General features: G+C 46.2%; 2 protein-coding genes and 1 pseudogene across 2 annotated transcripts; 1 reads left to right on the top strand and 2 right to left on the bottom strand.

Moving 5' to 3' along the window:
* Window positions 1-39836: 39836 nt before the first annotated feature.
* Window positions 39837-122159, bottom strand: LOC119456830 (uncharacterized). The gene is made up of 7 exons (XM_049669096.1): window positions 122065-122159; window positions 121363-121621; window positions 120047-120191; window positions 117619-117718; window positions 89854-90003; window positions 55433-55878; window positions 39837-39991 (listed from the first exon to the last, which is right to left on the bottom strand). Exons 1-7 carry the CDS (start codon window positions 122157-122159, stop codon window positions 39837-39839), a joined length of 1350 nt encoding a protein of 449 aa, XP_049525053.1.
* Window positions 122160-131931: 9772 nt separating this feature from the next.
* On the bottom strand, window positions 131932-226968 carry LOC119455854 (uncharacterized). The gene is made up of 2 exons (XM_037717366.2): window positions 224461-226968; window positions 131932-133890 (listed from the first exon to the last, which is right to left on the bottom strand). The coding sequence occupies exons 1-2, from the start codon at window positions 225233-225235 to the stop codon at window positions 133763-133765; spliced, it is 903 nt and encodes a 300-aa protein (XP_037573294.1). The 5' UTR covers window positions 225236-226968; the 3' UTR covers window positions 131932-133762.
* A 42922-nt stretch (window positions 226969-269890) lies between these two features.
* LOC119456832 (uncharacterized) lies at window positions 269891-271240 on the top strand (annotated as a pseudogene).
* Window positions 271241-288358: the final 17118 nt, after the last annotated feature.

A 288358-nucleotide genomic window follows, 5' to 3' on the forward strand; every position in this document is an offset into this window, starting at 1 on the left:
TCCCAAGCGCAGAATGGTGCAGCGGCATAAGCTCAAATTCCAGTGGCGATGGTCGATGAAGTTTTCGTTTTGCTTTGCCTCGTGGTGAGGGCGAAGCTTAGGATGAGAATGTCGCCTCTCAATCACCACTTGACCACAACGTTGTCGTAGTAATAGAAAACACCTGCCCAGCAAATAATGTTTTTCACTGTTTGAATCCACCACAGAAAAAAATAAATGCTCTTAACTGCTTGTTATCTACGGGAATGTAAGACACATTTTGCTCTGAAACCATGCCTTTGCAAACTTCTTCACAGACTCTGCAGCCTTCGAAGGCACTTTGCCGCCTGGCGCTTCTTTAAGGTCTTCTTAGCCTGATATATAGCAGTACCCTTTCACTCTTTCTGATGTGTTCCATAGTATGAATTGGTTCATACTAACTACTCTTAAAAGGAAGCTATAGATCGGGGCCAACTTTGATTTCCATATTCAAGTACATGAAGAAAGCCAGGCACGCTTTTACCAGACAACCGTTCGACCAACTGAATGGATTTTTTAAAGAAAAATAGCCGACGGACGATAGGCCTAAAAAAAGTTGTCACAGTTTCACCTCAAAGGTGAAACATCAATTGCGATAGCAAATTTGAAGAGAGCTATACGGAGTAATGATAGCAGCTTTATCAGCTGTATAAACTTGGACATGCAGCAGCACCGGCAACACGAAGAACTGTTGTCGACGCCGTCGGCGTTTTGCCCGCGTTCGCTCAAAATGCGTGCGGCGTTGGTGACTGTTGCCGGAGCCTCTGATATAAATAAGCACTTGGTGCCGCAGCTAAACGTCGCCTCCCTTCCCTCCCTCCCCCCCTTGCCCACGGCCTGTCGTGCGTCGGAAGAAGGCACGTTTGCTCTACATATATGGTGATTGTAGAGGAGGAAAGAGACGCCTACTTCTGCAGCCCTTAAGGGAGCACAGCGCAGAACGCGCGTTTGTTCTCCGCCGTGCGTTCACTCCCCGTGAAAGCGCGCGTACCTCGCGCCCTTTCACTCGCACATACAGCGTTCGGCGCGCGGCGACGATTTCATCTCCATTGACGTCATACGGAACCTCACAGCGACGGCGACGGCGACGGCGACGGCAGAAATCTGCTTTTGAGTGTCCATATAATTGCTATCGCAATAAAAATAAAAGCACGAAGTTTACAAATTCGTATCTCCGCCTTAACACAGTTATCACAGTTGTGTGAGCTGAGTATGCTAGCGCATCTCAAGTGGATAAATTGGACGTATGAATTGGCACCTTACATTAAATTCTTACATTGTTTACGATGGTTTCGCAAATATTCGACTCAAGCTATTGGTGAAATTCAGAGTGGTGAAAAATACTTCAATTCTGTTTGCTTTTCAGGTATTATTATGTGGACTTTATTAGGTTGCCAGTCACAGAAGTATAAACTTGATAATTGAGTTTTTCTGAAATTTTGCAATTGCCATGCAGTTTTTTTAACACTTGATTGCCTAAGCCAGAAATATGCTTCACACGGTTACGAGACGTTAACCTTTTCTTTTATATGAAGCAAACCTAATCAAAATCTCTGCAGTGGTTGCCAAAAAAAATGCTTTTTCCGTGCTCATGTGTACGTGTTTAGATAGGAGTAATAGAGACATACAGGAGGATTTCTATATGTTTCTCATTGTGCCTAACTTGTGTGTTTGTTCTCAGCAGCTAAAGGAACAGCGTAGTGTCTGCAAAACATTTACAGTGCAGCATTGTTTGTCCTGTCCAACGCTGCGCCATTGTCTCCATTTCCTGCTGCCGTTCCTTGATCACATCATCGTATATGTGTTGTATTTTGCCAGAGATAAGCGAAAGAAATGGCAAATCTTGGCGCTTTCTCCGCGCAAATAAAACTTAGCCTTCTTCATTTTCTTGCGAATGGACCATTGACAGTACTACGTCTTGGTTTCTCGCAGTGTTGACGTCGTAATGGGATGCGCTGTCCCACGTAAGAGAAGCACAGCACGTCGGCAGAGTCACAGTAAAAAACACTGTTCCTCATCTTCTGTCGCTTGTTGCTTCTTAGGAGAAAGAAATTCGAGACCATGCGTGCTGAGAAAAAAAAAGAAAAAAAGATGGCTTTTGCCTTCGCCTCCAGGTCGTTGCACTATGAACTCGAGTAGTAAAAAGCACGTGTACGTTTTCTGTTAAAGCAGTGCCTATCATGATGCCGCGTTGCACGAACAAGCAAGATAAAAATAGCAGTTTCTCGATGATGCGTCGGTTTTCCAACTTGTAAAATCTAGCCAAGAAATCAATCGTGTCTCTAGATATCGTGAACTAATGCTGCTAGTATTCTTGCGTCATAAAATTGGCGCGAAATACAAGCAAGCTTTATCTTCGAGAGTGCGCATGCAGATTGAAACAAAAAGCATTTATTACATTCAAACATTTCAAAATTGAAACACAATAATATGTCTGCCCATCTCGCTTCTTCCTGGTTGCAACCAGTCACAGAAACATCGGCTCCTTTTGAAGCACGCCACTTATAATAAAACAAATTGCGCACGGTTCTATGGCACCGAATATGTGTACACAATTCGGGGGTCAAAGATTTTATAAAAGCATATACGTGCTACAAAAAGACAAAAAGAAAGAAACAAATGGAACCAAGGCGAATAATATCGAGATCTTGTGGAACTGGTTCATTTATAATAGGCCAATAAAAACAATATTTGACTTGAAATCTCCCACAATAAATGCAGCGTTATAAGCAAAAACTAACGCATCTTTCAACGTGACCACCAATAAAGCAGATTAAGTCCCAAAAGTTGCTTGAGCTTGAAAAACACAGTCAAGATTGTTTTATAAAGGGCGCCAACAGCGGCGTCTAATAGGACATGGTTTGGGTCTCCTTGCATACGAAATTTGGCAAAACCCAGTCAACATCTTTAGCGCGCGCAGCGTGAACAGCCGGTACAGTCGAAAGTGTATAGATTTGGGTGAGTTCGCAGTCTGCAGCTAGCTGATAGCTAGCCCCGGGCAATTGACTGTGCCATGAAAGGCCTCAAGAAAGAGGGAGGGAGGACATACTTCAACAAAAGCATATCGCAACATGCTGCGCGCCAGCCATCACACTTCGTCTTGCTAACCCGTCCACATTGCTCACCATTTGCACTCCAATTTTGCATCACTCAGCAATTTGAGAAGTTGCCGGAACACTTCTCTTATAAAAATCCAATGTTCTCGCAGAAACAAAACGTCACTGGCACTTGTGCGCGGAGTAGCTATGCGTTTGATTCAATCTATGAACACTAAGTTCTGTATCAAATTCTGGACACTCTGACCAATAACGGGCCATGTCACCAAGACCTTGACAACGCACACACGACGAAGATTCCCTTCTTGCAGCACCACGTTGGAGTTTCCACTGTCCTTGCGTGGATGCGATAGATCTAAGTGTTGGGACGGGCTTGCGGCTCTGCCACAGTTGATAACTGCCAATCAGGTGGAGCAATTGCTGGCTGCTTTTCCCAGGTTTAGACCACTTCCGGCAAGCAACACTGCTCGTGCTCCTCCTTTATAGGATCGCCACAACGCATCTTTTTACTTTGTACTGTAATTGTGGGCAGAACAGCGGCAACGCCGAAATGTTGCTAAATCGCTGCCTGTATTTTACGCAGCTTTTTGGATTCTGCCATGGATTGCTCTGCGGCGACGCTGCCTTATCGTCTACACTGCCTTTTCGGCGACACGTGGATGCTGTCGTTGGCGTGCCTAGGGACTGCCCTGTCACCCCGGTTGGTGATAGCCCTGGCATGCTGCGTGGCTCTCCCGACGGCCTCCCACGTGTTCCACTTGTAACTGACGACATCCTCGCACGGCCAATCATCGACAACCTGTGGTCAGCAACGTCAACACCGGACGCTATAAAGGTCTTCGCAACGGCACCCTACATCAGTGGGCAGAACAGCGGCAACGCCGAAATGTTGCTAAATCGCTGCCTGTTTTTTACGCAGGTATGTTATATTCCTGATGCCTATAGCTATCGTTCCGACGACCGCTTCTTGTTGCTTCGGTTCTGCCCGAACAGTCTTGTTGCTTGTTGCTCTCGTATTTTTCACTGTTTCGATAGTCTTCTCTTGAGTAGGGACGTTGAACTTAACCCTGGATCTAGAGGTGTGCCTTCAGCAAGTGCAGCAGAGACAACCAAAGTTAACACGTCTGTTTCTAATAGCTCTTGTAGCTCAACTAGACCCCCACCTGAGATGGCTAATCTTCTCGCGCAATTACTGGCTGGTCAGAAAGAAATTGCAAGCGATATTTCCGATATCAAAGAATCCTTTGACTCACGTTTTGAAACTCTTGAGACGCGTGTATCTGTACTCGAATCTTCTACAGCTGTAGCTGATCGTGGTGCGCTATATGACAAGCTGAACTCCGAAATTGCCTCACTTAGGGAATCGGTCACTAAACTCAGTTTAAAATCCGATGATTTAGAAAACCGTTCACGCCGGAACAATATTCTTTTGCACGGTTTATCGGAAACACGTGACGAAAATACTGACTCCTTGCTGAATGCTGTAACACGTGTGCTATCTGAGCATCTTCAGATAAAATGTCCAGATATTGAGCGCTGTCATCGTATCGGCAGACCACGGGAAGGGAGATCGCGACCAGTCATAATGAAACTTTTTGATTACAGGGAAAAAATGCGGGTCTTGAGAAGTGTTACGAAACTGAAAGGGTCTGGTTTGTACATAACGGAAGATTTATCCCCGAACGTGCGCACCTTACGAAAGAAACTGTGGGACGCAACTGCTAGTTTTCGTGATAATGGATCCAGAGTAAAACTGCGCTATGATCATGCCTATATTGATGACGTGCGCTACATGTGGGACAATAGCACAGATTCTCTAAAGTGCGATTCTACTGGCGTTCCTTAATCATCTTTTGCTTTTAAAAATGGAGCAACTTCTCGTTGACTGCCAGCAACTTCTCATAATCTAAGTATTTTGCATCTAAATGCGAGAAGTATTGTTAAAAAGTTCGTGCCTTTACTTGCTCTTGTTACGTCGTACTCTCCCCATGTAGTAGTCATAACGGAGACCTGGCTACATGATGGTGTGTTTGATTGTGAATTTACCCCGCCCGGCTATGTAACAGTACGCAATGACCGATCCCGTGGCAAAGATGGTGGTGTTGCGCTACTTATTCGTTCAGACATTCAATTTTCTGTGTTCCCTGACACATAAGACGTTGAACTTGCTTGGTGTAAGCTCTGTTTAAATAAACGGTCGATTATTGTTGGTGTATACCATCGCGCACCAAGTTGCTCTTTGGAAGATCTTCAAAGGCTTAGCATATTCTTGCACGAACACGACTTCGGTGCTTCAGAATTTGTGCTCATGGGGGACTTCAATGCACCGGGTATTGACTGGCAAACACAAAGTTGCACTGGTCAGGACATTTCTATTTGTAGGGAACTGTTATTCATTTCCCTAACCCTGGGCCTTACTCAAATCGTAAAAACTCTAACCCTCCATAACCCTGTTCTATACCTTGTTTTTCTCAGTTCTCAGTTAATTCAAACTGCGTTCCAATGTGACGTAATTGATGGCATTTCTGACCACAAAGCTCTGCACGTTTCCCTTCCATCTTCATCGATTAAACAGCAGCCTAGTATTACAGTTTCATGACTTTCTTCATGCTGACGACGCATCTATATCAGATACGCTAGCTTCTAACTTGATTCTTTTCAATGCACTTAGTCTTCATGGTGACGTTGACACATTGGTCAGTGCATTTGAGCATATCGTGAAGTTATGCATTGATAACTTTGTTCCTCTCAAAACCGAAAAGAGAAATCCTCAGATTACATGGATGAATCGCAGCTTACTGCAAGCTTCGCGTCGCGTTCGTCGTCTGCGCCGTTTGAAAAAGACATGTAATCCCGATGTTATCGTTCACTTTAACACTGCCGTGATTGACCTGCGTAACAAAATGCAAAGTGCCAAGAACTTTTATTTTCAAGTTGAGCTTCCAGGATTATTGCAGTCTAACCCACGCAAATTCTGGGCTTCTATTAACCCAACTAAAATCGATGCAGTTACCTTTATATTAGATGGCACGGCTGTTTCAGACCCTATTAAAATAGCCAATGCTTTCAATGTCTACTTTCAGTCAGTGTTCACGCACGACAATAACGCTCTCCCTTTTCTCACAAGTTCTAATCCTGAGTTGTCCATCGGCGATGTGGTAATCAGTCAAAATGGCATCCTAAACTTGATTCTCAAGTTAGACACAAAGAAGTGCACTGGCCCCGATAATATTCCAAACAGCTTTCTGGTGCGTTACACTCTCTGGTGTTCACGTTATTTGGCGATCGTTTTTGACAAATCATTGTCTTCAAGTACCGTCCCCGAGTCCTGCAGGTTAGCTAAAGTCCTGCCTCTGCATAAATCAGGCAATAGACAACTTCTGTCCAACTATAGACCTATATCGCTTACCTCCAATTCCGGGAAGCTGCTGGAGCATATAATTCATAAACATATCACTGAGTATTTTGAATCGAACGACCTTCTGTCCAACACAGAACACGGATTTCGTTGTGGTTTCAGCACAATAACACAACTGGTAGAATTTTCACATGACATTGCTAGCAATTTAGACACTGGTAATCAAATAGATGCGTTATTTATAGATTTTTATAACACCATTTACACAACAAGCTTCTAAGTAAACTAAACATAATTTTAAATAATCCTCAATTGATCGACTGGATAGCTAGCTTTCTCAACTCGCGCTCTCAATTCGTTTCATTTAATTTCAACTCGTCGTCAGCAATAAAACTAACATCTGGTGTTCCGCAAGGCTCCGTTCTGGAACCCCTGCTATTTTTTATTTTTATAAATGACCTTCCCAGCAATATCAGCTCCAAAGTCCGTCTCTATGCCGACAACTGCATGCTATACCAGGTAATAACTTCTTCTAATGATCACTTCAGGATTCTTTCAGGCAGTTTTGCTCATGGTGCTCGGATTGGCAGATACGCATAAACTTTCAAAAAACAGTAGTATTGTCATTTACAAACAGCGATTCTCCATCACAGCTTATACATAACAGTTCCCCGGGCGCAGACGTACAAATACGTTGGCGTTATGTTCACACACAACTTGCACACATAGATTATGTTACTTCTAAAGCACTAAAAAATTAGGTTATTTAAGACGAACGTCATCTAAATCTCCAAAATGTACTAAATTACTAATGTACAAAACACTCATTCGCCCTATATTAGAGTACGCTTCATGCGTATGGCATCCATATAAAGTGTGCGACATGAATAAAATTGAATCTGTCCAAAGGAAGGCTGTTCGTTTCATTCACCATCGCTATGACCGTGATTTTTCACCCTCATCTGCAATGACCGCTTTGAAGTTACCACTTTTGTGTACCAGACGTGATATCGATTCTTTGAAACTGTTACATTGATTTGTTCACTCGTCTTGCCGACTGTCTAATGATAACTACATCGTGCATGCTCTTCCGACTAGACGTGGCCACAACCTTAACCTAAAGCTCTTTTTTTTTGCGCGCGCACTAACGTATTCAAACACAGTTTTTTTTCTGAGGGTTATTGCATGCTGAAATGATTTACCCGGTTGTGTTCGTGAAATGGCGACATCTGATTTTGTAGAAGCATTGGTGTGATGTTAGTGTTCTACGTCTTTCATTTATGTATTCTATGAACCCCACTCCTGCAATAGCCCTGCATAGGGCTGCAGTATTTGAAAATAAATAAATAAATAAATACTAAAATGATCTCCCGTGCCACTCATGTTTAGGTACCTATATTCATGACTGTATTTCTAATACGCATACAAAAGTGTTGCGTAGACTTTCTCAAACGAGATTTCTACGTATTTCTACGTATTTTATTTTAAAAATGCGCACTCCCGTCCCTCGGGAGAGTCGAGGATGCTGTGCAAGCTGGCACGTGTTATGGCCTCCGCTCTGACGACAACGACCTGTCGCAAGCAATTCCCGCTTTACGCTCTCCTGTAGGAAAAAATTCCTAGTGACAGGAATCCTCTAGAGGGAGCCAGGAGAATGAAACCTTGGCACTCATTTTTTTTCCTTTAATATTGATTTGAGCCTAGTTCGGCAGAAGAAAAAGGAGCCGTGAACAGATATAAAGTGTTAAAAATAATGATGCACACGGACACCTGAGTACTATAACCTTGTCTGTCTTCGATAGGCTGGCGTGGCCGTGCCGCCTTATAGCTGAAGTCTCCCAGGGGATAAGCGAGATGCGCTGGAGGGAGTACATGTGCAATAAAACAGATCGTTGTTCTAGTAAAATGGAGTTTGTGTGCCCCAGCGTATAGTTTCGGCAATGTTTCTTTTTTTTTCACGAATATTTCAAGTTTCCCATAATACCGCTAGTCACGCACTGAAGCTTCATATTTCTGGAAAACTTGGTGCTCTACTTAATGCTTATGGACGTAAACTTTCTCAAAAGAAAGAACCAAAACATAAAAAACACAAAAATAGTTCGAACAACCTTTTGACTATCCAGCATATCTTATCTGAGAGCATTTTATAACTTGTATAGAATAGGTTAGATAGTAACGAGTAAACACTGCGCCTCTACTGCCTCATTTGTTGCTTCCGTGCATTTGTGGTCGATTTCGTCTTCATGGTATGCGATTACATGCGCAACATTGTACATTAATATCGTTCTTGAAAGGACCACTTGTCCGGTAGTAAGGCCCATACAACTGCAACATTATTTCAAACTTATCTTTCAACAAAAGACGGCTGATATGACACGTAAGGTAGATATATGTTGATAGAGTGCAGTCCGCAGTTCTCCGCCTCACATATCAGAGCAATCGATGGCAGCATTACCCACGTGTTTTCTTCAGAATCTGAAGACAGTGTAAAATAGAAGCAGAGTGCGAAGAATCGAGGACTCTGTCCTGCCAACTTCATCGGTTCTTATCTGTTTATGAACAGTCAATGAAGATAATTAAAGGAGAAATCGGAAACTGCGGTTCCATAAAACAGTTTAGAAAGCGCAACTACCCTTTTCCCCATATAACACGCACTACCAGATACATTGCCATACTAGGCCTGCAGAAGTAAAAATATAAATAATAAAAAACAAAACAAATTGAGCTGCCAGAAGAAGCGTTCCCATATGCACCCGCATTAATTATTAGAACTGCATGCCCACTGTTCAACGAAAACACTAAAACACGTGCGCAGACACAAGTCTCATGTTGTTCGCGCAGTCCTAAAAGCAAACACTCAACGCACGGTCACAGGAATCTTCAAATTGATTAGACTATTCAGGTTGCTCTTCATAGCGAAGTAGCCTAGGGCTGCCAAAGCACGTCCCTGTTCAGCGGGGCATAACCACAGGCCATGTATTTTTGTTATAGGAAAATCACGTTTATCCAAATGGCTCAACCTATCGCGCAAACGGGGTCACTCTTTATCATATCGTGAACAATTCATGAGAAAGTGATCAACAGAAGTGTCTGGAGTTTCATTGGAGGAGCAGTTGAATGCCTGTCTGTTTAACGGGACGCGAAAAGCGAGGCGAGCAGGCGTTAACGGTGTAGAAAGGTTGGCAATGTGCGATCAATTTTATGTTTACTGAAAACCATTGAATATTGTCTACTCAATAAAGCAATGACGTCTTGTTTGCTTGTTGAACCACATATTTTCAGACAATATCCGACGCGGATTACGTAAACCGTTTCTGGCGTCGAACGGTACCAATTCCAGGTGAGTGATGAGGTTAAAAAAGTGGAGCTGCCTTGCCCAAACTCATTCTCTCAGTCTGTCATTACCTCAGTCGAAAAGAACAACACTAACCCGACAAATTATCTTACTGTTACTTTGATTTTGTAGAAATTAAGGTGCGCTTTTTACTAATCTAGATTTTTTATGAGGTTTACTAGAGAGTTACATTCGCGTGCTCTTTAAAAACAACGATGGCTAATACTGTATCGGATAACATGGACGAGCCGGTTGCTTCCGGATTGACCGATTCTTGGCTTTTAACGTCCCAAATGTGTATGTGCGGCTTTCTTCCAGCTAAATTTTACCGGCAATTCGTCCCTCAGATGCCTTATGGCATTATGTTTTAAATACCAGTGGTGAGTGAAGGAAGAAAGCTACGGAACACAGAAGAATCCTCATCATCTCTGTCATCCTCATTAGTATACTTTATGTTTACTGCAAGATGCAGGCCTCTACGAGAGATCTGCAACCGCCCCTCTATGACTCAATCACCGGAGAACATCTATATAGCAAATATGCAAGCGACAAAATAAGGTTTTGGGGTTCTCACAAACATAGCTGAAGCGTAAATTCTGGTTTAGACTTCAATAAAATTGCCATAATTCTGAAAGATGAGTATTAAAGCACCGCAATTCGTAAGTTGGCGAGTAGTGCGGTTTCTACTATACCATGGACAATAATTTTCAATAATTAACGCAAGTGCATATTGTACGCTTCTTCTGGTTCGCTTTATTACCGCAGACTAAATTCTTTTTCAGCTTTTTACGTACACTTAATGCATTTCTGTATCTGTGGCATGTTACACGGGAAAATTGGTTGCCTCAAATTTTTTTAACAGTGCCTTGGGATAGCCTGCGCTGACATAGGCCTTCCCGTTTCTAAACAGTTACTAAACAAACAAAAGCTTTTGCTTTTGTGCCACAAAATACAATGGTGAGCATGACGTTGTATGTAGGCTGAGTGCATATAAAAGGACAGTTTTATTCCCGCCTGAACCGTTACTCTCGTCCTCAAAATAAAGTCATAGCTATAGAAAGGTGTTCGCGGAAGAAATTCATGCTGTAAAAACAAAACCCAAGAACATAAAGCCTTAGGCTCGCGAAAACCATTCTACAGACAGTCTTTTATTTCTCAAGGCCAAAAATAATCGTGAAAGACAAGTATTTGGAAGACATCAAAGCATAAGCAGTGTAAGGGCCGCGCCACTTTCTTTCTTGCCACCATCATTACAGTATTATTCCGTTTATAACAATAGGCCGCAGAGAAGGCTTTCTCAACAACGTCGACTGGAACCCGTTCTCGATTCCGCGTGTACTGCAAAATGTGGGGGAAAAGGGGTATCAAGAGTCTAAGTTACAAGAGTTTGGCAAGAAACGCTACACCATATACTCTTCAATCGCGTGCACCTGCGTCCACAAAATAAATAAGGAAGAAAGCGAGGCCAAAAATAAAAATGTCTGGGGCAAATAGCATTGAATTCTACGAAGCAGCCATACCAAAACAAATCTTGTGGAAAGTCCATCACTAAAACAGGTTTCCATATGCAAAGCGAGGGCCGCGCAGAGCCAATGTTGTCCAACCGCAGGGGCCCGGCCGCCATCATTTTGTTAGTGCAGGAGGTTAGGAAGAATGTACGAGAACGAGCACAGTTGTCATGGCAACCGACATTTTCCCGAAATAGACCGCCCTAGAAGAGCAGCGGAGGTTGGACGTCGCGATGCGGCGCGGGGCCGCCACGGAAGCAAAACGCACGTAAAGCTGACGCGAGGGGACCCGTGCTCTGACCGGAGAAGACCTACAGGCGCACGTAAAATAAGCATGGCCAGTTTGTGACTTCCTTCAGGGATGAAACTAACTCACGCAATGTGGATGGTGGCCGTAGAAATATTTAAGAAAGCTTCAGACGATTCTGAAAAATGTAGGTGCGACTTCCTACGTGGCTTGATATTTTATATCTTTGCTTTCCACATCTTTCCTTTGATAATTAATAGTCTTTTTCGTGCTTTTTACTTCAGTTACCTGCAGACTGTGTCATAGGGTTCGATGCAAGCTCACTTTTAGAGAGCACTCGGCAAACAAAACAACAAAAAAAAAACAACGCTTGAAACAGCGAAGCTGGGCGATCGTAGCCCCGCATTTTCCGGAAGTGCGCACGAACTCTTCATCTTATTACTCATGATGATAAAAATTTATTTTCGCGCGTCTCGGACGTACGGCCGTCACTGCGCGTTGCATAGCGCAGCTTGCAACACCGACACCTCGTTCCAATGCGGACACCGCGTTCCAGGAGACCCGCTCCGTGAATGCGTCTCTCTCTCTCGCTCTCATAGCGCGGCCACAGCGGTTGCTTACACACTGAACACACCCCCATTAATAAAGGAACTACCCCAGGGAACGGACCCAGAGGAAGCGGGAGAGATCGCTATAGCGCTAGCGCTCGGCAGCTCCAGTGCTACCTACATCTTGAGTGACACCGCGTTCCAACGCGTTGCAATGTCGACAACGCGTTCCAGCAGACCCGCTCCATGAATGCGTCCCTCTCTCTCTCTCGCTCGCTCTCATTTTCTTTATCTCTCTCCCGAGCATAGCGCGTAAAACCTCTTTTTCACCTCGCAGAGCACGAGCGTGCGAATGCGGTAGCTGTGGACGAAGACGACGACGCTCAAACGCAATGATATGGTTCGCATAAATGCATGTTCTGCAGGGGTAGCTGTATAGCCTAGTGTTTTTTTTTTTTAGAACTGTGATCCAAGCACGATTACAGCATAATCTATCAGATTTTGTTGTATCGTCATTTTATTTGAAATCAGGACCGCTTAGTTCTTATTTGCCTGAAGTGGTTATGTCTGTACGTTTGATCAAGGCAAGGTTTTCATATGAATACTTGTCTGATGTTACGAAAAAGCGTTTGTATTGTGATATTTTTTATCTGTTCCTACCAATACCTGTCTATCGAGCTGTCTACAAGCTAGGTCCTGAACGCGATGTGCTAGAGCGTGTTAAAAAAATGCCGGTCAGAACCTCAGTTAAAACGTTCTTTTTTCAGATAGATACCGACACGCTCCCTGTAAAGCCATGGTTACAAAGTAAAGAACTTTTTTTTACCTGCGCCAGTAAACTGTTTAATCTGTAACAAACCGGAAACAATACAACATATTTTGCTAGAGTGCCACGATGCCTTATTTCTGTGGGATGTCCTACAAAGAACCCTTAAAAAAGAATTGCCTTTAAGCCCTTTTGGAATCCGGTTTCTTCCATGTGAGGGTACATGGGAAATGCCGAGTGATATGCTAATGTTGCTTGCATGCGTGGCATATGGAAGTCGAGAATGGATATTAGGCATGCTCATCTACAGGCTCACTCAGCAAGACACTATTATGTTGAGAGTATGATCTACACCCGAGACTGGTTCATAGCACGATGTGAACCCCCAGAGTCGCTACCTGTATTAGACCAATTGGCTACTGTGAAGCTTTCTTAAATCACATAAACTGGCGGAGTCGTGGCTGGTGTATTTAGAATATGTACATGTGTATCTGATAATTTTTTGTGTTTGTATTTAGAATATGTACATGTGTACCTGATAATTTTGTTTGTGTTTGTGAAATGGCACTAAAAAAAAGCTTAGTGGTTACGACGCTCGCCTTGGGACCATGGGTCCGCGGAAGTGAATCTCGCCTCGGCAAGAAAGTTTATTTTCTTTTATTTCTTGATAGTTTCTTGATACGAACCACAAATCACGGCTGGCTTAAACAGCTTCGCTGTTAAAAGGACGTAAAAATAAGCGGGTTGGCCGTAAAGCACGTTTCGAGGTGCCACGCCATTTGCGATAGCAACATACAAAAGGCGAGAGGTGATGAGGTCGACATCATTGGCGTTTTTTTTTTTCTTGCGTATGTTGCGCTTTCAGAGAGCCTTGGCACGTGTAATATTTGTTCACGTAGATCTTACCGGAGCTTGTTTAATGAAAATTTCTTCACTCATCTAGATGACTTCCAGCCGAGTTGCAAACTATCATTTTCTTCAGCCACCTAAGAACCATTCAATAATTTACAAGTTAATTAACATCACTTCAATTACTTATAAGTTCATTAACATAATTTCATAAATTACGCACAAAACCCCGCAAATTACTCTTTATCTACACGCTGTTAATCTGGAGACTTGAATTGCAAGGAAAACCATACCCTGACTTATATAGATCTAATTAGTTAAATTAGGTGCAGTTATAAAAAAAACTGCCGGTATAACGTCGACTCACTAAAGCAAATTTACTTGTTATTGGAATTGTGGAATATGTTTCACGGATTCTTTGATTCACCTTTTCTTTGATTTAACCATTCGGTACGTGCCACTTAGTGTGTGCGTGTGCCCGCTCTTGGTCGATCCTTAAGATCAGATATGCGCCCCAGTAACGCAAGATGTACAGAATTTTTATGTACTGCTTGATACGTGTCGCACTTTTTTCTACGTACACCTGTCATCACCATGTCCACTCGACACCTATCATACATCGCCTTAGTCCTCGTGCGATCGCTGGGTTGACTTGTCATACCGTACATGCGCTTTATTGAGTTAGCATTTCCGCATCGCTTCTGAGATGCGTTGTGCATAAACGTAAATATTGCGAAAAAGTAACGTTGTGACCTTTACGGTGGATAAACATAAAGATTTCATTAGATTACTGGTTGCACAGAATGACAGTACACAAGAAAATTGCGTAGCTTGCACTGGAGGCGCAATGCTAAAGAGACAGCGGAGCTGATGGGCACCCAGCTAGTCCTGGCTTTTGGGCTATAGGCTAAGCACTACCCAGTCATCCACAGCATTTCCCGGAATTTATTGATGATTGATCGATTGTTTATTAGCTATCGATTGGCTATCGCAAGGTATTGGCCACGTAATTGGGCTAGGCTAAGCACTACCAAGTCATCCCCAGCATTTTCCGAAATTTATTGATTATTGATGAATTATCGATTACCTATTGATTAGCAATTATCGATTAGCCAACGTCATCACCGGTGCAGGGTTCACTATTTCAGAGTCTGCTTCCAGGTGATGGGTTGACCGCATAGACCGCAGCGACGCCCCCCGGGTCAGACTTGGGTCGGACGCTCCCAGAAAACGCCGATTCCCCATGGGTGAAGCTGACCCAATTATTCGGACGCAGCCACAACACCATGCAACCTTCCCAATCTCTTGACGAAGCAGCACCATCAGTGCCGCCACTTGCACTTTCGGGCAGCCCAGCCGAAGATAGACCGCCCTCCACTGCTCTCGGCCAGGTCAAGTTCTGCTAACCTATGGCACATCCCACTGCAGCGGAATTGCAGGAGGGGGTGTACAGCCCGCGCTGAGTTTTCCGGGTGCCTTAATGGTATGAGGTACAACCGTTTTCCCCCTCACTGCCGCCACGGTCCTCCGACTCGAGACACGCAGCGTGAGCTCTTCCTCTTAGCCGTGCGAGTCCGATTTGCACCCGCACGTTGCCCGTGACGCACCCCGTGGAGTTGAGGAGAGCACCCATCCAGAGGCCCCGACTCCACCCAGGCTATATTACACGGACAAGCCACCATCCACATCGTTCAGGCACCTCTGGACCATGAATGAATGCTGGACTCAACCAGGCACCCGACAACTGAGATCCGACTTCCGCGCTGTGGCCTCCTGTGAGCTGGATTACAGGGGCGCGCAACCAACCCCCAGCCCTAACAGCACGGCAATTGACTCTATAAAGGCTATCGCAAGGTATTGGCCACGTATTTGGGCTAGGTTAAGCACTACCAAGTCATCCCCAGCATTTTCCGGAATAAATTGATTATTGATCAATAATTGATGAGCTATTGATTGGCTATCGATTTGCTATCGATGACTGACTAAGCTTAAGTAGTCCCAACCATGCTTAGCTAGACTTAGCCAGGCTCAACTTCGCTAGTTCACAGGGGTATGTGTCCATTGCGCTTGGACCCTTTCTGCACAACCGCCAGGATCGGCCCACATTTTCTGTTTCCGTGTCACGGACTTACGGCCGGCTTAAATAGCTCCGCCGTTAAAACTGTACGCATGGCGTTTAGTCGTAAAGCATTTAACTAACCGCTTCAGTAAATAATCGCTTATCCTAGATCCTAACGTTTGCGTTGGATCTGCCTACTTTTTCTGTGGTCGTCCGCTTAGCCCCCATGTCGTTTTGGTCCGGGCAAATGATATATAAAGAACAATGTAGTTCGACCAGAATTGCTGAAAAAAAATTATACAGAATAATTTAGGAACATCAAGCATGATATCGAAGTAAGCAGACAGTTAGCAAAGGAACAAGATAATCATTGCCATAGATCGCCGTAATAAGTCGCAAAAACAAGCACTTGAAAAAGCCTAACAAGGGAATAGCTAAGGCTGAGAGCGGTCGCACCACGTTTGTACTTCTTAGTATTTCTTAAAATCACGACTAGGACGGTTTGCCAGATGAGGCAACCAAGACCAACACAAACGCAAAATATCGATCTTGGCAACGAATATAGAAAACAATCACGAACTTGACCGTTTGTGCAGCTCACCTATAGCTCATATGTGAGAAATTTCACTTTTTGGAATGCGAAATAATCGAAGGAGTAATAAGGTGCATTAATTATGCGGGAACGTTGGCGGGAAATAGAATACCGTAATGTCGTGTTTTATTAATGAATGTCCTTCCGCAGACCCTTCACGCCTATACGCGAAAGCGAGCGAGTTGTCATTACAGAGCACACCTTGCGCTTGGCAGATGGTCATTAATACTTCGTTCTATCTTGGGAAGTGATATATTTCCCATATACTTGCGGATTATTTCTCAGACCCGCTGATTTAATGTTGTAATTATATGCAGAATTAAACTAACGGCAGTCGGACTTTTTACAATATCCTACTTCTTCACAATTTTCAAGAACGATATCGCTGTCGAGACCTACTCAAAAACTGTATTCACCGTTTTTATGAGACGAGAAACCTCTAATGCGTCATCTTTTTTTTTGTAATGCCGGTGATAATTCAAGCAGAAGAGACCGCATACCTTTGTTTCTTTTTTTTTTTCTTTCTGCAGTACGTTAATTTAGTTGTTTTCTCAAAGTGTCCGCTTGACACAGACTTCACCGTCGCACAGTTAAACCAGTTTTCACTGTAAGCAATCGCGAACTGCGTCTGGGTGAAGTTCATATAAGACCCTGCTCTAATTTTTGTGATAACGACTGTGGACCAACCTTGCCCAGTGTGCTGTTGTCTTCAGCGCTGTACCATCAAGAAACGCACATCAGTACTAAGTAGTTGGACTACTTTCAATTGCACGCCAATTGTAGGTAACATGCGGCAACCAACGGAACCTGATATACCAAGAAGGAACATGCACCACCACTGGGTCGGCATAAATATAGGAGCGTCCGCATCAAAAGTAGGGCACGTCGGCTCTTGTGCTGCGTCAGCGTGATACTCGACATGCACCGCAGTGATGTGGTCATCTCGACGTCATCAGCCATGCATAGAAATCGCTAATTTGTTAGAAAAGCAGTTCACTTTTAAGTGATTTTGTATGCAACTGTTCGTATTTTGATGATCAGAAGCAAAATACTCATTATTCGCACAATGTAGATCTCAGCACCGGTTGTGTCTTTCGTCTGTGTGTGCTAAACTTAGTCACTAGTTGGTCGTTCATTGCTGCTTAACATTCCTTCTGCATGCCATTGGTTCTTCCAAAAAGAAGATAACAATATATTTTCAACTAGGTTCACCACACACTATTTGACCGACGTTACACCTAGCGTATGTGTAGCATGTGTTATGCCACAATGATGCAAGGATGAATAAATAAAGACGAATTGAAACGTCTCATTATCCTCTATGTGCGATTGTTTTGCCACATTTGCACACCAGCACGGATAAACCTTTATTTTCTATAATATACATATATACATATGTATCTCTCTCCATTCGCTGTATCATTATGCTGTGTATATAAAAATATCAAAAGCCACCCGTCACAGTACTTTAGCAATAACCAAACATGAAATTGCATACCAAGCAACGGCAACTACCGCTTAAATTTATAACGTAACACACCATCGGCACCAGGTTTCTGTACGATTTGAATTTTACTACAGCAAGATTTGACGGAAATCTGCTTCCTGAAAGATACTACACAATCGTTTCACAAAGTGTAAAACGTGATGCAATATCATACCATTCTTGACAAGGACCTAAAGAAAGAGTGAAAAGTGTAAAACGTTTTGTTGCAGGCAAGACCTATGCCCATATTACCATATCGCCGCTTTGTATTCCCGTCACAGTGAACTTTCCTTCACGGTCGGCGTGTGCGTCTGCCGGTGGAAACAATATAATCACAAAGGGATTCCAAGACCACCCTCAGGAACCCTACGAATAGAAGAGGAGTAAACATTTTCGTATTGTCCCCTGAAGAGCTTCACGTGACAGCAAGAACAAACACACGCACGCACATACGTAGACATGCAAGCACGCGCAGATAAAAATCAACGCTGCAGCCTCCACCGGCGGTGGCCCGGAAACACAGGCGAAGGCCAGGCGCAATCTTCATCCCATGAACCGAGAAAGTGCGTGTTTGTTTAGACAAGAGCTTTCTCGATTCGTGTGACAGACCCGCAAAGGGCAACACGGCTGGGACGGATTGAGTTCCCAGAGAGAGACGCGAGAAAGCGGCAAGTAGAAATTCGCGGTCTGTGTTTTTGCCACACAGCAGTCGCTTGTCGACGCGGCAAGCAGGTTCCCGAGGATCAACGGCTGTGAAGTCCGTATTGCTGGCGTGGCAGATAAACCGCTATTCACTCAATGAATAAGTCGAATGTTATCGAATGTTATTGTCACTCCTACTCGTATTACTGATTCGAGTGCAACATTAATAGACCTGTTCATAACAAACTTTCCTTCCGATTCCGTACTTTCTGGCACTATTTGTACCGCTATCAGTGATCACCTACCTATTTATTTTATGGTACACCAATCCCGCTGCACAGCCAGACAGGCTGCTTCTGCTATATATTATAGGGCTGTAAATTTAACCTCTCTTTCGCGCTTTCGTGATGAAATTGAGCAAACGCAATGGGATGACTTATTTTCTATCACCTGTGCTGACTTAGCTTACGACTATTTTATTCGAACGATCTGTTCAGTTTATGATAAACATTTCCCACTTCAGGTTTTTAAAAAACCAAAGCGTGCCCGCAAACCTTGGATGACTACAGAGATTCTAAAAATGATGAAGGAGAAGGATAGGCTATATCATGCATTCTTAGTTAACCGAAATCCAGATGCTTTGAGGATGTTTAAAAAATGTAGAAATTTGATCATTAAGTTACAACGGCAAGCAAAACGAAATTATTATTATACCATGTTTGAGGGCGTCACAGATGTTAAACAAATGTGGAATAAATTACACTCCATCATATCTCCAGATAGAGTAAGAAATAGCTTAGAAGAACTTGTAGTTGACAATGAAGTTATCAAAGGCAAGGAGTTAGCCGACAACTTCAATGAATACTTCACATCTGTAAGTGAGAGCTCACATCAAGATAGCGCCTTTGATTACTTACCCGTGCCGCTAAAGGAATCAATATTTCTTTGCCCAACTGATGAAAATGAAGTATTAAGAGTATTTAGAAACTTTAAGATGAGTAAGAGCGAGGATATTAATGGTCTGAAAATGGAGCCGATTAAATATATTATTGATCTTATTAGCCCATGTCTGACACATATTTACAATCTTTCCTTACGAACTGGCATTTTCCCACAGAATATGAAAAATGCTAAGGTGACGGTAATATACAAAAGTGGAGATAAAAACATTCTCGGTAATTATAGACCAATTTCAATCCTTCCCCTATTCTCCAAGGGACTTAAAAAATTATTGATCTTAGACTGTCAAACTTTCTTGACAAACATTCAGTCATAACAAAATCGCAATATGGATTTAGATCAGGTTTTTCAACAGAAAGTGCTCTACTGTTTCAAAAAGAGTTGATTCTTAAAAATATTGAAGCTAAAAAATTCACACTCGGCATATTTTTAGATATGTCCAAGGCCTTTGATAGAATTATTCATGAAACATTATTAGGTAAGCTGCAGTGTTATGGAGTTCGTGGTGTTGCCCTTAATCTAATTCAGAACTACTTAGCTAACAGACATCAATGTGTATCGATAAGCAGAATTCTGTCTTCTATGCAACCTGTTAAATACGGAGTTCCCCAAGGCAGCATATTGGGGCCGCTTTTGTTTGTTATATTTATTAATGATATTGTAAATGTTGACCCTTCAGCCCAATACATAATGTATGCTGATGATACAAGTCTTTTCTTTTCAGGAACAGATATACATGATCTCGTGAATCTAGCTAACTTGACACTAGATAAAATATGTGGCTGGACACTTAACAATTCTTTACAAATTAACTGCTCAAAAACTAAAGCTGTTCTTTTTCGCTCTAAATCCCCGCTTTATGAGCTCACTCGTTCTTATAATCTCATGTTGAATAATAATAAAATTGAATTTTCTTCTACAGCAAAATCTCTAAGTGTAATGTTTCACGAATATATGAAATGGGATCACCATACGGAACTTTTACAAAACAAACTTTGTAAGGTCTTGGGCGTACTGAGAAAATGTCAGCGTATATTGCCAGTTCCTCAAAAGCTTTTGATATTTAAGGCACTCTTCTCATCTCATCTACGTTATTGTAACTTAATTTGGGGTAACGGAACACAGCAATCCATAAATAATCTTGCTATCCTACAAAAAAAGGCCATACGTTCTGTTGCAAACCTTCCATATAATGCACACACTTCAGAACTATTCGTTAAATATAATGTAATTAAATTGAGCGTGCTATATGAATACACTTTATTACTTTCCTTTAGATCTGATATTGTGAAAAATCGCGATTATATACACAGTGTAGCTAACTTGCAACTAAATCCTTCTTTGCGCCAAAACAGACACTCGGAACAATGGTATGTGCCACGGCCGCGCACAAACTATGGCTTTCAAACTTTAGGTTATTGCTTGCCGAAGACATTAAATAAATTCAAGATTTCTTACGAAAATGTTCGTACACTCTCTAACACTTCTGTTTTAAGCATGCTGTGTTAAATATGTTCATTGCTAAATTTTACTTTTTGTAAATATGTTTTCTGTGGATATCATGTGTTTCTCATTTGACACCGATGTTGAAATGTACTTTTATTTTACTGCCATGCTGCCATAGTGAACCGGGGACGTGGGGCTAGTCAAGCTGTTTTTAATGCAGCTTTTTTTCCCTCGTCCAAACCACTTATGTGAAACTCCATGCATGTGGTAAAATAAATGAACTTGAACTTAAGTTGACTGCGTACTCTGAGTGATTCTTTTCCAGAGGAACTAAAGGAAAAAAGCATCGTTTGCTTTTGTCATTTTATTATTTTGTTATGGCACCATAAAGCTAAAAAAAGAAGAAAAGACTAAAGGCATGGTGGGTTAACGTATACAATGCTGAGAGAAACCGAGTGCCAGAAATACAAACCAATGGTTACGTCGTACATTACTAAATTGAAAAAGAACTGGCTACTTATGAGCTAATGTGAACAAATCAATGAACACCCTGTTAAAAGAAACTCTATGAACGACCGACCATGTAACAATCTGCCGCGAGACAAAATACATTGGAAGCTGAATTGATCATACAATTTACGTAGAGGGGACCACAAAGTTTTCGGATGACGGAGCCCACAGAAAGGCTTGCCCGACGTTTCGTCACGCATAATTTTAGCGCTTGAAAGCAAATTGGACAATATTAATGCTTACATGTAAAGTATAGGAGACATTTGATTCGTAGTGCACCTACTCGAAAAGAAGATTTATTAGCATAAAGTGCCCCTGGCGTGCGAGAGCTGATACCAAGTAACAAAATTGGAAGCGTTGGCGAGACTCGCCCTACTTTTACTTACTTTTAAAGACTACAATACCAGGTAAATTCGAGGCGAAGTTCCCAATAGAGTTGGTGCGCGAATATTCGAAGTGTTGAGCACGAACTGAATGTTATACACTAGCTGTTCGAATCCTTATTCAAATTGAATTATTTGTCCTTTTCTAATATTCAAAACCAACCAAATATTTTGCAACAATCAAATGTTAGGGTGTAGTTACTGTGCTCTGTCTGCTAGACGAATGTTCGTAAGTTACAGACGCCAGACAACGACAAAATCTTTCGCACCAATGTCGAAACTAAATGTTTAATGCAACCTTTGTTTGTGGTTTTGTGGCAGAGGACTAGATTACAACCAGTGATTTTGGTTGCAGTCTGTGATTATATGTTTTTAACAGCTAAGTCATCTAACAATTTTATCTCTTATGCTACAAGCAGTGATGTTTTCCTCCCAACTGTCTCCTTTCACGTGTGTGTGCGACACACAAATATACATAAGCATATTTTTTTTATCGTTACACAACTTTTGTTTCTGCTTAGCGATGATTTACAAGTACAGACGGCAAGACCCAGTTGTACACATTTTATCTGGGAAACGCCTCGCTCAGCGTTAGCATGTTGCGCTCGATCGTGTACATGTCACGCATGACGGCGAAAGACTGGCGAGGACCGAACGACCACGACGGCATGATGATGATGAGTGTATGACAACTCAACTACCACGGCATGACGGCATGACGGCACTATGGCACGAGGCTAGAATCACTGCGAGAAAACCTATTTGATAGAACGACCACGGCGGACCGACGTCGACTGCACGACCACGATGCGATGAGGACGACGACACGATGACGAAGGCACGACGGCGTGGTGACGGCAGTGAAATAACACGACAAATTACGATGATGCAACAACCACGATGCCATGACGATGATGGACTGACGACAGCGTGATGACCACATTACTTTAAGTATGACCCACGCATTCAGCAAGATCCCCCTCGATTCGCAACTGTATCCGCTGTTCGTTTACACTATGTCTTTTATTGACCAATCGTACAAGATTTTAGACCGGAGTCAGCAGGGATGACAATGGTAGGAGGACAACGGCATGTTGACAACATGGCTTTCAGTATGATCCACGTATTCGGCAATAGCTATTCGGTGGCGGCGACGGCAGCAGCATGAGCAGTGGGAAGGAATTGAAAGATTTATGGGCATGTTTTAGGTTAATACAGTTTGTAACTAGCCCGACGAGGCGAATGCCAGAATCAGAATTCACACTAGACTTGGTGTTGACAACTAACCCAAAATACCTTTCCGAGATTACATATTTTTCAGGTTTCAGTGATAATTCGTTACTCTACTTTGAACTTACACTGTGTTTTACACGTGATAGTATAGAAAACCTGAGCTTATCAACAAATTCTGCCATGAATGAGGAACCGAACAGTTTTATTGCTCTATTCTGGACGAATTTGACCGTCGAAGTATTCAGGAAAACTGGGACCTGTCTTACATAAAGTTGAACAATCTAACCAATGAGCCTGTGCCACTTCGACGTGTTTGCTCAAGCAGCAGAGCTACGTGGTACAATTAGCCCTTTGAACTGTCTTTCTAATAAAAAGAAACGTTTGTTCAGTAAGCGAAATCACGTAACACGGAAGCTTGTCGGGACAAATATTTTTCTACAGAAGCGCTATACACCACAGTGCTCAGTGGTTGATGCTAAACAACACTTCCTAATAATACGTAACCCAAACTTTTACTCACGAACCCAAAAACGTGCTGGAGTATTATAAGTGGCAATAAAGAGAGTCACGTTTGATTGTACAAAAATACGGTCTGCCCATCACACATGCCGAGGGCCCATTAGTATTTAAGGATGTTAATTCTACAAATTTTTTCCACGTACAGCCCTTGTGTGCTATATGATGTTGCATGTAGCAATTACTTGCCGATGCAACCTGTTGTCTTCCAGCCTACCGGTTTCATGAAGATTATTCATAATCAGAAAATGTCTTCAGCATGTGGCGTGGAAACATAAATTCCCAAATTCCAAAACAAACTAAAATATAATATTGCAATATTTTAGCTAAAATTTTCCCGCAATCTTTTGATCATAGGATTTTTTCACTTCGGTGGAACATTGTTAAAGTAGTCCCATCTCACGAATTCGAAAACAAACAATCCTCATTAAACTATCACCCTACATCTATAACAAGTACACCCCTTGAAAAATTATAGAACATAAGAAGTACATCCATCTCTTTAATTTCTGGAATGCAAATCCACTTTTACGCCTGCTACACGGATTCCGACGTTCATTTTTGAGTGAAAGCCAGTTGCTTTCCTGCATTTACGCATCGTTTGCACTCCATACTCAGCAACAATTCACTGTATTTTTTTAGATATCGCTATACATAAATATAGCGTTTGACAGAGTGTCCCATCAATTACTGTTGCTGAAGCTTTCTGCACTTAATATAGCTGATCAGTTGCTAACCTGGATTGAATACTATTTTACTAACCGATCGCAATTTGTTTCAGGTAATGCAAGCGTAACAGCTATGAGGTTAAAAATTTCACCACCTCTTCGGTCCCTACGCAGAATGATATTTCGACTCTGCCTTTTCCAGAAAGTGTATTCACCCTTCTTGACACTACGAAATGTTCACGATACATACCTACTGTTCATACCGTGTCGTTTTATTCAAATAATGCTGGCTACATTCGGTGCAATAGTAATATATACTTTCCTAAATTCATTTTTACCGCTCACTACGAATGACTCTAATCCTCTACCTGCGGATTTCATAACATTAACATACCTTCAATATTACAAGCGCACTCTATCGATTTTTCTTGCTTGAAGGTTTTTGATGTGGTTTCAATTGTATGGCACATGATTATAGGATGCGATTGGTGTTATTTCTGGTACAATTATTGCTTTATGTTTCTTTCACTTGCTTTTTTATGTATTGTACTTTGCCACATTTGTAATTATTTCGCACATTTATTGTTCTATATTCCCACCCCCTCTTTAATGCATCGGTAATTGAGTGTACCAGTGATAAGCAAATAAATAAATACTTAAATAAATAAATAGATAAGCTAGCGCAGCTTGCACTGCAGGCGCAATGCTAAAGAGACAGCGGAGCTGATGGGCTCCTTGCTAGTCCTGGCTTTTGGGCTAGGCTAAGCACTACCAAGTCATTCCCAGCATTTTCCGGAATTTATTGATTATTATCTATTATTGTTTAGCTATTCATTGGCTATCTACTGACTATAGCAAGGTATTGGCCACGTATTTGGGCTAGGCTAAGCACTACCAAGTCATTCCCAGCATTTTCCAGAATTTATTGATTATTGATCTATTAATGTTTAGCTATTCATTGGCTATCTACTGACTATAGCAAGGTATTGGCCACATATTTGGGCTAGTCTAAGCACTACCAAGTCATTCCCAGCATTTCCAGAAATTTATTAATTATTGATCAATTATCGATTAGCTATCGATTGGCTATCGATGACTGCCTAAGCTTAAGCAGTACCAACCATGCTTAGCTAGACTTAGCCAGGCTCAGCTTCACTAGTTCACAGGGGTATGAGCTATTGCGCTTGGACCCTTTCTGCACACTGCTAGGATCGGCCCACACATTTTGTGAACGACGAACGGAACAATGGCCGGCTTAAAAAGCTCCGCTGTTAATAAATAATTAAATAAATAAATAAACGAGGAAAGCTTCACTTTTAAAATGGGGTAAAATTCGTAAGAACCGTGTAATTACACCCTCAGTTTGGTGGAGTATTTTCACTGTATATGAGGGCCAGTTCTCGATCGCAACAGCGCCGGTGTAATCTCCCCCCTGCACTCCATGAAAATTTGATCTTTGTGTAAAATCCTTAACGTCTAGAGCAGAATACAAGTTTATACTATGGCGTCCTCAACCAATTCGACATGGCTTCCTGCCTAGCAGCCCGTGCACAGCTTTACCAGCCGACACAATCAAAAAGCGCCATGTGACTACCCATACATTAGAGCGTAATCCATCAGTCCAGTATATCCGCATATTGGTACAACGAACTAGAGCACTGCACAGGCTCGGGCTTACCCGAAAGCCCGGGCCCGGGCCCGGCCCGTGGGCCGGGCCCGGCCGGGTAGGGAAGTTTTTTTACGGGCTCGGGCCGGGCTCGGGCCGGGCTCGGACTTTCTGGTGGTGTGCATGTAACGTGCAGCGAGTTATCTTCGCGCGTCTCGACTCTGAAAAACCTGTTGCCCCGGCGCAGCTGGAAGCTAGCAGCGCTGCTCCTGTGTACTTCCTTTTTCTTCTTCCGTCGTATTTGCTCTGTTTGAACAGAATGTAAAAGTCCAGAAAGACCGAAGTCACCTCAAACCAAAGCATGCCATTGTATTTCTTACCTAGATCAATGTAATTAATGCTTTCAGCGCGGTGCAAGCGCGTTCGCTTGATGATTCTTCAAAGGTGAATTGGTAAAACGATGACTGGTAAGATAATTCATCACGCGGATGAAATATGGCACTGCGCATCCATCCATGATTGCACACATGTTCTCACCCGGCCGCCTAGCAGCAGCGCATTACGCTGCAGCATGGATGAACGAGAAGCTTTCTTTCTCCATTTACTCCATCCATGCGCTGCACTAACGACTGGTCGTGGCTGCGCTTCGGCTATAGTGTACTAGAATATGGTTCAGTGGGACGAGCGGCTGTGCCGGCGCACGCTTTGCAGTAAGGCGCCCGACGTGGAAAAATACTCTGGCGGCGCTGCGATAGGTGTGGATTGGGCCGCATCAAGGTCGCGCCACTGGAAACTGCTGGCGATACTGTTCGGCAGGGTCATTCGTACCACTTTGCGCGCTGGTATTTACGTTCAGACCGCTCAAATGGTGTTCATAATTGCATAAGGCATGTATTTATGCCTTAAGAATAAATTACTTTCATTTTCTTCTTTATTTTATTTTTTTAATGCTGCTTGATGATCTTTTTTGGTCTCAGGGCCGGTTTCGAGCCGGGCGCGGGCCGGGCTCGGGCCTAAGGTAAAGGGGTGGCGGGCCGGGCCCGGCGGGTAATGTAGATTATTTCCGGACCCGGGTCGGGCCCGGGTCTCGCCATAAAACTTTTGGTCGGGAAGCCCAACGTAAAAACGGGCCCGGGCTTAAAAATTGGCGCGCGCAGTGCTCTACAACGAACCACATTGGTGTCGGACGCATGCGGTACGCGTACGATTACGTCATTGTACGTGATCGTGTAGAGTGCATGCACACAACGCTACGAGAGGTGCGATTCTACAGAAAAGTACAGAACCACCGTTTGGGAAAATACTTTTTGCGATGCACATGAGAATCCGGGGCCGTCAACCTTTGAAAAAGTACCAGGACACTTTGTAAAGATCGCGAGTTCCTAAGTTATTAGAATCTATGTACAAAGGACGAAATATGTAAGGGCTGCTTTAGCTGAATACTGTGCAGAGAGGCCCCTTAATCTCAAAAAGATCACGGGGAAGTGAGCAGACATGCAAGGCGATGCGGATGTTTGCCCAACGTAGAGACTAAACTTTGTGATACCAAGAACGAGCCTGAGTCAGAGGCAAGGAAACTATATCCAGGGCTTCTGGAAATTTTATGGCTAGTTTATACACATAGCTAACTGCAATGCCTCTGACCATGCAACAGTAGACTATGACATGAATGGTGACGTTGGAAGAAACATGAGGTACATCTATCTCCTTACGGATACGTGAAATGAATGCAGGCGTGGACTAAACTAAAGGTCTAGCAATCTAAGGATAGCTGTGATTTCGCCATGCGTGGTATGCAGCTGCAGTCTCGCACCAGCCCGTGGCTTGAACGTCAGGATTTGTCAGGCTGACAACCACCGACTCGGCCTTGTCGTGGGTTAACAGATGCGTGTCTACATAACGCAGTGCCCTCGAGGTGGCTGTCAGTGTGCCGGAACGGAACTAAAACAAAAAGCAAAAATGAAACAAAACTATATTTTTGACTGGCACGAAAACGTAACCGAAACGTTATTCATTATTTTGTTTCGGAGTGAAACTAAAATATTTTCTTATCGGTTTTCGGTTCAAGGGGAAAGTCAGCACTCCAAAACAACCGACGTCATAGCGCGTATCTCAGGGGTCCGCATAAGAGCTTATCTCAGGACAGGCATATATGTAGTGCGAGCAATAGCCGGTCGAACGCTCCACTAATCTATGCCTGCCACTCACAGCACTAGCAGATCAGCATCGTAGCAAAACCCAGGGATTGCGCGCTAAGAGCTCGTCGTTTCGTTTTCTATGGGTACAACGCTATGTTACGGAAGTTTTATCCTTCGTTTGTGTTCGTTTAAGCTCGTTTTATCAGAACAGCGGTTTCGAATTACGGCGAGTACACTGGATGACGTGCTGCTTCTGAGATCATGCTCAGTGCTTTGACTCAAGGCATTGATCATAATATCAGAATTCACTTTTTGAGAAAAAGTAATACTATGATCGTTAGCTTTTTTCGAATTTTTTTTGCATGCGAACGAAAAGCGCTATGAACCGTTGCGGATTATTTCGTTTATTTTTTTTTTCTGGCAGCAGAAGCGGAACGGAACATATTCAGTGGAACGAAACTAACACCACAACGAAAAACATTTCATTCTAAAACCTGGTGGCTGATAATGTAGTAAAACTTCATATGACTTGTTAGTGGTCAGGAAAGCATGGTTACATCGCCTGTAGTTATCGGATGTAGTGGTCAGGATGAAGTTGCCATGAAACTGAAAATAGAGAGGCACAACTGAGAAAAATGTCCTGACTTTTAAATTCACACTGCAGATCTCGGTGATGGAAATAATCCAGGTCCACCTTTGCACCATATAAATTGTTGTAAACACTCCTCCCCCCTTCCGAAAAAAAAGACAGAAAAAGAAAAAGTTGTCGCAGTTTCACCTGAAAGGCGAAGCGTCAATTGCGATAGCAAATTTGTAGAGATCTATACGGAGTAATGATAGCAGCTTTATCAGCTGTATAAACTTGGACATGCAGCAGCACCGGCAACACGCAGAACTGTTGTCGACGCCGTCGGCGTTTTGCCCGCGTTCGCTCAAAATGCGTGTGGCGTTGGTGACTGTTGCCGGAGCCTCTGATATAGATAGGCACTTGGTGCCGCAGCTAAACGTCGCCTCCCTTCCCTCCCCCTCCCCCACGGCCTTTCGCGTGTCGGAAGAAGGCACGCTTGCTCTACATATATGGTGATTGTAAAGGAGGAAAGAGACGCCTACTTCTGCAGCCCTTAAGCGAGCACAGCGCAGGACGCGCGTTTGTTCTCCGCCGTGCGTTCACTCCCCGTGAAAGCGCGCGTCCCTCGCGCCCTTTCACTCGCACATACAGCGTTCGGCCCGCGGCGACGATTTCATCTCCATTGACGTCATACGGAACCTCACGGCGACGGCGACGCCGACGGCAGAAATCTGCTTTTGAGTGTCCATATAATTGCTATCGCAATGATAAGAGACGGTGCGGCGAGCGACGAGCGCGGTTGTTGGCAGAAGAAAAGTGCGCCCCCCCCCCCCCCCCCCCCCCCGCTTCCTCCGGCGCTGGCTTCCCGCTTCCTTGCTTGCGCGCGGGAGAGATAAGAGACCGTGCGGCCGAGCGACGAGCGCGGTTGTTGGCACAGTAGAAGTGCCCCCCCCTCCCTCCGGCGCTGGCTTCCCGCTTCGTTGCTTGCGCGTGGGGATTAAGTGCGTTCGCTCTCCGTGATAGCGTGCGTCCCAGCACGCTTGCGCTCGGGCATACGGCGCGCGGTGAAGATTTTATCTATACGGAACCTCACGGCGACGGCGACGGCGACGGCGACGACGACGGCGACGGCGACGGCGACGGCGACGCCGACGGCAGAAATCCGGTTGAAGTGTCCATATAATTGCTATCGCAATAATAAATGTCACAGTTTCGCCCTAAGGGCGAAGCAATGAATGCGATAGCAACACAGCAATGTCATACGAAGTAAGGTGAGCGGCTTTGGTAGCAACAACACGCAGAACTGTTGTCGACGCCATCGGCGTTTTGCCCGCGTTCGCTCAAAATGCGTGCGGCGTTGGTGACTGTTGCCGGAGCCTCTGATATAAATAGGCACTGCGTGCCGCAGCTAAACGTCGCCTCCCTTCCCTCCCCCTCCCCCACGGCCTCTCGCTCGTTGGAAGAAGGCGCGTTTGCTCTACATACATTGTGATTGTGAAGGAGAACAGAGACGCCAAAAGTCACAGGCCTGCGCGGCACACGCAGCACAGTCATAGCGTAAGCTGGTTGAGCGGCGCAAGAGTAGCTCCAATTTTCGCACCACGCAAAAGGTTTTCGCGGCAAAGTGTCTTCGCCTCGATTTTGACGAGACGCCCGGCGTCTTCGCCTCGATTTTGATGAGACGCCCGGCGTCTTCGCCTCGATTTTGACGTGTCCGCCCGGCGTCGGCGGCGAGCTGCAGCTTGCAATGCTCTCTGCACAGCCGTCTGCTGAGCCCTATGATGCCTAGTTGTAGCCGCGCACGTAGCACTACGATTCGCTTCTTCAGCAGCGCTTCGTACCTTGCGAAGAGACGCCGTAACGTGCACCGAAGAGGTACCCAGAATACGTGGCGCACATCTAACACCAGGATAGCGTTGCTTGCGCGCCTCGTCTGAATCGCATCTCGTCGCACGCGGCGGTAGCAGGCACGTTAACTAGATGGCGCCACCATACTGGCGGAGGCTCGGGTCGTCTGCGCCTGCGCGCGTGCCTATAGGGCGCGTATAAAGGAACTTTTTCTTCGGCCTGATAGCAAGTGCTTGCGTGGCTCAGTGGTAAAGTATCCGACTCCCACGCGGCGGGCCTGGGTTCGACGATCCCGGCGGAGAGCGGGTACTTTTTTTCGCATTTTCGGCGATAGCGGTTACGGGGCCGGCATCATTGCGACCAGAAAGGGCTATTGGAATGAGCCCATAACAGCTTACGCTGTAAAAATAGAAACCAATAGTTCTCCACAAATTGACGTCTCCCGGCGGTATTGACGCGGATGGCAATGAGGCGCCCCCTGTCGCCAGGTGCTGTAAAGCTGGCGGCTAGAATAGAGATTCGCGAAATACGTCTCAGGTGTCGAGTGATGGGTCTGATTGACACGCACCCAAACACACTTCAAAACGGTATCGACATTCAAAACAGTGTCGTCGTTCGCATACACGTATGATAGTGCCAGAGAGAGCGCCGCAATAATATGCGTGGTTATTGTGGGTTGTGCCGTTTTGTGCTAAATTGTACGTTTTCGCCAAGCCTGGTCCTTTGTGCCCCGTTTGGTTGCAACCCGTTGACACGGAAGCCTCTTTTCGATGTCGTGTGTAAGGAGGTCTGCCTTTAGCCAGTAAGGCTACTTGGCGTGCTGCCTAAAGGAACCTTGGCACAAAATTTTGAACTTAAAATATGCAGTGCACATGTTAAACATCGGGGTCCTACAGCAAGCTGTCAATATTTTAGCGCATTGAGTGCGGCGGGAAGTTGTATTTGAATTGTTTTAAAGGAATAGCTTACTTTGGCTATTCTCCCCACTTTTGCGGTTTCTCTGTTTCTGGCCACTTCGGGACACTAGGTCTCACACTAGTTGCCACTAAAAATAAATTAAATAATAATGTCTGATGGTCGGTTTCGAACGCAGGCCAGCAAGCACATGAGCTCGATGCTCCAGCCATTAAACCACGGCCGCATGCCTGAACAGGCGAAATAAACTCATGCGAACCAGCGTTTCAGACGTTTGACACACAAAGCCACGACGCATAGCCACAATTTACTTTTAAAACAAGTGAGCCCGGGTATCTTCTATACCTCACGGTGAAGAAAGAAGTTGCCGGAAGCGTTCGCGCCTGAAATTTTCTGCGCATCTCACATCGCTGTGTTGTGCTGTAACGAATGTATTACAAGGTCAAGCATGTCATGACATGTGATTTAACAAGCTTTTATGTTTAATTAAAAGGCGCACTTTCTTTGCAAGATCCACCATAGTAGCCACGTGATGGTAGCTGACCAACACGTTCATCACTGAAGTCTGCAGCGCCTCTCTTGTAATGCAGAAGCTATCGCTTGCAAAGACATCAACCCAAGGTTGATTCTGCTGGGATGTTGTTTTTTATTATATATATATATATATATATATATATATATATATATATATATATATATATTGCTTCTAAACCCTAAAGCAACTTGGCAACACTACCGGGTGACTAAGTGAACGCGCACAATCAGTGACGGCTTCCTCCGAGTAACAAGACATTACTGAAGGCCGTGCTTTAATGTAGCTACTGCGAGCGCCGGAAGCAATTTTCAGTTTGCATTTCACTTGTATTTGAACAAGGATAAATGGGTTGACCTTATGGCAAAGCCTTCCCATAACCCTTTTTTCAAAAAAAAGAGCACGGTCTATTAAATAGGTTTTTGAGAATCGTATTTTTCCGATGTGCTTAGAACAATGATAATGGCACATACACTACGGTGGCGCAGAAAGATAGCACACATAAGTAAGCACACACAGAAGCAGCGCGCGTATGAATCGATAATATTTTGAATTTAAAATGAAGCACTGGATGACCGTCGCAGCTGTTGTCCGGAGCAGAAAAATAAAGACCCACTGCGTTCATGCCTGCCTGGATAAGACGGTCCGTAATAACCTCTGTTATGCAGTGAGCACGAGGGTGGACGTGCCAGATGTCGTTTTCCCACTGTTCCGTACATTAGCAAAATCTTTCTTCTAGTAGAACGTAGCTATACAGCTTTTAAGTTATCGCTACGTCTACAAAACTTTACAGCTAAGGTTGTGTTCACTGTAGAAAACACACACAAATCCTTAGTGACTCACTTTTTATCAAGCAGTCCTTTCGACGTTGTAGTTGATTGCTGCACATATATTTTTTTTTCCTTTATGAGACTGAAACCCATTGGAACATTGGGGTTGCAGTACTTTGCGTTGTGCATTTCTTGGTCTCAAGAAGAGGGTGTAGTGCTCACTTGTTTTCTATAGTTTAGTTTTATCCGCCCCGAATATCGAAAGCCGAATGAATTACGGCGCTTTTTTTATGTTGTATAAACGAACATGTGTCCGTCGACTGTGAAATGGAAGGAATTTTTAGGCTTTATTTGTTAGATTTCTGGTAGATTTTCTTAAAGTTGACAAAATAAAGCTTCGTTTCTGAAAATGGGCCTGGCCAGACCATTGAAGTGAGGCGCGACGAGTAGAGCATGCCGCAGCTGGTACAAACACGAAAAACATTTCGTAGAGGGAGCAAGGTCACTACTTTTGAGTTCGAGTTGAGAAGAAGATTGAAACTGAAACCATGCTGCTTTCGAAGCATGACAGCGACATCTTAGCTCTCGGTCGATTAAAATGACGGTGCTAAACTCGGTGTGTCATCACGATGTGCCCTTAAAATCTAGCAATAAAAACCGCAGACCATAAGATAAGCTCGTCCTCGGTTAAAACTCAGCTTGGTGTCTCTCCATTACAGACGTTTTAGTGTGTTATGTTTTTCTCTGTTCACTTTTAGTGAAGTTTGTTTTCGTTTCTGGAGGCATACTTCTGTAGATCGCGCCTTGTGGCTGTATATTGCGCTTTATATTTGCTGCCTTCTTTCTTTCGGTATTTCGATTTTGTTGAGAGTCGCAAGCACCAAAGGTAAATTTTCGAAGCGTTGAAGTATTAGTCTCCTTTACAGCTACAGAAAATGACGGGAGAGAGGGAAAGAAATTGATTACATGAGGTCAGGTAGATGGCCTCAGTGCGAGGAGCCCTCCGTCCAGGAGGCCTGTTAGTCGTGCGATGTCTCCAGCCTACCGGATAGCTCAGCGTATGGCTTCCAGATCAGAGCTAGACAGCGCAGCTTCCCAATACGAATAAGTGGGCAAGGGGATAGGAGGATGGGTGGCAGGACTTGGACATGCGCAGAGGTGTACGGAAAAAGGTTTACGAATCAGTGAAAACCACGTACGCAGGACTCGTATAACGGCAAACTTGGCAGCGCATAGAGTTCAATCATAAATGGGAAAAGGTTGTAGTTCCCCCCCCCTTGGGCATGAAAGAAAGTGTGTGTGTGTGTGTGTGTGTGTGTGTGTGTGTGTGTGTGTGTGTGTGTGTGTGTGTGTGTGTGTGTGTGTGTGTGTGTGTGTGTGTGTGTGTGTGTGTGTGTGTGTGTGTGTGTGTGTGTGTGTGTGTGTGTGTGTGTGTGTGCGCGTGCGCGTGCGTGTGCGTGTGCGTGTGTGTGAGCGTCATATGCGCAATGGTACGCGCTTAATTTTAGCGGATGGTCATCTCCAAAGGACTTAGTTTTATCACAGCATAGTGTAGAGGAGTGCATTGCGCTTTTGCGTCCGAACAATACGAAAAAAAAAAAAAAAACGCGATGTATCCTAAACTACATTACCCAAACTGAAGAAGTGAAATACACTTTTTTTCGCCAGCTCCATTTTCTTATATTCATACCGAATATATCGTCCCTGTTGTAACGCGTTTACTTTTACATCATAAACATTTGCTTCCTGGCGTTGTACGCGTACGTTAACTTTCCGCGCGAATCCAAGCGTGCCCACTTACGATTCATACAAGGGCTGCGTCGTCAAGCACTCAGCGATTACCTTTCAAAGCTTTCGCAATGACAGGCCACAACTGCGGATAACAGAATTGATGATCATAAAGAACCCTCGGCGCAGGACTGGACGTCAAAGACAAAAGAGTTCGATGACAAGCCGCGATGAACGTTCACATGCGAAGGTCATGAGACGACAAAGAGCAGCCCACTATGTCTGGGAGAACAAAAGGTGCACAGGGACGGGGTGGCAGAAAGCGATGAGAAGGCAGTGCCCTTTCAAAGGAAGCTGACGCCCGACAGAAGAGCGCCATCGATCGGTTTCCAGCATCGGGCCTTCCTCCTTCGAGAACTCTTGCCATACGCGTGATGGGTTTGCCGCACTGCTTCGCAACAGGCCATCCATTGATTCGGAGTGCCTGTCCTCCTCCGTGGGCGTCGTTACTGTACTTCTCCCATCCTACGCCTCTTAGTTTCGGTTATCGGAGACGAGACCTGTACAAAGAAAGTTTTTTATATAAAGAGAGACCCGTTTTGAAAGCTTAGAAATGATACTTTCGTGCATGAACTGCAAGGAAGAGGAAAATCAAATTAGGCTACGGATCGTTACGAGGCGGTTGAAGACAACATCGGCCTTCTTAAAATGGCTCGGGCCCTCGCTTGCGACGCAGCGCAAAGTTAGCAGCACTAAGCTTGATGACCCGCAGTTCCAAACGTTTAAATTTCGCAACTTTACTCGAGGCGCGGTTTTGACCCGATGCTCTTGCATGGAAGTAGAAACGTAGATTTCTGGAAGCGTTTAGGTAATCGGCATAAAAAAAAACTACTTCTCGAAAAGTTTTCTTTTTTTTCTGCAAGTGCTCATGGGTAATGCCTCAGAATAGTGCTGATTGGATGGGATGGTGCCTAAGATATTTTGTTCACACTGGGGATAAAACAAAAGCAGGAAAATGCAATCTATCTGCACACAAAAGCGCGCGCACGCTGAGTTTTATTTACGTTGAGACGAATCAGACCTTGAGCACAATTAGCAAGTATGCTCGAAAGAAATTACTTTACTAGTTAGGCATGAATTAGCCGATGCTATTGAAAATTCATAAAAGAAAGACATCAATAGGTAAAAAAAGAAGAAACTTAAGGAAAGCTCCACGGTCATTCAGTACATCTGCGTTGTATCGTTTACAAGTGGTGGAAAAGTTAATTATAGCTTCGCGCGCACGACTGGAAGGAGTAACACATTGATGTTAAACTTTATACACGTATTCACAATAGATAAACATAGCTAAACATAGCCGCTGAGCAACCTTTAACGCATGTGTAACTAAAGATGTGTTTTACTCGAATTGTCGGCAGTGGTCGAAACATTGCCGACGATTTCTTAAAATCTTCTTTAGTGTTCTTTAATTTTAAAGCAAATAAGTTTATTTAACTCTTTCGCCTGTTTTTGTCGTGGCCGGTCTTTCACCGTTGATACAAAGGTGCCGACGCAAAAAGCGTGCGCTCTCATCCAAATAGCTGACAACACACGCCCTTTTCACGCGGTATTTACACGTGCGTTGGAACTTTTGCTCGTAATAAGAGTTACCTCTATTTTGCTTAATTTTTGTATGCCAATGGTCTTTCCTTTTTTATGAGTTCCAACATAGCAGAGGTAATCCACGGACAAATAACTTTTTTGTGGTTCCCCTTCTCGCGGATGACAGTAGATTCCCCGATGGCCCATCTCATGTTATTACTTAATAAGCTATATTGCAGGCGTGCGTCAATCCGGTGCAGACTTACATCGCTAATTGTATCGCTAATAAAACGCGTTGTATGAAAACGTCACCATTCTTTTTTATGGTAAGTTGCAGTTTCCTGGCAGGTATTGTATACCCGCGGAAATAATATTATGGTCGGACAGTGATCAGAAATTACTTTGTCGTAAACAGGACAAGTGCTTCTTGATGTATTGAAATTGCAAAGTATCTGGTCAATTGACGTTGACGATGAGGAAGTGACCCTGGTAGGGGTTGCAATAACATTATAAAACCATAAGAACTAACCAGCGTAGAGTATTCATGGTTTGTATTGCTTATGACGCGAATGTTGAAGTCCCCACATATTACTATTTTTCTATTGGAGCTGGTCAAGTGAAGGAGTAACGCTTCAAAGTGTTACAAAATGTTGTCAGTATTTTGGTTAGGGGCACGATAGACAACAACAATTGTTACAGTGGTAGCTTTTAGAACAAGGAAATCAAATTATTTCAAAAAAAGGGATGAGAACTGTGGGACAACAGAACATTGGTATATCCTTGTTTGTGAACTGACCAACACCACCATCTCGCGTGCGACATAGCCTTGGTGTTGAAAAGAATGGGTAGCCTGAATATCTTCAACTTCACTAGTATTCAGCCATGTTTCGGACACAGCCACAAAATCGAATTTTGGATGAATTAGTGGCTAGGAAGGAGCAGATATCTACAATTTTGAGTAAACTCCGTACATTTGACTGTACGAGCGAATAAGACTGTTTACTGAGTGCATGGTAACTGATGCAAAGCAATGTTAAGTATTCTTAGCAGATCTTCGAAAGATGTTCTCCAGTTTCAAAATGTACCGCGCTTGAATTTTCTGCTTTCCTTGCAAGAATTTTTCCTTTTGCCACCCAAGTAAACTTCCAGTTTTTTTCCTCCTTTTACACGCCGTAGCCTTGCCAGTAGAATTTTGTTTGATACGTATAGGCACTCGTTGATGTAAACTGCTCTAGTGCCTTGAAAGCTAAGTCTGTCGGATCAAGCTTTTCTTTTTTTTTCTTTTTTGCCGCTTGAGATGCGAACTCGACGATTACATTCGGCTTTTTCTTTTGTTTTTATTTGGGACACGATGAATCACATTCATGTCTGCGTATGCCAGAGGAGTTCCCAGTTTTTTTTTTTCCGGCTTCTACCATTGCAGCGGCTAGGCTTTCGTTAGGGTTTTTGATCTCGAGGTTTTGCTGACGACTGCATCGTTTCAGTTCTGTAAGTTCTTTTGGGGTTTTTCTTTAGTTCATCCTGCAGCTGTTTATTTTCGTTCTTCAAAAGTACTTGTTCCTGATTTACTTTCGCGAGCGCGATTTTGAATTCTTCAAAGTGTGCGTTCCAATTCTTCAATGTGCGACTACCAATGGACGTGAATACAAGGTTATATAAGTATATAACGTTTGTTCCATTAGCTTTAGTTTAGAGTCACCAGACTTCACGCTTTTCGACTTCATGTCTGTCTTTCGGGCTGATTTCATTACGTCCTTTGTTTCCTGCTAATTGGCACTGTTCATAAGCTTGCTTATCTCTTGGAGATACATGTTGTATTGAGACCCCATACATGCTATTGGCTATTAAACTAAATATATTGTGTATATTTTTTCTTTCCACAAAGAAAAATATAAGAGCCAATGGTAGACCGCACTCAGTTATCTAAAACAAGGAAATCAAGCCAAAATTATTATTCATACAGATGTTTTTGTACAGCAAACATTCAACACACCAATCAGATGCATTTCATGAATGTGAAAAACTTCAAGTGCCATATTTTTGAAAAGAAGTCGCAGTTTCGCCCTAAAGGCGAAGCATCGATTGCGATAGCAAATTAGCAGAGAGCCGTACGAAGTAAGGATTGTACTTTCATTGGCCGTATCGACTTGTAAACATTCTTTCGCTTACTAAATTAACAAGCATAGTGTCAGTAGTGCCAGCGCGCGCAGCAAACATGAACACATCACACTCGATGACCGCGGACACTCGCTGTCAAAACGCTGGAGTGTGGAAACGCGGCAGCAGCAGCAGCGAGCGATCGTGACCTTCGTTCTGTTGCTCATCGCTTCAACGCAAACTGAGCGCCGAGAACACAGCACGCACAAAGCTTCGAGCCGCGGACGCACCTGTACTGTGCTCCCAACGCAGATCGCTCTCAATATACGGCCGCGCGACTGCGCGCAGCCGCCACATACGCAGACGCAAGCCGGAGTAAAATACCGCCGCCCCCTCTCCCCGATGCCTCGCAACGTTGGGTCCCTCGGGCACGGCGAAAGACTGTGCACTTCCTGCCCGCTTTCCTCCATTTCGCGCGGGCGAGCTTGACCGGCATCGTCGGCTCCGCTCGTATACTTTCACTCACGCATTCAGCGTATAGGGCGCGTGGCGACGGTGTCATTGCCCTTGGACTCTATACGTAACCTCACGGCGACGACGGCGGCAAAGAGGACGGCAACGACAGAAATTCGCCTAGACTGTCCATATCATTGCTATCGCAATAAATGGAAACTGCGTTAGAACAAAGAGCTGCATGTAAAACACTTGAAAGGAAGGTGTTGGTCTACCTATCATGCTTTTATAAGTTTTCGTAATGCTTTTTAATTATCGACTAATTTAGATTTTTACCAAATGGTAGAACATACACGTCGCGCCGGTTCGCAATACAGCGTACATGTTCTCCTTGCTCGCGAAACCTCCCCTTTCTCACCTAGTTGCGGGGTCATCAGTTTAACAAATTGTAATATCATTTACACCTTGACTTCGTCTGTCGTGAGCTGTTAAGCATTTGTACGCGCTTCAAGTTTGTGCTCAGATTTTGAAAGAACAACTATGCTTCCCTGTAATATTTAAACAAAGTGGTAGAAGGTTCTTTGAGCTTTAAATCCATACCTTATGCACTTCTTCACGGTCGGGTGCAGTTGCTATAGGACGTGACTAGAATAACAATTCTGACGTACATATAAATAAGTCTAGGGAGTGTATATTTCCAGGTGATAATGTTATTGCTTAAATAAATTGATATTTTTCTCAATTCAGGTGTCAGTTTAGTTCAAAGGAAGCGACTCCTACTTTCTATTCAATTTTAAAACGACACTCAGCATTTTTTTTAGGATTACGCATTTGTTAAGAATACGCGTATGTAATATATATCAGCCGTGGCTGAATAATCGTCAGCGCTAGTATATGTTACACGGTTCAACCAATCTAATAGCCTCGGTGACGAAGGAGCAAGCAATCGCACTTCTGTCTCCATTTCCATCCAGTGTTCTTTTTTGTTCGCTGCCACACATTCCTCTAAGTGAAATTTCATGTACCTCATTACATTTCTTCAAATGGTTATTGCAGTATGTCCTCAAATATTCGCAACAGGTGCGTTAATGCATGCTATCTATTTGTTTTTCATTTCAGCCGCAGTAAATGTTTCCGATATAGAGGCTCATTTCTCAGAAAGCTTCTCAAGCGGAAGTTTCACTTAGTATAGCTTGGTGCCCATAAACGGTTGTAGCCCTCTCGCCTAAATTTTATTTCTTTTTCCCGCTACTTTCACACAACGAACATTAGTCGTCGGTCAGGGCTGCGCTGTTCATTTTCTTAATGCTTTGCCTTTCGCTCTGCTTTGACTAACGTGAAAAATCTCTCGAAGAATGCCTTTGATCAAGGCAGCAGGTGAAACCTTCCAAGGACGTAAAGAGAAATATTGTTTTCTTTTATCAAGTTTCCATGATGGCTGCATAGAGCATCATTGTTCCATAAATTTGCATGTTATCACGAACATCACTCTCTTGTGGAAGATAATACATTCCCGCGGGACAGGGATGTGGAAATGGAAAGGCAAGCTTGTCCACTCTATGAGGTACACTGATACCTGCAAGAACGCAGACGGAAGGCAAATTCTCCTTTTTGAGAATTTTGAGTGCGCTGAGACAAAAAAGGACCAGCGCCTTGACCTCCGCGAGCATGCAGACAAGCAATGCAAGAAGCAGATTATCTGCTACCTCCAACCTTTCCACGACAGTAGTCTTGAACGTTTGGCAAAGATATAAAAAAAAAAACTGTCAGCCCTTCCACTGGGGTGGAGATGGAAGACCAGCGAAGCTGTACTATGGTGGGGGTTATGTGTTTCCTGTTAAGATGTGATGGTGTAATTGGTTATTTGCACTATTAAAGATTGAGACATATATATATATATATATATATATATGATCCGGTGGTTTTCATTATTTAGTGACCACAGGGATCATGGCGTTATGGTCGCTACAGTACACCGCCCTAGGGTGCACGGCAAAGGTTGGCACGTTCTTCATAAACACGTCACCAACGCGGCGCGCATTCGGTGCAAACGCGGGAAAAACGCCACCGCCATCGGCAACAGTTCTGCGCGTTGTTTGTGCGACCACACACAACCGCTGTCAAAACGCTGGCGTGAGCAAGCGCGCCAACATCTGCGAGGGAAGGTTCATGCGGTCTATCGCTTCAATGGAAACTCAACGGCGAAAGCACAGCGCATACAGAATTAGGAGCCGTGTTGAAGATCGCTTTCAAGATACGTTGTGCGCGACCGCCCACCGCAGCGCAAAGTAGAAGTTGCACACAGAGCAGAAGCCGCAACCCCTCCCTCCCGCGCTGCCTTCCCGCTGGCCTCCTTTCACATGGGAGATTGAGTCGCCAGTTCCCCTTGCGCCCGGTCGCAAGATACGCATTTGGTCCCGCAGCTAAAAGTCGCCTCCCCTCCCTCCCTTCCATCCCCCCACGGCCTTTCGTGCGGTCACGGCCGGACTTGACTCTCCTCTCCGCGGAGGGTGCAGTCGAGTCCGGCCGTGGCGCGACGGAAGAAGAGGCGTTTGTTCTCCGCTGTGCGTTCCCTCCCCGTGAAAGCGCGCGTACCTCGAGCGCTTTCACTCGCACATACAGCACACGGCCGATGAGAGTATTTAGGAGTGAAGCACCTTAGGCTCTCACGATGTCCGTTGTCGCCGTCGTCGTCGTAGCTCCCCGTCGTGCACGCAGCGCGCATACCGACCGCGCACAGGTGTTGCACTGCGCCGGCGCCGCTCCGAACCCCTCTCCGAGCAAGCGTATATCAGTAACGTCTGCAAGAAACTAACACATGCATGCTTTGTGCTCAATCAGGCACGTCAGCACTTTCCTCTAAGTACACTGAGAATGTTATACTTTGCAATTTTTCATTGTCATCTTACATACTGTGTAGAATCATGGAGATATACGTATTCTTCGTATCTAGCACCACTCATCACTTTGCAAAAACGTTCCCTGCGCATTTTAACCTTTTCAAACTGCAGAGACCATACTGCACCACTGTTTCACGAACTACAGGTTATGCCCTTTATCGTTGCACGTGACTATCAAACAGCACGTGCTATGCATACAATTTTGTCGAGTAATAACCCGCTTCCCTCCACCATCTTTATCCCCCCCAAGAGACACACAAGAAGTCAAGATAACCATAATTTCAACATACCAGCTGTTAACAACTTATACAGTAAGCGACTGTTAGCTTATACAGGCACAAAGATATGGAATGCTCTCCCAGTAGAGATAAAAAGAAGCCCGAATTTTTCTTGCTCACTGAAGGACATTATTGCTAAAAACAATTTTCAATTTCTTGCCGAATTCTAGTGCTATGAAAATAGTGTGCTATCTTGTTCTTGAAATACAGTGTACTAGCATTTTTCTACTCCTGCTATTGTATGTACTTTTGCGGATGTTGGAAAAAAAAAGGGAAAACACCGATTCGGTTTGATTTTTTATTTATTGGTCACTTATATGATTATGATTATTTCTGTTGACTGTTATTTTCATGTAATCTATCTTTCATTTTATTTTATGTAACCCATCTTTTATGCATGTAAAAGTTCAAACATTATATTCATGTTTTATTACTGGCGCCTGGGTGCTTTGATTTTGTGTACTTATTGCATGGGCCCGAACTAGCAAATTGCTAAGGGCCCAGATGCTTTTGTCACCCGTTTTTGTATGCATATCTCGCAAAATAAATTGAATTGAATTGAAGCGCACGACGTCATGCGCAGAACCGTTCGCAGAGCGCACGCAGCGCGCATACCGACCGCGCGTAGGTGTTGCGCCGGCGCGGCGCCGCTGTCGCTACACTTAGCACTGCAGTATGAAGGAGCGCGAACGTAAACACAAACGTCGCGACTCTGATGCTACACTTCGAGAACGAGATGCGGCAGCCCAACCGCAACGCCGCAAAGCTAACCCTGACCTACGAGCACGAGAAGCAGCAGCACGCCGGCAACGGCAGCAAGACCCCGAAGCGAAAGCTCGAGCAGCAGCCGTAATTGTCCAAGGAGCTTCGCTCCATCATCAGCATTCACTTCGTGGATCGGCTGCTCATTTTTTTTCTACATCCGGACGCGACCATCGAAGACTGAGCACTTAACAGCTTCGCTGTAAAAACACCCCATATAAAGTATCGAAACAGGGGGAAAATGATGGTTTAGCAATTTATTCTTAATTCAACTCGCACACTTCAGAAAATTTTAGCGCATCACCCATAAAATTCCACGCCCACACATTTCCTGAAGATATAAACTCAGTGAGTTATCTACTTCTCCCAAGACACCACGAAAACACCCGTATAATATTTTTGAGCGCTTACTGTCACATAAATAGTAATAATACCTTAGCTGTAAAGGCTTGCAGAGCAGTGCTGGAAACGATGTAAACATTTGGGAACACATTTTCCATAGATAGAATTTATTAATACTATCAGAGAAGAAGACTTGCGCGACAAATTCCTCTTCCTAAATATATACTGAATCTTGCCATTTATGTTTATGTTAAACAGTATACAGATGAGCCTGCCGCAAATGTGCTTTTCTCCCTGTTAACAGAACAGGCAGAAGTTACGCTAAAATAGTCAACATTAAAATTGCAAACACCCTGGGGCCAACGATGCTATAACAAGCTTTTAGCCAATTCAGTGTTTTAGCACGTGAAAAGTAAGGGAGAACTCAAAAGAAACCTCAGATTTCGGAGGGAGAAGCTTGGCAATGATAAATTCGTGCGGGGAAGGGGGGTTGATGCTTCGGCATCACCAGAAGGGGATGACGAAGCATCAAACCCCCTTCCCCGACCGAGGAATAATAAACAAATGCAGAGACCAAAGGGGGCAAACGGGAAAAGGTTTCATTTCGGCGTGGAGGGTGTTGGGGTAGGGGGCGGCAGGGTCTCTAAGGTCCTCCGTAGTCGGCGCGCATGAGACTTGCGTCGGCTTCGTCGTCGGTTTTCAGGCCCGGGGACTGACGCTGTGACACCGGCAGTCGTCTTAAAAACGAAATCGACGCAATTTCTCCGTTTCTCGCTTCTCTCCATCATTCAGAAGACACTGTTCTGCATATGCTCATAATAATCAAATGCAGAGACCAAAGGGGGCAAACGGGAAGAGGTTTATGTGTTGCGTCCACCGATGCGACGGCCGTTTCTTGGCTTCTGTGATAACTAAGCTGACACATGTTTCAGGAATCGTGTTCGTTAAAGGAATTTTCGGATAAAGCCTGCTCGTGTCACTGCAATGACCGCGGGAGGGGGGGGGGGGTCAGTGCCCTCCCCCGCTGGGAAATTTCTTGAGCGAAGGGTGAGGAGGGGGGATAGGACCCCCGAGCATCCCCCGTAGGCAATGCTTGTGATGTATTGCTTGTGCGCGTGCGCACGTATGCGTCAGAGGGTGACATGGCGTTGACGGAAATAGTCGCTGCGCAAACCGGCGTTCATGTTATATGTGCTTTTTTTGTTATTCCGTGTTTCATTAAAAGAGTCCTTATTTTGTGCCTCCACTATTTGTTTACTAAGATAACTTCCGCAATGGCATGCTTGTACGCAATCCTGGAAAATGTACATCTCATGACACATGAAATCGGACACAACAAGTGCACCGTCGTCAGGATGAAGTCAAAATACTCACGCTCCTCATCGTGTCGTCTTTTCAGTATGTCCTATTGTTCGTACTTGATTGCACTACTTTTCTAATACAAAATGCCGCATTATCACACATCATGATCACTTTTATTATCCTACTCTACTCTCTCAATTCACAGTTCAAGTTTATTGTGCTTCAGGAGGAACACACTACCTTTTGCTGTGAATAGCATTCTGCCTTGCTTCTACAGGCGTGGCCGGGCAAGGCCTAAAATGTGTGTCAAGGTGAGAACACAACAGAATATAAGGGTAAGTGTAAAATAAATATCTAACGTAGATGCGTGTCTACGTGTCTAAATATGGGCCCTGCTTCAACCTCTGCAGTTTAGGCCAAGGACAGAGTCATCCAACGAGCCAAACACGTCGAGACTCGGTGCCAGAGACGTGTACCGCAGAAATTCAGAGACATGTCGCATCCCAACCATGATATTGAAATAACAATGCCGACGAACCGCTTGTCACAACAGTACAATGCCTTTCAGAGAGCCCAAGCCTGGGAGAGCAAAAAAAAAATGTTTATGTGAAACGCTTACACAGTGGGGGCACTTTGGAAGCATGCCAAAAGAATATAAATCTCTTCTCGCTTCAATTATTTGTTGCTATTTTCTTTGATATTCTTCTCGGCTACCATCTTCAGCAAAAAAAAAAAAGAACAACCGCAATTTTTGAGACTTTTTAGAGCGTGATACGTAGTTTAGAAAGGAAGAATTGTGTTTATTGGTTGACTTAAAAGCTCCCTACAACTGGGCAACAGGAGTGACGAAGATCCGGGGAACTCGTAGTAGATGTTGACATTGAAAAGTGCAGGACGCGACGGGATCGATCGATCACGCCAGTTGCAAGGGTTTCGGGACTGGCGGTGCTCGGGACAGAATTCGCAATGAGCTTCCAGTATCACCAAACAGGTCGCATGCGCGAAGACGTGACCTGAAAATGCCTTCACTGTACGGCATTTCTTTCTTTCTTTCTTTTCTTCTTTTTTTATTTTCTTGTCTTGCAGTTTGCGATTTGTGGCTTTACTAATTCGTTGATGATAGAAAGAAGAGAAATGAAAGAAAAAAACATGCAGAATATGCCTGACAAGTGCCGTTTGCCTCTAATCCTCCCCTGACTACTTCCTATGAATCTGCTGTTCCTACGGTATGCTCGAAAAACTTTGGCATTGTTCAATTCAATCACTTCGTTCTTTACACTTGTCGTGGTTATTAACTTCTTCTAATATTCCGAAATTTATTATTCAGCTGACGATTTCATAAGAAAATGACGCATTACTCTATGTGATAGGAACAAATTACACTTTCGACGTTGCAAGCTAGGTGCTTGGCGTCGGTTTCGGAGATGCCTACCCCTTCATACGCGAGTTATCAAGCGAAGCAAATGCGTTGACGAGAAGACAAAGAGAAAAAAAGTAGAAACATTCTTTTATCATTGCACCTTCAACTGCCGACACAGTATTTCCATTTCCCATTACACGTATTAAGCCAAAGATCCATTCAGTAAAGAAAACATTTATTCAATCAATCAATCATCTCCAGTTAAACTGCGTGCAACGAACGTTGCTTCTCGACGCCGTCCAACCAAGAAGGACGCGCATCGTGATTGAGCGAGATGCTCATGTGAAACTGATCGATCAGAGCCCAACGTCTTCCCTGTATGTCCTATAGCCTTGAGAAAAAAGCCATACAGTCTCACGTCCTTGACGCAGTAAACCTACTATACGAGAAGAGTTATTTCCAAGTTCACGGATAACACTCCCTATTTTTGTCATATTTGTGTCTTTACTGCGCCACTCCAAGTATGGTTGCGCCAAACTGGCGTGCTGTGTCTCTTAACGACACAGCGGGTTCTTATAGAATTGGGGCCATCCATGGCCAAAGCGCTTAGAATTGCGATGACGGGCTCTGAATGCCGAATGTCAGTGGTAGCAAACGATAAGTCTGGCGCCGGCTCCCCGCAGCGACAACAAACATCTATCTCAATCACTTGGCGTCCTTTGTGCGCCAAGGAACGATATTTCATCGAGATGAACATGTACCTGTCGTATAGAGGCTTCCCTTGCTCTTTTTAACGCGATAGCATTATACTTGTATGTCCCATGAGGCAGAAAATCCGGCGTGATCATGCGATGGTTCCAAAAATGGCCGACGGCGCAAAGAGTAAAAACACGTAAAAAAAAAGCTCAGATTGACGCCACATTTCTCGGCGAGGTTCCTGAAAAGAAAGGCAATTAATGCCTTTGGAAAGCAAATTTCGGTCTGAGTGCGAATCACACCCGGGCCTCCGGGGTGCAACACGAGTACGCTTCCCCGACGTCACGGCGGTTCCACGATTCTTGCTGACTGAAGGTGGACCTAGTGCGTGTCACACTGCACAAATCACGTCGCAGCCGTCTGTCTGACTAAACGTATGGCCTAGTGCATGCGTCGTTGAGCACGTGACGGCGCAGCCAATGGAGAGGAGGGGACCAGCATCGTGTATGACCTCAGTAGTAATACAGAAGATAGTGAATTGTATAACAACATTAATTAGTAGTAATTATAAGTAACTAATGTGAATTAAAGTGAATTAAGGTGAATTATAGTGAGTGAAGTGAATTAAAGTTAGAACAAGTTAGTGTAAGGTGACTTAAGATGGAGTAAACTAAATTAAGGTGAATTAAATGGAACGAAGGTGAAATAAACTGGAATAAGATGGAGTAAAGTGGATTCAAGTAAGGACACTTAAGTTAGTGAATTTTAGGGGCGAAGCTCCTTATAGCGGCACCCGTTCCGTCCCCGTCGTAGTAGTAGTAGTAGTGTGTAACCAGTCTGAGAAAAATGAGAAAAAAATTCCGAAGTTGTGTCCGTAGCGCGGTATCGAACCAGGGACCCCGTGCTTCCGAGCGCGCGGCGTTAGCCCACTACGCCACGAAGCGGACATGGACAAACACACCACGATGGCTATAAATACCCAACATTAACGAAAGGCCGCGTTTCTAGCGCGTTTCTAACGCGTTACAGTGGCCAACGCCACTAAATTGAAAATTACAGTGGCCAACGCCACTAAAGAAATAAGCGTGGACCTAGAGGTACCAGCCATGGACTCCAGACTCGCACACCTCCTGGAGGCCAAGAACGCGCTAAGACAAAGATGGAAAAAGCAGAAGCTAAACAGGAGGCTGAGGTCTAAATTAACGAAAATCAACAAAGAGATTGAAGAACACTCTAGAAAGTTGAATGCGCAGCAATGGGACGAGGTTTGTAATGAGGCGGACGGTAAAATGAGAAGGGGCAGCAAGTGGAGCCTTCTCAAGAACCTCTTCACCGACAGCAGCAAACCGACCAAGAGTAATGCCCGACTAACGATCGAAAGGCTCATTCATCTTCATACGAAAGAAGGCACGAATCCGCGGGACTTTGCTGACACCCTGGCAGACATCTACCTGCCGGTAGAGCACAAATCTGTACCGTGGGACGACCCGACACGCGAGTATAAGGGGAAACCTCAACTCTCGCTGGATCGTCCTTTCGAAATTTCGGAGATTGTGCACGCCCTTCACGACCTAAACGGTCGCTCGGCCCCCGGCCCAGACGGACTAACAAACAAACTACTCAGAAATCTAGATGACAAAGCCATACAAATTATTACGAGCAAAATTAACGAGGTATGGGCGGAAGGCCGGGTGCCGGACGAATGGCGAACTGCCAATGTAGTCCTCATCCCCAAACCCGGAAAACCACTCCATGTAGAGAATCTGAGGCCCATCTCCCTTACGTCGTGCCTCGGGAAGGTCGCGGAACATGCCATCCATAATAGAATTGGAGAGCACATTGAAGAAAACGGTCAATTCCGCAACAATCTTATAGGCTTCAGAAAATCCCTATCCACGCAAGACGCCATGCTACTCATCAGGAGCGCCGTCATAGACAACAAATCCAGGGATGTAAAAGGCATCCTGGCGCTCGACCTAACAAAGGCCTTCGATACGGTCAGGCACGAACACATCCTCAACGAAATCTCCACTTTAGATCTCGGAGTAAATTTCCACAATTTTGTAAGATCGTTTTTGGATAACCGAACGGCCACCATAAACGTCGGACAAATCAGAAGCAGAAAGCACATGCTAGGTAACATCGGCACCCCGCAAGGGTCAGTGCTTTCGCCGCTTCTTTTCAACATCGCAATGCACGATCTCGCAAACAAACTCTCGAAAGTCCCGGGGGTTGGGCACGCGATCTACGCGGACGAATCACCATTTGGTCCACGAGCGGCCCGCTAGGCACTCTGGAGCAGAACCTACAGCAAGCGCTGGACACCACGGAAGCTTTCCTTACAAACACGGGACTGAAGCTCTCCCCCAGCAAATCAGAGCTCCTCCTGTGCAAACAAGGCCCCAGGCAGAGACAGCCCCTTAGCCTCCTCCCCGTTCACCTACACACCAGGGACGGAGGAAACATCCCCAGGTGTAACACATTTAAGGTCCTGGGCATGGTCATTGGGGCTTACAGCAATGACAACGCGGAGGCACTAAAACGCATCACAAAGAGCACCCACAATTTCACCAGGGTCATATCACGGGTCGCTAGCAAAAGGGACGGACTGAAAGAGGACAACCTCATGAAAGCATTTCACGCTTTCCTCATCAGCCACGTAACTTACGCCGCTCCTTTCCTCAACTGGAAGAAGACGGAGCTGAACAAAATCGACACACTAATCAGAACAGGATTGAAAAAGGTCCTCAGCCTCCCTAGAAACACTAGTACGGAACGACTCCTTCAATTGGGGCTACACAACACGGCAACAGAACTCTTTGAAGCACAGCGAAACGCCCAAATTAGTCGGCTCTCACTCACAAAGGCGGGCATCGAGATATTACTAGAAGCAGACATACAGCCCCTCTTCATGCCACCAGAGAAGTCGCAACTATGCATAAATGCCAAGAGGTCAATAACCGTTGATGCAATCCCAAGAAACATACACCCGACCCACAACGAAGGGCGGAGAAAAGCGAGAGCGAAGGCAATCCTTGGCAACATTAATCGTAACGAAACGCAAGTCCTCTTCGTTGACGCGGCCAGATATTGGAATCGAGGCGCATACGCGGTCTCTGTGGTGGACGCCCATGGATCACTCGTCAACGCAGCCACGGTGGTTACCAACTTCACTCACGAAGCAGAAGAAATGGCCATCGCGGTGGCCCTTCGAAGCTGCAAAGAAGCCTCCGTCATTTACTCGGACTCAAGAACAGCCATCAGAACCTTCTCGGCAGCCCTCGTCTCTAGGAAAGCAGCTACGGTGGTCAACAAAATCTTCCAAGAAACGGGAGGAGATAACCTCACGTCCCCACACATCACATGGTTCCCGGCCCACATGGGCAACATTTCCGGACCTCCTGACTGTAATCCGAATGAGCGGGCACACCAACTGGCGCGAGAACTCACATTCCGCGTCTGCGGTCCGCCCCCTCGCTTCAACCCAGCCTGGAGGGATTTAGACAACAAAGACCCGCTTGTATCATACCACGAAATCACTTCAAATCATAGGTTAGCACGAAGAATTTTTCCTCCTCCTCACCAAACCTCAAGAAAGCACAGGCTGTCACTTACAGACAGTTGCAGACTAGGACGTACATCACACCAACAACACTAAGCAGGATCAATCCAGACTTTCCTACTGCATGCCCACACTGCGGACACGAATACAACAACTTCGAAACACATGCTCTGGCTGTGCCCTGCCAACGCGGGCACGGACTTTCCTGACCAGTCCTCCTGGGACTCAGCGCTCAGAAGTACAGAGCTCATCGCTCAGCTCAAGGCTGTCCAGAGGGCCCGGGCCGTCGCCGAAGGACTATGTCTACCGGCCCCGACCTGGGTGGAGCCACCGGATAGATTGGCGGGGCCTCCGGCCCCGCTTTAATTCTTTCTCCTCAGGACCTAAATAAAGTTCGTACTCACTCACTCACTCTAACGCGTTTGTGCTAGCGCGTTACGGCCCGTGTAAGAAGCTGGTGTAAGACGCTGTGGCCTCTCCACCTTACCTTCAACGCGTTTCGACCGCGCTGCCCAAAGCGGTGGCAAGTCAAGTTCAAGTCGAGGAGCGTTTATGAATACGGGGGGTATACTCTCTCAGCAGTGATGTGATGGCGTCGGCAAACGCGGTGCACGTTCCGGCATGTGTAAATGGCTGCGTAAGACGCTGTGGCCGCTCCCCCTTACTAGAGAGTACTGCACGTTTCTAACGCGTTTGTGCTAGCGTCCCCTTAAGCGGGAGATCCGATGATTCCCTCCGGAGCTTCGCCCACTCATCATCATTCACCTCGTGGATCTGCTGTCATTTTTTTTATTACCACCCAAGCTTGTTGCGACGTTTGTTATATAAATGGAGATTTGACCTATAAAACAAGACATAATGCGTCGTAGAGGATTATAAAGCAAGGTTTCCTGCTGCTGACTTTAAAACAATTGCGCTCTTTTATCTTTATTAATGTAAATAATTTCCGCACAAAATTTCGGAAGCTAGACGAGCGTATGGCTAATGCTACAAATGCAACCATATGAACGGTTGTGTACGACGCTGCTGACATAATATTTATTATTAGGCGCACTCTTAGTATAACCTTAATGTAATGAGGCACCTTTAAACTAAGCAACTAGTTGACCAAAGCAAAGTTTCTTTTTCGTGCGCTCTCCCTCAGCCGCGATGTCACGCATCTCCGCTAAAATTTTGTCGTGCTCTTCTTCAGCCAATGCAAATTCATAGATATTGCAGACACACAAATTAAAAAAAATTACACCATCTTCCCGTAGGGGAACCCTGAGTAGTATGCGAAGCAGCCATGGGGTCGACTTAAGTTCTCATTAGTTTTCAGTTCGTCGTTTCCGTTAGGTTGAGGTTTCCTTTCGGCTTCGCGAGCCCGAAGTTCGGGATCGGCCTGTCGCCGCTGCCATTTCGTGGCAGCCGCTCGAGCCCTCTTTTCCGCGGCACTGTCCACGGCGCTGACACTGGCGTTGACGCTGTCCGTGGCACTCATCGCGGCGTTGCGGGAGGAGAATGAGAGGAGCGGAGCGCGCGCGCGCGTCATTACACCGCGAGTTACAGTGGCGCCCCCCAGCGGAGTATGCAGCGCCTACCGTCGCGCCTCCAACCTAAGCTGCTTCGCATTATCGCGCGCGGAGCCGCAGGTGTTGCCATTCGTTGCGCAATCCGGAGAGGAGAGGAGGAATGCCGAGAGGAGAGATGAGACAAGGAGAGGAGGGGGGAGGATGCGCATGTGCAGTGCGGGTGTGGACGCGAGCGTCGGAGAGGAGAGGATGAATGCCGAGAGGAGAGTTGAGACAAGGAGATAAGGAGGAGGAGGATGCGCATGCGCAGTGCGGGTGTGGACGCCGCACGGCGGATGGATGGAGTAACGGACAAAGCCCCCGCCATAGCTGCTTCGCATCTAAAAAAGTAGCAGTCACGTTGATTTGCCTACAAAGTAATATTGTGCACAGTATTGACCCTTTTCGCGGCAATCCCGTGGGAGCTGCCATGTTTGATCACGTGGTGACGCGTCCATTGCTTGCCTCAACTGCCCCCGTTGCCTCCTTGTTTACAATGGAAGTGTATAACGCCGGCGCGGCTTAAAAAACCTCTTGTTTTCGGAGATATCGTAGACGGTGACTAGGTGGACGACACGAAGCTTTGATCACAGCTTCAGAGAACATGTAAAAGCGCTTTCGGAGCTGATTAAGCTATGTCCAAATGGCGCTAGCAGCGTATATGGTGCTTGTTCTAAAAGCGGGGATAAATATGTATTCCAAGCTATCCAAGCTTTCCGATTATGAATTCAGTCAGGATTAGTGTGCTTTGCTCTGTGTTCTTTATTCGGCAAATATTTTTTTGAAGCAGTGGCTTGTCAGTCTCTAACTCAGTGAAGTTCCTCGGTGCGGCCACTATCTGATTATTTTCGGCCTATAGTTATAATCGCTCGCGGGTGTACTCAGTTCCGATAGATTTGTTCTTGCTGCGCACAAGGCTTGAAACGTAGCTGTTTTCTACATTGTAATACCTTGTAGCAAATATATATTACAACTAGTAACTCGCTTACTCTTGTGGACCGTCACCAAACATTCAGCTTCGACCATTCGTGCGCCATAGGTGTAGTCCGTCATTAATTGTGTGTATACAGTGCGCATATATTCAAGTGTGAGCCCATTCACTTATTCTTGATACGTCGGCGATAAAGTGGGCGTAAGTTTTCCTGCCATTTGGGACACATGTGTATAGATAACGTGCGCGAAACTTACTATGACAGGAAGCACGCTACTCCCTTTGTCATTGTTTAACGAGTGGTACTCACTCTTGCCGACGTTCAGGGGATGAAGCCCTTTCTTTGTAGGTTAGCGATACAAGGCTGGAGGATGAGCAAATTTCTGTATCCTCGAGGAAAGCCGTACATCACGAAGTGCCGGTAACACGTTCGGACAGTTGCAGCAGCGGTCCGCGAACTTGGCAACACAGATTGCAGCCAACTACTGCACACGTCTTCAATCCACATGATTAAATCTAGCATGATTGGAGCACACTGTGTTAGCGAAAACTCAGTTGCATTTTCGACAGATGATCGCACAGAAACAAGGTCGAAGCGGTAATGGTTTCGTATTCGTGCGCGGTCGCTGAGGAGAGGCATTGGCGCACCGCCGTGAGCGCCATCTCGTTTCTCTAAAACAAACTGCTCCGCGAAAAGGGTCAATAAGAGAGCTTTCAAGCATTTATTTGTTTCCGCAACCTGTGACTGTTACTATTCATTAGACTTTCACACTCGTCACTTTCATTCAGTACATAGAACTAGAGTCCAATCCATTATTCCAATTAGGCTTCAATATTGCAGAAAATCTAGTTCATAGCTCTGCAACCAACTTGTCCACGCCAAGAAGTCCACCCCACCACATGATACCTACACTTCTGGCCCCTCAACCAACTTCCATTGCACGCGATGAATTATTATAATCTCAGAGTTTCCGCGTATGTTTAACAGTACAATATCTCGATCATCCTTTGCACTATTACCAACAGCATCTCATATGTCGCCTTTAAGAAGACAAGTCCACTTGTCGAAACGTTGGCTCCAGCTCTCACCTTGTTCTCATGTCGCTCGTCAACAGCATCTCAGTAACACGGAAAGCACTGAGTCGCCATTTTATAACTAATTGTACTTACTAGTCCATGCGCATAACTAATTACTGAAAGGAAAGGGGCGGTTTTGCAAGTGGCCCTTGTTGTAAAGCGTTTCCCACGCCAATAAAGAACTTGTCATTTTTGACATACTTGGGGCACAAGCTTTCCTAACACATTTCTGTTAAATAAAAATATAGGTGTAGTCGTCTTTCATGGAACATAATTAGTTACACACATTGGCGTAATTTTTTTACTGTACTTTCCCTTGTCGGAAGTACCGTTTGTGCAATGCCGTCTTATTTATTAGTTCCAGTAGTATGTACATAGTAAGATTCTTTCCTTGCAGTAAAACACCTTAGTACTTCTTGATGTGTTTTATCGCGAAGTTGTAAGAGTAATCTGCAAAACAACAGGCCAACAATGCCTCAAAATATAAAATAAAAATCTAGGTGTACGACAAGCTGCCTTGGGTGGTGCTAGCAGCGATTTATTTCGCAAATAAAAGAACATGCGAAAAGATAATTCCACATGAGTAAATAATCTCTCGGTTTAACTTGAGAGAAGATGCCATTTGTCTTCCAGTTTGTGGCATTTCAGATCGGCTGCGAAAATGAATTTATATATTTATTGCGTTTGAGGATTTACGATTTCCTTCCCTTCTACCTTTCACTGTTAACCTGCGCTGCAGTGATCTATTGCACGTCTGCTAAGACAGCACACACCATCAGGCAGACGTTTTCCACTTCCGATCTGCAGCTTTTATCGCGGTGCTCTTTTTAAATGCGAAGCCATTCATCAGAACATTTACTGACTTGCTGCAACTTCCTTTCTCTTTCCTGCTAAAATTGTACGGCCGCCGTCTTTCAATGCCATTGTTCTCAAACGCACTTTTATTAGCTTTGTAGGTTACATATAACCTTGCGCTCACTTTCCTGCAGTAAAAAGTTACAGAGGGGCTTCTTATTTACACGTACATTTCTTGCTCACCGATTGGTACAGCATGCGAATGCTACAGGCACAAGTAAAAGCCAGATAATCTGGAGCAGCGACGCTTCAAGAGTTCGCTCGTCGACCTACTTCGCAGAACTCCGACCATCGATCGCTGAGGCTTAATTCGACATTAATATCGGAGGTCTGGGGAGCGTGCCAGCGAGATAACGTATATTAAGTGTCATCTTACGTGTAATGTTGCGTTGACTCATTGGAGTGCTCCACAGGACTAACCGTTCCTCACACTGTGTCGAACCGTCATTAGTATTACAGTTACCTCGAAATCACTCACAAAGAAATGCGATGACTCTGTATGGGCTGCCGCTCGAAGTTGCTTTGGTTTATTCATACTACTATCTTATTGGAATGGCTCACTTTCATATATGTGCTCAGTGTAGAGTATACCCTATTTCGACCAGCAACGCCAGGCTTCCCAGTGTGCTTTGAATACATTAAATGGTCGGCCTTTCACCGAAGCTACGGTCCAGGAACGTTACCTTCCAATAATATTATATATAACAATAACTGAATTATTCAGACCAATAATAACGTTATCGTTATGAACACAAAATCAAGAATGTATATGTGCAGCTACTCTGTCTTTAATACTCTTAGTTGTTGCTACAAATTAAATGATTTACACGTATTCAGAGGCTAATTTCGATAGACATTGTATCCGATTTTGACAACAGTTCTATCTTTCTATGAACTTAAGCGATGGCGAGATTTATTTCTTCTAAAAATTATATTGTCTTAGATCGGATGCTTTTTTCAATTTCTTTTTTTAGTTGTGCTGTACGATATCGTGCTCTTTAGTCTGCATAAAATGTCCCTTAATTTCGGTTGACCGGTACATGGTTCTTGGCGCCTTGGCATTTCTAAGCCTCGCAATGCCGGCTGGAAAGTTAGAAAGGAGACAATGACACAGTACCCGCAGGGATCAGAGACATGTTTCGCACTAGTACTAAAGGTATAAGTACCGGTACGTATTGGTGGTGATATTTACACAAGGCTCATTCACACTAGACCGACATGACACCGAATTTGGTCTGCCGACTGTTCGCAACAGCGGTTTCCTTCCTTTAAACCGTTGGCCACAGCGTTTTCCGTCCTGTAAACTGTTGTTGCTAACAGTCAGCCGACCAAAATCGGTGCCGTGCCGGCCTAGATTGAATGAGCCTGAAAGGGTTGACTAGCGGAGCCCAGCGTCACTCACCTATGCTGTCGATGGCCGGCGAGATGGTGAGGGTGACGGCGATGAGCACCACACTCATGAACAGAATGAAGCACGCCACCGAACTGATCACGAATATGATAATCCGGCGCTTGGGCGAGTCGAGCTCGTCGTCCGGCTTGCGCTGCTGACCGGTCTCCTCGTCGGTGACCAGGAGCGACGGTGCCTTGGACGCCCTTCGACTTCCAGTGTCCACGTCCGGAGGAAGTAGCGAGCTGCCCTTCCGACGGCACGCTTCCGGTCCCGCCAGCGAGGACTCGCGCCTGTGCGAGGGGTGCGAGCGCTGGTGATGGTGGTGGTGCCTGTCCTCCGAACACCGGCGCTCGTCATCCGCGGCACTACGTGACGAGCGTCGACTGCTCTGTCCGACTCCTCCAGTGTCGTCGGTCGCGCGTGACGAGCGACGACTTTCGTCGCACTTGGAGGACCTGCGACGTGGCGAAACAGAGACGTTTCTTTAGACACGCGGAAACAATGCGGGAGAATCAGGTATGAGCGTACTGGCGCTGAAAAAGCAGGCCCATATATGTTGATACTGTGATCTTTAATATAAAGGAAAGATTGGCGACTTTACGTGGTACCGGCTGCTCGTCGTCGCATGACAAACAATCACAAGTAAAAAATTACGTCACAAACGGAGCCTAAACGCCCGGAAGGGGTCTAAGAGCGCGAACTTGCAAATTTACATGCAATGAGAAATTTGCTATTCATGAGGAGTTCTTGTACTTAGATCTTATAGGCGCAAGAACTGACGTATTATTGAGTTTCCGACAACATATCATTGCGTTGTTCCCGCTTGAATGGCAATGCAGCCGCATGGACTAGCTATATATGCCATATATACAAATTGCCTCTGGCAGATAGCACCACTATAACCCTTGCTCTAAATTGCTAGCTGCTACAGGCAATTTTTAAAAACTTTGGCGCAACAGAGATATTAAAAAAAGCCCCCGGTATATAGCATCTCCGAAATAGAACAGCCAATATTCCGTCACGTTCTTTTGGAACGCCCGAAAGGTCAGTAAAGGTAATAAAGTCCCAGCAACAAGGGCAAACATGTTTATTTTGTTTCATTCTGTATTATTATTTTTTTTTTGTTGCTCGAAAACAAAAGAAACAATTCCTGTGAGTTCGCCGGGTTTTTCTTTTTTTTTTTTTTGCGGAGAACAACCAAACTTGAGTGAACGCAAAGTGGCTTCTACTCTTCGTTCCGCGAACGCTTCTCCCTGCGCTCTGTGGCATATGTGACTGAGTGCACGGCGCTGAGCGTCTGAGAATGATCACTACGAAAGGGGTAACAGCACAACCTCGAGCCCTGAGCTCTTCGTCACCATCACACAAATCCAAATATACCTGCTAATATTTAACACGAGCGGTAGGCTCAATGCAGTATTGTGCATCGAGATATGTTGCCGAGAATTATTAGCAGCAAATGAACCGTAGCACCGTAAGTTTTCCGCTCTCGTAAAACATCGCACATTCGTCGCTGACGTCCACATCTCAACTGTACAATTTTTCTGAGAATTCGGTTCGTAAAATTAATAAAAAAGGAAGGCAGTCATACCACGAGCACAATTTATGTTTTGCTAGTTGCAGCAAATCACCATTCAAAATCAATTTCGTTATACATACACATAATCACTGAGCACACACACACACAAAAAAAGAACTAGGATGACCGCATCAGAAAAGTGGTATTTCACGCTCATCCACCTACGTATTTCAATGGCCTGTCATTTTTTTACGAACCGACCGAGAGCATTTGTTGCGCTGACAAACCTGCGGCTTCCGTCGTCAGCCCGGGACGAACGACGGCTGTGCGGGCAGCACTCGCTGTCCCGGGACGAACGGCGACTCAGGCTGCTGGCGCTAGAGCGACGCGAAGACGAAGGGGTCACGCTCATCGACTCCGCTCCACTAGACACCGTCAGGCCCTGCGGGGCCATAGGGCTGCGGCTTCCGCGGCGACGCCGGTCGGCCGAGCTGCGCACGTCGGGGCAGGAACGCTTGCGGTCGCGATGCCGCCGGTGATGGTGGTGGTTGTGCGGGCTGCGGCCGTCTTGCATCGAGTGTCGACGGTGCTCGGCGGGACTCGGCAGGTTGAGAAACTGATTAGCAGTAGCAGCACCCAGTGACTCGGCCGATGAGGTGCCTCGGGAGAAGGGCAAGTCTGGGACACGCAGCAATACGCCAGACTCAACGCCGGGGTCGATGTTGATTACCGGGGCGTGATGGTTTTTGGCGTTTCCGTTGGCGCTTTGTTGGACGTCCTGGCAGTTTTCTCGATCAACACAGGCACTGTGAACTGCACCATTTTCAGGGCGCACCGTATTCACCGGCGCTTCCATTTCGGCGTTCATGGGGCCAAATCGACGACGCGCACTTTTGGCCAAGTGGCAGCACACGCACTTTGCTTATAATACCCAACCAACAACGTAGCCCTTCCTCGAAGCAGCTGTGGTAATCTGTGGGTGAAGATCTGAAATTCTTAGCTGCCAGCTCATGTTACTTGAAGATGACTCCGGCGAATTGCCAAATTATTGTTATCCGTGTGTTGCTGCCGAGTAACGAGAAACTACACGCAAAAGGCGCTAAAGGTGCTAAAGGTGAACCAGATCGGAGCATACAAGCTAGATAATTATCAATGTTTCACAAAGCTCATAGTACCTACTGTTCTTGTTAACATGCTTGGCCGCACAAGTCATGAATTAGGCTGGGGATAAAGCTGTTCGAAAGCTGAGAGTTATGTAATATTTAACACCTGACACCAGGCTTTGGTGCTAGTGGTGACCGTTTCTATAACTTAAGTTTTCTATTCTAGATTATGGCCTTGAGAGCCATAACTGCAGAAGCTGTCATGAAAAGCTTCTGATGTAATACCAGGAGTGCTGCTACGTCTTGCTCTACGAAACGATTTGCTTATTGCTGAAAACGTCTATGTTGTTCACGCAGCATTTTACTATTATTGTTTACTAATAAGCTACATAGCCAAATATTTGTTTTACAATCGCGATGTATAGCCGCATTTCAATTCTTCATACAGTTGCCTTGTAATGTATTAATTACTAATTTAACTCGTTGGCAAAAGCGCAGCATTAGCTCGAGCAATAGTCATCACAGAGGGCCACACTCCTATCCGCGAACGGGCCACTTGGACTCACTTGAAAAGCGCGCGAGTTGTCAAACACGAGTGCGAGAACACAAGCCGGCGCAAACTTGCTGTTAGATTGACACGGCTTCACGTCACGATGCGCAGAAACACACAAAGAGACACACAAAACACTGTTATCCACTGGTCGTCGCGAAGAGCCTGGTGCGAAGCAATACTGGAGAGCCCGCGCGAACACACCACGCGAATTGGAAACCGTCCCGGGCAGATCCTCAAACTAGCGCATCGACATCGAGCTGCAGCCTTCGACGGACTGCGTGCCACGCGTGAGCCTTCTCAAAAGGAGAGAGAGAGACTGCACTCGCGGCGGCGACGTCGAGACGGCAAGCGAACCCCCGAAGAACATAACGGCGCGTCTGGGCTTCTTGTGGGGTTGTAACGGCGCTGGCGCCATCAGCGGCGCCCATTCGAAGCAGGCTAGCCGAGAGCGCGAAATTTGAACATGGTGACGCGCCTATCTTTTGCTCCTTGGTGACACTTTCCTGCCATGTGACATTTCTGCGTTAACTAAGTCATGATTAATTTTTTTGCTTCAGCTGATATTTTAAAGACGTGTGATTCATTATAACATTGCTCGCGAACATTCGGAAGAGCACCTGATTAAGTTTCAAGTTATATGAGAGAGAGAGAGAGAAATAAGATGTGCAAGGCAGGGAGGTTAACCGGAAGGTAGATATCCAGTTTGCTTCCCTGCACTGTGGAAGTGGTAAGGGCAGACGGAAAGGTAAAGAAAAATGCAGACACAGAGAAAGACAGGGAGATTAAACACACACACACACACACACACACACACACACACACACACACACACACACACACACACACACACACACACACACACACACACACACACACACACACACACACACACACACACACACAACACACACAAAGGAACTCAGGAGCGTCACAGTCGTTCAAACAGGTCGCTTGACTGGAGGAACTTCAGTAGCGCCCGTCGCCTTCTGGTGTGAAGACCGCAGGAGCCGGCATGCGAAGATAGTCTGCTCAGAAAGTGGCTGGTCGTCGAGGCGTGTCAATTCCGTCACGAGCGACTGTCTCTGGGAGCTGTAGCGGGGACAATGACACAGGATATGTTGCATTGTTTCCTCGCCGCCCCAACTATCACAAGCAGCACTGTCAGCCATTTCGATGAGGCAAGCAAAAGCATTCGTAGAAGATACTCCAAGCCACAGTTGGCAAAGAGAAGTTGTCTCGATTCGAGAAAGCCCAGATGGAATGCGTATTTAGAGGAATGGGTCCAGGCGGTGCAGTCGAGTATGCCGGAAACCCGGTGTGTTCGACGTGGATCGTGTTGTGGCATCACGCGCTAGTATGCGAAGCTTTGTTGCTGCATCAGTTTTTGATAGCGGGATGGGTTCCTTCGCAGCATTTTCGGGAGCCTTCCTCGCAGCTTCATCGAGCTGTTCGTTGCCCATGATGCCGCAGTGGCCTGGAAGCCTCTAAAAAGTGATGTCATGTCCTTTATCTGCTAGTTGGTGATAAATGTGTCTTATTTCCAGCAAAAGTGGGTCTTGTGGTCCACGATGAAGAGCGAATAGCAGACAATGCAGGGCTGCCTTCGAATCTCTAAATATACTCCATCTTCGTGGTAAGTCTTCGTGAATCATGTGAAGTGCGCTGGGAAGTGCAGCAAGCTCCGCAGCAGTTGACGTTGTCCGGTAAGAAGTTTCAAACTGAATGGTCACGGCTTTTTCGGGGAACATCACAGCCCCTGTAGATCCGTCAAAAGTTGTCGAGCCATCAGTGTAAATGTGGAAATGGTCCTTGTATGTCTCGTGCAGCATGAGTAGAGATAGCTGCTTGAGAGCTGGGGACGAGAGTCCTGCTTTCGTTCGAATCGCTGGTACCGAGAGTCGAACTTGTGGACGAGCCAAACACCAAGAAAGTAATAGCAGCTTCTTGGCAGGCGTATAATCTCGAGGGAGACAGTCATGGTGCGCCGATATCTCCTGGCAAAACGAGGCACTGGGCCGGTCTTTCAGAAGTTCGGCGAGGTAATGGAAAGGAGTGCGGGCAACCTGCCTGATGTGTGCTCTGAGCACTTCCAATGTCATTTGAGTTGTCACTGGGTAATCTTGAGCTATACTCCAAGTTTCCGTTGTCGATGTGCAGCGCGGAAATCCAAGACAAACCCTGAGTGCCTGCGCCTGAGCACTCTCGATTGTGCGGATGTTGCTTCTGCAGGTATCGCTCAGTACAGGTAAGCTGTACCTCAGATATCCAAGAAACAGCATCCCGTAGAGTTGTAACATCACGTGTGCTGACATTCCCCACGTTTTCTCTCCAAGAAATTTGAAAACGTGTGAAATGGCCGTCAGGCGTTTCTTCAGGAAGGCCACATGAGAACTGCAGCTGAGGTCTCGATCAATGATCACCCCTAAGAATCTGTGCGTCCTGGTGTAGCAGACTTTTTGCCCATTGATGGATATGGCGTGGACGTCAGTGGCTTCCGCGTAAACGCGAACACCGAACATTTCTCAGGTGAAACCTGGAGGCCTCGTTGCTGAAATACACCGATATTGAAGTAGCGGATTTTTGAAGTCTCGCCCGCACCTGAGGACGTGTTACACCTGACGACCAGACGCAGTTTTCATTGGCGTACATTGATATATGGACAGCACTTGGTGTTCGTTCCACGAGACCAACAAGAACAAGGTTGAATAATGTGGGGCTCAAGAAGTCACCTTGGGGAACATCATGGTATGTGCAGTGTTTAGATGTCGGACCGTAATCGGTCTGCACAAAAAAGGACCTCATGTGTAAGTAGGTGCAGGTCCACCGGTACACTCGGCCACCAAGGCCAACCGATTCAAGAGCATCAAGTATGGCATCATGAGCAACATTTGAGTACCATCCTTTTACGTCCACAAACATAGCGACAGATAATCATTTACCTCTCTTTTGATGTTGGACGTAAGTGACCAGATCAATGACGTTAACGATGGAGCAGCGGAGACGTCGAAAATCGGCCATAGCGTTTTGAGAAACTTGGTAGCGTTCCAGGTACCACTCCAATCTGTCTAAAGTTGCCCGATTCTGTCTGTGTCTAAAGTTGCCCGATTTACCGATGTATGCGTAGTAGCAATCTGCGCAGGGTATCTTGTAGACCACGCCAGGAAACGATTCTCTAGGAAGCTTGTCCTTACCGCCCACGAGTGCGTGCCTCAGCTTACACACAGGCACGTGTGCAACCTCAACGTCATAAGTGCGCAGAACACGAGACAATGTTTCGCTTATCCCACGAACGTAGGGCATGGCAGTACGTTTTCTTGGTCGTGGATTAGCCGGTCGGGCGGAATTGGACAGGCGGCGTTCTACAGCACTAAAAATGACGGGGGATAGCCGCTTGCCGAGAGATCGCCACGACGGCTGGCCGGAGGTTAATTTAGCTTTCGTCGGCGTTGCGCCTTCGAGGCGGCCTTGATCCACTCACCGGCCGCCGTTGATTCCTGGTTCTCCTCGTTATCGTCTTATTGCATATCGTTGCCGTCGTCATCCATGCCTTGGTTGTACTTTACTCCATGCGCGGGAACCGCATCGCCCGTCCTGTGCTGGACCTGCTCCTCGGCCGTGCTCGTCTCTGGGCCTACCAGACTGGCGTTAGGCTTAGGTCGCGCACACGGATGAGTGTCTTTAAATTCGCACAAGTCGCCCTCACCAGCGTAATTTTAGTGTCCCCGGGCGCCTTTCACTTGGCTGGATCCGATGGTTATACTAAAATTGAACAAATAATAGCTTTATCGCGACTTTGGTGTTCGTTGCGGAGCTCATGGAACGCACGTCTAGCTCAGCGCGTGATGCACGCGCTCCTCTGGAATACCAACATGCGCAACATACCGTCCTATTGAATTAAGTAGTACTATGGTAAAACCACTTCGAAGAAAGAAGGGTTAGCGTTGGCCTTTGGTAAGACAGCGACGAATAGGAGGACATATAAAGCAATATATTTTAACTGAATAAATCCAGCCTACTTACACAGGTTTGAAGTCCTGTGTAAGTAGGCTGGATTTATTCACCAAGGCCGCATGAAATCAGTAAGAAGAAAACTAGGCATAGGACAAGGCAAGATGTATGCACTGAAAGATAAGCATGGTAATATCATCAGCAATTTCGATGACATAGTAAAAGCAGCAGAAGAATTCTATACTGAACTGTACAGTAGCCAAAACAGCCAAGCTACTTCCATTCGAAATAGTGATGAACCGGATACAGAAGCTCCTTCTATAACTAGCGATGAAGTTAGAAGGGCCTTGAAAGACATGACCAGGGGAAAAGCGCCTGGAGAAGATGGAATAACAGTAGATTTAATCAAAGATGGAGGAGATATGCTTGAAAAGCTTGCGGCCCTTTATACGCAATGCCTCACAACTTCAAGTGTACCAGAGAGCTGGAAGAACGCCAACATTATACTTATCCATAAGAAGGGAGACGTTAAAGAATTGAAGAATTACAGACCCATTAGCTTGCTTTCAGTATTGTATAAAATATTCACCAAGATAATTTCCAATAGAATCAGGACAACACTTGACTTCAGTCAACCAAGAGAACAGGCTGGCTTCAGGAAGGGTTATTCTACGATGGACCATATCCATGCCATCAATCAGGTAATCGAGAAATCTGCGGAGTACAATCAACCTCTCTATATGGCTTTCATAGATTATGAAAAGGCATTCGATTCAGTAGAGATATCAGCAGTCATAGAGGCATTGCGTAATCAAGGAGTGGAGGAGGCATACGTGAATATCTTGGCAAATATCTACAAGGATTCCACAGCTACCTTGGTTCTCCACAAGAAAATTAGAAAGATACCTATCAAGAAAGGGGTCAGGCAAGGAGACACAATCTCTCCAATGCTATTCACTGCATGCTTAGAAGAAGTATTCAAGCTCTTAGACTGGGAAGGATTAGGAGTGAGGATCGATGGCGAATATCTCAGCAACCTTCGGTTTGCAGATGACATTGTCCTATTGAGCAACAATGGAGAGGAATTACAACAAATGATTGAGGAGCTTCATCGAGAAAGTGCAAGAATTAGGTTGAAGATGAATATGCAGAAGACAAAGATAATGTTCAATAGCCTGGCAAGGGAACAAGAATTCAGGATCGCCAGTCAGCCTCTAGAGTCTGTAAAGGAATATGTTTATCTAGGTCAATTACTCACAGGGGACCCTGATCATGAGAAAGAAATTTACAGAAGAATGAAATTGGGTTGGAGTGCATACGGCAGGCATTGCCAAATCCTGACTGGGAGATTACCACTGTCGTTGAAAAGAAAAGTGTACAATCATTGCATTCTACCGGTGCTAACATACGGGGCAGAAACTTGGAGGTTAACGAAGAAGCTCGAGAACAAGTTAAGGACCGCACAAAGAGCAATGGAACGAAAAATCTTAGGAGTAACGTTAAGAGACAGGAAGAGAGCGGTGTGGATCAGAGAACAAACGGGGGTAGACGATATTCTAGTTGACATTAAGCGGAAGAAATGGAGCTGGGCAGGCCATGTAATGCGTAGGATGGATAACCGGTGGACCATTAGGGTTACAGAATGGATACCAAGAGAAGGGAAGCGCAGTCGAGGACGGCAGAAAGTCAGGTGGGATGATGAGGTTAGGAAATTCGCAGGAGCAAGTTGGAATACGCTAGCGCAAGACAGGGGTAATTGGAGATCGCAGAGAGAGGCCTTCGTCCTGCAGTGGACATAAAATATAGGCTGATGATGATGATGATGACTTACACAGGGGGAATATATAGGAAGGTTTGTCCATGTACACCCTCGGCCAATATGAAAAGCAACACCTCCTCCGTGTTCGAACTGCAAACGTGCAAATCAGAACTTCGCTCTCTGCTATTTGTTATGTTGTTTACCTGTTGAATAATTCTGCTTTTGGAGAGATAGAATAGCATTTTATTTACTGTTAAATTAAAAAAGGGTGTTGGGAGCGGGTGGGTGGGTCCCTATTCCGCGACTCCATTGGCCAGAGCTACTCGCCGGGCCTGGTCGAGTAAACCCCTCTGGGTCTCCAGGTCCGCGCCAGCGAGGATGGACTCCCACTACTCCCTATTTGTGATTTTGGATCCCAACAGGGGGGAATTGAATTTTGAAGGCCTACTCGTGCATTCCCACGTTAGATGGGCGAGAGTTGGCTTACCCCAGCATAGAGCACTCCACGGGCCGATTTTTTCAGCCCGAGCCCGGCCCGGGCCCGTTTTTATGTTGGGCTGCCCGCCTGAGCCCGACCAAAAGTTTTATGGCGAGACCCGGGCCCGGCCCTGGCCCGGAAATAATCTACGTTACCTGCCCGGACCGGCCTGCCACCCATTTACCTTAAACCCGAGCCCGGCCCGAGCCCGACTCGAAACCGGCCCGAACCCGGCCCGAGACCGAAAAAGACCACCGAGTGGCAATAAAAAATAAAATAAAAATAGAATCAAAGGAATGTATTCTTAAGGCATAAATACATGTCATATGCAATTATGAACACCGTTTGAGTGGTCTGAACGCAAATACCAGCGCGTGGTTTTATCGCCAGCAGTTTTCAATGGCGCGACCTTGATGCGGCCCTATCCACTTCTATAGCAGCCCCGCCACAGTATTTATCGACGTCGGGCGCCGCACCATTAAGTAACATACGAATAAGAAGAGTGGCCACTCCAGCCTAAAAGCGGCACAGCTACGCAGCTTCATGCCGCCCGCTAGAGGGCAATACAACACTCCCTGTAACCGAGAAAATACTGTTTGCGTTGAATGGGAAGGGATGACGAGCGAGGATGAAGTTGATATCAACAAGGGACTGAGACAGGGCTGCCCTTTATTCCCGCTGCTGTTTATGATGTACGTGGTAAGGATGGAAAGAGCGCTAGAAGGAATCCATATCGGGTTTAACCTCTCATACAAACAAGCCGGCACAACAGTTGAGCAGCAGCTTGCAGGTTTGTTTTATGCGGACGACATTGTGTTGCTTGCTAACAAGCAAAGTGCTATGCAACGTCTGGCTGATATCTGTGGAGAAGAATGTGAGAAGTTAGGATTAAAATTTAGCGTTAAAAAGTCAGGTTTTATGGTATTCAATGAAAACAGTGAACAGACAGTGTTGATTGAGGGCCAGGAAATAGCTCAGGTAAAAGAATACAAATACCTTGGTATATGGATAAACGAAGGCGATATATATCTGGAGACACAGGAGAAAACAACAACAGCAAAAGGGAAGAGAAATGCGGTCATAATGAAACACAGGGCGCTATGGGGATATAATAGGTACGAGGTGCTCCGGGGTATGTGGAAAGGTGTAATGGTTCCAGGGCTTACATTTGGAAATGCGGTTGTTTGCTTGAAGTCAGGAGTACAATCAGGACTCGATGGCAACCGAAGGTCAGTGGGACGCCTCGCGTTGGGCGCCCACGGGAGTACTACTTATGAAGCTGTGCAGGGTGATATGGGCTGGACAAATTTTGAAGCAAGGGAGGCTCAGAGTAAAATTGATTGTGAAGAACGACTGAGGAAAATGAAAGAAAGTAGATTGGGTGCAAGAGTATTCATGTATCTGTACAGGCAAAACATTGACTTACAGTGGAGGAAAAGAACTAGGAAGCTTACCAGCAAATATGCGACCGGTATGGCCAGCAACTTGGCAACAAAGAACGTCAAACGCGAAGTGAGAGAGGCTGAGACAAGGTTATGGGTGGCGGCAATGGAAAAGAAATCTGCTATGACTAACTACCTCAAAGAAAAAATGGAAATCAGGAAAGAAACAATTTATGATAACTCAAAGGGAAGCTCCTTACTTTTCGAAGCGAGATCAGGATGCCTTAGAACGCGCAGTTATCAAGCGAAGTACACCAAGGACGGAGCCGCATGTGCTTGCTGCGGTAAAGCTAGAGAAACGGTGGAACATGTTTTATTGCAATGTGAAGAAATCTACCCAGCTGCAAGGATAGGCTCCTCTAACCTCCTTGAAGTCCTTGGGTTCAAGGATAGCACGGGTAAAGTAAACATGTCAGCTGTAGAGATTAGTGAGAGGCGGTTGGAGGTTTGGTGGAAGAAAAGTAGGGAGACCACAAACAACGGAGACGTACAGAAACAGAGTTCCCAGTAATGGTTCAAAAAGGGTGATTCCTGGAATTCTTTGTATTTATGTGTTTCCCAAAAATAAATGTAGGACATTAGGCAAAATAATAACAAGAGCTTGGTGGCGCAACCCACCACCCCGTTTCAAAGGAAACGCTCATAGCATCCATCCATCCATCCATCCATCCATCTCCAAGGGAACGCGCGTACTAGTTATCTACTGTAGTAACTTTTCTAGTGCACTATACGTCTACTTGTCTATGTGGCTGTAGACGTAGACGTTATCAACGGGATCAGCCGGCCGTGAGTGGTGGAAAAGCATACGCATCGCTACAAAATACCGGCCGTGGTGTGATCAGGCAAGGCGACGCAATAAAAGATGTGCGATAACGTCTCCGTGGTCTTCGCTGGGTTCGTCTACCTGAACGTCTGTCTGCTTGGCTGCTGCTTGGTAAGAACGACTTCATTACGTTCTTTTTTTCCCTTCATTACTTTGCAAATTGCTTATGTATTTGTCACTTCAGCCGTAAGTTGACATTTGTCGCATTGTGCTGTTCAGCGCAGAGAGCTTTTTTGTGTTCTTCGCTTTGCGCATGATGTTCGTGGATTGCTTCGCATTAAGTAAGAAACAGCAATTGGGAAGGCTGCGCAGCACGTTTGCGAGAAAATCGTTTCTTGGCGCGAGAAAGCGAGTCGGCACACTCACGTACACGTAGTCTGAATTCAATGCTTGTGTGTGCAATTGTATGAAGGAATGCAGTTATGCTTAGGATCGTTATTCGTGGCGTTCGCAGATTGCTTGCAGCCTTTGTTACAAGCACAATTATAGAGAACTTGCGAATTGAGAAGAATGTTTGTAAGCTGTGGCTATGACGTATTGTGAATAAACACTCCTGCCTCAGTAGCGATTGCATGGCATCAAAGGTTGCTTTTTTTTTAAGTGCAGCAATTGCACGTGATGCTTTTCGCAAAAGGGCGATGTGAAGTGCGTAGGTGAAATTTTGTGCGAAGGCGGCAGAGAAGACATAACCAATACTTTTTTTTTTCAGGTCATGCCGTCCGGAGTGAAGTACTACGAGAATTACTGCTGTGTTGCGTGGTGCAGTAACAACGGCAGCACAAGGAGAGAGCGTGGTTGGCTGACAACTGTAGTGAGCAGCCTTCATTCCTTGTTTGCTATGCAGCCCGAAACTACCACTTAATGAGAAAGGTTAGGCTTCAAAAGACGAGCGCTGTTTTCCTCTTTCATGCTAATGCTGTCTTTTGCAGTTTGAGTGTTTTGTGGGGTTTTTCATAATATCACCTGTTTTCTCCTTTTGTGAAATTTATTCTCAACATATGTCAGCTGTATTGGCATGTCTTGCATTGTGCAGTGCACCCATCTTTTTGTGCTTGCGTTCATCGAATGTTGCGAAAAAAAAAAGTGTGCATGTGCTTACTGAGAATATGACTTGAAAATAAAGTTTCGTCTCTTCCAACACTTGTCATGTTTATTTAAAGTGTCTGCAAAACACACAGTGGCATCGTGTGCTTGCTGCTCTGGCGGTACAGCTTACACGAAGCTACTCGATGCATGCAAGCAACGCGTTAAAAAATCAAAATATAGCGTCCGGGACACGCACTCGCACGGAAGCAATCTTGGAGGCCGTGTAATTTATCTAATCGCCAGAAAATAGACTTCGAGATTAGTTTTCCTGCTGTCCCAATATCTGAGTCTGTGTAGATTTCACAGACCCGCTAGATGCGCTGCGAACCCAAATGTGCCGCAGGGGCCTACGGAAGTGTCCTCTCTTATCCTTGTATATATTACTCTATGGCCGCACTGCAAAGCATGCGCCGCCCCAGCCGCTCGTCCCACTCAACCGTACTCTAGTACACTATAGCCGAAGCGCAGCCAGGACCGGTCGTGAGCGCACCGCATGGATGGAGTAAATGGAGAAAGAAAGCTTCTCGTTCCTCCATGGTGCAGCGTAACGCGCTGCTGCTAGGCGGCCGGTTGAGAACATGCGTGCAATCATGGATGGACGCAGTGCCATATTTCAGCCGTGTGACGAATTATCTTATCTTACCAGTCATCGTTTTACCAATTCGCATTTGAAGAATCATCAAGCGAACGCGCTTGCACCGCGCTGAAAGCATTATTTACATTGATTTAGGTAAGGAATACATTAGCATGCTTTGGTTTGAGGCGACTTCGGTCTTTATGGACTTTTAGATTCTGTTCAAATAGCGCAGAATACGACGGAAGAAGAAAAGGGAAATACACAGGAGTAGCACTGCTAGCTTCCAGCCTTGCCGGGCCAACACATTTTTCAGAGTCGAGTCGCGCGAGGATAACTCGCGGCACATTACATGCACACCACCAGAAAGTACGAGCCCGGCCCGAGCCCGCGTCAAAATACCCGAGCCTGGCCCGGGCCCGGCTCAAAAAGCACATGCCGTGCCCGAGCCCGTGAAAAAACTGCCCTACCCGGCCCGGCCCGGGCTTTCGGGTAAGCCCGAGCCCATGCAGTGCTCTACCCCAGCATCACGGGCAGTGGCCTGGATAGGCCGTAGTCCAAATGGCCTGCCACAACCCGAGGTGCGGGTGGGTATTTGTCTGAAGTAGTCTCAAATCCCGAGCATCCGCTCCGCTCAGACTCGGGTGGCTCCCCACGTGTGTTCTGTGTTCCAGACGCCCATGCTCAAGGAAATTTCTCGTGGAGACGTCAAATTATTCGATCAGGGTGTCTCGGGCTGCACTCTCGTCCGACAAGCCAATTCTCGAGCGAGAGCATCTGCCCTTTTATTGCCCGCAAACCCCGCGTGACCCGGGCACCAGATGACACTGTTCGTTTCCCGGAGCGGGTGACCTAGTATGCGTAGGGCACATGCCGGTACTCTGCCTTGCATGAACAGGCGACAAGCCACCTGCGAGTCCGTGAGGATCACAGATGGCTGGTCGGCTGCGTCTTTGGCCTTAATTGCCATTGCCTATAACAATGGCGAATCCGCCATGCCTATGGATTTGGTCCTAATTGGAGCGCAAATTTAGAATTTTGATCCATCCGTCGGGCTTGAGGCCACTAGCTATTATATGGCCACCTGTCCCCGGAGCTGCATCTGTGTACAGTGCGTCAGCACAATTTCCAAATTTTTTTTTTTTATGTTGGTGTGCCCGAGCCTTGCGCCGGCCCGGATGGTAAAAAGTGCTCATGTTTTTGGGAACTGTAAGTGAAACCACTATAAGGTTTTCGTGTATCGATCGAGGTAGAGCCACTAAGTCTTCCTCGCAGTAGTGTTGTCGTACGCGGTAGCCCAATGTTGCTAGCAGCCTTTTCCCGGTTGGGGATAAGTTTAGGCGCTCTCTTTGCGATATTAATACCACTGCCTTTAGTTATTCGAAGGTGTTGCACCACCCCAGTGCACTTAGTTTAGCCGTGGAGGTGCTCATAGGGAGTCGGATTGCAGCTTTGTAGGGCGTTCGTATAAGGGCGTCTATCTGCACCAGTTCCGTGTTACACAACTCCTGGTAAGGGAGGCTGTATGTAATGCGGCTGATGACGAAGGCGTGGACAAGTCTCAAAGTTTCGGCTTCGATCGCGTAAGCCGCAACGATGCTTCGCCACTCTTCGTATAATTCCAGAGGTTTGTTTCACTGTCGATCGGAGAGTTCTGATTGTTTTATCTGCGTGTCTGTTACCTTGAAACCCGAAGGCCGAGTACGCGCATTGTTTGTGCCTCTTTGAGCTCTTCGCCGGCGAGCCGGAACGAGAATTGTGGCTTGCGCTACCCTCTGCCGTGAATTCTGTTAAATTGATATTTCTCCGGCGCGCAAGCCCTCTGCTCGTGGAACTTTTCCTTATTATAAGCACACACAAGGACAATTTCTTGCTTCGAGCACCAATATAGTCTTGCCTTTCATGTTGGCCGATGGTGTACTATCGCTCTCAGTATGAGCTACAACGCGGAAGCGCGGGGCAATGTGGTTGCGCGTTGTAGCTCGTACTGAGTGTGATAGCAGGTAGTTATAATTCCACAGCATGCATTACTTTGTCATACAGAAAGGAACTTGCACACATTTTGTGCTGTATCATTTATTTAAATAAAATGAGCATCACAAAGAAGAAAAGACCGAACATATGTATGTAGCGCACGCTATTCTTTCTGTACTTTCAGAAAATTATAATTACCTCTTTAATAATATATATATCAGTTAAATTCCCACTTCAAAGTCATACAATTGTATACAACCCCCCCCCCCCCCCCCTCCGTACTACTCTATCGTAAAAAATAAGCCTATAGCCACAGGGTTGTTGTCGAGTTCCCCGTATGTATGTGAACGCCATTATTTGAGGAAAAGCGGGCAAGCGAGAGGATGGTCTTTACTGTGGAAGAATGCCATTGACACAGTAAATCAGTCTAGAACTAAAGGGCACCCTTTTCTGCTGTGTTACTTATTCACCCAATAGAGTCAATTTCAAGAACACAGTTTCAGGCGCATATTTGTTTGTGTTCGCTCATATTAGCTTAAAGGGTATGAAGCAGTGAAAGATAATTTTGCTGTTAGATATTCATTTCATGGTTACCTGTAATGCCAGTTAGATAAGCAGACGAAATCTTTAGGCTAACTAGAACAAGAAGGAAGGTTTTACGATATGGCTTGTGTTAGCAGTCACAATATGCTCGGCTCCATGCGAAGTTGGCAGCGTGAAGTTTAAATTTGAAGTTTATTTGTAGCGCAAGAGCAAAGAAAGCATACATCTTAGGTAGTACATTAGGAGGTCCCAAAGTAGAACTGTCTGGGGGACCTCCTGTTTTACGATGCATACTATATGATCACACAAACAGCAGCAGGATGCCTGAAACAAGCGATAACAATATTTCACAAATCAAAGTGTTATATAAAAACAAAATAACAAGAAAATAGTATAAAAATAAATGTCATAAAAAAGGTTAGGCTAGTTTAACTTGTGAATTTAAAGCAATGGAACACGAAAATATTTATTTAAAATCAATATGAACAATAAGAGTGAAGAAAGTCATACATAGTAGAAATTCCCACAGAAATACTAGAAAATGCACGGCCGCAGAAAAGACAAAGACGAAAAGGAAAATCGGCAAGAAAAGAGGCAAGAAAAAAAAAAGAAAAAAAAAGACAAAAAAGATCACAGAGAAAGCAGCTCTTCTAACAATTTTATTTTTAATTTTCGTTTAAAGCAGTAGAAAGAAGAGGTAATCTTAATGTCAGCAGTAATTGCATTCCAAACACTTATGCCAGCGAATCTGAGGGTAAACTTTCCATAATTTGATGTTATTTTCGGTAAAAGGAGGTTATTCTGTTCAGAAAACCTTGTGTTGTATGAATTAACGATGTGACACAAAGAAAGGCTAACAGACATGACAGACATCCTATGACGGGTTAAAAAAAAATCCAAAATTTGCTGTAAGGGTGAAGCAATGAATGTGATACCATAGCGAAAGACATTGAACAACAGCGGACACTCAGCGAAAACTGGCAACAGGAATTACGTCACGCAAGCTTAGCTTCCCCGAGCGAAGGAGGTTAACATACATTGTCTGATTTTTTATTCTTTAGCGCTAAAACTAAAAAGCTTTGCGTATAACTGAACTTTGCGACTTATTTATCTTGCGATACCTAGCGACAGGTCAATGAAACGCCCTACGCGCAAGATGCATGCGTCATGCGCCAGACACGCCACCGAAGCGAGTGAGGCCAGCTACGCATGTGAGCGATCACCTGTTCGGCGACCCGTCTGTCTTTTTCGGATGTAGCCTGACTTCTTGGGTCTCGGCGTATTCTTGCGTTCCTTGTGCACTTCGACACGGCACCATTGACCAACGTTCTTAGACTACTTCAGTTTCGGAGCTCCACTTGAAAGGTGGCCGGTACGGCGGTCGCGCGAGCTATAGTGGCGCTTTGGTGGTGTCTTCATTAGGGTGCCTACATGCAACGCACGCCGTAAAACGGCGTTGCATGTAGGCACCCCAGTCTTCATTAGAGAGCCTACATACAAGACTACATGCAAGCGCTGTTTTAGGGTGGTGACAACTCCAAAATTGTGAGTGCTATTTACCGCCAAATTTGGCGAGTAGCCATTTTGATTCCCAATTTCGCTAGAAGTCGCGGCGCATTCCGGCTTTCTTTTTGTCACGCTCTGATGTACCCATTCTGGCACGCGATCTATTCAATTTCTTTAATTTATTTTTGCATCAATGCGCACACAAAACATGCATACTTATTTAATATACTAGTTGCCTTTTCCTTTTATTTTACCACATCACACTTATTTTTTTCTACAGCATACAAAGCAACAAGTTATAAGGCACGGTGGCCTGCTCGTGGTAGTATTTTCTCACGACAATAATGTGAACTGCATTAAGCATTGTTGTTGCCTTCCACTTGTACGCACTATATAAAGGGTGTTTTTCGAAGTGTGCGGTAATAAAAACTGTACATAGAAGCCTGTCTAACTAAAACGTAGACGTTCCATGTACAGCTCTCAGAAACGCTATGGGTCTCTGGATGCTGAGGCCAAATTTTATGTGAAAAATTGAATTAGTTTCACGTCACCAACGGTTGCGGGAAACTTGGTCTGTCGGCTGGTCTTTTCGCACTTTTGATTCCCCCGATGCTATATCTGGCGGAACATTTTACCCTCCAGTTTATCTGGCGGTGGCAAGTACGCTTACACAGGTTGTCACCACCCTAAAACAGCGCTTGCATGCAGGCTCCCTAGTCTTCATTAGCGCAGTTGCAGCGCGCGACGCCTGATTTGCACTGCTTGTGATACGAACGCTGGCCGGCGTCGCTACGGGCTGTGATGTGATTCGTGTTCTGGTGACATGCGCATTGGGTTACAATACGAAAGGTTCCCGTATGCCTTCCTGTTTTGCGCCTGGCTACACCAGCTCTATACTCGTTTATAGGAGGTAAGTTTTGTTTCCATTCATATGGAATAGCACTGCCTACCTAGTCAGGTTCTTAAGTGGCTGACAAAAGGTGAGGAATGCGACGAACTGGAGAGGGTTTCAGTGGGTCCGAGCTAGCGCAGTAAAAGTAGATAATCGGATGATCAAGGTGGTGCCGGCGTCTGCTATTGGCCGGCTTTCACTTGCTTAGCTTGTGGGGGCTGTTCCAAACACGCGGTGGCGTGCAACGTAAGGTCGAAAATGCGGCTAAAACGGATCCTCAGCGAAGAAGGAGTTGGCTGACCGGTGCCGTATACGTGTCGAAAGGGCTCGAGAACTCTACATTGCCACGCAAAAAGTTTATTGCGATGGCAATTAAATGAAGACTCCTTTCGCATTTCCACCGCCGACGGCGCCCAGGTGTTTCGTATAACGTTCAAGTGCGGTAACATCGTGGCCGCATGCCGTGTGCTTTGTGTGGGAGTGAAAGCGTGGGAAGGTGAGCCGAGGGTGGTGCCCCGATCTCGTACGCGCAAAGGCGTAAGGCAGCGAGGAAGAGCACCGTCTTGCATCGCGCGAAATCAATCCAGGGAGGTGGGGGCGTTCTACTTACTCCGGCAGCGGCTGCGTGCGGCCGCGCGGGCCATATATCTTGAAAGCGATCTGCGATAGGGACAGAGTGCGCCGAGTGCTGAAAGCTTTGTGTGTGCTGTGTTCTCTTCACATAGTTCGCGTTGAAGCGAGAGGCAGCACGAAAGTCAATTTGCTCGCTGCTTGCCGCCGCGCCTCCTCACCCCAACGCTTTGACAGCGAGTGTCCACGGTCATCGAGCAAGATGTGTTCATGTTTTCCTTTGCGCGCGTGACACATATGCTTGGAAATTTAGTTAGTAAGCGAATGTTTACACTCGATGGGAGAACAGCGCAAAAAAAAAAAAAAAAACACGACAAGGGAGACCCACACCAGCGCTGACTGATGACAAGACTACGGTCTTGCTATTTTTACAAGTTTATACTCCTGATAAAACCATTTTCCTTACGTCTTATAGCTATCTAATAATTTGCTATCACAATCAATGCTTCGCCTTTCCGGCGAAACTGCTACTTTTTTTATTATACGCGCATAACTTCATTCTCTCCTGCCGTTCCGAGGAACCATTACTAGATTCAGTCGATCTTCTATCCCTATTGAAATAAAAGATCGATGTACGCCGATATATCGGAACGAGGCAGCCTTCGGCTATTCCGAAAACAAAGTTCGCATATTCCGGCATATTCATGCGTCTTCGAAGCGTACAGGTCCCTTTGACGTGGGGAGTTTTCACGGTTTTGACCAACAGAGAAGGGCTAATGGCGAGAAAGGTGTATAATTGGAAATATATATTTTTGCTTTCCGAATCATGCATAATCGGTGTGTACACGTCATAGCAGAGGGAGAGTTCTCGCGGCTTTCGTGACGTCGCGTGACAGAAAGGCGAGTTGGGGGTGGCTCGAAAAATTTTTGGCGAATCGTAAAGGGCTGATTGCAGAAATGGAATAGAAACAATTTTGAATAGCTTTACGTTATAGCGCCCTATACTTATTTTCGTTTCATTTGTGCAGTATAAGAGTTAGGTGGTGTTATGGTTAATGTGACAAGCTTAGAGAGCCTGTGTAAAACAGCCACAGTTCTTTCTTTCGATCGTTCAGTAGTACAACGCGCAAGCCGGACGTGACTGCAGCGTGGTTCTTGAGATGACGTTTATAAATTTAAGGCTCCTTAGACAATATTTTAAGTTTAGTTTTTGTGTTAATGAACACTTAGGCCAAAGGTGAGGAGGCAGTTACTGCGGTAAATGTTTTAACTTTCCAGGCTCGACAACTTGTTTTAAAAGTCCCACATTTGAGATCAATCAACGCTGAGGCCGATACTTCTACTTGAACTGATGACACTAACAAAATGACGCAGATCAACCTACAAGGTTTGAGCGATCTCACTTTCTCTTACCTATGCAGTGATGTTAAATAGGTCACTCATTGGCCGTGAGTTATGTGAGATACTTTGTAAACTAAGCGGCATTTTCGCAGTGACGTCACTGTTGCCATCGCCATGTTTGAGCCTTATCATTGTCTTGTACACTTTGTGCCTCCAACGCGGTACTAACGGTCATCACAACTATGATACAAATACGCGGAATATACGAGCGCTCTAGCGACAGCCTTCAATGGCAATATTGTGAAGAGCACGCACACGAGTCCTGAAAAGATAAAAAGATCGGGTTTTGTGCTTTCGCAACGTAAGTGCAAGAGAGTAATATATTCTTGGCATTGTCATTGCATCTTAATACCGAAATCACACGAACGCCCAAACTCTGTTAAGCTGCAACACAAGTGCAATTAATAGCTGTCAGGCGAGAGGGATCGAGAATTCACCGCTTCCACTTATCTCAGGCTTTTATGGAAAGCTGTGGACTATTTAATAACGTTTCGTTACCACAAAAACAATCAGCTAGAAGTTAAAGAAAGTTCCATACATTTCGTAGCAACGCATCTTACGATGAATGTCGACATTAATGTGATTAGCATTTAATCAACATTGTGGCACGACATGCCACCGTCGAGCTCCTCTCTCATGCTTCCCTCTGTACACGCTGAGTCATCTATCACCATCGCAATTAAGTCCGTGGGTGGTGCTTGTGTGAATATATTAAGATAAGATGGTTGAATTTATATGAAGCGGGTTCGATTGTGCCCAGCACTGTAAAAAAACTATTTTGACATTGAAGAGTGCACATACCCAGAGACCCAAGTTGGCGTCAAAGCAGTTCATTTAAGAGCAACACGTACTGATTGTCACACACTCAATCACCCAAGTTGGTCCAACGGTTGGCTTCGAACACGGTCCGACGCTCTACCCATTAGGCTAAGCCTAATGCCCGAACGCAGCCCGGCGCTCTACTCATTGGGCCATAGCCTAGCCAGTGACCGGGGTCCTCGGAAAAGAAGTTAGGCCCGCACAAACACAGACATACCGTATAAGGGGTGAAGTTCCCAAAGAAGGCTAATCGCATTAAATCTGACACGTATGGACTTCAAACACCAAACTGCTGCACACAATATGATCAATGTGTGAGCTTTTCGTATGGCGCGAAACTTTCCGCGCCTTCTGTTCTACAGCAGTTTGGCATTTTCTCTGATCGTACTTTTTTTGCAAGCTCACACTTCGAACTCACCAGACGCACTACAACCCACGATGTCGACAAGCGAGCGCCGAACGTAACCGGAGATAAGAGCTACGGAAGCGTACAACCATTGTCCACGATGTCTCTCGCTGGGACTTAAGTTCATAAAGATGAATAAATAGAAATATGATAGTTGGGGTAAATATTTGTCATGGCATTGCTCAATGATTCCTATCCTACTTTATAATAACGTCTGAATGTCAAAGAACTTACGAGAATCCTCATGTGATTCGTTGCCTTTCAGTGCATAATAAATTACCAAGAAGCAATAGCATGCAGCAATCGTGGAAAACGAAAACGACGTTCGCATATATCTCGGGCTCTTCGATTGAGCTGCTCTTTCTGAACCAATTCCCGAGAGTGCCGTGCGCGGTGAGGTCAGAGTTCACTTCGTGCGAGTGCTGCGACTTGCGAACGCTTTCATCGGCTGCGGGGTGTTTTAAGCCTTTTTGAAAAAAGAAATGCCTGCGCATGAATACCCAGAATACATTTTTTGGGGGTTATCTTAACTGTCCCAAAAAGCCTCTATCACGCTAGCGCTACGTGGGGCCAGACAAGTGGTGATGCTACTTTTAGAAAAGGTGTTCCAAGAGAAAGCCTTTCGAACGAAACAAATTCAGCGTGCTCGATGACTTCGCCAACGTCTCCTGAGTGACGACCTAGCTTGTTAATATACTCCTTATGTCCGCTCGACTGACTCTTGCGGCCAAAGTGGGAGACATACTTCCTCGCATCGATAATCAAATTGTGCTGCTTTATGTAGTCTGCTGTATGAAGAGCTTCCGCGGCGCCGGCACCTTCAAGCTAGCGAGGGCAGGAGGACCATGAACTAGTGCTGTACTAGCTGCCGCCACAGTACAGGCTTCACGCGCTGCACTCGGATGGAGGGCTCAAGTGCGGTGCTCCCTGAACTCGTGCAGCCATACCGAAGCGAACCTGTAATCACTGTTGACGGCGACTGTACTCGTCAGCTGCTCCCCGCAAGGCTGGGGACTACGCAAACTGCTCTGTCAACTGTTTGGGTTAAGTTTGGAGGGAGCTGTACTTGGCGAGAGGGTTGATAATCATAATAGGTTTATCTATGCCCCCACATTGGTGCAGCATTTCAAAGCCAGTGACTGATCTTTCAAGCAAAGGATGCCAAGTAGCCTTAGGTTCTCGGTCGTTTTACGGGTGGTTCGTGCAACTGTCCATGTCACTCTACTATAAGTAATTATGCAGAATTTATTGAAAAACTAATCCTGTTAGCCTGGCTGATCTCCTCAAGTGCAATTCCAGGTGCTGGGTGTTAAATATGGTGTTCGGAGTGACCAACACACACACACACACACACGCTCGCGCCCGCACGCTATTACAAAGTTTTGGTAAGCCCTGCAGACCACAAATAGTGGCAGGTGCCTTAGTGGCGTGGTGGTCCTTCGCCGACGACTAAGACTGTGCCGCAACTCCAAGCACGAATGACTCACACGTCAGTGTAGTCTGATCTGTAGTGTAGTGCCTGTAGTGTAGTGCAGTGTAAGGCTCTGGAACAGTGTAGTTCAGATCGTATAGTGTAGTGTGGACTTGTCAAATCATCTTTCCAACAAGCAGTGGCCGCATGCACTCACAAATAACTGAGTTTGCACTTCATGTAGTTCCTGTAGATCACGCTATGTATGTAGCGGATTTCACAAGAGTACTTAAAGGATTTACCTTTTTCCTTGTTTGATCTTTTTATAGCTACGCTCTTACGTGTTTCGGTGAAGTCTGATGCGAGGAAGAGGTAGATAAATTAAAGACCAAATTCCGCCTCCGTTCCACTCCGTGAAAGTGGATGTACAGTGAAGCTGCTGCCGTTGTGACACAAGCGCCACCACCACAAGGCGACCCAACGTCGAGATCAATGTAGCGTCCACGCGCCCTATCCGTTGGTGCTTCGACGCCGCGGTGCGCGTTCGCGGCATCCATACGCTTGCGCGTAATCCGCGCAAGCTGATGTCGATTACGGTCGCAGCACACTCTGCGCGAGAACGCCCACTCATCAAGGTCAGATACATCTTGTGCACACGTTGGTGACGCGCGCACGCAGGTGTGCCGGAGTGTAGCATTTTTCCTCATTCTAGTAGACCCTCCGCCCGCCAAAAGTGCGTTTTTGAACTAATTCAATTTTTCAGATTAAAGTGCCACACGAAATTTGGAAAGTACGACACCCACAACCTGCAGACATGATAGCAACGGATTGTAATTTGAACATACGAGAAAACATACTTCTGTGACGTGGAAACTCAAAATTGCACTAGCTCTGGAGACGAAAACATTTCTTTCTCGACGCGACTGTGTACACGCACGGACGCCGAACATTTCCCGGTGTAGCCACATACAGCTTCGCAGTAAAATTACTTGTCGGTTTTGGCCGACGAAAAAGACAGAAGATGCTCTGCAACACAAACATTAAGTAAAAAAGAGAAACGAAAATATTCCGGCAGAATTCCTTTCACGATCACTGTTCACGTTAATGCGATTAGCATTCAAGCAATCTGGCGATACACTCTATTTCGACCACTGAAACGCGTCATGTTTGAGACGTAGACTGCATCCGAGCTCCTCTCTAGGGCTTCCCTCTGAATACGCTGCGCCATCTAGCGACGCACGTGCGAAGTCCCACGCAATATCCCCCGTCACTTTACGTGGCCTCCGAGATCGCACCGGTGGCGTAGCGTTAAAGGCCCGTTTATATTCCGACGTTATTGGCGCGCGGGCCAGCGGCGTTTCCAGCCAGTCACGCTACGCCGGTTGCGCTGCGCCAGCCGAGATGCCATCCCCTCTATACGTCTACGCGCGTGCCATTCGCAGCTATCTTTGGAGCATGCGCAGAACCATCCTCAACCTGCGCGCCAATTTGAACGGCTGTCAGCGACCGTCGGCGAAGCGGCGTGGGCTAAGCATGGGCGCCTTTCTTTCATCGCGCGCGATGCATTGTGGGTTGACGGTGCCGTCACCTCCATAGAGTTTCACACTATAAAACCTAGAGGGAAATGTGGCGCTGCTGCGCCGTGGTATGCAAGGGAATCCCGGTATATTGTGGATTCGGATTGGCATCGTTCTTGAAGAACCAGAACGCCTTGAAGACGCGCCTGGCTGGCACCGTTCCGTCTGTCATAATGATTAATTTCCTGCTAAAACAGGACGTAAAAAACTGCTTTAGCTTTATTATTACACAGAAACATGTTTTGTTTAATTCTGAGGGCATACTATTGGATGAACAATTCTATAAAACGTAAAACGTATCAGCTGGCTGCTAAAGTTGGAGGGCAGACGACAAGTTTCTCGCTCGCTTTGGAACAACTTGTCGTCTGTTCTTGCTTTTCTTCGCTTAATGCTGAATTGTAGGTGAGTAAACTTTATTGAGAGATGTAATATGGGTGAATGAAAGCCTTTTATGTAGATTTTATTTTAAGAACGCGTTATTTGTGTAGCCATATCCACGTTTTAGACGAAGCCTCGTACAACACCAGCCAACCCAAGCCTCGCAGACACATATCCCGTCATTCCCATGAGGGCACGGCAGCCCTTTAAGAAACTCGCATAGACGGTGGCGCCAGTTTACCCTCTAGGTGTTATAGTGAGAAACTCTATGGTCACCTCCGACGCGCGGATGGGTAAGGAGCCCTTCCCGCGCCGGGCCCGTCGAGCGCGTCGGAAGCCACTGGTTGGCTGCGCCGGTGCGCCCGACTATAGAGGGGGTCGTTTTCGCCAACGTGTCGTATAGCGTGCGCGTGGGCGCGTTACGTTAGAGTGACCTAGAATATGGGAGAGTGTCCAAAGCGCCGGCTCCGGCGAGGGCCTTTTTCTGTGAACTGCCGCGCCGCGCCGCTATTGCGCCGGACCCGTGGGCTTTTCGCGCTCGCGAAGCGCGAGGGAAGCGAGGGTCGTCTGCTACGCGCTGTAGTTTTTTGCGTTCATTTTCCACGCAAAGCACTTAAACTCTAATTAACTTCAACAGTGTGGTACTGCATGGACCTTACCCATCTTAGAGCGTTTCTTTGTGCTTGGCCAGCAAGATAATGCAAAAAATAACGTATCAAACTCATCAGCGCGGCCTGGCTCCGGTGCTAGAGTTCGGGAACGGTATTACGGTAACTGTGCGTGCGTAGAAACGCGCTAAATGAGCCCGCGCAACGAAAGAACGTAAAAAAAGAAACCTTATTCGCATGGGTACGCGGGCAATAGCACCATGCTTGCAAGAATAACAGTAACTAAAAAAGTAAATTACTCGCGCAGTCAAGTGAAATACTTACGTGCGTGCAGTGACCGCTTCGCTCACCATTACGCGCTTTTCGCTCACGGTCAGTAGTGGTTTACAGCTATATGCATATGTATTTATTAGAATATTTTTTAGCCACGACTATATTTTATTATGAACAGAGCAGAGTGAGAAGGTGTAAGGGAAGCAAGAGAAAGAGCAAAGACGGCCCTAACGCCGCAATATTCTTGGCTTATTTCGCTTCAGAGATTGCATACACAAACAATTCTTGCTGTACGCTATCTCTTCAATACAAACTTCGCGCATGATGTACCTTAAGGTTCACCGTGAGCGAAGCTTTCTTTTTTTTTCATATTCAGACATTCGAAAGAAAAGCCATTCGATCCAGCGAATAGCTAAACAAATATTTTTTTTCTACATTGAAATGAATAGATTGCTACTACTGGCCTAGCCATTTACTAATTTGTTATGTAAAAGTTATTACTGTTTTAATATTCCGTGAATCCTCTCTGAAATTATCAACATGTAACTTCTCATTATATCATAGTTATTGCGTAACGTGTGATTTTTTACGTAAACTAACAAGCATTCATGGCGCGTGACGATGTTTGCGCTTGCATTATATTGAGTGGAAAATCGCCTTTCGAGTGGAAATCGAGTGGAAAATTACTGTCTTTGATGCACTACAAATATCGCTATTTGTTCTACATATCCCTAAAATAGTTACCTTCAATAACAGCAAAAAATGAAAAGTTTATGTTCTGGTGATTTGTTGCCTCTTTCATTACGTAACTACAAGTACGTAGTTATTGATCAGTAAATATATTTGCTGTGTACGAACCAGCGAGCATACGCAATAAATATTCCTAAAGTTACTTTCATGTTAAAATTCGCTTAGTGTTTGCGCTCTTGCAACACAAGATGGCGAAAGACGAGTTGCACATACGTAATCCATCATGTTCGTTTTCTGATGCTTGCTCGTAATTATGAAATGAGGCATACGTATACAATGTTGCACTGTTAGCGTTTCATTAATTTTGGTTTGTCTTGTTTTTTGCCGCGTATATTTCTCGCTCACCCTTTACATGCCGTGCTATATAGATTAGTGGCTTTGGTAGGTTGTACTGCTAAGCTCGAGGACGCCGGTTCGATTCCCGGCCACGGCGGCTTACATTTCGATGGAGGCGAAATGCATAAAACACCCGTGTACATAGATTTAGGTGCACGTTCAAGAACCCCAGGTGGTCGAAATTAACGGAGCCCTCCACTGCGGCGTCCCTCATAGCCATATTGTGATTTTTGGGTGTAAAACCCCAGAAATTATCATTACTATTATTACCCTTTACCTGTGCTCTCAGTTATTCATGATATATGGGTAAGTTCGACACGTTGAGATCGAGATTGGCATTCAACACGTTTTTATCGTCACACCCATAGCATCAGGGGGATTTGGCCGTCGTCATATGACCACACGTCATAGTGTTATCGTTAATCGTGACGTGAGTGCAGGTATGTCAAGTTACTAATGCTATGACCCATCAGTCATCTTAGTCACACATTTGTGCCTTTCCACACTATACTTTGGTATAGTATATACCAAGTGAACGAGCCGCGAGAGTTACGCAGTTTGTATTTATTTTTGGTGCCGCGGTATCGGCCAACAGACACATTCCGCTTCCCAAGAGCACAGTTAAGGATTTCGCCTTATTAAAGAAACAACAGAGCGCGGGATGCAGTCTTGTAAAGCAAATCGAATGCATGAAATAAAAGAAAGGAAACGATAGGGTGTAAAAGCGTTAGCATGAGCTACGCATATCTGCTAGGTTCTCTTGGTTATTATAGCGGTCTCCAGCTTATTTTCTTCGGCAGCACGTTCACATTGCTCATTCCACGCATAACTAAATGAACTAAGCGCGCGGAATGCGTTACTCAAACAGCCGCGTAAGCGCGGACCAAGCGTTCTAGAAGGAAATAGACAAAATACCCGGATTCACAGACGGCAAACGCGTTCTCTGTGTGGTGAGTCACTGCGGTATTACCTTGCGGTTACGTGGTACTTAATATATCCCAAATTATCGCGATGTTGGCTAATAGCAACCAAAATATCAGGCTCGTAGCAGACGCCCGCCGCCTTGGCGCGGCTTCCGCAGCGGAGAAAGCCCACGGGTCCGGTACAGCAGCGCCGCGGCGCGGGAGTTCACACAAAAAGGTCCTCGCTCCTCCCATGCATTCGCGCGGCGCTTTGGACACTCTCCCATATTCTAGGTCACTCTAGTTACGTCGGACCAGGCCCCGCAGACTCCCGAGTTCACCAAATGGCCACAGAGGGCGAGAAATCAACCGCGGCGCGTTCCAGATTGAAGCGCGCAAGTGGAGCTACTGTAATTTGGTCGCATACTTTAGTTTGTATTTTTATTGCGATAGCAATTATATGGACACTTCAACGGCATTTTTGCCGTCAGCGTCGTCGTCGCCGTCGCCGTCAGGTTCCGTATAGATTCCAAGGGCGATAAAATGGTCGCCGCGCGCCGTACGAGTAAAAGCGCGCGGGGGACGCGCGCTATCACGGAGAGCCAACGCACGGCGGAAAGCAAACGCGATTGTCGCCCAAAAGGCCGTGGGGGTATGGGGGGGAGGGAGGCGGGGCGACGCTGTGCTACGGCACCAAATGCTTATCTTGCAGCTTATGCGCAAGGAGAACTGGCAACGCAATCTCCCACGCGAAAGCAAAAAAAAAAAAAAAAAAGCGGGGAGGCAGCGCGGGAGGGACGGGAGGAGCAGCTTCTACTCTGCCAACAAATACGCTTGCACTGGCTGTGGTGCCGTCGCCCGCACCGTCTCTTTATCTCCACCACGGCCGGGCTCGACTGGCGCGCGCACGAAGCGAGCGAGCGCGCGTGCCAGTCGAGCCCGGCCGTGTCTCCACATGGCTCTGACCTTTATGCGCTGTCCATTGGCCGCTCAGTTTCCGTTGAAGCGATAGACCGCACGATTCTTCGCCCGCTGCAGCGGCCGGGCCAGCGCTTTGACAGTCGTTGTCTGCGGTCATTCAGTGTGATCTATTCATGTTTGCTTGTGCGCGATGACACCACGCTTGTCAATTCAGTTAGAAAGCGAATGTATCCAAGTTTATGCGGCCGATAAAACTACTCTACAATCCCTACTCCGAATAGCTCTCTACCAATTTGCTATCGCAATTGATGCTTCGCCTTTCGGGCGACACTGCGACATTTTTTTCAGCTAGGGGCGCTCAACGCGGCTAACTATTTGATCTATAAATATGCATATAATCACCGACAAACATAGTTCACATGTCATTTTTTACAAAATAAGCAGACCATTGTTTTTATTGAAATTTTGTTATTAAAGTCAGAGCTTTATTACTTAAATAATGTTACGAGACGTTACCGACGTGTGATAAGCAGCAGCCCACTGGTATCGACTGTAGTCCGTGCCGTTTATCGTTTCAAATTGTACGGCGGTAATATTTGCGAACGGGGTGGTCGTTTCCCTTGAACAGTATCATGCGGGTTCGTTTTAAGTAGGTAGCAATAATATCTTAGCCAGTTTATGCGTCCAACATTCGATAGCCACCACTAAACGAACGTGTTTAAAGACTGAATTTTATCAGTTGCGGCATTTCACTGGCATAACGACAGCATGCACGGCTTCCGCCGTTAGTGATCTGCCACGTCTGGTCACGTAATTACTTGTTGCTTGCAAAAAAGAAATGCAAACTAGCGCGAAAATTCATCGCTGGTACCGAGCACAGTCTGCTTGAAGACTACCCACGAAAGCGGATCAACCTTGCAGCCTCTCGGCGTGTGCACCGGTGAGTAAAAAAGCAGTGCTTCGCATTTTCAACTTTGAATTTCTTTGCGTACGAGGCGGATAAAACAGATTATTGTAGTCATTTCTTGAAGTGGAAAATAGCAATAAAGTTAGTGCTCTTCAAAAATAATTCACACGAGGCTCTTGTTATTTTTCCACGTTGCTAAAATTCCTAACTTAGACTATAGTATAAATAATAAACAGTTTTGGTTGTTTCTGCATAAATGATACACCACAATAAATTCACTGCACAATAGTGGCAAATATACTTCCGGTGATATTTACAGCAAGACTAATTGCATTTGAGAAATCATAAAATGACTGTGTTATTACTAGTATCTGGCAAAAACAATTGTCATCTAATCGAGGTTATGACTGAGCATGTGCACGGCCCAACACAAGGGCACCGTTGAAAGAAATGCACACTCAAGACAGTGTTGCGTGTGTGTGTGTACTTTTCTGTCAGTAGAGGGCTTTGCGCACTGTTCTTAGTCATACATCAATCACAAACTAACCCACACTTCCACCATAGTAATGGAGGCTCTTTTCTTTTTCGACTCCAGCCTCCAAGACGCTGCTCATATTTGTTCAATCCTTTGGACTCTATTGTCTATGGACCTACAAGTGAACAGTGAATGTGTCACCACTGGAAATAACATCAAGGGCCAGAATCCTCACAAGGTATATTTCTGAACTCTTCAACTAGAACCGTGATTTGATCATTTATTAGGACTAACTTTTGTTTCGCCATTTTTTGGTTGCATGTTTGTCATGGCTTGATCGTTTCTCTTTTCAGGAAGATGGACAAACGCGAGATTATTGGTTTGCAAGCTGCCCACGGCAAGCCATAAGAAGCTCAACTGTCACCATAATGACAACAGGTCCTCATTGACTACGTGCCTCACCATGATATGTTTGCAAGTTTACCAGATAGAGGGGTGTGAGCCCAATCAGGAAAGGCAGCAGTCTACAGTGTTGTATGGTATTGAGCGGGAATGATGAAATTTCACATAGAAGCTTACTTGCTTATAAGGGTGTTTTATGACAATTTGAGAAGTAATATGTTTAGTCCCAACTTGTTTCTTTTCTAGTCAATGTAGCCATGACGACCAGGACAGAAACAATGTATCAAGTTCCTACTTGGTCATGCACGAACGAACTCTGTCATCTGCTCTTTGCAAATCGGCTTGACGGGCATTACCACTAACTACCACATGCTCCCTCACAACGACAACCTTGTTACCTGAAAATGCAAAGAACTTTTAAATGATAAAAAGCACTCAAAGCTATCTTAAGGAAATTATACTTCACGTTCGCTGAAACACTGGCAATCACTCTTCGTTTTGTTATTTAATTTTTTTATTTAAAGTACCCTCAGAGCTATATGGCATGAAAGAAGGGAGTGGTTACAAAGTAATAGAACAAACCAAACAAACAAGTGCAGTGAGTTCTGGTAACGTAATGATTCTCCTGATTATACAATATTAGCTAATATTCTGAAAAATAGTAGTCTGTTATCCGTGATGGCTACACTACTTGAGGGAAGGTGGTTCCATTCCTGAGATGTACGGGGGATGAAAGATTGAAGGCAAGACTTTGTGTGACATGAATCTATCCCTACCTTACTGTGATGATCGACGTGGCTTGAAATGTACTCAGACCGCAAATGAAGTGGTCGTGACGTGCGGTGTGATGGAAAATTTTATAAAATAGCGAAAGACGGGCGGCTTGGTGGTTTACTAGTGGAATATGTGCTAGGTTAGTTTTAATTGAGTTTATACTTGCGGTACGGTTAAAATTAGGAAGTATGAAACGAGTAGAGTTGTTTTTACTAGTTCAAGTGAAGTAATAAGATTAACGGGACGGGCATCCCATATTGCAGATGCATATTCAATTTTAGAGTGAATTAGAGTCTTGTAAAGCTGTAGTATTAAAGTAGACAGTGCTTTGGAAAATTTGCGCCCTAAGTACCCGAGCATGTGATTAGCATTGTTAATGAGGTACTGTATATTAATGGTCGAATTTAAGTTATTTGTAATGTGTACAATAAGATATTTATATGACATGACGAAAGAGAACGTGGTTAATATGGTAAGTGCTAGGATTAGAATTAGATCTGGGTACGCGCATTAATTTACATTTGTTAACTAAGAAAGGCTCATGTACAGTTTGCATGAAATCAATAACTAGACTAGCCCTACACCATAAGAGATAGCTAGAAAAGGGAAGCTGACACAACCGGCCTACTCAACACATCTCAAACATGACAAATCACTAAAAACAAATTTTCTTTCTCTTCAAACAACAGATGACAAACCTGGGCACAGTGTGTTCCCTAAAATATTTTGTTTGAAATATACTTGGAGCAAGTTTGGCCTAAAGCATTCAGTCAATCAACAGTGGACGAGCGTGGGAACCTGTCTTCGTCTCGGCCCTCAAAAATATGTTTTCTTGTTGAAGCGTTGGCTCCAGGCTGAGGCTTCCTTCGGTCACCTTTACTACTAAATGGAAGTGTTCATCTTCTTGCAACCTCTTTGCCTTGTTTGAATACACAAATCGAGATGTTTTCCTTTTCACCATGAAACCGCAACTTACATTTTCCAAGGATCCGTGAGCATTGATTGGGCTTACTTATATGTTTATTTAGTGCCCTTGTTTATTCACACAATATCTGCAGAAGTCCTTGTAAGCACTGTTGTCTCCATAACGTTCCTTGCTTTCCTACGAGTACTCCAATTGTGTCAAAGCCTTTATTGCCGCACCTGAACACTAAGTGCGCAGCAGGAATATCAAGAGCAGACAATATGTGATGTAAAATGTAGCATAACGTTTATTTTGTGCCTCTCGCCAACGTGTTATGAATCAATGGCACATTGAAGCTCGAGCTTATCTTGCTCACGGTACATCTTTGCCGAGCAGTTTTTATGTTTCTTTTTTTTAATCTATCGGAAATCGTCGAACGCAGACGATACATGTATAGTATGAAACACGCCAAGCAGCACTCCACGCAATACAAGTACGATGGTAGGCCTGAATAAATATTGTTATCTGAAGCTTCGTTCTTCCTGCTTTAGTGGCACGCCGAACTCCCCCCCCCCCCCCCCCCCCCCGATACGAAATATTCGCTCGACTTCAGCTTTCGATTCCATTAAATTGATGGCTATCTGTGTTTCTTTATGTTGTAAGCTCAGTGACTGACCTGAACGAAAATTGTAGGCATGTATTCACCATTGACAATAAGCAATGTAAGCTTACTTGTTTGAAATGTTTGGTTTTTGCCAGTTGAGGCCTCTCGGTCACCTGTCGACATAATATAGATATCTGTAGTTATGTTCGAGTACTGTACACATGAATACCGCCCCGAAAGCGGTAACAAAACACCCAAAATAGCGAGCGACCAGCGCAATGAGCCCCACCAGCCGCTACCGTAGCCGCCATATTCCTCACTACGTAGTGATCATGATAGTAGTTTTGATTTTGCCAGCGCCACCTCTCTGTCGCACACTTTAGTTCACAACGCCACCGCTACTCTTATTTTTGTTGCACTGTGGAAGGTACAGTTTCCCTTCTCTAAGTTTGTATAGGTGTTCTGTGGACGAACTATAAGTGGTCCTATGGAGGGGGTCGTTTTCGCTAACGTGACGTACCGTGCGCGCGCGCGTTACGTCGGACTATAAACGGCTCTTTAAGCGTTGGGCTGCTGTGCTGGACACGCTTCGCCATATGGGCACCCTGCACTGTTCAGAGCCCCCCCCCCGCTACGACGTTTTCATTTTTCACCCCAGCGTCGTCGACACCAGGCCGGTATAGTAGAGAGGTGGTGAAAATGATACGCCATTCCAAACGATAGCGGCAACTTTTCGCCGCTCGTCTGAGTGTTTTGCCCGGCGCGTGCGCACTTTCGACGTTTTCACAAATCGGACACTCTTGCCCTGTGATAAGCGATCGAAAGTGTCACGGCGAATGTATGCAGCGTCCCTCCAGTTTTGCTTCCACCACTCGTTAGGCTGTGTGTTCTGTCGCTGCTGTCTACTCTGCAAAGCTTTAACGCAGAGTCCACATCCTTTTGTGTGGCCTCCCAGATTGGAGAGTTGACGCTCCGGCGTATGCTAATGTCGAGATCAGGTTGGATATTAAGGGCACAGTGCGCTAAAACTTTTCTCTGCTGTATTCGAGGAACCCGTGTAGCGCCAGTTTGATTACACCCAGCACAAAAAAAAATTTAAAGGTATTTTTTAAGAGTGGCGTAAATAGGCTAGATATAGATAGACACAAAGAGGCCGAAGAAGGCTAGGAATGCTAATCACAATAAAAAGGGAAACAACTGTGTGACAAAGAGACTCGCAGTAGAAACAAGCTCCGCAGGACATAGGACCTGTATCACGAAAGCCAGCACACAGCACCTTTACACCGTGCCAATTCGAAGCAGCTCTGTCCCACTGTCCTAGAGAATCGTGCAGTTGGACTGCGGCTCAAAGTTCAGTCCTTAAATCTTTGAATTTGCCTAATACAAATTATGAGTAATGTCCTTGCAATTACTGTCCATGTGGCACATTGGATTGCTTGTGCGAAAGATAAAAAAAAAATGCGTGAGGAAAGGGACACCTGGTCGAATGTCATAGCTACCGAAGCTGCGTGTCATGTATTCAAAGGCATTTAACAATATTCAGCCTTCAATGCGAACTTCTTGAGGACTTTAACCAGGAAAGATTCGGTGATTTAGCAGGAACCGCGAGTAGCATCAGGCTTCGTCACCGCGGCAAAAGTAAGCATACAAAACATGCATTTTGCAAAATCAACGTACAAAACAAGTCAGCATGCAAAAAAATGCGTTTTAAGTTTGCCACTTAAGCGTCTTTTTTTTTTTTTAGCTTCTCAGCTGTCAGCCTGAAACATTGTTCTCAGTTTACTAACGCTGCTTAAAAGGAAGACATGGTACCTTTGTAAAGTCGGGAAAGGCGTTGTCCTGGCTTTTTTCACCACTTGGTGCAACCGGCTCAGTGTGGTGGGGTGGTCATTGACCGCTTCATTTCTTCCATGAAACACGACGTGTCCGAAGAAGGCTTGTATTGCTTCCGCGGCGACAGACGGTCACCTTTTTACGCTTTTATAGTGTCAAGGAACTGCCGCACTCTCAGCGCGCATGCCGCCGTTGCTGTCTGCCTTCGACAATTCCATAAGACAGCATATACGTCACAGCAACCATGGTAACCGCAGGCACCTCATCGACTATCGCTCGTCGCGAGAGAATATGCCGCATCACTGCAGCGCCAGCGGCTGTTACACTTGATAGCACTCAAGGGAACTTAGGGGCCATATATTGCAATGCTTCTTCTCGTTCGAGCTTAGCAATGGCACAAGAAATGTATAGCATGGACATGAAGGGCAGGAGAGGCGCCTGTACTGTCCTTCATGTCTGTGTTACATACTTTTTTAGGCATTATTAAGCTCGAAGAACGTACCAACTAGCCCAGCAGCGAGCTTTAGTCAGTCATACTTCTATTCGTTACTGGCTTATACGAAGCAGTTCCCCAGCTGTATTTGGGAGTTGCCACTCGGTGACACGGTTGATAAATGAACAGAACCGTACTAAAAAAAAAATATGCATACAATACTTACTCCCGTCCTGATTTGCTGGCTAGACGGTGCTGGTGGTGTTGCAACGTGCGGGGTTAGTGTGATATGCATAACCAGAAATGGCCGCGCTGCAGTGCTTTAGCAAGCGTGTTTTACAAAACGTTCGTTCTCTGGGTGTCTCGGAGTGAGGCCTTCAACAAATATGAAACTCTTACGCCGGGCTCTTCAGCGATCGCTGAGTCTTGAAAGCTCGCATGTGGAAGAGCCCAATTTTGTAGACCGTGAAATAATGGCCTTTCTTGCCGCTTGGATCCCAACTGCTGGTACAACCAGACATTGATATTCATGGCTGAGCGCGAATGATCAAATCCGAACAGATAGATATACGATTGAATTGAATAGCGCAGAAAGCGTTTAATTTTCGCCACCTTGAGGTATGCACAGGGGGTTTGGTGTAACGATGCTTTTCAAACTGGTATTCTGTTTACTACAAGGAAAGAAATGACATAAACGATTAAGCGCTTAGTCATGATTTTTTTACGCCGGCTTTTTCAGAATAATGCCTACTGACGCTGACGTATTGTTCGCTGAGGGTAAAGCGGGCAAGAGATGGCGGTCACAGCACGGTTCTTAGTCGATCCTCAGCAGCGCACCATCGTTTATTATGGCTGTAAGTAACTCGGAGAGCGTGGCTAGGTGAAAATATATAGGACAAATGAGGGGTGAAGAGGAAAACGCCAGACCGTTATCTCCTGGCATTATAGTCCTTGCTGGCTTGTTCTCTTTCTTTTTTTGCTTCCAAAACTGACATTTAGCACAATTACAAATGGTTACAACTGTACGAACAGATTTGTGTCGTCCAGATAGTCCAATAGGAAACAGTAGTAAGGTCCATGGATCCGGGTGTTCTATGTCGATGGGGTGGCAGTCTTGGGCCTAAGCCTATCACATGGAGGCGGGCGAAGACAATCTTGGAGGCGTCCGAAGACATGGAGGCATGCGAAGACAAGTCAGACAGTTTCACTAAATGATTCGACTGTGGCCGAAGGGTTTGCAGGAGGCTCTTCTTCCGCCTTTATGAAATGCTCCGCATATAGCTGCTTGCGACTATGTTTATATATATATATATATATATATATATATATATATATACCTTTTTTTCAGCTCAAGCTTGCGGGCATCAGTAGTAGAACATATGCGGAAAGCGCGGGAAAACAGTGTGGATGCGACAGGTAGTTTTTGTCTTAAGAAATGGAATGACTCAAAGCGCAGCTATTTCATTGTATGCGTAGGCTTTCCCTGTATGTACACTTGTTCATAGGCAGGACGCAGCGCGGTTGATTTCGACGTCGAGTAAAGTGATAGGACCGCGAACGTCTTCTTCTACAGTGAGCACGGCCGTTCGTTGGAACAAGTTTAACCGTTCTAGGAGACTTGCGACGTCTTACCGGCGGATACTGCAAGAGCAGCCGTCGACATGCCGCTGGACTCACTTTTTTTTTTTTTTGTTCAAGCTAAACCGTTGCCAGGACTCTTCCTTCCAGGGCTTCCAATTGGGTTTTCTAGGATTTTCAACTGGCACACACCACAAAGACCGATGGTCCCATCGCCGTCCCGAACATCTGTCTGTAGAATGCTCTAGTAAAAGTTAAATATGGGTCATGTAGGTAAAACTCCAGAAGGCGGCGCAGGTCCGGCGAAACCTCGAACGGCGTACGCGAAGGCCGGGGTCTCGTTGGCCAAGGCTATTCTGCAGCAGTCAACAGTGCACACGTGAACATAGACTTGATATGTTGTTGTGGTCGCCTTCAACACATGAGTTGACATTAAACGAGACCACGACGTCTATAGCAACGTTCTTGATCTTTTGAACAAAGTCAGTAGAGTCCTTCACATCCGTCAACGTATGTTGTGCCAGGGGTCGAAGTATGTTGTCAAGATAGCCAGGCAGTGGCTGCAACGGAGAACAGGTGTAATCCACAATTACTCGAAGAGGAACACCCGGCTTGTGAACCTTCGAAAGGCGTATATCGCTGGAACCGATCCGGTGTGATCACCTGCAGGTGCTCATATCTCGGCGATACAAACTTGAAGTTGTCGGTCGATAATCTTTTTAAGCCATGACTCTCTTTTTGTTGTAGCGTCCCGTCGAACTGTCAAGTACGTTATTTCGCCACGGAAAAACGATGTCATTTTGGAGAGGTAGTCTTCGCCATCCAAAACAATGGTGACGTTCCCCTTATCGCCAGCCAAAATGACAGTCTTGGTTATTCTGCAATCTTTTCTTGGCTTATTTCTCAAGGGTGGTAAAACTCCAAGTCGTAGTACCGCAAAGCATCAAAATAGCTTCGCCGTGCTACGTCGCGGACTTCTTTTTTTTTTTTTACTGTTGGCTATTTATACATAACTTTTTCAAGCCATGAGCCAAGCCCAATAAAGCGTTGACTTCTTAACACACGCGTTTGGCAGTGTTTTACTCTTCATTGTATCCACAACGTGACGATGTATTAGTTTCTTAAGGCTGAACAACATACACGCAAGTTTGTAGTGACGGTAACAAGCGAGAATGAAAAGTGACAAGTTTTGCCGTCATGAAGGGCGATGCGTCACGGGGTTTTGGCCAGCCATAAAGTTTTGGTTGTCGCCTGGAATCCTGCGTAGTGGTTTCCGTCGGCTGCCGCGTGATTGCATGTGCAACAACATGGCAGCATCCAGTAGAGATCTGCATTCGCTTGCGTACTTGCTCACAACCATGACAGCAAGATATATACGCCATAATACCCTTCGCTTCGTCTCATCTCACTCCGGTGACAAAGTATTGTTGATGTTTTTTCGTTATTGTTGAGATCCGCTGTTTGTATTGACGCTGTTAGGGTTGAGATATCATAGGTGGCCGCAAAGTGTTTTGTTTTCTTCCTACAATATTTATTTCTACAATATTTATCCTACATGTAGGAAAATAGACCGCATTTTGTACTGGCAATGGCGGCATATTAAAGTTATATCTAGTACACTCTGCCTAAATCTTGGTGCCGCGCACGTTTGCGATATTTACAGGCGTACGACTGCATTTATTTTGTCAACAATAAAAATATAACGCTATTTTTTTTCGCGGTGTCGGGTCTCTGTTGTTGTCTTACACCACGATGGAAAAAGGTCCCCTTTTCGTGTCGTCGCTTATCACTGTCGCTTGAGTGTAGCATGCACGTGGTTTCCCATTTACCATTTCCCCAGTGCAGGGTCGCAAATAAACACGATGTTTATCTTCCGGTTAACCTCCTCGCCTTTTGCATCTCATTTTCTCTCTTCTATCTCTCCACGATTGGCTGGAGCCCATTCTTTTGAACCATGCTAGCCCTACCATGGCTTCGCAAATAAGCGAATAAATTTGTCTAGAAGTGTACACATTTATGCAGAATAAATTATTCGCGCACCATTTTTAAAACCTGCAGGTTTTCCCAGTTAGGTTGGAAAGTAGTCATACTCTGAGAACGACTGTCCTCAGTGAGAGCGACGTCCTCATCGAAGAAGACGCGCCTGTTGGCTGACTCCATTTTTTCCGAAGAGGATTGCGGAATGGAACAAGCTGCCTGCAGTGATAGTGTGCAGTGAAAATGTACATTTGTCTATAAACATGACGACACCATCCTGCTGGAACGCCTACAGGCCATGCGGGGTAATTCGTGAATAAAGGATAAAGACAGCTTATGGCTTTGACCCTGCACCGTACCAAATTGCGGGCTCTTTAGGCTGCTTAAGTTCTCCACTTGTACAAGGCATGCTATCTCGGCGAAGAATGAAGACGCTGTTCACGGCACCTTGGGAAAACGAAGCGCTTTGTGTTTTCGCTTACTTCACTTAAATGCGTGGGCAATTTCGCGTCAGGAAGCTTTCGCTTACGTCATGAGTGGGAGCGCGTTAGTCTCTGCCATTCTGGACTCTTGGCAGCTAACGCTTTGGGGTATTGTGTTAGACTGCACCGCCTTCGAGATCGGCCCAGGTAGTAACTAAACAGGTTTAACGTTTCTTCCGGGAGTAGAAAAAAAAATGCCATAATGCTGTCGGCATCATACTATTGTCGTTGTCGTCTTCCTCTTGTTGCTTTTGTCACAGACAGATTCCCATCAAACGCACTTGCGTGCTTAGCAAAAACACGTTGTTTATTGTAGTAACTCTTCGGAAAACCACGAGCAGTGTTGGAACCTGCACAATGGTTCGGGTCAACCGGATTTGCCACAATGCGTAGGATATCCATATTTTTCTATCAGTAAGGATGGACCAAATCGTATTCTAAAGGAACGAAAGACTGAGCTTAACAGGCTTCTAGAGCCTTACTGCGCGAAGATAAAAAAAAATAAATGTCTTGACATTCATGAGATCTCATTGATGCATCTACGCGGAAGTTTCGGCGCAAAAGAAAAAAAAAATAGCATTTCCGCCTCCAGTTTCTCTCAGTAATCAACCTCTCGCCGTGAAATGAAAGAAAATATATATTTCAAATAGCACTATTAAAAAATTAAATTGTGGGGTTTTACGTGCCAATACCGCGATCTGATTATGAGGCACGCCATAGTGGGGGACTCCGGAATAATTTAGACCACCTGGGGTTCTTTAACGTGCACATAAATCTAAGTACACGGGTGTTTTTGCATTTCGCCCTTATCGAAACGCGGTTGCCGTGGCCGGGATTCGATCCCGCGTCCTCGTGCTTAGCAGCCAAACACCATAGCCACTAAGCAACCACGGCCAGTCAAATAGTACTATATCACTCTAAACTGATTAAGTGGAGCCGCTTAGTGGTCTCTTAAAGGACAAGGAGTCTATTGAACGATCTCGCTAGACTTGGTTTGAAGCATGAAATTTTCAGTTATTATTATTTACAATTATTATTAGTATTAGCAGTTAGTGGTAGTAGTAGTAGTAGTAGTAGTAGTAGTAGTAGTAGTAGTAGTAGTAGTAGTAGTAGCAGCAGCAGCAGTAGTAGTAGTAGTAGTAGTAGTAGTAGTTTTGTTTTTGTGGTAGTTAGTAGTAATTTTATTATTATTCTTGGTGGGGGTGGTATCGTTGTTGTTAAAACGTTGTATGAGTTATTCTACTAGATTGACAACTGCTATATTCTCAGAGTCTGAAATATCCGCAGTCCATTTCACAAATCTGAGGTCTTAAATACACTTCTCGTACCACGAGATGAATGAGATATTTCACTCCTTTTTCTTTATTTATTTTACCTTCCCCACTGATTGTTTATTCGCTGAAGGTACGTGTACGCTCTTCGGTAGAATGGCCTTGGACAGTAAGTACTAGTACACAGCCTTCATCGCATAGGCACATGGGGTTCTAGAGCACTTTCGTGAATGGCACAGAAAGTTGTTGTTCTTTCCTCCACACACGGCTCATACCTACAAGGGGGGATTGGTCACATTGGGTGCCACCTTTATTTATTCCACTTTTTCTTTTCTTCCTTTTATTTTCGCAAGAGCAGATTATCTGCCGCACTTCATTTTTTATGAAGGTACATAATCTTCTGCATTCTTACACTAGACTTTGATACAGGTGTGGAGGGATGGTGTATAACAGATTAAAATGAAACAACGAGCGCAGGAAGATTACTTCGTCTCTTACGAAATCCCTCACAGGCGCCGAGTTGCTCGGAATGCGGGATCCCGTACGAAACATTATTTTATCACTGTCTCCTTTCTCTCTCTTCCTTGCTCTCTCGTTCTTCAAGACATTGCAACAAGACCCTGTGCCCAGGAATCAATTACTGCTGGCGGGGAACTTGGAGTAACGAGTCTAAGTTTGCCGAACTGGAGTCGATCTTGCTAATTACGATCGCATCTGGGCCTTTTCTCAGGGTCTTCGATCGTCTTACACCAGGAGTAAATGCTTCGGTCTTCTTAATTGCAGTGCACCTTCGTTACTGTTCGTTCTCCTTCGAAATTGTGTTTCGTGTTTGAATCCAAAGAGCGACTAGATTTTGAGCATTCTTTTTTGTAGGCTTCCTGCCACCTAACTGTGGTGGACGCGTAATTAAAAAACTAGCGACCAAGCGAACAACGCCAAATCTTAGATCACAGGCCTGAACCTAACATTTAATGCTCATTACGCAACCATGTTCACCAGAGCGATTGTTCTGAATAGCATGTACGTGAACACTTTGCGCTGCTCTGAGAGTGTATAGAAGCGCACCTGAGTATAGGCATCAAGTAGAAAAAAAAATACTCGGAACACCCAAGCACTTATTACGAGTTGTAAGTGCGAAAGCAATAATGTCCAATTAAACGCCGCTGATTGGTCCTTAGAGTGTTGCTGCGTTTCGAACAATGTATCATTGTGGTGCGCGCTGCCTGAGCCAGCAGCAGCCTGCGGTGTCAACATACCACCAAAATCCCGCGCCATGAGAGACTCTCCCTACACTCAACATCTGGCGCGCTATTGCGGAAGGTGTCGAGTTACGCCTTGTTATGCTCCGTCGAGGCGCGCTCGTGAGGAAATGTTACAGCCAATGGGAATTCAGGTACCGTTTCACTTCTCCAGGCGATAGACGCCGGATTTGTCACTCAAAGAGCCACTTGGCGCTTTCGCATCAATAAGTTTTTGAGCGTTTGCCCAAGAATAGGATTCGAGCCATTGTCATTGCGGGCTGCACTTATCTGATGTGCTAATTAGTATCTGATGCGCTAATTAAGGAGCATGTGCTTCGATTTTCAAAGATGTGCTCATTTCTTAAGGTGTTACATGCGCGCCCTTCGGGAGAAAACACAGAGCGCGAGCAATAAATATGTGTGAATCGGGCGTTCAAACAGAAAAAAAAAATGACTGAGGTTTAACTCTTGGAAACTCAGTTATCATTAGCGAAAGGTCTGTTTAGCTTGGTTTTGCAAAGACTATGCACACCCTGTTTCATTATTGCACGCTTCCGCGCTTGGTAAGCTTCTCGATAACGTGCTAATCTGGCCTCCCTTTCCTCCGGTGTTTCAGCTGCCGACGTTGCATTTGCATGAGATTTCGCAGCCTGCCATCTAGCTATATCTACTGAATGATTGGATTCAACCTGTCGCTTGCACTGAAGTGCACGCACACAGGGCCCAGCCGGCGCGCCATCCATGCCGAGACCACGGTGTAAGATATAGAGTATATATCTTACACCGTGGCCGAGACTGAGCGACCAAGCGCCGACGAAGCACCCGTGAAACCCTCGCCTATTCACGTGGTACCCGTAGCTTTGAGCGAGCGCAGCTGCAGCGCCTCTCCGAGCCAATCACGTGGCGTGACGTCACACCTGCTACACGTGCGCTCCGGCGGCTCCCGCTCCGGCGGCTCAAGGTCAAAGGCTATCACTTTAACATTATGTAGATGCCTTGCACTGTGGGAATCGATGCTTTGCATATAGCTAGTTAACCGGCATCGTTTGGGGTTACGCAGAGCGTTACGCGGTGAACCAACGCATTGTGTAAGGGGAGCATTTGTGAGCGTGTGATTTGAGCGCGTGCGACGACCACGGCAATACATGCGACGACGTCGTGAATTCTACTCAAGCCATTCTACGCGAGTTTAGGACATCCTGATTGTTGGTTTCCAGATAGGTTCTGGACCGTTCTAAGCGAGATAAATATGGATTGTGATGTCATCTGCAATTACATGGAATGCAATCGTTCGTATCTATATGTCATGTGGTATACGTTAAAAAATGACGATTACATTTGTACTCCGGCGAATAAAGGCTGAAACTTGGTGTGAGCTGGGCCAATCATGAAGGTGGTGCTGTGTCCAACCGCTTTTGCGTAGCGTTATCTGTACGAGAAAAAAAGTGGGGTACATGGGCCGATCTCGAAGGTGGGGGCGCAGTCTAACACACTGCCTCAGAGTGTTAACTGTTCCGAAAGAAGAACTAAAAAAAAACTGACGTGTGACGCACGCGACAAAGCTCTCGAACAGCTAGTTCGCTTTCTTTAGCCCCAAAGAAGTATGCACGCATCTATCACACGTATCTGTATAAAGAACAGGCCCTAAACGAGACGGGACAGAAAAGTACTCGTAGGGGGCGCAGAGTATCTGGAATGACGCACACAGGATGCTTCCCATTATTACATAGAAGACGTGCGCATGCGATTGTGGCTGCATTATGTTGATTTCTATATAAAGAGTGAAATATTCTCTAATAAAAAGCAATCTGCCAAATATCCCAAAGTGAGTTCTAACGTTAAAATTATCTTCCGAATTTTGTTTCATTATACTTACGTTATGTTTCATTATCAGGCTTACGTTATTGGCGGCAAATTGTGTTTCGCTCGCCTTACAACTCATCCGCAAGAATGTCACGCTCGCTATACGCTCATAGCCACTTTATATATAAAAAAAGTTGTATAGCTAAATAAACACACCCTGCATATCTCAGCAGTGAAATCTTAGTTGGCTTCGATCAAAAGCTCTATCCGAAGGCCGTGTTTGCAGCGCAAGTGGAATGGAACTCTAAAGGTCTCTCTTACCGCTGTCAAACTGGAATCGCCCGACGAAAAGTTACACTGGTCTGAAGACAGCGCTTTCCTTAGAGACCTTAGCGCTTCGTCAAACTGCCGGCGCAGCTCCGCTGTCGTTCGTCACGTCGGCGGCAACTCATTAGGCAGCAGGTAAGGAGGGTACGCGCTAACGAAGAACGCTGGCAACGCGAGCGCTGCCGCATTTGACGCTAGCTGCATTGCGACGCCACTTCCTGCCCACGCGCTAATGGCCTGCGCAAGTATATTGTGAAGACTTTAAATGTTGTTTACTTCAACGCTATGTGAACTGAACAAGCTGCTTTTTGTGTGTGTGTGTGTATGTGTTGAGCTGCTAAATGGTTAGGTGATTTGAAAAGAGGCAGGTAACACCTTGAAATTTTAGTGAGAGACTCGGCACAATAAACGGACGCTATATAATGGAGAAGCGAACATTCCCTCAATACCTAAAGTTATTACGGGCGTTCGCGGAACAACAACATTGTGCTTCAATGCATAAAACGACGTTCTGTTAAGAAAGTAACCGGAACGCCAGTGCATTTCTCCGCAAAGCTCGGAAATTAATATCTCGAAACTGGTGTGATCCTGAGTATTCGTTCCAAGTGGATCCGTCTTACGAACTCCACGGCATTTGTGCATTGCAATTTGAGCCATAAGGTAATTAACTAAAACATAAATTAGCAATTTTTGTTAATTAGTCGATTGCGCATTTTAATTTTTAGTGCAGGTAATTTCCGCCTCTTCGAGCTCATGAATTAGAATTGTCCGATCTGCCACAGGTAACCTTAAAAATGTTTGAAAGTGTTCGCTGAAACAGCCTTTGCATTCATAGATATATTCGGCAAGGCGGCAGCAGCAGCAGCAGCAGCCATCCACCCATGCCGCTAGTCAGGAAATTCTGGGAGGGTTCTAAAACAAAGCTTCGCTTTAAGAAACGCTTGTCTACCTGAGCAGCATTGGAACTCTGCCTTTAAAAGCAAAACATAACGTACAAGAAACAAATCACAAAAGTGAATTTTTATATCAGATCCAACTGCTACGCTAACACACGGAAAAAGGACTCAAGCGCTTTTGCAATGACCTCAAAAAAGAAAGAAAGAAAGAAAGAAAGAAAGAAAGAAAGAAAGAAAGAAAGATCATGCGCTATTCCGCGGCTGTGAAGGTAGATTACCAGCGAAACAGTTTAGCACACGACATAGAGGGGACACCGAACTTAGATGAAATGCATGAGCAAATTTTATTGCACTTGAGCGGTGACGGCGGTCATCCCGAAGAACGACACACGCACACACAATTTTATTTTGATCGGCGGCTTACATTCGCGTGGAAGACTACCGGGACTTTTTTCAGAAGTGCTCTCACTTGTGCGCACTTTGTCTCCGCAGCTTTCCCTTCAAGGCCGCAGAAAGTTGTCCGCGAGTATAGATGCTCCGCCTCCTCGGCGGCGCGGACAGCAAAGCAAGACGTACGGTCTGAACTGGCCGGCGCGCTCGCCGCCTCGCCGCGTTGAAAATCCGCTTGGCCGCTTAGACGCTCCGCGTTCGGTGTGAACGTGCCGTCAAGCTTTCCGCCACTCCGAGGCATGTATTGCAGTGAAGATGCAGTGCTGGTCAACGGCGCCACATAGAGTAAGGGCAAGACTTTAAACAATGGTTTATTGCGTAAAACAAATGTTACTCCGATTAAACCTTTCGACAGATATTGCAAGGTGTCCTTCTACAAAATACGCAACCTTACATATTTTTAGGGGCAGCACCTCAATGCGGAATTTACAGACTAAAACACGTCACAATGCATTTTTGCAACTTTTTGACAATTCACAACATTTCGAGGTTGTTGCATTCCGAAATTTCTTGCGAGTCATTTTGACATGAAATAGCTGGTATGTTAAAAAAGAGCTGCGAATAGATCTTAAGTTTTTACAAAAAATCTGAAAAACTGCCCTAAATTAGCCTTTTTGCTTGCATTATGCATATTTAAAGTCCAGGACTACAAAGGAGAGTGCATAGTAAAGCAAAGTCTTTCTAAGGTATTAAAACAAAATTATACGTTTATTTGAATGAAGATTCATTTTTAATTAGTCTTTCTAGCAGATCATAGTTTTGCTTTCAACGGCAGAATTGAAATAGGTTGTGTCCTAACCCGACATCTATGACAGGCTTCTGGATCTCTGAATTGCTCTCGCCGCATTTATTCAGCCAAAAGCATAGCCTTTAGGATCTGCATTTTAAATCCAGAGGGCGCCACCCCACCCCGTTGGGCGTGTTTGTGGACACCAGTAGGCAGTAAAAACATTTTAGTCAACAAGATATCACAGAAGAGCATTTTTTCACACCTAATAATTGCACACAACGTTTGAAAAATGAATCAGAGAGGTTTGAGCTTTAGGCTGGTGCTTTTGTCGTATAATAACCTCGAAATTAGACTGGCAACACTGTAGAGACGACATTGCACGAGACGCACACTGTAACGCAACATGCACCTATAGCAATAAATTCTTTTTGCGAAACCAAGAGGTGGCGACGCAATACATCTCGAACAGATTTACCGTCGCTCGAGCACCGTCTTCTTTAGCACGGCCTTTTCCTGGGCTAACCAGAGCATTCACTCAGATGTACGTTCACTTAGAATAACGTTGAACGCAGGGTCCTGGTTTCTTTCTGTCGTCCCCGAGTAACGTTATGATTGACGAATTGGTGAGCAAAAAGGCAAATGAATCGGGTGATACGCAATATAACTTTGTTTTACTTCCCCAAGAACTTCTGACCATTCGCAGAAAGCGTAAAGCTCGTGCCCTAAGACCTAATTTGCAAGAAATCACTCTTTGTACGTAACCGTGGTCATGCACTCTATACCTTCACAATTAAATGTGTTCTAACTAGGGTGATGCAAATATTCATAATTTTGAACCCGATTATAGTTTTCACTCTTTCATTCGCATTCGATGCGAAAATTCAGCATTCGCAATTGTCAATTATTGTTTAGGTTCGAATAGAAGAAATACAAATATTAGGGAACCTATAAGGAGAAAGGACAATTCAAGTGACTTTTTCGAACAGTTCTGCTTCGAGCAGGATAGCCGCTGGCATTGCTCTGAAGCGGCAGCTCTTCATCAAACACATGTAGACGATAACTGCTGCTCAATTGCTTGCAGTCATTCAACAATGGTGCCTCACTTTTAGGTAGCCTAGGAACTGTTCGCCTCAATTGAGAGAGAGCAATGTATTATTTTGCCACTTAGTACAATTACCTACGTCAACGAGCGCAACAGTGTACATGTGCATTGTGGCCTGTGGTTGCTTTGTTACATTATTCTCATTGTCATGGTGTACCAGATACGCTCACTTTGCGTATCTCATTTACTAGCTGCCCAGTTGGCAAGAGGCGGTGTTCTGAACAGCAATGCGTGTATCCAAGAATGTAAATTAGCCTTTTTTATTTTAGCTAGACGGGTTGCAAGTGAGTTTCATGTTCAGTTTGTTTGAAAACAAGAAAAATATTACTATTTGATGGTGTTTTTTTAAACATTTGTACTCTATTCTACAGAAAAATTGCGCCATTATCGGCAACCACGTACTGCACCAATGTTAATGAGGTCTGTTGCAAATAAAAGAAACAACTTAAACTTTCGAGACCTGAGGATTCCAATTCCTAATTAAGCCGCTAATTTTTAGAAAAGGTCGTTGAAAACAGCAAGGTTGAGAAAATCTCAAGCATAAGGTTACAAATCTGTCAAGCATCAATGAAAAATGACGTAATTCAGTAAACTGCACCTAATATTACATCTAAAGTGGACAAAACTCTTTCGTTATACATTCCTCTTATATATACCACTAATTTGTGACTAAGACTTTTGCAAAACTTCCGTAAGCATAGTGAAAAGCAGGTGTAATTTGTATAACTATATATGAACTCTTTAGGTGCACTAACAAATGCAATTTACGGAGCTGCGATATCTGTTATGGCGTGGAGTTGCGCACTTGGAAACGTTGTGCTTTATCTATGGTTAACTTACCATATTTGCTTTCTTTTTCTAATTCAAGCCCTAAATCAAACTTTTGCTTCTCAGTGCTCTTTACACTAGAGTGTAACTTTCTCTCTAAGATGCCACACATTTCATTCAACTACGTCCAGTGGTTGTCTTATAAGAACATTTCTACGTTTTACATGTATTTGAATAGGAAAATCGGAGTTGGCCTGGAGCAAAGCTCCTTCTACTTGAACCCTATATATATATATATATATATATATATATATATATATATATATATTTCACATGAAGCAAATAGAGCGTCATCAAAAATATACGAAATACCTGACTGGTAGGCTTTCTTGTATGCCCCTACATTGGGTTTTATTTATGGAAGTAATTTGCACATGTTACGCAGAACGCAACTATAAACGGAGGTAGCTCATTCTATATTAAGCATTTTCTAAGCCCACTAGTACCGAAGTGGTGCCAAAAAGCGGACGAAGGTGCAGGAGTGAGCTCAGCCGGTATTCACCCTGGCGGCAGACCACGCAGATGTCCCCACTACTATTTCAGCGCACTAGCACTAGGCGCCGCTAGTTGCCACAGGCAGTGTTTGTAAATCGCGAGGTTGCAGCGGTTGGAAACGTTTCGCAGCGAGCAGAGCCACCCACGGGCGTCCTTGCGGAAATCGATAAGCTCCGCTCACGTGACATTGCGCGCTGTTGACGTCACGGCTGCGTAAGTTATTGACTCATTTGTATTTCTCTACTAACGCCTTTGAAGCAGGTTATTTGTTCATCTCTTGTCTTGTCTCTCGCTCCGCATAGAGCTCCCACCCTTCCTTTCTCCCTGACACTGTGCACCGCACTTGCGGCAAGCAATCGCCATCGAGCTTGAACCCTCACTTCAGGAGTGAATTCGTAGGTGTCGCTAGTCGTACGGTTGCCAGAAACGGTACTTTCGCGCGCCAAAGCGAAGGAGACACCCTCCTAACAAGAAAGCTCACTTTCGGGTCGCTGTGCATCATTAATTATTGCCTTGTTACGAAGATTAATTATTACGAACAAAGGTGTCTACAGAATCTTTCAAAGCTGTAGTTTGGGTTGGAAAATCTGTTAGCAGTGGAACATTTTCTTGCATTGCATAAGAAAGGTTCCCTGTCAAAATTTTTGTCTACTCGATTTTGTATATAAACGCCATTCCCGCTCTTTTCTCATCTTTATGATGGAGACGGGGCTTCAAGATCACATGTAGCATGAACTGTTTTATGCCGAAGAACAAGCTAGCGTAAACATTAACGAAATTGTAGCAGGAACCATCGAATATTATTGTAAAAACAAGCAAATAGCTTACGCAGAGCGCAGAAATCAAGTGCCCACGACGTGCACATTGTGATCCGAGTGATTCCTTCAAGTGAGTGTGCATTGAACTTCGTACGGAATAAGGTCTTTTGTACCAAATTGACATTATTTCAATTCAGTGCCCAGGCCGTCGATTCCGCAGTATTTTGAGCTCTTTGAAATTTCTTCAGATCATTTTGACAGTGATGTTCCTCGGTGATTGGGTGCAGCAAATAAAGCTCTGTCATCCGTCAGGGCCTTCGATTTTCGTTATTCCGATGGGCCCTTTCGTTTGGAGCCATCGTGGAAAGAAAACGGCGCCAAGCTGTGTGCGCGTTTAAGCACTTGCACGCAAAACCAACAGGATTGACGGTCACATTGTGATCCGAGTGATTCCTTCAAGTGAGTGTGCTTATATATGTGTGCTTATATATGTACTTATATATGTACTTATATGTACTGTTGCCTTTGCCTTCGCCGTCGGTGTCACGGTGCGATCCCGTATATATTTAGGTATATGTATGCTATTTGCCACGCCACGCTATATGACATCCGGTATCATCATCATCATCAGCCTATATTTATCTCCATTGCAGGAAGAAGGCCTCTCCTTGCTATCTCCGATTACTCCTGTCTAGCGCTAGCCGATTCCAACATGCACCTGGAAATTTCCTAACTTCACCCCACCTAGTTTTCTGACATCCTCGACTGCGCTTCCCTTCTCTTGGTATCCATTCCGTAACTCTAGTGGTCTACCGGTAATCCGTCCTACGCATTACACGGCCTGCCCAGCTGTATTTTGTCCTCTTAATGTCAACTAGAATATCAGCTATCCCCTTTTGCTCTCTGATCCACACCACTCTCTTCCTGTCTCTTAACGTTAGACCCAACATTTTTCGTTCCATCGCTCTTTGTGCCGTCCTTAACTTGTTCTCCAGCTTCTTTGTTAACATCCAAGTTTCTGCCCTCTATGTTACCACCGGTAGAATGCAATGATTGTACACTTTTCTTTTCAACGACAGTGGTAAGCTTCCAGTGAGGATTTGGTAATACCTGCCGTATGCACTCCAGCCCAAATTTTATTCTTCTGTAAATGTTTTTCTCATAATCAGGGTCCCCTGTGAGTAACTGACCTAGATAAACGTACTCCTTTAGAGGCTCTAGAGGCTGACTGGCGATCCTGCCTTCTTGTTACCTTGCCAGGCTATTGAACATTAGCTTTGTCTGCTGCCCACTAATCTTCAACCCAACTCTTACAGTTTCTCTGTTAAGGTTGTCAACCATTTGTTGTAATTCGTACCCATTGTTGATGAATAGGACAATGTCATTTGCAAACCAAAGGTTGCTGAGATACTCGCCGCTGTTGAAACAACGAAAAGCAAATTGATCTAAAACAATGTGTTAGAAGCCATATAAACACATTATTTGTGCCTTTTAAGGAGTATTTTGTTTAACTTAATAATGAATCTAAATAAAATATAGTTTTCCATGATTACGGCAATAAACACCGCACTGTTTAACGAACCGAATGCAGCCAGTGCGAAAAGTTTAGGTAGCCTCCACAGTGTTGCACGCGATGTAGCTAAATTTCCCAAAGGTAACCTGATGAAGTACAGCTGCAGTGAGGCACTGAGTACTCGACGCGTCGAGAGCATTGCGCACTCCAGGGTCAAGATTCCTAATAGCTTTATTTCGATAGTGTAATCACTTAAGGGACAATTTGCATGAGTAGTGAAGAGCGCGTCAGCGCCGTACGGGGCCACAAATGATTGTTGCAGAAACTACCGAAGATGATCTGGGAGCGAATAACGGCCTCAAAAAAGTTGTCGCAGTTTCACCTGAAAGGTGAAGCATCAATTGCGATAGCAAATTTGAAGAGAGCTATACGAAGTAATGATAGCAGCTTTATCAGCTGTATAAACTTGGACATGCAGCAGCACCGGCAACACGCAGAACTGTTGTCGACGCCGTCGGCGTTTTGCCCGCGTTCGCTCAAAATGCGTGCGGCGTTGGTGACTGTTGCCGGAGCCTCTGATATAAATAGGCACTTGGTGCCGCAGCTAAACGTCGCCTCCCTTCCCTCCCCCTCCCCCCCCCCCCCCCACGGCCTTTCGTGCGTCGGAAGAAGGTACGTTTGCTCTACATATATGGTGATTGTAGAGGAGGAAAGAGACGCCTACTTCTGCAGCCCTTAAGGGAGCACAGGCGCAGAACGCGCGTTTGTTCTCCGCCGTGCGTTCACTCTCCGTGAAAGCTCGCGCCCCTCGCGCCCTTTCACTCGCACATACAGCGTTTGGCGCGCGGCGACGATTTCATCTCCATTGACGTCATACGGAACCTCACGGCGACGGCGACGGCAGAAATCTGCTTTTGAGTGTCCATATAATTGCTATCGCAATAAAATCAAGTGTACACACTAGTAGTACTTACGAGGCAAACTCTGACGTCGATAACGGTCAATGACAGTGAGAGACTTTAAAGTGAGCCATGACCACGGAGGCATAACATCGAATCATATGGCCGAGGACACTGCCAGTGGCATTCTAGAGCAGGTTAGCGCGTTGTGTTTTCGCTACAGTGACGACACTTGGTAGAGGAGGAGGAGAAAATTATTTATTTGACGGAATAAGTGGGGTTTGTGGTGGGGGCCCAACGTGAGGACAAATCGGCTGTATGACTAGCCTCTTTCTTTGTACATCACGCACAACCGCAATAGTTGCTCAAGCCATGACTGAGCATTCTTGTCAAATATTTTTTTATATAAATAGGCGAATGCATTGATTTTGAAGCTGATTTGGAACACTTCCGCTATGCGGCGTACCTTTTTGTCTGGTAACGAAGCATAAGGTTGCCTTCCCCACCCCCTCTTTTGTTTTCTTCCAGGAAACGCTGCTGAATGATGTAAAAGTCTTGCCAGGAAAAACGGCTCCTATGACCTACGGCTGCAGGCGTCTATCACAGCCGCTTGATCAAAACTTACAGGTAGTGACACTAGTCGAGAGCAATGCGCACTTCAGCGTCAGAATTCTCGGTAGTGTAAGGAAGAAGAAGTACGCCATGCAGAGCTCCGCAGCCGGATTGCCAGCGCTACTGAAGTGGGGCTCGGGCTCGACGCTGTTCCTGGTGTGCCTGGCTAAGCCTACGCAGTTGTGTCTTCCTGTCGGCGTCCTTCATGTCGTCCACAGCCGTGCCAGACTTCTTTGTCACATTTGGTGGAGGTTTGCTGGGTCTTCTGTTATCCTGGAATTGCGCAGCCGGATTCTCCCTGCTACCATGACCTCCGCAAGCGCCACGAGCGTACCACCAGCTGCTCCCCAGTCCTCCGTATGCCCCGGCACACTCCGTCAGCGGGACCTTCCCATCTTTAGCGGCAGTGATGACCTCGACGTTGATGACTGGCTGTCATCATACGAACGCGTGAGTCGCAACAACAAATGGGATGTCATCACGAAATTGACCACCGTCCCATTTTACTTCACCGGAATTGCCCACTTGTGGTTTCGAAACCACGAAAGCGAAGTCCCAAGCTGGACCATGTTCAAGACAAAGTTCAGCGAGGTCTTCGGCCGTCCTGCTGTTCAAAAGCTTCGTGCTGAACAGCGTCTGCAGTCAGGCGCTCAGCAGCCTGGTGAGACCTTTACCAGCTACATTGAAGATGTCATCGATCTCTGCAAACGCGTCGATGCATCCATGCCTGAGGGCAATAAAATCAAACAAATACTGAAGGGCATCGACGAGGACGCATTTCAAATGCTGATTTCAAAGAACCCCTCTACGGTTGCCCAAGTCATTGAACTATGCCAAAGCTATGACGAGCTACGCCGTCAACGCCTCCTCACCCGCCGCCCTAATCCCCATCAGGAATCGTTGTCCGGCTTGACCTCTCCTTTTCCAGATTCCACCCTCCTCTCGCAGATCAAGGCATTCGTCCGGGAAGAAGTTGCTCGCCAGCTCTCCCTTATCTCCAACAACCCGCCGGAGTCAAGTTCGTCCCTTAGTCCGACCCTACGACACGTTATAGAAGAACAAGTGTCCGAGGTTCTTCCTCTGGAACGGGCGCCTCAACTGACCACTCCATTGACTTACGCCGACGCCGTCGCACGACCACGCCCAGCGACGTTCCGGGCTCCGCCTCCGATGCCTAGCCCTGTTTTTACCTCCACGCCCCCACGACCTCCGGTGCATCGAGTAAATCCTTGGCGCACAGCGGACAATCGGCCCATCTGCTATTCGTGTGGTATTCCCGGACACGTTGCACAACCTGTGCCGCCGCCGTCCACTTCATCCACGTGACGACACACGCACAGCAGCGTACGACCATCCATTGTCTTACGCTCCAGACCGCGATTTACCCCTTCCCCGCCCAAGCCATCGCCCAGTTTCTGACCGCCGTTCTCCTTCTCCTCGTCGTCGCTCGCTCTCCCCGATGCGTCGACGTCCCTCTACCGCTGACACGGAAAACTAAGGGGCGCAGTTCCCGAGGCAAGAACTGCGTCATCGTCGCAACGCTAAAGCCCTCTTCTTTCGCCGCCCAACGTTATTGATGTCGCTGTTGAAGGTGTCTCTGTGCTTGCCCTCATTGACACAGGTGCCACCATATCTGTGATTGCCGAAAAACGATGCCGCTCAATACGAAAAGTCACGACGCCTTTCTTCGGTCCATTACTCCGCACGGCCACAGCACAGCACGTCCAGCCAGTGGCTGCGTGCACCGCCAGACTTGAAATTCAAGGAGTGCTCTACTTCGTCGAGTTCGTCGTTCTTCCCCACTGTTCCCACGATATTATTTTAGGTTGGGATTTTCTCTCCCGTCACCAAGCTGTTATTGATTGCTCCCGTGCAGAAGTCGCCTTCTCTTCGCTTGGCAATGCCATATCTGACGACGTTTCGCTTTCCTGCACCAAGTTGTCCCTCACTGACGACCTCCAGATACTTCCGCACGCATCCGTTCTGGCACCTGTATCCTGTTCCGCTGCCTGCGACTCTACCGTACTCTTCACACTTTCACTGCTTTCGTTCATCGCCACATCTCACCACTGCCAACCGCGCTGCTTGGCCTTCAAGCAGGTGCGACTCACCTTCCTGTATACAACCACTTCCCATTCCCGATTACGTTGCTTCGCGGTGAATCTCTCGGCACTGTGGAGCCTTACGACACCATTACCACGTTGGAACTTCTTGGATCGTCCGAGGTCAACACCCTCTCCGGTAGTCCCGCACCTGCCACATCGCCTGAAGAAGTTTTCAGCCACGTCATCGACAGCGCCTTAAACCCCAAGCAACGCCATGACCTTCTCCGTCTCCTCGACAAATTTCGCCCTGCTTTTGACAGCCATAGCACTTCCCTGGCTCGAACGACGACTGTATGTCACCGGATTGACACTGGTGCTCACTCACCGCTACGGCAGCGACCATACCGCGTATCATCGACAGAACGACGCGTCATTGATGAGCAAGTAGGTGAAATGCTACAGCGTGGTGTCATTGAACCGTCCGACAGTCCATGGTCATCGCCAGTTGTTTTGGTTAAAAAGAAGGATGGCTCGATCCGCTTTTGCGTGGATTACCGTCGCCTAAACAAAATAACTCGAAAGGATGTTTATCCATTGCCGCGGATCGATGACGCCTTAGACTGCTTACAAGGCGCAGAGTTCTTTTCCTCCCTCGATCTACGCTCTGGTTATTGGCAAGTGCCTATGGCTGCAGACGATAAGCCTAAAACTGCTTTCATCACACCAGATGGCTTATACGAGTTTCGTGTGATGCCATTCGGCCTTTGCAACGCACCCGCCACTTTTGAGCGGATGATGGATACTATTCTTCGAGGCCTCAAATGGAACACGTGCTTGTGTTATTTGGATGATGTAGTAGTGTTTGCACCAGATTTTCCTACTCACCTTCATCGCTTGGAGCAGGTTTTACGCTGTCTCAGTGACGCTGGCCTCCAACTCAATCTGAAAAAAATGTCACTTTGGGGCACGAAAGCTGACAATTCTCGGACATGCAGGGGCGGATCCAGGTTTTTTTCTGAGGGGGGGGGGGGGGGTCAGCTTTTGTCAATGATGATGATGATGATGATGATGATGATGATGATGATGATGATAGTAGCCTTCCTGATTTACCGAAATGCACCGTTTCTGCTAACGATAAACCCGCGTTTTATACGGCTAGAGCAACACCTCTAGCCCGCCGTGGTGGCTCAGTCAGCTCAGGTGTTTCGCTGCTGAGCACGAGATCACGGGATCGAATCCCTGCCGCGGCGGCGGCATTTCGATTCGATGGAGGCGAAATGCAAAAACGCCCGTGTGCTTGCGTTGTAGTGCACGGTAAAGAACACCAGGTTGTCAAACTTAATCCGGAGCCTTCCACTACGGCGTGCCTCATAATCAGAACTGGTTTTGGCACGTAAAACCCCAGTAAGAGGAAGAAGCCCTTTAGCGAAGCCAGGTATCGGTTTCTCTGAGTTTATAAGAAAAGGACGTTACCCAATACAGCCATGTCCTTGGCGGCTGTGCCTGATAATACAGGGTGTTCAAAACTAAGATTTATGGTTTTCTTAAAATTAGGCAATTAGGCACCCAGCAGGTGGGCACAAAGTGAGATGATAATTATCGCTGTGAGCAGCCGAATTAACTAAAGTTGAACAACAATTTTTTTTTCGACTGCAGTAAGTGGGTATGTTTGTATTGAAAACTTAGAGACAGTCGTGTTTCTACACAGTATCGGTCGGAATAATTATTCTAGCGTGTTCGTGCTCCGAGATATCCGACTCCAAATTTCAATTGTCTTACTGCGCAGAGTTATCGACTCGACGCACGAGCGGTTTATGCTTTGTGTTGCTGTGGAAGGGAAGCATTTTAAAGATTTTTTAGGGCATTCACATCTTGATGGGTGAAGTGTTGTCATGAGATTTGTGCATGACAACACGAAACTTAAAGCGGCAGTATGTATGAAATATTCGTTAGCATAGCTTAAGGTTTCTGCTGTTGATGGTGTAGTTGTTGCTTTTGATTTCAATAAAACTTACAATACTTGGAAATCAGCAGTCACTTTATTTGCGTAGCCCAGGCAATGACCATGTCTGGTCGTCTAGTCACCATTACGCACGCGCATTACACTCCGGCTTCTCCGCTCGCGCCATTATCTCGGCATGGCAACTGCCGCCAACTTTACAGGCTGCGCGGTCGCGTGTTACGACAGCGGTTACGGGTTCTTCGATTTTTTTTTTCGCCAGCCGTGAGGCGAAGGGGGACAGTTATTATCTTTGCCAATGCCTCCGCCGCGTTGTCAGACTAAACGCCGCACTCAACAGCCGCGTCACATCATAGAAGAGCTTTGCGCCAATCCTCACTCTCTTGCATGCGTAATCATGCGAACGACAATTAAAATTTGGAGTTGGATATCTCGGAGCATAGACATGCTAGAAGAATTCTTCCAAGTGAAACTGTGTAGAAACACGACTGCCTCTAACTTTTGAATACAAACATACAAACTTACTACAGTCAATGAATAGTTAATTATTCAATTTTAGGTAATTAGGCTGCTGACAGCGATAATTATCATCTCACTTTGTGTCCCCCTGGCCACATAACTTATTTCCGCAGGTGCTCTTTACGTGACTCCCAGTGCCTAATTTTAAGAAAACCATAAAGCTTAATTTTGAACACCCGGTATGTCTAGCCTGTATTGTTTCTTAAAATAAAATTTGGGATGATCTGTCGTAGGTTTGTTATGCATGCGTAAGCACGGGTCCGTCTTTGGAGTTCTGTTGGGACACCTTGATTTCCTTAAGAAGATTCTTTGTGTTCGGCTGAGACACCTTCGTTTGCTTTGGAGCTCCAACGCGGCAACCACTACGCTGGTTGTTTACGATATGCGGATCACCTCGTATGAAGAATAGTCTCGACGCCACCTGCAAGAACGATGTGGCCTAGTAGCCGAGAGTGTGAGCCAGCGTCTTCATGTTTTGTTTCCCACGCGACGTCATCCTTTTACACAAGGCGCGCATCAGCTCCCGTTTCTCTAACCACGCGACGCCATCCTAGGCCCGCGTGCTGGCGTTGGCCGCTGACATCACGCTCCCCCACTTCGCAGCCGCTTCGCTGCTCGAGGCTTCGCCCCGCTCCGCGAGAACGGCCACTCAGGTAAACGGATCCGGCGGCTTTGAGCCTCCTATGCTTAATTTAATGTACGACAATAAAGCTGCGAAGTTATAATCAAAAACTTGTAGCGTACGAACGGTACTGTGCTCGTACTGGATATTGTCAACGTGTAACTGGGATCACACAGCCCGCCGAGGTGGCCCAGTCAGCTAAGGCGTTGTGCTGCTGAGCACGAAATCGCGGGATCGAATCCCGGCCGCGGCGGCCGCATTTCGATGGAGACGAAATGCAAAAACGCCCGTGTGCTTGCGTTGGAGTGCACGCTAAAGAACCCCAGGTGGTCAAAATTAATTCGGAGCCCTCCACTACGGCGGGCCTCATAATCAGAACTGGTTTTCGCACGTAAAACCACAGAAAGAAGAAGAAGAACCTGGGATCACACTGAGTGCTACAGTTAAAAAAAGTTGCCTATGCGTAGTTCTTAGTTTAGCTGTTAGTTGCAATGTTATTATTTATATATGAACACTTCGGCGAGAGATCTCTTTCATTAAGCAGGTTGATCGCGGAACCGATGACAGCCAATTAGGCAACCGATGACACCTCAATAAGGAACAGAGTTGATCAGGCGCGAAGGCGCTCGCGCGGACATCTGCGTGCTTGGCAAAAGGGACGTCCCCTCGTTCATTCGACGCCACCGATGGGACGAGTAAGGCACGGCCGGCGCCAGGAGGTCGAAGGTGTTCATGAGAAAAAATGACTACGGCAACTTCGCCACACTACACCCCTACGGAATACAACTAAGCTTGTGAGCGAGCTAGCTTTACTTCTACATGGCTGATACCACTGGTACTCGCGAAAAATAATTTTAAAGAATGCTGGTGGCCATATTTTTTTTGCGACAGGGCCATCCACCATGTCAGCGAGGGGGCGATGCAGAAATCTGAGGGGGGGGGGGGGGTCAAGACATCCGGACATCCCCCCTGGATCCGCGCCTGCGGACATGTCGTGTCGAAGGATGGCGTTCTCCCCGATGCCACAAAGCTCCGTGCTGTTAAAGAATTCCCAAGGCCGACGACTCTAAAAGACTTGCGTAGTTTCATTGGCCTCTGCTCGTACTTCCGCTGCTTCATTCGAAATTTCGCTTCGATTATGGCACCGCTGACAGAGCTTCTTTGGGGAGACCCCAATCTTTCCGCATGGTCACCGCCTTGCGACGAGGCCTTCGCGATGCTACGGCGCCTGCTTACAACCCCACCGATACTGCGCCATTTCGATCCCACTGCTCCCACGGAAATCCATACGGATGCTAGCGGCGTTGGTCTTGGCGCTGTGCTCGCCCAGCGAAAGCCCGGCTACCAGGAATATGTTGTTGCTTACGCGAGCCGCACTCTCACCAAAGCTGAGGCGAATTATTCAGTCACTGAAAAAGAATGCCTAGCGATCATCTGGGCCATTACAATGTTTCGCCCATACCTGTACGGCCGGTCCTTCGATGTCGTTACCGATCACCACGCACTTTGCTGGTTGTCGTCCCTCAAGGATCCCTGCGGCCGCCTTGCCCGGTGGGCACTGAGGCTCCAAGAGTACGACATCCTTGTTGTCTACCACTCCGGCAAGAAGCACGCCGATGCCGATGCTCTTTCGCGCTCACCTGTCTACGCCGAAATTGTCAGTGTCTCCGTCCTAGACGACCCAGTTCCCCGATTCGCTTCTGTCGACATGGCTTTGGAGCAGCGCAAGGACTCCTGGATTTCATCTTTGATAGATTACATCTCTGATTCACCTGCACGCCCCCCATCCCGAGCGCTCCGCCGACAAGCTTCGCACTTCGCCATCCGCGAAGGAATCGTCAATCGCCGTAACTACAGTTCTGACGGCCGCAAATGGCTGCTTGTCATACCCCGGCAGCTCCGCACTGATGTATGCGCCGCTTTCCACGCCGACCCTCAGTGTGCACACGCTGGTCTCTTCAAGACCTACACCAGACTACGTCATAGGTTTTATTGACGCGGTATGTACACATTTGTGCAAAAGTACATTCGCTCTTGCACAGAATGTCAACGCCGCAAGCCTGATCCTTGCCGCTCTTCTAGACCAATGCAACCTTTACCGTGCCCTTCGCGACCCTTTGACCGCGTTGGAATAGACCTATACGGGCCTCTGCCATACACAGCTGCTGGCAATCGCTGGGTCATTGGAGCCATAGACCACCTCACGAGGTATGCAGAAACGGCCGCTCTACCAGCCGCGACAGCTCGTGACGTTGCCTCCTTCCTGCTTCAACGCTTCGTTCTCCGTCACGGCGCCCCCCGCGAACTCCTGAGCGACCAAGGTCGCGTCTTTCTCGCCGATGTCATTCAAGAACTTCTCACTGAATGCCGCATTATTCATCGCTGTACCACCGCATATCACCCGGAAACAAATGGAGTGACAGAGCGGTTTAACCGAACTCTTGGCGACATGCTTTCGATGTATGTCGCCTCCAACCACACCAACTGGGACCTCATCCTTCCCTATGTCACGTACGCCTACAATACGGCACCCCAGGCAACGACGGGCTTTTCTCCGTTCTTTCTTCTATACGGTCGAGAACCGTCATTTCCGATTGACAGTATTCTTCCTTACCGTCCCGACTTATCAGAGGGTACACCGGTTTCCGAAGCCGCCCGGTATGCAGAAGAATGTCGGCAACTAGCTCGCTCTCTAACAACGCAAGAACAAGCGCTACAGAAATTTTGTCATGACGACGGGCGCCCCCACAACCAGTTTTCGCCTGACGCTCTCGTTTGGTTGTGGGTGCCTCCTACTTCGACACTAGGGGTCTCCTCCAAGTTTGTATCCCGATACCATGGACCCTACCGGGTTCTACAGCAAACTTCTCCGGTGAACTACGTCATCGAACCTCTGACGCCCCCTACGGACCTGCGTCGCTGAAGCCGCGAAACTGTCCATGTCGATCGGCTCAAGCCGTATCACGAGCCCTTCGTCCTTACGACGCCTTAGGCCTCCTGTGCGGCTCCGTCTTCAGCGAGGGGGAAGATGTAAGGAGGAAGAAGTACGCCGTGCAGAGCTCCGCAGCCGGATTGCCAGCGCTACTGAAGTGGGGCTCGGGCTCGACGCTGTTCCTGGTGCGCCTGGCTAAGCCTACGCAGTTGTGTCTTCCTGTCAGCGTCCTTCGTGTCGTCCACAGCCGTGCCAGACTTCTTTGTCATAGTAGCTTTATTTCGATGGTGCGACAATTTGCATGAGTAGTGAAGAGCGCGTCTGCGCTGTACAGGACCGCAAATGTTTGTTGCAGAAACTACCGAAAATGATCGGTAAGCGAATAACGGTCCCCCGAATCAAGTGTACACACTTGCAGTACTTACGAGGTATTATACTCTGATGTCGATAACGGCCGATGACAGCGACAGATTTTAAAGTGAGCCATGACCACGGAGGCGTAATATCGAATCATGCGGCTGAGAACACTTTTCTAGTGGTATCCTAGAGCAGGCTAGCGCGTTGTGCTTTCTCAACAGTGAGGACACTTTGTGGAACGTCCTCAGAAGTGCTCACGAAAGTGAAGTGTCTCCTTGGCAATAAGACCGGGCTGAGAGGGCCTCTTCGGGAAAGAAACATATTCGTTTACATAGTACGTACGGCATGTTCGTTGCGTTTGAAGGCTGGTTCGGCGAGGAAGGACCATTTTTGATGTCCTTGACCGCATCCACGAGAGGTGTAACAGCTTTTCCTGCGATTTCTTGATCACGGCAACAGCACGTTGAGTGAGACAACTTTAATAAATATCCGGCAAATTGATGGCCTGGGTCTAGGCCGCGCCGGGGGCAGCAGAGAGACCCTGTCTCTCAGTAGCTTCCCGGGCTTGCTGGATGGCCCAAAGTTGGTCCTCAAGATCAGAGCTAGTCAGTGCGGTTCTCCACCGCGCCCTTAGTTTATCCGGGGCGAGTGCAATTCTCCTCTGAACTATTTCACAATGCCAGAGTATTGCACGTTGCGTATAATGTTTATTGCCGCAGGCAAAGCACGACTAAACTATCAATCGTTTTGTTCTCTCAGAAAGTGCTGCTCGAAAATATGGAACTGACAGCGAAGCTGTAACAGCAAAAGGAATGGGCGGTCTCCTTTGCGCTAGCCGTAACTACATTTTGGGAAAGTACAATGTTGAGCTTGCTGGGGCACAACTGTCAAGGTTTGTGGCGTAAAAGCTAAGTGGACGACAGAAGAAACGAAACTGCGTTTCTTGCGTGTTTTTTTTTGCCCGTCTATTCTTTCTCCCGCTTACCTTATTGCACCACAGATTTTGACAAATTATTTCGTATGTTGCACAAAACTTGCCAAAGTATTCACCGTGATCTCCACCGATAACAATGCTTTTGTTCTTTTCACTCGCAGATGTTCTTTTGACTCGCAGATGTTTGCAAGCATCAATTGCGATAGCACATTAGTAGAGAGCTATACGGACTAAGGATAGCAGTTTTATCAACTGTATAAACTTGGACATGCAGCAGCACCAGCAACGCGCAGAACTGTTGTCGACGCCGTCACCGTTTTGCCCGCGTTCGCATCGAACGCGCGGGGCGTTGCCAGGGCCTCTGGGGGCGGCTCGGAAGTTTTCGACGAGATCAGAACGGGAAACTCGTCGCGCAGCGTCGGAAGTCTTTACCACCTTCTCGCCTTGCAACGTTTTTATGTAAATACGCATTTGGTGCCCCAGCTAAACCTCGCCTCCCCTTCCTCCCGCCTCCCACGGTCTTTCGCGCGACGGAAGAAGTCGCGTTTGCTCTCTATATATGGTGATTGTAAAGGAGGAAAGAGACGCTTAATTCTGCAGCCCTTCAGGGAGCACGGCGCAGAACGAGCGTTTGCTCTCCGCCGTGCGTTCGTTCCCCGTGAAAGCGCGCGTCCCTCGCGCCCTTTCACTCGCACATACAGCGTTCGGCGGCGTGCGGCGATGATTTCATCGCCGTTGGACGTCATCCGGAACCTCACGGCGACGGCGACGACAATGCCGACGGCAGAAATCCTCTTTGAGTGTCCATATAATTGCTATCGCAATAAAATGCTGGCTCTCTGGTAATCGAGAGTAGATGTAAGCATGGAATGGCATCTGGTAAAGCAGATTGGTTGGGGATCATACAAGCAACAATCTTAAAATGGCTAAAATGGCTATAGTGCATGTTCGCAAGCGCACACTCTACCCCACAACCATACGCGATGCGCTGGATGCTGCCGGCCTTGTCATGCAGCGTGGCCCCATCTCTCGAAGGAGGTGGCGCAAAGCCTGCGCCGCTGAACTCTCGGACCATTGGAGCTGAAAAGAGCACAGAGACGCTTAATTCTGCAGCCCTTCAGGGAGCACGGCGCAGAACGCGCGTTTGTTCTCCGACCCATATCTGTATTTAGTATTTTCACACGAAGCCATAGCTAGGTGGCTTGAGGTGAAGACCGCTATTAGTGTTCTTTCTAGCATGTGTTGTACGTGACATGGCGGGGGCCCTTAACACTGTCGTGAACACGGCAGCGTTAAGGGCCCCATGTCACAGAAAATCCGGCGTCGCCGTCGGTCTCGGCGTTTGCGGCGGTGTCCGCGGCCAAAAAAAAAAATCATCCCAAACCAAGCAGGCCCTCAGAATGTATTTCAGTATATGTGTATGCCAGTATCTGCGACTATATGACGTGCGGCATATTCGGGTTATTTTGCCACAGCATTCTATCACTAATGTTGCTCATACCTTGTCTTACATTCTTGACAAAGCTATTCCTCGGAATTTTGAGAATGACAACTCACAAACAAATGTCATAAAACAAAACATCCACAGCGCATAGCTTTCATGTTAGATCTTCTCATACTGCGCCAAGAGATGACCATCAAGTGTATGGAGCCCTGTATCTGCCTTTGGACGTCACCATTGGAAATGACAAATAAAAGTTCAGCGTACAAGAAGTTACAGCTTTAGTGATATTGTGAACAAACATTAGGAAGTACTCAGAAGCAATGTCTTTTTGCAACTCGTTTGGGCAGTTTCTAGCGTATGTAAAGCGTACGTCCTGTACAAGGGGTAGGGGGCCTGAGACCACATTTTCTTATTTTTAACACGAAAGTGTTTTATGCCGGGGTCCACCAAGACTTCACTGACGTATTTCCGTCACGGAAATACGTCATAGAACATAATACAAAGAAAGAAACCAGAAGAAAAAGTTCCACAAACATGCAAAATTTGGGAATCGAACCCACGACCTCTCGGTCCGCGACGATAGATCGCCGAGCGTTTAACCCATTGCGCCACAAACGCATTTGCAGAGAGCTACACAGACGCGCCTTATATATCTAACACTCCTCCGTGTACCCGCGCTCTTGTTCGGGGCGGTGCCGCCGCCTACGAGCAGAAAAGAGAAGTACTGCATTATGACACTAACACGCACCGACAGTGAACGCTTCGGTGGTCTCACCACTACGACGCCTCGATGCCAGCATTCGAAGGGACGCTGGCATCAAGAAGCACTACCAACGCCACCTAGGTGGCGTTGCTAGGTGGCGTTGGTAGTGGCGTTCACCGTACTCAGCACAGCGGAGCATGGCCTCCGCAATTAGCTCTGAAAATGTTTCTGAAGTTGATCGCGGAGGCTGCAATTACGACGCGCTGTACGCGCTGATTTGACTCGGTGACGATTCAGTTACGTGCTTTGTCTTGCGCGTTGTATTAGTGTGTCAGTTACGTGCTTCGTCTTTCGCGTTGTGCTAGCGTGTGCAGCGTAGTGCAGCTTCCATATGCACGACGGTTGCTCATGGTCATCGACGTTGGTAGTCGTGATGGAGGAGACGTGCCACCAGGCGTCAGCGTGGGTGCATCAACGCCTAAGGGCGCTTTAGCCACAAAACACCAATAGACATTATATATCAATGTGCAATAAACATTACACTACTTCTGTGAAGACACGTTTCACTTTCGTGTTCTATACCGATTCCTATATAAGAGGGATCAACCACATTTTTTTGACTATTTGCCCGGATGTTTTCGCTTCAGTTCCCGAATAACTGCTCTGGCTTTTTGGCTCAAGGTCATTTCAAGATCGCTGACAACGAGAGCTAAAAACATTTCATGCTTAAAAATTAAGTTCTCGGGTTTTATGTGCCATAACAACATCATCCAAATGCACTAAGCACGACTGCCATTTCAATCCTGCGAGCTAGCACAGTGTCCATCATTCGCTGGAACGTTGCAGGTGCAGAACAGAGGCCGAATGGAAGCGCTTTAAATTTGTAGAGGCCATCAGAGGTTACGAATGCTGTCTTTTCACGGTCCCGCTCATCCACCTCTATTTGCCAATAACCACTCTTGAGATCCAGGGAGGAGAAAAACTTTGCACATCGGAGCCGATCTAACGTATCGTCGATACGCGGAAGGGGGTATACACCCCGCTTAGTTACGTTGTTCAATTTATGGTAGTCGACGCAGAATCGAAGTGTTATCTTTTTTTCTTAACGAGCACTACGGGAGACGCCCATGGACTGCATCTCCTCTACTTGCTTCTTGATGCTCTCTCTTTATTTCGGTGAAACTCGATACGGGTGCTGGCGTACTGGTCTTGTGGCGTCCTATGTTATGATCCTGTGCTTTGCAACAGACGTGCGCCGTACCTTCGAGGAAGTAGAGAAGCTGCCAGAAAAATCCTTTATCAGGGCATAGATCTGTTTCCTTTGGGCATCCGGGAGTCGTGGGTTGACGGTAATTGATCTGTCGACACTGCAGGTTCCTGGCAGAGCAGTTGACGTTGTCGTTAGGCTGCATAATTCGGTCGCTACACAGAATTCGTGGAAATAGGCAATAGCTGTTCCTTGTGCGATGTGTTGGAATTCATTTCCGAAATTCGTAAGTGTAACATTTCCACGGCCATTGCTTAAGTGGACAAGACCCCGAGCCACGCAAATACCTTTGTTCAAAAAGAGCGTTATGTTTCCATCCGCTGTGCCTTCACGGTCGCAAAATTTTTCATTCTCCACAAGAACCATTATACTGCAGCGGGGCGGCACAGTTACATCATCATCAATGACGCGCAGGGCAGCAAGACGTCACTCCTCCGACTCTCCCACAGGTATAGCTTGTTTTGTCGAGAAAGACACACTGGAGCGACGTAGGTTAATTAGGGCGCCGTTAGGTTGAAGAAGATCCATTCGCAATATAAGTCCCCGTGAACATTCTGGCAGTACAATAAAGTCAGAAACGTAAGTGAAGACTTTTATCGTAAGTCTTGCGGTGCATCGGCCAAGGGGCGTAATAAGATGACTGCCTGCCGTGCGTGTGTGTGGTCCAGTCCACTGCATCACAACCTTTTTCGGGTTCTTCGCCATTTTGAAGCTTATTACCGAATAATCAGCGCCGGTGTCGACTAATGCGTTCAGCTCGCATCCACCTATTATCAACCGCAAATCTGATGTAATCGTTTCGTTCCTGCACCTATTTACTGGAATTATCTCGTCCTTGGCACTAGAACCGTGTTGGAGGATCTTCGTAACTGTTGTTATCAGCGGTCTCAGCTCCACAGGTCGCTTGCTTCAGTTTTCCTGGTGTGGGATTGGTGAACGACGCCTAGGCAATCTTGGAGACTCGCGTGGGCTAGGCGATCGGTAGCGCATGGGCGACGTTTACCGTGATTTATGTTGGCGACGAGTAATGGGGCTTTGGTGCGTGGACAAGTATTGTTCGATTTCGGCTGGCCGTACACCGTTTCGGGGGCATGGTGCACTTAAGGGAAAATCTCTTAATCCAGCTTGATGGTACGGGCAGAACCTGTATAGGTGATCCGCTTCTCCACAGTGAAAACACAGAGGCCTGCGCTTGTGGTCACGCCAGACGTCACTTTTCCGGGGCCTTTGTTCCACAAAACGATGTGCACTACGTGCTGGAGGTGGATAGGGAGCTGGTATAGTTCCATCAGACGAGGTGCACTGTGTACTGTCGGCGGGTAGGGAACGGTCGTGGCAACTGCTGCACTACTGTGTACCGCGGGTTGCCTGAGTACGTCGGCGTACGTCGAGGTGTGCCGCAGCGGCTGTGGCTCACGCTCTGGATCCCGTAGGACCTGCCTCAGTTCGTCCCCGACAAATTCGACGATAGATAGTGCAGTTGGAGTCTGAGGTGTCTGCAACTTGTTGACCTCTTCCCTGATCACTGACCGGTTGAGTTCCCGCAGGGCTTCAGGTCGTTCGGCACACCTCCAAAGAAGACATGGGCAGGTGCACAGCTTGCATCATGGTTGTATAGCCGAGCCCGCTGTTTCAGCGTCTTTTCGATGGTCGTTTCTTCAGTTCTGAACTCTGCGACCGAGCACGGTGGGTTGCGGACAAGAACTGCGAAGAGTTCTTGCTTTATTTACTCCACGCATGAGATGGCGCAGCTTCTTATCTTCACTCATGGTGGGTTCAGCCCGCTTGAACAGGCGGGACATGTCCTCGATGTACGACGCCACGTTCTCGTTTGTGAGCTGGTTCCTAGCTTGAAGTGCAATTTCCGCCTTTTCTTTATGATCCGTGCTGGCGTAGGTTCGTGGTTTTCATACCACGTTTTTGCGAAGTCTTCCAAAGCGAAATATACGTTACGGAGCTTCTGTATCTCATTCCATTCATTAAAGTTCGCCACTGTCTCGAACAGTTCGAACCAGTCTTCCACGTCTTCGAACGAGTCACCATGGAATGTTCGTGGCTTGCGAGGTTGGCTTACGGCCAGCTGTGCCGGTGTTACTTGGCTAGTCATTGTGGCGGCGTCCGTTGTCCGAGTTTCCCCCGGCGTGAAGAGAAGATGGCCGAATTCGGGCGAGCGACCTCGAAGACGGCGGCTGGTCCGCTGGTGCACAGGTGTCAGTTCCACGGGATGGACTCGCTGGTGGTCGGGGCTACGCTGACTTTCGTTCATGGGGCTTCGACTCATACCCAGCACCTCCATCAGAAATGTAACGATTTTGAGAAACACAGATTAACAAAACAACGATATTTATTAAGGGCGAACCTGTGCCCACGACTAAAAGTCACTGCGGTCGTGAAGAATGCCCGGCAGTCGCGTTCTAAAACTGGCGTCCAACCGTATTCTTCTTTCTTCTCGTGTGATGCCTCGTGCGCGTGGCGCATGCGAGCCGGGTCCAACCGGGTACTCGTGCCACGAAGATCGCTGCCTGTTGTTCCTGAACAGCACCACGGTCGACGTGGACAGTGTCCAATACGAAGGGGCGCGCAACTTGAATGTGGCCAAGTTGTCGCGGCATTATCCCACTCCTTAACGCTTCGGCCCGATGCGTGAGAGGAAGTAGGGGTTCCTGTGGGCTCTCACTTTTTTTTCATCATCTCTCGTGGTAGGGTTTCATGCGGACGATATGTACAACTTCTTGCAGTTGCGCCGTCTTGAGCTCTCGTGTCCAGCGGATTTCACTTCGTAAGTGACGTCGCTTATGCGACGAAGTATTTCGTAAGGGCCGAAGTTTCGACAGAGAAGCTTTTCAGACAGTCCACGGCGTCACACTGGGGTCCATACCCACACCTTGTCACATGGCTGATAATGCGCTTCACTACGTCGCTGGTTATACCGGCAGGAATCGATGCGTTGTTGGCGGCGTATTGGTACCTTGCCATCGGTCGTGCCTCCTCGGCTCTTTGCAAGAAATCATCCAGGTAAGATGACTCATTGTTTTATTCATCAAATGGCAAAATACAGTATCCAAAGTTGTGGTTACTGCTCGGCCGAATACAAGTTCAAATGGGGCGACTCGGGTTGTTTCTTGAACGGCCGTATTATTTGCGAAGGTGATGTACGGCAAAATTTCGTCCCACAGCCTATGTTCAACATCGACATACATCGAAAGCATGTCAGCCAGTGTTCTGTTGAGGCGTTCAGTTACACCGTTTGTTTGCAGGTGGTACGCCATAGTTCTCCTGTGATCAGTGTGTGTCATTTGCAACAAGCGTTTCATTAGGTCCGCAGTGAAGGCTGTTCCACGATCGGTAATAAGAACTGTGGGAGCGCCATGCCTGAGCACAATAATGTTGACAAAGAATTTTGCAACTTCGACAGCCATTGCACTGTACAGGGAATCAGTTTCTGCGTAACGGGTCACATAGTCCGTGGCCACAACTATCCACTTTTTGCCTAAAGATGATGTTGCGAAGGGTCCAAGGAGGTCCATATCGACTTGTTGGAATGGGGCTTTTGGTGGCTCTATTGGCTGGAAGAGGCCTGCCGCTTTTACGGATGGAGTCTTGCGCCTTTGACACTCACTACAAGTCTTGACATAGTACTGCACTGATGCTAATAACTTACGCCAGTAATATTTTAGAAGAATTCTGGCGAATGTACGGCCCAGGCCCATGTGTCCCGATGAAGGTTCATCGTGACATGCATGCAAAATTTGTTCTTGCATAGCTGTGGGTACGAAAAGTAAACACTTTGTCTCGCTGTTCTCGAAGTTTCTCTTGTAGAGGGCACTTCCTCGCAGAAAGAACAAGGATAGCCCTCTAGAGAAAATACGCGGGAGTTGAACGTCGAGTCCCTCCAGGTGCTGTTTAAGTGGTAGCAATTCAGGGTCATCTCGTTGTTGTTGAGCGATTTGTGACGCGTCAACAATGCCAAGGAACGGGAAATCCTCTTCTTCTGACACAATTGTCTCGACTGGTGCGCGTGACAAGCAGTCGGCATCGCTGTGTTTCCTCCCGGATCGGTATACGACAGAAATATCGCATTCTTGCAGCCTAAGGCTCCATATTGCTAGTCGTCCGGATAGATCCTTGAGATTCGCCAGCCAGCAAAGCGAATGGTGAGCACTGACTGCTCTGAATGGTCTACCATAGAGGTAGGGTCGAAATTTACATATTGCCCAAATGACTGCAAGACACTCTTTTTCGGTTGCCGAGTAGTTTGCATATGCTTTCGAGAGCTTACGGCTGGCATAAGCAATTACTTTCTCCTGGCCGTTCTTCCACTGCACTGGTATGGCACCGAGGCCGACGTTACTCGCATCGGTATGAACTTCAGTGTCGGCTTTCTCATAAAAATGGGCAAGGATTGGAGAAGCTTGCAGGCGTTTCCTTAACTCGTCAAAGGCGTCTTGTTCTTCGTTTTTCCACATGAAAGGTACATCTTCTCTTGTTAGTATTGTAAGGGGCTCAGCAATCTTTGAAAAGTTATCCACAAATCTTCTGTAGTATGCGCATAAACCCAAAAAAACGTCGCACTGACTTTTTGTCTGTGGTTGTCGGGAACCTCGCAACGGCTGCTGTCTTTTCGGGATCTGGCTGAACGCTTTCAGCACTGCTGACGTGTCCGAGAAACCGAAGTTCATCGAAGCCGAATTGACAATATGATTATGAGGCATGCCGTAGTGGAGAACTCTGGAAATTTTGACCACCTGGGGATGTTTAACGTGCCCCCAATGCACGGGACAGGGACATTTTTGCATATCGCCCCCTATGAAAATGCGGCCACCATTGCCGGGATTTGATCCCGCGAGCTCGTGCTTAGCAGCGCAACACCATAGCCGCTATAAGACGCCACGGCAGACACCACGCTGCCGTCTAGGGGCAACCACTGGCAGATCCGACGCGGGTGAGGAGAAGACCTCTGCTTAACAGAGAGTGTTTGAGAAAAAGGTGACTTTGCGCTCCGCTTGTCAGCCACACGCGCAAAGCACGAGTACAAAATTTGGTTGAGATGTTTACAGCAACGTATGCTACCCGCGGAATGCATTTTTTAGCAATGCCCGAGAACTGGTCCACACGCTAATACTAATATCTAAGCAGTCTCTATTCAATACACAAAAATTTCCACGTCATCTCTCCTTGCCTGCCGCCGAAGTTGTCTGTAAAATCATTTCAGATGTTGCACAACACGTGTGTCTATCTTGTATCTAGAATAGGCCAGAAGGTTTACTAAGGACACTAGGGCAACTATTTGTGGCAGGCTTAGTACTGTTTTTTTTTTTTTTTTCACTACTCCGCACATGGAGGTGTTATTCCGGCCTTGTGGCCCGAATAGCACCTCCATGTGCTAGCGCATTTTATTCGTGGGCAAGAATTCTTTTCTGTACGACTGACAAGCTACGTTTGTAAATTGGAGATGATAATTGATGCCAGACTACATGGGGGACAGAATGCACCTATGTACTGCTAAAAAGTATGGCAGGCATTGCAGGCACCGGTGTACGATGGATGCAATTTTGAATCTTGCAACCTATGTAGATGAAGGAAGGAGTCGTGGTAGGGTCACTGTTTCTGTGTTTCTCGATCTAAATCGGGCATTTGACGCAACGAACCATCTGCATTTACTACATAAGTTATTCTAGTTAGGCATAGTCGGCTGAACACCGACATCCATTGCGGTATTTTGGAGAGACAGTAAATTACTTGTTGATATTGCTGGTGGTAAAACGTTACAGAGGCACTTCAGCCTCCTCACGTGCATTGAATGCGGAAGCATCCCAATTCTTCCAGGGTTATACTTTTCACTTGATCATGTTTTCGAATTGTGCTAAGTCAATTTTGAGGGTGGGCCAAGTCAATTTCGAGAGTGGGCGAGGTCGGTCTTGAACGTGGGTCAACTCAATTTTTGAATTGAGCAATATCAATTTTGGAAGTGGGCCACCGAAATATTTGGCGTGGGTCAAGTCAATTTTGGGAGTGAGCAAGGTCTGTTTTTAACAGGAGTCAACTGAATTTTTGAATTGGGCCAAGTCAATTTTTTGGGTGTTGGCCACGGCGTCCATCCTACGCCGTTGCTGTTCACCGTGGGATTTCGCAGTACGAGCCGCAGCAGGTCTAGCGCCGGGAATATGACGTCATCACTTGGTCACATGGGTTTTGGTACCATCGGAGGTTAAAGCCGGACGCTCGCCGGATTTTCCGCTTCATGAGGCATGTAATGCTTTTGCATTAAAGACAAACCGCTGAACCAGAGCGTTCCGCAAGAAATTCAACCATTTCGTGTCTCAGGTACTCCATATTTTGCACACTTCCTTGCATTATTTCCTTTATGCAGACAACTTGTGTACATCTGACTCCAGCAGTCAAGCCGATCAGGATAAACTACAAGAAAGCCTCACAATAAATCACAAATTTTTCACAAGAAGAGGTATGAATCTGTCACGTTAAAAGATAACTGTACTTCCTTTTACAAGGAAATACCTGAAACTGTTTCGTCTAGAGCCAGGTTTTCATCGCTTGCCAGTTGTTTGACAAAATAAACTCTTGGGTGCTGTTCTTGACACGCGGTTCTCGTGGGCCCCAGAAACAAAAACATTATAGGAGATCAACTTCCTTATCAACATTCTTCGACGATTTGCAGGAATTAGATGATGAAGTAAAACTTCATCGTTAACACGCACTTACTCTATGATTATTAGACAATAAATTACATTTTGTGTTCCTGTCCTACATGCAATATACCATACTTTATAAGAAGCTTTTCAACGACTACTAGCCAGAAGCTTCCGCATATGTATTGGCCTTCCTCGCACCTCTGCCAACCCTTTGGTCATTTCTGAGTCTCGCCAGCCATCTTTCCATGCACAGAGATTTACTCAGATTTTCCGTCACTATTTTTGTTTGGCTACCCAGCATTACAGTCACCCCCATTGTCGAATTATTCAGCATAGAATCGTGGCACGCCTGCATGAAATTAGAGCACAGTGCCGAAACCGTCTGTCGACTCATGAATGTTCGCCTGCAGGCGTTTGCATCCCTCGAGGCTGCCCACAATCCCTGAAATCATTACGTCAATTCCTTGGATAGTTCTTATCCGGGACGCACCGGTATTTGCAAGTATACAATTAACTTTTTCGCAAGTTTACATTTCATATGCGGATCGCATTCATGTCTCTAACATTGGTTCATGTCGGAATCGGAGCTTACATCGGCCTTCTTTAAACCGCCGCACCCAGAGAGAAGATCTTTATGCGGTATTACTTTACGACATCTACAGAGCTCTATGCAATAGTTCCTGATTCACGCTTCATATGCGTACAGTCAGGACTTCTTCACTTGGTGGTACTGAGGAATTGACAAGCCACATTGTTGCACTTAAAGAAAATAACCTTAGTAAATGTAAAGCGCACATTATTTTACTAAACAAAGAAGGCCTACTCTACGACAATGGATCTTCATTATGACATAATTTTCCAGTAGATCCCAGGTCACTGTGAAAGTACAGGAACTATCATTGCTGATAGCAAGGCACGCGCGGCTCGTCAAAAAGAGGAATTGGCAGTACTACGTCTAGGGACCAGCGATGTGCGTTGTTTTATTGCGATAGCAAATATATGGAAACTCAAGCGCATTCCTGCCATCACCGTTGCCGTCATCGTCGCTGTCGCCGTGAGGTTCCGTATAAAGTCCAACGGTGATAAACCCGTCGCCACGCGCCGTATGCTGTATGTGCCAGTGAAAGCGCGCGAGGGAGAGCCAACACGACGCCCCCGGTCGTGCAAAAGGCCGTGGGGGGATGGGAGTGAGGGAGCGAAGGCGACGTTTAGCTGCGGCACTAAATGCGTATCTTGCGACCGGGCGCAAGGGAAACTGACGACTCATTCTCCCACGCGAAAGGAGGAAAGCGGGAAGGCAGCGTGGGATGGAGGGTGCGCGGCTTCTACTCTGCCAGGAACTGCGTACTTTGCGTGGCTGAGGGCTGTCGCGCGCACGGTATCTTGAAAGCGATCTCCACACGGCTCTGACCTTCGTATCCGCCGTCCATTCACCGCTCAGTTTCCGTTTAAGCGATAGACCACATGAACCTTCGCTCACTGCGGTGGCTGCGCTTGCTGCCAGCGTTTCGACCGTGGTTGTCTGCGGTCATTGAGTGTGATCTGTTCATTCTTGCTTGTGCGCGCTGACACCACGCTTGTTAATTCAGTTAGTAAGCGAATGTGTCCAAGTTTATGTAGCCGATAAAACTACTATCCCTACTCCGAATACCTCTCTACTAATTTGCTATCGCAATTGATGCTTCGCCTTTCAGGCGAAACTGTGACATTTTTATTGCGATACGAATTATTTTTAATTTGCGCATTTACAAAATATTAAGCGGTCGGTTATACAAGTAAACTTGCTACGTAAACGGCGCAGAGAACACCCGGTTATATGGCATAGACCCGGTCATGCAATTCATTTTTACCGTTTAAGACCATCCGTTCTATTGAAACATTTCATAGACTACTACTAGCCACAGCCTATAATAAAAACGTTTGCCGCAAGATGCGAAAGAAGTAACAGCGCTACACGTTCCTATGCAGAGGCTGAAGAAGACATAGAGCACATTATTTTACGCTGCGAGAAATATGACACTCCTTGTCAGATACTTTCAGGTCTACATGCTTTGAATAAACGACCCACTATTAGGAAGAAATTCCTAATACACATGGCAGGACGCGCGATATTAAAATTCTTGGAGAAGTGAGGAATTTTAAAACAATACTAAAAAGTTTTTCTTTTTATGGAGCTCGTGTTGTTGTTTTAGTCTTCCTGAAATAACCGATATTACTGCCCTTGTGTTTCTGTGTCTCCAGTGTCCGTGACGCGGGTGCTGTGCTGGGAATGTGACACTGAAGAGAGACCAAATTTGAAACTGCTAGGAACATTTATATTATGTCAGGAATAAGGTGTGAAGATGTAGGTTCTGTGTACACTTGGTATTGTTTAAACATTTTATATATTTGTATTTTCTCACGCGAGCTTTCTTTACGCTAATGTCACTATGTGTCTTACTTTTTATAACAGCTTTTTTATGAACACTATGAGCACAACTTACATGTCACAAAAGAACAGTAGCAATCACCACATTTACGTACCGATATTGCCTTAAGTACAGTTAATAAAAAAAAGATCTTCTGCTAATAAAAAGTGGACACTTCTTCAGTTCATTGCCCAAGCCCGCGATCCGGCAGTGCTTTCAGCTCTTTGAAATTTCTTCACAGTAGTTCAACGTTTATGTTCCTCTGTAATTGAGGGTAGCAAATCGAGCTCTGTTGTGAGTTATCTCATTCGCCTTTCACTCTTTCGGTGGGTCCTTTTGCTAGGAGCCATCGTGGAGCCATCATAGCTGTGTTCGCGTGAAATCACGTGCACACAAAACCAAAAGAATTTACGTTTGCAAGTTGAATGCGAATACACATGGAAGAGCTACTAACAGCTGACGGCTGTGAGATGTACCACATCATACTTTTCACGTGTAGCATGATAAAAAGTGCTAGCGCTTGCTTAAAAACAGGCCCCACTGTCGCAGCGCGGGGCCCGATTGTCGTCTGTACCGAGAAACAAAAGCACATGGTCACAGAGTAAACAGCTACAATGAACACTTTCCTAAGGAGTGTATCTATTGCCGAACAGAAACTTCAGAACACCCTTTGGATATCTTAGCTTATAGAGTTAGCTTGTTCCAGTTATGTTCACAGAGCTTCAGATATGTTCTTTATATACAATATCTTTACGTACAATTTTTTTATATCTAATGCGCGCCCGCGACCTCGTGTTCAACATCAGAAAGCCATGTTTACTGTACGACTAAGCCGCCACGGCAGGTAAAATTGCCATATGGAAGCAAGAATACACGAACTCCTTCTCACGATAATTCCCCTTTATTGCTTGTCAACGTCCACAAGTCGATGTTCACGACGTAGAAAAACAGCAAAGAGTAACAACAAACGTTCAGATCACATTGAGTCGTTATCTCTTGGTGAGTCAAGAGAGTGAACATTTCAGTGTTCCAGAAATGGTGTGGTCACTACTAACTTACTAGAAAATGAAGTTATTTCAATTTTGCTAGAATTGCTTTTACACGTGAATGTTCACGTTGATATCTCACGCAAGTACGGGAAATCAGAATTTGAGCATCTGTTAAAAGCGGAAGCACGAACTCGATTCCAGTTTCCGTTGACTTACTTAATTGTTCACAACCAACGAAAAAAAAAGTTTACTGAGGTGTCAATCTACGCAAGAGTATGTGCCGAATACGTTGTAAGACTACGCTAGCTTCGCAATTCTGCAATGCCAACCGACCTTACATGGTGCTTCCTTTCTTAAATGCAGCCTTAGCAAGATATTTGACTGCAAAAGCGCCGTTTGGTGCACTACCTCAGAAGCATCATGTCTGTATATTACATGACGAAAAATCCTGAGTATGCGTTGTTCTTTTGTGGTTCACTGTTTGTTTATAAAACCCAAACACTTTCAAATTTGTGTCATTAAACCTTCGTGCATGGTCGTATGCTTGCATGTACTCTCACCTCATAGTACTCATCTCACGAAGGCGTTCGGTATTAATTCAACATGCAATCCGTAAAACACCCCTGGAGATGGAGCTCGGTGGCTCCTATCCAAATGCATCGGAAGGAGACATAATTTTTCTGGCCATTTACTGCATCGACGTACATTAGGTTGAATAAATTTAAAAGGAAAGTTAAAATTCAATGGCCGTGGGAAGCGGATTTTTTTAATGAGGCTGTCGAGTTACAAAAAGAATGTTCAGAATTGAAGCATTTTAGAAAACGAAACTACCAATTTTGCAACTGCGTAACTAAGCTAAGAAAAATCACATAAAATTCTTTAAACTGGATTTAGAGGCACCCTGAAACACTTCTTCTAAATAATCAGGAAAATTCATCACTATAACCTTCCGTCACCTTAAGAATGCTCTGCCACAAACTTTTTTTTAATCCTTCAAGCAGACGCGAAGTTAGACGTAGTTATCAGAAGGACCAGCGGCTGCTTGTCTCCTTTCATTTCCACTAACGCACTGGAAGCTACACAGAGGAGACGGCAAGGTGGCGCAACGAAGCAACGCCCCGCTGGCCCGCCCAAAGGTTGAACGCGAGGAGGTTCGTGGCGGCACCCCGTGGCGACCGTGGTATCTCTGCTATGAGATGGAAACAGCGCGAGGCTCTACGATCTGTGCTATACTTTTCATCTCAGAGGCCACCCGCAGCAGACGCAGCAACGCGCGAGGGCCGTGTTCGGATCGGCAGTGCAAAGATGAAATGGTTTTTCTGTTGTTTTGAGATCGCATATATATATATATATATATATATATATATATATATATATTATTTACCTTGAATTATTAGTAAGTGCATTATTGAGAATAATCTTGCGATGTAGAAATCTACCAATAGCTGTACTGGGTCCAGCTGCTTGCGATTTATCTGCATGGTGATGCTGCGGAAGCGAGTGCAAGTGATTTTTTTTGCTGCTTTTGAAACGAGATAGTAAATTCCCTGCTGCATGCATGAAATAATATTTGGCTCATATGTTCACAGCAGCCTCATTAATACATCGGCAATACTTTCTTACCATGTTCGAAAAGTGTATCAGGGTCCCTTTAATAGTATACTTAAAGTGGGCAAAAATGATATGTTCAACATTTCGATGAAGTATATTGCTAATTTGTGAAAACTCTTAAAAACGTTGTAAACAAATTCACATAAGCTGTAAAGTAATATGCCAAATTTCTCCGCTTGAGACGCCCTAACTGGTGCAGCTCACAGAACTGCGATATTTGTTCTTTCTTCTGCAGATTTACGGGTTTCTAAAGTTCGCGCATTTGTTTGTTCACATTTACAAATTTTCGGCAATTTTTGTACACAAATTGTGGCGCTAAATCATAATTTAGCTTCCTGCAGTCCCTACAATTCAACTTCCTCTCTCAAATACAACAAGCTTCTTAAAATTGGTGCAGGGTTTATCTCAGAAAAGCATTACTACGTTTTACATGTATTCGAATAGGCGGCATTGTAGTTCGGGCCGAGATGAGGACCCAGCATGGGAAATCACCATCTCTTTTCCAACATACTTACGATCTGCGCTACAGGCGCAGCTACTAATAAGTTATACTAGTGAACATTTTGATTATCTTTCAATATCACCACCAAACATTTATGGAATTGTTCTGTCTAAAACATGCAGATTACTTCAACAATTCATTACAATCAAGCATTTTAACAAGTACTTCTTTGAGTCATCATTATTCATAATTGTCTTATGCCTCATTCAGCACTATAGGCATCTTTGATCGTTTATTTTTTTCCCTTATGAGGATATTTCTGACATATGTTTGTGATCAATTCGAAACCAAATAGAGCAAGTACAAATCAAAACTCAGTATTGAACTGTAGTACCCATAACGCTTCGCAAAATATGGCCGATAAACGTCATATAGTGTTCTATAGAAAAAAAATTGCAAACTGATGGCTACATCTTAATGCCCACCTTTGTACACATTACGCCAATATGCAGTGCGTTCTGTAAGACACCGAAGTACTTCTTTTATTCACAGCCTGCTGCAAGAAAAACAGATAGCCACAACAAGCAAACGGCAATCTTCGATATGACCAATAAATAAGCACGATAGAGTTACTTCCTTTATAATATGCACGAGACCGTGCGGCATTTCTTTTCCCTAACAAGCATGGCATAGCAACTCAGCCGCTAATTGCTGGCTACAGTGTTACTACGGCAAAGAGAAATCCGAACGCTTAAGCGACGTACTCTAGATCGTGACCTTACCAATTCACAGCTCTTGGCACCCTTCTCACTGCTGTAGATAAAAGTGCAGCAGCCCTTCTAATAAGCGGCTCAATATCCGTTACTAGAAACGAGATGTCGTTACATGCTCTAACTCTAAACGTGAAGAGACCGTTCTTACAACATGGTTTAAATAACAACAACGAAACACTCGTTTCATCAGCACAGGCCACATTTTGTTCGTACGAAGATAGTAATTTAAGCACGTTCTGAGGATTATATAACATGTAGACCGTGCTTGTAAAGTGGCTGACAACAATGATCTCTGGCATCGCTCCTTCACGTGGGCTAAAATTGATTGCCATCAAGGACTCGGGCCACCTACAGATACTTCAGTGGTTCGTAGGAGTACCCAGATATTATTCCCAGCACTCCAACATAGCTGTACCGCTGGACAGCAAATATACGAGTGCACGATACGTCCGCTAGCTAGCAAGACTGTCCTTAAAACACATGCCACGTAACGATAGCAGTGTCTGGACAATCATTCGTAGCACCACGAATAAAAAAGCGAGATACAATCTTGCTGTGCTAGAACCACAATTTCTCACTGAGCATTACCTCCTCGAATTTGCCATCGATGAGCCTGGCAAATAGAAACGAAGGCTGCGTGGCCACAATCAAACAGCGATACAAGGCCACCACGTTCTCATTGTGAGCAAAGCACCTGCCGCAGCTGGTGGCACTGAGCGCCCATCCTGGACGGCAGGAAGACATGCTTGGCCAATCAAGCCAAGGTCAGCGGCTCTCCCGAGCCTGCCAGCCTTGAAGATAAGTGAGATTCCAAGCGAAACAGAACCAGGGTTGACTTCAGCCGGCGGCCGTGAGACTGGCCATTGTTGTGTTCTCTCGCAATGCTGTGACCGCTGACCCCGTGGAAGACAGCAATCCAGGTGGGGGTGTCGGAATTCGGAACATCACCTCGTTTTCCTTGCGTACTGCGAATACGAAAAAATAAAACAAAGCAGGACACCTGTTATGCACAATTTTCACAAATCCATGCGTTCCTTTTTTTTTTTTTGCTTATACCGATGGAAAAGTTTCAAGATCCTGTAACACGCGATTACAGTGTGGTCAGCCAAGTCAAGAAGATGGCTACGGCTTTGAGGCACCTTAGTATTCGGGAAAGCATCTTTTTTTTAAATATGATGTTGGAGCGCAGGTGCTCCCTTGTACTGGAATTATTCTCAATTCATGCAAGCTGATTTCGAATCGGATCCATTCGGTTCAACGTCTCAAGGAAACATATATGCTTTAAGGAGTCCCCGTGGACCAGAGCTCTGGACTACTTTGACCATCTGAGATTCTTTAGGGTGCACTAAAAGCAAGGCACACGAGTGTTACAACCCCCCTCCCATTTAAATGAGGCTTCCGCGACCTCATGCTCAGCAGTAAAACGGCATGCCCACAAATAAACCACGGCGGGATATATCAAATACGACTAAGATAGAGATTAGCCGCGCATATTAAATCGCAGACGCTATACAATGATCTTACACAGACGTTTAAAAAGGATTTCCCTTCTTGCACTTTTGTACCACGAGCGATTATTACAGGCGGTCTGCCTTTCACCTGGCGTGTTCCTATATTAAATGTACACTGGTTGATCATGCTTGTCAAACGCCCAGAATTAAATCGGGCACACTTGTTGAGGTCTTCCTTGCTGACTACCTTTCACAATGTTTCTGTCCGCCGTCCGAGTGGTTCCGTAAAATATTTATTGCTCTTTAATAAATAGTGACACAGTTTGCGCAATGCCGCTCCCGCAAATGCACTTCCAGGTGAGCAGAGAATGGCTTTATGGTTTCGCTGTTATTTAGCCTACAATGACACTTCTTTAGTCAACTGCCACTCCCCTTTTTTGTTGAGGGTACTCGGACGTAACTCCACTCTTTTGTGCCATCTGTGCTCCGAGTAGCTTTCACGAACGCCTAGGCTTTTCATATAGGATTGGCCAACAAGAAGCCCACTGCGTGACATGTGTGGGTGGAGTGAAAGGATGGCACGTCCTCTCCGTGAGAAGTTTCCAATAAACACGCAATAAGTAGGATCTCTATCACGCTAAACTTGTTGTACAACCATTCCCTACCTGATCAAGCCTCAAGCAGGCTTTTTACCTGTCATCCTAAACATTGCATTTGCCTTGGAATACACATTTTGACTTTTTTTCGATGTGAGGACTTGTGAACGCTGGTCATGACCGATGACTGTGCAAACGAATGTAAAGTTTCAGTTGTGTTTTCTAAAAGCGATATTGAAAAGTTTTAGAATAGGGGCCCAAGACGTTTTGCGACCACATAGAAACACAGTCAGTGCCACTGCGAATGCGCGAGACAAAATTGACAACATGACAAAATTTATTATAAACATTGTACAGATGTATTCCGACTTGATCTTGATGAAACATGTTTCAAAAGACCAATTATGTCGTTGTGTTTTAGATTACCTTTTGTTGAAGTAATCGCTCTGCAAGCGCTGCAAGCGCACGCTGGAAAACGCGAGCGCTAGACCCTATGTTGAAGCTCGTTGCTCTCGCGTCACGCAAATGACATCTGCTCAAAACTCTTTGTAGTCGCAAAGATAGGGGGGCCTATTCGAAGACTCTCTAATGTTGCGCAACAGATCATCGTTGACGGTAGCATGAATGAGGAAAACAGTGGCACGATGACAATATCATGACTAAAATAACTGAATCACATCTAAGATAGCATGGAGATAACATCGTCGATGCTCTGAATGTACCGAGGAGTTTAGGGCTTATAATTGCTGTTACCATTCATTAAGTTCCGGGAGCAAAATAAATACTGCAATTCGGAGCATTTCTTTCAAAGCGAGTAGCTATTATTTTTTTAATTATTTGTGTTTGCTGTTTTGCCATTTTCGTGGTTTCCGGTTGGATTTTTTCTGTCGATCCGATACAAAAGGTACTTGCTCTCTCCCAACAGAGCTGAGGAGCATGTTGCTCGCTGAACGCCAAGTATAAAATTTCTGTGGGACGCAGGAGTTATTCCACGAGAGCTTTGTGGCGCCTAAAGCTCTGCGGTGGAACTGTCTCGTTTCGCTGCCACCTGGCCATACCATGGGTGGCCGCACTCATCACCGAAGGCTGCACCACGTTTGTTGTGGAGATACGCCTTTTCGTCTTGCCGATCCACCACAGCTTCGCTTAGAGCGACAGCCACAGTGTGCGAGATCTGCAAAATTTTAACGCAAATTGCCGGAGGAGTATTCGCTGAAAAAGAAAAAAAACGGCCCATTAAGGAAGCGCAGGTGCACATTGTCGTGACATTGATCCCATGCTGTTTCCCTTTCTTCTTGGCACTGCTCGCAGCCACTAGTTGTTTTTTTTACCGAATTGAATCAGACGTTGACGAAGAGCACAATGGATGATAGCAGTCTGATGAATTACTGTTGAACGTGAAAGCAATTGCGCGATGCGATGGCAAAATTTAGGAGCCAACCACGTGAATAGCACCTACTCGTTGCCTGGCGAAATTTCTTGTCTTCTGTTTAGCACGCATAGATTCGAAAAGTAAGAACTCAGATTGAAGGCGCTACGTTAATTATACATGACTGTGCATTTCCCCAACGATTACCTTGGCTTCGAGATCCTTGCTCACTACAGCAGCGAGGGTCTCGATTTTGGCAGCCTTGACACCGTGAGGTAGCATACAAAGTTTTTTCCCAATATCCGCTTACTAAGCTCACGTGCTATACGTGACGCTTGCAGTCAAAAACATGTTCCTTATTCACCACTACGGCTGTGAGTGGCGCTGTCTAACGCATTGCAGGACCGCATCTACGGTACAAATGCAGAAATACTCAAGACGAACGCGAGAATGGCCACTGCACTAACACAATGGTAGATTATCGCATGCTTATTGCGGAAGATTGTGGTTCGGCTCCCCACCCGCGGCATGTTCTTGTCCATGTTCGTGTCTTCTTTTGTTATTATTATTGCGATTGCAATTATATGGACACTTCAACCGGATTTCTGCCGTCGGCGTCGCCATCGCTGTTGTCGTCGCCGTCGTCGTCGCCGTGAGGTTCCGTATAGATAAAATCGTCGCCGCGCGCCGTATGCCCGAGCGGAAGCGTGCGGGGGACGCGCGCTATCACGGAGAGCAAACGCACGGCGGAAAGCAAACGCGACCGTCGCGCGAAAGGCCGTTGGGGTATGGGAGGGAGGGAGGCGGGGCGCCGCTGCGCTCCGGCACCAAAGGCCTATCTTGCAACCGGGCGCAAGGGAACTTGCCACTCAATCTCCCACGTGAAAACAAGAAACCGGGAAGGCAGCGCGGGAGGGAGCGGGGGGGGGGGGGGGGGGGCGCAGCTCTGCCAACAACCGCGTTCGTACTTTGCCCAGCTGTGTCGCTCGCCCGCACCGTCTCTTATCTCGACACGGCTCTGACCTTTGTATGCGCTGTGCATTCGCCGCTCAGTTTCCGTTGAAGCGATAGACCGCTGCGGCGGATGCGCTTGCTGCCAGCGTTTTGACAGTCGTTGTCTGCAGTCATTCAGTGTGATATTCATGTTTGCTTGTGCGCGCTGACACCACGCTTGTTAATTCAGTTAGTAATAGTCGGGCCACATTTTCCAACGCATGCTACACATGCAATGCTGCCCGGATCGGCAGTGCAGTGCTACAGGTGTGTCCCTTCGCACGCGCTGCCCACGGGAAGCGCTTCTCATCAACACCACCGTTTCACACGCGCCTTGTCGTGGTCATCGAGTCTCTCTTCATGTCGGTCTACTTATGCCGCAGCACGCCTGCTTACTTAATAAGCTCATGTTTACCACAATTCATATTGCTACCAAAGCCGCTCAACTTACTTCGTATGACATTGCTGTGTTGCTATCGCATTCATTGCTTCGCCCTTAGGGCGAAACCGTGAAATTTTTTCCACATTTGTACAAAAACAAATGGTTAATTTCACTTACGCTTTCTCTGGCTTCGTTGTCTGTTGAAGACACGTGGTTGTAACTATTACGAAAGCTCAAGCCTTTCGACTTTCCCTATTATTCTCACTCATTACGTTCCAGTTTGTGGCTCATAAACACCCTTTTAGGCAACTAAACATTCGGGTGAACTTTCATTAATCTTTTTTATTAGGAGGTGATGGCATAGCACTAGTTTGCCAAGCTATTTAAACGACATCATTTCCTGAAACAGCGCGGTGTATTCCCACGTGGCTTCTAACCGCAATAGATTTCCTCTTAACAGAACCTCTTGGGCGACTACTCCACTGCCTGCCAATGAACGCGCTTTGCAACCACTAGAAGAGTTAGTCGTTAGAAAAGAAGTTATTAACTCTGCCCATGGTTTCGCCCGAAAGTCGAAGCATCGATTGCGATAGCAAATTAGTAGACAACTATACGAACTAAGGAAAATACTTTTGTCGGCCGTGTAAACTTGTAAACATTCGCTTACTCACTATATTAACAAGCATGGGGTAACGCGTGCGCAGATAAACATGAACACATCTCGCTCATTGACCACGGAAACTCGCTGTCAAAACGTTTGAGTCAGGAGGCGTGGCAATAGCAGCGAGCGAATTGACCTCCTTGTCGTCTCTCGCTTCAACACGAACTGAACTTCGAAAGCACAGTGCATACGAAGCTTACGGTACTATTTGCACTTTGTTCACATCGCAGATTGCATTGAAGATGAGGCCCGCGTGGGTGTGCACGTTTTACACGTCACAGATTACTTTCAAGATACGGCGCCCGCGCGGCCGCCACTAGAGTACCCCTCCGCCTCCCGTGCCTTGCGCGCTTCCAGTGGCACGGAAGCGCGCTAGGCACGGCCTTTCTTACTCACGCGCGCGAGATTGCTCATATGCGCTTGGAGTGCCCATACAATTGCTATTAAAATTAAATTAAATTAAATTATGGGGTTTTATGTGCCAAAACCAGTTCTGATTATGAGGCACGCCGTAGTGGAGGACTCCGGAAATTTGGACCACCTAAGGTTCTTTAACGTGCACCGAAAACACGGGTGTTTTCGCAATAACGTAAGAGTATAAAAGCAGACAAAAAGAAAAATAATGACTAAGCGTGATAACAGCATAAGCGCAAATAATAAAGAACGGGCAACCTCACGTTACGCAGGATATAAATCTTTCAGCACCCTCACCTATAGCACCGTGGCACACGAGTCAGTTTCACTAAATCTTCAGGATCAAAAATCAACTAGGAAAATGAAAATTACTTCGGCTTTCGTGTGGTTCAATGGACTACAAGTGTACACTAGGTGTATCTACTGCAAACTTTAATAATCATGGTTTTATATTTATTAGCAGTAGGTAATAAATAAAAAATAATAAATATTCCTACATTTTACACTTTTCAATTTTAGTGTTCGTCCCTGCAATTGATAATCACACTGCTATAACCAATTCTTAATATTAATGTCGGTTGCTGTCACGTCGGAGTCATTTTTAAGGCGCGGCTGCAAGACCAATGCATGTGAAGTGACCTTTCAGGAAGCATCCTTGCAAAGAGAACGTCACGTACCGCTTTCTATTTTAGCAGAAGCAACGTGGTAAAGAGAAAAGAGTTACCGGGGACAAGTGGCTGAGCCTACACCAACAGCAAACGGCATTGAAAGAGCGAACAAAAATCAGTTTAATAAATAAAAGCGATGTAAGAGTTCTTTCGGATTCCCAGGAGGAATCTTGGTTGTGCCCAGGTTCCTTCCATCTGACCGGAACGTGAGGCAAATACAGATACTAAGCAAATTACCGCCACCACCGAGTGGGCAAAGTACCCGTTCTTTTGTTCGTTCCAAGCAGGTAAACTGATAGGACAGCAGCGCCGCTCCCAGCAAAATGCCGCAGCTCCCCGTAGGTTGGTCAACACATGCCTTTTGCCTGCTTTCTTTCTTGTCGACTTTGCTCTTTGTGGAATGTTCTCGTATCTTTCTTTGGGAACTGAAGAGCACTGCGACTATATGGCCGCTTTTTCTTTTCTTAAAGAGCTTCAAACGCACCACTGCCTGCGCATTATAGGAAAACCTATAAAGGCATGGAAGGAGGAAGCCGATGTTTGTAATGCAGCACCTTGTTTTCGCTTCAGCTGATTTTTCGCCAGAAGTACGTATAACAAGAATGAAAAAAAAGGCAATTTCATTTGCTAAGTTAAAAATGAAAAATCACGGCGTGCCTTCGTTCGCAACAGTATAATGTAGGCGCATTGCTATCTGATTACTTGAGGTATGTTAACGCTTGCACGCAGTGCAGTTTTGCCTGGCGTTCTATGACATAGCGCAAGCTTAGATTGTAATTTTCTTTAAGGTTAACACCTATCATTATTCTCAATTAAGTTTAGAGGAAAAATATAGCATCTACCGGATGCCAGATACGTATCTAACCGATAGTCCAGATACCAGGTACCAGATCTACCAGATACGTATCTCGGCTAAGCAGTGTCGTCTTGTTGCAAGGTAGTGGCATTGCCCCACCTCTCAATGCTGACGATGTCCCGCATTCGGAATGTACGTAACGCTCCCTGATAATTCAAGCTTATAGGAAGGATTCGTCTTGAGTGCGTAGTAAAAAACGCCCCGAAGACAGATACCAGCAACATTTACTCTCCGCAATCAACACCATAGCAACTATTCAAAGCCAAGACAGTGACTCATATCCTCAGTTCTACAACGCGGTCGTACGCATTCAGCTCTATGTTTTTCGCAGAAGATCATATATTTAGGGGAAATTAATTACCATTATGACACTACTATATTTCTTTCCTGAACACTGGCTCAACATACATTTATTGTATGCCAAGCGTCCACACGTGGTAGGCGTCGACCTTTATCTTTTTATTTTCATCACTAGGTGCCAACTGATAGCTTGTTTTCACAATCAAGAATTCCCTAACGTGGCTTCCGCCGGATCAATGCGGTATAATGTGAATAAATAACACCCGGGAGAATGAGGAAAGGTCGACGTAAGCGAAAATTTAAAGCATAGAAAGAGACAATTTGTAAGATTCCCGTTTTTTATATTGTAATATACTTTGGTTTTCACTATGCCGCACATCGTTACGGTAAGCTCATTTTTTATGATTACAATGCGCGTTAAAGCTTTGAGGAACGCTTTTTTACGAAACACTCATCACTTTTAAGTTCTCGATATACATCATAAAGGTTTCGCCGCAGAAATTTTATTTTATTGCGATATATGGAAACTTCAACCGGATTCCTGCCGTCGGCGTCGCCGTCGCCGGGAGGTTCCCTATAGATAAAACCTTCGCCGCGCGCCGTATGCCCGAGCGGAAGCGTGCGGGGACGCGCGCTATCACGGAGAGCGAACGCACTCAATCTCCCACGCGCAAGCAAGGAAGCGGGAAGCCAGCGCCGGAGGGAGCGGGGTGGGGGGCACTTCTATTCTGCCAACAACCGCGCTCGTCGCTCGCCCGCACCGTCTCTTATCTCCACACGGCTCTGACCTTTATGCGCCGTGCATTCGCCGCTCAGTTTCCGTTGAAGCGATAGACCGCACGTACCTTCGCCCGCTGCGGCGTATGGGCTTGGTGGTGGCAAGTCAAGTTCAAGTCGAGGAGCGTTTATGAATACGGGGGGTATACTCTCTCAGCAGTCATGTGATGGCGTCGGCAAACGCGGTGCATGTTCCGGCATGTGTAAATGGGTGCGTAAGACGCTGTGGCCGCTCCCCCTTACTAGAGAGTACTGCACGTTTCTAATGCGTTTGTGCTAGCGTCCCCTTAAGCGGGAGATCCGATGATTCCCTCCGGAGCTTCGCCCACTCATCATCATTCACCCCGTGGATATGCTGTGATTCTTTTGATGATTACAATGCGCGTTAAAGCTTTGAGGAACGCTGTTTTACGAAACACTGATCACTTTTAAGTTCTCAATATAAATCATAAAGGTTTCGCAACAGAAATTTTATTTTTATCATTTCCTAATCTGTGCAACACCAGAAAAACTCGAGTTTAGGTTGCCGGCGTTAACATCGTGTTAGTGATAACGCGGATACTTTTGTAACATGAAACTTATGGCGCGGCAAAAAAATATGGCAAATTGAGGGTTGTGATTAGCAATGACATTTCGGTGCTACATTTCGTTCTCTGATATTTCAATCAGCCTTCTGACCCCAAAAAGTACGGTTTCCACGTACCTCGACCATAAAGGGTGCCTTGCGCATCCGACAAACCACGTGACAGCCCCGAAAAAAATGTCCCGTAGTTTTAGCTGTTGCATACAATCAACGATCATCATCATCATCATAATCATCGCAAACCTATTTTTATGCCAACTGCAGGACGCAGGCCTCTCGCGGCGAACTTCAATTCCACCTGTCTTGCGCTAGCTGATTCCAAGTTATGCTGCAAATATTCTAATTTCATCACATATTTCGATTATGAACTAAATAAGAACGGCCACCTGAAACACAAAAAGGGAAAGTGAAGGGAGATGATTAAACGAAAGCTCTCGAAGCTTCGTCGAGCCGTGGCTGCTTCAAGAAACGTCGTGCAACTGTAATGGAGTTTGAATGATGCTTTTCTTTGTACTGTGCCCACTGGCTTTGCCATAGCTACGTTATGACTACATTTACAATGATATCAGCTTAAGTGTCAGGTTCACAGTAGGATGAGATGATATCACATAACGATTAAATATAGTTATGCCGCAAGCCGAGTATAAGAGTGCCAATATTATACATATTGCAATCCAGGGAAAACACGGGAAATGCCTGGAGATGGAAATTCAAGACGATGAGCAACACGAGAACGAGGTGAGAGCAGGAGCCAACGTTTCGACAAATGGACTTGTCTTCTTCAAGGCGACATATGCTCTCCTCGGCACAACATATATAGGTAGGGTTCTTCTAAAAGGGAGAGAAGGTAAGGCTGGGGGGTGAGGTAAGTAGGGTTCTTCTAAAGGGGAGAGAAGGTAAGGCGGGTGGGTGAGGTAAGTAGGGTTCATCTAAAGGGGAGAGAAGGTAAGGCTGGTGGGTGAGGTAAGTAGGGTTCTTCTAAAGGGGAGAGAAGGTAAGGCGGGTGGGTGAGGTACCTCACCTCACCCACCCGCCTTACCTTCTCTCCCCTTTAGAGGAACCCTACCTATATATGCTGCGCTGAGGAGAGCATATGTCACCTTGAAGAAGACAAGTCCACTTGTCAAAACGTTGGCTCCTGCTCTCAGCTTGTTCTCGTGTTGCTCAACATATTGCAATGTAATACAAAGAAGCATTTAGATTGCTAGGAACTTTTGCTTGCTAATAAAATAATATCACTGTGATCGCAATGATTAGAAGAGGAAATCAAGACATGAAGACAGCCCAATAATCAGATAATGAAAGGAAACTAGTGAAAAACTAAGCAATGACACGGCAGGTGTTTGCCGTATTTCGGACCACAGCTCTAACTGCTTACATTGCAAGGACTAAACGCTTTTTTATACTGAGTCATAAATCCACATACGGCGCCTCTATAAAGTATAATCACCGTATTCGTTGTCTTTTAATAGGATAGGTATATGTTTTGTACTCAAATCCTTGTTGTCATGTTAAAAGGACTAGAGTAATACTATTCTTTTGTGGTAATGGACTGTTTCCAATTATTTGACAATTGACTATTGCAAAAGCTGACAGTGTGATACGGCGACCGTAAGTAACGACTGTTACCCTTGTTGTCGTTGGTTTATTTTTTTTCTTTTGCAGTCTTCAGAACATCTAGGTAATCATAGTGCCTGTTAGGACTACTAAGCAGTAACTGCTACAACGTCATCCCATGGGCGCTTACTATTACGATACCTGAGGTCAACGGGCGGAATTTCGCTAGCGCAAGACGGGGGTAATTGGAGCATCGCAGGGAGTGGCCTTCGTCCTGCAGTGGACATAAATATAGGCTGATGATGATGATGATGATGATGATGATGAGATGATTACTCAATTCGAGAGTTTTCTCTTTTTACAGTACCAGACTGTGCTCCGAGCCTTTGTTTGAATACATTAGAGAGAGAGAGAGAGGAGAGAGAGAGAGAGAAAACATTTATTTAGACATCGAGCTGCAGTCACGGTAGCAAGATACACTCGAGTTTTTTCTGCAGCTGATCGATAAAATGGTCAGTGTGGTTTCCCCACAACTACCGTGCATCCGTGTTCCCAGCACCACCGCTCCGAATTGAACCACCACTTCGTTTGTTTTTTGTTTTTTTTCCGCGGGTAAGGCGTGCAGCGCCTTAGACATTTTCACGTTGCTCCATCTATTCACGAAGTTGAATATTTAGGTATCAAGCCCGTTTCACATGGTGCGAAATTGCAGTGCGTTTTTCGCAGCTGCGATTTCCGCAGATGCGAAATTCGCGATCCCGTTTCACATGGATCACACGTGCAAATTCGCAGACAAAATCGCACCATGTGAAACGGGCTTCACTGCTGCACAATTTAAGCTGGTTAGCTGGTTATCTATGTATTACATCTTTCGTAACGTTAATGCGACATGAAATCGAAAGGATGAAAATACCAGGTTACATTTATGCAATAACAATGTTTATTTACAACGAAATAAAAAATGATCCCGGAAGCGCCGGGAGCAGCCGGTGAAAACTCCGAATAGCTACTGTCTAGTGCGCTTCGGATTTTCTTCGCGGGTGCTTCGTCCCTTTCACACCTTTTCCTTTTGTTCCTGGGCTTCGGTGTTGTCTTCGTCAGGTACTGTGGTAAATTCGGAAGAATCGTGGAAACAGCGTTTTCTGATAGCAGTGGAAATTATCACGAAGAATGCACACCTCTTTGCACTCTATAAGGTGCACAAGACCCTAAATATGAATCGCGGTTCGAAGTGTAACTCACAGACCCGCAAGATTCCTCCAGTGTCTTATCTGCACGGTTGATCTCGAGGTTCCTCTCCCATTCCTTTCGCCGTTCTTCATCACGTGGAACGCTGAGCAAAGACGCCTTTGGTGCATCTTTCACACGAAAATTGCTCAACGTTATCCCATGGGTGCTTTACTATTACGATACCTGAGGTCAACGGGCGGATTTTCCCTAGCGCAAGACGGGGGTAATTGGACATCGCAGGGAGTGGCCTTCGTCCTGCAGTGGACATAAATATAGGCTGATGATGATGATGATGATGATGATGATGATGATGATTACTCAATTCGAGGTTTTCTCTTTTTACAGTACCAGACTGTGCTCCGAGCCTTTGTTTGAATGCGTTAGAGAGAGAGAGAGAGAGAGAAAACATTTATTTAGACCATCGAGGTCAAAGCACTTATTTCAATAAAAACAAGCTTCAATGCTCATCTACTTAGACTGTCTTCCAGCACCACTGTTATCACTTAGTGTGAGAAAAGTAGCCAAATATTCCGGGCGCATGGGCGGCACTGTTTTGGAAACTGCAGCAGATGGCCACAGCATAAAATACTGCAATGGCAATGAAACAAGCTCGCCACGTACGCCAAAGTCAAGAAGGAAATGAAGCATGGTTGTTAATATCAAAACCCACTGGCTGTTCCCTGCATGAAGTACACACATTAGGTAAACGAAATTAAAATTTACGAACACTCCTGCGTTTTAGTACGTATAGAAGTACTTGCATTTCAGCCAGTCGATTCCTAGTTTGAAAAAATAATCCTGCACTCAAGCTAGACGAAACATACACGTCAAGGTGAACGCCATAGCGTTCCCCCCACCGCCTTTGTGTCGTTGTTTAGTCTTAGTCTAACATAAGGCTGGCTTTATGAATTTCCCGATAAGCATCTCACGAAGACCGGCGTCAACCATTTGCTCAGAGCGTTATCAAACATCTGAATAATGACTCGACTAAGTAACCCACGAAGCGCTGCGTGCGAAAAGGACAAATTTACTATTTTCATCTATTTATTGCTCAGGTAGCTCGCGCTATTTTTTCGTAAAGCTGTGGAACATACCAGAAAATAGAAGCCGCTAGATTTCTACCTTCAGATTTTTTCTAGGTGATGCAAACAGGACTCAGTATTACGTTCCTTTTTTTCGCGTATACACGTCCGACGTTTGCTAATCAGTGGTTTATTTGGCACGCACTAGTCAGCATCAACCACACAGCGACAAACTCATGTGGTTCAAAGCCTAAATAAAAGCCGCTGAAGCGTTAAGAAGAAGTGGGAACATGTTTAATTTCTTAATATAAGGTTTTAAAGTTAACTAAAGAAGACTATACGTGTTATAAAATATTGAGTAGTTTTGCCCGAAGGATAAAGCATTGAAAGTCATAGCAAGGTTCAGCGTTGGCACGACACAGCACGCGAGGCAGCTTGCAACTGCGCAGGAGAAACAGCGCCCTGGCAGTTACAGGGCGTCCCACAATGCTGGCACGATGAAGAGCGCCACCGACGTTGCGATCGTCGCACCTCACTGGTGCACGTCAGTAAAAGAAAACCATCAGGACTTGCAGCTCGTCAAACAACGTCAAAACAAAGTGTACTGTCCATGAGACTATAGGACAACTGCACGGACACAGCTGTCGAACAGGTGCACAACGCTTATGCCAGTGGCGTGAGGCGGCGCTGCAGAGTATTTTGAAGGTCTATTTAAGTAGCGCGACGGGACGAGGAGGAAACGAACGCACACGACAGCACTGGCGCTTAGAGTCTGTTGAACGCAGCTATGGAGGTTGCGTTCACTTGGCATCGTCACTTTTGCAGCGAAACACAGAGCTCGTCTCTCGTGTCTCTGGAGACCTTCCAATCCTGCAGGTAAACAAAATAAACCGTGCATGCATGTCAATACTGTGACAACACGACGTCGCCGATGGCCATGACAACGGTGCCAGCGCAATGCACCTCGAGCGCCGGCGTAATTGCTGTCGCAATAAGAAAGTCATTACATCTAACATTTCCGAGTGATTGTGCGGGTCACTTTTTCTCTTTTCTTTTTTCAAGGTACACCTCTTGAATACAAAGTTTTCAAGTTTAGTAAGTAGTGCTATAAGAAGTTATGGTTACGAAGGCATAGCGTGGACGAACTCGGAACGAAAGTTCAAGTTCTGATCAGCTCAATGGGCAACTGAAAAATACGAGGAGGTACGCTGAACGACACTGACTTGGAAAGCTATGAAAGTTGTTCAACTCAACAATATTAATTATTTCTATAGTAAGACATAAGACTAAGCTCATAGTTAAAATAGTCACCGCCTACGCTATTCAGAGCTTTAAAAGAAATTGCCCTGTCATGAAGCGCATGAAGATGAAAATCATGTTGGTGGGAAAGAACATACTGTGGTCACCATTACACTATGTGAGCTTCATAAATGCTTCACTCTGAGACACAATCTGCGCCAACTACTTTATGCTTGCTTTATAGCCTCCGATGCAAAATATTCACGCTTTCAAGAATGCTCCTTTTTCTTGTGAGAAGTATTGCGCAAGAGCACATTTTTCTATTGGGGTACACCAATTAGTGAGTTCACAACTTATCGCCATGACAAGTGAAGTCTTTACCGAGGCAGCAGTGTTGGCATTTTCCAGCCGTCCCCACAACGTTGATTCAAGAGGTCATCTTTCTTCACGCCATCATTGCGAAAGACGAACAAACACAGCAGAACGCACTCTTCGAGCATTTGAAGATATTTGCGTAGCTGTAAGCGAGGCCCGGAACAACCTTACAACAACAAAAGAAAAATATGGTCGGGAAATCCCAATCATAAATCTCCGCTCAAGAGAAAAGGAGGCTGCTTTTCGCTTTGTTGGAACGCATACGTTGACGACCATACTTCACGACGTGCTCCGCCCAAACAGGCCTGAATTTTTCATGCCTCCACTGTGAGAACATGTTTTTGCCGTCATCTTGAAATGTCGTCCTAGAACGCTTTGTGAGGTTCGCGGTGTGTATCCTTTCTTTATTTCTTTTTCTTTGCAGTCGCACTCAGCTGCGAAATGCCTAAAAGAAAAGCACACGGAAAGGAAGGGTTAGGCAAGCCGGCGTTCCCAAGGGCTGGAGCTATATTGTGTGTCTATACATAGCTTGCTTATAGCACTGCGCTTTTCAAGGACTAAGGACTATAGTTCAATTCTGATGCCCTTACAAATATTTGCGCTCAAACTTGCGTGTTTTATCGTTTTCTCTCCTGTTGACTTCTCTTCATTTCGCGCCGTTTTTCCTAACTGTTGAGCAGAGGTAAAGGACATCCCTCCACGTTTTGCACTAGTGGCTGCCCGTAGCTTTGACAGCGTTCTCTGCCACGTCCAGCATTTGACTGGATACGTTGCTTTAGATTTGCACGAATCCAGGAAAGCTCGCTTATCGCTAGCCTTCCTGGAATGCATTGGCTCGTGACGGCGACAGCGAAAAGCACTCCGCTTTTATGGCCCCCCTGTGTGTACTAAGATAATCAGAAACTCGAGCTTGTCTGACCTGGCGAACGAACGTTTTTCAGACAGCTTCGGCGCCTCGCTACTTCCTTTGCCTTTGTCTGGTTTGCTGCAAAAGTGAAATACGCGTGCGCGAAAATGTCAAAACAATCATTCCTTCTTGACATACAATTTCTTTGTTATGTGTTGTTCCTTTCGTTAGGTAGATGGCTGTTATCACTTTGGCTTGACAGCGTCCTTGCTTGTCAGTGCGCGACTTGACAGTGGGGATTTCGCCAAACTGACAGTTCACTTCAGGAGAACTCCGCTAAGAAAGCAGCAGAGAATATAACGTGACTTCACTGCCCTAAACGTGTGCGCCTGACAGCGGAAAAGGGCAGGTTATGACACGGCCGTGGTTATGATAATTTTTTCTCTCATGTTGCTCTTGCAGTGAAAACTCAGCGTGGACGCTTCGACAAAAAGAGGTGCGCTGGTTAAAAGGGCACTTAGGCCTTTTCAAGCTTGCGTAAAATATTAAGGCCTCAATATAGGAGGCCTTGTCCAGGCATGTGTAATGGCCCCTGCAGGAAAGCTTCTTATCTGGGCAAAAACGTTAGTGTAAGGAAACGGCATCAGATCGATTCTGCGACATAGCGCGCTATGACGCCACTTGCATGACGCTGATGCCATTCTCTTTGCCTCTTCTTGCAATATGATCAATAATTTGCGACGTCTTGCCTTTCATAGGAGCACGACCGGTATGAGGTACATCGGATTCCAAGTGCTGCGAAAGACTATTAATTAACATCGATTCCTTAATGCGTTGCTAAAGTTCCAGCACGTGAATATTTTAGTGTTCCGCCCACACGAAAACGAGAACGTTGTAACCGGGAATGCAAGCGGCAACCTTGTGCTCATAAAATTTACGTGATGAAGAAATATTCTCATAATACTTTGATTTGTATTTTGTTTTTGCGTTAAAATAAGCTCTGCACCTCTGAATTTTGGACAAAATGTTAGCAAGCCTCAAAGCGCGCAGCAAATTTACTATATTTACAATTTTATAGCTCGTTTTGATTTCGCTTCTCAGGAAGTGCATGTGACATCGAGGTCAGAACGCAGAAGATGATCGCGTGGGAGAAAAAGATCGTAAATGTTTCGGCACTCATTCCGACTCATTCGGCCGTCTGCTATGCTGCTACACCGGGCCTCAAAGCGAGTAGCCGCTTAACAGACGACCCGAGCGAGCCATAGCGAGTTGAGAGAGCTGTAGGCTTAGCATGCGCTACGCTAGTGTCTCTCTGTAATCCGGAGTATTTAGCCCACATTACGTAACCTATACTCAATCTCACAAATCTTTTGCAGCACTGCCGAAGGTATAAGGCATACACAGGTAATATCCTCGCGCAGCGGAATATAGTTCCCGGCGTAAAAGGCTAGTTACTGGCGAGATTAGAGAGTTTTATTTTTTGCTTGGTACACGATACGTTATAGCGATACGTTAAATGTTAAAACCTTTGCGCATGAACGTCGTATACCGCTGATTACTGCGGCTGCGATCCCACAACCCGGCGCGGATTAACATATCTCGAGGGGCATTCGGCCTCCGTATTGGCTAAGTACTCGTGCAGCTTCCACAGTGCTCCATACGATTTATGAGATGGAGTATAGTGTTGAGATACGGTTCCCCTGAGCTAGTCTTTGGATCTTGCTTACATATTAGGATGTATATAATAGTGCCTGTCATTTATATTTTCTGGGACCATGTTTTTCTGTCTGCCCGCAAGGCCCCTCACAACTGCTCATTGTCATTACCAAAGCCCCGCCTTGCAGTCTTGCAACCAGCCTTGACCGTTTATCGCTGTTGCGAAGTTACTAATATCAGCGACGCGGTGCGTAATAGTTCGGGTCTTTTCTCTCACAAAGAAAAAAAAAAATGTTAGGATTCTTCTGTAGTCGAGCGCTTGTGGTTGACTTCGAGCCATTATTTGAGCTACGATCCGAAGTTATTAGCCGCAGTGTAAAAATTTAGCGAGTAATAATTCCTGATCATTGTTCGTTTTGAAACTTATCACAGTAGGGTGGTCACATTTACGGCTCCAGTAAGCGTAGTCAGTTACAAGGAAGACCATTCATGGTTGACTTCATTGGCGCATATGAAACAGTTACGATGCTTACATGTTTCACTCATAAAGAATTAAGGCGCTCTTACGTGGGCCTCATATACCTCTAGCAATAAATTTAGGAATAGATTTCTAGCGTATATTCTATTCTCGTTGCCCGAGTCGTTAAACAGGTCCATCACGTCATCGAACAGAAAGGTGCTGCGTGCATAACGAGATAATGTAAGTGTGCCGCGCTTCAAGTTGTTGTAAATTAAACATGACATTTAATTACTGCTTAGTATCTAGCGTGCTGCCGCCTCACTCATGTAATGGCAGTGCTCTCTGCAATGACCACATGCGGATTATGAAATATTTCCACAAGGCTTATTGTATCCCTTCCATCTACGGTGTATACCACAGTCTTAACTTTATGACGTGGAAGACGAATAACACATTTTGCGAGAGGTAATCTTCCGTAACGTATCGGAGCCATCGGCTAGTTGATCAGACTTTATGCCAAAAAACAGTGTAAAGGACATAGACGAGTTAAAAGACCACACATGCAATGTGCCGTCTTCTCACTCATCCACATCTGTCGCGCTGTCTTTAGCAATATCGTCTGTTCGCACTGCTAGCATTTTGTACACTAAAGTTGTACGCTCTGTGGCAAACACGCAAGAAAGTGCACATTTTTCGAGACTTCCCCCATCCGAAAAAGCTTTCGCTATCGGCACTTATAGTGAATTAGACCATTAGTCACCTTTTTTCTACCACTCGCGCGAGATAGTTTTCCATGCGTAGAGTATTCCTAAACAATTTAAAAGATGCCAGCAGTTCTTCCTCACTTCATTTTTTTAGTTTGCTCGTATCTATCTATCCATTTCAATCTGTCGCATTATTGGGTAGCACGCGAGCAATTACTGTCACTGCAGCAACATATCGTATCGCAAGTTTAGTCAAACAAAGATAAAAGCCAGCAGACTTCAGCTATTCCTTCGTCTCTGAACCCATTTACTGCGACAGAAGTCGACTCGTGCAGCGAACGCCGCCAATTTTAGAAGACCGAGTTCTTTGCTATGCGCGCAACGTATCCGCCCAAAGCAATATCGTCTGCTCTTGCCAACGAAATACATGCACAGACGTCACCACTCTAAGGGTAAAGTGGCGTACGACACGAAAGCAGAATAAACTGGCGAGCAGAAAGGTTTCTGTTCTCTCTGTACAAATGTGCAGATACAGTTCAGCATATATGTTGGCTTGTGGACGTGCAGAACTTCTAATTGGGCTGTGAAAACAAGCCTGAATAAATGTCTTCCTAAAGCGTCAGTAGTTTTCTTGCACCAAAAAGATGGTAATTTTGGCTCCGCTGTGTAAGGATCAAAGGCGTGTAAAATTGCTGTGATCTCGATCTCCAAGGCGACTCATGTGCTGGCGTATGACTCATCCGGGATATTTAATTCACATCGGGAGAGCTTGAAATTTTAGACTTCAGAAATATAAATAAACTAAAATAAAACAGAGAATCTTGTGGCCGTACAGATTAATGAATGTAGCTCCTTTGTAATGTATCGCACTGCTACCGAGTTAGAGTTGCACATGTTGAGAAATAAATTTTTAAGGCGTAATTATTCCTAAACTGAAGGCTGCTTGACGCAGACAACCTGGGTTTGCTGTCACAGCGGAGCTATAAAGATACGCTGACGTCAGTTGCTATATCGAGCGATGCTGGGCGTCGGATCTATCGCAGTAACACTATTACTGTTGAAAAGAACATAAGCTCCTCGTTGCGTTAAAACGGGGTGGAACCCTGGACATCTTTACTCTCAGTAATGCGCTCAACGAATTCAGTCACAGAGTTAAGAGCACGCCGTGGCCGGAACAATGTATAGCGTAGTGCCATGACAGTTGAAGATGATTTTGGCATGCAGTATACAGCATTACACCATGGCAAATGTTTTTGACTTAATTGGCAAGGTGAGAAAGAAGCAGTGTTCACATGCAACGAACTGGAAGAGGAAAAAGAAATGAAATAATATAAAGGAATGGCAATAATCATGATGAAGCGAGCGTAAGAAATAAACGAACGCTGGTAAATCTCTTCAAAACTGGATTGCACACACAAAATCGCCGCACCATTAAATAGCCGACCACAAACTTCCACCGCCTTAGCTCCAGAATGGAAGCAATCATCGCAATTTTTAGCGAACCTTCATTTTCCTTTCACAGATTTCTTTCTTTCTTTTCAGCTACATTTTACTTCAAGTTTCCTTCCAATAATATTTTTTTATATTAATGCCTAAGGCATTGGAAATAAATTGTTATTTAGATAAGCCTATAAAATCTTCTTGCGTGTTTCATGCCATAACTATAATGCGTTTTGTTTTTTCATTCCTTCCCCTTCGCACTATTTTCGGCAACGTTATTCGAAGCGCAGAAAAGCCACACGTCAAACCTACCAGCGCGCTTTTCCTCCCACATATGGCTTCACTTCCGGGACTTGAACAAACCTCGTCGCGTGCCGACGAACATTAGGCGGTATCCCGCGGTCAGTTGTCACGTCTTCGATCGCCGAACGCAGACAGTATCGTGCGCACGCTCCACCCGACCCGATCCCCAAAATGGAGCGGTCACGCGCAACTGAAGTTCGCGGCAGCTTTTTGGCCAGATGCCCGCGGCCTCGGGACTAACAGCTGGCAGTAGAGCTCGGCTCATCTCACGGTATCTATCGTTGACCGTGCACCACCTTTTTTTTTCCACTCTCTCTCTCTTTCTTTTCTCCGGAACGCGTAGCACGCTTTCGTACCGATTCCCTCGGGGCACTGAGCAGTAGCCGTGGAAGCTTGTCCGTCGGCAGTTTCTTTCACGGCTGGACATCACGCCCCGATGGGTTGCCAGCGGTGTGACCCCCGCCCCGGTCGCCCTAATTGGTATCGATTACCGCGGGTCGCAGAGGACCGCCGGGAGAAGGCGAGCCACCGAGAGGGTGACCAGTTGTTATATCGCGCTACCGCGGCGCGAGCCGCTTTCTGCCGAACCAGCTTCGTTGCTATCACCTTTCTCGCCGGCAGACCCGAAACGCAAGCGGCTGAATTTTCCCGATTCTCTGCGTTGCATCAGGCCTCGGGTGATTACGTGGCTTCATTTTCGTGCCACCCTATCTCTGTTGATAGTGCTTCCCAGCCACGGTCGCAGATATAGAAAGGCTACCTGGGCATTGATTTCTACGTGCAAGTGCTTCTCTGTCAATCCGGTTTCGCATTCCTGTTTTTCTTCCTAGCTTAAGCAGTAGTGCACGAAATGATCTAGCGACGCAACAAGGGAAATGCAAGACGGCTTCACCGATACTTAAGCTCCACTGAACACGCCTGAAATCCTACAATATTTCGGATAGTATATAAAATAACGCGTACAGCGCAGCACCAATAGCTTACTAGGCTTCGTAGAACTAAGAGTACAATACGAATGATTAGTTAATGACCCGCACAATTAAAAAAATTCCTCTTAAAATTAAACAAACTAGCACAATACTTCAAGATCCTTATTCGCTTTTTTGAAATCACGCAGCTCAATACGTGACAGGCTATTGGTGCAGGACAGAAAATTAGAGAAAACTGCCAGTATCAAAGCTGCGCACGTTTTACATTCTATGCTGCATTATTCTGGACGATGAAATATACTACAATTGTGTACAACTTTACGTTATCTTGTACTGAAATTGTAACTAGCTCGCTTCTGTTGCCTTTACATCCAAGCTTTTCTCAACTGCCAAGCCCAGACGTTGACCAACGATGCCATGACACACCTTACAAATCAACGCCAGGGTCACCCGTCCTACCAGGGGTGTGGGGAATACCCAAACGTCCTCCCAATCTACCCTGGACATGTCCTCGCACTAAATCCTCACCGTAATTCCGCTATCCCATTTTTCTGCCCCCATTCCATTTCCCACTGGTGGGTGAGCTAGACCATTCCAGTAGAACACTTCCGCCCCATGCTCTGGCAACTAATCCTTCAGCACTCCATAACTTTCACGGAATTTCCCTTCCTCAAAGCTACACCAGATGTCTTACAAGATACGATGACTTGGACAACAAGGTCTTCAGGCAATGAAGTTAAACTATCTATTTTGCTTGTCGATTCGTTACTGAGTGATTAAAAATGCACACCTGTTCCCTTTAAAATCAATGTATGACGTTGCATTACGATACGCACCCATTTGAAAAAATAAGAAACGTTTATTACCAGTACGAATCTCGAAGATTTGTTCTCCGCTTTGTACGAATTTATCTGCTTGGCTTCACTGCAGTTCAACTGATTTCGCCAACCTTACGTTTTTTTCCGTCTCAGTCTCATTTTTAAATGCACCTGGTAAACGTGCCATCCTACTATTTTTCTTTGCCTGTTCACTTCGATCATATCTCGTGCTTTCTGTATGTTCCACATGGAAGCGCCTCATTTTTGAGCACCCAACAAACATGCAGTCAAAATTTGTAAGCAAAATTGTAGATCCACTCGAGAACATTTGAGTATTCATGGCTCTTTTACATTGGTATCTTAAAGGAGTACTAAAATTGTCGCAGTTTTACCCGAAAGGCGAAGCATCAATTGCGATAGCAGGAGGAGGAAGCAAGAGAAAGGCAGAAGGCAGGGAGGTTAACCAGAATAACGTCCGGTTGGCGGCCCTACACCGAGGGAATGGGAAGAGGGAACGCAAAGATAACAGGGAGAGAGAGGAGGGAAGGAAAGAAGGGAAATTAGTGGTGAGTTCGCTGACACGTGTGTTATTGCACTAATAGTCACAGACATTGACTCAAGCCGGTTGTCCTGAAGAAGCACAAAAGTGCCCTTCACCGCTTTATGGGCCGACGAGCGATGGGGGTGGTGTTCCAGCAGCACCTGCACGGAAAGCGTCCGATTGTCCAGTTTTTTTAGTGCGTTAGCAAGTTCCTGTCTTTCTGGGGCATATCGTGCACAGTGGCACAGCATGTGGTCGATAGTTTCGTCGGCGCCGCAGACCTCACATGCTGCACTGTAGGTCCCTCCAATTAATGTAGAGTATGCCTTTGTGAAGGCAACTCCTAACCAAAGGCGACAGAGAAGCGAAGCTTCACGTCGAGGAAGTCCGAATGGAGGTCGGAGTTGCAGTGAGGGATTTAATCGATGCAGTCATGTAAGTCGTAAGTTTGGCGAGTTTCACTCGGTCAGTGAGAGACTGCGTGCCAGGTGTCGAAGCTGCCTTGCGGCGTCTGTCCTCGAAAGTGGAATTGGAACGTTGAGTTCTTCTTGGTGCGATGTGCGAGCAGCGTTATCTGCCGAATTATTGCCTCTGATTCCACAATGACCAGGTACCCATTGAAAGACAACCTCGTGGCCTTTTTGTTGGACGTGGTGGTGAAGTTTCGCGGTTTCGTATGTCAACTGTTCATGACAACCACGTCGGAGGACTTACTGCATGCACTGTAAGGCCGGTTTTGAGTCTGAAAACAAAGCCCATTTTCTAGGTCTTTCAGAATCTTTTCATGTAAGAGGAGTAAGCTCAGTTGTTTTAGAGCAGGGGCCGGTACATCTGACTTCTTCTGTAGTCCTGGAATCGTTATATGTACTTGTGGACGGCTCAAACACCACGGAATAAGCACTGGCTTGGCCACAGGTACGTATCCTGAAGTAAACGATGCACGATGTGCACTGACAGTAGCGCTAAATGTCGAGCAGGTCCTTTCAGCAGTGAGGCTCGCCAGGTGGTAAGAAGGGGTCTAGCATAGTGTGTGAGATGCGTACGCATTGTCTCAACGGTAATTTGCGTCGTGATTGGGTAATCCTGGGCAATGGCTATCGTTTCAGCCTTTGACGCACTGCGTGGTAAGCCAAGACATACCTTAAGGGCTTGGCCTTGAATGCACTGAATCGTACGGAGGTTAGTCTTGCAGGTGTTGGATATTGCAGGCAGGCTGTACCACAAGAATCCAACGAATACCATGTACAGCTGTAACATACCGTGTATGGATACTCCCCAACGTTTTCCTGCAAGGAACCTGAACAGGTGACAGATAGCAATCAGCCGCTTTTTCACGTAATTCACGTGCGGAGTCCAAGACAGGTCTCTGTCAATCATGACTCCCAGGAGCCTGTGACTTCTGCTGTATGATATACATCGTCTGTTAATTTATATGCCGTAAGCAGACATTGGCTTCCTGATGAATGCCACCATTGTGCACTCTCCACATGAAATTTCAAGTCCTTGTTGACGAAGGTAGCAAGATGTCATTGTGGCTGCCTTCTGAAGCCGAGCGCGAAGATGAATTCGTGTTACACCTGATGCCCAAATGCAGATGTCATCCGCATAGATGGAAAGTCGTACGGTGCTTGGCAGGTTGTCAACTAATCCAATGAGGGTTAGATTGAAAAGCGTCGGGCTAAGCACTCCGCCTTGAGGCACTCCTCGGCTACCGTAATGCTCGGATGTCGGGCCATTGTCTGTGTGCACGTAGAATGATCTTCTCTGTAAGTAGCTGCACACCCACATATATATCTTACCACCAAGTCCTACTGATTCTAACGCGCCAAGGATGGCTTCATGGGTGACATTATCGTAAGCCCTTTTAACGTCTAGAAACAGAGCAGCAGATAGTCGTTTACAGGCCTTCTGGTGTTGCGCAATAGTTACCAAGTCAACAACGTTGTCTGTTGTCGAACGGCCACGCCTGAATCCGGTCATAGTGTCTGGGTAGATTTCATAGTACTCTAAGTACCATTCCAGACGTGTTAAAATCATTCTTTGCATTGTTTTTCCGACACAACTGGCAAGTGCGATCGGACGGTATGAGGAAATGTCCAAAGGCGACTTGGCAGCTTTGAGAAGTGGAATGAGGCGACTTGACTTCCATTCCTGCGGAACCCGTCTGCCAGGAGTCGTTGTATAGGAGCAAGAGTGCCTTCCGGGCTTGGTCTCCGAGGTTACACAGAGAACGGTACGTAATGCCGTCAGGTCCTGGCGCTGAAGAGCGCCTGCACAAAGCCAGCGCAGCTTCTAGTTCTTCCATAGAAAATGGGCACTCCATGCGGGGATCGCATGAGAACAGTGGGTGGTCGAGTGTCCCCGATCCCGTTCCATCGAAATTTGACTTGCCAGCAATCTTTCTGCAGAAAGATTCAGCGACGTCAATCTCTCTACATTGTAGGTGTAGTGCCAGAGATTTAAACGGGTGGCACTGACCAAAGGTTGTGCGAAGGCCACGAACAGTCCTCCATATAAGCGATAAAGATTTTCGCGGATCCAGGTACTCGCAAAAGGGTACCCATTGTCGGGAAGCCAGCTTGTTCATGTGACGCTGCATTTTCTTTTGTGTTCGTCTAGCCAATCTCAAGTCATGAGTGGACTTCGTGCGTCTATATCTTCGTTCCGCACGACGGCGAATTGCTCGAAGTTTCTTGAGTTCGATGCCAAAATTAGTGCGGGCAGAATTCTTCAAAAGCGAATGCGTGGTTGTTTGTATGTCATCCTTTATCGCGCCATCTAGGTTGTAGGAGGTACCGTCACGACAGCAGTCTTCTATGATTATTTCGTATTTAGGCCAATCGGCGCACTGGACGGCTCTGGGGGACTTCAATCAGACCTTCAATCTTCAAATAAGCTGGGATCTGGTCGCTACCTCGCGTTTCTAAATCCGAAAACAAGTGCACTCTTCTCGAAAACGAACGTGAAACGAAGGTAAGGTCCCAGCAGCTACTATACACTGATCCACGAAGATAAGTGGGGCTTCTATCATTTGACAGGCAAAGTTCGCGGTCAGAGCCAAAGGACACCAATGTTCTGCCTCTAGAGTTCACTTTGTAGCTTCCCCATTGGTAATGGTGGGCATTAAAGTCGCCAGTGATCACCCACGGCTGTAGAGTCGATGTCAAAACTCCCTGTAAGCGCTCACAATCCAGGCGACTTGTTGGAGATAAGTAGGCTCCAAAAATTGTCAACGTGAGCTTTTTCTTCGTCACTGTAAAGCAAACGTATTGATTCACTTCGACAGGAGGCTCTGGGTGATGAACATAGGCCAAGCAACGGCGTATAAACACAACAATCTTGCTGCCCCTCTCCGTGGGTAGAGGACCTAAAGCACTCATACCCGGACAGTCTGATGGGAGCTGACAACTTTGGCTCGCATATCACGAGAATGGGGAATTGGTGCGTAAAGACAAACTGTCTAAAGTCGGCCATGCGTGACTTAAGCCCTCTTGCATTCCACTGGAAGACAGATGCATTTTTGACCTCCTCTTGAAACGACGCCATCTCTCGGGGCGTGATTTCACCCTAAACAGCAAGTCCCGGACTCAAGGTGTCCAGCACCTACAGTGCGCTCTGCGCCGACGGGGTTTTCATGCTGCTCAGTAGAATGCGCAAGGCGTCCATAAGTGACTTCAGCATCGCTATGACTTAGCGATTCTCTGTTGTCGTCGCCTCAGTGGTTTGTGAGGTCATCGAGGACGTCGCGATTTGATGTGACTTCGAGGCAGGTTGTGCTCGTGGAAGTGTAGGCCACTCTTCAGGAGGAGCGAGTCTTGCCCCTTTCTTCGTTGTCGCAGTGTCCGTCCTTTGTAGAAGTCGGCGTTGGTATGATAGCCGTTTTGCCGAAGATGGTGTATCTCTATCGGTAGATGCAACTCTTCGTGATGCTCTTAGTTGGCGATGTCGTCGTCGCCTGAGAGTAGCGGCAGCCTGTTTGTATGTAGAATGGTGCCGTACCACACGTTTGAGTACCACTCGCTCGTTCCTCACCCGCGGGCAATCGTGGGATGAGGCCTCATGGGTACCATGGCAGTTAGGGCACTTTAACACAGTTGTGCGGCAGGCTTCTTCCGAATGAGATTCAGTGCAGCGTGGGCACACGAGATTGTTCCTACAGACACCTTTTACGTGTCCAATCTTGCAGCATTTGTAGCATTGCAGGGGCTTCAGTACGTATAGCCGGACTGGATGGAGGACGTGGCCAACTTTGACGTGTGAGGGAAGGCTGTCTCCCTCAAACACAAGCTTCAGGCAACCTGTGTTGCCATGTCTTGCGATGTGCGTGATCAGAGTGCCTTCTGCAGTTGGCTTTATTAATATAGGATAGTCGTCCGTTGGTATAGAAATATCGACATCATAAATGATGCCGACAGTGCTATTGCAGCCTGAAGGAATCCTGAATTGCACTTTCACTTTCTCGATCTCCGTTACGTGCCGCAGGCTTTGCAGCGCACTTTGGTGTAGAACGTCTACTGCGAGTCCTACGCAGAAAGGACTTGCCTGTTTAGGAGTCGCAGATTGGACACAGGGTCCACGGGCATGAAGAGCATAGTGTACGGCCACCTCTGTGGTGTTGTCTTCACGGTGGAGACACTTGCCGATCATGACTTCCGTAGCAGTCTTCTTTTTGTAGTTCGGCTCATGACAAGCGTGAAATCGTCGTCCGATGAGTCGACGCTGTCCGAGTACGAGTACAACTCGGTTGCCTCGCTGTCCGTGTCACTTGACGCGTTTCCACGTTTCCTGGACGCGACCCGACGTGATGGTTGGGTGCCAGGAAGGTCCTCGAGGGCTTCTTCATCCGTTGCCGCAACAAGGGAGCGGGAGCTCCCAGATTTTGCAGAGAACCAAAGCGAGACAAGGGTACAAGCGTTCTATGATTGACACACTTCGTCGTCGTTTTGCGATAGCACATTCGTAGAGAGCTATACGGAGTAAGGATAGTAGTTTTATCACCCGCAAAAACTTGTACATGCAGCAGCACCAGCAACTCGCAGAAGTGTTGTCGACGCCGTCGGCGTTTTGCCCGCGTTCGCACCGAACGCGCGCGGCGTTGGTGACTCTTGCCGGTGCCTCTGGGGGCGGCTCAGAGGTTTTCGACGAGATCAGAATGGGACACTCGTCGAGCAGCGTCGGAAATCTTATCCACCTTTTCGCCTTGCAACGTTTTTATATAAATATGCATTTGGTGCTGCAGCTAAAAGTCGCCTCCCCTTCCTCCCTCCTGTCCCCCGACGGCCTTTCGCGCGATGGAAGAAGTCGCGTTTGCTCTCTATATATGGTGATTGTAAAGGAGGAAAGAGACGCTTCATTCTGCAACCCTTCAGGGAGCATGACGCAGAACGCGCGTTTGCTCTACGGCGTGCGTTCGCTCACGCTGAAAGCGCGCGCCCCTCCCGCCCTTTTACTCGCACATGCAGCGTCCGGGGCGCGGTGACGATTTCATCGCCGTTGACGTCATACGGAACCTCACGGTGACGGTGATGGCGACGGCAGAAATCCGCTTTGGAGCGTCCACATTATTGCTATCGCAATACAAAAATATTTTATGCTTACCGCTGTTTTGCCTTACTGAAAGTTTGCAGAAACATCGCATTTGATTGTCCGGGTGGCGTATTTCCATTTGCAAGTAGGTACAGCGTTTGACCGCTGGCGCCACGCTGCGCCGCTGGCGCGTACCATGTTTCGAGCCGCCGCCGTTGGAACTTCTAGTACACTGTAGTTGGAACGGAGGAGGCGTTGACGGAGAAAACGCTGGGCTGGTGGTGACTTAGCCTGCTGTTGGGATCGGTGGTATTATAAACGCATCACTGTTTTGATGATCCAAATATAATCTCACTATCAGGGAGGGAGCAGTCTACCTGACTGGAGCAGTATTTTTTTACTTGGGGTGTTGCTACGCTGCGCTCCGCAATACCCCAACGACCGCCGCTTCGCGTCGGCGCCCGGCACCACGGCTGCCGCCGTGGCGCCGGGTTCAAGCGACCGCGCTGGCAAACAGTGAGAGAAAAAAAGGGAAAAGCGTGATATTAAAAAAAATGCAGCCAGAGCGGGTTTCGAACCCGCGTACGCAAGATCCCGAAGCCATACAGCCACGCTTCCAAGGGTTGCATTCGTGCAAACCATATCATTGCGTTCGAGCGCCCTCGGTGAACGGAACCACCTAGAAACGCGGTACGTGCTAGCGGCGCAGCGTGGCGCCAGCGGTCAAACGCTATACCTACTAGCAAATGTAGTGTTGCGTCCGGGTGGTTGATTATAACACATGACGCCCTTCCTAAGGGGAAAAATGCATTCACCGACAATTACGACACTCATTAATGCGAATTCTGAGAGCAGCTGTTAAGCTGTTTTGAATTCGCGATATATTGTGGCAAATAATTTTATTCTCAACAATAGGGTCCTTACGTAGGTGGCAGTGAGCCTCTACTAGGGCAGCTCGTTTAGCAGCAGTGGCAGAGGAAGCATTTCGACCAGTTCCATCGCTCTTAAGATAGAAACGTGAACACGGGAACGCATGGCTGGCGCGGAGCGCATTCTTAAGCGGTGGCGGCGCAGGCGCTGTAGAGCATGCGCAGTAGGCCCGAAGCCCATGCCAGCGCTTTGTTTCCATAGCGCTCGCCGCTTGCCTTGTCGCTGCCGTTGAGCATGTCTCGTGCGGCACTCCGCTTTCCTCCTCGCGCTGTCTTCGCTCTCGCTATCTTTCATCTCCCACTGCGCTCCGCGTTCACTCTTTCATCCTTCGCTGTTCTCGTTCGCTCGGTTACGAGGGACGCCGAGGGACGCCGACGCTCAACGCAGGAACGGGCGCCTAAGAGCTGCGCTCTAAAAATGTCAATTAGCCTTTGTCTACGGCGAAGCCAAGTGTTGTTGCCAAAACGGTGTAAGCATGAACATCTCTCGCCGCCTATCGGTAGCTGCTGAAAGGAAAGCAGTCCTTCCAGTTGGGTTGCCACGTGACAAAGCCTGTTGGTTTGAAGTTGCCTACGCCTAAAAGTGATCGGTCACGTCTGACATTGCGGAGACTACCGTCTGCAGAAAAGTGTTCCCGCTGGACAAGAAAATACGGATGACGACGAAGAGGGCGAGTACATCGCGCGGCACATGTGTGCTTAGATGAAAAAAAAAAAAAGAAAACCTATCGCAACATTGAATCCCGCGCAGGCATTCAAGTCACAGTTTTCTGCAATCACGTGACCAGCGGTGTTTACAAACTCCTCGTTCCCTCTCGTTACCCTCTGAAATCGAAACATGGACTGGTCGCTATAAAAATGGCTTTAAATTATTAACTGTCATTCGTTGAAACAAACGACGTTTTGCGACGTGATAACTGGTTCACCACTTAATACAACAAAAAAACAAGATTTAAAATTTTTCTGACAGTGCTCCTATAGCCTATCGCAACGTCTCTTGAGAATGCTTGTCGCCTCAGCACTTAGTTACATCAGTTTTGCAGTCAATATTTCCTGTACGTTTTTACATTCATCCTATGTCATTGTATGCCCAACTGCCTAAAGACCTGCCCCAATTGTGAGACCCTGGCACAAGGCACCAATGTACATGTACCACCTATTGTGGGCTTGCCAAGATACATGACACATTGGGAGCCCTTGCACAAATGGCCTAGCCTTCACTGTGACTGGCCTGCTGACTTTAGCAAGTGTAGCAAAGATGGATGTAATTAAAGCTTTACTGGACGTGCTGCGTGAGGATTGGTTGAATTTATATTTATAATTATTTTTTAGTATGCCATAACTCAGCTCTCCTAAAAAATCAGCTTATACTTTTGCTCATTCCGTGTGTCCTAAAGTGAACGTCCGGCTTTCTCCAGGAAAATGCACGTACAATAATAATATTGTTCATCAAATACGGTTTCTTAAATATATCCTTATTGATAAATACTTCTTTGTTTCGCGACGACAACCAAATTGTCAGAAACACATGGTGCCATGACTACGTTCTACATTAACTACAACTGCAATCATCAGTTCTGTTAAACGGCACTGGTTTCTGGGCATTGGTCACGCATCGTCTGCTATATCGTGAACACAATTTTGTCAAACTACGCAATAACCACCACACATTGGATATCGACGCTAGCAGCTTCTCCCCACAGAGCATCACCCAGAAAACTGCTTGACCCTGGATTTCTCACGAGGCTTAAAGTCTGCCACCTATTCCTAATACTGTTGTTTCTTTTTAAGGTAGAGAGTACATACCTATAAATTAAACAAATAAATAAAACAAATAAATACCTCAATGTCCGTGTGTATTGTATGAAGCTCACTGTTGAAAACAATTAGACATGATGTCCTTTTCTTTCCGTTAGCGAAAATTCAGTTCATTCATTTCTACAACTTGCAAAAAGTGTTTTTACCATACTGGTGTGCGTGCTTCGTTCGTTCTTGCTGTAGTCTAGCAATTTTTGTATCATCATATGCCTGTTTTACGTGACTACCTTTTACACCCATAATATGACACTACAAGTTTTACTACAACAAACCGGCACCACCATTGTCCCGCTGTTCTGTTCGACGGCGCATGCGCGGCTCTCGCGCGGAGGGGGAGGGAACCTTCTGAGACGCGGAATGCGTAGTGCGGGGCAAAATGTGTTTATAAAACACACTCAGGAGCTTGTATATAAAGAAATGGGCGGCTAAAGTGCACAAATATCTCTACCGCAAAAGCGTGCACACTGAATGCAGAAGCAGATCGAGAAAGTTGTAAACCAAGTACAAGGTATTTGGAAGCGCAAATATACAACCAGGAGTCATCATAAAGATAATGAGGGAAAACAAGAATGCTAAGTTGGATGCAAGGGATGGAAACAAAACAGACCCTGGATTTTTACAACTGTGGAAAGAAATGAATCAGGAGGGGAAAATCCGCATGATAATGCCGAGGGCAGCGCCTTGCTACTTGAGGCCTGAGCTGGGCGGCTGGGGAAAAAAACAAATGCGATAAAATATTCGCAACAGGATCAGGCACGTGTCTGCTGCAGCGAAAGTCCCGAAATGAGTCAGTGCACCGTACCGGAATGCAAAGATATTCACCCAGCAAGACTCGCAGGAAACGTCAACCTACCAGAAGCACAAGGATTCAAAGCGGATGTAAGCAATAAGTGGTCACTAGTTGAGGTAAGAACGAAACGTTTAGAGTATTGGTGAAAAAAAAGCGGAGAAGAGATTTATAGAACCGAAGTCGTTACATGCACAGGTATTTGTACACTATAGCGATAGAAGCTTTAATAAAGAACAAAATATCGGTAGACCAGATAGACAGAATGCCAGACTTCGATGAATGTAGTAGAACCTGATTAACTCAAGCAGGCTAGGTGACAGTTGGTTTACGCCGGCGGTTTCACGTCAGCCTCATCTCACGCACCTGCGTGATATGTATAAGCTAATGTAGTGAAATGCCTGGTAGTTGCCAGGCGCGTTTCCTTCTACCCAGTAAGAGTTGTCTTCCGTGCTGCGTCACGCCAGCATGTCGCAACCGCATGAAGTTACAACACCGATGGAGGACTCCGAACCGTCGAATCACATCGCTAAGCCTTGTTATAACCGTCAATGCTGTGCTCTGGGTAAAACTGCCAAATCTTTTGTTGCTTACAGCGATTCACTCCCAGAAGAGCTCCTGCTTATTTATAGTTTAACATTGTTAGAAAAAAGCAATCTCGCGTTATTCTTTTATTTGGGTGATATTAGAAGATACTTCTAAAAGGGGAAATACTTTCCTGGTACTTTTATTTATTTCGTTTACCTTATGTACTGAAGAAACTTTTTCGCAGAAATGTAGGCGCAGCGTTGAGCAACGTGTATGGTTCTAAAAGAAATTCTGTGGCGCAAGCACCTCATAGTCTGGCTCCGGAAGCAGTCGATTGTCATCACAAGGATTTTAGGCCTTTGCTGGAAAAGGCAAGGATGCGCAGAGCGATGACTTTATGAAAAGATGGTGGTTTTTATGTAACGATATCGTTTCTTGCTAAGATTCCACCTGTTAGTCGGGAACTGTGTTCACCAGTATTCTGTTGAATCTATGACAAAGCTGTATCCTGAGAATATGTTTGTGATTGGCAAGATTAAAAAGCCAGCAGTTCCACGCCCTGTGGGAATCAATGTTATGCGAAGCATTGCGTGGGGAGCCTACCAAATTGACGAAACGACCAAGGCGTAGGCATCTGTACCATGACCTACATGACACGCATGTCATGAGTCCTCAGGAGTCCCTTTAGCTACGCCGAAGAGACCTTAAGGCGAAAGCCTTAGTCATGCTCATGAGTCACTTCGACTTAGTGCCACATCCTAGCCCATTTCATAGTTTTTTTGTGTTAATCATTTTTCGCTGAGTCATTGTCATTTTTGCTGAGTCATGCTCATTAATATGACTTCCAACATCACCCTTTAGTGTTTCCTTCACTTAGTGCCCACGTCCGAACCCATTCCGGTGGTTTTTGAGTGTTAATATTTTTTCTGAGTCATTGTAATTTTTGCTGAGTCATGGCCATGACTATTCTACCATCATCTTTTAGTGTTTCTTTCACGTAGTACCCACGTTCGAACCCGTTTCAGTGGTTTTTGAGTGTTAATCTATTTTTGCTGGGTCATTGCCAGTGTAAGCCGTCGTCGCATGCTCTCTCTACAAGAAGCGCTTGTCATGTCATGACCTCTCATTTAGGTTCATCATACACTCTTGTCATGCTATGCCAATTTTAGTACCTACTAAGTTAACGTAATGACCATGAGAGCACCAGGACATAAGCGGCTGTTTCATGACCTACATGACACGCGTGTCATAATAGTCGTGCCATGACCTATCATTCTTGTTCGTCATACACTCTTGTCATACTATGCCAATTTTGGTACATACCAAGTTAACGAAACCACCATGAGATCACTAAGACGTAGGCGGCTAGATAGATAGATAGATAGATAGATAGATAGATAGATAGATAGATAGATAGATAGATAGATAGATAGAATAGATGGATAGATAGATAGATAGATAGATAGATAGATAGATAGATAGATAGATAGATAGATAGATAGATAGATAGATAGATAGATAGATAGATAGATAGATAGATAGATACTGCCAAAGTAGCAAATGTTCGCCGAGAAATGCTTCGGATTTAAAACTTCTCTTTATAGGTGCTAGAGCACTGCACGGCACTGATTTGTTGGCCCGCGCCCGGCGCGGGCCCGTGATACCACGCCCGAACCCGGCCCGGGCGTACATGACCGAGCGCAGCCCGGGCCCAGCCCGGGCTTATGATTCCAAGCCTGGGCCCGGCCCGGGCCCGGGCGTTAATGACGAAGCTTAGCCAGGGCCCGCGTGTGCATGACCAGGCCAAGTCTGCGCGTAAAAAAAAAGAAAAATTCTTCTTTTCATTACATAATTTACCATATGTGTCAGCCTCACGTTCTCGAGGTCTAATCAGCTGCAGTGTACAAGCATAAAGCCCATTGCTTGTGCTGTTATTTTGCCGCTCGTGCGCATGCATTTACCTTGATCATACAATATGGTACTATGAGGTCACTTAGCATGCGTCTGTATATATATATATATATATATATATATCCTGGACTACATTTCACCCATTAACAACTGAATGTTAACGCTCAGCGCAAGACGCGCCTGCATGATTGGAACTTACTGGAATGTAATCGATGGTTCTATCCGTTGTCTGTTGTCAACGAAGCTTCTGTAATCTGATTTTATGCGCGACGCGAACTGTGTAGTACTTTCTGGAAGACACGCGGGCACCAGCAATTGCTCTGGGACCTTCGATGACAAATGGTTAAAAGCCGACGCACTTGACAGATTTTCGGCAACCGCCGCTGACTGTGTTCGCAGCTATCATTGTGTTTCGAGTGTCCCTTGTTTTGTGCGCACAAGTTCGCCCAATAAAAAGTTAGTTTCGTCATTCACAATTTTGCTACTGTGTTTTTGGCCGTCACTGCCATGTCAATATATATATATACAAGCGAATCTACGGGCATGCAGCATAAAAGAAACGCTCAAGTACACAGACACACCGCTTCCGTTAGCTCTAAAATGATACAATAGTATCGAGAGAGGTATAATAATGCAATTGCAAAAGCGGTAACAGGGAAATGGTTTGAAGAGCGGTTTTTATTGCGATAGCAATTATATGGACACTCAAAAGCAGATTTCTGCCATCGCCGTCGCCGTCGCCGTGAGGTTCCGTATGACGTCAATGGAGATGAAATCGTCGCCGCGCGCCGCCGAACGCTGTATGTACGAGTGAAAGGGCGCGAGGGGCGCGCGCTTTCACGGGGAGTGAACGCACGGCGGAGAACAAACGCGCGTTCTGCGCCGTGCTCTCTTAAGGGCTGCAGAAGTAGGCGTCTCTTTCCTCCTTTACAATCACCATATATGTAGTGCAAACGCGCCTTCTTCCGACGCGCGAGAGGCCGTGGGGGAGGGGGGGGGAGGGGGAAGGAAGGAAGGCGACGTTTAGCTGCGGCACCAAGTGCCTATTTATATCAGAGGCTCCGGCAACAGTCACCAACGCCGCACGCATTTTGAGCGAACGCGTGCAAAACGCCGACGGCGTCGACAACAGTTCTGCGTGTTGCCGGTGCTGCTGCATGTCCAAGTTTATACAGCTGATAAAGCTAATATCATTACTCTGTATAGCTCTCTACAAATTTGCTATCGCAATTGATGCTTCGCCTTTTAGGTGAAACTGCGACAACTTTTTTGTATAATTTATTTTCCTAACGTGGAACATTATTTCTTTTTGTGGAAAAGGAACAAAATTTGAACTTCACATGTTTTCCTATTTTCTTTGCTAAGGTGTACTAAGAGTCGGCTCTTTGCACATGTAACTTCAGCTTAGCGCAGAATGCTCCATGCAATGCACAATGTTCGCGTGTGCTCAAAGGCCTGTGGCTTTAAACCAGAGTCCGGCCCGGGCCCACCAATTCAAGCCCGGGCTCGGCCAGAGCCCACCAAAAAACGCTTCGGACGGCTGTCGGGCTTCCCGGCTGGCCCGGGCACTTGCAGTGCTTTAATAGGTGCTGCACAGAATTCGAGGCATTATAGCAAAATACTTCGCTGAACCGCTAGACACAAATGGGGAAGATGAGTTTTTGAAGCAATAGCAAACGTGTTCTTTAGAGTTGAAGTAATAGAACAGTACTATAGCAATATTGTCTTAATAATACCACTGCTTTATTTTTTATGCGGGTGTACACGAGAAGTATGTAACGTGCGAAGCACTGTACTGTTTCAGGACTAAGGTACATTGTTATTATATCAGCTTGTCGCAGAGACTAGTCTTTGAAACGAGCATTAAATAGTTGCCAGTATGTCTGCAACCTGTTTCTATTAGAGTATTTTTGTATAAATAAACTTCCATTTTAGAGCATGAAATAGTTGCTACTATGTATGTAAACTCTTTTTGTTGAAGTGTTTTTGTACAAATAAACTTCTCTTCCAGGGTGTCACTTTGGCCAATATGTGGTTTGGCGGGGCTCCTCCTACGGGAACCTCAAGGAGCGGCATTCCCGGCCTTGCGTAATAAAATAGAATTGTATGGTCTTACATTCTCCTCGGACTAGAAGGCAATGCTCCAACGCATTTCTAAGGCGTGGCGAATCCGATTCGTTAAAATTTTTGAAGCCCCCCCCCCCCCCTTATTTTATGGCTGGGCATTTTTTGCTGACACACCAGTCAATTGATCGTTTATGATTACTTTTGTTGACAGAGAGCGTGTTGCTCATGTAGGGATAGTGTTTTTGTTATACGAAAATTCTATACACCAATTTTTTGTTGAACCTTTGATAAAATGTGTCCTTAGTACATGCCTAGCTTTGCCCCCTGGTTTGGGACTTTCCATAATACATCCTTAAGGAAAGTACTGCTTCAATTTGTGAATGTCTGTAGTCAACAGTTCCGAAAATTTTTAAGATTACAACGAATATGTAAGCTATCTCAGGTGCTGGTCAAAGAGTTTAGCTTTACTGTTTGGTACCTTCCATGATTACTGTTTGTACCTTCCATGCAGTTTGTTGCTTGGTATTATATTTGAATCATCTGGCGTATCACCTCGACCTTAAAATGCGGCCCTTAAAGGGGCGATAAGAGCTTTTAGGCAAACAATGAAATACAGCTAAGCTATAAAGTTCCAAAAGTACTGTGGTAATGCGTTTTATATCGCACGTATTGTTGGCACGCATACAAAGTTTGCTTCAACGCTGACCTTTCTACCAGTAAACTACTTCTCAGACTGGGCTGCTACGCAAGAGGTCACGGGATCAAATCCATTCCACTGCGGCCGAATTTCGATGGGGGCGAAAAGCAGAAAACACCGGTGTACTTAGATTTAGATGCACGTTGAATAACCCCCGGTGGTCCAAATTATTCCGGAGTCCCCCACTAAGGCGTGCCTCTAATCAGAATGTGGCCTCTAATCAGAATACGGAGCCTTACGGAGCCTTGCTCCGTAAGGCTGCGGGGCGTGGGTATACGCAGGAGAGGAGGGGCGCGTTCCCCGCCGCTCGCGACCGCGCAACCGCTGTATCTTGAAAGCTATCTGTGGCGGAGACAAAGTCGGCCTTGCGCTGTGTTGTCGAGGCTTCATTCTCATTGAGACGAGCGGCAGCCGAAGGTCAATTCGCTGGCTGTGCGCCGCGCTTGCTCACTCCAGCGTTTTGACTGCGAAGTTCCCGGTCATCGAGTGAGATACATTCATGTTTGCTTGTGCGCGCGTGATACCATGCTTGTTAATTTAGTTAGTATGCTTATGTTAGCAAGTTCATACCATCGATAAAACTACTATCCTTACTTCGTATAGCTGTCCACCAATTTACTATCGCAATCAATGCTTCGTCTTTAGGGCGAAACTGCGACATTTTTTTTTTGCATCGCCCATTGTGCGATTCTTACGTTGTTTTCAAGCTTCTTTTTTAACTTACAAGATATTCCCCCATAAGTTAGTACTGGTAGAATGCAAAAATTGTAATTTGCTTGATCACTTTTTAAGCAAATTTGCCAGTTTATATATAAATGAAGCTAAAAATGCTTCAGTGCCCTGGACCCCAGCTCCACAGCGTAGGAGTTGGAGGTTCTGACGCTACAAAGAGAAAAGCAATGCTCCTGGAAACAGAACGCTAGCTGCTATGATGGGCCTGACGCCATGTGCTGCCGCCCAACTATAAACCAGCACCGAGGAGAAATAACTGAAACGAAGGCAAGGGTAAGGAGCGAAGGGCAATATAGGAACAAGGAGGAAGAGGCCGTGTCTCTCAACTTTGTTCACCACCGAGGAACTCTAACTTCCACACTGGAAGACGACGTTAACTAGAGTAGACTTTCTCGCAAGGAGATCACTCGCGCACGTCTTTGAATGTTGACTTTGAACGATACCAGACGAAACTTTGCCAGACTTATTTTGCATAATATCGCGCCGGTAATCGCATCCTTGCTTCGCAGTATGCGCGAAAGTGCAGATTTTTTAAAATCTATAATTAATTGCGACTACTTCTATTATTTCGGTATTCAGATGACCGTTATTGGGCCTCCTGTTCAAAATATACTTGCGCATACTCCTAAAAAACATGCAGATTCCACACACTCTGGCAGTCAGTCTAAACGAAGCTATGATGAAACGCAAGACGAAACGGCTCATCTCGACAAAAAGATTCGCAGTTGACTTTGGCGACTAACGCAGCCCACAACGAGAAATCGAAGTGGCGAAGAGAGAGAAAGAGAGAAAGAAATAACATTTATTAGCGCCGAACTATTATTAGCAGGAGCTAAAGCCGAAGTCCGGGCCTCCTGGTAGGCTCATGCCTCCTGGCCCAGCACGTTCTTGACGTGCTGCAACAGAAGCGGTCATCATAGTTTTTGAAACCTTCGTGGGGGAGTGGTCCACTCCTCCCAGCTGCCAGGACGCTGATATTGTGGTAATTTGGAAAGTATGGCGTTTTTGAACATGACGTTTGCAAGTCTCTCCCACAAGATGTATTTATTTGATGGATGGGCCCCGCACTGTTTACAAGTGGGAATAGCCTGGGTCCCTGTTGATATAATGCGTATAGTGTGGTGTGAGTAATGCATGTGTTTGTGCTTATCGTATGATTGAGGCGTCCTCTTTCGAATGCGTGTAGGATGGTGTGTTGAGAATTGTTGATGCTTGCCTGTGAGACTTCAACATATGCATCCTTTCTTTCCGCTGCATCTTCTGCTCTTTTCTGGGGTTGTAAGTATCTTCGACAGGCCAAAGATAGGAGGTCCCGGATTTTCCGCGGGGGCGAGCTGGTGTGCTCTTACATTTCCTCGCAATCCTTGATGGTCTGGAACCCATTGTATACGTACGCGTAGAAGGGGGTGAGCATGCATGTACATGTGGAGCTTTGTGCGTATGTGGTAAGGAAAGTCATCATTTTGAATGTCTCTGCAAGCACCTTGACTGTCTGTTCGGATTGTGATCGTGTCAGATGTATGTGTCATTTCCATTACGTGGCGGAAAAACACAACACAGCGCCACCAGTGGCCGTAGCGCGTCAACAATGATCTCGCGCGAGAGCGGATGTGCTAGGCAAAAAAATATAGAAAAAAACGTATGCGCGCGATTAAGGCCAGATACTCATCCGACAAGAAAAGCCGCAGAAAGGGCATAATTAAACTATTCGCTTTATTAAAGGAGTTGCGGGCTCGAATGAATATATTTGCTGCAGTATGAATATTTTAGCAGTGACTGTTGTTTCACTGCGTAATTCGTGAACACTGTCGGGCAGCGGCACATCTTTGATGCAATGCAGATGACGATACGTATAAGCCGACTGTGTGCCGCCCTGCGCTGAGCCCTTCCGCAATGAACTGTAAGCAAAGTCTGGGAGAGTACACAATGAAGGATTCTACTTAAAGCGTTATCAGCTAGCAATAACAATGTTTCTTAATTGTTCTTCTGCTGCATGCATTAACGATTCTACTGAAAACATGACTGCAGGAAGAAATGTTTGGCCTGGACGCTGGACAGCAAATTGTGCGGGAAGCTGGGAACGACTTCGCACATCTTATTCTCTCTTTGTCGCGTGATACTTTCCTTGAGGAGTGTCGTGAACCAGAAATTGAAACCAGACTAGCCCTTCACAATGAAAGATAAATTGCACACTCCGTAATTTTGTTGTGCTGTTCTCGTTGCACTAAGAGCGGAAGAGCCACGTGATTTAGAGACAACCTGAGATGCCACTGCCCCATCGAGGATTCTTTCTCCAAAAGGAAGCTGATCCAGTGCGCAGAATACTTGCACCTTTTGTTCTCCTAGTAAGATTGCTTAATCTGTTCGACGAATGGTGATTCCTTGCCTGAGCTCAAGATCAGGGTCCGCTGGCCTCTTGTCTTACTTTCCTTACGTAGGAGTGCTCTCTCATCGGGTGGCTTTTGATAGCAGAACAATGACCAATGCGACAGCTATAGAAACTCAGCCCAACAAAAGTAGGCAGACAAAGAAAAAGAAGGAGCAGGAACAGGGGTGCCCCTGACCTTCTCTGCCGGTAGTTTTGCCATAGTAATGGAAGTAGACCAACTAGCAGAATGATCTTTTTTTTCTTTTTCTGCGCCATGAAAGCGATTAGTGAAAATGCTAGTTTATGGCCAAGAAATCAGAAATAGCACTTGCGTAAATAAAGTGTCACCCACTGCAGTGGCGGGCGCAGGTCATGGCGTTCTCTCCAGAACACAGTTTTGGGCCCTTATACCTAACAATAACCGAATATTTAAAACAAAGAATGATATTGAAGAACTCCGGCAGTTCATACAAAAGCTGGCTAGAGGAATTTACCTCAGGCCGACCTCTCTGCATTTCGCATCATTAAACTTATCTCTCCCTCTCATACAAAAGACAACTTTAAGAAACTAAGAAATCGAATCGAAGGAGGTAAATTAGAAGAAAAATGATTGAATTGAGTTGAATTGAATATATTCAATTTGCAGTCAAAGGGGTTCAGTTATTTTAAGCTTATCGCAGACCCGTGGAAACTTTTCTTTCAGGTCCTTAAACAAACGGGCCACAGAATTGCGCAATCTTGCTAGAAACCCTACCTAATTGCCAGCGAAGTCGGTTCGTTCGGACAGTTGGATGACCTACTTAGGTCACCTGCAATTGGACCGAGGACATTATTGTGTGTACCGCACATTACTCATCAAAAGGACCCCCTTCCTTGAAAATTTTAACCCGGTGTCAAATTTCGTTTGCTGGTTACACCTGGGGAAACTTGTTTACAACGCTAATATAAGGACGCAGTTAAGTCAAATGTACATATGGAATAACTACGCAGGCACATCAGACAAAACGTGCCCCTCGTTCCCACCAAATCATAAGTTGGGGCCACACACTTTTTTTTTCAGGGAAAGCGGGCAAAGCGGGAAAACACTACACGCTTCGTGTAACGACTGAAAATAGCCAGAAACTTAGTGTTCAATAAATTTTTCCACGGCGCATAACTGAGTCAGAAATGTTAAAACTTTCGCCATATATTACTCCTAGCATGTATCCCCCCCCCCCCCTCTTCTCCCCACATTTCCAAGGAATATGGACTAGCTGTTACATAAAGTTAGCTTAGGACACTGTGAAACATTACGGCTAACGGCTGCATAACACTTTTCAACATTTGCCTTAGTAATTTTTCGCGGAGCATGCAATTTATCCACACACATTTACAATTGCAGGCAGATGAACCATAATCAATTGTCGCATTGTCGCCGATTTTAATTTCGGTGGCAATAATATTGCTTCCAAGACAGCGCGATCAATTCTATATATGTCGTTTGTAACACACGCTTCTAGAGCTCCTAAATGTTTGCATAAGTAATTTACCGCATATGGCAACTATAAATCAGCATTGGACTTATTGCCAACAAATGGCCCATAACCTGACCCCGATTTCTGCCAAGTGTAAACAATGCACCTTGTTTAGCCACCGAGGTCACCATGGTCACTTCGTGTAACGCAACAAATTAGAGATAAAATGAGTAATAAGTGCCTATTTGCAAGAGTACAAATTAGGCGAGAAATGTTAAACTTTCGATACCCATTATTTCTAGCATGCCCCGATTTCTTCCGAATGTGAAGTCGATGTGACGCAAGGTTCTTTGAGGATACTGGGAAGCATAGCGTATAACCGCTATATAACAATTTCGAGCACTCGAGCAACATTTTTTTTTTCAAAACTGGTTATTAACTGCCACCTTTGACACTCTGCCTCCAGATCACGAATGAAATGTCTCCCATTCCGTCGTAATGAGAACTCTGTGTCACTTTGAATTTTCTCTATACATTAGCAAGTGGTTCGTAAAATACGCTTGTACCATTCTAGAAAGCTTCGACAATAAACCCTCTGCAAAGGCTGTAATGAAACTATACAAGCATTTACCTTGCATCACTCACAACATGCCTCCCATGTCCATGTAGATTGAATCTCAGTGCCACATTTGCTTCTCCCAGGAGATAAGGCAAACAATTTACGGCAAACAATTAAGAAGAATCATCACCGATTCAGAGTGAGAAACTCTTGAGGCAATCCTTCCATTGACGTTGGCTACTATTGGAGGCTTCCTGTCAATACCTTATCATTTGGTTGTTTAAAACTGCTTGACAGTAAACACTGTAGCTTCTGTGAAGAGAATGCTGTGTTGGCGTGCCGTGCTGCTGAAGCATTTGCGCAGGTCCTTGCATCTTATGACCCTTGGTCTCTTTCATGTGGTCTGTGAGTCTATGATGTTTCTGAGCCTTGTACTTGTGCCGCTTCTCTTTCACAATTCTTGTCAGAACGTTTAAAAATGTCTCCGGTTCGAGCCATTGGTTTTTTTACAACTGATTTCGGGACAGCGCGGGAACTTTTGCCACACCCTATTGTTCGGTACCGCAGCGTCTATAACCTTCACCATCCCAAACATAATCGTAATTTCGCGTGATATTGAGTATTTCGAATGTAATTTCAGAGTTAGTAAGTTTTCAATTCATTAACGAAACCAAAGCACTCTCAGTGCAACATATAAACACTCTCAATACAACCCCCTTCATCAGGCAAATGAATATTCTAATCTGTAGAGCAACTGTTCACAATTCAAGTATCATTACCTGCCTTATCTAATTTTGGTTCTTTTCAATATCTTTACCAACCGCACAATACATCCGTGGAGCCAGTAATGACTGAATGAAAATTTTTAGTTCCAAACCCTGATATAAAATCTCTCGCACTATTCGAGTGAAAGAGCAGGCTTTGTGAGCGTGATTCCTGCATGGCATATTTGTTTCTTTTTTCCTGTCTTTATTATTATATATTTTTTTAATTTCATGCAACGTGACTCTTATGCATAAACTGCACCAACACGGTTCGTCTAGCCTTGGAGATAGAAGACCGAGCTTTTTTTTTTCTTTTGTAGTGCCTTTAACGTTTAATGCTGTAGAAGCATACTGCTCTTAGTGCATCTATCACAATCACAAAGCATGCGCTTTCACTTTATCACCACCATTGCATAACTTCGAAAGAGTTACAATAATATGGTGCAATATCTGTATTTTAGCATTTCACTATTTCTAGTGCATTCGCTATTTTGTCGAAAAAAAAAGAACATGGTCAGTATGCGTGGAACAGAAAAAAAAGAAAAAAAAAGAAAAACAAATTTTGAGCGTATTCCAAGTACCTATATTTTTTATCCGCACAGCATTCTAGTACAATGTTCGCCCTGGATGCAGGAGAACACTTTTTAGGTTGCGATTACCTCCCATAAAACTGAGCGCCTCAGGGTGTCTCTCTTTTACATGCGAATCTATTTTTCTGATCCTCTTGTTACAATATTCGGATAATAGGAAAGGCTTCAGCGTAAAGGTGAAAAAACATTTCTCCCCATGCTCAGCGATTTATTGTTTGTGAGAACTTTCTCCGGTATATTTAATATCAACATATATTTCTTATTACTTTCAGTTCATTTTTCACGTGTGCGCCCAAACATGCTCGCCCGATTACGCTTTGTTGAAAGTTTCTCAAGAGCTGTGCCTAGATTGCTATAAGGCTTTTTTACGTGGAGTAATATAACACAGCGCCTTTCCGCCAACTGAGACAAAGATAACAACTTCTCTACATACACACTACGTGAGAAAAGGGACGAGAGCTCATTTAATCTTTTAAGCCCCAGCGCTGGAGGTTGTCTCCTACCAATATTGGCCACAAGTGAAGCTGAGCTTTCTAAGGAACTTCCAATCTGGCCATTTCAACTCTCTTATTAAGAATTATGATCATGTTACGTTCGCTTTGTTTTGCTGTTTTCAGTACTTGGAGGTGATGTTTGATCGACATGTATTTATTGAAAATCTTCCAATTCCTTTGAGGATTGTGGCACAAATGCATATTGACATCTAGGCTTTTGCACACGACCCTGTGCCTGTGTGGCTCAGTGCCCGTATTCCCAAAAAGCTATAGCGTTTAACTTGTTCATAAGAGCAAATTCTAGGCAATCTTAATGCTAGACATACTAGGTGTGTTATCGAACCTTCTTCTTTCCCACGTAAACTAATGAAGTGCGGGAGGCTTACTTCGGTGGAGATATGGAGGGCACATCCATGCGCATGGGTGCATCTTTTTCCGCCCGCAGAAAGCGACAGTTGCTGGCAGTCGGCCTATGAGTGAGGGCATGCAATGAACGCTCGTCGGATTCCAGTAAGTTGTAAAATGACGCAACAACATGAGCAAGGATATTGTGTCAAATTTTGCCAGAATATTAGCGATACCCAAATGGAACCCATTAGCAAGATTCAACAGGCTTTCGGGGACGATGCCATGAGCACCTCACGGATAAAGGAGTGGTACAACCGCTTCAAAGATGAGCGCACAGCAGTGGACAGCGAACCGCGTTCAGGCAGACCCTGAACAAGCCGAAATGACAATGTCATTGAGCAAATGCGCACATTGGTCATGGAAGACCGTCGCTATCACCGTCCGAGAACTTGCGAACGAGATAGGGGTAAGTATTGTATTAGTACATCTAATTTTGACCGGGGACTTGGGAACTGAGGAGAGCATCCACTAAATTCGTACCTGAAACGGCTAACAATGGAGCAGAAGCAACTCAGTCTGGAAATCGCACAGGACCTGCTGGACAATGTAAACAGTAGCCCCAACTTTCTGAACACCGAGATCACAGGCGATAAGTCGTGCGTTTATTGGTACGACCCAGAAACCAAGATGCAGTCGTAACAGGGGAATTATCCGACATCCCCGAGGCTAAAAGAAGCATGGCAGGTGCGCATCAATGTCAAAGCAATGTTGACCATTTTCTTCAACTCCCGTGGGGTGGCGCATCATGTGTACGCACCACAAGGCCAAACCATCACAAAGGAATACTACCAGGAGGTTTTTTGTAGCCATCGTCATGCTGTTCGGCGCTAACGACCGCATCTGTGTGCAGCAAAAACTTGGAAGCTCCATCATGATAACGCACCCGCCTTTTCTGCGCATCTAATTCAGCCTTTTATCACCAAACACCAGATTCCTGTGGTTCGTGAGGCTCCCTACTCCCCCGACATGGCTCCGTGTGACATTTGGCTATTATTGCGATAGCAATTATATGGACACTTCAACTGGATTTCTGCCGTCGGCGTCGCCGTCGCCGTGAGGTTCCCTATAGACAAAATCTTCGCCGCGCGCCGTATGCCCGAGTGGAAGCGTGCGGGGACGCGCACTATCACGGAGAGCGAACGCACTCAATCTCCCACGCGCAAGCAAGGAAGCGGGAAGCCAGCGCCGGAGGGAGCGGGGGGGGGGGGGGGGGGCGCACTTCTACTCTGCCAACAACCGCGCTCATCGGTCGCCCGCACCGTCTCTTATCTCCCCACGGCTCTGACCTTTTTGCGCCGTGCATTCGCCGCTCAGTTTCCGTTGCAGCGATAGGCCGCACATACCTTCGCCGCTGCGGCATATGCGCTTGCTGCCAGCGTTTTGACAGTCGTTGTCTGCAGTCATTCAGTGTGATCTATTCATGTTTGTTTGTGCGCGCTCACATCACGCTTGTTCATTCAGTTAGTAATAGTCGGGCCACATTTTCCAACGCACGCTACACATGCAATGCTGCCCGGATCGGCAGTGCCGAGCTACAGGTATGTCCCTTCGCACGCGCTGCCCACGGGAAGCGCTTCTCATCAATACCACCGTTTCACACGCGCCTTCTCATGGTCATCGAGTCTCTCTTCATGTTGGTCTACTTACGCCGCAGCACACCTGCTACTTAATCAGCTCATGTTTACTACAATTCATATTGCTACCAAAGCCGCTCACCTTACTTCGTATGACATTGCTGTGTTGCTATCGCATTCATTGCTTCGCCCTTAGGGCGAAACTGTGACATTTTTTTCCCAAGCTAAAAACGCCGCTGAAACGAAGCCGATTTGAGTCAAGACATGCGGAAGAAGGCGATCCGGCTATTATTATTCTTATTATTATTATTATTATTATTATTATTATTATTATTATTATTATTATTATTATTATTATTATTATTATTATTATTATTTGATTTGTAAACATATACACAGGAAAGAGAAAGCGAGGAGCAAGTCTGGCAACTGCCATCAGAAGGGGCACAACGCCTGCCTACTCTTCAGAAAGGAACCCGGCTAATCACCATTTCCAAACGACGCATTCCAGAAGTGTTTCCAACAATGGCGCGAGCGCTGAGAGACGTGTGTGCATTACCAAGGAGACTGCTTTCAAGGGATAAAGGTTTTGTACCTCCTCATCAATAAATGTACTTTCGCTGACTGATTAAGTTTTCATAATTTTTGGACACACCTCATGTTATCAGCGTAGGTGGTTGGCCAATGGCAAAAAACAGTTACTAATGGAAGATTTGCGCATACGGGCTTTGTGTGCCTATTTCTTGATGATGGCGTCCGGCTCTGTAGCAAGAAACAGGCTATGTTAGCTGATTTGGGTTACACTTTTGAAACATGATCTCTTACTCAATCAGTGCACTGCGAATGAGCCTTCAACAACGACGGCTGCCACCATTCTCGACAAAGCTGGCTAGATCTAAAGGACGGATCTTCCCTTAATAAGCTGAAGTTGCAAAAACGTGCCGTGCACCCATTTTGTTAAGTTATTTTTATGTCGCCTGAATAGAGCTGAACGTAACATCTACAATCAAGTGCGCTTTTAAACCAGCTATATGTAGTTTTTTTTTTTTTCACAGTAGATGGCCGCGATGGATACTTACTGTCAGCAACGACTCCTGTAACCTGCCGTATCAGTGTTAACAGAACACTCGCTGTAAGATCCGCATTCTGCTCCTACCTGCATGAAGACCACAATGGAATCCTGCTTCGCGTCTGCGAACCGCGCCTGATCTCTGACTCAGAAGGCCTGGCTATCGTCGCTGCAGTTGCACACAGTCCATGGATATTGACAAAGTAAATCCGGGACAGGCTAAAGTTGGGTAACAATTTGTGGGTGAATATCACAACAATGTTAAACTCTAATACCGCAACACCACCCAGACGCTCTTAGTATTCCGCACACAAGCTCTAGCGGCTGCTGGCTGTCTGCGAGTTGTGTCATAGAGAGTTGACGAACTGAACGATTGGTTTTCCTGTGATTCACGGTTTGCCACATGCTGGGATCAGCGCCATGACAGCTGGAGCCCAATAATTTCGAGTAATATAGAATGACTAGCGACCTGTGTTTTTAAACACTTCCATTAAACTATGCTGATGCCAAAGATACCTTTCCATTTCATTATAAAGTGTAGTCCCAAACCTTGATGCGTAATTCCTTGCCGATTAGCACAAGCTCATTTCAACCGAATTGCTAGTTCACAGCTTTTGGCATTGTATTTTGTAAAGCCGTGCCCAGCACAGGATTGCCCACACCTTATTTTGCTTTCCATATTCTAGGTTTTCAGCGTCCCAGATGTCGACAGCAGCAGTCGGTGTGTCATGAGTGTACAGGGCGGCTTTATAAAAGGCGGCTTATCCCCTTTGGTGGGCTTATAGTGGCAGTTTAGTTCGACATCGTATGAGGTGCCGTTGGCAAGAATATTGTTGCCCCATTTCTTACGCAGCCTGTTTTTAGACAGCACGTTTTATGTTCAAATGGAGTGGATCTTTTCTCCAGTCAGCGTGATTCGCCGAAAAAGACCCTGCAGGTTAAAGGAATAACATTCGCCTAAACGACCTCCCCAACGAGTTGCATAAGAATATAATAGCCAATTCATAGGGGGCCATGAATGAGGTATGGTCCTGTACGTCTCTGCACAAGGAATCGGCAAATGTGTTTCGTGAGGCAACGTAGACTGAATGCCGTCTTACGTGATGCCGACAAAGCGAGTCACTTTTTCGGCAGACTGGTCATCCAAACAGCTGCAGTCAATGCTACAAGTTGGGTACAATCGCTGCAAATGGTGCGAGCAACTAACGTGTTTCAGAAAGGATCGGACAAGGAACAGGGACAGAGACAGGTAACTTCAAAATGTAGCGTGGTTGTGTGCCGGCATTGAAGTGGAGCGTGAGTGGCTGGGTTTATGGATGTTATGAAAACGACTGCGAGACATGTTGCAATAACGCGGCGGCTGTGTCGCCAGCGGTATTGTCGCACAATTTATGTCCCACCCCGCTGCGTAAAATTATTTCTACGCGCGACTGCTAAAAACAGCACTTTCGTAATAAAGTTATTTTATGCAGAAACAAGGCTTCAACCTCAAGATATCGCGCGTCTGCGAAAGAACCTGATGCAATCGTCAATTGAAATAAATGCATTGCTGCAGTAATAAGCGAATGTTTTAAAGAATACGTCAAAAGGTGCTTGAAGCAAAAGTAAACACTAGGTAAACGAGCATTTCTCTCTGCGTTTCATAATATGTATGAACGGGTTCACACCTGAGTTAAATGTTTATAGAGAGAAGAAAAGATTCATTGCAGTGTCAATTACAGGGACTGCCTATACAAATTTCCGCCACCGCTGTGATGTTTCGCATAGAACACAAACGCGATAAGATTATATCGCTGCCCCGCGGCGCCGTTTATTGTAGCAGCGAAGGAAAGAGGATGACTCCAAAGAGACGGTGGCTAACGCTAATCGAGAAGGAAGGGAGACAGATGAGCGGCGCTAGCGCGGCCGTTGCTGCCTGTGCCGCGGCTGAGCGTGGTGCACGCGCCCTATCTTGGAAGGTAATCTGCGAGGCCTACAAAGACTGCAAGAGCCGAGTGGGCGCTGCATTCTCGTGCGCCTAGTGTTCGAGGTCACCTAATCTAAAGTTTTGAAGACGCGCTGGAGCTAAAGGCAGCACGAAGCACTCGCTCGCCGCTGCAGCTGCTCTTCATCATGCCGGCAGGCTAACAGCGAGTGTCTCCCGCTATTGAGTGAGATCTGTTCATGTTTGCCTGTACACCCGGTGCACCATGTTCGGTAATTTAGTTAGGAAGCGTATGTTTACTGCAATTGATGCAGCCGTTAGGACTACTAACCTTACTTCGTAAAGCTGTCTAATGATTTCCTATCACATTCAATCCTTAACCGCTTAGGCGAAACTGCGATTTTGTTCATGTGTTCTTGACTTCACAAGTTCACCGCGCACTTACCTTGTCCTCAGTAGCAAAACAGCACAGCCATTGAACCATAACTGTGAGTGGTGTAGTAATGCGATCGCACAACACGGATTAGCAATAACAGTGAGCTAAAACTTTCAATTCCTGTAAAGCGTGCACCACCGCACGGTTACCCTTTGTGTGGTTAAGCCAACACAAGTGCAGCGACCATAGTAAGTGAAAGTATTTGGGAGCAGTAGCACATGAGCAAGAAATATTGATTAATATTTTCCAAAAAACAACTTGTTGCTGGTGGCCCACTAACATTCATGCTAGGACAATTTCTAGAAAATACGCCCTCACGCCTCGCCAACAAGTGCGAACAACAGTGCAAACAACTATAGTGCACCCAGCAGTCGTGCTGGTGGACAAAATGGCTTCTAAAATCAGCGAAGTATTTCTGCAAAGTCTACAGGCGTTTATTGTGACGCAGTAAACTTATCACGCCGAAGCATGTGCAACTAATTAAGTAGTACAGCGCAAAAAATTAGAAATGTTAAATAAATATTACGGTACGACTGATGCTGAAGATACCAACCGCAGAGGTATTTCTGGGCTCCTGGAGCGAGCTATCTTACACTTAGTCCTTACGGGGCTTCTCTTTTAAACGCTTCCTTATTTATTTATTTAGTTCAATACTAGCAATGTCACGTGGGGCGTTACAGAGAGGAGTGGGGCTCAATACAATAAGTGGAAATCGCGGTTTTGAAGGGTGACGGAACGGGGTTGCTGACAGTGGAGGCTGTTCCAGCTGGTCGATGTCCTTGAAATGAAGGATAAGCGTGCAGCGAGGCTTTAAACTGTCTCTTTCTCTGTGTTTGTCACACTTAATAATAGAACCATTACCAAATTACATTACCATTACCATTACCAAATTATTGACCGGCCACAAAAGCAGTATCGGACGCTATATTTGAAAGGACTGTTCTCCAATTCTGTCCATCTCTTGTCATCTGTCCGGGAATCTATCCTATTGTGGTGTAGCGGTGGTGTGTCTTTGTGCCCTTGAATTACGTAAGGCAAGAAAAAAAAGAAAATAGAGAGAGCTCTAACCAGGTGAAGCCCCGTTACTCTAGAAAAATCATCTAATACTTAAATGGAAGCTTAATAAGGTATGACTAATTCAAACAGTGAATCACTACTTCCTACATACGTAAAATATAATGGGGCGTGCCAGCGTCCACCGATACGCATCGCTGCGCCACACCGCAAGTAACGGAGTCCCGGTGTTAGCAGTCCCATCCAAAATAACGGTGAGATGTTGCTAGAGCGCCACGCATGGCTACGCCGCACCGTGCAGCGAAGCGTTTGTTATGTTCCGGGCATTTCGCACCGGTTCTACATTGTCCTGAAAAATGACACTGTCAGCGCATCAATGGCCAAAAAGAGCAACGTAAGCAAGAAACAACGGACTTCGTCGTCGATCGTGCAGCAGCAATACGCGCGCACGGCTTGGCAGCAGGTAAAGCGGCATTCTCCGTCAAGCATAACGCATAACCAGCGTATTCGACGTGCGGTGAAACACGTACACTTGAAACGCAGCACATTGGTAAATCTGACGACAGGAGGCGTGGCTTTACAATTCCGCTCGCGCACAATTTTTTTTTCTGTATTTGCACACTCCAAATACAATGTGCAAATACTGCATTTGCACCTCCCCCCCCCCCTTTCCCTCTCTGCAACCACACCCCATTGCCCCTTTTGAAAGGTATCGACTATGTACTGTGTGTCTATTTCCGTGAAAAGTAGCACGGCATTTAAACCGCTCGATTACGGTGCCCTCACACTGCTACTCTAGATATTCCTAATGACCGTCTATCTAGTTGGCTCTACGAGCAAATACGCTCCACCAATGCCGTTTATCGGATGGCAGGGGCACCAATAAAAAGGTATCCACTTTCGCACCATCTCTGCATTTAGTTAATGCACGTATCTGATCGTCTCATCTGGTCCTCTGCTACTGTTGACTGCGGCCTCATTCCTGCACTTTCTCGTCTGCTTCCCTTGTACACGACCGCCTATGCTATTTCCGCAAGTCAAGTTCTCCTCCTGGAGTGAAATAAAACCACGCTATCCTCGATTTCAACTTCTCGTACTCGCATGTGTAGTGAGCGCTTGCCGATAGCAAACAAGCCATCGGCGGAATCTTTCCTCTCGATTCTTATATTTCGGATGATAACAAATTACATGCAGCGCTCTCGTAATCAACCCCCTCATTCCCCTCCCCCTTTTTTCAATCTTTCTCTTTCATCGCAAGAAGGACGGATGCTGCCGTGTCCCCACACGTTTTTTTTTTTTAATTCCTTCTTCGTTGATGCAGCTAATCCTGGCGAGAGAAGAGGATGACAGAAAATATGCTGAGAAGGACGGAGGAGCGTGAGCGTGAAAATATGGAAGCAGAACGCCGCACGGCTCATGGAGCCACTTACTCAGCTCCATCGGGTGTTTGCGCCCGCCACGTTCTAGCTGTTAATTACGCGGTGGGCGGGATGCCGTACCCCCCGTCAGCGGTTGTTCCGTCCCCTTTCCTTCCCTTAATTCGCTCATCTCCCTTTTCCAACGAAAGTCTGCGAGTGCCCGACTGTTCCCATTCTTGATTTTGTTGCCTTTTTTCCAGCCGTGCTAAAGATTTCCCCTGAGAGGTGCAGCAACAATTAGAAAACGGCACCACCTACATATATCGCCGTCGTGTTTGCAGAGTACGCAGATGGCGATCTACAGCTGACACGTAATTATGGAACCAGGCCAGCATCGCCAGAGCTGAAACTTTTCCTTTTATTTTAATTACCCGTAATGTGTTAGCAATGGCTAGCTCAATTTCTAGCTTCCCCGCAACTTACTTGACGGATAAAAGAAACGCTTAAGCCACAAAGCAGAGGTTTCCTTCTGTCTGCCTATTATGCAGCTGCTGACGCTTTCAGGGTAGCTTGTACGTTTTGTTTTGATGCGCTTAATTTTCACGGTTGAGCAGCCGGGTGTGTCGAGTGTTACAGCCCGTGCCAGCTGGCCGGCTGCGCACCGTCGTTTCCGGGAACACATGCGTGTGCTCGCACGCATGTTATGTCCCTTTTCTCTCCGCTTCCTTTATTTATTTCTCTTACAAAGTATATTCCTCAAGTGCATACGTAGCCTCTGGTTTATTCTAAACGTTCCCTAGCAACCAGCCTCGAATAATACTCCCGTAAGCTGTGTCCGACACCACAGGAGCTGAAGAGGCGGCCATAGTCATATCCATGGGCACTGATCCTCGAGAGAGAACACATCACAATACTCATGAACTCACACAAAGCATGCTGTAAATACGCTGCTCGCAGAATTTCGCCAACGGTGATCACCATTTTAAAGTTCTACCCTTCCTGAAACGGTCACAATCGTATGGAAACCCGGACACGACTCTCTTTCTGTGTACCTGAGGGCCCACTCCTCGGCTCGAGCGCACACTCTCCGAGCCTCACGGCGATACAACCATGACGAAGAGAGTTCGGAACTGATCACGAAACAATTTCACGCCACAGTACAACACTACAGAATAGAGCGCAGGAAATACTCCCCACCGCACAACTCCGTCACGCGCGCCGATGCAGTTTCGCGGAGGCAGCTACAGACAAAAACCTTTCCGCACAGCACACTATATTAGGCCATGTACCTCGCACAATACCCGCAACAATTCACAGATTTCAATGCCCCGGCCATGCTCTACCACGTCACTTGGGCGTGCCAGCACATGTGCGCCAACCCTGCAATCGCTCCTTCCCGCCAAACAACAGTGGGAAGCCTCGCTGTTTAGCGTCAACTCCCAGGGCCAGCTTGATCTGGTAGTGAGAGCACGCCGGACGGCCGTGGCTCATGGGGTCCTGGACTGAGGACTCCACCCAGGCCCAGGGCCCGTCGAAGGACCCTTCGTCGGTTTCCATTTATTTTATTAAACTGTTTTATCTCTCTCTATGTGTACAAGCAGAGTGAAATCCTCGAAGATGTGGAAACATCTGATAACAGCACCTATGACTTGGGGCGTCGTCAGAAAGAACAAAGTTGCGAGTAAGCTTCAGCATTCGTCTAAGGATGTTACTGTTTGTTGTTCTTGCAGCTAATTTTCAGCACTCTTTTTCTTTTGATCTTAAACTAATATTTCTCTTCAAACGGTTCCGCGTGCATTCCGCTAATTCCAAATGCGATTCATATGACTCGTGCAGAAATCAAGTCGATTCCGTATCAATTCTCCAGTTTCCACTACATGAGTGCGGCAAGCATATATAACTATAAGACCTCTTATTTATTTTGGATGAGCTCTGTATCTCACAAATATAAGGGCTGCGAAAATATGTTGTCACGACAGGTGCTAGACACTGGACATTACAGAAGGCGAGCGTGCGGCAAGTCAAACATTTATTGAGGCGAACTTGTGCCCCGCATAACCTAAAGCAACTAGCCCAGTAACAGCAACGGGTGCGAGCACGGACGGCGATCGTCAAAACAGAGAGAATCACCTAAGTTTGGGCAGTATTTAAAGGCTGCGAAGGAACAAGCGTAGAACAAGCGTGCCCCAGCGTCGGCAGGTGGAGGGGGGGAGGGAGGGGGTGCCCACCACGAGAAGGCCAAAAGGGAGATGCATACGTGCGAGGGTGAGTAGTGTATCAGCGAGTGGCGTCAACACCACACCATAGTCCTGCGACTGCAGCTATAACGTAGTTCAGACGCTGTCACTTCTTTTTCTGTGTGTGTTTTTGCTTGTTTGGGAGCACAGAAACACGGAAACCTCAAATCTTTTGTTCTCGAATCCTCGTCACGCTTTACTTCATAAAATACCGGATTTGATTTTTTCCCAATAGCGCCACAGGTAAAAAACACATCCAAAAAGATAAAGAAATAAATATGAGCTCAAGAAAAGGCACAGCAAAATGAAACACACAAACTTTAAAGCCATGGAAGGTAACCATGTGGAATAGCTAGAATCAAACACCTACACACCACCCACATGCAGCGCTCACTTCGAAACAACAGCCATTAATCTTCACCTCAGGTACCTTCTCTCCCTCCACTTTTCTTTCTTTCCCAGCCGAAGAAGGTGCGGTGTGCCAGAACGAGCGCGCGCGTGAACGAGTTTGTTTGGTGCGTTCTCTTGACCGCGTATGATTTACGACGAGGAGCTTAATCTTCAACCCGAGGTCGCGTCTTTCAATACTTTTGGAGGCCGAGACTCCGCAATTGCGCACTTTGTTTCCCGCATATCTGCCACCTTCCTTACTTTAATATAAAGTCTTCTCCCATTGTTATGATTTCGGGATGCGTGCCTATAAGAACTGCACGCCTTCCATTCCTGTTTCCAAACTTCAATGCGAACTATGCAGCCTTCGGCGGCTATAGTTTTAACATTCACTCTTGTGGCTTGAGCTCTCGCTTCAAGCCACTATACGCCAAGAGCCGTTTGTTTCACTGCCATTGCTGATGCAGAAGGACGTGTAAGCGGTGCTATCGGGGAGCTGCACGCACTGCCGGAGCGCCTTTTCATTTACCCGAATGGATGTCGTGTCAAACACGGGGCAACCGAGCGATGCCTTCCAGTGATCTGTCGCCTCCAACGCCAACCTAATTTTGTAAATGCGCGGGAACATCAAAATGCACTCTGCGCGTGGCACATTGTGACCATTGTTGGGAAGCTAGATCACAAATCATGCGTCTGCTACATTCTTTCGCCTGTCTGGAAACAACATCGACGCGACTGATGAATGAAACTTTGTGCACCAAATTTGGGGAAGTAATCAGGAAAGCAGAAAACAACCTTGGCATTAGTATAGCTTGTAAATTAGAAATGCGGCTTCAGCACATTGGGTAAAATGAGCTGAACACTTCAGTGGTTACACCAAGTCCAGATTTTGCGGCAGTGTCATAAATCGAGGAATGAAAATGTTCCTTCTCTCTCGCAAACCCAAGGAAAATAAAATTGACTGGTGGGAATTTTATTGCACCGGCGCCACAAGTGCTTTGGGGCAATAAAGTTACTCGCACGCGCAGTTCATACAAGACAATTGTTAATTGATTTTTAGTTTTTTATTCACTCACTCTAGGCACAGCCGTTCTCGAAATTATTACGCTGCACACGTCGTAAAGCGATCGACCCAAATTACGACACATTTACGACCCCTTTCTGGCGCCTTCTTTTGAATCTGCGGTGCTTCATAGCTCTAATGGTCCAACATGACATTGCCCATGGAAATGCAATTGGAATCACTGCGACTACACTGCAGTACAAGTACACTTCAAGCAAACTGCAAGTCGGAATGCAATGCCCCGCTCTAAATGTATGGCGCGCTATCCCTTAACCACGTTGCGCATAGCTTTCTTTTTTTTTTCAAGATTCAACCGCCTTAAGGACAGGTGCTACGCGTTTTCTCATACGTCTTAACAGGGGATCATTACTATAGGCTTACCATGGCTGTGGTGAGGGACATGTGCGGACATGTCGGCGCGGAAAGGACACAGTTGTGAGGGGGTGATGTCGGAGAAGGTTATCAAAAAATTAAGAGTCGAATGATTTTCAGGCACAGCGTTAAGAACGTTAAAAGTAAACGACGGGAAGAAAGAGTTAAAACTTGCCAGCGTGTTTTCAAAAAGATGCTCTCTGAACTTAGCAACATCGCCTTTCACCATCACCGTAGTGTTGCCCCCTAAACGCACATCATGGTTATCTGTCTACTTCGGTCAATGGCCTTTTACATATGCTGCTCGAGGTCAGTCATTTACAATGCTTGACACAACATACGTTGTAGATGAGAGTTCACGTAGCAAATGATGCCAGTTGCAAGGCCATGAGATAATCATGAGAACTTGAAAAGAACGATTTAACTTATAGAATCGAAATTTCAGTGCAGCGTTTTTTTTTTCTCGTCGTTAGTTAACGTGATATAATCTGCAGAATACGTCTAAATGTATAAATAAAGTCCCTACAAGGCAAAAACCATAAGCCCTTGAACTTGAAAAGCTTTCGTACGTGCTGTTGCATTTCGCATTGAAGGCGTAATCTGCCCCCGTGGCCAACCTCTGCTAGCTTAGTTCTTACCTAGGACATGTCTTACGGCCTCTCCATCTGTGAGAAATTTTACCTCCTCATTCTCATTTTTCAGTTTTTCTCAAGGTAAGCTTGCGCTGGCTTCGTACTGCCAGGGTATGTTGTAATCCCTGGAGCTTCATTACAAGCTTTTTCAGCTTGCCCAACTAACGACCAGCTTTCGAGGATTTCGCAGGAAGCAAGACAATTCGTAGCCATACCTTCAAAAATGATTAAGGCAGACTGCCCCATAAGTCTAGGCGCTGTTCAGTAAATGGGCATTGTGAAAAACGAAGCTTGAGACGGGACGAAAAAAAAAACTACAAAACAAAAACAAAGAAACACTGGATTGCTGATTAGAGAGAAGTCGACAGCGGACAGCCCGAACAGCCACGCTATAGACAAATGCCGTGCTAAAGAAAAGAGAAATTTTGAAAGCAAACGTGTACCTTCCGTCCGGTCACGCAGGGAAGCCTATTAACGAAGCGAGCGATTTTCGATAAGGGAAAGAAAAGGTGAAGCAGCAAAATACGAAAGCAAGAGCAGCGAGGAGGTAAGTGAGAGAGGAGAGAGGCAACGCTCCGACACGCTGAGGCACTCGCGAAAACCCTCTAGGTGCGCCCGACTGAAACAGGCGTCGCTGCTTATGCATGACAGCGCAGACCAGAAAAGAAGGTTCCCGAAGGGCTGACCGAAGAGGGCAAAAAAAAATAGAGAAAGCGAAAGTAATAAGCAAGACTCAGGCTTGCGTGGCGAGCGGTCGGGGTAAGCCCTGAACGAGGGAGATCGCGGGGCAATGGGTGAAAAGAAAAGAAGAAACAAGAAGAAAAGGAAGAGGCTTGTCTTAATATGAAAATCGATAAACGGCGCTAGCGCGTGCGCGCGCTCTCGCCGCGTGCGAGACACTTTCCTCGAGGATCGGACCTAGTGTGTTGCACAGCCGCCGCGGCGAGTGGCTAATGGCGTCACGAACTGCCGTTACATCTGGCCATTTGTTCGGTCGCAGCTGCTTGTAGCAAAAGCCATTCTTTTTGCGGTGGCCGACGTCGTGGCGCCGTGGCCGCTCAACATCAGGACGTGACTGCTGACCGCATCGCTGCATCCTTCCACCGACGAAAGAAGCGAAGCCAAAAAAATTAAAAAAGTATGACCACAGTAATGCCTTCCCCCTTTCGAGAGAAACTTAGCTATTTTGTTCATTCTCGTATTGCGGATGTTAGCGCGCTGCCCGGCTGCACCGAGCTATGCCGTTGTTGTGGGTTCCGATTGCGGTCGAAAACGATCGAGCACGGCGAGCTTGCAGTGATTGTGCGGAGTGCCTCGAAATATTGGCGTCCTGTTCTTCGCGATCTCGCTTGTGATGCACGATTTTCGAAGTGAAGCCGCTCTGTAGCACGTTTTGTCGGCACGAAACGCTTTAGCGATATTGCCTCGCTACTGTTTGTGTAACACGAGAATGTAGACATCCCGGCTGTTTTGTTAGCCCTAATATCCACCTGTCACGCGTGCTTCAGCGCACACCTTTCTGCGCTGAAGCGCTTGCACACATCCGCTGGATTGACCCGGAATCGCGCGCACATCCATTGGTGTAGCAGCTCATATCTTAAGAATTCACTGAAAAATACACGAAGATATGTATGATGACAGGTGCTCAAGGCAAAAAAAAAAAAAGATGCAATGAAAATTACATAAAAACCTCGTCCAAACTCGTCCAAACCAATAATATGCGAAAAATTTGCCTACAGGTCTATTTGGAGAAAGGGAAGAGTGAAGAGAAGAGTAATGAACCAAGCATGAACTCACTATGGAAGCATCGTAAGCGAAGCTCCAGAGAATAACGTGCAGGAAAGGAAACCAGCGAGTGGCCCAAGAAGGAGTTCGAGGGTGAGTTGCGTGTCTCTTTAGAGTTATTCGGGGACCGTATTCAATCTTGCAAGTACGTCACTATCTCTGACCTATGCTTATGGCGCAAAGAGAACTCCCGAAACAGCATCGTGGTGGTGTAATTTGTCACGATATCAAGACTGTGAAATAGCACCTTGTGTTGTGCGTGTGACAGCGCGAAGCTCAGCAATGTAAAATTTGTAGCGGTCCACGCACGACATTCTTCAATACGACACCAAGTTGCATTCAAAAATATCTCTATATAGTCTTAATTTCCAATTATTATGGGAAGCCATAACATCGTCCTTCACCAAACCACGAGATACTCCATCTGCCTTACAATTGACATTGCTGTCCATTCAGAAGGCCTATTGTCTTGTTTCTGTCGAGCTTTGTGTGCGTGCGTGTGTGTGTGTGTGTATGTGTGCGTGATCGTGCGTGCGTACGTACGTACGTACGTGTGTGTGTGTGTGTGTATGTGTGCGTGATCGTGCGTGCGTACGTACGTACGTACGTGTGTGTGTGTGTGTGTGTGTGTGTGTGTGTGTGTGTGTGTGTGTGTGTGTGTGTGTGTGTGTGCGCGTGTGCGTGTGTGCGCGTGTGTATATGTGTGTGCGTGTGTGTGTGCGTGTGTGTGTGTGTGTGTGTGTGTGTGTGTGTGTGTGTGTGTGTGTGTGTGTGTGTGTGTGTGTGTGTGTGTGTGTGTGTGTGTGTGTGTGTGTGTGTGTGTGTGTGTGTGTGTGTGTGTGTGTGTGTGTGTGTGTTGCTAATGGCGTGAGCGTATTCAACGACACGATGATTCGCATCAAAGATAAGGGAATAGGGAAAGCCTCCGCCTCCTAGCGTTCTCTAGGTTACTATGAGAGATATGCCCAAGCATTTTTGCTTTCTTTTGCTTGTAACTAGACTTTCAAAAACGATCCCCATGAGGATTTATGCTGTGCTGTTCAAGCTGCGATTACGTTCGCAATTGTTGCAAACATAATTTTTGTCTGGTGTTGACGCTGAAACGTTGCGATCTAATGTGCCTAAAGGAGCATCATAAACTTCTTGCGCCGTATATAGAGCGCTCGCAATATTTCAAAGTGCATCCATTCCAGGTGTTTCTGAGTCGTTTCCCGCAGTTCCAGTTCCACCATTCTCGCCAGAACCGGACGCCTGGCGTTAATGCATCTCGCGCTCTCTAAAGATAGTTACTTCATTTTTTCTTCTTCTTTTCTAGGCCATGTGTTTCTTGGTCCTGCAGTGCCAATGTAAAGGCATAGCAAATACCCACTGAACAATGCCAACCGTGCCTGTTTCAGGAAGCGAACGGCTGCGAGATATACTCCGACTACAAAAGAGTGGTGTCCGTACCCGCTATTGGCTATCATAAAACAGTGCTGCCAAGTCTCGTGTATCTCTGCGAAGCGCTGCACGTGTGGCTTTACGACCGTTACAGGAGGCCAAGATGTTCTGCCGAGCAGCTCGGATTCCTTAAATAAGGGGAGCGATTTTTCTGAACTTAGATGCAGTAAAAGTATATGGCATTCGGTTCTGGGTCGTTTATTAATGGGCTTTCTTTGGGTCTTTCACCAGATGCAAATTGCACGTCCACTGGTGAATCGCACTTACGGGGGACGTTCCTCGCCAAACACTAACAATAAATATATTTAAAAACCTTCGATGCAAACGTTTTTCTCACAAACTGATAATAAACCTCTAAAAATAATAAAGCGCCCGTGGGCCCTTTATTATCTTATTTTACACTTTGAATATAAACACTCGGTGGTACCCCATCTTGATGTATTTCACTCATGTTTTATGCTTTGTACTGGAATGCTAGGTTTTTATTTCCTGGGGTTGTGTAGTTAAAATTTTAATGTTCTTAGAACTGCGCACATCCTTGCATGATAGGCCTATTTGTTTATAGATGGACAACTTTACCTTTACATGTTCTTTCTCGCAGGAGATTCCCCTGATATTCTTCAACTTATGAATCTCGTCATGTTATTGTCATACCACTGAATTAAATTAAATAAATTTCAAACAATAAGCGGCGGATACAGCTTCAATATTTATAGCAAATATGGCTGGCCGATCTGTGCACCTGCAATTCTCGGCACGTTTCGCGCTGGCATAAATAACTTTGCAGTAATGTCAACAATCTGCTTACATGTGAATGCTTAGCCCAGTGACATACTCAAGAACTCCGTGGTATAAAAGTTACAAACAGGGGTAAGGTTCGTCAGAAAGGCTGGCCAACGTTTCGGTAGGAGCACCTATCTTCGTCAAAGGCGGCCTTGTCATACACGGCAGGTTAAGGTTCAACAGGTTGGCGAAGTAACGTCACGTGTTGTTGTTGTGGGTGGCGGCTGGCTGTAAAGGGCGAGACTGAAAAGAAAATGAGTGCTGTCGCTTACCGTCTCTATAGGTGTGGTTTTTGAGACGAGGGTACAAAAGTGGTAGTGGGAAAGCGGCAGAAAAAAGAAGAAACGGAAAAGAAAGCCATATGAGGATGTTGGGGGACCGAAAGGTTAGGAAGCCTTCAGAGAACTGAAAAGAGCCGTAGGTGTCGTAGGCGGCGTGCGTCTGTGGTTTTAGAAGAGCCGGTCAGCCGGTCAGTGCGCGAATAACAAAACGACATGAGTTGAAAGAATGACTTGAGTAGAGCATCAGCAGCGCATCGCGTAATTTTGTAGGTGTTAAAATGGCTACACGGAGTCTGGAGGAAATGGATGAGGGTCGTTGGAAGGCAGCGGCTTGGCCTTTCATGGGAGGTTAGCCACAGTAGTTCGGCGTAGGCGACGTCACGGCGGTATACAGATGAGGCGTGACCCTGGGCGGTGGAGGCACCTGTAAGGCTGAGCATGCGTCATTGAGGTATGCGTGATTTGTAAGGCCGAATGATTGACAGCAGTGACAGGTTGTGCTCTCTCAGAAAGAACGGCCTAACCCATGTTAATGACCGGCTCTCGCTCGTCACAGCTAAGCACAAAATGCGTCGCCGCACACTGAACCTTTACTTCCCTTGGCATACGGGAAGAACGGACCATGAAACCGATTGCCCGCTACATCCCCCCCCCCCCCCCTTCGCGCCTAATTAGCCGCGTCGTTATGTCTGACAGCCTTGACCGCTATTGGCAGCGGGGTGAGCGGGGGTCAAGTGCACGTGACCATCTGCAACTGTGCATGCCACGAGCAGGGAAAGGGGTGTGCCGGTTGCACAGCCAGCGCAAGCAGCGAGAGGGAGCACAAGTCCATTCTTGCTGGGGTCTTCTGCTTTCTCTTTCCCATTTTTGTTTTTTCCTTCTTTTTTTTCTTTATAACCGCAGTACAAAGCATCACGGGCAGTCTGGGCTGTAACCAGGCAGTGTTAGAACGGTGAGGCTCCGTACTACGTATGTACGTCCTAACAGTGTCCTCGGCTCTAACACCCAGCTAGGTGTAGAAGAGCGAGGGCCTGCCCTTGGCACTCTCTGTAAATACAGTTCGTTCAAGTTTTTACCACGTTTCCTGTCTGATACTTCACCCCCGCCGAGCTACATCATAGGGACCTCGTCACTCAACACTACGGAGAAGAAACTTTACTGCACTGAAATAGGTATTCTGGCGTCTGGGACATTGGAATGTGTTGGTGGAGGTCTTAAAAGAAAGAAATAAAGAAAGCCGGGGAAAAAAGGGAGGGTGACAGCAGAAAAAGCGGGAGGGGGCAGCCTCGTCTCAGAAGCCACACCTAAAGACGTCAAGCGACAGCACTCACTTTCTTTTCAGTCTCTCTCTTTACAGCCAGCAGCCGCCGACAACGACCGCACTTGACGTCCTTCTACTAACCTGGTAGAACTAGCCTGCCGCGGTTGACAAGGCCGCCTTTGGCAAAGATAGGCTCTCCCATCGAAACGTTGGCCAGCCTTTCTGAGTCACCTCATCCCCGTTTAAAACCTTTATACCCCAGTGTGCTATTCTATCTGTCAGCCCCCTTCCTGATTCAAGAACTCCGCAAGTTGCACTTGTGCATAGTTTGGCCTTTTGCGTGTTCGGATAAACGAGCAACACGACGTCCGTAAACTGCAAATAGCAGGAATTACGTCTCGGCGGAATAACGGGTGAAGCCCAATTTCGCTTTGGGCTCGAACCATGTCGCGACTGCTTTAAATATTCTAGGAAATCTCTCGACGTAGACAATGAAGTACGATTCGAACAAGCCTGCCGGCTTAAGTCAGGTTCCGCATTAAATGCCGTTTCACAATCCACCGGTAAAGTTGCATAAATAAGTCGGCGCCGAGTGAAAGAACGTTCCACTGTCGCGCTTCGAGCGAACGTATTCGAACGCGAATCTTTAATTCCGAACGACGAAGTCCCGAGCCGAAGTTCCGCCGTGCGCGTTCTCTCGGGAGTTGCTGCGTCGTCGCTAGCTGCTCAAAGCTACCAGAGCGCTGCGTCTTCGCCCCAGTAATACATGCACGCGCAGCGTAATACACCCCCGCCACGTATACGTACATAAGCCGGTACTCGCTACGGCGCTTACATAAACGAATATAAACAAACGCCATTGCGGCGCAATACCTGCGGCGGGAAACAGGGGTTTCAGCACGGCCGGTGGCGTCGGAAAAGGATCATTACTTGACTTTTGATTGTATTTTCTTTTTTTCCTGGCTTCCGTCTTCCATTTAAAGGGCGCAACACGCTTGCGAGCGTAAGAAACCTAAGTACGCACACAACGAAATTACCCACAGCGGTGGTGCCCACAAAACTTCGTTATGCTCGGGCGCATTTTCTCGCCCCGGATTCCTTTCAGGCGGGATGATACGCCCCACTTTGGAATGCGCTCTTCAACAGGTTGCTAGGCGGATGCTTTTGTAATGAAATGCATGAAAGGCAACAAGTAGGCGCCGCTGCTGCTGCGACTTGCCCCTCAGCAGCCGGAGTTTGCGCAAATGATGTTAAGCCAAGGGCGTTATAAATAAAAGGGAAACACTGCGATACCGAAACACTGCTGAAACAGGCCCGCGTGACAGAGCAGTGGAGAAAACCGCGCTGGGTAACGACGCGGGGGACGACAGAACGTTGCATATTTCCCATTACAACGCGTTTAGCACGACAATAAAGAAACTTGTGGACTAATAACCCTCCCAGTTGGATTCTTTGCATACTTATTTGTAGTTTGTGGCATCATATAGCGCCCGGGACCTTCTCCAAATTCAGCGTAGTTAAGAATAAGAAGAAATAGAATTTTATTCAAACACAAACCAAATTTTACGCAGTGACCGTACGGAGCCCTTAGACGAGCAGGTTAGAAATGGGCATGCGCAAAAATGTCAGCAAACTGCCAGCGAATACCAGCCTATGTCAGCTTTATTTACTCTAGGACGCTTTTACCGCCGCTAACTATCTCTCCAGCCTTAAAGATATATAATAACCAGAAGGAGATCAAGATTAAACGACAAGACATTCTAGGCTTAGGAAGCCACATGATTTACTGGATGGTTCACTGGTAAGGCGTAATATAGGACATGGACGAAGCAAGTGGGGACGCCCAGTCGTTCTTTGTAGCGCTCGTGTGGTTCGATATGCGTGGCCCCTCACCTGCTATTTTGTTTGAAGGCTCTCCAGTATACTTCTTGCCAGCAACGCCGACCCTTCGCGATCGTTACTTCCATGATGTGTCAACATTCAGCTATTGCTCAAGCATGTTTGTTAATTACTCCTTAAGTTTAAGATAGTTGTCCCCATCTCCCCCCTCTTGTACTTTACTAGGTGGTTAAGGAGCGCGAACGATTGTTGTGCATAAAAAAGAAATACAGAGGCAACTTCATTAATGGCAAGAAAAAATATAAAACCGTCTGCTCGCAGGAAATATATATATATATATATATATATATATATATATATATATATATATATATATATATATATATCCTGAAGTCTCAAAGCGACCTATATATATATATATATATATTCATAAGGTTTAATAAGCAGGGTCTTGGAACATCGACAAGGTATATATATATATATATATATATATATATATATATATATACCTTGTCGATGTTCCAAGGCCCTGCTTATTAATCCTTACGATCTTTGGTTCATTGGCTGTTGGCACGTAGTCGTCAAAATAAGTGAGGTAAACTTGACGATGCTGTGGTGAGAGTGGAGACGCTTGCTTTGTGCTTCTCTATTTTACTTAACAATGGACACCAAAATGTCATATACGAAGTGGACCGAAGAACGTTAAACCTGGATAATGTATGCGCTAGAGCACTATCAATGAACAAATCATTTAAAACAAGAAGACTAAGAAAATAGAAGACCACAAATAAAGGCGGACGAACGCCGGACATAGGCTCGATTTCGAAAGGAACCAAAAAAAAAAACTAAGCGAATCAAACTCGAAAGCACCGACACTGTCACTACATTTGTAGCTGGGTCGCACGTCACAAACATATTTCGCACATCGAGCAATGTCCTATAGTTGCTCTCGAAGTCTCGCACCAACATCCGTGTCATGCATCTATTCCTCTGAACGTTGATACAAAATGCTTCTTACGTAGAATTAAGTGGGTAAAACGACCAGTGCTCCCACACACTTAACCTACTATTTCGGTTATTTATATCCTATAGGACCAACCTATAGTACCCGCATAAATGTAACCTGAGGGTTGGCAGCTGGAGCTACAACATGTACATTTCTACCATGGCCTAATGTTCACTGCTCGTCGCGAGCAAAGAAAGCGCTTTTAACTTTCCTCAAAGACAACGGGCACTCAGTGACACACGTTAATTACTGCGTGTTCTGTGTGGTGCGTTTCCCGTGTGTTGTGTGTTTGGCTTTATGTTGTACGTTCTGCGGGTACGATTTCATTTATCATCGCACTCACGTGTAGCATGCTAGTCGTTCCGCCAGGCAAAGTTCTTCACTCTTCAATAAAAGCCCTCTCTCTATGGCGCACAGGTACATTACAGCACTTTGCAGATAAAAACGAAGAAAAAAATTTGGAGCATCCTGCACCTATTAAAAAAGGACATGCACAAGGCTCAGGTGGTCGAGGCGCACTTCCGAACCGGTTTATTTATTTTTATTTTTTTAATGGCCCGCCGTTATTTTCGAAGAACTGCGAGTGCACCTTGAACTGTAAGCGCCGCCAGCGCTTAAGCGACCGGACTCCATTTTCAGGAAGTTGTTATTCTCGCTACCGCTGAATACTTCCCGCTACCAATGAAAAGAACCTGCCAAACTTTTCTTTCGGAGCCATTAAAGAACCTGAAAGGGTCGCCCGTTCACCATAAAGAAAGAGCATGTCGTTCACGTGCGCTTCGCGTTCCACATTAACGAACGAACCTTTTGAATAAATGAGGCAATGATTGGGCGGAACACTGAGGGCTTTTCTGAAGCCCTTGGAGCATGTCCTTCCCAAATAGTGAGATAAAAAAAGAGTAACATTAAACAGGGTGACCGGCCACTTCTTTAGCGCCTGACTCAAGATAGAAACAAACTGTGTTTGCGTGCAACGGTTGTATAGCGACGCGGCAAGGCAAACAAAAATCTACCCAGTGACAACAATTGCGTTGAAACTTGTGCGAAATAGAAATGGTAACGTTATTCTCTTATCCGGCCTGTCTTTATCGCCTTGTGCCACCTCGCCTGCGGGCAAGCAGTGTTGTGATTTCCTATTGGGCCGACTTAATCCGCTCGCATTTCTTTTATCTTCCCTTTGTATGGTTCGGTAATATATCATAATTTATCGCAGGAAAAGGAAAACCCCAAGAGGATGTTTCGCTGGTGTCATCAAAGTAAAAATGAAGTAAACATTGAGCCCATCGTTTCACAGAGAAATGTACTTTTCTTTGCGTCCTAACGCCTGGCATTGTTTTCGTGCTGTTGAAACATGCCGCGTTGCGCAGGAAATTTTCGTCTGTGCACGTGGGTTGAGGCTACCACATTGCCTATATATAAAATAGCAGCCTCACAGCTACCCCTTCATTGTTATTCTAAACAGTACGGCTTTATTTATCAAGCAAGGCCCATGATTATGTTGCGGATCGAAGTTGTTGCTTCTCAAAACAAAGTATCATCAAGATTTCTCGGTGCAAAATCTCACTTATCTTTCCTTCATCGCAATTATATTTACGCTGCCTTTTAAGCAAAGTTTTCGCAATTTGAAGTACTGAAAAGATGCTCAACCTTTAGGGCACTTTTCTATATCTTTCTTTCATTCGCGTGTAATTATTTATTTATTTATTTATTTATTTATTTATTTATTTATTTATTTATTTATTTATTTATTTATTTATTTATTTATTTATTTATTTATTTATTTATCCATACTACAGCCCCTTTCGGGGCTTTGGCAGGACTGGAGAAAATGTACACAAATAAAGAAAGTGTCCCAATTGCACAGGTATAAAATCAACACAAGAAATGTTTTATTAAGGCAGGGGACCAAAACTACAGCTCTTTTCAGATGTACAGGGGGCAGAATAGCTAGGCTCTTACTATTTACGCGGCTGCTTACGTCTCATCGCATTCAACTAGTCCGCCAGTTTCTGGTTGGGGATTTCATCACTATTTTCATTGCGCGTATTTTCTTGCCGACTCAATGCAGACAAAAAGCGAAATGCAGCTCTCCCAGTTCACGAGAAAACGAACAACGATTAAAAGCACATTGGCCAAAATGAAAGTACATAGAAATCATCTTTATTGGCTAGCCATCGCTGACATTGCACTTGCTGTATACTCGACGACCCCACCTGGAATCTTATGAATGCACCGTCAGAGAGACAATCAGCTAGAGAAAATGGCAGGGAAGGGAACAAGCTTCAAGGGGCGTTGTCGCCTTTTACAAAGCACTTGCTTGCCTCTTGAAGGCAACTGCAGGCTCAGACGATGCTTGAGAGCATCGCCTGAGCACTGCTGCATTCCCACAAGACAGTGTCAACAAGCTTATATAAGAACCATAGGTCAGGCCTATCATTTGATTTTTCTTCTATAAAGTGTTGTTTTCCTGCAACAGCCAAAATATGTTCTGTGGAGTTAACACATACAGCACCGTGGCCTGTTTACAAAGGGGATAAAATGCCATGGCACGTTCGCTTAGTTAGGAAAAGCAAACTTAACTGGAAGTTGCACCACTTTCAGCCTACTCAACCAGCTGGTTTTCTTGTTAGGCTGTTCGAGCGTCACGCAGTGTGTGATGAGCTTGAATACCCAAAAACTTTGCAGGAGAAAGGAGAAAGCAAGGGTGTGGAGCACTGTTTGCAATGCCCTTGAGCTAGGCTTGATTAAGGCAACGCTCCGCAGCCTTAATAACTACGCCTATGTTTGTTTACCGTGCACGGCTCCGCTTATAGCAGCTCAACATATCCCAAACTGACCTTTCCATCGCCAGCGGCACTTCTAGTACAGCTGCACAACATATAAGGTCGGAATATTCATGCATGCTGATGTTGTAACACAGTGCATACTTTATTCCGCAATGTTATGTTGGGCTCGAGTATGTTTTGATATATTTCATTAATGCGTGGGTGAACGAGATGTTGGTGCGCCGACATGATACCATCTTCTTCGTGTCTAATGATTAGAAAGTATAAATAACTCTAACTCATATGCGAATATGAAGTTTATGAAGTTAAGTATATATGCCCTTAAAGTTTTTTTTTCTAAGGAAAATCTCTATCTCTGAAGAAACCTACTCAAAACTACACTACATGTTTAATGTCAAAAGAACAGCGTAAGTAGAAACTCTAACAATGCATGAGCGAAACATACTCCTATATCCAGACGCCTGCACATAAATATTGTACGGATGCGCGAGGTATTTGATGACATGGCTTCGAATCGCCATAGACATCGTCAGTCTCATTGTTTCTGTCTAGGTAACTAGCTTCATCTTCACCAACCCAACTGTTACCCATCTAGCACTCCTATTTCTAGACATCAGCCTCCAGTCTGACACAGGAGCTGAAACCTCACGTTGGCCTTACACGCCAAGCACTGTGACTTCGACGTTGCCACGTTCTTGAATGTCGCAAAAGCTTTGTTTTTCTCCGCTAGGGATCGAACCGAGGACCTTGCGCGTGTCAGGAGCACGGGATGAGACAATAGTTTATGCCCAATTATCATCTGAGACGAACAGGACTAAGGCTTTCCATCGGTCATTCAGGAGATTGAGGTTCTTCATAAAGGTGTAGGCCATGAGGTGTGAGAAACTTGAAAGACAGATCATGACCACTGCCGAGCAGGTTCAAATGGCAGAGTCAGCGGCTAAGCTCCCTGCCCATGGTGTCATTCCAATCGTCAATATAGAGAAAAATTTATTTGCAGAAAAGCAAGAAGTCGGCCTGAGCTATAGCTTGCTCTGGCTTGCTTCTCTACGCTGGGAAAAAAAGACGGCGAGGAAAGGGTTGATGAATTATGATGGTGATTATTATTACGATGTTGATATAAGAAGGAGGTGCGTATATACAAGTCCACAACGTTGTGGCATCTATAAAGTCATGCGTCTAGCAAAGTGGCTTGCAGAAAGGCTATCGTGGCACTTGTAATCAAGGCTGCGCTGTTTGCATGAGACCAATGAACCAAAAGAAACTCGTCTGATAGCGACCTCTTATCGACGTTTGGAATGGAACAGAACAGACGTGGGACAAATGCAAAACGTGTGAGCAAGTGTTTGTGGCATTTGAAAGTTCTCGCAATTTAGACTAGTGTCACGCCTGGTGAATATGACACTAAGACAAATCCCGTGCACTATACTTTTTTGGCTTCTTTTGCAATTGTGAAATCATGCCACTGTGTGCAGGTGTTCACTGAAAGGTGATATTGTAGCAATTTCTATTCGCATGTTCCAATGTTCGGTGATTTCTAAAGCTAATTAATAATACAGACCCCGTTTAAGGACGTAGTCAATGGCTGGCTTAGAATGGAATGGGTGACTGTTTTGTAACTCCAGGGATCTGCAGTGTAATCAAAGGTTCAGGCAGGGACCACGGAGGTGTTCTCGGAATGCAGGTGGGGAGAGCTTTGACAGAATAATATAGTCTTTGACAATCTACGAACTGAGTGCGTGGCAGGGTGTGGTAATAAAGGACGGCGTCTATGTCGGGTCAACCGGCGAAGGTACACTCTTAGAGGCTCGCGGAGCAAGTATACTTAAATAGGAAAAGCACGAGCTTCTGCTATTGTTTCATTGGTTGACGTGCGTCGTTGTAGGCCCAAACATGTGCGCAATGCTTGAATCTTAATGCTCTCCTGCGTGCGCACACAGCTAAGTACCGTGCTTGAGGGCACCGGTATGCTGTACCATACGCACCTTACGAATAGTGCTTGGTAAAAGTGGAGTAGTAGTAATGACTCAGAGGGGCCCCGTCTTGCTCCTGGAACGACGCGAGGGACGTGAATGAAAGTCATCTGTTTTGACTACAGCGTGGCGACGTGTCTTCCCCAAGATAGTGCCCGGTTTATGGCTACAGCAAGAAATCTGTGGTACGTTACAATAGGTAGCGATATGGTAACGTTATGGGATACGTTGTCATTCGTTTCCGCGTCAAGGCAACCACGGAACTTTTTTTTCGTTGAGATATGGAGGTCCTGACGCGGCACATACTTGGCTGTGATTGTCACTGCACGTTAAAGCCTAGCACGCATTTGGGGACGGGTGGGTCCAGACGCCCATATCAATGGGGCGTCCACATGTGCGCTAATCTTCACCATGTTATGGAGTTCAGATGCAAGGCCAATCAATGTAACGCTGAAAACGAGTTGCATAAGGGATAGTTCTCAGTCTAACAACCAACCTTTTTACGCGTGATGATAGCCAGTCAATCCTGCGCGACGGGAGGGTGGCTGGCTGCGAACATTTGTGGAGACGTCACCTCGAAAGTGGCGTTCCTGGTTTTCAACATAAAACATGTATGGACGGCGTCACTGAGAGAGATACAAACAATCAGCCACGCAATGCTACAAACTCGCTAAAAGCTCCTATTATGTAAATACTCATCAAAATTAACAGGTGCTAAGGGATCCTAGCCCCTGCAAACGTTATCAAATTGAAATTCAGTGTTCTTGCATCGTGCTTGCTTACCGCAGATTCAGTGAGTTTCAGCTGAAATGCCTAAATGTAACGCTGTTACTGTTTACATGGATAGCTTCCTTCGGATCTTGTTCTGCCAGTTATTGGCGTGGTACGTTTTGGACGCGAAAGCGAGTGATGCACTGTGGACGCTTGTATCAGAAGCATGTTACTCCGCTCGTTTGATGGTAAATAGGTACAGAGCCCTGACGTCCTTTAAGTAAAAAAATATGCCACATATTGTTACATATAAAAGTATGAGGCCTAATGTAAGGCCTTTGACACGGAATCCACTCTATAAATATAGTGGGTTCCGTGTTAAAGAATATATATATATATATATATATATATATATATATAATGTTTTTTATTTTTTTCTGTGAGACGGAACCAAGACTTTTTTGGTCACGAATGCTGGCAGCATTCCCGGCGGTATAATAAACGGAGTATTATGGCCGAACTTTTGAAGACGGTTCTCACAGTGCACAAGCCCGATGACCTAACCACTAGGCCCCGCACATATGCCAAAACAAAAAGCCGGAATAAAACCACTCTACGATTTTCTCTCGTGCAATCCAGCTCGTTGAGAAGCTGGCTTCTCAACGAGCAACGAGCGATAAGCCGCGTCGCATAGCAACAGTTTACTTGGAAAAAGTGAGAGCGCGCATTTGACGATGAGTCGCATTACGGGAGGCGTTCGAACGCATCACGAAACTCATCAAGAATGCTTCTACTAATGAGATGGAGGCGAAGTTTACGCTGTATGAAAGGGGCGCCCTGTGGCGGTTTTGCTTCAGTCCTCTCCTATAGGTCGTCCAAAGCTGACGAATAATGCAGAAGTTCCGCAACGCGCTCCTCGCCGAATTTCACTCTGTTGTATTTGCTGCGTTGTATTTCCTCGCCAAGTTTTCTCGTTGTGTCATAATGAGGGCATTCAGGGAAGAGATGGAATGCATCCTCACTCCAATAACCGTGATCACACCATGGAATTTCACGACGCCAACTTACGTGACCAAAGAGTCTGACGTAACACGAATACGATAGTAAATGTAAAGAAATAGCTGTTTCTCCTACGCACAGCAGAGTAAGCCAAATACCCTTAACAGCGTATAAACGTAAAACAGACAATACAAAAGTGCTCAGAAATGTACATAGTTACAAAACAACTTATTGAGGAATATTTCTTAATAGATAATCAAATCGTTACACTCAGAACAACTGATTCACTTTGCCTACGCATCCGCTAGCCCAACATTTTACTGCCACAGCTGTATTTGAAACTTGGTTTGTGACGCGCCAAACTTGACCGCGAACTGTTACGCACAGTCCGACCTCGTCTTTCCATTACACACGGACAAGAACGGCTTACATGAAGCGTGTTTTGTTAGCTCTCGACACTTATTCCTCTCGGGCAACCATTGTCGAGGAGCGGCATCTTCCGCAAACACTCGGGACCAAACGCCGGCATAACCATAAAAAAAAATCAAGCGCAAGAGAACCATTCATAAACGGCTCGCTGTCTGCGACATCGATGACCATGCGTCGCCGCTCGCTCGTAGCGCGGAAGGCCATTCCTAGGGGAAATGAGTAAAGCCGTTTGAGCTATCGCTGTTGTGACAGCGCCGACGATGACACTGTCCTCTTCGCCCTCCCTCCGCAAAAGCAATGCGTTGCTGCGGCGTTTCTCGTACGATGACGACGACGATCGTTTAGGTACGATTTCATGGGCCATTTCGGCCGGGGCCCGAATCCCCTCCACCTCCGGGATTCGTCGCGCGTCATCAGAGAGCATAGCGAGTGGGGAAGGTGGAGGCTCGAGGGAGAGAAGGGTGAAGCAGGCAGACAGCTGCGACTGCGGTCGCGATTTTCGATTGGGAATATGGACGATCCCGCAAGCGAGCGAGCTGCCGTATACACGCCTGTTGAAACGAGCTGCGCCTCTCCATTGACCACTGACGCGAGGCAGCGGAGGAGCGCCGCGCGTTATTTATGTGGCGGTCTCAGCGCGCGACCCAAGAACAATTTCTGTCGCGACGACGACGACTGCCGAGCAGAATCGATTTCGACCAGTACGAGAGGGGAGGGGGGTGAGCAACTGGAAGAGGCTTTCCGACTGCTCCGCCGCCGCTTCTGTGCATGTGGTTATACTGGGCGCGCCGCCGAAACTGTGGCGTGCAGTTCTTCACGGCCTCCGCCACTTCTCACTCGCAATTTTCCGGCGGGCAATGTTCCGGCAAAGTGCGCGCGGTGTGGAGCTAGCATAGTGGCGCGGCGGATCGGAGTTCGCTAACAATACAGGTGCTTAAGACGGGCGGCTTTAAAGAGAAGTACCTCTCTTCCGCGCACTTTTCAGCGCGCCGGCGTTGCATTCTGATGAGCACTAAATGCGTCTTTGCTCGCGTAGCGAGAGCCCGCCATTAAGACTTCCGCGGTGTATGCACTAGGTATTGCGGAAGGAAGTATTTACGCTATATTGCAAATGCGAACAGTAGTAACGTTGGATGGCTAAGTGGAGGGATCACAGGTTTATTCTGAGGTTTGTAGCATCCAATAAACTTGCTGCTTTTATATATAATCAAATGCCTATAAAAAAAACGTCTTCAGTTTTAGACAACTGCGGAGCTCCGCCCAAGAAATATCAAATTTCGCATCTGTGCAGGTTGCGGTGGCCAAATATCACTCTAGTCCACATGTTGCTCTATGGCATAGAGAGAAGAGCATATGACATTGTCTTTAAGAGTTTCTATTCACCCTTGCGCAAACCTGTAAGACAACCGCCATGCGAAAATATATGTATATATGTAAGCAAGTGAAAACATTAAAACACTTCGCATCTTTTCCTTTTTTTTTTGAGAATTTTGGTTATTACAACACCACGATTCGGAACCTCGCTAAAGGAGAAGAAAATATTTTATATGATTTTTCTCAAATAACACGAGAGCAGAGTACACAAGTCACTTTAAAATAATGCGCGTACGATTTGTCGAGAGTATACTGCTCAGGCTTCACTTACGCGAACCTAATTGCTAGCTGTGAGTGAGGGTTTTATGGTAAGTCCGCTGTTTTATGTGTCAGCTGACAAAAATAACTGTTGATCTCGCTTCAGACAGCCCTGTCGTGACTGCAGTTCAACAGTCCTCTTTCAATAATAAGCAGCACTATGACCCATATTGCCGTGCTCAAGCAACTTTTCTCAAAGGCTCCCTATTCCGACATTTTGTGTACATGGAAAGCAATTGCAAGTCGACTAGACAACGCAGGCTTGTGCGGAGAAAATCAGCATGACCAATGACGTCAACGATACGTGTACACAATTTACAAGGCATGAGCGAGAGGAAAGTTGGCGAAAGAAAAGCGACGTTCAGTACGTTCCATGTACACCTAAAAAACAATAAATACATAAATATCGCCGATCACAATGAAAGCGCCGACGCGAACGAAATTCAAATGCGAGAAGCAGACTGTTCACCTGTCACGAGCAGGTGTGACACGAGACAGCTTTTAAACTCTTTGATTATACATTTTTTCTTTCCTTGCTTATTTACCTTCTTTTCTAGCGGGGTGCTCCTTTGAGAAGATCTCGAGAAAGCCTGTTCCCTTTGCATTGCTGATGAAGTTGAAACGGCTCTTCAAGAGTGCATCTCTCATTACAATTGCAAATTAAATTACATTATTCTTTAGGGTGGCACTGATAACTCGCATAACCGTGGGCACGGACTTGCATTTTCTACAGGAAACCTGCCACTTATCACGGCAAATATTGATCCGGTAAGTATCACCTTGCTGGGCTTTTTGCGTGGACGTTTGGCCCCATTATTTGAAGGGCTGAGCAGATTGATGAGTAGGGGTTCTATCTCGCTGAAGTCTTTCGTATGCAAATTTGATCACGAAAGGGCCAACTCGCCATTCAATTCTTTAGTCTGGTATTTCCAAGCACTTCAAGAACTCAATGAATATATCACGTTCTACGTGCCTAGGTACACTTATCTCTGCGAAATTAAGAAATGTGCAATGCTTCTAGAGTCTATGCTAGAAAAAAATACTGAGGAAAACAGTATTCGAAAGTATAACTTATGCCCAGAATTCCCACATACCTTCACATTTACATACACATGTGCAAAGACATAAAAAGAAATTTCTTTGTAAGAAAAGGTTTACCATAACTCGTGGGTTTGCCTCAAATTCGCGTCAATAGCTTGTCAGCGAGCACGATGCAATGCAGTACAGGTTAGGTGGCACCACTATGCATAGCAGGTAGTTAACGTTGTTACCATCTGTTACAATCTGTTACTATCTGGTCTATAGCCGCACTACAATTGAAGAGGTTCGTGCGAGGAGTAGTATGTGTCCGGAGAACACAGTACAGGAACTGCCATACACCGTAAAAGCCGCATGAAGTAGCAGGCCTCGACAGGCCTGGATTTCACTTTTGCAATGTCGAGGAATAATGAAAATGCTCTTGATGAATTTTCCCCCGTATTTTAGAACATTTCTCGGTTCTAATTTCGACTCAAGGTGGGTGGCAACGTCGACCATTTCTGTATTCCGCCATCACAGAAATGAGGCCACTTGTCCAGGAATAGAACCCATGTCGCTGAGCGCAATAGGCACTGAACCACCACAACAGCAATCATATCAATTGGTGTTGCAGTGCCAAGGGACTTTATTTCAGTTTTTTTTTTTCGCTCTCTTGTCTGTTGTCGCCCGCGCAACGCCCCCCCCCCCCCCCCCCCCCCGGACAGCCGCCCTCCCGCTCACTCGCATCCCTGCTCACTTCCTGTAAAGCGTGCACCACCGCACATATACTGTTATAGTGGAGAAGCCTAGGTACAAAAAACCTACATCAAGCGAACATTTTATTGCGATAGCAATTATATGGACACTCAAAAGCAGATTTCTGCCGTCGGCGTCGCCGTCGCCGTCGCCGTCGCCGTCGCCGTCGCCGTGAGGTTCCGTATGACGTCATTTGGAGATGAAATCGTCGCCGCGCGCCGAACGCTGTATGTGCGAGTGAAAGGGCGCGAGGGGCGCGTCTTTCACGGGGAGTGAACGCACGGCGGAGAACAAACGCGCGTTCTGCGCCGTGCTCGCTTAAGGGCTGCAGAAGTAGGCGTCTCTTTTCTCCTTTACAATCACCATATATGTAGAGCAAACGCGCCTTCTTCGGACGCGCGAGAGGCCGTGGGGGAGGGGGAGGGAAGGGAGGCGACGTTTAGCTGCGGCACCAAGTGCCTATTTATATCAGAGGCTCCAGCAACAGTCACCAACGCCGCACGCATTTTGAGCTAACGCGGGCAAAACGCCGATGGCGTCGACAACAGTTCTGCGTGTTGTTGCTACCAAAGCCGCTCACCTTACTTCGTATGACATTGCTGTGTTGCTATCGCATTCATTGCTTCGCCCTTAGGGCGAAACTGTGACATTTTTTCAGCCTCTTGAAACTGTACTATCACACAGAGGCGGCATCACGAAGCATAATAAGTATAACGCACATACTGGTACCTCACATTGCAAAATCTAAACAATGGCTCGTATCGGAAAAACGTATGATACCATAATATCACGTAATAGCAGGCCTTCAGAGATTTCATGGATATTGGACGTGGTGATCGCATAAGTACTCTCAGCACGTTTAGATATAAATTTCTTCAGAAAGTGTTTTCTCCCGTTCCTAAATCAAACTGCCCTGTAGACGTATGTTGGCTGGGATATACAACAGCTGTGAATACAAATTCACTTAAGTAAGACAGTGGCTACGGCTTCCTTGAGAAAGCTAAAGTAAGCTTTCTGTTTTTTTTTTTTTTCACACAATGACGGCTGGTCACTTTCTGAACTTGGCTTATCTAGTACAGATTTCGCAAGGGTAAAAGAGGAATCAGGTTTTCCTGCGAGAGTATGTTTGTTTTAGGGGTGGAGAGTGCGATACAGTCAATGCGTGGTAGTCATTGCGTCTTGGATTGGAGCTGAAGAACATATGCTCGTACGCCACGCAGGCAGCTGCATGCAAGTTGCATATTATTCAGTGTAGGAATAGCTAATATTTCAACTCACACTGTTAGGAAATTCAATAAAAAGCCTCTTACAAAGTTTGGTAATGGCAAACAGACAAGCGCGGTACGTAGATCATGCAACGACGATTATGTCAGAAAAGTATCAAAGCGCTGCACAGGCCAAAATCAACTGAAATTTCAAACAATAGCCCGGGTGCTCTTCTTATCCAGTGAACCACGCTTCGTGCCAGAAAATCAATGGTACATACATAAACGCTTCTACGTAAGACGCACTGCCTTCAACGTCAGCGATTATGGTACATAAACTCAGCGAATCATCTAATGCAGAATGCCCACAAGCGCCACTGCAGATGCGCGGCGCAGCAAAGAGTAAATGTGGAAAAATAAAATAAATAGGGGGGGGGGGGGGGTGCATTATGGCGCGTGACTCCAACGTGATGCGGCCCCTCGTCTCCGGCTGGGGGAAAGCAGTGAAGGAATGTCGCTTGCGGGAGCTAATGGAGGCAAAGGGAGGGAGTGTCTGTGTTGGCAGTTAAGCCCGCCTCCCGGCAGCATGGCGATGCGCCATTGCGATTTCTCCTAACTCCTCCAGTAATGAAACAATCTTCAAAAACAAGATCGCTGCAGACCCATCTAACGTTGACTGTCGATAGTAAGGCGTTAGCACTGAACAAATATGGCGACACAACGTGTTGTCACCGAAGAAACGAGGTACGTACAAGGCTTGTACTGCAGCGAGATTCCTCTTTCGCGCTTACCTAAAAAACATTCGTCGCCATCTAGGGACGCCACCGCGAAGCCTGCGCTTGGCCGCTGAAAAGCATGGCGCACCGGTGTATGCGAACGCGGAAAAACGCGTCATGTGGCAACCGGAATCGCGCTTCTTTCTGGACAGGTGATAGCCCTAAAGCTTTCAAGGAACCTGTAGATTCCTCACAGAAGACAGCTGTCGTTGGAGATACTCGTGTGCGCGTTGACAACAGAAACATCTGATATACACACCATGTGGACATTTTGTCGCGTAAGTTCGCGCTTCTAAGAAAATGTAATGAAACACGATTGCAATGAAAGACGGCGTGGTCAACAAGAATATGGGGGTATCCACCAACCGCATACGTGGTACTGAGAAAGAAAGACAGTTTTATACCTGTTGATTGAGTTCCTTCTAGATACGGACTTCATGGACGTTTGGGGAAATAACCTTATTAGTAGTGGAAGAGATGCTTAGGTGGAACAAATTCAGACCAAGCGCACCACTCTAAGCTCACTAGCTTCAAAAATACCCCATCGTGGCTTGCCGAACAGGAAGCTTTAGTTCGGGCCCAACTCCGATGCGGCCTATTCAAATACATCTAAAACGCCGAAACACTTTTCTGAGATAACCCATAGACCGATTTTAATGAAATTTGTTGCATTTGAGAGAGAGAGAGAGATAAATTCTAGTGACTGTTGGAAGCGGAATTTTGATTTAGTGCCTAAATTTTTATAAAGAATTATCAAAAAATTTGAAACTTCCAAAAAAATAGAAGCACGAAGTTTATAAATTAATAGCTCTGCATCAAGAGCAGTTTTCGCGGTTCCGTAAACGGCATTCATTAGATCATTCAAAGCGTACAAATTATATTTGTCGATTTGTACCTTAGGTGAATTCGTTACGTTGTGTACAAGGTTTCTGCAAAAGCTGTATTTCCATACTAAATATTTTTTTGAGATTCATGTGTTATATATCGATTTTGTCCGCTTTAAATCTACTATTAGATGCAATGCACAAAATTGTGCTATCATTTTTCATTGCTGAGTTACAGAGTTGTAAACTTTAGAGTTTCGTTTCTTGAAAATTTGAGAAATTTGCCAATTTTTAATAAAAAGTTGACAACATAAACAAAAAATTCGAAACCAACACTCACGAGATTGCAAGCTTTTCTTTTAAATGCAACAAACCTCGTCAAATTCGGTGCAGTGGTTGCCGAGAAAAATGAATTGTCCTTTTACATGTATTTAGATAGGAGCACCCGGCTAAAGCTTCCTCTTAATGCCAGTGCCGATGGAGTCACCAGGCGTGTCCTCTCTTTCTGCTATAACGAAGAGAGCCAGACTTTACTCTACAATAGTGCATTTGCAACCTGTCACTGTCTATTATATCTTTAGGTGCAATTAATAACAAAAGAAAGCTGTAATTTATGAAAGAGCCGACTTAACACGCAACGCGAAAGAGATCAATATTGGTCCCTGCAGTGCGCCGTGCTGTGAAAGTGGTGCTTGTGACAGGCGCTGTAGGTAGACTGCAACAGTTACAGCAAGGTTTCCGTCTGGACCAATGCGCACAAACTTCGTTGCGCATTGGCAAGAAGAACGCAGCCTTGGTTTCACACAACACTTACAATGACTTCCTTTGCATGTTGTCGTAGCGGGCAGTAAGGGCGCTAATAGACTTGTTCGCGATCTGGTAGACACTAAGCCAACAAAGTTATTTCCTAGAGACGTTCATCATCACTAGGTTCCGACTGCGTAAGCCATACTGCCGAACGTCACTTACGTACAGGGCACAATGCGCTCTTCTGGATCTCTTCAATCAATTATGGCGAGTAGCGAGGGCTGTCCAGTGCTCGCTGCACCAGGCAGCGCTCGCCTAGTGTTCCGTGTTTTCGTTGTCCCCGTCTTCATCACACTGCATTCCCCAACTAGATATGAGCCAACTCGCCCAAATCAAAGTCCTGCTTAGGTTTACTGTGTTGCACGTGGTTGGGCATCGTATTTGAGAATGCCTATTCATTCCTAATATAATTGGTGAACAGTGCAGTGCGCAATTTTCGAAGCTATGACGAGAAAATAGAGCAACTTCTGCGCCAATGCCCATCCTTCGACGCTCAACGAATGCGCACTGCTAGTTAGTCTCAGCCGCTCGGATGACAACGCGCTGTTGATGGAAAAGATCTTGGGACCTTGGCCCATAACCACTTTAATGAACAAAGCCAGAAAAGCCATATTGTAACACTTTATTTTTTTATTATTATTGCCTCTTTCTTGTTTTTCTCATCCTTCTTTTGTCTGATCTATCTTTCATCTTCCCCAAATGTAGGGTATCCAACCGGGCGCGTCCTTGTTTACCCTACCTGCTTTTACGTATTTGCTTCTGTATATCTCTCCCAGAGACTCACCGCGACTTCTGAAACAAGCCTTCACCAGGCATTTTCAAATAATGGTCGCTTGGTCCCCGTCCTTTTATAATGAAGATACAAAACAGGCTGGAGGCGTGCGTCCTTGCTGCATCACCTCTCTGCAGGGATTAAGGGCGCAAACCGACATCGGTGTGCAAGATCGGACTCACCGCGTCGCCGTATGTGAGCCGTAAAACTTAGGGTGATGTTGATATTTGCAGGTGTATCCTGGATTCGCAATCGAGCGCAGAACTTTGGTTCAAGGACTTCGATCGCTGCGCACGCTAGTGTAAACGACTTGGTTCTCCGACGAGGGCACCCGAATTGCTGAACGAAAGTGTCTCGGCTTTTTCTGAGGCTAATAATTGATGACGACTTCTCTTGTGGCTGCATATTAATTTCATGGGGTAATATCGAGAGGGTGGGTAAGCCTATACTCAGCGTCGTGCGCTGAATAACTCATGAGATCTCAACTTGCGTCCTGCTCTAACTTACTGCGCGCGTCCGCTTGTTGGTCCCGCTCGGCGTATGAAAGACGATGCACGGGAAAATGCGAATATATATTTTACGTCTCTAACACTTTAATGAAAGGCGGCACTAGGGTGGAAGAGTTATCGGCATCTGTCACAAGGCTAGATTCGCTTGGCAGTCAAAAACATCCTCCTCCTAGTTTCAGCTCGGTTTCAATGTAGATCGTGATCTGGCATGGCAAATTTGACCATGCATATGGCGTTTAAGTATGCTTGTGCCGTGGAGGACAGATTTGATTTTCTATTTCACAATTACATTTTTTTTCTATTCCTTTCGTACATTTTTTTCGATAACTAGCCCTCCAGCTTATTATATAGCCAATCAACGCATTTAATAACTAACCTGAAAAAGTCTACAAGCAAACATGGACAGAAGATTGAGCGGTGTTTTTAATGTTTCCAGCAGATGCCAAACCTCCTTCATTTCAAGTAACGAGTGCTGACGCCGTTCTCACTTCGCAATTTACTGAATATGGATGTCTCTTACTCTGTTCCCTGCACAATCTTTGTGCACCTGGGCCTCGTATAACTTGTGCACGTTTGTCACCGTCCTGTGCCTCCATTATTTCACTTGTTGCGCAAGCATCAGCTATTCTTGGAAACCGTGGCCAGGGTCTGTTCGCACCGCTTTCATGCAAAACGGGGACGAAGCGCCATTTCGCAACTACCTGCGTTTCGCGACCTTTAGTTCGTCCCCTCCATTTCCTTGCGTAAACGTGGCGCAAACGGCAAGAGAAATGTAATCGTAGGTTTTGAATGTGCGAAAAAAAAGATCGCTGCGCACCTTCTTCGAGCACGCGAAAATGACAGCAATGCAAAGTTGTGGCACCCACAATTTGCTGATTTATCACTGCACTCTGTGAAATTGCCATCGGTACCAGATATATTCGAGGCCTCGGCAGGAAATGTGCTCTTATAGGAGCAAGTGTACGATTGTCCCAAAGAAGACGCAAGCGCCCTGCAAACGCAGGGGAAGATGACGCGTAATGTATGAGTGAAGGATACACGCGCGCACACTGCCATGCCAGTATCACGGAAAACGTCGCTCTAAAGATCAAACATCAAGAGCAGAATTGAACATACAGGCTTCAAGCTGAGTTCGTGCCCGACATTTACAATATTGTTCAGGCGCTTTTTTTCTTGTGTGTCCCCCCCCCCCCCCCCCTTACCCCGTATGAAGCTGGCTTTGCATTTTCCTGGAGACATAAGAATAAGTGGGAAGCAATGGGGCTCTAGTGTATGTTAGTTACAACTTTTAACGCGATAAAACTGGCCGTGAGGAAACAAACAAAAAAGCGCGAGCTTCGTGAATTTTGCAGTTTTTAAATGAAATATGCAAGTAATAAGAAAAGGGACAATGAACGACCACTCAACTTGCCCCAGGTGGAAGCCGAACGCGAAAAGATATATACATATCCATAGCTGTGACGATGGTAGCAACGGCTTTTGTTGTGTTCTAACTGAACGAAACAAAGGAAGACCGGCAGTGGAAATACAGACTCGTGAGCTGTTCTTTTTTCGCTTCGGCTGCCAGGCGGCGTAACTTCCGTATGAAATTAAATATGAGTATGCAGGCTCGTTTCATGCAGATACTGCAACCGTGGGCTGTTCTGTATAGCCGATGTTATGCCAGGCTAATGCGCGGATAAAAGCTTCCTGCGCTGATGTTTCTCACTTCAATTCCTCAGGACAGTTATTTACCGAACGCTGAAAAGTTACCGCGAAACGTGCACTCGAGTGAGACGGGATTAATAATGAGTAATTACATTTCGCCCAAACTGTGCGCGCGTCATAACTTCTGCCTCAAGAGCATGTTAATTATGAGCGTCAATTACGAAGAGCTCGGCAGCGGCTCATAATTTACGGCATTTCGATTCTGAGTGGCCAGCGAAATAATGACTGAACGAAGGAATATTTTATTCGTTCATTTCTATGTATACGACATACGTGAGCATTTGATCTGAGTCTTGAGCATATTTCTTAATCGCGAGTCGTAGCGCCAATGAAGCAAAAAGGAATTTGGTGGAACCACTCCTCACCCCCCCCCCCCCCTTTTTTTTTTTTGAGTGCCTTCCTGACTTTTAATCCAGCAGTATCGCTTGCGTTGGACACAATATAAGTCACACCGGTATTAACGACATGAACAACTCAACAGGCGGCGTGACGATGAACATAATCAGCGTGTACAGGTAAGGGCAAGGACCATTGCAATGGTGCTAAACACGTAACTAATCAAACGAAAGCTTTAGTTTGCGCCCAGCTTCGGTTTGCACCTTTGTATAATATGGATATTGCTCTTGCGCGCATTTGTAAAGAAGCGAACTGGCGGCCCCACTATCATCGTTTTGTGTCCAAAAGCTGTGTAAGGACAAATCTATGGGCTCCAAAGCAAAGTCAATGAAATAAAAATATGCAGATCTCACTCACTGTGGGAATCGATGTAAGCGAAGCTCTTTGTTCTGTTTTATGTTCATTCACGATACTTGGCGGTGGTGTTGACGACATACGACGGTCGTGATGTGATGCTAAATGTTACCTTAAGTGCACCCCTTTGTGTTTGTCTACGTAGTACACGGAACACACAGCGAGACGTGTTTGCTCACGGCGTTGTGCGCAATTGTTCGTAGCCTGTCAGAACGTAAGCACTACCATTCCCTCATACGACGCTTCGCAGCGTGGCCGAAAGAGAGGGAGGGACAAATCTTTTAATTGAAGCCTTAAAAGAAGTAGCTACTTCCACGAGCCGTGCCCGATAAACCAGCACCCGCTGGCCCCCCGGGCTTCCATCACGTAGCACGGCCTCCCACAGTTGTAGGTTTGGGCATCGTGGCTGAAGTGCTCATTTGCTGGACGGTCGCTTGCGTATTGATGTCTCGACGCTGCGGTGCTTTAATTCGGCTTTACGTCTGCGTGTCCTCCGTCAGTTGTCCCCTTGGATAAACTAGCACGGTGATTATTGCTCAGAAATTGGGAAACATGCCGTAGCGTGCCTTGAATTATTATTATTATTATTTACAGTTCGCTGCAACTGACGCTATGTCAAGTAGTACCGTTCTTTTATTAGACCCCAAACGATGCAAGCTTTTTGACGGCGCATTTTCCTCATCCCAAAAACCTCGATGCATGCAAGCAGCCCCGTTCCTTGACAGCATGGGCTTTACGCATTCTTTGTATCCTCTTTCTACCATTCTTTCTCCCCTCTGGGGTAAGCACAAAGGTAAGCGCTGGAGCTGCTGCACCTGGTTTCTCGGGGGGCTCACGTGCGATTACAGCTGTCCGAAGGGCATTCATTGTGTCGATGGCCAGGCAGTTCCAGAGGGCACTGTGGCGACGCTAAGGGAGTTTGTTGGAAAGGTATCAGAGACACCTCTCCCGCACCTCGGTCATGTACAGCTGCAGCGGAAAAAGGTTTGCACAAGGGATCGGTCGGCCGAGTAGATACATCGCGGTACGCGACGATGTTGTTCCCTATAGCACGCCTAAAACGAGAATGCCAGCCACTCCCTGTTTCAAACATGAATCATCTGGCGCTTTAGATACCAGTGTGCACGAAAACAAGAGCCCCGCGTGCCATTATTTCCCTGCTCTGGTCATCGGTCACTCGTGCTCATCTTTTAACGCTGCATCTGTACACGATACACCTTCTCAAGTAACCCCAGACGCTGCATGCAAAACAGCAGCAGTGAAAAAGTCAAACGACAATGCAAAGAAAGCATCGCTTTAAGAAGCAAGTGATATGGTCACCTTACGGGGAATAAATATACTTGTTCTTGTCAACCTTGAGATTTAATCCAAGACGCAGTGCTCAGGGAACAGCAACTTAGCTTCGGACGCACTAAACACAGTAATACGTTTGTTTAAAGCACATCCTAATCAGCTATGCCCCTACAGCAGATTGAAATTGATACGCTCCATGTTCAAACTCTCTCGCGACATTGTATCTGCACTAGTCTAAGAAGAATTGTGTAAAAACACTGAAATATATAAATTTCGTACGGAAATTATTCTGCATAAAAATGATCCATCTTCACATTTCTTAAATGATTTTTAATACAAAAGACATCATCAGCAACAACGTGACTCATTTTGCATGCAAAAAAGTTTTCAGACACCGAAAATTCCGACCATAGGGGGAGAAACGTTATTCGTGCTGCTTGCCCAGTGTATAAAAGCTGTGCGAGCAACATCATATTTCTATTAACTCTGCGTTTGAACCGATATTGGCCAAATTACTCGTAAGGCGTTTTCTTGCTAGCCTTAATTGCGTCCATCTCAACGTTTCTGTAATGCAAAAGCAACTCTTCTGGATTGTACTTAACGTAAGTGTTTGTTATATTGGGCCTTAAAATAGCGTGGTCAATTTCATTTCTCACTGACCTGTTTCATAAGCATACGCTCCGCGAATTAAGGCCCTAACCATGTTTCAAGAATTCACTAACAAGTTCTTCCGGTCTGTTATCAAAAACTTTTTTCTGGTGATCGCAGAGGCTAGTAGTAATTTCTCACTTGGTGTGTACAAATTGTTCCTTTCACATGCTGCGTTGTATATAGCTGGCGTAATGGAAACTTTTACTGGGGATGTGTTCACTGATGCTGCATAGTAATAATCCTGCTAAGAAAGAGAAAGAATTTAGAAAGAATAACTGTCGCGTACTTGATTATGGTTTATGCGGTAGAGACTCACGGCACACCTAAACACGTGTGTTCCAAGAAAATTCAGAGCATCGAGCAGGTTTCTGAAACAAGCGGCCTTGAGCCTTGTTGTAAATGAGATACAAAAGCCACCGATGGGCTGCTAGGCGAAAAAGCTTCGCCGACGAAGAAACATTTGTTTTAGTCTGAAAACTGAACCCTGAACGATCCTATCAAAGGAGCCATTAGGGAAGGTAATGGAGAGACCAGCATTTAGCAGCGTTACGAAGAACGAATTGAAAATTCCGAGATCGTATTAATGTAGCTCCTGCACTTTTCACTAACGAGAATCTCTCTTTCGACAGTGCGCAGCATATCTTTTTATTAGTTTTTTTTTCCTTTTTAGCAGTAGACACTTGCACCATTTGTACTACTCGTGCAATAGAAATCACCAGTCTCAAAGCACTCACAGTACACCGCAACGGCTCTCGCGCAAGAATGAATTACGAAATAAATGCAGGACTCCTAGCTGCGTACTCGGTGAGTATTGTGCTCAGTTCGCTGCTGAGTACAATACTCACCGCAGTAGCGTTTTCCCATTTCTCAGGGATAAACTTTTTCTTTTATGTGAAATTACTTTTTGGGTGCTTGAATTATTGCTCCGCCTTGTTTCAAACTTCAACTTGCCGAGCCATCATAGCCTCACTTTGACGCATACATTGACTCTACCCTAAAAAATATCCAAGCCAAGTGCCTACGCGATATTCAAGATTTAGGTGCAGTCAAGGCCCCCACATTCGGCGGTCGATTGACGACTTTGTGCACCTTAGTTCTTGATATGCTCCGTCTTGACAATTGAGATGTTTTAGAACCCAACAATGTGCCCCTAAAAACTAACATATTATTCTTCGCTTTTACAAAAACTTCGTGGTTAATGCAGAGTACCTGGCCCTGCTATCTTCGAAAGGAGTGGGAGCTAAATCTGGCACAACACGTAATAAGAAGCCTACATTTTCTATTTTAAAAGACGCCTACAGCGGTTTGAATTTGTGCACGCCTGTTTTTATCAAGCACAAGTTTACGCGCAAATACTTTTTCCCTTGTTCTTTCCTATACATCGCAACGAAGAGTAAAATCCAGTAATCATGGATAAACCACTGTACCCGAATTGTGATGTTTTTGATGTAGCATGAAAACGAAATAAGTATCTGGTACTTATGAACGGATAATTGCACAGCTCTAGCACAACTAATATTATAGACAGTGAATACTTGTGTAGCAGCCTACGAAGTCTGAAATATTCGAAGCACGCCGGCTGTACAGAAACTACATAAACAAGTGTATTCTTTGTAATTGCTCTCAAGCTATTAAAGCCTTGTCACAGAAGCATTTGTTTCCTTGCAGAACTCCAAGCGTAATCTCGCATGCGATGTGCGAAATAGCCCCTCTCGCATATAATTTTGTCTCTGCACAACCGAAATGAAAAATTCAGTGTTCGCTTCAAATACGTCTCGTGGTAGCTTCCCAGAATTCACACATTCAGAACCAGCCCCTTTTCCCTCTCCAACCCCTCCCAAATGTCTTACAGGCTACGCCTAGGGCTCTAAAATATTTCGTCGAAGAGAGGACGCACGAGGTGCAAACATCAGCACAAGCTTTTTCCGTGGACCATGACATTCGAAGCATTTTTTGTTGAATTTGGTGTCCTTTTTGCCCGTCGGGCATGGACGTCTGAGTAGTGTTCCAACTTTTCTTTGCCGCAGACACTGGTCGATTCTTGGTCTCTCAAAGACATTCTCGCCATCTAAACAGTTCCGTAAAGCTAGCCTTCGGGATATGTCGCGACAGTTCGCTGCCGACGCCGTTTCTCCTTCTTGGACATCGACGCTGGCTTCATCCAAAATTGGGTAGTTTTTTGAAGGTTTTCCAAAAGCTACCGTGTTCATTTTTTAACAGCTTTCATTGGTCTGTTTTCTAACTTCAGCGTCACGAACGCGTACTCCCTTCACGGTGTAAGCGCGTCATTTCTCGAAGCTTGCGCCGGGAAAGCATCTAAGGAGTCGAAACTGAAACAAGCTCAAGCGTCAACACGAGAGCCATTGTGTATTCCTACCACGTCTTTGAGGCACGCGAGCGACTGCTTGAAAACTTCCTCACGTCTGGGCGCTACACCAGCTGACGTCATGCTTTATATCGCTGTTGTCGGATTCAACAATGAGCTTGCCCCATGCGGCTTTTGTTTGTAAATTTCCGTACTGTTCATGGAAATGGACCTCGCGAGAAGCGATGCCGAAACAATATCCGCGTAACGTGGGGGCAAGAAAATGGCCGACCTCTGGAAACGTTAACCCGTGGTGATGGGCCTCGTGATTTTCTGCAACAAAGCGTTGACATCAGCAATTCTTAAGCCTCGTTTTAACGCAAACAGTGCAGTTCACTATTCGCCTTCGCTGAAAGAACGAGCACTGTTTGCATAGCGTTTCGTATTCCATTCTCAATCTCGTGCTTCAAGACAAAGTTTTCGCCATCGTACATCTTTAGGTTAACGAAGTACTCCGGCAGCATACCAAATATTTGACTTCGTGTGGATAACCGTCGGTATAAAATATGGTCCTGCAGCATAGGTAGCTTTAAACCGACATATGCATTGCGCACGAGATTGTCGGCACACACAATAAACAATAAAAAATTTCACATGCAAAGGCCGCATGGTGGGTGCTGCTTCTTCTTTCTGAGTTTTTTACTGGCTTCTTCTTCCTTGCTCTGCTTCAGTTTGATTTTAGACTCAGTGTGCATAATACTTAAAGTGTGCGTTGTACTTGAAGTTTTGTATGTAGAAAGTTTCTATAAAGGTGTCGTAGTGTAATATTTTGTGCCTATGTGCGAGGTGTGTCCCGGCGCCATCTAGCAGATTCCAATGATTACTTATGAAGCATGTTGTTGCTGGCGGCCAATTTTGGTTCATCGATAGCAACGTTTTTCTTATCGTGCTTGTCACATGCATCTTGAAGAAATTATTCTTGTGTTGCGTACTCACGGTCCTCTTTTCTGAGCTGAGAGGCTCATTCACAATACTTCTCGTTCATAAAAGCTGTTTGCCATTGGCCGGTCGCGTTCGCCACTGATAGGTACAATGTCGCAATTGGCTGTCATCTCTTCTTAGAACCAGTTCCAGCACAACCTCTTTGTGAAGACAGGCCCTGGTCTAATGCTACGAATGTGTTCACACAGCCGAGATAACATTGGTCATTGAGGTCATTGAAGGCTAACATTGGTCATCTAATAAGTGCTTCCACAAAGCCACAGCAAAAACATTTGCTATTGCTGCAAACAAGGCCGCGGTTTGCTTGCATATTGACGCGACTGAGTGCGCTTATCAACGAATGTGAAAGCGAAGCGCCTCACATTGCGATTCAGAGTTAATACCTCTTTTTATATCATAGCCTTCTGCTTTTTTTGTTAAGCGTAAGCATTTCTATGCCTACCAAACGAGAGAACTGTGCGTCCGTCCGTCCTTCCGGTAAGACGATCGCTTTCAAGATATGGGCAAGCGCGCCTCTCTTCATCGCGAAGCGGCGAAAACACAGCGAGTGGAGCCATCAGATGTCGGCACACACTGTGCGCTTCGCAGATCGCTTTCAAGACACGGTCCGCGTGGCCGTGCCAGAGTACGGTTGATCGGTCCGTGCCGCCGCTGGAGTCCTTTGATCACGGTTCATAATGGTACGACACGGATGGACAAGGCGCTAAAGAGCGATAACGGCTTAGGATGATCATAACGTCATCTGCGCACGTGGCGCTGCCACCTGCAGCCCTTTGCTCGCGTAATCAATGCACCTTGCGCCACCGTCCGTACCAGTCCGCGTCGCCGCAGCGCTGTCGTTTGTACTGGCCGGATCAAGTGTCATAACTACAATAATGACACCGGGCTGCGTGGACATGAACAAGTGGCACAATGCTTACGTATACTCAGACAACTAATTCCCATAGGAGTTTCTGCGTGAACTTTTTTTTATGCGTTGGGGTGTCGCGCCAAATGGATGAAAGGTCAAGACAATCCTTATGCGCAGAATGTCTACCGATTAATCTAGCCACGCTTGAAAATAGTGGAAATATAAATTGCGGGTGCGGCGCTCGTGATTGTCTCTGAATGCTATCGCAGTAAAAAAGACGTGCTCTGCCGCGAGATGCCAAAGACATGCTATGGCGTATCAGCGATCTGCACACTGCCGTTGGGCATTTCATTGGCTATAGGTGGGGCGAACAAAGAGGTGCCGGCCAGCCACAGCGTTCGCTTGATGTGTTCCGCTAGAAATAGGTCAGCTACACTTGGGCCGGTATTTTGCAGCGATGCCTTTAATGTGATAATGCCTTTTCGCGCTTATCGCGCTTTGTCAGTGGTCAGAGCGACGGTCCGCTCGCGTTATCAACGTTGATATCGTGAGCGGACCGTCGCTTTGACCACTGAGAAAGCGCGATAAGCGCGAAAAGTTATTATTACTTTAAAGGCATCGCTACAAAATAGCGGCCTTGGAAAACGTTTTTGAAACGATAATCATGACATTTCACAATAATCAAACTTTAGGCGAGCGGCCATTACAAGCAGTTCGACGAGAATACAATTACGGGGAACAGGGGGGATAGAGAGCTTTTAGTAAAGGGGAAGTTGGCTTTTCTGAAATGCACAATTCCCCCAAAATATGGCGACCCGCACAATGTTACAGTGGTGATTACTGGGAAGCTAGTGCGTATTTTATTGATTTCGTGCGTTCAATATGATGGTAAAAAATTCACGAAAGCCAGGACAGTGCACTAGCCGAACATTATTCAGCTATCAAGCAATACGCCATGCCACTTTGTTTTAGGCAATGGTCCTCGCGGTAAAGCCTGCGTCACACATTTCCGAATTCTGTAGCGTACTGAGCAAAATGCACACCGCAAAAAAAAAAAAAAGGTGCTGGGAAAAAAAAGACGGGACGAAAGAGCGCTGACCTCTAATCTTGCCCCTCATTTCTTCCCGCGCCTTCATGTGCCCAGTTTGCGCAGTACACTACAGAATTCAGTATGAACCAGGTAGCCTGTAAAAAAGTGCTTCTTGAGCACAATTCTCAACGGTCCATTACGCGTGCTAATTGCTTTGTGTTTGCAAGCACGCAATCGTAGCCTTATGTGGCTCCTATCAAACCATGCCAGAGAGGTGCTAGTCACATTGTTTGTCGATGCCGGACAGCGGACCGATCTCTGCCGTACAATGTTTGTCACCCGTTCATCCAGCTGATCTCAGAAGTTGTAGGCTCTGACGGTCAGTAAATATTTATTCGCAGCAGCGTCAGTGCGTCTTAAAATAGCTCTTGGAACGGAAAACAGAGCCGGCGTGGAGATCTTCCGTGCGCCTACGCCGGGATGTTTTCATTGTACACCGTAAGAAAGCAATCGAATACGTGCAACGGATGTCTTCGCGGAAAAATAAAACACGTCACACTAGCAGGTATTAGCTGGATTATTCTGAATTTCATTGAACTCATGGACGTACCTTGACACATGGTGCGGTCTACGTTCTACTAAAACGAAACACTCTCATACGACCTGCTGCCTCTAACAAATTTAGGCAGGCACGTCAGACGTATCTTTGGCCACAGACCTTCGCAATGTATTAGTGCTACTGCTAGGGCGTAGATAAGTGCAAGTTTTATATGTCAAAAGCCTTTCTTCTGGTGCTGCCCGATTTGCAAAGATGGAAATTAAATAAGAGGTCATGCATCTATATATATATATATATATATATATATATATATATATATATATATATATATATATTCTTAAATTTTGCACACGGTTACGTACGTCAGGTCTAAGCAGACAATGGTGGCCTTATCGCATACAATTGGGCGACGTTTACACATGTTCCCATGTGTCTTGACTCAAGTTTACATACGTGGGATACACATTGTTTACCCGAAGAACGAACATGGCCAAACATGCGCGGTGCAAGCACCGGAAGTTGCACTCCAGTTCAAATTGTACAAGTTTTCCGAAGATGTAAATTTCAAGGTCAGGCAGCCTAACTGCGATACGACCGATTTGCAGAAGTTCATTTCAGCACAGGCTCTCTCGCATTACTTGAAAACGTCAAATTAACAGTTACATAACTAAAGGGACATCTAGACAAAACCTTAACAGTTTACTTTTCAGAAGCAACATACCGGATGTAGGAGATGCAGAAGCCACATCTCGTGTTTTTATTTCCTATGACTTCTCACAAGAAAAGTTTTTTACGAATTTGCCAAAGGAAGTGCATGAAGTAGCGTATTCAGCTAAGCTAATGAGATCCTGAAGAAGACTCCGGTCACATTTAAAACGGGTGAATCACCAATGCCTCCACTCCTTTTCCATTGAAAAAGATATGCCTCTAGTGCTCTGCACCGAAATATTTTTGCTCTAACCTAAATTTCTTGACTCCACAAGCCGTGGTTGAAATCCGCATGCAGAGACATGCACTTAACTACGTGCAGTCTTTAAGACATCTAGCTTTTGTTATCGGGCGCTATCATTTCCACAGTGCCACGTCTATCCAATGTGTAGACGGGATACCACGGAAGTAATAGCGCTAAGTAGTGTACGCAGTTCAACGGGCATGAAGGGCAAACACAAAATCTAAGGAGACCAGTACACCACTACAATAAACCTCATTACGAATAAGTTAGGATGTGAGGGGTGGGGGGAGTGATCACTGGTTTTAAAGAAATTGGAGATGCAAAAAAAAAGTATTTTCGAGAGAGCATTGACATAACCTCACCACTGGTGACATCATTGCATAAAATATCCCTCTCCCTCAAAAGTTTTCGGAACACGGGATCCGAGTAAAATCTAAATTTCGTTGCAGCCTAGGCAAAGATCCTTCAACCTAAACGTATAGTTGATACTTCTTCGTACAGCCATCATATTCCTGACATCCATTTCACACTCTGGGGTGAAGTCGCAAGAAAATTGAACTTATTCTCATTTTCCGTGCTCCGAACTATTCTGAGGGTGGCTGTACATAATTTTGTGGTTACTATTTGGGCTTTGTGCATACTGTTTTATGCAGAAACATTTTACAAGGTATTGTATGCAAAATGAGGGTAATTCTCTTTTCAAAACGCATGTAGCTCATTTATTAGTTTACAGTCAACATCCATGCAACTGTCGCCGTCTGTACCGTCATAAGAAGGCGCTTCGGGAACTCTAATGCTATGCGGAACCACCTGTCTCTCCTTTGGCGTTATCTTCCAATACACCTATCATACCGACTCGGTAAAAAATACATGGTCGCAGGGTCCTATTACGCCATTCTATCTTCACATAAGAGCGTCTCTCTGCCTGGTCTTATCGATAAATATCATCATGTAAACACGTTGCTGCACTCACCCATCTCGTCGATCTTGGGCGTCAGCGCCAGGGTGATGCCGATGAGTAGCAGGGCGATGGTGAGGATGACCGCGCTCACGGTCACCACTATCATCTCGGCTTTCTTGTCACGCTTGCCGTCTCCCTCCTGGCTGTCCTCGTCGTTCTCGACCTCACCGGGCTTCCGCTTCCTCTTGTGCCTACGCTTCCGGTCGTCCTTGTCGGGCCGTGCCAATCCGGACCAGGCACCCTCGGAGCGCGCCGTGGCCACGGTGTCACACTCGGACGCGAAGTCGTCGTCGACTTCGACCACGAGCCTGCTGCTCTGGCAGCGACTCGCCGTTGGCTCGTCCGACCGGGATGACCGGCTGTGGGTCGAGGAGTGGCGGTGGTGGTGGTGCTTGCGCTGTCGCCGCTTGTGCCGGTGCTTGTGGTGGCGACGCGGCTGGCTGTCGCTGCGCGACAGCTCGCCTTCTTCGAGGGCGGACGACCCCGATGCGTCCTGTCCCAACCAGGCCGCGACGCGGCTGTCTCTGTCGGTGGCGTCGTCCGTCCCGTCGCAGTCAGTGATCACGATGCGGCACTCGTCTCCCTTCGGCACTCTCGCTTTGGCGTTGCCCGCGCTCGGCATTCGGGCGTCGACGACGTTCGGGCAGTCTTCGGCAGCTTTGACGGCCGGAGAGCTCATCGCTCCCCGATACAACTGAACGCCGCTTTGCCGCGGGGCGAACTTCGGCTCCACTTCTCCTCGGAGAGCGCTTGGTCGATCGACGTTGTCGTTCGGCGGCAATGTCATAAAACTTGGGTTTCGGTCGTCGTCGCGGTCTCTAAGTGGTGGCCACACTCGTTGTTCGGTAACTGCTCGATGTAAGGATGCAGGTCACGTCCTGGTGCAATGGCTGAAGACGGCAGCACTGAAACACTCTCTTCGAGCTGCATGTTCGAGGCCCACCATCGGAGTCCCTCCGCGTCGCTTTTCAATCGATGATCATTAAAACCGCCGTGCGGCGCCTCCGGTCCCTCTCGAGCGTCGATTAGGCTGATTGACTCAAAGTTCCTCCGGCGAAGAATAACAGCACCAGCTCTGTTATCCGCCTGTCTACCTGATAGCGCCACCCGGAGGGGCCCTAATTGTCGTTTCAAGCGGTGGCGACACTTCGTCGAACGCCCCGCTCTCGTGTCGGTCACGTTATGCCCGAAGCGCGCAGTGTGGTACCCTTGATGGCCTGTTTTCTTGTTTGCGCTTTCCCCGGATCGCTCGCTATCTTTCGCGCCTTTGTTTGAACGAGGGATTGCCGAAAATGAGGTCGCTACTGGACAATTATGAGCGGTTTTCCCTGGAAAACATACTTGAAGCAAACTTTAGGCGAGCCTTTCGTATGTTATGTTTTTCTTTCTCTCCTGATCCAAGCAACGTTTCCTTTTTTAGAGCTTCGCCTCTTCCCGTTACGCTGCGAACATAATCGCAAAATCAATATTGCCGTCCTAACCTACTCGCCGCTTCGAGGCGTGGTTTCCATCGTTCGTGAGTGCCTAGTATTACCTAAGTGATAACCGGCCCGTATTTCCTTTCCGCGACAAGTATAATTTTTCAGTTATCTACAACGTAATATGCTTTATCATTCTTGGCTACTTTATGCCTACACTGGTGATGTACTGATAAATTCGCTTTGTCGTTTTCCCCCGTGTAATGGTGTCTCTTTTCCTTAAGCCAGAAAAATGAGTTGCTTAGCGCTCTTCCTGGCACGTTTATTCTAATAAAAAACAAAAAGAAAAGCAGGAAGCAGTTCTACAAAAGAGTCAAGCAGCTGGGCTTTCTTTTTCCTGTTCCTGCTTCCTGTCGTGAAGGATTCGCGGCTGTTATTCGTCTTGATTACGGCTACCTGTGCCTTCTTCTTCGAACCCCGCCATGGACGGAGGGATACTTTTTCAGCCCTGTTGGCTTATTTCCTATACTGCGCCTGTACCGTATCGCTTAAGTCACTGTATCTTCATCCCTGGACCCTGCTTAGTTTCTTCAAGAACAGTGCCACGCTCCCGAATACAAGTGTATTTCGCATACAGTTTTTTTTTTTTACTTTATATTGCAAGAGCAGCAACGTCTTCCCATGAACAGATACTCTTACCAAGCAGTGGTCCCTGCTTGGAAAGTGTGTCTATTTGAGTGCTTTCTTCCTTTCTTACTTAAGCAAAATCTATTGAAGGTACTAGCTGTCTTTTTTTTCTGGGGAATACTTATGCCGTTTTAGACAACAAAAGCAACTGTTGCTGAGACTCTGACAAATTGTGCCGCAAGAAACTATCGCTAGGGGTTGCCTGCACGGCTAGCGAGCGAGCACCCTTTCCAAGTATCTACAAAACAAACTACAGTCATAAACATTTGTAATAAATATGTTGTCAGTTCCTTTGTTTTCTTTTACCGGCCAAGTGCTCGCAAGACTTGTCTTATTTTGTTATCGCCCCAAACTCGATACAGTCGCTTTTTGCGTGAGCATATGGAATAAACAACAACGCAGACGAAACAAAAACATGTAATATAGTCAGCAACACGTTCAGTGAAACCTTTAAACGGTAAAAAAAAAAAAACAAGGCGCTCGGACCTCAGCTCTTATCGATTTCAGCAGGTCGCTGGACGTTAGCGCTCTCTCTTAAATTTTTTTTTTCTTTTTATCTAAGTAGATTTTACGAGCGTCCGGTTGGTTCTGCTGCCAACCTGGCTCCCTCCTCTTCTCGTTTGCTTTTCTACTTTTCACTGCGAAGAGCAGATTCAGGCACTCGCCACGCTCTGCGATCGTAAAGCGCTCAGACCACAGCGGTTGCTGACGTAGGCCGGGTTGACTATGACTTCGAGTCCTCGTACTCTCCGTACAATGGCCTTAACCCGTTTCCTATACGAGGTTTCTTTTGTATTGTGAAATACTGTGAATCACAATAGTTGCTATTTCTGGGGAAAAAAACACAGAAAAAGAAGCAAAATGCTTTTCTGCTGTATATATTCTCCTACATATGTTAATTACATAGTAGGTTAACGCGCTCAGTGTTGAATCAATATTCTCCTGGTTCCAGACACTTATCAAGTGTGTCTCCTTATTTGCCCTAAAGCTTGCTTTAAACTTGCAGTTCGTCTTTCCTACTGACCAGCAACAATGCACGTAATTGAAATTGATGACCTGTCGCACTTAGCAACCAAACACATGGACTTGACGGAATGCTGGCTGAAATTCAGAGCGCGAGTCAGAGATAGCAGAACGAACTCTCGCAGGCAATAAATTCGCCTTAAAGCTAAAATGTACTACAGTTGCAGTGATTACACTTAGATTGCCTGCTAGTTCACTCACACTGTGCTTCCTTCGACTGGAAGCATCAATCTCTATATACTCCTCAGCAACGTTTTGTTTCAAGTGGATAACGTGATGTGCGTTGTTCCCAAGAGAGCAATATTTCACTACACCTAACTTCCTCACTTCGTGCGCGAGACGAACAATCGCTACATCTCAAAAGCGATGCTAAGCCAAACACGCACTAACGAAGTTGAAAGGCTGAATGAACAATTGAGATACGTCGTAGGAGGCCTATTTTTTTTTTTTCAGAATCTTTCCCTCCGGTGGCTCCAAGTACCCGGAAACGCGGAAGTCTGAGCAATGGATCGCTGGGAATAGATCTCCGTGCTTGCTTCCAGATTTTGCACCACAAAAGACGCCGGCGCGCTTAGCTGCACATCTACGGCGCTTGGGACTTGCAGGATTGGCGCTCTTCGCCCCCTCTTAACTCCTGTGAACGATAGTCGAGAAAGGCGAGCAGGTTCGTAGCCCGCCTCTCTCGTCCTCTGGGGCCGGCCGGGTGGAGCGATAAAACGTGTCGTCTACCTCGAAGCACTCTCCGGGCACGCGCACGTGGCCACGTCCCGCACGGATGCACCAGCACAGAGCGGCACACTGCGCACGGCACACGCAGAGCAACGCACTCACACGAGTATCAACAGCTCAGAAAAAAGAACAAAGCACAACCCCGACGCGCACACGTCAGTTCACTGGCGAGAGGATGTCTCTTCCTTTTTTTTTTCTTCCCCTTCGCTTTATGTTTTGGCAATCTCTCACTCCTTATTCGCAAACTGGGCTCGTCGCTGGAGCGTCGGTGGACGCAGAGAGTGATGCCGATGCAGTGTTCGCGTTTCGATCACCTGGCTACTCTACAAAAACGACACAATGTGTTTCTTCTCCTGAGTCGTTTTGGTTCCGGTTTAGGGATCACTCTCTTCGGAAAAACGAAACAAGTGAAGCAGTCGGAGGGCGTTGATTGGGTATGTTAGCTTAGGTCGTTTCCATCCGGAGGTTACCCAAGACACTTTTGCTCAATCTCCTGTTATTCGCTTTCTTAAGCTGCACTTGGAGAAACATCTACGTGGACTACGTGACTACATGGAGAAACGTCTCATATTGCGAAGCACAATGAAACGTGCGTGCTTCGGAAACAAGTTGCACAACTTCATTGGGCAGCGAATGATCGATTATGTGTATTTTAAACAAGGCTTTAGTTCTGGCCACAGTTTGGAAAGTAAATATTATGTATAATAAATCATTGAATAATGCAAATAATTTTGTATTTACGCTTCAAGTAATTTCTTGTGGACTTAAGATTTATAATATTGTGAACAAAACAGCAAAACAAAGAGATTAAAGGACTGAAAGGACAAGAAAGGGCTTGAGCTTGTGTACGAATCTCTTACACCGAGAAGGAATAAAATCTCAGGGCTGAGCGCAAATGTCCATCCAACTTTTGCACGACCCTGACTACACAACAGACTGCGACACACCGTTCGCTGAAACTCTGAACAAAGACAAATTGGAGCTGATGCACTTTTGCCCTTTCTTAATCAGAGTCTGCTGAAAGCGGGCGCTGTTCGATAGCAAGCGAAGTGCAGCTGTTACTAATGGTTTCTCGGCAACAGGTTCGTCGACGAAATTAATCTTAAGTCTTTGGAAGAGATAAAGACGCCATTTGATGTAATTCGCGATGAAGATATCTTATTAATACCTGGAAGTGGAGTTAGCATATGGGTCTTTCGGGTCTTCTAAACCTGCTCTACGCACTTCAAGTTTTTAGAGAAGCCGATTGAGTACCAGCTTTTGACGAATAGTGCTTTTTAACGCCTTTTGAATATAGGCCAGCCTCGACCAGTCAAAGATCAAGCCTTTCAGACCTAATATGTGGAAGCTATCATAAAGCAAGGTAGAAGAGGATCTCCATATGGACCTATCGATTACACTGGACAGGATTCTCAGAGTTTGAGAGAGAAGCCGTTGACCGAAACGTGTCCCCGCAAGTGAGTGTTGAGCACGTTCTCTGACTACCCTCGTGATTAAGAGCACCGGGGACCCAAGTACGCTGTCTAGTATTTGCCGAGAAACGAGAGCCAAAGGAGACTTGACCACTGGAGCACAATCCCCGCACTTTAACACATAGATGCCAACAACTTGCCCTGTTTTGTTGGCTTCACCTTAAATGCGACAGTTTGCCCAGATATTAATGTATGGTTGGAAAGTGCAGCAGGGAGCACTCGAGACACTGTCACAAGCTCCAACGAAGCGACGACACAATATGTTCTGCTCCAAAAGACACGTCTAGCGGTGCCGAAGACGCTTAACACCACTTGCTTGCAATGCTTCGTTGGTTCCAAACACAAGCTACTCCGCGCACATAACTCACTGGTGCGTAAACCCGTTGTCAGTTACTCCATGGACCGACGCACACTTGAGCGATCTATCCGGATAACAGATTCTCTTTGAAAAATCTTAAAGAGTGGTGGTGAGAGCTCCAACGCGACTGTCGGTTTTAGTCAGTCTTGAAGGCGAAGAATGATATTTGGTGCATTAAAACGCATTGACAAGGAGCAGTACGTAATTTTAGGGCACCACACCTTGTTACGGAGACTTGAGCTGCGGTTTCGGAAGCGTTACGCTGCTACCTGCGGGCAATGCCATTCGGAAAGCGTCCTGCCTCGAAGTCGCAGCAATGCGCTGGTGCTTCTGAAGAGTTTTATGAAACACCTTTCCAGCGAGCACGACACCGCCGATGCTTCTCGGGCGTGAGACTTAACGAACTTTACTCAGTCGTGCACTGTTGCTTCGATTGCTTCCTCACACACTGGCACGTCGGAAGTCGCATAATTTAGCAGTCTTCTGAGTATGCGAGGGTGTAACTCCAAAAAGATGCCGCCGGGATCTCAGCTTCAAATGCCGTTTCAGGCGTAGTCTGGCACACTCTATTTGGCTGTCGGAGCAATCCGCAACATGGCTGAAGTTCTCGGTGGCTCTTTGTTGTCCAAGAAGAGATGCTGCCATGAGATGAGGTCTGGAGTCACATTCCGGCACTCGTATCACGTGCTTCCAGACACACGCACTCATGTAGTGAACGCAACTAAAGGTACAGCCGCAATTCTCTGCACTGCCCGTGGCTGCTTAATGAGAGGGGACGCAACGACACGCGCTCGAGAGCTGCGTTTCCGTGGCAGCTTTAGATGTTCTTTTGCTCAGTCAGGCCGGCAGCAGACTCGAACGGAGCTGCAGCGCAAGTCCTCAGCAGGTTTCCGGGTGTCCGAGCTGATGCGATGTCACGAGATGCGGTCAGGAAGGCGCATTCCGCACTCCTTGCTTCGAGCGAGGCGCGCGCTCCGACAGGCAGGTGAGCGCGCCGAGCGGCGAGTGGCAGTGCGGCGTCCGCGCGCGCGCGCGCTGTGCGTGCGTCGAGACCGGAGCGGGGTTCGTTCGGCAAGTGCGCGGGCCCGGGGCCCGAGCGCGCGCGCGTTCGAATCGATCCCGCCGGGAAGAGGAGCGGGCGCGCGCTGCCGCAGGCTGAGCCGCTCGACGGCTTGGCTGGCTGCTGCTGCTACCGCGCCGGAGGCCGCTGTTGCGCTCCCGCTGCTCGGTGGTCCCGTCTGACGCAAGAGGAGAAGAAGCGGCAGCGCCAGGTGCGTGCTCGTCTGCAAGCTGCGCGAGACGTGGCCGGTCACTGTACATTCTAAACATAGTCTCGGAAGTAGACTGCGCAGACAGCGCAGCCCGCCACCCATCCCTCAATCTGCGTTGACCAGTGAAAAAAAAAAAAAAGGAACCTGAATTTTATTCATAAATAGAGGTGCGCGAATACTCAATGCCCGATAGAAATCGAATAGTCATTGCTACTGGATTCACATTCGTTTCGAGAATTCACTCTTCGAAATCGCCGAATACTCGGTTTTTGTTCGAAAAAGATGGACATCACAACAGTTATTGAAGTTTTGGGGAAGAGAGCCAGATTCTTGTGAGGTTGGTTCCGCGGAACAACCGCGATCTAGTCGCCGTTCTTGCACGGCAGCATTAATTCCTGAGTAAACGCATTTGCCAGATAACTAGCGTTCAATTTTGTTCAGTCATTCAATAAAAATGCATCGCTTTGAGGTAGCCTGCGAATTCGTTAATTTGTAGCGCGCCAGCTTTGCATACAATTAAAATGATGCCAGGGGCTTTAGTATTACACTGAGGTCCTTCAACGAATCCAGCACTATACGTTCGTCTGTTAACGTATGTGCAACACTTTACCACATGGTATGGGCTTGCGCAAACACACCACAGCTAACACCCATAACACACCCCACTACACGGCAATGGGAGGCAGCGCTGTCCAGCTCCGACTCGACGGACCAGCTCAACCTGGTCAACCGAGTGAGAAGGGCAGCTAAGGCCGCTGGACTCCTGGACTGAGGGGACCACCCACTGCAGAGCGGGGGAGCTACCTACGCTGGCGTGCTCTTTTTATTAAAGTTTATTCTCTCTCTCTCTCTCTGTTAACGTACTGTTATCTTCTTTTTTTTACTGCCATTGCTACGATATACCTCGTGACTGAAAGCAGCCGTATGTCACTGACAACCAGCAGAGCTGACCTGACGTTCACTTGTGAACGGAATTAAGTGAACGTATCAACTCTTGTAAATTAATTTCTATTTCAGCAAGTTGAATTCAATGACAGTAGTCGATTCAAGTCCCGGTCATGGCAGTGACTTTCCTATTGGCGTGACATGCAAATACACTCGATCAATGGGATTTAGGTGCACGTTAAAAAACCACAGGTGATCAAAATTAATCAGGTGATCTCCGCTACGGCGTCTTTACCCACTGTATAGTTTCAGGCCCTTGAGTCTTGTAATTTAATAGCGCTTTTCTAACATATAAGTGCAAATGTATTCCTAAAGTATAAAATCGGGAACTTCACCGATGACAGAGCAAGGATAATGAAATTATTTATTTTTGACGCCTCTCACTGATCCTAAAGCATTACTTATATCTGATAGGTTTTCTTGCAGCTGTTGCACGCAATTAAATATTGCGAGATATAGACCAATTGACATGCCGAACGTTTAACTCTGTAATGCGCTTTAACTCCTACTCTTGCTCAGTGCTTCCTAGTCGCATGCCTAACAACAACGCATGCCTAACAACAACGCTGTAGCGGTTTTTCTTGCGTAATACAGCTGGCAGAGTTTATGCAGGATTTATCAAAGGCCCTAGACAAAGGTTACACAATTGACTGTTTATTATCACACTTCAAAAAAGCTCGTGATGTTTCTATTTACTACTCCTTCAAAATTTAGAAGATATAAAAATGATGTCGTTAAATGGCAAGATGAATACTTGAACATGAGACATCAAAGTGTTGTGTTGAACAGAGTTGCATCAAGTGAATGTTGACGTATGGTCAGGTTTTCCCCAGGGTTCGGTTTCGGGACCCCTTTTGTTCTTACTATACACGAACGGCACATGTGATGGCATATCATCTTATATAAGTCTATTCAAAGATGACTGCGTTTTGTATCGTGTCATTTTTCTCTTGAATGACTGCGTTGCACTGCAAAATTATATAATTAAGGCTTCTGATTGGCGCGATAGATGGGGAATGACCATTAATTTGATGAAAACAGTTCACGTATGCATTACAAGAAAGAGGATCCCCCAAAGTTACACTACGATATTAAAGGATCAACTCTCTCATCAGTGGCAGACTACAAATGCCTTGGCGTCTACTTCTCAACTTTCCTGGCCATGTCACATTGATTACATAACAGGTAAAGGTTTCGCACACTAGGATTCATGTGCAGAAATGGAAAAATGTTTCCTTTGAATAATAAAAAAAGTACTATATTAGTCAGACGTAAGACCTGTACTTGAGTACGCTTGCTGTGTCTGGGATCATTGATTGAAAATTTTAGGTGTGCAAGTTGGATAGAATACAAAATTAGGCCGTGAGGTTTATATATGCTAATTCTTCTACACACTTTAGCGTGTCTAGCACTACGGAAAGCAGCGGCTTGCAGACACTGCAACAACACCGAAAAAACTTCGATTACGTTTTTTTTTCAGAAAATATTTTATTCAGAGACTGGTATTAGTCGTAAAAGGTGCTTACTCAACCCCGATTATGTGTCCTCGCGTGCGGATCCCACGTTGAAAGTCAAAGAGATAACACATATTTTACCGATGTAATTTTTTTCCTAGAACAATCCATGACTGGAATCAATTGTTGCAGGTTATCTTTGTTATCACCTCGAAAGAAGTGCTTTTTATTTCATCGTTTCAATTCTCGGTAAACGTGTACATAGCCACTTTTGTTCATCGTAACACATTTTCTTTCTTTCTTTCGTCTTACGTATGTGTCTGCCCAACATTGTTTATTCATTTGTTTATTTATTTATTTGTTTTTGTTTCGAGTATGGTTTATGGTTGTGCAGTCATTAAATTTAGACTACTAATGCTAGTCTTGCTTCGTTACTGATTCATGAACTCGTCTTCTCAATTTTTTTTGCCTCCCCCCCCCCCCTTCTATTTCCGCTGTAATGCCATAAAGTCATTGTGGGTTATAAATAAAAATATACATAGTTCCACTTCCTAACAAATACAAATTGTTCAGTGTTGTTTCTGGCTACGAGGAGTACATTAGAACAAAACAAAGACAAAAACAGTAAAGTGTAATTTGAGTTGCAGATTGATGAATATATTACTTCTATATTAAGTCATTTGTCGAACTATCCGCAACCTGAGTTTCACTCTGGCATATCTAAAACTGAACTATTGGCTTTAATTGCGTTAAGCTTTCCATGGCTAAATCAGCATTTTAAGGTATCAAACTCAGCCCATCTTATGGGGTACAATGAGCATTACAGGCTTAGGAACAGGAACATAAAGTTACTCAGAAAGAAACCAGCAAATGACAACATAGACTACGTCACTAAATTTGTCGCGTGTGCAATGGCGGTAGAGATGACTTCAATGTGTAGCGCTACAGAACTATCAATCTTTACTTGACTGTGAGTCGATTTACTCTATCTTTCTACACGAGACCTGAAAGAGTAATATTTACCCAAGGTAACAACTTAAAATGCAATACAGACAATTAGTTAAAAAAGGAGCTATTAACGTGTCACATCCAGTCCTTGCCACCATTAGTGACGTTATAGAAAGGAGCTTAGCTAATGAGAAAACGTCCTTGCCTCCCGAATTTTACCTCTGAATAATTTTTACGATAAATAGCCTCTAAAATGAACAGTGAGCTAGCCCCTATTTAACGAATTTGGGTCGTTTCTTCCAAAAAGAATTAAATTATGGGGTTTTACATGCCAAAACCACGATCTGATAATGAGGCACGCCGTAGTGGGGGACTCCAGAAATTTGGACCACCTGGAGTTCTTTAACGTGCACCTAAATCTAAGTACACGGGTGTTTTCGCATTTCGCCCCCATCGAAATGCGGCCGCCATGGCTGGGATTCGATGCCATGACCTCATGCTCAGCAGCCCAACACCATAGCCACTGAGCAACCACGGCGGGTGTTTCTTACAAAACACCTCGCAGTCTTGACTGCTGTGTAAGAGTGGGCGCTGAGCTATTCGGATCATTTATTGAAATTAGCGAAGCTAACCTTATTAATTAGCAGAGCTAACGTTGGGCCACACCAAACGAATCTGAGCAAGATGCAGAGTTTTATAACAGATAGTGGTTATTTTCGTGTCTGCAAAAAATACCTCGTATACGCAATTTAGCGGCTGTGACCTAAGAGAGCTAATTTTTCCGACACAGTCCCTCATTCAACCCATATAACCACCTTATTCCAAAGACAAATTCAGCGAAGCGTTCTTTTAACCGTCCTGTCACCGCCATCACTTACCTTCTTATCAAACGCTTGGTGTCTGGGTTCTGGCTTCGTAAAATAAGATAGTTAAAATCCTGAATGTAGTGTCTAGAAAAACTTATCAGTGTTTCGTACGATCGAACTGTATACATGCATGGGCTTTGCCCTATGACATTCTCACAGAGATCCGGGGATAAACGCTTTTATTAAAATTGGTGACGTCAAATTGTCCCATTATTTGCAGGTAGTCCTATAGATGGAGCATAAAATGTGAGAGAGCGCACTAGCTGATAAATACCAATGAATAAAAACGCTCACAGTGCATGTTATCTACAAGGGTTCCACTGAGTGTCGTTGCCTGAACCGATGCCGAAAATGCCATGATTGCACGCATCGTAGACGCGGTGCACTTCTATAGGTACAAACCTTGTATAGGTACACGCCAACTACATGAATAGCCATGAACAAGACGCCGAACTTCAAAGCTTCTGGGTCACCTAATCGCTAGGTGAGTTCCAATGTTTGTGTTTTTCCAAATCTACACTCAAGGCCTGCCTATCTCGAAACCCTACAGGTCAGTAAGCCCTTGAAGCAAATGTCACTGAAATGCTGATACCTGCTTTTTTTTCTTCTCCATGGCAATCAGAAGCCAACGAGGCACCATTTTTGCTGCGAACTACAGAATCGTGCTCAGAACCACTGACGCAGCGAAAGAAGCCAGAGCTTCCGATAGCCACAGGGCAAGACGAGAGGATTTTTTCTGCCTGTGGTTTTTACGTAAGTGTTTTGTTTGTTTTGCTGAGGTAGATGCGCACTAAATGCCACTCTACCAAGGAATCGACAAAGGTCCTTGATAAACAATGCTATTTCCTTGTTGTTGGTGGTGAATGTTTGGTGGTGTTGATCACGGTTTATTTATCTAACGAAGAAAGAAACGAACATTTCTGAACGAGGCAATAATTTTCTATGTTTGTTGTTCTTGCTCCGAAAAGCGGCAAGCCTTTGCGTTATCGTGCTTTTGTTACAATCGAACTCCTTCGGACAAAACTGATGGTGCAGAATCGACTTAAAGTTTCAAGTTACAGTGAGAGTGAGTCGACGAGAGAAAAAGATCCTTTGCCGAGTTGTCAAAGCACCGTCAAGGGTTATTTTTCTCCGTCCGGTCTTGTTAGACAACCCTACAACCTAGAAAATGGGCCAAGAGAAGTACTCAGGAACCTGCTGACTTTATTTCTTCTTTGGGCACAGTGACGAATGTCCTTCGAAAGTGGAGACTGCCGCCTTCCTTCTATGTATTTTCCTAACTTTCCGTCCCTATCGCGAACGATACTGTTGCGTGCTATACACTATACAACGATGCGCATCCATTTTAGCTACTTCTCATGTGTAAGCAAAGACATCAGACTTTCTTTTACATTCTGTAAAGCGAAAGCGTCAAAAAAGTGCATCTAAACTTTCTCATGGGTGTGCTTTTCTTTTCTGCTTTCCCCAGCGTGTCCTCAAACTTCATTTGATTCCCTTTAAAAAGTGCCATCGGTTCAGAGCAAGGCCGTTCGCACACAAAAGCTAAGAAATGATTCAACGCCTCTTGATTCCCGCTGCTGCAAATGATGAATAATTTGATAACTCTTTCATGTGCTAAAGTTGTACCAAAGGTTAACAGGGACGCCGTGATTGAAAACTTTCTACCCGACTTTCTACGTGACTTGCTACGCGACTTTCTACGCACCGGGAGACATATATCTCCTGACGAGTTTGAATATCGGTTTTTCTCTTACTTTAGTATGTTCTTCTTGTTCATTTGGAGTTTATAAGATAGCACGCAATTTTCAGAACACAGGGTCATTTATAATCCCTCTTCCCCAAGGAAATGCGGCAAGTCTTGCCCTGTTGTTTGACGTGCGCCTTCGTGCTTAAAAGCAAGCGCATTATGCCGCTCAACCTCAAAAGTCATGGTGGGCCTGATCAGTTTCTGGTAACTTTCATAAAAAACCGTTGAAATTTCATTACTTTCGCAAGTCTCAATAACAAAACGGTGGGGAAAACAAGCACGTTTCCGTATAGGATCGTTTTGACTATACAGATATTTCGAGGAAAAAGAAAAGGAGACGTTGACAGTGGCATTTCGTTTCTTGTATTTGCTTCCTTAAACAGAGTTTGAAAAGGAGGTCGAGGCGATAGCGTATAATGCCTGAGGCTCAAAAATATTAGGAGATATGCACACAACGCACATTTACATACTACATTGAACATGTGCTTGAGCTCGCGCAAGCCACACACACAATATTCTGAAAGGTAACACAGAATGTTTAGGAACATCAGAACAAGAGATACAAACCCGCAGTGGAGTTAAACAGCCTATTATACATTATTGTATCAATAAACAAGTTACAAGCATCATAACGTGTGAGAAAATGAAGCACTTGTACTGTCGATATAGGCATAAAATTAAGACATCGTAGTTAGAAATGAACAGATGTACAATTTAAGTGCATGAAATGATCGTACCAGATGCAATATTTAGGTCTGCGACTCTGAAAAGGAATTACTTAAAACATCACTTTGTTACTCCAGCACAATGCACTAGTACCGAAAGAGGCCATGCAGATGTCATGTCTTATGTAACCGACATAATATTGGAAGGAAGATAATTTTTAGATTCTTGTCATGAGACAGCAGCCGTGGAAACAGTCATGCGTCGAGGTTATGGGAATTTGATTTTCTTACTCATTCAACGATTTTCTCTTTTTTCTCTTAATTTCATGGCCACTTTTTTTTAGATGCAGAGAACACATGATAGAGCAAAGCCTTCGTCTTAGCAAGCCGTGCGCTTCACTCGTTTGAGCGTATACATTGGTTAGACGTGCATATACGTTATTTCTAGTTGAACCAAATGGTGATAAATTGAAAAATAGTAGCTTGCAGACCGCATATATTGCTTCTCTTTGATTAGTAACACTAAACATTTTAGCCATTTCCTATAAGCTTAGCAGAAATGTGAAACTTGGTTAACCTGTGTAGTTCATTTTGTCACTTATTTCTATCCTTCATTCGTCATTCAACGATCACGTGGAGAATACTGGATGGCCGGTTGCCGCTGTGGCTTCTTTTACCTCAGTATTATGAATACACATGAGTTATGAATAGCAGAAATGTCCGAAAAATACTACACGACATCCACGTCCATTCACGAAGGTATTGTCAAACACTCTTCGTGCGACCACGAGTTCTGTGATCATCAAATCTTCACGCGAATCGCACTAAAATGCTGTACCGGCAAAGAAATACATGATTCCGTGTTCATACTGCATTATTTTAAAAACACTGGCTTCAAAAACAGAACTCGATATTCGCTTATCGATGCTGGCAGCAGTTAGATCACTTCATTAAAGGTTACTGTGAAAATCGATACGTCGACATGTGCATGCCGCGCATAAAGCGCGCCCCGCGATAACTTTTCCCAGCTGCTCCTCGCCTGCTCGGTTCTCGCCACGGGCACCGAGAATGCCCGCATCCGCGCTCGAACCGCTAATTTCTACCGTCGTCATTACGGCTCCGGTTCGGGAACGCCAAATGACACGCTGGCTTCGGCATACGAGAAGAACGCGTGCCTTCGCGTCCGGCATCCGCTCCACACACCCTTGTCTATGTGCGTCTGTACATCCCTGCGCGACCTCGCGCGCTCGCTTCTGCGCCTGCGTTATGTGCGTGCGTTAGGGCGTGCATGTTTCTTGCACATACCATTAGCAGCACGCCGCTTGCTCTCCGAGCATCCGACGCTTTGACACTTCTATACTTGGCTGCAATTTGCAAGATAAAACAAAAAAGATCAAGCGCTGCTCTACATTCCTGACCCGCGCTCTCTATTTCTCCCTTTAGTTCGGGGCTTCTCCGCGGCGTGTCTGGCCTGCTTATCGCACGGCCGAAAACAGCCCATTGGCGAGGCAGCGCTGAAGAGTGTCACAGCGTTCTCCGGGGACCAACAATACGGGAAGCTCCGAGAGTAGCTGTTTGGTCGCGGCACAGCGCGGCGCCTCAGTGCCGGAGCGGCTGGCATCTGCGAACGCACTGCGAAGCGGCAGCGAATGCGCCGCCAAATTACGGACCCCGCTTTCGTCGTCGACCACAGAGAGCCGTGGGTCATTATTTATCACCGCCGGCTCGTCTCCCGAGTCACGCAGATACCGCCCCCACCCGTACCACCAACTGATCCTTGCTTTTTTCTCCTTTATTTCTTGATGTTCTAAACTGTTCTCTATAGAGGATGTTTTGTATTAAACTATCTTTTTTTTTCGTCTTTTACCCAGGCTATGATACAATCCTCGAGAGTTTTGCCACGCTCCGCTAACGACTCGTTGACCCAGAGCGCTGGCCCCGCGACGGCATGGTGTAAGTTAACCATGCAAGGCGACGTTAGAAGAGAAAGGGGGCGCAAGGGGTCACGTGGGATGCCCTTCAGTCGATTTGGCCGCGTCGAACCAAGCTTGGTGATGTGCGCCCTCCTCGTGCCTCCCATTTTTTCTTCTTTTTTTGTTTGAGGGGGGAGGGGGGGGGAAGCCACATCTAAAGTGTCCTAACACCCCTAATCGCTCTTATTTCACGAGCGATTAACCTTCCATTCTCAACGGTGCCTTTGGGCTTCGTTTGCTATTTTCTACAAAGCACAGGGTTTTCGGCGAGCGTACTGCTACCCGTGATGAAAGTTTTATTAGCGCACTGTTGGTTTTTGCTTTGCTCATTCATGAACTGCCGGTAACATTCTTGCGCCGATGTCAATAGTCGCTTGCGCCATGCCGGCACGATACGGGCCCGACAATTTTGCCGGTGGTGAAGAGATAGAGAGGTGAATACACGGCAAAGGAAAGGAAGGGGTGTTAACCCTACGATGCTTTTGTTACGTAATCGGTAACAAGTGAACGGGGTGCACATTTACAGTGGTAGAAAAGAGGGCTGGACCCAATGACACATGCGACGCTTTGTAGTTATGAGTTGACAGAGACGCTACTGAACAACTCGCAGAATCAAGCGCACCTGTGGTTAATTTTCCAGTGAGTTACTGAAAGCAACACCATATTAACTGTATCTCACCGGAAGCTAATCAATATTTTGCTGTCGTTAACTTTGATTCTTGACTCGCTTATAAAGTGCAGAGCTGGATCTAAGGCATTTCACAGACACAAATTATTCAGTCATAGTTCGAATGCCGTTCCGCAGGTAACGGACACTGATGCTAACCACTATAGCTGGTCTTTTTCGAGGTTTCATTCAGATTACCAAGAGAAAATTACACATTCATTGTGGACACGCGAAATGGAAAAAACAAAAAGCGAAAAAAAAATTGACAGTGCTTGCGTCCTCAAAACCAGTTCGTCGCGAAAACGATGGTGGAAGACGCGGTCTTTTTTGTGTTTTTATATCACTGATAACGCTGCAAAAAAAGTAGATATCAGTAAGGGTGCTTGCTGCTCGAGAGGGTATATTACCAGGATATTATTGCGTACAAATCTCCGCAGCACTAGGAGCATCGAGGAGTTGAAGGGACCAACGCTTTTGCGGTCCACTTCAGTGCTTATTGTGCTATCGCCGCACTGAATCCTTTATTTAGAGCATTTTTCACGAAGTCTTCAAAGCCATCCGTCCTATATTCTTAGATCTTTGCAGCGCCTACTACACTACGATAGACCTAGTTCACGCGCCAACAACAGTTGGAATACTGAATGATGTAACGTCATTTTAATGCGAAAGTATTATATACCCCATGAAGCGGAAAATCCGGCGTCCAGCATTAACATCCGATGGCACCAAACTCACGTGCACCAAGTGATCAGGTCACGTTTCAATGTCAATGAAACCGACCTGGCCTACAACCAAAAGATTGACTTTGCCCAATTGGAAAATTGAGTTGGCCACATTAAAAATCGGCCTGGCCCACTCACATAATTGACTTGGCCCACCACCAAAATTTGGGTGGCCCACCCTCAACATTTCCTTTGCCCAATTCGAACATACGACCAAGTGAACACGTCATCTTACATAGTCATGTGACTAAGTAAAAACCTTAAGTAGTAAGGTCGCATGACCAAATGATGACGCCATGTAACAATGTCACGTGACACGGACGTCGAAATGGTATGGACGTCGATATAATCAACTCGCCCAGGATGCTTTTGCATTTAATGCACATAGAGAGACTTAAGTTCCTCTGTAACTTTTTTTATTGCGATAACAATTATATTGACGCTCCGTGCGCATTCTGTCGTCATTGTCGGCGTCGTCGCCGCCGTGATGTTCCATATAAAGTCCAAGGGCGACAACACCGTCGCCACGCGCCTTATGCTGTATGTGCGAGTGAAAGCGTATAAGGGGACCCGACGATCGTGGTTCAATCTCGCGTGCGCAAGGAAGGAAAGCGGGAAGCGCTGCACCTTGCGTCACACGCGAGGGACGGGGGGGCGGGGTGGTAGTTTGGTAGCAACTGTCTATTGCGTGGCCATGCGCGGTCGCGCGGGCCGTTTCTTGAAAGCAATCTGCGTTGGGAGCAGCGTCTAGGTGTGCCGACGGCTCATACCTCTGTGCGTGCTGTGTTCTCGCTGCTCAGTTTGTGTTGAAGCAATAGACAGCACGAAGATCACTTCGTTGGCTGCTGTCGCCGCGCTTCCTCACGCCGGTGTTTTGGCAGCTAGTGCCCGCGGTCATCGAGCGTGACGTGCTCGCGTTTGCGTGTGCTCGCTGACACCATGCGTGTTAATTTAGTTAAGCGTAATTTTTACAAGTTTATACGGACGATAAAACTACTATCCTTACTTTATATAGTTGTCTAGTAATTTGCTATCGCAATCGATCCTACGGCATTCGAAACTGCGACTTCAAGTTTTTCAGATGTGGAAAAGCTGAGGGAAGACGTGCTGTGTCGTGGACTGCAAGAACTGCGATGGACTTGAAGGTGTGGTATGATACTGTGTGCGAGCTTCGTCTGCCCCATCTGTACAAGGAGTGCACGTTTTTATGACCATTCGTCGCGCGGGAGGTGTTCTATAGTCTCAGCGAGGCCACCGGCATTGCACTCGGATCTATCGGCCATTCTATTCAATAATGAATATGCATTGGTGAATGCAACACGCAAGCATGAGCGACACAGCTCTGTTTCCTCACTTCTGGGAAGACCAGGGAACTGCCGCAGTTGCATAGATGGGCCGAGAGGATGCAACCGATGGTGAGTGAATTCAGGTGTGGGCAACTTCTGCAATATCATACGATGCGCCAGCTCGCTTGACTGTTGGGCGGCGTCAGTTCTCGAGAAAGATATAGAAACTTGGCTTGATTCTTTACGTGCTTTCCTAGCAGCTTCATCGGTGAGGTCGTTGCCGGAGATACGGTAATTATCCGACAGTCACTGAAACACGACGTTGTCTCCTTTCGTGATCTCTGGCATGAGTTCTTCAAAGGACCCACGATGAAGAGCTGACAAAAGACATTGTAGGGCCACATTTGAGTCGCAGGATATTGCTCGCTGATTAGCCGGTTGTTGGTTACTACAATCAACGCACCTCAGACGGCAACAAGATCCGAACCGGTCGATGCCGTAAAGTGATAAATCTTGTGCCTGACGGTGATTGATCATGATGAGATAACCGCTGCTCAGGTTGAGCTCGTATGGGCTGAAGGTTCATCCATGTATATGTTGACTCGATCAAACTATGAATGCTGTAAACAATGTAGAGTTACTTGCTTCAAGGCCAAGGTAGGCAGATCAGTCTTCTTTCTTATTCGTCGAACGGAAAGGCGCACTTGAGCTTGTTATAAACACCACAAGACGGACGGTGAACGTGCCGAGGGTGAGAATTCCGATGGAAGAAAAGCAAAATGAGTGTTGACTACGTTGAAGAATGACGCCTGTGGTCATCGTTCTGGCAGACAAGCAATATGGTCCGATTGCATCCTTAAAATGTAGCGAATATTCACCTTGAGCATGTCGGTGGAAATATAAGTCGTGACCGGATAGTGTCAACCCATTACAAGTGTTCAGGCTTTAGAGGCGCGCCGCGGAATGTCGAAGGAAACGCGTATTGCCTGAGCGTGTACGTTCTGAAGTGCTCGGAGAATGGACAAGTTTTAGAAAGCACAGAAAAGCTACAGCGTAGAAATTCCATAAAAAGTGTTCGGTACAGCGGGAGCATGGTGGTGTAGCACTGATGATCACCATGTTTTGCTGGTGATGAATGTGAATACATGGACACTAGATGTCAGCTTCTTGTTCAAGGGAGCACCAGTAGGAAATCTAGGAGAGGTCCCGGTCAACAATGAGCCATAAAAATTGATGATTTTTCGTGTAGGAGATAGGCTGGCCATTGATGCACACTGGATAACCAGTCATTGCTTTTCGCGTAAAAACGACTAACAACATTTTTCTGTCTATATGGTTAGGCCTTGTGTGCTAAAATTGCCAGATGTTAGTTTTGTGGCCTTCTGAAGCCTTGCATGAACCTGCAGGCGAGTCACAGCTTATGCCCAGACGCAGATGTTATCGGCGTAGATCGAGACACTGACAGTTTCTGGTAGGGATTCAGCCAGCTCAAGAAGCACGAGGCTGAAGAAAATATGGCTTAGAACACCGCCATGACACGTGTAGTGGTCGGTAGTCTGATCATCTTCAGTACGTACAAGCAAGGACCATAGTGTCAGGTAGCTTCTGATTTAACCAAATACTCACTTTCCTAAGTAAGTTCTTAAAAGCGCGTCTACGATGGCTTAATGGGAAACATTATCGTAGGCACCCTTTACTAGATCGACGACGTTGTTAGTCGATGAAGCCAGGGTAAATTTCGTATTGTTAAAAAATTTAATTCGGGCGTTTTGCGTGCTAAAACCAAGATTTGATTATGAAGCCTGCCATAGTGAGGGACTCCGTATTAATTTTGGCCACCTGGGCTTCTTTACCTTGCACCCAATGCAGGGTGCTCTGGCGTTTCTGCATTTCGCGCCATCGAAATGCAGCCGCCGCGGCCGGGATTTGATCCCGTGACCTCGCGCTTACAGCGAAACGCCAAAGCCACTAAACAACCATGGCGAGTCTATAGTGTTCAAAGTGCCATTCCAAGAGCATGAGGATTATTCGTCCATGAGATTCCGACACAGCTGGCGAGGCCTATATAGGTCAATATGATGCAAGTTGAACCGGTGACCTTCATGCGTTTAGCAGCGGTACCAGGCGGCTTCGTTTCCATTCCTGTGGAACAACGCTGTCTTCCCATGAGCTCTTAAAAATGTTTACAAGTTCTCGTCCTGCTTTATTACCTAAGTGGCTCAAAGAAGTGGAGATTATTCTTCGAGTTTCGTGAAAACGAACCCCCACAGAGGGCCATACCAGCTTCTAACTCTTCCATAGAGAACCGACCATCCATACTTCAAAACCGTACGCATTCTGGCTGGTTGGTTCATTGATTTAAGCGGTTCGGTTCTTGACTTGTCTCTTTACCACGGCCTGTTATTTTGCGCTGTTTAGGCTCAAGTCCATACTTGTGGCTCGTGGACCAGGTATGCTACATAAAACCATTTCGGTGAGTAGCACTATCCCGCCAGCAATTATCACACAAAAATCCGCTGCAACTTCTATATCACAGTTGTCTTGATAGAAGGCATGGGCACTGAAAGGGTGTCGTTGCTAGGGACACGAGCGAATACCTCGTAGGGTTCGCCACTCACGAAGCAGTGGCTTGCTAGGGTCCAGTGACTTAAATAAGCATTTCCATCTTTGGTCTTCTGGCTTATGAATTCGGCACTGTGCATTCTACAACTCTGAGGTCGAGAACTGACTTTGTGCGACAGTATAACTTGTATATCCGACTGTATAGCGCACGAAGCCTTTCCAATTCAATATCCGACTCCGTACGTTTAGATGAATGTGTGCATTAGCGCGCACAATCGTGCATTGCGTTTGCAATTACGTCTTCTAACCTGCGTACGATATAATAACCGAAAATGGTGCCTATAGTGCGTAAAAGCAAGAAGAATTCAACAATTAGGTCTGCTTTTACTGGGCGGAAAATGCTTGGACCGTCACCTGCAGCCAAATGGGAACATCTTAAAGAATTGTATCTATACACAGGGTTATACAAACGTTTGTGATAATTACGTAGCGCTGTATAGTGATTTATGAAGAGTCGCACTTGTGTTCTGCAATGTGGACTAATTTTGAATATATATCTGCGTATAGACCTACCATATATGGGGCCGTACATGGAGGATACTTGCACCAAAAGTTAGAGACATCAAAGCGTACGCCGAATTTGGGTTAGCGGCATGGAAAAGAGAGCGAGGATAGAAATGAACTCATTTTCATAGCCCATCCTTATCGTATGTGAATTATTCATCATCACGTTCTTGTGTTATGCTAATAATATTTCTTGCTGCAGAGCATAGCGACATGGAACATCTGAGGAAAGTAGTACCGCAGCCTCTCGACAGAAACCGATTTCTAACGGAGCGCACCAAATTAAATGTTTATAAAAGGTAATCACGTTTTCCTTCCCTCATTGAACGTTGAAAACACTCCCATGACTTCTGAATAGCTCTTACGTCCCGACAGCTGCCGACAGCACCGCTGCGTCGGGTGCGCAAAGAACCGGAAGAAGCCTGCCGTATGCACTCCCATAGTTCGGGTAAATGGGCGCATTCTCCACCACTTGTTCTCAGCTTCGCTGCGTATACAGCGGCGAAGGGTTCCCATGCTCACGTTCACTGAGCACGCTGCCAACCTTTCAGCGACTGTTTTGAGCTGTTCGGCCTTTGTTTGGCGCCGAACGTGCGAAGCCCCGAAACTGAATTCCCGTGGCGCGGCGCGTGAGGCATTCATCACTCCGTGTCAGCGTAGGCGCACTACGCATTCTGGTTATGGCGCTGCAAGCGCGTGACCCGTTGGGTTGACACGGGACCAACTCGGCACGCACAAGTGATTGACCGGGGCTTAATGATCACTGTGGAGTGTTTTACAATGTTTTCAGCGGGCAGGGTGTGTCATTGGTGCTTTTTCTTCAACTTGGGTGACAGCGTAAATACATGACAGAGGCCATGGTATGCGATAAGGACAAGCGTTGACTGTTCACTGGTGCGGTTTACTGCGAACGGTACATTTGCATCCTGCACCAGTTGGCAGTAAACGCTTGTCGATGTCGCACATTTTTGTGCGTTACATTTGTGTTGATAGCAGAGGACCATAGAAAGCCACCAGTTAGCCCAGTGCATCCCGCTTTTTTTTTAACAGTAACTCAGAAAGACTGCAAACGCAACTAAAATTACGTGCTCTTTCAGAAAATCTTTCACTTTCTATATTTAGCTATCCACGCTCATTGGAGGCTGTATAGAAATGCCGCGAAAGAACCACTGGGTATTGAGGGCAAAAAGAAACAGAAGAAACTTGGATGAACATAGTAAATGCCTTCATAGACGTACTGACCAGATTTGAAAGTTCTAGATTGAATGAGCTGGCCATGAGCTAATGTAAAAAATGCACTAATTGTCATGCAGCCTGTGGGTTTCAGGGAGTCCAAAACGTTTGTCATAAGATAACTACCAAGTTTGTCCTGCTGTAGCAATTTGTAAAGCCAGTGTGTACTTGGAAAGGTATAGTGTGTTTGAATAAACGCTCGGTGACATCAAACTTTTCAAGAGAAATTAATGGAATCACCACAATTCTACGTTGCGAGAACCACGTAGCGAGAACGCTATTGAGATCTACTCCACCTAGCTGCGTTTAGTATACCTTTTGTGACAGCTACGTTATATGGCCGTCTAGACAATCTGGTCCGGCTGACTATTGTCGAGGACGTGGCAATATCTGCTGCTCCACGAGAACTACAGACTCTGCCTGCACATGGATGTAGTACTGCTTACGTATTCGAAGCCGGTCTAAATTATTTATTTAATTATTTAATAATTAAAAAGCTCTTGAGGTTTACATGTCATAACCACGATCTCATTATGAGGCACGCCGTAGTGGGGGACTCTGGATTAATTTCGACCACGTGGGGTTCCTTTACGGGCACTAAGTGCGAGGCTCACGGCAGTTTTTGGATTTCACCCCCAGCGAAATGCGGCCGCCGCGGCCGGGATTTGGTCCAGCGACTTCGTGCTTAGCAGTGCACCGCCAAAGTCACTAAGGAACCACGGCGGGTCCCTGTTTTACAACTATGTCATAGTCTGCCGTCCATCAAGTTTTCAAGCAGGTGACTAGCATCCGTGAGGGAGCTCGATAATAAAGCCGTTAAGCTGAAATTTCAGTGGACTCCCTCCCAAATTGGTGCTGTTCGCAATGGGCGAGCTAATACTCTTACTTACAAAACGCTCCTAAAGTCAACGTACCTAAATTAAGGAAGCCAGGACACACTACCTGCTTACTAATACTGGCCTGCAGGCGCAACTCATCATCCATGGCGACGTGCAATTCCAGAAATAGTCACTTCAATTCGTGGAGTAGGTTGTAAATGGGATATGGACGTAGTTGTGATAAAGCAATTAACTTTATCCCATCTTTACACTAAATACGTAGATCGCATTCACGTATACACCGATTGATCATACTGGAAACAAAGCTTTACACCGGCGTTTTATATACCTGCATACCAAGGGAAAAGAGCTTATAAGCTTTCCCAATTTACGACGTCCACAACGGCAGAACTCTACACAAAACTTCCTGCTTTACGTTACATATGTCAGCAGTCAGAACCTCTTCGCTTGGCAGTTCTGATGTGACCCGCAAGCAATATTGCTGAGCTTAATGAAATCAGCTTAAGAAAAACAAACAGCACATTGACATACGAACTACAGAACATACGCCATAGCGAAAGATCTACAAAATGACATAACTTTCAAGTGGATTCCAAGTCACTGTGAAATCATATGAAATGTCACAGCTAATCACATGGCACGTGCAGCAGCTCATCAAGAGAATGAATTATCACTAGTTCTTCTAGCAACCAGTGATGCGTATTAATCAAGCTATGCGGTAAGTTGTCCAAGAAAACTTGGTTCATAAATTATGCCCAGAACTCTCAGTTGTATAATATTAACCCTGGACTAGAATTCAATATTCTGTATAAAATTCGCCTAGCTGTTAAAACAACAGTACATAGGCTTCGGCGAGGCACTGCCTATACTAAAAGCTTCCTGTATAGGATAAGAAAAAAGTTGTCGCAGTTTCACCTGAAAGGCGAAGCATCAATTGCGATAGCAAATTTGTAGAGAGCTATACGGAGTAATGATAGCAGCTTTATCAGCTGTATAAACTTGGACATGCAGCAGCACCGGCAACACGCAGAACTGTTGTCGACGCCGCCAGCGTTTTGCCCGCGTTCGCTCAAAATGCGTGCGGCGTTGGTGACTGTTGCCGGAGCCTTTGATATAAATAGGCACTTGGTGCCGCAGCTAAACGTCGCCTTCCTTCCCTGTCCCTCCCCCCTCCCCCACAGCCTTTCGCGCGTCGGAAGAAGGTACGTTTACTCTACATATATGGTGATTGTCGAGGAGGAAAGAGACGGCTACTTCTGCAGCCCTTAAGGGAGCACAGCGCAGAACGCGCGTTTGTTCTCCGCCGTGCGTTCACTCCCCGTGAAAGCGCGCGTCCCTCGCGCTCTTTCACTCGCACATACAGCGTTCGGCGGCGCGCGGCGACGATTTCATCTCCATTGACGTCATACGGAACCTCACGGCGACGGCGACGCCGACGGCAGAAATCTGCTTTTGAGTGTCCATATAATTGCTATCGCAATAAAACTAATAGTGCTACATGCGCATGTGAAGAGGCTGAAGAAGACATGGAACACCTTCTACACTGTAAAAAACATGATGCTCCCCGTAAGAAGCTTTCGGAAAACTACATGGCTTGGATACAACAGTTGTACGCGTGCCTACGGGTAAATAAGTTTCCTTGTCAGCTATTTCCTAACGGCGAGATCGGTTTGCGAGTCTCGTCTAGTACAGCGTTAGCTACGTTTTGTGGTGCTTCCGCAACATTTCAGAACGATCCCGGCAGCCAAATAGAGCAATGTACCACAAACTGCGCAAACTAAAGGTGATAATATGGGGTCATCTTGAAGAACAGCTCTTCAAGCTCGGTGAAGCCGAGTTTCTTCGTCGCTGGTCTACGCGGTACCTAACCATGTCTCGAGGCAAAGTTTTGTCCGAAACCAAAAAACTTCAAAACAGCACTGCGTGTGCCTTCGTACACAATTTTTAAGGATAAAAATCTACCACAAAAATACCAAGTCAGATATCAGCTATTGCTGCCATTGTTATTATTAACAGGCACTCTTGATTACATGTTTATTGTGTCTTCGTGTTCATGTAGCATTTGTGTCGGTGAAGTAAGGATAGTATATTATAGTTTTATCAGATGTAAAAACTTGGACATGCTGCAGCACCAGCAACGCACAGAACTGTCGTCGACGCCGCCGGCGTTTTGCCCGCGTTCGCACCGAACGCGTGCGGCGTTGGTGACTAGTGCCAGTGCCTCTGGGGGCGGCGGTTCGGAGGTTTCCGACGAATTCAAAACGGGACACTCGTCGTAGCAGCGTCGGAAATCTTTACCACCTTCTCGCCTCGCAACGTTTTCTTATATAAATAAGCATTTGGTGCCGCAGCTAAACATCGCCTCCCCTCCCTGCCTCCCGTCCCCCCACGGCCTTTCGCGCAATGGAAGAATTCGCGTTTGCTCTGCCCTGTGCGTTGGCTCCCGTGAAAGCGCGCGTCCCTCGTGCGCTTTCACTCGCACATACAGCATACGGCACGTGACGACGATTTCATCGCCGTTGGACTCTATACGGAAACTCACGGCGACGGCGACGACGACGACAATGGCAGAAATCCACTTATAGTGTCCATATAATTGCTATCGCAATAAAATGAATTTAGGACGACAACATAAGCTGAAAGTAGGTAGAAAAAAAAACACCGCATATCCACGAAGTGAATGATGATGAGTGGGCGAAGCACCGGGGGATAATTCGGTTAACCGTAAATCCCCCGACGCCGGCAAGCAGACCCAGAGGCGGCGAAAGCGCAGGCAGCGACGGCAAAATGCCGGAAGCGTGCTCTACCTGAGGTTGGTGGCGCCGATGCTCGGTTCAAGCGCGAGCTTCGCGAGCCCTCAGCTCCGAGTCCGCTTGCCGGCGTTGCCGCACTGCTGCTAATTTGCGATCCCTCAGGTCCGGGTTCGCATGGCAGCGTTGCCGTGCTGCTGCAGCTTCGCGAGCCCTGAACTCGGGGTCCGCATGCCGGCGTTGCTGGCGTTGCCGTGCTGCTGCAACTTCGCGAGCCCTCAGCTCCAGGTCCGCTTGCCGGTGTTGCCGTTTTGGAGCAGCTTCCCGCATCCTAGACTCCGGGTCCGCTTGTCTGCGTCACCGTGCTGCAGCAGCTTTGCGAGCCCTCGACTCCGCTTGCAGTTGAGCCGCCACTCTCGCCTTTTCATCCATAGCGGGCGCGCCATTATCAGATGCGACCGTTATCATCCATGGCTGAAGAGAGAAAGAGAACGCGCGTCGGGAACGAACGCCCTTGTGCACCGATCGTTATCATCCATGGCTGAAGTGAGAAAGGGAGCGCGCGTCGGGAACGAACGCCCTTATGCACCGCAGCGCACCTAGCGGACTCCATGCGAACCAGAGCTACGGACGAAGACGAGGGAGGGACAAGGCTCGGCCCTAAGGTGCTTTCGCCCCTAAAAATCCGGAGTTCAGGTGCTTGGACGACACAAAAGGACCGCTTGTATAGAAGGCATATTGTTCAGCCACATAAGATTTTGGGTTTGTTTTTTCGGTCCATTTGTTGTTATTTTTTCATCTCTCGCACTAAGAGCTTTAATTGATATTCATTTGGGATTCTGCAACTTCATGACAGACTGCCGTGTTCCTATTATCGTAACTCTACGCAAGGTGTTGTGTAATTTGTTACACCGACACAGTTTCATCACGACGACTTCTGCGTATTTGCATTCACTGGGGCAGCGCGAGTGGTTTGAGTCGCAGCAGTGCTATCCCGCACCTTTTACAAGAACTCTTTTCTGGCAGACCAAACATGAGTCGACTATGTTCGTCGAAGCGAAAAACTTACTCATTGAAACAAAGTGCATACATTTTGATTAGGCTGCGATTTGCTGAACCGACCATTGCACGTTTTCAAGCATCTTCTTAGCTGATCAAATTTTGTCAGCCTAGCCCATTCAGGCAGGCTAATTGGACCTGACTCTAACCTTCCTCTGATTGCGAGTGGTTAACATTGTTAAGAGCTTGACCGGCAAACTTTATCTGGAAAACGCGGTTTAATTGACATTTTACTGCACACAGACCCTATAAAAAGGAAATGAGCAGCCGATATTACTTCAAGTGTTCATGTTTCAGTTCGGAAACCGTAGTGAGTGCTACAAAAATAAGAAAAATAACATAACATATCATAACAGTGATCACTAGAGTGAGCCTACCCTTCTAACCTCTATGTCATGCTCAACTTGAGCAATTATAAAGATAACACTGGCGTTGTTAAATCTACCCCCCGCGTTAGGAAGTGTTAAAAAGGAGCAGCTTTAGAAGTATTTCAGACTGTGGGACTAGCCTGAACGCTGTTGAGGGTTTCAGAAATTCCTAAGCATCAAAAGAGTTCTCTCAAAGATTAACAGGAGTACCAAATTGAATAAAATTTGTTGACGAGGATTTAACTGTGTGCGTAAGTGTTTCAACATCACGTGCTAACCTCTAATATTATTTTAGTCGGGTGCTCATAATTACTGTTCCGAGTGACTGCGTTAAGGACATTAAAGTCACTAGAGTCCAGGGCTTTCTTCCTTTAATTTTGATGTAAGTTACTATATAACATGCTGCCCTTACTGCATTGACCCTTAGATTGTCGCAGGGAAGCACGCTGGACAGAAAGTTTCCAAAAAATATCGTGTTTATTCCTATTGGTGCAGGCGTTTGTGATACCGGAGGCAAGGAATACAAACAGGTGCATTTGCGTTTTTGATGAGATCTGGTTTCCATCTTGGTATCGGGCGGACCTGCCCTCATAAACACATTGGAAATTGTTTCTTTTGTCTATTTTTATCTACACGTCAGGTCGGCTGACACGTCGGAGGAAAATAAACGTTTCGCAGATTCGTCCATTCCTTTTGTATGCTGTTAAAACAATTCGATCATCCGTAGAAACACTCACTTGGTATATATAAATAAATAAGGAATTTGCGGATCACCAATGCATTCAAAGAGGCTGAAAAATCCGCCAGTGAGTGTTTTCTTTGTCATTGATCCATCTGATTATCAAACACACCTAATGAGCCATTGCATGCATTGTCGCCAAAATGTTTTGAAGCCTGTCGCTCATCGCTGTTTCGAGTTCTGCGCCAAATCGTATCCGGCATATTTTGAAGCATTAGGACGATTACAGAAACGAGCTCTTGGGATAATTGTGCATTCGATATACGCGGACGCTAGCAGACCTTTGTTTCAGTCGTCCCACAAACTATTTAGCGAAAATTAAACTTAGGATTTTCGCTTATAAGGCGTACATATTGAATATGTCAGTATGGGTGCGAAGCCTGACTCAGTGTTATCCTTACGGGCTATACAAATGTTTGACACGCATGTGATTTTTAATCCCACCCGGTCGCTGTTTTGTATGCTTATTTTGCCATGAACCCTCTACTAGCCTTGTGGCTTTGTGGTCAGACACTTGTATGTTCAAATTTTGTACCCAAAATAAACAATACTATACCCTAAAAAAAGAAAGAAAAGTGAGGCAAATAATCAGCTGAAATTTTCGTTAAAAACTATGAAGTTAATTTTAAATAAGGTAGGCGTTTTGTAACACTATAATATAAGCTAACGTGACATAAATAAATTACCCAGAAGTTTCATGTTTGTCTATAGTTCGTGCAGGTGACGGATGAAAATTGAATTTAACAGCGCATTGTAGAGAGCTTTTACCTAAATAACATATTTAAATAACGGATGATGACGGCTTAAGTTCTGCGTTTACTATGAACCTCTTTGACGCCTATTTGGGTAACCTTGTATGTGCCACTGGGTATGCGCGCACTTCATGACTAGTCGGCCAGAAGGTGCAGCCTGTGCAGGAGGAATGACGAGAGAGGAGCATACTTGGATATAGTCATCGTAGATGAGCTAATTCTGCCTTAATCTTACAGCGAAGCTGTATATGGCTAGCCAATTCGTCCGTCTGTCGCCTGCGCGCAGACACTATTATCATCAGCAATGGCTCGAGCATCGTCGGCTTCTTCCACAGCTGGCTCGTTGGCGCGAACGCGCTCGTGCCACTGCTGCCGCGTTCGTCGTCTTCGTCTTCTTTCACAGCTGGCTCCGTTGCCGTTCATCATACCAGCGTACAATTTCACTTTTTGTTCTGACGTTGTAATGGGGAAGCCGCGTTTACGAGTGTCTGAGTCATTGCTTAAGGGGGTATGCGGCATTCATTGTCTTACGTATGAATCGTAAGCAGCAATGCGACAACAGCGGACTGCAGGCATACCGTCCGTGACGTTGTTTTCTGCGTCGCAGCCGAACGTGTGTGTAACCTCATTAAGAAACACAAAGATGTAACCAATATATAAGAAAGACTCTAATGTACCGTCGGGATTAACCCAGTAATAAACAACGCAGCCGCGCGTTTCAGCTTCGCTGGTTAAATATCTGTACGGAGTGTTTGAGCAGTGATTTTTTTCTGGTTCGCTACGTTCGTGATAGCAGAACTAAATTCTGCGAAACGCGCTTGACTGCATCTTGTTAACAGGGCGATGACAATTACCCGAGCTTTAAACAGGTCAAATACGCTGCTGTCACCATTGATCTGCCTGAAAGTCACCGTGAAGTAGAGCACTGCACGGACCGATATTTTGAGCCCGGGCCCGGCCCGGGCCCGTTTTTACGTTAGGCTGCTCGCCCTAGCCCGACCGAATATTTTATGGCGCGACCCGGGCCCGGCCCGGGCCGGGAAATAATCTACGTTACCCGCCCGGCCCAGCCCGCCACCCTTAGGGTGGCACTGACCTTAGGCCTGAGCCCGGCCCGGCCCGGGACCAAAAAAGATCACAGAGTGACATTGAAAAAAAAATAAAGAACAGAATTAAAGGAATATATACTTAAGGCATAAATATATGTCATATGCAATTATGAATACCATTTGAGCGGTCTGAACGCAAATACCAGCGCGCGAAGTAGTACGAATGCCCCTGCCGAGCAATATATCGCCAGCAGTTACCAACGGCGCGACCTGGATGCGGCCCAATCCACTTCTACCGCAGCGTCGCCACAGTATTTTTACACATCGAGCGCCTCACTGCAAAGCGTGCGCCGCCCCCGCCGCTCGTCCCACTCAACCGTATTCTAGTACACTATAGCCGAAGCGCAGCCACGACCGGTCGTTAGTGCAGCGCATGGATGGAGTAAATGGAGAAAGAAAGCTTCTCGTTTCTCCATGGTGCACCGTAATGCGCTGCTGCAGGGCGGCCGGCTGACAACATGCGTGCAATCATGGATGGACGCAGTGCTATACTTCAGCCGCGTGACGAACTATCTTATCTAACCAGTCATCGTTTTACCAATTCGCTTTTGAAGAATCAGCAAGTCGCGAACGCGCTTACACCGCGCTGAAAGCATTAATTACATTGATTTAGGCAAGGAATACAATGACATCATTTGGTTTGAGGCGACTTCGGTCTTTCTGGACTTTTACATTCTGTTCAAACAGCGCAAAATACGACGGAAGAAGAAAAGGGAAGTACACAGGAATAGCACTGCTAGCTTCCAGCTGCGCCGGGGTTGCTTTTTCAGAGTTGAGACGCGCGAGGATAACTTGCTGCACGTTACATGCACACCACCAGAAAGTCCAAGCCGGGCCCGGGCCCGCGTCAAAATATCCGAGCCCGGCCCGGGCCCGGGTCAAAAAGCACATGCCGTGCCCGATGGCGGCCCGAGCCCGTGAAAAAATTGCCCTACCCGGCCCACGGGCCGGGCCGGGCCGGGCCCGGGCTTTCGGGTAAGCCCGAGCCCGTGCAGTTATCTACCGTGAAGTACTGATTGGTCTGGAACTCGAGGCAAACGGAAGCTATCTGTCCAGATTTGCGTGTACAAGTTCGGCCGCTCCGATATCTACGCCTTTCTATTCCCTCGTTCTCTCTTATTCAACTGCTGCTGTCTTCTAAATGTTAACATAACGCTTGTTCCAATTGGTTTTGGTAAATTAATTTACGGCTATGCTTTCAAACATGAACTAATCAAATGCATTTAGCACATGCACTATCTACGCAAGCATGAAATAAATTTTTGCGACGTCCTACCACGTTTTTATGCCTTACAACTCCTGACGAAGACCAGTTTGATGAATTATATCTACTATGGACTTAGTGAGTGCTCTATAAAGTGCCCATTCCTTCTCGGATGGACAAATGTTCTGCAGAGCTACGCCTCTCTGAATGCCGCGCGCAAAGCTAAGCTTAGCCCCGATTGCGTCATGCGTAGTGCAACAACGGTGCCATCGGCGCACGTGATACATGGATGGTCGAGTAATGGATGTTTGAATCTACACAGCCATAAAAAAGTAAAGTGCATGGGTAATGTGGTTGCCAAGCTATAAGCAATAATGCTATATTTTCGTTACAGTTATTGCAGCACGCGACCCCCTTTGACCGTCTTTAAAGACGTTTCACGTGAAAAAGCATACTGACGTGGGCGGTATTCTGACAGAAAACATGCTCTCAGCTGTTGTTTTGTTGTATTTGCCAGTGTGCAGCCGACAGTGTCCGCTTTCCAAAGTGTGCGTTTTGGGGGAGCCGACAGCCGGATTACGGACACCTCCTTCAAGAGCAACCTCTTATTCGGTGCACCGTCTTTACGTAACGCCGACTCCTCGTCCTCTCTCCTTGTCCTACGCCTAGTGCCATCTGCTAATCGCATCCGGTGGCTGTGCACCCCGCCTTGTGAGCAATGGAAGGTCAAGCCACAATGTCGACAACTGGATTTCGTTCTTTCTGGGGCTATAACTCGCACAGACTACATGCAAGCGGGGTTAAGACAGTGCGCTCTGTCTCCCCGTATGGTACTTAATTAAGTGAACAATGGGAACCATCTCGTCAGGTTTCAGTGACAGTGAAGAATCTAACTTTGTCAAATGAGTGAGTTAATAATCTAGCGCTCTATTGGTCGAAGCTCTTTCCAAGAAAAACAAACAACAGTCAATTAAGTCACAATGCTAATGGGGAGTGCAATCTTCGATCGCTGAATCTGAACTAACCGTGTCAGGACCCTCCACGGTTTATAGATGCCTCACTTCACATACCATAGTAATTGCTGGTACTCACGCGCATCCGAGAATTTACAGCACTATTCGCGTTGCGCACGCAAGCTCATTAGACAACGCTCTTTCGCTAAAGAATCGACGACAACATTCAAGATCCTTGTAATGCAGCTGGCGCATATTCGGCAGTGCTTTAACTGAATAATTGCAAAAACCCAGTAAAACGCGATCACAAAATCAATATAATGCACTTGTGGCCATATTACGTCGTTGGTTACGCAGTATGACGACAAGAAAAAAGTCATCGCCACGTGAGGTGCCATATCGTAACGCTTCCTGAAGGGTGGAGAGAAGCCTTACGCTGTGCATACATTTCTCAGGCTGTGAGACAGAAATTTTATTCCCACATGGTAAATCCCTCTGCTGTCAACGTGAGATAAGCTCATGCTGAACAGCCGCTGGCCCATCCCAACAGCCACACCACCTGTACGATCACCACCGAAGCGCCTCCTACTCCTCCTCCTCCTTCTCCCCCAAATACCGCTGCTTATTTCTGCATAGAAGACCACCCCGCGAGTTGAGGGGCAAGCAGGCAATATAAAAAGTCACAGGCCTGCGCAGCACGCGCAGTACACGCCGCAAAGTCACAGCGTAAGCTAAGAGAAGCAGTTCCATAAGAGTTTAATTTTCAGCACCAAGCACTACAGGGTCTTCGCAGGCGAAGTCTCTTCGCGTCGTCTTCACGAAGACAATTTTAACTGTCCGCCCGGCGTCGACGGCGAGATGTGGCTTGCACCGCAACACTGTCGGGAATCTGCACAGCAGTCTGCTGAGCCCGACGTTGCCTGGTTGCAGCCGCGCGCGTAGTTCTACGATTCCCTTCTTCAGCCGAGGTTCGCACCTTGCAAGGACCTTGCGCACCTTCGGTACACGCCGTAACGTCTACCGAAGAGTTAATACAGGCATCCAGGGGTGCGATTTTGTACGCGTTCCAAAATGGAACGGAGGCGGTCCGTTCCATTGAGCCGCACACGATTGGTCAATTTGATCATCACGGTTCAAATTGACCAATCATGTGCGGCTCACGGTTTAAATTGACCAATCGTGTGCGGCTCGATGGAACGGAGCGCCTCCGTTCCATTTTGGAACGCGTACAAGATTGCACCCCAGACTACATGGCGCACATTTCACCCCCCCCCCCCTCCCCATCCCTTGTTCCTTTTTTTTTCCTTTCCTCAAACCTCCTACCTTGTACCGCTACCTGTACCCTGACCTGTGCATTGGCTACATGGCGTGCCACCTGGTGTAATAATATACGAATGAAATGCACAGTGTGCACGTATCGACGCTACGCGGCGCGCATGTCTCATCACTCGTTTCCTCGTGTGCTAGGGCGCGTTTATAGGGCATTTTCCCCCTGCACGCTAGCAAGCGCTGGCGTGGCTCAGTGGTAGCGTAACTGACTCCCACGCCGCGGGCCCACGCTTGATCCCAGCTGGAACAGTTTTTTTTTTCTCTCATTCCAGGCGATAGCTGCTACGGACACCGGACACCACCAGCGGCAGCGGTGGCGGCGGCGGACACCATCGCCAACTGAAGCAGCTGTTAGAATGAGCCCACAAGAGCCTTAGTTGTAAAAAAAAATAATGTAAAAACGAAGTAGTGTAGCATGACATACATCGTCTATAACGTGTGGAGTGAAACTAGCATTTCAAAAATCTATAACATGTTGCTTAGCTGCACGTACCTGAAGGCATGGGGCAGGAAAACAAGACTTTCAGAAGGATCCCTGGAGGTGCTTCGCAACGGTACCAAAGTATGTCCGTGAAATACGAAGAGTGAAACTCTTCTAGGGAAATAAACTGGCCATTTCACAGGATGCCTGCGAGAAAAGAACGCACCAATAAGGCGACAGCTAGCCGATCGATATGCAAAACCCGTTATGCTACTGAAATGCTTTCCATCATATTTTGCAGAAACCCCAGCGCATCGCACAACCAATTTCGCTGAAACCACAATCTGTCAGCTCTCGTCATTTGTGCCATCCTTTGCACTGAAAGGGACATATTGATAACAGTATCCCACACGCCTTTCCGCCTGCATTCCCGCTTTCTCCAAGGAGGTAGAATAGTGACCCATGGTGTCTCAGTACATCAACGATCGTTTTGTAGAGGTTATGCTGACGTGTACATTGGGATCTTTAGATGGCGTTCCACAGTGGTTTGTTAAGACAATGGCCTGCGATCAACGCGAGCGATCGTTTCTGTACACTTCACCGTATTGAGTACAGCCACACAGAACGTGTTCAAGAGTGTGCTCGCAAACACCTTTATCATCATGAGCTATATTAAGTTAACCTCATAAGTCATCGCAGCAGAGGTCGATGAAGGCACTGCTGCAATGCTTAATAAAAAACCTGCACACATACATTTAGCTTTATTAGGTGTTCATTGTGCTGCACATGAAGCAGTGATTGTGTACGGTGATCGTGACCGGCTGTGACCGTGTGCCTGCGCTTTCTGTCACTCTCTATAATTTCTTTCCTTTTTACTTCCCTCTTTTCCTATTGTAGGGTAGCAAACCACATTCTCTTTTCAGGTTGACCCCTTGCCTTCCTCCTTTGCTATTGGCGAAGGGCCCAAATTAAGACATACACAAATGAGGTAGGTATAATAGCTATATGTAGGGCTTGAAGTTTGACAGACGCTGCACGGGGTCTTGGTTGCTCGATTCAAGACTGAAACTTCATCTTTATGACATCGAACGCAACGTTCTTCGGAGTGTGTTGGACCGATTTGACAGCAGACAATTTTCAGAGGCAAAGAATCTTGGATCATGGCCCCACGCGTCGCACGCTTAGCGACGCCGGCATTGCTACGATTCATGAACTCGACTGGCCTCAGTGACCGATTGTGAAGTGTTGGACAACCGCACGTGTTCATACTGAGTGTACCTTCTTCCATCTCTCTCCTTTACTTCTTTCATCCCTTTAAACACCTTCCCCCGTGTAGGGAAGCAAACCAGACGTGCGTCATGGTTGACTTCCCTACCTTTCCTTCCTTCTTGTTCCTCCTCCTCCTCCTTGGAGTTTGGAAAAAGAATAGAAGTGGGAGGGGGGGGGATGATAGCTAGAGAAGATAGAATAGCTGTGTGTGAGTGAGTGAGTGAAATAACTTTATTCAGGTCCAGAGAAGACGCAGGGGAGACCCCGTGTCACCCGGCTAGTCCCACGTAGTGACCGCCAAGCCGAGCTTGACGGCCCGATCGCGGGCACTCTGGACGGCCAGTGTTTGGTCGTTGAGTTCGGGGCTGCCCAAAAGCGCAGCCCACCTACCCTCGCTGAAGGCGGAGCCGATGGCTTCACACTCCCACAACACATGTTCAATGTTGCCGTTAGTTCACAGGCAGGGCAGTACGCAATGGGATACCTTTCAGGGTATCTAGCGTGAAGAACCGCAAGGTTAGGATACGCACGAGCTTGTAAATGTCCAAGGGTTCCACCATCTAAACCAACGACAAGGGCTCATTCCTCCTTTCTGTCATGTCTCTCTATCTCGTAGAAGGGGTTAATTCAAGTCGCGTGCGTGCTGGCATCCCAGCTCATCATCAATAGCCTGATCACCGTACTGTGAGTCCACTGCCCATCTTTTATTGCGATAGCAATTATATGGACACTCAAAAGCAGATTTCTGCCGTCGCCGTCGCCGTCGCCGTCGCCGTCGCCGTGAGGTTCCGTATGACGTCAATGGAGATGAAATCGTGACCGCGCGCCGCTGAACGCTGTATGTGCGAGTGAAAGGGCGCGAGGGACGCGCTCTTTCACGGGGAGTTAACGCACGGCGGAGAACAAACGCGCGTTCTGCGCCGTGCTTCCTTAAGGGCTGCAAAAGTAGGCGTCTCTTTCCTCCTTTACAATCACCATATATGTAGAGCAAACGCGCCTTCTTCCGATGCGCGAGAGGCCGTGGGGGAGGGGGGGAAGGGGGAAGGAAGGGAGGCGACGTTTAGCTGCGGCACCAAGTGCCTATTTATATCAGAGGCTCCGGCAACAGTCACCAACGCCGCACGCATTTTGAGCGAACGCGGGCAAAACGCCGACGGCGTCGACAACAGTTCTGCGCGTTGCCGGTGCTGCTGCATGTCCAAGTTTATGCAGCTGATAAAGCTAACATCATTACTCTGTATAGCTCTCTACAAATTTGCTATCGCAATTGATGCTTCACCTTTCAGGTGAAACTGCGACAACTTTTTTGAACTTCTGGTGTCAGCCATCGCAAGCGAAGGAAAAGTTGATTGCTCGGTCTAGTACTCACGCAGTACTTGCATTAGCACACGCTACTCTGTCTCAGCGGAGCGAACGGTCTGATACAAGACGATTGCGTTTAAGACTTCGTTGAGTTTATTTAGACTTGCTTGTTCTACACCTGTTCGCAGAGGTGCTGCGTTGAACTAGCACAAACTTCATTTATGCATTTTTCGCTAAAAGAGATACATCTGCCGGTGATCCCTGATGAGACGCTGTCAATGTTTAACAGATTGCGGCAGCCTGCTTATTACGTCTTATCTCGCACAAAAGTAGCTGTGATTCAAAGATAATCTGCGGCTTCCGTTAAGGTATTCCATTACCAAAGGGGAGAAGCCAAGAGTGTTCTGAGAGAACTACTCCATGTACGTATAGCTTTTAGCTTATACTTTTCTTGCTACTGCCGCGACAACACAACTATAGCGAATACTGAGTGGATCGACAAAGTTTTGAAATCTCTGTACTCAAAAATGTTTATTAGAAACCTGCGTTCGAAACCTGTCAATAAGTTTATACGCTTGGGGCAGGCTGCAGCGTTTTTTTTATTGTATATATAAGATTATTATTGTATACACTTTAAGCAGCGGAAACAGCATGTGCGCCGTCATGCTACCTGAAGCTCGCACTAGTATTTGGATTATAATGTGCAGGGCATGGTGGTAGTTGGCATCAAGCTGCAAGGTATAGAGGCGGCAGTGTGCGGCAGGAGAGTCCGTGACCACCTGCAACATACAAACAGTATTTTAATGACCTTTTTACAGCCAATAGACGTTTATGTCACTTGCTGTTGGGTTGATTACGGTGCATGGTTGCTTGACCCACGTCGACAGAGCTTTCTCGAGGAGCTTTGACGACCCAAATTGGTGTCGTTAGAGGCCCGAAAGTGCTCGAAGATAAACGAACGACTGGCAGGGGAGGAGTTGGAATCGCAGTCGCTCCGATCTCTGACCGTGCCAGAATTGCCTCATCTCGGAAGCGCCAATTTCATGAACCGAGACACCACTTTTACTGAAAATGGCAGTTAATGGATATGTCCCGCTGCGCCAGCACAGTGGAGGTACAATAGAAAGATTTCGCAGTTGAAAGAGCGATTAGAAAGAAATGTCGTAAAGAACGTTCCACAAGTCGGTCGCTTATTCCTGCGAATGGGCGATACAAGCGAGTCAAGCATCTCATCTGGAATAACAAAATAGAGAAGCTCACTGTTTCGAAGTGACGGAGCAGCGAAGCGATGCTTTCATTGAGTCAATAAGTGCAAAGTAGTCGGCCTGAGATGGTGCTGCGAGAAAAAAAGAAGACAGCGTACTGCACTGTGTTTCCGACAGGCCACCCTGATAAATCTGCCGCATTTCGAAAGCACCGCTTCTGATAAGCCAGACTCGAAGTACTTCCAATTTTGAAGTCGTTTACAATAGGAGCTCACAAAGGGCCACTGGCACTCATTGGTGAACATCTACCGCACAACGACAGTAAGTATTATGCATTTCTGCGTTGACAGTGGGAAAGCGAAAGGACGCTGAAAAGTATGAATTAGGTCGAGAAAATTCTGGTGTTGGTTGCAGACATTTATTGTAAAAGTGAAAAAAAAAGAGATAAAGATGGAAGTGACAGAGATTATAATTTTCATTTATTTGAAATGTAAAACGTGAAAAGTGAACTTCTTGCCAAGTAACAAAGATGTCGATAGTTAATAGCTGCTTCCTGTTTGAGTGCGTAAGTTTGCCGAAATACGGGCACCAGAACATCATATTGTTACGTGGCATTGCGTATGATCCTGCCATTAAAGGACCGCTGTGCTACGCGAAGAGGAAGAAGACAGAACATGCCGCTTGAGATGCTGTCAGCCATTCCCTGGTAGCAGCAGCCTGTAAATATTGTCTCTCCCGTGTACTTGTGAATCCCCGTGACAATTTGGTGAAGGTGTGGGGTACCAGAAGAAGCGCTGTACAACGGAGCTCCGCAGTGGTCGTCGAGTCGGCGTCATCATTATGACAGACTAGAACACGACCACGCTGCCTGCGCCGGCCAGTACGACACCTGCACCAGCCCCAACAACAACGTCAACGATCGTCGTTACGCATCCTAAAGAACCGGGAACGTTCTGCGGTACGAATGAAGTTGACGTCGAAGATTGGATTGCCAATTATGAAGGCATCAGTGAGGTCAATCGTTGGGACCCGACGATGATGCTGGCGAACATGCTGTTTTACCTCAAAGGAACGGCAAAGGTGTGGTTCGATAACCATGAGGCAGAGATTGGAGTTGGGACACTTTCATAGCAAAACTTAGTGCCTGGTTTGGGAAGCCAATGGGTCGGAAGGCGGCCGCAACGCAGGAGCTATCCATCCGCGCTCAGACGTCCACTGAACCATACATATCCTACATTCAGGACATCTTGGCTCTTTGCTGTAAAGTGGACATGGACATGACGGAGTCGGACAAGGTTGGTCACGTACTGAAGGGAATCGCAGACGATGCGTTAAACCTATTACTGTGCCGCGATTGTGCGAACGTCGACGGAATTATTGAAGAGTGCCGGAGTTTTGAGCAGGCCAAAAGTCGGCGTATAGCGAGGTCATTCGCTCGGCTAGCGAACACCGTCCCTACATCATCATGCGAAGACGACAGGCCTCTCGTCTGCAGTCGTCGCCGCCATCGGAAATTACACGAATCGTCCGTCGCGAAATCGAAGCAATTGCCCCTGCTCTCCCCAACAACGACCACGGCGATTTGCACGTACCGGCCGTTGCCCTGGTATAGTCCATTGTGCAGGAGGAACTCGGCAACTTGGGTTTCGCCGTCCGCACCGTTGCTCAGTCTCGGACAACTGACTTTCGCCCTAGGTCGCCGCCTCGCCTGAGATCCCCATGCCAGGAACAATGGTTTTATTCGCGCTCTCGTAATCCGGCCTAATGGTGGACGGCAGATGATCGGCCGGTTTGCTTCCACTGCCGCCGTTATCGGTCACGTCGCGCGCCGTTGCAACAACCGTTGGGTGTCGCCGTTAACCTGGCATGACACTGCTAGCCGCACCGACAACTACCGCCGTCTTCAGCCCGCTCAGCCATACCAGCCATACAACAGTGATAGCGACCGCCGCTTCCAGCGTTTTGCGCCGTACAACGTCGATGCCACGCCTACGCAACACAGCCGTTCCCCGTCGCCCCCCGAGGTCACCAGTCCCGTTCCGGCAGCGCGTCGGCCGTCGTCTCCTTCGCCTCTACGACGACGTCTGATATCACCGCTCAACCTTCAACAGGGAAACTAATTCAATTAAATTATGGGGTTTTACGTGCCAAAACCACGATCTGATTACGAGGCACGCCGTAATGGGAGACTCTAGAAATTTGGACCACCTGTGGTTATTTAACGTGCGCCTAAATACACGGGTGTTTTCGCATTTTGCATCGAAATGCGGCCGCCGTGGCCGGGATTCAATCCCTCGACCTCGTGCTCAGCAGCCGAACACCATAGCCACTGAGCAACCACGGCGGGTAGGATAACTAAGGGATGCAGCTCTTAGAGGTGACGCTGCATCTTCGACTTCCACCTCAAATCCTCTCCTCGCATTGCCGACGCGACGAAACTTGATCGACGTTGACGTTGTCGGCCTAACTGTTCCCGCACTCGTCGACACCGGGGCACAAATATCCGTGATGAGGTACAAATATCCGTGATCACCTTCGTCGCCACCTCAAGAAAGCACTTGCCCCCGCCGCTACAGGTATTATTCGCATCGCTGATGGAAGAAGTCCCGCAGTCATCAGAATATGCACAGCTCACATCACCATCGCCGGTCAACATATATCTCTTTTGTTTGCTGTTCTCGAGCAATGCCCCACCGACGTCATTCTCGGACTCAATTTCTCGCCGGCCAATGCCGCTCCCATTAACTGTGCTACCCGCGTCCTTCAGCTTCAGCTTCCTCAACTGGCAGATGTTCCAGATTTACCGTCACACCACTTATGCTCTGTCGATTATGTTCGGCTGTCACCGCAAGCCGCCACGTGTGTTGCCTTGACGACGGCATCACCAGTTCCAGACGGTGATTACGTAGTGTCTCCACTAGTAGAAGTGCTGTTCACCAGAAATATTGCTGTACCGCAGATCTTCATGACTGTTGTCAACAACCACGTCCAGCTCCCGCTTCTCAATTTCAGCAACTCGACCCAAGCTCTCCCGCAAGGCATCTCAGTGGCCAACGTGTCTGCGCTTGATGAATGCGACGTCGCGACACTAGATGCCGACAGTTGTTCGTCCTTTGTCGCAACCGGTCCAGCCAGTTCACTCGCCGACGAAATTACCATGATGATTGCCCGTGATCTTCCCACTTGTTAAGCCACGGAACTCCACCACCTCCTAACGACCTATAGGGATATCTTCGACTTCGGTGACCGCCCTCTCGGTCAAACGTCTCGAATACGTACCGAATCGAATACGTCCAGTCATCGAATACGTACTGGAGATGCTATTCCTATCAGACGGTGACCCTATCGTGTGTCCCATTCCGAACGCCAGGTCATACAACGAGAAGTCGACAAGATGCTCTCCAAAGACGTCATAGAGGCTTCCTCCAGTCCGTGGGCGTCATCTGTCGTCTTGTTCAAAAAGAAGGATGGCCGCTGGAGGTTTCTCGTCGACTATCGTGCCTTAAACAATATAACGCGCAAAGACGTATATCCGCTGTTACGGATCGACGACGCCCTGGACTGTCTTCACGGTGCGAAGTACTTCTCATCCATAGACCTGCACTTGGGTTACTGGCAGATTTCTACTGATGACTTGGATCGAGAAAAAACTGCCTTTATAACACCGGATAGCCTCTACCAGTTCAAAGTTATACCCTTTGGACGGTGTAACGCCCCCGCAATGTTGGAACGCATGATGGACTCTCTCCTTCGTGGCTACAAATGGTCTTTCTGCCCCTGCTACCTAGACGACGTCATTGTGTTTTCCCCAACGTTTGAAAGTCACCTTACTCGTTTGGCGACCATTCTAGATGTCTTTCGTCGATCAGGACTCCAGATAAACTCCAAAAAGTGTAATTTCGGCAGAAAACAAAGCACGGTGCTTGGCAATCTTGTAAGTGCTACAGGTGTCCAACCTGATTCTGCCAAGATCAGCGCTGTCAAGAACTTCCCTGTGCCCTCGTCTACTAAAGCTGTTCGGAGTTTTGTTGGATTATGCTCGTACTTCCACCGATTTGTACGCAATTTCGCTATCATAGCCCGACCCCTAACCAACCTTCTCAAGAAGGGCGTGCCCTTCTCGTAGGGCCCCGATCAAGCGACTGCATTCTCGGCGCTGACCAACTTGCTCACTTCACCGCCTATATTGGCTCACTTTGACCCATCCGCGCCTACTGAGGTTCGCACAGAGGTTCGGAGCTGCACCGCTCATGCCTATCGGCACCCCACTGTAGTTATGTGCTCTATGTTTTGCAGGTAATTTATTAGTTGTAATCAATTACAGTGTCCTTCATTCAATGCCCGGGATTTCTGGGCTAGCGCTTGCGCTTTGGCGGCAAAGGCCTGATCGTGTTGATGGTCAGTAGAATAAACGCCACGCGTCGGGACATGCTTCTACAAACAGTGAGCGGGCTACTACCAAGGGCGGTCAGTCAGCACTTAGGTATACATGCGTGGGTCGATCCGAAGTCTGGGCGTATTTGCACGTGCGTACGAAACAGAAAGCGTTCAGAAGTAGCTCTATAAAAAGTGAGGCATAAACACTGAATAAAAGGAAGGTTCACAAAAGGTGGATCTGCAGCCTGCACAATCTATCAATGTAATTGCTTCCAGCTTTCGCACCAAGTTTTGGGCACTTCCACCAGTGCCAGAGAATAGGAGAACACCCGGCGCCTGTAGCACGCACCAGAATCAGCTCCCTAAAAAGTTATTATGAAATGCGCGAGTGTGTATGGATGCGAACTCTTGTGGGAAATATGTGCGACTAGAGATTCACAGACTCAATCGATGCAGCAATGAAGGCAGTTGCGTTTATTGGGATGACTATAACTATTGATGACAATGGCGACAGCGATGACGATGATCATGACGATGATGAGGCCACTTGTATTATTTACTCTGTGAATTGAACTTCGGGAAGAGTCGAACCCACTAACAGGATTGAGTTCATTTTTTTTTTTTTTTTGCTTTACCAAGTGCGTTTTTTTAATCCCTACTTTTCACCTTATTTCTTACTTCAATGACAGCAGGGACTAACGTAAAAAGTGGTCTTATTTGATGCCTGGCACGCTCTCACCCACCTTTCGGCATAGATCATGATGGTGTTTTGTCAATATTCCATGGAAGTGCACTGGGCCGGTATTTTGTAGCGATGCCTTAGGGCTTATTCTATACAAGTCTTATCATCCACCGCTAACGGCCGGCTGATCCTGTTGATAATGCGGGCGGACCGTCGCTCTGACCACTCACAAAGCGCGATAAGCGCGAAAAGGCATTAGCACCGGAAAGGCATCTCTACAAAATACCGGCCCTGCACTCGCCAGCATTCACTGACAAAACATTATATCATAAGATCAGCAAAGAAAATGAAATGTTGTCATCGTCTAAGGAGCCTATAGTGGCCTGCGTATTTACGAGTGCTTGCGTAGGGGCAATAAAGGTCAAAAGGTCGTGTCGCAGCACACCACAAACAAGGTACGGAGTCTTTATGTTGTTCATCCCTTATTTAGAAGTCGTTCAACCTCCTCTCAGCTGTGCTTAACAGTGCATGCAAAGCGCGGTAGAGGCACGCCAGACATAACGTGGAGAGGGCGGGTGATTGAATGCCGCACCACGGGCGCAGGCGTGATGCCCGAATACCGTATGCGCGTGCCGGGCGAAACGCGTTTCCTCGGCGTGACGGGGTTTGCCGATCTGGGAGAGCACGTTGCCACACACAGTGTTGATCTGAATAACTTCCGAGTGGCTGAGCGCTGTGCTCGGGCTACGCAAAGGCACCTATACTCTGTGCGTTTTAAGCTTGTTTTGATTAGAGAAAGACGTACGGATAGGACCAGCTAGGGCGTATCGATTTAAACAGTGCATTCGCTGCAGTTCACTTCAACTGGCCTTCTCAACCCCGCACAGTCGTTATTTTTTAGCGCAACACGGTAACTTAGTACAGCGCTTTTAATTTACGAAAGTGCGGGGGGAGGGGCATGCAGCCTACTCCGACCAGCGCATCGAAGCGGCGTGCAAATGGAATAGCAAAGGGAGCAAGAAATAATTTTCTTGTAAGTACTGCCGCTTGCACCCCTAATGGCCCGCCCAGATAGTGCACCGAAGCCGAGGCATGAACAAGAACTTCAGATATCATACAATAAGCACGAAGTCAGCGAATCTCATTAGGATCTCCGCACCGTCAACTTTTGCGCAAAATAATCATGAAGCAAATAGCCCCATGTATAGACAATGATTAAAATGTAGCGAACAATAGGAACGCCGGAACGCCGGAATACGAATACGAACACGCTGGAGAGCGTGACCCGCTATGGCGTTCGTATTCTTCGCTGCAAAAACAATTTAATCCTAGTATGTGATCGCGCTACCCCAGCATGATATCAGCGCCCTGCTAATTATTTTATCTTTAAGGAAAGTCGGGAAAACGCACAATTCCTCTGCTCAAACTAAGCAGGTTGAAAGAGAGAAAGAGAAGCAGACGAAGAAGAAGAAAAGGCAGAAAGGTTAATAGAGCCAGTGCCCAGTTAGGCTATCGTACACTTGGGAAACGCGGAATACGAAAAACAAAGTAGGTTTAAAACTAACAGATGGCGTTGAATCTAACGACCGTTAATCGGCTTGATGCGGACCGGATCGAAACGCTCATCCGCCAGGCTGTGGACGTCGTACAGAAGGTTCGAATGAAAGCACAGTTGGCCTCCTCTTTTTCTCGAGTTGAGCGTTGCAGCATTCGCTTGCCACAAGCTATCTGCAAATGAGCTGTTCATGCGTATATTCGGCCGCCATGGTAGTTTCCGATGCAACCTGAACGAAACCAGACACGCCATCGATGGTTTTGAAACAGCGTAGGCGTCTTCGCTGCCCATTCGTGGTCATAGTAGGTCACAGCCACTTTAGAGTTTCCTATATTTACTAAGGGAACGCGGGCGCTTCTATCGTTCAGCAACCCTGAGAATGATGGGTAGTACATGGATTTATCTGATATTCGTGTTTGGGCCTTAAGACGTCCTTGTGGGTTTGTGTTTTAGGCTTCATCTGGGCCTAAATTAGCCTAATTTTCAAAGCAATTTACAGTTTCTTTTTTTCATGCAGAATGTAATACGCGTACGAATCTACAAGCACGCATAATCGTTGTTAATTGCAGTTATTGCGCTTGTATATGCGTTCGTGACGTAATAGTTTCGATCTCATGCTTCTGTGCTGGAGGACCTGTGTTCAAATCCTGCCGTCGGACAAGTTTAATAACGTTTATGAAATTATTAAATGCGACGCATTTCTTGGCCAACCATTGCCCCTTTGTCAGTATCTATCTATCTAGCAGCCTACGTCTTGGTGCTCTCATGCTCGTTTCTTTAACTTGGTAAGCTTAAGCACACTGCTTAACATCGATTCCTACAGGGCGTGGGATCTGCCGTTTTTTTTTTTTAATAACACAGTACTTTGGTAAACAATTCGTCGGCCCATTCACTCCGTGAAGATGGTTAACTCTTCTTGGCACGAACTTACGTTGCTTCATGTTTCAGGTACTGCCCGGTATCCTTGCGGCTGCGGCGTTCATCGGCGGTGCGGCTGCCGAGTCTACCGTACGGCCCTGGATGACAGCTATGGCGCATGTGCAGTGCGCCCCTCCTTGCCGTCCACTGATGCGAGATGGCACGCCTGATACCTTCCTGCTTGAGCTGCAAACCGGCCACATGGCTGCGCGACGGGGCACGCTTCCGGATCCGCTTTACCATGCCGATAAAAGGGAGCATCTCGACAGCTGTCGACTGGGGTGCGGCACTCTTCTTGGCACGAAATTACGTTGCTTCATGTATCAGGTTGGTTATTTGAATCATGCAAAATGTTACCGCACGAGTAATGTGATGCTTGTAAGAGTGTCGTGCCCCATTGATAGATGGATGTTGTGCCTGTTCACTTGCTCTGTTTGCAAATATGTGGTTGACTCTGCTTGGCTGTTAATCTTTAATGACTGTTCTTTGTTGGGGGAAGCTCCATTGCTACTCTCAGGAGACGTAGAGCTAAACTCTGGCCCTATGAACGTAACCGAAAGAGAGCAGATGGCGAACATTGAGAAGATTCTTCTAGATGTACAAACTGGTCAGGCAACTATGCTTGCTAAACTTGCGGAAATAGTGACGAAGCAAACCGAGCTAGAACAGAAAATAGGCAGCGTGATAGCAAAATCAAATGTAATCGAGGAGCGCATTAAAATAGTTGAAAAATCTGAACGGAAGATAAAGGCTAAGAGTGACGACCTCGAAAATAGGAGCCGCCGGCTGAACTTAGTTTTTATGGGGTGCCAGACAACGAGCGCAAAGAAACGTGGGAAAAATCTGCGAGCCTGATTGAAGATATTCGCAGAGACGTGCTCAAGCTTCATAACATTCCGATCGAGCGAGCCCACCGGTTGGGTGCCTTCATGGAGGGGCGCATTAGGCCCATTGTGACAAGTTTATCGGGGTGGAAAGCTAGGGAAAGTGTTATGCGTAATGCTTACAAATTTAAGAACACTTCATTCAGTGTATCCGAAGACTTCAGTCATGCTGTTCGCGAAAAGCGACGGCTTCTTTGGAATTACGCAAAGTAAAAAAGAGATAGCAAAGAATACCGAGTGCGCCTTAACTATGATAAGCTTATAATCAACGGAAATACGTTCGTGTTGGACAGTGAAATGAACCAACCCGCCCTGCTTCGTGCACATAACGCGATCTCAAGGAGCTGACTGACGTTACGTCAGTCGTCCCAGAACCGGAATAAACGAGACTTTAAACACGTGCGGGCGCATACCTGTGCTTCCTGTGAACTGTCGAAGTATTGATAATAAAGTTGACGAGTTTGCATCCCTTGTGGCGACTACTCAAGCGAAAATTATCATGGGTACAGAATCTTGGCTGGACAGTACGATACCTGATACTGAGATCTTCCCACATGGATTCACTATTTATAGGAAAAATAGAAATCGCCATGGCGAGGGCGTATTCAGTCTTGTTGCGAACGAGTGGACTAGCGAGGAAATTTCTTTTCATAATTCAGCCGAAGCAGTGTGGTACCGCGTTCACTTATCGTTTTTGGTTGTTTCTACCGTCCGCCGGACAGTAGTGACACTCCTATGACACTGCTTTCTGCGATGGTGCAGTCTATTACAGACAGTGTATTTTTGAGTGGGGATTTCAACCTACCAGATTTGGATTGGACAACCTGTGGTACACATAATAGGTCATCAGTCTAGAGCACTGCACGGGCTCGGGCTTACCCGAAAGCCCGGGCCCGGCCCGGCCCGTGGGCTGGCCCGGGCCGGGTAGAGCAGTTCTTTCACGGGCTCGGGCCGGGCTCGGGCACGGCGTATGCTTTTTGACCCGGGCCCGGGCCGGGCTCGGGTTTTTTGACGCGGGCGTGGGCCGGGCTCGGGCTTTCTGCGAGTTATTCTCGGGCTTCTCAACTTTGAAGAAGATGTATTTTTTGGTCTCGGGCCGGGTTCGGGCCGGTTTCGAGGCGGGCGCGGGCCGGGCTCGGGCTTAAGGTAAAGGGGTGGCGGGCCGGGCCGTGCGGGTAACGTAGATTATGGGCCCGGGTCTCACCATAAAAGTTTTGATCTGGCTCGGACGGGCCACCAATGTAAAAACGGGCCCGGGCCTCAAAAATCGGCCCGTGCAGTGCTCGACATCAGTCTATACTTTGTTTGGTGAACTCTTGAGAGTTTCTGGTTTTTTTTTCAATATGTGAATGTTCCCACAAGACATGATGTCATTCTTGATTTAATCTTATGTAATGACCCCAATGTTGTTTCCAATGTGTCGGTGATCCCTGGTATAAGTGATCATAAGGCCGTTGTGACAGACTTAAACATAAAAAAAAACGTTCAAATAGCACAGGCAATACCAAGAAAAATTTTCCTGTATGAACATTGTGACTACGATTCTGTTTCTGCAGAATTAGAGTTGTACTACCCAACATTCTTGCTTTTGGCAGAAAGCCGTTGTTCTTCGGCGCTGTGGTCTTCTTTCCGTGATAAGCTACTTAACGCAGTTGAAGCTCATGTACCAAATAGAATACTAAAAAAGAGAACGAAACAAAAACCTTGGTTTAATGGTGACATTCGCAGAATAATTAGGAAAGCACAAAGTTCGCACAGAAAATTTCGCAACAAGAGTACCGCGTCTAATGAACAAGAGCTGAGGAACGCAAACCTGATGCTGAAATCAACAGTAAAACCAAGAAAGGATTTATTTTTTGCCCAGCTGAGTGATAGGCTAAAGAAAAACCCGAAAGAGTTCTGGAAGTATGTGAAACAGAGTAGAAAAGATGATATGAACATTCCAGCTCTGACTGTGCAGAGTAATACTCTATGCACCGATGAAGAAAAAGCTGAAGCTTTCAATAAATATTTCCAGTCAGTTTTTACTCAAAGTACGCCTGGTGATGTGATGGCATTTCCAGTCACGCAGCCTTCCATGGAAGACGTAGACATTAGCATTAATGATGTTGATTGCATGTTACAGCAGATAGATACATCGAAAGCAGTTGGGCCGGACGGCCTATCACCATTTATTCTTAAAACTTGTCACAGCATCATCGCACAGTACTTATGCGTTATATATGAAACTACACTTAATACTGGAGTTGTTCCGCATGACTGGAAAATTGCTAACGTAGTCCCGGTTCATAAATCAGGTGACAAAAAGCTCGTCGAAAATTACAGGCCCATCTCGCTAACAGCAATTTGTTGCAAGTTATTTGAACATATCATATACAGTGAAACCGTTAAATACTTGGAGTCAGTCAACTTCTTCACGCCGTCTCAGCATGCTTTCAGAAATAGGCGTTCATGTATAAACCAGCTAGTCAAATTTCAACATTACATTGCACAATCCTTAGACAGTAACGCTCAAGTAGATGCAGTGTTCCTTGATTTCCGTAAAGCTTTCGATACCTTCCCAAAGAACCTGTTAGAATTTGCGATGCTTTCTGCAAACATAAACCCTAAAGTTATTATTTGGATAAACGGCTACTTAAACGGTCGTCAGCAAAGCGTAGTACTTAACGGCTCAAAATCATCCGCAGTAAACGTTACGTCCGGTGTACCACAAGGGAGCGTACTAGGACCCTTGCTGTTCCTGATTTACATTAATAGCATAGTTGATGGTGTTACCTCTCTCATTAAGTTATTCGCAGATGATTGTATAGTGTTTAGGGAGATTAAATCGCGTAAGGATGCCAAAATTTTGCAAAATGATTTGTGCAGAATATCAACGTGGTGTCAAAATTGAAAAATGAGTCTAAACGTCCGGAAATGTTGCGGCGCATCGTTCACCAACAGGATTAGTCAAGTACATATCAAGTACGAAATCAATAATTCAATGATTAGCAATGAATGTCATTATAAATATTTGGGCGTCTATTTTTCCGACAATTTCAAGTGGATTAAACACATAGATATGACCGTGACAAAGGCAGGTAGAATGCTATACTTTATACGCATAAATTTTAGGCAAGCCTCACAGACCGTGAAACAAACTCTCTATCTGATGTATGTAAGATCTATTCTGGATTATGCTTGTGTAATCTGGGACCCCCATCAGCAATACTTGATCGACAGACTGGAAAAAGTTCAAAATCAAGCAGCCAGATTTGTTAGCAACAACTATAATTCTTTTGCAAGTATCACAGAAATAAAACAAACCTTGGGATGGGAGCCACTAATGGTGAGGAGGCAGAAACTGCGGCTTAAATTTCTTCATTATTACAATAGAAATGCCATTAACAGGCAATCTCATCACAGACTTACGGTCTGTGATGAGATTGAAGCCGAGATCGTGGGAGTCTTGCCAAAGGTTACGGCCCGCAGCGGAGCAGTGTTTGTAGCCCCATCCTGTGTGCGGCAGGTTGAAGTCGCCGCCGATGACGAGGGGGCTGCTGCCTGCGGCGTTCAGGGCCTTTTTAAAGAGCGTTAGAAAGCGACTGTGGTGTAGGGACGGGGCGTTATAAATATTGAAGATGAAGATGCCATCCGTCCGCTTTTTGTGTGGGTTGAGTTCAATGAAAAGGTGTTTGGTGCGACGGTCGTGGAGATCGTGTTCGATTGCGGCGATTCTATGTCGGACGAGCGTGGACACTCCGTGGGGGGCGTTGACAGCGATGAAGGGTTGATATCCGGGAAGGGTGATCGGAGTGTCGTGCGTTTCCTGGAGTATGAGTACATCCGGTTGACGTGAAGATGTGCCAAGGTGTTGACGAAGAACGGGCTGTTTGTGGCGGTAGTCTCGACAGTTTCACTGCCATATCACTGTGTCGGTGTTTGTGTGTGCCATGATGATGATCTAAGAGGCCGTCGATGGCGGGGCGGGAGTGTCGTGAGCGATTCCGCTCGAGTCCATGATTATAGCCGGGGTGACGGGGGTGAATGTGGTGACAACGGTCTGGAGGCTGTTTTCTATGGCGGTGACTCTTTGCATTACGGCGAGCAGAGCACTGTGGAGACTTTCGACGGTGCTCTGTAGCGACACGAGCATGTCATTGACTCCGGAACGCACCTGCCCCGTATCTCCTCCTTGGAGGGCTCTCTTTTTTGGGGCCGGCGTCGGCGGTTCCTCTGAAGGTGTGACGTTAGGGGGTTCTGGGGCTTTGGGTGGGGGTTGTGTTTTGGGTTGCTTTAGGCTCGGCAGCTCCTGTGTGAGTTTTTTAAGTCACGCATAACTGCATTTTCTTTCTTAAGTTGATCAATCACAGCATTGTCTGTGTTTTGTTTAGGTGTAGGGGGGGGGGGGGGACGTGACCGGACCCTCTCGCGAGACGCGTGTCACATCCTCTGCGAAGGTCACCTTTTCTGAAATCTGTCGGCCTGTTGGGGTCGACGTGGATCTTGACCGGGAACGGCCTGCTCCTGGTTCGGAGCGCGAGCGGGAGCAGTGTTTGGTGTCCATGGCCGGGAAATCACTTGGTTGAGGTGTTGATTGTTGCGGCGTACTTTGTTCCCAGAGGCTTACGTTTCCGGATTACGCATGGCATTTTGTATTTGGCTGTGCACCCTTTGTCCTCCGTGGGGTGGGGTCCACCACACAGCGTGCACTTGGGGGTGCACTGATGGTGTTGGTTGGGATTGCGGGCGCCGCAGCCCCTGCATATCTTGTTGTTAGGGAATGGACAAACATCCATGCGGTGCCCGAGACACGGCCACATTGGTAACATATGTAGATTTGCTTACGGTACCAGGAGCAGGGGATCTATGCTGCACCGTATCGGGCCAGGTACGGCACACTGGGTCCGCGAAGGTGATGACGATGGTTGTGGTGGAACCAATGCGCTTGGCGGCCAGGGCTAGCGGATTGCGGGCATTTATGATGTTTACGTCTATTTCCTGGGCGCTGTCGGTGAGAGGAATACCTCGGATTTTGGTAGTGTTGTCCGGGGTTGCCTCGTATGCGTTGGCTTCGTGGGTGACACCATTGACATGGATAGATTTCATGCGCACGTACCTGTCAGCATTGTGCGGTCGGGGCGTGCTGATCACGACGTTTTGTTGAACGTTCGGGCAGATCGTGTCGTCTTGGGTTTCTTCCGGGCTAAGTTGTGTTGCTTGGAAAATGGCTGCAGTCACTGTGGGGCTGCCGACTTTGGGGATAGTTAGTTCCCCTTTAGGTCTGACGATGATCTTAATTTCATTCTTGGGTAATTGGGGCATACGTCCGGCCTTGAGGACTTGAGATTTAACGTTCTTCCGGGTTTTAGAGCGAGAGCGGGAGTCTTGCGATTGAGGTGGGTCTTCGCGAGATGAATTTTGGCCACATTTCTCGTCGGGACGGCGGAAACGGGCGGTGCGCCAGCCCATTTCGGCGGTCATCTCTTCTGGGGTGATGTCTTCACTCATTACTTGAACCTCCATTCTCGGCGCGCAGCCTGCGCGCGCTTAGGCTTAGGGCGGCGATGGCGTGGTCGTGGCACAAAAACGTTCGTAACACCGGGAAAAGAAGTGTCCCACCTGAAAACTAGGTGTCCACGGAATCATGGTGACTTCATGGATCGAGTGATGTAAACTTCGGGCCAATAGTTGCCAGAAATCGTTGCGAAATCACTTGGTGAAGCCGGAGCCCAGCTGCTCGGAGAGCTGCTCGAGCGTCGTCGTCTTCCTCTCATTCCGAATGAGAATAGATTCCTATCTCCTGACGTCAAATTTATGTAACTGCCAAACACGCAGTGTTGTTTGAACAGCGAAATCAAATGCTCTGCTCATTTATTGGACGTCACTTTTGTTTACTTTGAAAGCGAACAGCATTGCCTACCTTGACACGTTTTTCTTATCTAGTTGGCCGACAAGAGGCGAGGAGCGCACGCAAGTGGAGAGGGATTCGGTGGAGCCCGGTTATCTACTTTCATAGCACGGTGAAAGCATAGATAACCGGGCGAGGAGAGTGGCGCCGCGGTCTGCGATAAGTCAGCTTCCTCGTGCTTAGCTTGCAGTGGCTGGTCGAACGTGTGGCGGTGTCCAACGAGGGGTTAAAAATGCTGGTAAAACGAATTATCAGCGAAAAATCGGAATCAGCACAGCGATGTCGTATATATGTACCATATGTGCGCCACATTGTTATACTGCCACGCGTTTTCTTTCCCTTTCTTTCGCTTCTTTTTTTTTCCTTCTCTTTTTTTTTCTTCTTCACACGTAAAGTAATAAATCCTCACCGGCAGTTACGAGTAGCCAGTGCCAGAGAGATAGGCGGGCAGCCATCTTCGATTCCTTTCGAAACGGGGGCCCCCAGTGGGCGGGTATACACCGAAAAAAAAGGGAAAAAAACATTTTTCTTCAGCATAATAATGCATCTTTACACGTACACGACGCTCACGCGATTTTGTGACGTGGCGTGCCATACAGGCGAAGTGGGTGCAGCTTGAAATATTTTGACCAACAGCGGAGGGCTAATAGTTAAAAAAAAGGCTTAGATTCAAAAATATTCTTTTTTGTGTATTTTCATCGCCCTAATTCTATGTAATCAGTGTGTACGCTACATATTAAATGGAGAATTTTCGCAGATTTCATGACTTCGCATAGTAGGCAGGCGATGTCGACGTGGTCCGAATATGTTTGACCAATCCTGGAGGACAAATGGCAGAAATGAGATAGAAACAGATTGAAATAGTTTTACGTTATGGCGCTTGTGAAGGCGCATTCATCTGTTCAATATTTCATCGTTTAAATTATCCATTATTTCAGCTAATTCATTTTGTGAATACAGTTTATCATGCTAGCAAGTTTTCAAAATGCTAAAAATTGTCCTTTTCTAATCGCAGCAGATGTTAGATCTTCGTATCTTGGAATGTGGACGTTACAATCCACAAATAATTTGTATGGAACTCGCAAGCGAAAATAATTGTACTACGTCTGAAAGGAGACCATGCCTTTGATTTCGTGGACCGCTTGAAGACCTCCAAGGCATTGTACCGTCATTCACGTGGGCCTTTGATGGCACCAGGTATAATGTTTCACTCGACTAATCCCACCTTTGGAGGCGAAATTTAAGCAGAGTGCGCAAAAGCTAACTTGTCTGCACGTAGCACGAGCAACTATTTTGTTTGTTCCTTGAGCAAGAATAATAAATTCACCGCCACCCAACTGTGAAAGAATTGTAGTACTCTTCATGCTTTTGGCATGTTAGATATACGCAAAGTAACGCTTTACATACAAACTGTCGTTTAATTGTTCATTCAAATATATTTGCGTCGAGTTCGGCCGCCTACACATACAACATTTATGCCAGAATATCTATGTGACTGGTCGTTCAAGTGACAAGCACCTGCTCTGCGGCCCAACTGATGTATGAAACAGTGACGGAGCACCGATCAACGGTGATGCATTGTACTTTATTTAGGAATAACGAGTAAAGAGCACGGACATATTTGATTTGATGTGATTTTTTGATTCACCGTAACTTCGCGAGAGAAGGCAGGGACTAAAGGAACATAGCCTGACAGAGGACCCTGTCTCCTAAAGAGGAGGCAGAGTCCTCTGTCAGGCTAGCTACAAAACAAAATGCAATGCCACTCTTTGGAAATCTCTTGTGGGTGGCCATAAATAGCAAGTATTGATCAAATGTCTTGTAACACCTTGCAGAATAAGTTCGCGAGCACTAACAACCGTGGTTGACTGCCTATTCCAGAAGATGTTTGCAGTGCTAAAGCGGTCATGTAAGACAGCCATTAAGCGTTGCTGCTATCTTCTGGCGGGTTTTAGGTGAAGCTAAAGCAATCTTCTTACTATAATTCAAATTCATTCTAGTTAAACGGGCCTAAATATGTGTTTAACGACTTTCATAGCACTGCTCGAGCACTCTCAGAAGACCAGCGCAATGTTCCCTGCGAATCTGAAGCTTCCAAGACGGTCAATGTCGCACTCAAAACTGCCGCATGGGACGACACAAAAAGAACGCCTGGAAGGAAACGGTTTTCGCTCTTGTCCTTCCTCTTATTTTGATAGTTTTTTTTTCCCTATTCATGGTAGATGTTAGATGAAGTTGTCACATATGGGCGTGCTGTAACGTGGATAATTTAGAAAGTGTGCTCAATCTGACCCGTGAAGACATCGCACTTATATTAACGCCAGTCAAGACTTAGACACTCCGAGTTTTGAACAGTCAGCAGGGATTGAACTTAATCCTCGACATTTTTTAAATATTATTTATATCCTACTCCTCTTCGTGCCAATTGAAACGTCTCACCTAAAGTAGCAAGATCCATGTACAGTAGGGCTGATGTCTTGGGCTTCGATAATTTATTTCTGTATCGCGAGCACGAAGTTTGCGACCTTGCGTTCAGACCCAACCGACACACACATGTACGTATACTCGTTGTGTACAGGTATAGCAACATTGCTGAGCATCGGCTCTGCATATACTGTTCGTGCGGCACATGAGCTCCTTGCAGTCTAGCCATTACAAGTTTCTTTGAACTGTCGGCAACGGCTGCATATACGGCTAAGGCGTTGACATTACAGAAGTTGTATTATACGTTGAACTCTTCAAGTAAAATTCGTTTACACGCCGTAATGTCCTCTCACCTGCATAAACAAATATTTTAGTTTTTTTGCGGAAGATAATGAAAGAAACTACTACACTTCCACCACGCTCCATTCCACCGGTGCGGTTCTAGATGACAAATAATTCTTGCAATAAGGTTTCACATGAGTGCGCTACAAAAAAGAGCACTTCGGACGTCACAGAAGACACGGATCTCGTCTCAAAGCCGCAGGCAATTTAGACGTCAGTAGTTTAGTGCCACCTGCCATGGCATTCTACTTGACAAGCTACAACTGTCGCGGCCAACAGGCACAGATGGGTAGAAAAAGCACTTGAAAAGAAAGTGGCTGCTATGTGCAGACGTGCCAACGAACATCGATTTATTGCCTCCGAAACCAGGATATTACCTAACTAGTCAGCGAAAACTATTCTCGCAGCCATGTACACGCACGCCCTCCCGTAGTTCTTGCCCCAGCAGTATGCTATCGTTTTGTACGACCACACACTCTAGATTTTCAAGAATGTATAGATGTAGCTTCATCTGTCCACTTTGTGCTCGTTACATATATTTCAGAAAGTGATGCAGGCAAAGGAAGCAACGCAGCCCAATGCTCGTTTTCATCTCGTAAAGGTTTGTGAGAGAGACAGAGTAAAACAAGCAAGGGCTGGGAGCTTTAACTACCTGGACGTCTGGTTGGCTACTCTGCACGGGGGAAACGGGTTGAGCGAGCGAAATAACGAATAAAGAAAAGTAAAAAAGAGACAGAGTTCACGGTAGCAGGCACAGGGTGTCTATAATCGTCTTCTCAGGTAAATTGATTCCAAGAACGTAATTACAGCGCGAGTAGCTGTGATAGTGTTTGGTGCATGACAAAATCCCGAGTCTTCTGCGTTTTCTGACTACATGCTTTATTTCAAACCTCGCATTTTTTAACTTGCTTATTACAAGAGTACATTCGAAAGAATATCATGCCTACTCTACGCTAAAACGCTTAATTTAACCTTAGTACAGGTGCCCATTTTCACTCTTTAATAGTAACGAACCCTCTGCTCTCCTTTCCTTTTTTGTAAGATGTATTTTCTATTATCTTTTATTCCCCTTATCCCCTTTCCCCAGCATAGGGTGGCCAGCCGGTCTGAGAACTGGCTAACCTCACTGTCTTTCCGTCTATTCTATACCTTCGCTTCTTGTCTGGAAGCTTTGTATATTTTTCGTAAGGCCTAAACTTACCATAAATCGGAGTATAATGCATACGTGTGAACCACCGGTTAATTTGGAGCCGTGGCCGTTTTGTTACACGATGTTTAGTAGACTTATATTGCAAAGAAGAACAACTCCTGAGCGGAGGCAGCAACATTGCGAACAGCATCGCTTGCCGCAGGGGCTCGAGCTTGGAGACTGCGCTCGGCGAGCCGCTCTACCCGTCATCAGCCCTTCGTCTAACTAACATCCTTTAAAATTGGTGGACGTGTTGGGTACTCTTCAACTCTACCATCCTGGAACTCCGAACTCAGACGTTACCTTCCAGCAAGCCAGACACCGACCAACAGTCATTCCTGTCACCACCCGTTCTCTGCCCTGCACTATCCGCCAGCGGGATCCTACCATTTTCAGTGGGACAGACGACACCGACGTTGAAGACTGGCTTGCGACCTAGGAGCGGGTGAACGCTCATAGCAAATGGGACGACTCGACCAAGCTAACCCACGTCGTTTTCTATCTCGCGAGTGTAGCCAATCATTCATTCGAAAACAAAGAGGAGGATGTGCAAAAGTTTTCGACTTTCAAGACAGCATTCACGGAAGTATTTAACTTTACCGCCTTCCGCAAACTCCGAGCCGAGCAGCGTTTGCGCACACGCGCACAGGGCACGGGTGAAACGTTAATCTGTGACATAGAGGACGTTTTCGATTTGTGCAAGCGCGTCAACGAAACCATGTCGGAAGCGGGCCGAAATAAGCACATCAAGAAAAGAATTGATTATGATAACTTTAAAATTCTATGGGCCAAGAGCCTGACCACTGTTCCGACGCTAATATACCATCTCTCAGAGCTACGAGGAGCTATGCAAGCAGCGAGCTTTGACGAGGCTTCCTTTTACACCCGATGCGTCACTCTCTAGCCTGGCCATTGTTTCGCAACAAGCGTCGGTGATCACCCAGATCAAGGCCTTGGTGCGCGAAGGAGTCACGCAACAGCTGTCCCTGGTACCCATAGAGTTTCTAAATAAGAAACCTAGAGGGAAAAGTGGCGCTAGTGTCTACGGGGGTTCTCCTGAACGTCGCCTCAACCTACATGGGAATGATGGGAAGTACAGGCTTCGGATTGACTTCTGTCTTGAAACTGGTGGCGTTTGCATGCGGCGCAGTAAACGAAGCTGTATTAAAACACTTTTGTGCAAAAATTAATTTTATTTATGTTGTGTTTTATAGAATGCATAATACATTGAATAAAGTTTGCATGACTTTGAGATTGAAGCATGGTTTACCACCAGGGTATGCATCGTTCTGCCTGATTTAGCGCCATTGAATAACTATTTACTTACTTTCACAACAGCAATAACAACCATGCATATGCTTATATAAAAAATACTCATCAAATATTTGTGGGAATAAAAATTTTGTATTATGAGAAAAGTGTTGCGCCTTTGAGAGACGCCTGCTCGCTGCGAACGCGGGGAAAGTGAACTTTTCTCGCAGACGCACTTGCGTCTGCGCAGACGCACTTGCGAACTCTCTCACTCTTTCGAAAGGCTGCATCGGCTGTCACGATTGATGAACGTCTTCGAGTACTTTTAAACACATCTGCTGCAGTGCTATCTTGGACGCTTGTGGCCTCTTACGAGCATGCTTCACTATATTTTATGTTGACGTACCGCTTCTTCTCAAGTGCGCGCCAGCAACTGTTATGTCGTGGCTTTGCGCTTACCCGTTTTGCGACAGCAGACTACAGCCAGGAAGCAGCAACCTTTCCTACCACAAGTAAGTTTGTGTTCTACGGATTGTAGCAACTGCGCTTGGAGCAAAACTAGCGAAACCAAAACTGACAAAAAATACCTGTAGACTAGTTCGCCAGTCAACAGAATACCAATCCGTAGCCTGTACTTCCCATCATTCCCATGATAGTTGAACGATCGCAGCGCCACATTGCCCTCTAGTTATAGTAATATGAAACTCTATGCTGGTACCCTTGACGCAGGTGCCTGCCAATCCTTTCTGCTCAATGTCATTCATGAGACTGACGCACTACCGGTTGCCCCCCAGCAGCCGCTTGTGGCTGCTCCGTTCATTTATGCTGCGGTAGCTGCCAAGCCACGTCAAGAGCCGATTATACCTTTTCAGCAGCTCGTGCGCCACCCTTCTCCTCCGTTATCCTATGTCGGCTATGCTGTCGCCAGCCCGTGGCGCACGCACGGCAAATCGGCCTATATGCTTTGCATGTAGATATACCGCACAAGTCGCAACGTTCTGCCACAGTTTGCTTACATTCGAGAATGATCTACAGACGCCTCGTTGCCCGGTGGAGCCCAATGCAAACTACGCACCCTCCGACTTACTACCGACTCGCACTCAGACTGATCGTGCTCGCTTCGATCATTACCGCTCGCCATCCCTGCATCGCCGGTCACTTTCACCGCTGCGTCGGTGTCTCGTATCCAATGACGAGGGGAACTAGATGGTGCAGTTCCCGAGGCAAGAATTGCGCAAGTTTCGAAATGTCCAAATCCTCGTTCCTTACCTGCTATAATTTTATTGATGTTTTTGCCCCAGTTATCGCTAGAGTTGCTCTTGTTGATACCGGCGCAGCTATTTCTGTTGTAGATGCCAGATTTCCCCGCTCAATTCGTAAGCTTACTAAGCCTCTTTATGGATTGTCGGTTCAAACTGCAACTGCTCAACCCATCGAACCAACCGCACCACATACAGCCTGTATGATAATTCAAGACATTATGTATATACTATAGAGGCTGTAGTTCTCTCCTCATGCTCCCACACAATTATCCTAGGATGGCATTTTCTGTCTTGCCACAACGCTGCAATCAATTGCGCTCGCGCTGAGGTTGAATTTCCCAAACGCAAAGACCGTTCCTTCATTTTGATCTCGTTCTTCCGCTAAACTTGTCAAGGAAGACAACAATGTACTGTCGTGCTCATCAGCGCTCCTACGAGTCCCCCATACGTTGCTGTCTCCGACGGAACGGTCTTCTTCAGGCCGTTCGGCCTCTGCGTTACACACAAAGCCCTTCCTATGCCTTTTGCTGCTCTTGACCTCGACGCCGGTTTCAACACAATGCCCGTTTATAACCCGCTTTCATCGATGCTCACATTGCTACGTCGCAAATGGCTTGGCCAAGTCGAGACTGTCGATTCCACACGTATTGTCTCCGAACCCGATGAGAGGCCGTGGCCGCCTTTGACCTGAGTGCCCTGTGAACTCCTGACCAAACTCCTAGGAATGTCTTCAGCCATTCCCGACATCGCTGAGGAGCTGCCATCTTCACAGAAATACTAGCGTTTGACCATTGTGCAGCACTTCCGCACTTCGTAAGACTTCGCACAAGCCCGGGCGCATAAGATGCTTCGCATCTAAAAGGAATTCAGACTGAGGAGGCGGGCTCTAAACGCGCCGGCTTCTTGGCCAATCCCCCGTAGTGGGTAAATGCCACAAATGAGTAACAAGCAAGGAAGAAAGGACCCAACGCTGTGCCCGGCTTCAAGTGCAATTTTGTAACAATATATATATATCATTATACAGGGTGGTTGAGCGAACATTAAAAAATTTTTAGAGGTTGCCTGTGGCAGATAGCACAATTCAGATTAATGAGCTGGTCTAATCGAAGAGGCGGACATCTCTTGCACAAGAAATTGAAATACATAATCCACTAATTAAGTTTTGAACTAATTACCTGATGGCCCATATTGCAATTTACAAATTGTAGCCATGGAATTCGTAAGGCGGATCCACTTGGAAGGAATTTCCGGGATGACACAAGTTACGAGATATTAATTCCCGAAATTTGTAGAGAAGTGTATTGGTGTTCCAATTACTTGCTTAACAAAACGTCGTTTTATGCATTGAAGCACAAATGCAATATGGGCCATCAGGTAATTAGTTAAAAACATAATTAGTGAATCTTTGGTTAATTATTTGATGATGCTTATCTATTTCTTGTGCAAGTAATGTCCGCCTCTTCGAGTAGGCCAGCTCATGAACTACAATTGTGCCATCTGCCACAAGCAACCTTTAAAATTTTTTAAAAGTGTTCGCTGACACACCCGGTATATATACTAGCGCTGTATGTTTCAAGACATTCGGTGCTATTTTCATGCCTGTCAAAAACTTACCGACACATCTAAGCGCGTGGGCTCTTAGTTTCATAAGAACTGACATTTCGGCAAGTTGGTTAAGCTTCATCTGGTGTACATCGCAACAACGCGCGTACCGAAATGAAGACGACAGGACTGGCGCTTCCATCTAAAAATGCTAAAAACTCTGAAGCCAACTTCGTTGTTGAAGCTCCACTTGTTGAAACCTTAGCTCCAGTAACATTCGTTGTTCGACTTGCGTTGATCCTGTCAACCTACTTGCGAAACTTCTGTCCTGTTTAGAGTGTTTAGAGTACGATTCGGTGTCTGCACTTCCTTCAGAAGATTTTTCTGTCATGCTCTTGAGAAGCAGACAATCGCAACCGGAGCACGTGCGTGCTAAATTGAAACTCTCAACTTCTGTCAACGCCCGTCGCTGCTTTCATCTACGGAACAATTCTGAAATATTTACTTAGTCTTTTTATCTTTGGCAAGGGAGGAAAGTAAAGCACGATTGCACTAAGAGGTCACTCGAAGGAGCTATGAATACATAGGGTCTTACCACAGTTCCAGTCGTTCTTCCGACAGTTTAATCAGTAGAAACTAGGTCAGTCCTAGAACCATGCGGATGGACGTTGGACGCGCGTTCCCCTTCTTTTATGATAAGTCTTTATTATGTTTTTAATCCAGCGGTCAACGAACGAGACAGTGGTGAGCTGTCTAGAGCAGAGGTAGTAATTATCAGCGGCTGAGAGAGCCCCTTCCAGTCAGTTCCAAGCCAGTTTCACCGTCCACGAGAAATTAGATTCGTTCAGGTAAATGGTTGGGTTTAGAATGTCAGCGCCATTCCGCATCCCGCAATGCCCTCTTATATTCATTCCTGACGTCTGTGTTTGTCAGCGTCATCGTCTTGCAAAAAGTTGGCTTGTTGATTGCGAAGTTGAGTCTTCCTTTCTTGCATCCTTAATAACTGTCGCCGCCCTCTTGCTTTATTCCGAAAAGTTTCTTTACGGGTATGTGCGTTGGCTTGTGAGATAGGCTTTCGGCAATCATAAACCATATATAGCTGTCAAAGCTCTACATTTGCTCAAATATTCATAAAGATCAGGTATAAATAAATCTCACTGCGGCGACAATTCTAAATTTTGCGTAATTTCACTATGTTAAATATTTTCCTTCGGCACGCAGTAAGTGAACAATAACCTCTTTCTATTTGAGAACTAGAACAACAAAAAGGAGACACGCATTCTTTAAGTCTACCATATCCTTCCGAAGGCTAGTAACCCGAGATAAAACAACACTAACTTATCCGCCTAAACACAAAGGCGCTTACGCACGAATACACGTGTGCCTAAACTCAGAGATAAAAAGGGAGAGATTATGTAAAGGCGTTGTGATCCACGCGAGACTAGATGGCGGCAGTCGCTAACAGCGCAGCATAGCGTGAATTATCAGATACATGTAATGCGCATCTCCCTACAAAGACAAGTGAAAATGTCGAGCATACGTATGTCCATGCGAATGACAAGAAACGCTGTTGCAAACAACGCCTCAAGTAAACGGCTGAAGGCGAGTGCCATGGCACCTACAGCTGTTACCGGAGAAAATGGACAATTTTCCAAATGCAGCAGCGCCGGAAACCTCGGCGTACGGATGCGTGCTGCCACTCCCAACGATTATCAACGTCCATGCGTATTCCTGTGTCTAAATATTCCCGCGTGATTCTGACAACCGTGGAGAATGTTGCTTGTCGCTTCTCGTAGGTACCGCTAATAAGAGAGTTATGGTTCCCTTTTTTTATCTCCTTCCCTTTGTTCTTGTTACTGTTCTTTCTCTTTACCTGCACATACGGTACGACGGCGATTGTAGTACCTCCATTTACGCTGCGCATCGTAAAGCTAAATGCAAAAAAAGAAAGAAAAAAGAAGAAGCTAGGTGTTTCATATCTGCGCCTAAATTCCGGACTCGCAGACAACCAAACCTGTAACATTGCAGAGGCGAAGGTTTTACTTCTGCCGGCAGGGAAACAAAACGCGAATCCAAATGACAACGCAGACTCGGTCGGGGTCTGGGCGGCGGCGTATACTCCCACATCGGCGAGAGTCTTTCCATTAAACGCGCTCAGGCTGAAAGAACCAGATGTAGATCGGGTTCTTTCAGCCCCAGTGCGGGAGAAAGAGCATTAAAAGGCGGCGAGAGAAATAGCAAGAAAGGAAACTTACATACCGAAACCTGCAGCCTGGCAGCAGCTATATGCGCAAGCAAAGAACAAAAGACAGAATTTGGGATACCGTACGGCTGCATGCGCCGGCGCAGGCCACGTGAGCGAGAAGGGCCCAAAAAAAAAAAAAGAAAACGTAGATTGGATGCGTGGGATAACGTGGTCCTCGGAAAGAAATCATTACAGCTAACGGAGGCGGGAAATGAACGGATCTAGAGATGCGAGCTTGAATGAAGACAAAAGGGCGAAAAGCAGCACAAGGAATGAACTATGTAGAGCAGGCTTTTTTTTTTTCATGATGGTGCAAATGACGAGACGAAACAGTCGCATTCCGTGAAAGTGAAGGGAGCTCGTGTACACGTGCCAGTGTGAGCCCGCCGAGCTTCTTGTGCATTCGGAGAGGCTAGAGCTCAGCCGTTGTACCCTTCCGGTTTCCCCTTAGTTCCTCTCTGACGGATGAAAAAGCATGGCCATTCCCGCCTGTTACGCCTTTCTCTCGTGCGCGGCATTGTCCTTTAAAGAAAGCGTGGCCACATAAAGCAAGTCATGATTCGTTATGCAAATTTTCGCCAGAGCCGCTCGTGTTTGCCGCGATGCATGACAGCCTGGGTTCAAAAGAAAAGCTCATTTCCTCCACAATATGACTTTTCCAAAGCACCTTACGATGAGCCTCTTGAGGAATGGAATGGTTTAATGGGAGCCTTTTGTGTAGTAATGATTACGTGACTTTAAGGCACGAAAAATAGTGAGACTTTACTAAGCGCGCTTGTTTCACTGTGTTGCCACAGAGCAAGAACATTAACACAACCCGCTCACAAAGAAGTTGACCACGGTGGGCTGTGGCTCGAGAGACCGGACAAAGGTAACGTTCCTGTAGATACTGTATACACATGACTCGTACGCTCTTGAGATTTACGATTTTACGCACAGGCGAGAACAATATGTATCTTAGTATGCCGCGGTCACATACCATTTCATTTTTCTTGTGTGAGTAGAAATAGAGCCGTTAGCTATGTGCATCCTATGAGGTTCTGACTTCAGGTATTTGCTTGCTAACTCTCAAAATTGAGTTTGAAGACGCACTTCCAAATCATGTGAAACTGCTTGCTGGCTGACACTTTATTACAATTCTGCAAGAAGACCTTATGCACCTCGCTACTAAACCATTATCACTGTACTAATGCTTCTTTGCGTAATTAGAGCGCCAGGTGTACTGTCTCTTAATCTGTTCACTAATCTTGCTGCCTTGGCCTTCCAAACTTCACATCCATATTCCTGGTACAATTACTAGCCATTCGCATATCCCCTCAAAAGATGCCCTGGAATGCCTCACTCGTGATTATTGGGACTGATTCTCTACCGGCTTGCACACCACCTTCTAATTCAGCAAATGTACAAATAATCTGTTCACTAATTTAGTCTAACTTAGTTGCATGGCCACCGTGAACTAT

The sequence above is a fragment of the Dermacentor silvarum genome, chromosome 6, assembly GCF_013339745.2.
Source record: "Dermacentor silvarum isolate Dsil-2018 chromosome 6, BIME_Dsil_1.4, whole genome shotgun sequence".
In the NCBI taxonomy this organism is placed as follows: Eukaryota; Metazoa; Arthropoda; class Arachnida; order Ixodida; family Ixodidae; genus Dermacentor; species Dermacentor silvarum.

What these genes read in the sequence shown, in the direction of transcription:
- LOC119456830 (XM_049669096.1), bottom strand. Translation starts at nt 122,159, where the DNA reads ATGACTAGCCAAGTAACACCGGCACAGCTGGCCGTAAGCCAACCTCGC. An exon ending in CCGTTCCCTACCCGCCGACA is followed by an intron (nt 120,192 to 121,362) that starts GTACACAGTGCA and finishes CGAATTATGCAG; the next exon opens with CCTAACGACAACGTCAACTG. An exon ending in GCCGGCCATCGACAGCATAG is followed by an intron (nt 39,992 to 55,432) that starts GTGAGTGACGCT and finishes GCGTTCTTGCAG; the next exon opens with GTATCAGTGTACCTCATAGA.
- LOC119455854 (XM_037717366.2), bottom strand. Translation starts at nt 225,235, where the DNA reads ATGACATTGCCGCCGAACGACAACGTCGATCGACCAAGCGCTCTCCGA. An exon ending in GCCCAAGATCGACGAGATGG is followed by an intron (nt 133,891 to 224,460) that starts GTGAGTGCAGCA and finishes TCGTATTCGCAG; the next exon opens with TACGCAAGGAAAACGAGGTG.